The 223,340-nt window shown below is 43.4% G+C and overlaps 11 protein-coding genes across 18 annotated transcripts in view; 5 read left to right on the top strand and 6 right to left on the bottom strand.

Moving 5' to 3' along the window:
• The window catches only part of LOC111957775 (GTPase-activating protein and VPS9 domain-containing protein 1), a 43,685-nt gene extending 33,653 nt beyond the window's left edge, over positions 1–10,032 (bottom strand). For all 5 annotated transcript variants that reach the window (XM_023978763.2, XM_023978765.2, XM_023978764.2 and 2 more), the window contains exon 1: positions 9,847–10,032. The gene's annotated coding sequence lies outside the window, so the exon portion shown is untranslated. The remainder of the gene's footprint in view (positions 1–9,846) is intronic.
• A 10,227-nt stretch (positions 10,033–20,259) lies between these two features.
• LOC111957777 (apical junction component 1 homolog) lies at positions 20,260–27,370 on the bottom strand. The gene is made up of 2 exons (XM_023978767.2): positions 27,174–27,370; positions 20,260–24,272 (listed from the first exon to the last, which is right to left on the bottom strand). The coding sequence occupies exon 2, from the start codon at positions 24,216–24,218 to the stop codon at positions 20,967–20,969; it is 3,252 nt and encodes a 1,083-aa protein (XP_023834535.1). The 5' UTR covers positions 24,219–24,272; positions 27,174–27,370; the 3' UTR covers positions 20,260–20,966.
• Positions 27,371–49,253: 21,883 nt separating this feature from the next.
• Positions 49,254–68,298, bottom strand: LOC111957778 (synapsin-1). 2 transcript variants are annotated; one of them, XM_023978769.2, is made up of 13 exons: positions 67,278–68,298; positions 65,069–65,126; positions 63,499–63,590; positions 62,786–62,942; positions 59,234–59,323; positions 56,643–56,705; positions 56,379–56,521; positions 56,122–56,196; positions 55,932–56,034; positions 55,658–55,807; positions 55,400–55,469; positions 54,651–55,245; positions 49,254–52,086 (listed from the first exon to the last, which is right to left on the bottom strand). In XM_023978769.2, the coding sequence occupies exons 1-13, from the start codon at positions 67,592–67,594 to the stop codon at positions 52,059–52,061; spliced, it is 1,941 nt and encodes a 646-aa protein (XP_023834537.1). In that variant the 5' UTR covers positions 67,595–68,298; the 3' UTR covers positions 49,254–52,058. The 2 variants fall into 2 exon arrangements, with proteins under 2 accessions (XP_023834537.1, XP_023834536.1); XM_023978768.1 differs by having other exon boundaries at positions 49,254–52,124.
• A 1,879-nt stretch (positions 68,299–70,177) lies between these two features.
• LOC111957784 (transcription cofactor vestigial-like protein 4) lies at positions 70,178–73,921 on the top strand. 2 transcript variants are annotated; one of them, XM_023978790.2, is made up of 5 exons: positions 70,178–70,344; positions 71,897–72,020; positions 72,132–72,357; positions 72,902–72,989; positions 73,101–73,921. In XM_023978790.2, the coding sequence occupies exons 1-5, from the start codon at positions 70,278–70,280 to the stop codon at positions 73,409–73,411; spliced, it is 816 nt and encodes a 271-aa protein (XP_023834558.1). In that variant the 5' UTR covers positions 70,178–70,277; the 3' UTR covers positions 73,412–73,921. The 2 variants fall into 2 exon arrangements, with proteins under 2 accessions (XP_023834558.1, XP_023834559.1); XM_023978791.2 differs by lacking the exon at positions 70,178–70,344 and adding an exon at positions 70,433–70,969.
• A 20,161-nt stretch (positions 73,922–94,082) lies between these two features.
• Positions 94,083–101,273, top strand: slc20a1a (solute carrier family 20 member 1a). The gene is made up of 11 exons (XM_023978770.2): positions 94,083–94,300; positions 95,259–95,964; positions 96,108–96,248; positions 96,503–96,588; positions 96,788–96,884; positions 98,811–98,930; positions 99,066–99,278; positions 99,474–99,954; positions 100,038–100,223; positions 100,405–100,489; positions 100,757–101,273. Exons 2-11 carry the CDS (start codon positions 95,613–95,615, stop codon positions 100,910–100,912), a joined length of 1,917 nt encoding a protein of 638 aa, XP_023834538.1. The 5' UTR covers positions 94,083–94,300; positions 95,259–95,612; the 3' UTR covers positions 100,913–101,273.
• Positions 101,274–102,269: 996 nt separating this feature from the next.
• Positions 102,270–133,008, top strand: LOC111957773 (U5 small nuclear ribonucleoprotein 200 kDa helicase). The gene is made up of 44 exons (XM_023978759.2): positions 102,270–102,587; positions 102,991–103,154; positions 103,268–103,439; positions 103,616–103,808; positions 103,930–104,084; positions 104,193–104,345; positions 104,422–104,521; positions 104,616–104,752; positions 104,921–105,001; positions 105,181–105,354; positions 105,487–105,624; positions 105,798–105,953; positions 106,101–106,271; positions 106,454–106,647; positions 106,775–106,898; positions 108,989–109,138; positions 109,273–109,383; positions 109,499–109,630; positions 109,780–109,968; positions 116,932–117,129; positions 117,305–117,457; positions 117,599–117,679; positions 118,102–118,185; positions 120,265–120,371; positions 120,505–120,623; positions 120,733–120,887; positions 120,980–121,169; positions 121,468–121,641; positions 121,800–121,960; positions 122,246–122,473; positions 122,610–122,801; positions 122,944–123,122; positions 123,252–123,403; positions 123,503–123,611; positions 123,729–123,837; positions 123,953–124,142; positions 126,319–126,483; positions 126,672–126,793; positions 126,953–127,096; positions 131,045–131,221; positions 131,342–131,502; positions 131,717–131,798; positions 131,908–132,000; positions 132,191–133,008. The coding sequence occupies exons 1-44, from the start codon at positions 102,543–102,545 to the stop codon at positions 132,338–132,340; spliced, it is 6,414 nt and encodes a 2,137-aa protein (XP_023834527.1). The 5' UTR covers positions 102,270–102,542; the 3' UTR covers positions 132,341–133,008.
• A 479-nt stretch (positions 133,009–133,487) lies between these two features.
• On the bottom strand, positions 133,488–135,642 carry LOC111957782 (probable cytosolic iron-sulfur protein assembly protein ciao1-A). Its single transcript, XM_023978787.2, has 7 exons — positions 135,213–135,642; positions 134,983–135,131; positions 134,778–134,889; positions 134,562–134,650; positions 134,204–134,396; positions 134,039–134,111; positions 133,488–133,957 (listed from the first exon to the last, which is right to left on the bottom strand). The coding sequence occupies exons 1-7, from the start codon at positions 135,349–135,351 to the stop codon at positions 133,723–133,725; spliced, it is 990 nt and encodes a 329-aa protein (XP_023834555.1). The 5' UTR covers positions 135,352–135,642; the 3' UTR covers positions 133,488–133,722.
• A 104-nt stretch (positions 135,643–135,746) lies between these two features.
• LOC111957786 (transmembrane protein 127) lies at positions 135,747–137,878 on the top strand. Of its 2 annotated transcripts, XM_023978792.2 has the most exons (4): positions 135,747–135,874; positions 136,233–136,523; positions 136,631–136,795; positions 136,936–137,878. In XM_023978792.2, the coding sequence occupies exons 2-4, from the start codon at positions 136,280–136,282 to the stop codon at positions 137,244–137,246; spliced, it is 720 nt and encodes a 239-aa protein (XP_023834560.1). In that variant the 5' UTR covers positions 135,747–135,874; positions 136,233–136,279; the 3' UTR covers positions 137,247–137,878. The 2 variants fall into 2 exon arrangements, with proteins under 2 accessions (XP_023834560.1, XP_070292946.1); XM_070436845.1 differs by having other exon boundaries at positions 135,753–136,523.
• A 7,834-nt stretch (positions 137,879–145,712) lies between these two features.
• On the bottom strand, positions 145,713–186,507 carry LOC111957774 (uncharacterized). The gene is made up of 22 exons (XM_070436837.1): positions 185,867–186,507; positions 178,273–178,370; positions 171,771–171,976; positions 162,185–162,331; positions 161,079–161,230; positions 160,834–160,951; positions 158,109–158,250; positions 157,449–157,594; positions 157,195–157,337; positions 156,959–157,099; positions 155,431–155,547; positions 155,176–155,326; positions 154,949–155,060; positions 154,672–154,847; positions 154,322–154,560; positions 154,063–154,147; positions 153,646–153,816; positions 152,859–152,895; positions 149,027–152,590; positions 148,701–148,870; positions 148,357–148,566; positions 145,713–148,083 (listed from the first exon to the last, which is right to left on the bottom strand). Exons 2-21 carry the CDS (start codon positions 178,332–178,334, stop codon positions 148,373–148,375), a joined length of 6,273 nt encoding a protein of 2,090 aa, XP_070292938.1. The 5' UTR covers positions 178,335–178,370; positions 185,867–186,507; the 3' UTR covers positions 145,713–148,083; positions 148,357–148,372.
• Positions 186,508–187,494: 987 nt separating this feature from the next.
• On the bottom strand, positions 187,495–189,046 carry LOC111958027 (transmembrane protein 230). The gene is made up of 3 exons (XM_023979192.2): positions 188,612–189,046; positions 188,197–188,319; positions 187,495–188,055 (listed from the first exon to the last, which is right to left on the bottom strand). Exons 1-3 carry the CDS (start codon positions 188,705–188,707, stop codon positions 187,915–187,917), a joined length of 360 nt encoding a protein of 119 aa, XP_023834960.1. The 5' UTR covers positions 188,708–189,046; the 3' UTR covers positions 187,495–187,914.
• Positions 189,047–219,879: 30,833 nt separating this feature from the next.
• LOC111957462 (alpha-1A adrenergic receptor-like) overlaps positions 219,880–223,340 on the top strand; it is an 11,847-nt gene continuing 8,386 nt past the window's right edge. Inside the window, exon 1 of the mRNA XM_023978291.2 lies at positions 219,880–222,224. Within this exon, the coding sequence (XP_023834059.1) occupies positions 221,321–222,224 (904 nt within the window). The 5' untranslated portion in view covers positions 219,880–221,320. The remainder of the gene's footprint in view (positions 222,225–223,340) is intronic.

The following is a 223,340-nucleotide window of genomic DNA, read 5'->3' on the forward strand; positions in this document are numbered from 1 at the left end:
GTAATATAAATATACATGCTCAAAAAAATAAAGGGAACACTTAAACAACACAATGTAACTCCAAGTCAATCACACTTCTGTGAAATCAAACTGTCCCTTAGGAAGCACACTGATTGACAATAAATTTCACATGCTGTTGTGCAAATGGAATAGACAACAGGTGGAAATTATAGGCAATTAGCAAGACACCCCAATAAGGAGTGGTCTGCAGGTGGTGACCAAAGCATACTTCTCAGTTCCTATGCTTCCTGGCTGATGTTGTGGTCACTTTTAATGCTGGCGGTGCTTTCACTCTAGTGGTGCATGAGACGGAGTCTACAACCACAAGTGGTCAGGTAGTGCAGCTCATCCAGGATGGCACATCAATGCGAGCTGTGGCAAGAAGGTTTGCTGTGTCTGTCAGCGTAGTGTCCAGAGCATGGAGGCGCTACCAGGGACAGGCGTACATGAGGAGACGTGGAGGCGGCGTAGGAGGGCAACAACCCAGCAGCAGGACCGCTACCTCCGCTTTTGTGCAAGGAGGATCAGGAGGAGCACTGCAGAGCCTGCAAAATGACCTCCAGCAGGCCACAAATGTGCATGCGTCTGCTCAAACGGTCAGAAACAGACTCCATGAGGGTGGTATGAGGCCCGACGTCCACAGGTGGGGGTTGTGCTTACAGCCCAACACCGTGCAGGACGTTTGGCATTTGCCAGAGAACACAAGATTGGCAAATTCGCACTGGCGCCTGTGCTCTTCACAGATGAAAGCAGGTTCACACTGAGCACGTGACAGACGTGACGAGTCTGGAGACGCCGTGGAGAACGTTCTGCTGCCTGCAACATCCTCCAGCATGACCGGTTTGGCGGTGGTCAGTCATGGTGTGGGGTGGATTCTTTGGGGGGCCGCACAGCCTCCATGTGCTCGCCAGAGGTAGCCTGACTGCCATTAGGTGAGAATGAGATCCTCAGACCCCTTGTGAGACCATATGCTGGTGCGGTTGGCCCTGGGTTCCTCCTAATGCAAGACAATGCTAGACCTCATGTGGCTGTAGTGTGTCAGCAGTTCTGCAAGAGGAGGCATTGATGCTATGGACTGGCCCGCCGTTCCCCAGACCTGAAACAAATTGAGCACATCTGGGACATCATGTCTCGCTCCATCCACCAACGCCACGTTGCACCACAGACTGTCCAGGAGTTGGCGGATGCTTTAGTCCAGGTCTGGGAGGAGATCCCTCAGGAGACCATCCGCCACCTCATCAGGAGCATGCCCAGGCGTTGTAGGAGGTCATACAGGCACGTGGAGGCCACACTATGAGACTCATTTTGACTTGTTTTAAGGACATTACATAAAAGTTGGATCAGACTGTAGTGTGGTTTTCCACTTTAATTTTGAGTGTGACTCCAAATCCAGACCTCCATGGGTTGATATATTTGATTTCCATTGATAATTTGTGTGTGATTTTGTTGTCAGCACATTCAACTATGTAAAGAAAAAAGTATTTAATAGAATATTTCATTCATTCAGATCTAGGATGTGTTATTTTAGTGTTCCCTTTATTTTTTTGAGCAGTGTATATTGTGTTTTCGCTGTAAAACATTTAAAATCGGAATGAATGGCGTCTGGGAGGAGATCCCTCAGGAGACCATCCGCCACCTCATCAGGAGCATGCCCAGGCGTTGTAGGGAGGTCATACAGGCACGTGGAGGCCACACACACTACTGAGACTCATTTTGACTTGTTTTAAGGACATTACATAAAAGTTGGATCAGACTGTAGTGTGGTTTTCCACTTTAATTTTGAGTGTGACTCCAAATCCAGACCTCCATGGGTTGATATATTTGATTTCCATTGATAATTTGTGTGTGATTTTGTTGTCAGCACATTCAACTATGTAAAGAAAAAAGTATTTAATAAGAATATTTCATTCATTCAGATCTAGGATGTGTTATTTTAGTGTTCCCTTTATTTTTTTGAGCAGTGTATATTGTGTTTTCGCTGTAAAACATTTTAAAAATCGGAAATGATGGCTGGATTCACAAGATGTTTATCTTTCATTTGCTGTATTGGACTTGTGATTTCATGAAATTATATTATATCCCTGTCGCGTTAGGCTAGGCTATGCTAGTCAGCTTTTTTGATGAGGAGGATCCCGGATCCGGGAGAGAGAAGCGGTAGAGGTTATTAACTAGTGATTATGTTAATATTGACTGTTTTGTATAAGATAAGTTTAATGCTAGCTAGCAACTTACCTTGGCTCCTTGCTGCACTCGCGTAACAGGAAGTCAGCCTGCCACGTAGTCTCCTCGTGGAGTGCAATGTAACCAGCCGTAATCAGCGTCCAAAAATGCAAGATTACCGATTGTTATGGAAACTTGAAATCGGCCCTAACTTTATTATTTTTATTTATGTATTTTAAAAATCGGCCATGCCGACCTCTAGTATAAAGACCATGGGACCACGCAGACTTCATACCGCTCAAGAAGGAGAGGCGCTCTGTCTCCTAGAGATGAACGTACTTGTGCAAAAAAGTGCAAATCAATCCAAGAACAACAGCAAAGGACCTTGCGAAGATGCTGGAGGAAACAGGTACAAAATTACCTATATCCACAGTAAAACGAGTCCTATATCGACATAACCTGAAAGGCCGCTCAGCAAGGAAGAAGCCACTGCTCCAAAACCGCCATAAAAAAGCCAGACTAGTTTGCAACTGCACATTGGTACAAAGATCGTACTTTTTGGAGAAATGTCCTCTGGTCTGATGAAACAAAAACAGAACTGTTCGGCCATAATGACCATTGTTATGTTTGGAGGGAAAATGGGGAGGCTTGCAAGCCGAAGTACACCATCCAACCGTGATTCGCGGGGGTGGCAGCATCATGTTGTGGGGGTGCTTTGCTGCAGGAGGGACTGGTGCACTTCACAAAATAGATGGCTTCATGAGGTAGGAAAATTATGTGGATATATTGAAACAACATCTTAAGACATCAGTCAGGAAGTTAAAGATTGGTCGCAAATGGGTTTTGCAAATGGACAATGACCCCAAGCAAAGTTATGGCAAAATGGCTTAAGGACAACAAAGTCAGGGTATTGGAATGGCCATCACAAAGCCTAGAACATTTGTGGGCAGAACTGAAAAAGTGTGTGAGCAAGGAGGCCTAGAAACCTGACTCAGTTATACCAGCTCTGTCAGGAGGAATGGGCCAAAATTCACCCAACTTATTGTGGGAAGCTTGTGGAAGGCTAACTGAAACTTTTGACCCAAGTTAAACAATTTAAAGGCAATGCTACCAAATACTAATTGAGTGTATGTAAACTTCTGACCCACTTGGAATGTGATGAAAGAAATAAAAGCTGAAAAAATCACTCTACTATTATTCTTACATGTCAACATTCTTAAAATAAGTGGTAATCCTAACTGACCTAAAACAGGGAATTTTACTAGGATTAAATGTCAGGAACTGTGAAAAACTGAGTTTAAATGTATTGGGGCTAAGATGTATGTAAACTTCCACTTCAACTGTACATGCAGGGCAGTTTGGAGTAGATTTACAAGTGAGGACAATGGACCATTTTTATTTCTCAGAGTGCAATCCTGAGGAAGAGCAGGAAAGGCCATGTTGTGCAGAATCCTAGCTCACACACTGACAGAGGAAGTAGACTGTCAGTAATCAAGAGAAGCAGAAACACTAGTTATATTGGCTAAGATTGACAGTGGGGGGGGGGGGGGGGGGGGCTTTTAAACAATAGCAAGCCCCTACTCTCGCTCACACAAGCATCTGGTAGCATTATTCACAGCACGAGAGTATATGCAAATCATATTAGTCTCCCTTTCCTTCACACACAAACCAGACAGAATGCATGAAATTTAATTGATTTCCTAGAGCATTCTTTGACACAAGGTTCTTTGTGGATGGCTGCTACCAAGGAAAACAGACAAGATTGTGAGGCTGGGAGGCCTGTGAAAACAGCCCAGAGAACCCTGCCTCAGAGCGTGCACACAACTACAAAGGCTTGATACTATTAAACGTATGTGGTTTGAGGCATAAATATTTTGATGAAGCGTTTTCTTAACCATGTCATGCCAGATATGAAAGGTTAATCATGGGTTATACACAAAGTCTCTGTGTTCCTTTAGTAGGCTAAATCCAATGATGGACTGGCCACTGTGAAGTTTTCTGGAACCATGAAAACACTGGGGGATCTCGGGTAAATAAATAGAAATCTGTCAAACACTTACTTAAGGCTAATCAATAGATTAATGACCAACAGTGTACCAGTCCATGAGAATACGCATGTGCCGTAGGCTCTTGAAAGAGTAGACTACATTTGTCACAGTCCTGTGTGGAAGTAAAGGGTGTAGGCCTAGGGCCAACACACAGGTGGTACTGTAGGACCTGTGGCCTGGTACGGGTAAAGCAGTTTCCGAGTTGAAGATTTGTTGAGTAGACCTACCTAATAAGTAAGTAATGGAAAAGGACAGGGAACTCAAAAGCAGAAGAAAAACCACTGTAGGTGGTGTGAAAAGGCACAGGCGGGGGTGTGCGAGAGAATGACGGTAGTTAGCGGTAGGTAGGCTAGAAATAGAATTCAGTCCAAAGCCATCCCTCCCAACATTACATACATGATGCTTAGGCTCAGAACAAGGAATCATTGTGAAGCAAACCATCTGGAAAAGAAAACTGAAAAGCACCTCAACCAATGATGCAGCTCACCACACAGCACATTTATGGAGGTGTTTGGAACACAGCCCAAACATTCCCTCAGTTGAACATGCAATACAAGCCAACAGAACAAAGTGCTTTTTATAGACACACAGAAAGGAATCACTTTCTAAAGGCACTCGAAACTCGAACACAAAGTCCCCTTTTCACTTCCCCTCAACATGAGATCAAATAAGACTGTTTGCATGAGCAGGTTAACGACTCCAGTTGCCTAGCCCAACAGCAGCTTCAAGGGCTGTGTCCCTTTGAAATTCATCAGGCCTTCTTCCGTTGGACTGCAGACATTTTACCAGCTCCTGTGTGCAATGGTATGGGGTGCACGCTGCACCTCCCAACAATCACCTCTCAGAAGGAGCTCACACACCACAAAGAGACATGGCAAAACTATACCCAACCTATTCCAGCAATCCAGCCCCACCACATCCAATTGACAACATAAGATTGTCAGATATTTGGTCTTAGATAATTAGGAAAATACAAATATGAAACTGAAACCAGGGTAAGCAGGGTAGCTGAAAGTGAGGTAGTGGTGGTGGTAATAAACAGCCTAAAGTACTTCAGTCAGAACGAGGATCTGAGAAATTATTCACTAGGCTACATCACCGAAGCTCAGGAATAGTGAGTGTTGGACAGCACAATAAAAATGTGAATAAGAGACCCTTGTCTCTTTCATGCGTGAGTTCCCCACAGACATTGTTTGTCACATCTAGTAGGCCTACCCTAAGCCTGTCCTACAACTACTGTGTAGGAACAAGTTATTTTGTGTTTTTTTAAAGACCTCCCACATACACTACACTGTATAACGCATATACAAAAGTATGTGGACACTCCTTCAAATAAGTGGATTTGGCTATTTCAGCCAAACAAGTTGCTGACAGGTGTATTCAATCGAGCACACAGCCATTCAATCTCCAGAGACAAACATTGTCAGTAGAGTGTAATTAGGGCCGATTCCAAGTTTTCATAATCGATAATCTGCATTTTTGGACGCCGATTATAGCCGATTACATTGCATTCACCGAGGAAACTGCGTGGCAGGCTGACCACCTGTTACGCGAGTGCAGCAAGGAGCCAAGGTAAGTTGCTAGATAGCGTTAAACTTATCTTATAAAAAACAATCAATCTTCACATAATCACTAGTTAACTACACATGGTTGATGATATTACTAGGTTAACTAGCTTGTCCTGCATTGCATATAATCAATGCAGTGCCTATTAATTTATCATCGAATCACAGCCTACTGCGCACAATCGTTGCATGAATGTACCTGACCATAAACATCAATGCCTTTCTTAAAATCAATACACAGAAGTATATATTTTTAAACCTGCATATTTAGCTAAAATAAATTCATGTTAGCAGGCAATATTAACCAGGGGGAAATTGTGTCACTTCTCTTGCGTTCATTGCACGCAGAGTCAGGGTATATGTAGCAGTTTGGGCCGCCTGGCTCGTTGCAAACTAATTTGCCAGAATTGTACATAATCATGACATAACATTNCTTCTCTTGCGTTCAGTGCAAGCAGAGTCAGGGTATATGCAGCAGTTTGGGCCGCCTGGCTCGTTGCGAACTGTGTGKACCATTTCTTCCTAACAAAGACCGTAATTAATTTGCCAGAATTTTACATAATTATGACATAACATTGACGGTTGTGCAATATAACAGCAATATTTAGACATAGGGTTGCCACCCGTTCGATAAAATACGGAACGGTTCCGTATTTCACTGAAAGAATAAATGTTTTGTTTTCGAAATGATAGTTTCCGGATTTGACCATATTAATGACCTAAGGCTCGTATTTCTGTGTGTTTATTATAATTAAGGCTATGATTTGATAGAGCAGTCTGTCTGAGCGGTGGTAGGCAGCAGCAGGCTCGTTAGCATTCATTCAAACAGCACTTTCCTGCATTTGCCAGCAGCACTTGGCAATGCTTGAAGCACAGCGCTGTTTATTACTTCAAGCCTATCAACTCCTGAGATTAGGCTGGCAATACTATTGTGCCTATAAGAACATCCAAAAGTCAAAGCTATATGAAATACAAATGGTAGAGAGAGAAATAGTCTTATAAATTCCTATAATAACTACAACCTAAAACTTCTTAACTGGGAATATTGAAGACTCATGTTAAAAGGAACCACCAGATTTCATATGTTCTCATGTTCTGAACAAGGATTTTTTTTACATGGCATAAATTGCACTTTTACTTTCTTCTCCAACACTGTTTTTGCATTATTTAAACCAAATTGAACATGTTTCATTATTTATTTGAGACTAAAACGATTTTATGTATTATATTAAGTTAAAAGTGTTTATTCAGTATTGTTGTAATTGTCATTATTACAAATATATATATAGATACAAATTTGCAGATTAATCGTTATCGGCTTTTTTTGGTCATTCAATAAATCGGTATCGGTGTTGAAAAATCCTAAATCGGTCGACCTCTAGAAGAATGGCCTTACTGAAGAGCGCAGTGACTTTCAACGTGGCACCGTCATAGGATTCCACCATTCCAACAAGTTAGTTCATCGAATTTCTGCCCTGTTAGAGCTGCCCCGGTCAACTAAGTGTTGTTATTGTGAAGTGGAAACATCTAGGAGCAACAACAGCTCAGCCGCAAAGTGGTAGGCCACACAAGCTCACAGAACGGGACTGCCATGTGCTGAAGCGCGTAGCACGTAAAAATTGTCTGTCTTGGTTGCAACACTCACTACAGAGTTCCAAACTGGATCTGGAAGCAACGTCAGCAAAATAACTGTTTGTCGGGAGCTTCACGAAATGGGTTTCCTTTGCCGAGCAGCCACACAAGCCTAAGATCACCATGTGCAATGCCAAGCATCGGCTGGAGTGGTGTAAAGCTTGTCGCTATTGGACTCTGGAGCAATGGAAACGAATTCTCTGTAGTGATGAATCACGTTTCACCATCTGGCAGTCCGACGGACGAATCTGGTTTTGGCGGATGCCAGGAAAACGCTACCTGCCCCAATGCATAGTGCCAACTGTAAAATTTGGTGGAGGAGGAATAATGGTCTGGGGTTGTTTTTCATGGTTCGGGCTAGACCCCTTACTTCCAGTGAAAGGAAATCTAAACGCTACAGAATAGAACATTCTAGACGAGTCTGTGCTTCCAACTTTGTGGCAACAATTTGGGGAAGGCCCTTTCCTGTTTCAGTATGACAATGCCCCCATGCAGAAAGTGAGGTCCATACAGATATGGTTTGTCGACATCTATGGACTTGTATGTTTTTCTGTCATGCGTAATGTACAGTAGCCTATATCACATATGTATTGGATAACGGCACAATCATTTTGACTTTTGGGGGCTTGGGATCATTAAATGTCTAATGTAAGGGCTCATAAAATGTGTTTAATGTATGGCTCATCAGGCTCAGGTAGCATCAAGCTTGAATGTTCAATCAAAGCTCTATTTAAATCCAGACATAGGCATATTTATATGCTTTATAATGCTCTTGAATGACACTTCTGGTTTTGGCGGGAAATACTGTGTTACTCGGGAGAAAAAGGATTTATTCTCAGGGTTGAAACATTTGTAAAATACCGGAAAAATAACCCTAGTGATATCATCAATGCCTACAACCTTGGGTTAGGCTATCAGATCCCAGGGATTACAAATGAGTAAACGCTTCCTCTTACACAACCATAACCAAAAGGAGGGCATTCTGTAGGTCAAAGCAGTGCTAGCATGCAATATCTACAAAGGCTTTAAGTTCAGAGGTGGGAGCAAATGGGTAGCTTCCAAATATAAGGAAAGGAGAAATTCTGTATGCCTAAAATCAACACCTTCACTGAGATGTATGCTCAAAATCTTATTTTGCTAAATGTAGGCCAAATGCTGCCTGTCAGGAAGACAAAGCCTGACAGTGCACTCCTACACTGAATGAGACATCCTGATCCTCTGCTCTGGAGCGTTCAACATCCTTACTCCTGACCTTGCCAAAACAAAGACTTCTACCTTGCCTCGGAACAACACTACTAGTACTCCAGGCGCAAAGTCAGTTGAGATTCATAGGAACCTGAATGATATCCAATGTCTGGTAGATCACTATAACTCAAGAATAAATAAATAAATAAAAAGTTAGGAGCACACTCTTCATTTGTGTGATTGAGATGTATTCATGTTTTGGCTCTAACAATTAGCCTAATCAAAAGGTCAAGTGCATTCCTTAAATCAACATAAATTATTGTGACCATTCTGTTTTGAAAACCTTTGAGCCCTGCTTGATACACAAACACGTCTGAAGTTCTTTATGGTTCATCATACTACACTAGTCATGGATAGTCACGGCCCCTGCACTGGGTGGGGCTCAATTCTACACCTAATGTAGGGGATCAGGTGGGTAAGGAGAGGCGACCGCCGTTCGCTAGCTAGTTAATTATTCAAGCAACCAAGACAACTTGCCCATCTAGTAATTTTTAGGGCCCCAGCCTTGTCTTGTTCACTTTTGCAACACAGTCGACATCTTGCGGAATTTTTAGTTTAACTAACTAGTTAGCTAACTAACGTTAGTTACTAATACTAGCTAATGTGTCACCGTCGGCCTCTGTTATAAACAGTTAGTTGGCTTCCTTTCATCATACTGGCATACGTTAACAGTGAAATGCTAGTAATCTAGCTAGTTAGAAAGCTTGCTATTAGAGGCGCATTGGTTAGCTATCTAGCCAACTACCTAATTATCTAACTAACGTTAACTAGCTAACGTTAACACTAACAGGTCGCTATAGCGTAGTTAGCTAGGTGCCTAGGTACTAGTTTACAATCAAAATAGTTAACTAGTTATCACAGAGAGCATAGCTAACATTACTGTACTTAGCTAGCTATCAACAACGGTAACCGTTAACTAGCTTACTAGCTCGTTGGTTAAGTAACGTTAGCTAGTGACCTAACCAACTTGAAATGTTGCAGCACTGTTACTAGCCAAACATCGAGCTACGGTGGGATACCTTTATAGGGATATGTCAATGTTGCCCGGGTAGGCCAGGCTGGCCAGTTGTGGAAGAAAATAGCGTTCAATCACGAAGGACATCCAAGAAGTAGCTAGCTAACGTTAGCAGATGAAGGCCAGCGATGAAAACAGAACTAGCTAACGCGTTAGCTATAACACGAATTCAATGACTTACCAAACAAGTTGTTGATAGTATACCAGTTCTCTATGGAATCCCTATAACCGTGAAATAATGTCAGTGTCTGACCAGTTAAATCGCTAGATATGTCTATTCCAGACCGTTCCTGATCTCCCCTTTTCGTCAGAGCGCTAGCTCAGTCAGCTGTCATCTGCTGTCATCACGAGTAGGCGCGCTCTACCCGCATGCGCGCTGGGTCACAGAGATTTTAGTAAATATCTCAACCTCGAATAGTTTGGTGAGTTTTCTGTTTTTACATTTAATAAGAGCTAAGTAAGAGCTTGTTTATAAATGTCGTCTGTAGTGGACTTCAGGATGCTAAACTATGTTTTCTTACTTACTGTACACATTTACGGTAAAGTTAAAAAAATATATATCACATTTACTAATAACCGATTCCTCTACATACACATACAGTTAAAAAAATACACCAATAAAAACAAAAACACTTATGTAAAACATATATACAGTACCAGTCAAAACTTTGGACACACCTACTCATTCAATGTGTTTTCTTTATTTTTACTATTTTCTACATTGTAGAATAATGGTGAAGACATACTATGAAATAACACATATGGAATCATGTAGTAACCAAAAAAGTGTTAAACAAATCAAAATATATTTTATATTTGAGATTCTTCAAAGTGGCCACCCTTTGCCTTGATGACAGCTTTTCACACTCTTGGCATTCTCTCAACCAGCTTCACCTGGAATGCTTTTCCAACAGTCTTGAAGGAATTCCCACATGTGCTGAGCACTTGTTGGCTGATTTTCCTTCACTCTGCGATCCAACTCATACCAAACCATCTCAATTGGGTTGAGGTCTGGTGATTGTGGAGACCAGGTCATAAATTGCCAACAGACACTATCCCATCACTATAGCGCACCACCCTGCAATATATATATTTTTTGCTGGGTCAGGAGGATATATGAACTGTGCATATGATGCTAACAGAGACTCAAGGCTGTGAGTCCTTGACCTTTTCTTGCTGTGGATGCAAAATCTAGAAAATCTTTGTCCATGACAAGCCCACCTTTCTTTCTTTTTCTCACTGTAAATGTGTAGGAGGCATCACTACTGTTCAAACTAGGCAGACTACCTGAACAAAGAAAACATACTATTTTTACAAATGCAGGTCAGATTTGTATGCTATAAACTACAAACTAGGTTTTCGAATAATATGAAATACAGTAATTTGACATTCCTGATTTGCCACTAGCAATGTCTAAAGTTCATCAATAGGTGGCGATCAAGTTCCATGAATTTATACACTCTTCAAAATGACTTGTCTCCAGGTTTTTCTCGCCATCCATCTCCATTTGTAAAGAAAAACAAAGATGAAAACTGTCTTACATAAGAATATTGAGATGTCTGTTTTAAGACCAGCAGAAGTAGTGCTGGTTTCTCACATTTACCTGCATATTGCAGGGTGGTGTGCTATCGTGATGGGATAGTGTCTGTTGGCAATTTACGAGGCACTATCAAAATGGCAATTGAATATTGATTAACCATTTAAATGACTATCTGTATTGTCTATGTCTGTATAATGGGCTGTAGTCCTTCCGGATATCTAGTTTCCAGTGCAGAGGATGTGCCATGGCTAATTTGATTTACAGTCTGTCTATGCATTAGTTAGAAAAGGATGTGCCAGTTGCTCATCAATCTTGGAATCATCTGAATGTCCTTCAGGGCTATCTGATAGAAGTGTGAATAACTACAGGCTTCCCATCTACTTGTGCATAAATTGGTCAAAATGGAACAACACATGGAGACCATCAACAAAAGACACTGACGTAGCTTGTAAGACCAACAAAAAGGGGAAAGACTAAATACTTTTGTCAATTGATCACATTGTATGATCATTGTTTTAGTGTTCTGTATGGTTTACTTAAGAGACTTGAAATAGCTGAATACAGGGCTCTGCATGTGTAGCAGTGTGATGTTGTTCCCCTAGATTATGCACCAAATTGCACACAAGGACCAATTCAAATAGGCCAGGTCAAGAGGGGATGTTAATAATTTGATAATAATAAGAAGAATTCAGTGTATTTTTTTATTTAATTACAGCTGCATAGCTAATGATTTTCTTTGGTTTACAAACACTTTTTCATATCAATATTGTACATACATGTGATTGTAAAAGTTTTGTATATTTTGGTTTGGCCCATCGTGGGTTATCTGTATTTCCGTACACCCTTATTGTTCTCTTTTGCCTGACCTTCAGCTAGCAAGGTATGTTGTCCTTGGCTCCGAAATTGTTTAATATAAAACCGTCATAATGTTACACAATGTACTGTTATGCTACTATAAGTTTGTTACAATGTGGATAATATAAAGCTTTATGTTAACAAGTATCACAAAGCTCGATAACTAGGGTATCTATTGTAACTTGTGAGTACTTGGGACAGTGTTTGAGTGAGTGTCCATGTGCTTGCACAGGTGCCTGAGAGCTAGGACTGCGCCAAGGGTTAACATAATGTGTGTTGTCTCTTCGTGTGCAGGTATGTCTTTTATTTTGTCCGAATTATGTTCTGTATCATTTTACTTGTATTGTATTGTATGGTGTGCTGTTCCAGCCATGGAAGACTGTCAAGTCCATAAGATGAGTTATGCTGGGGATTTTAGTGTGGGTAGAGGGAGGGATGTCCTTGCATTTACACCATTTGTACAGTCAGCTCCTGGGAGTAGAGTGTTTGCTAGTCCTGAGTTTACAAGCACTGGGAGGGGTAGGCTGTTTACTCCACCTGACCAGGGTATCCCACCTCTGTCTCTTGATGTACCATCATCCCCAGTCCTCAGTAATAATGGGACACCTCCGAGTCAGCTTAGTGACCTTATTAAGCAGATTGGTTCAGAGATAGGAGAATCTATCAGAGCGAGTTTACTGTAGCCTGGGGCTTCCAAGTCTTTCTCCTGCTCATTCCCCTCACCAACCCCAGCAGTTTCCCCTGCCTGAGCAATGTGAGTCAACTTTTATTGATGCGTCCAAGCTGAATCTGGTCGTGAAGTCAGATGTTAGTGCTCCACCTTTCTTTAGGGGTGATGGCTCAGATGAGTACTCTGTCCTGGAGTGGGAGGAGCTAATGGGAGTCTACCTAGAGAAGAGGGGTTACACTGGGTCTGAGAATGTTGGGGAGGTGATGTCTAGGCTCATGGGGAGGGCACGGGATGTGACAAAAGTCTGGATGCGTAACAACCCTGTTGTCACAGATGTTAAGTCAGTGTTCAGTGTTCTCAAGCAACACTTTGGGGATACTGTCTGCTCAGGTATGCTATTAGCTGATTTCTATTCAATGAACTCATATGCTAATGAGGGTCCACTAGATTTCTGGATTAGGCTTAACAAAGCTGCAGAGGCAGCTGAACAGTACCTTGTAAGTGAGGGTAGAACCTTGCCCAATCAGTGCTCAGAGTTGGCAGTCATGTTTGTACGCAACTGTCCTGATAAAGAGTTGGCCCAAGTGTTCAAATGCAAATCCCTTCGTGACTGGACAGCCAGTGAGGTACAGGATCGTTTGAATGAACTGTTAAGGGAGCGTAAACCATGTAGAACACAACTTTCACAGCAGGTGGCTGCTGTCTTTGATTCCCACCAGGAGGAAATGGATCCTGTGAGCAGACCTAATGTGTCATCTTTTTCTCGATGTGGCCGTGAACCAGAACAGGCCCCATCTGTATCTGAGGGTGGTACATTAGAGAATGTTTTGAGTATGTTAGAGAAGGCTCTTCTCAGCAATACTCAGTCTGTGAACAGAGGGCCCCGTAAACAGTTCCCCAAACGTGAGCGTGAGTGCGCTGTCTGTGGAAGCACTAATCACTGGACCAAAGCTCACTGTCAGATGCACCAGCTGTGTTTCAAGTGCTTCTCTCCTGGCCACATGAGCTTTGACTGTAGTGAGACTGGGAAGCGAAAGAGCCCTGGATGTGGACAGACTGGCAGGTCTGGAAAACTAKAAAGCCTCCATTCTGAGGAGGGCAATGTGGGGCAGTCTAATTTTTCCTCCACTGATGATGATATCCAATCTGTTTATTCTTATTTTTGTGAGTCAGTACCCAAGAACAACAAAGTAATTTTTCAGAACACAATGAGAATTACAGTTTGTTTTACACCACCGTGCTGGTACAGGATAAAGTTGAGCTGAAGGGGATGTTAGATAGTGGGTCCATGGCTACTACTCTGCGCACAGATATTGTACCTCGGTTGAGGGAGGCAGGAGTGGTAGAGGGGAACTTCTAGGTCCTTCAGACATCATCCTGGTGGGTTGTCGTGGGACGCAAACTATCCCAGTGGGCATGTGTGACTTACAACTACAGTTTTATGGCTTCAGTTATGTAGTCCCAGTGCTTATTGTAGATGGGCAGGTTGATGAACTCATTGTGGGCAGTAACGTGTTGAAGTCTTTGATTAGACAGTTCACATCAAATGACAGCTACTGGCGGGTGGTGGGTACGCCAGGTCCTTCTGGCCAGTGTGATGACAGCCAGTTCCTGCGTCTCCTATCAAATCTGGAGAGATGGAGAGGAGACTCCATCCCAGATAAAGTGGGCACCATTAAGTTGAAGAGAGCAGTAACGCTCCAACCCATGAGTGAGCATCTGGTGTGAGGTCGCCTACCCCCAAAGACCAAACACTCTGTGGGCAGTACTGTTGTTGTCGAGCCCAGCATGTCTCGTTGTGTGAATCGACACATACTAGTAGGGAGAGTAGTTATGCCTCTGTGGGGGGATGGATGGCTCCCTGTGAAGATTGTGAATCCAACAACTTCGCCAGTTACCCTGAGACGAAATGCTAAAGTGGCAGATGTGTACCCTTGCATTGCATTGGAGGATTTTGATGATGGCAAGCAGCTTACCAGAACGTGGCAAAAGTACAATGTGACAGCTCACATGGCAGTCTTACAGCTAAGAGTTCAGTTGGTGGCAGTGTAGTTAATGGCAACAGTACACTGAGCAATCTTGGACTTCAAGGCCTGTCTGTTGAGGAGTGTCCAGTTTCACAGTTCTGGAAAGACAAACTTGTCGGTTTAATTGAGAAGTATGACACCGTGTTCTCTAGACATAGCCTGGATTGTGGAGAGGCAAAAGAGTTCTGCCATCGCATACGGCTGACTGATGACCGCCCATTTCGATTACCTTATCATAGGCTTTCTCCAGCTCATTACCAAAAACTCAGGGAAACACTGGATGATAAGGAGGAAAAGGAAATCGTCAGAAAATCCAGCCGCGAGTATGCCTCACCATTGGTGCTGGTATGGAAAAAGTATGTGGACTTGTGTCTATGTACTGACTTTAGGTGGTTAAACGCCCGCACAGTAAAGGATGCTCATCCCCTGCCTCATCAGGCTGATGTACTGGCTGCGCTGGGAGGTAATGCCTTCTTCAGCACAATGGACTTGACATCAGGGTACTACAATGTGCCACTGCATGAAGAGGATAAGAAATACACTGCCTTTTCTCTCCTTTAGGTCTGCACGAGTACAATCGTTTACCTCAAGGCCTTTGCAACAGCCCAGCTACTTTTATGAGAATGATGCTGACCATCTTTGGGGACCAAAACTTTCTAAGTCTCCTTTGCTATTTGGATGATCTGATGGTTTTTGCTAAGACGGAGGAAGAGAGATTGCAGACACTTGAGATGGTTTTTCAGCGGTTKCAGGAGCACAATCTTAAACTGTCTCCGTCTAAGTGCAAGTTTTTGAGGAGGTCTGTTAAGTTTTTGGGCCACATCATTTCTCAGGAGGGYGTAGCCACTGACCCTGCTAAGGTTCAAACCATTTTAAATGTGACTGAGAGTGAGATGATGGAAGCTGATGGTGTCACTCCGTCTCCTAGCAAAATCCGTTCTTTCCTTGGTATGGTAGTATACTATCAACACTACATTGAGAATTGTTCCATGGTTGCTAGGCCATTGTTTCATCTGACTACAGGTCAGAAGAAGCCTAGGAGAGGCAAGGGCAGAAAGAGGCCTGGTCCCTCTCGCAGGCTCACTGCTGCAGACTGGACTGCCAAATGTCAACTCGCTTTTGAAGCTTTGAAAGCAGCACTAGTTGACCAGGCACTGCTGGCTCATCCAGATTTTTCTCTGCCATTTTTACTTTCTGTTGATGCATCTACTAGTGGTTTGGGAGCTGTACTATCCCAAGTGCAAGATGGGAAGGCCATAGCCAGGCCAATAGCCTTTGCTAGTAAGTCTCTTAATCATGCACAATCCAAGTATCCTGTTCACCGGCTGGAATTTCTAGCCATGCAATGGGCCATTCATGATAAGTTCAGCCATTGGCTGCGAGGGCATAAGTTTACTGTGTGGACCGAAAACAATCCACTCAAATATATTTTTACAAAGCCAAGACTTGATGCATGCGAGCAGAGATGGGTTGCAAAGCTGGCACCCTTTGATTTTGATATCCAGCACATACCAGGGCCCAAGAATGTCGTTGCTGATGCTTTGAGCAGAGAGCCATTTGTCCGCTCCAAAGTTCTGCACCGACTGACAAGAATTCCATATGATGTCCTGCTGGAGGAAGCCAGAGGTCTTCGAGTGGATGATGTACAAGACATGTTCCGTCTCTCCTGTGAGGACAGGTAATGGGCTCTGTAGAACGTCTATGGCTCCTGGGAGTGAGTTGAGTAAAGCTGGAGACGATGTCAGTGGGTTGGTTTCCTGTGAAGAGGTGTCTGCTGTCCTCCAAGACAATCGCCGATGTGATGATGGTGCCACAGTGAGGGCAGTTTCACATGTGCAGCACCTTGAGAAGTTGATGTCCATGGGTCAGAGCCCATTACCTGTCCTTACACACAAGGAGCTGTATGAAAACCAGTCACTGGATCCTGTCGTCAGCAGAGTCATGTTCTTTGTAGATAGAGGCCGGCCGCCCATCTAGGAGAGAGCGAGTCCTTGAAGCTAAAGAAACAGTTTATACTCTAAGACCGTGGGGAAAACTCACCACGCGGTTAGAGATTCTGTATCGTGTCTCAAAACACCCAGTGAGTAAGAAGAAAATATTCCAGTATGTCGTACCTGTGTCTTTGAGAGGCCTTGTGTTGAAGGGAGTTCATGATGATGCTGGTCATCAGGGTCAGCAGCGCACATTGTGGCTCACGAGACAGCGGTTTTACTGGGAATCTATGGAGAAGGATGTCAAGGAATACGTGGCCCACTGTAAGAGATGTGTGTTGAGTAAAGCACCTGAGCCTGAAGCAAGAGCTCCACTTGTCTCCATTGTGACAACGGCACCTTTAGAACTTGTGTGTATTGATTTCTGGACTGCAGAAGATTCAAACAACAAGTCTATTGATGTGTTAGTAGTGACTGATCACTTTACTAAGCTGGCCTGTGCATATCCATGTCCAAACCAGTCTGCTAAGACTGTTGCACGTGTTCTCTGGAATAATTTCTTCTGCATTTATGGGTTCGCTGATTGCATCCATTCTGACAGGGGTGCTAACTTTGAGAGTTTACTTATTGCAGAATTACTTCAGTTATCTGGTGTTGAAAAGTCCCACACCACACCTTATCATCCCATGGGTAACGGTCAAGCAGAACGTCTGAATCGCACACTGGGTGGGATGATTAGAGCTCTGCCAGCTAAGTCCAAGGCTAAATGGCCTCAGATGTTGAACACATTGACATTCTCCTATAACTGCACTGTTCATGAGACTACTGGGTTTCCACCTTTCTTCTTGATGTTCGGACGCACCCCTAGAACAGCTCACTGAACACATATCGTGTCCAACACCCTACCACTGGACGCATCAAAACTGTGCATAGGAACCTGATTATGCCAGTCAACTTTCTGCCTTTGCCTTCGTGGGAGGAACCTGAGGGTCACGGATCGCCGCCAGAGCCGCCAGCCAGCCAGGATCCGCCAGAGCCAGCCAGCCAGCAGTCGAGACCACCCCAGGATCCGCCAGAGCCAGCCAGCCAGGATCCGCCAGAGCCAGCCAGCCAGGATCCGCCAGAGCCAGCCAGCCAGGATCCGCCAGAGCCAGCCAGCCAGGATCCGCCAGCAGGCCTGCAGTCAGCCAGGCGATGCCTAAAATCGCTCTTCACTCTGGAGCTGCCGGAGGCGTCCTTCACTCCAGCGCTGCCGGAGTCTCCCGCCTGTCCGGCGCTGCCGGAATTCCCCGTGCATTCGGGACCCATGGCTAGGGTCCCCAGGCCAAGGTTGGCGGGGAGGATCGCCGCTCATAAAAGGCCACGGGGGCGATTAAGGAGGCGGACAAAAAACATTTGAAGTGGGATCCACGTCCCCGCCAGAGCCGCCACCGCGACAGACGCCCACCCAGACCCTCCCCTAAGTTTTTAGGTGGTGCGCCCGGATGTTCTCACCTTAAGGGGGGGTTATGTCACGTTCCTGACCTTATTTTCCCTTATTTTGTATTTAGTTAGTATGCTCAGGGCGTGAGTTGGGGTGGGTTGTCTATGTGTGTTTCTATGTTGGGTTTTTTGTGTTCGGTCTGGTATGATTCTCAATCAGAGGCAGCTGTCAATCGTTGTCCCTAATTGAGAATCATACTTAGGCAGCGGGGTTTCACGTGTTGTTTGTGGGTGTTTGTATTTCGTGTCAGTGTTCGTGCCACACGGGACTGTTGTTCGGTTAGATTATCTTTTGTTATTTTGTTTCGTGTAGTGTTCAGTTTATTGTGAATAAAACATGGACACTTTCCACTCTGCGTTTTGGTCCGATCCCTACACCTCCTCTTCTGACGAAGAGGAGGAAATCTGCCGTAACAGTTACCTTCGAGGTAATGTGTTTTGTTTTGTGCCTATAATCTAGTGTAAAACAGTGGGGGTGAATGTAGCAGTGTGATGTTGTTCCCCTAGATTACGCACCAAATTGCACACAAGGACCAATTCAAATAGGCCAGGTCAAGAGGGGATGTTAATAATTTGATAATAATAATTCAGTGTATTTTTTTATTTAATTACAGCTGCATAGCTAATGCTTTTCTTTGGTGTACAAACACTTTTTCATATCAATATTGTACATACATGTGATTGTAAAGGTTTTGTATATTTTGGTTTGGCCCATCGCTGGTTATCTGTATTTCCGTACACCCTTATTGTTCTCTTTTGCCTGACCTTCGGCTAGCAAGGTATGTTGTCCTTGGCTCCGAAATTGTTTAATATAAAACGTCATAATGTTACACAATGTACTGTTATGCTACCATAAGTTTGTTACAATGTGGATAATATAAAGATTTATGTTAACAAGTTTCACAAAGCTCGCTAACTAGGGTATCTATTGTAACTTGTGAGTACTTGGGACAGTGTTTGAGTGAGTGTCCATGTGCTTGCACAGGTGCCTGAGAGATAGGACTGCGCCAAGGGTTAACATAATGTGTGTTGTCTCTTCGTGTGCAGGGCAAATCAAAATAATTCAACTAGCAGACCGTCAGTTGTGGCAGCGTCCTAATTAAAAGTACACAACGCAGAATGAACCACGCTACACATGGTTTACTCTAGAATACAAATGCAAAGAGAAGGGTCAGTCTTCATTTTGTGTTTATTATACATGGGTTATAAACATCACAAAATAGAAAATTGGGTAACATCTAGCAGGGGGAAATATGATGTAAAAGATCAACCTTAGATTTTCAGGCTCTATCAATGGACATTTAACATGCTCGTTTCGGTGCTGTGTAGCTAGATGCATTAGGAGACATTCTGTATAATTTATGTTCAAGTGCAATAGAAGCTTTTAGCAGCTCAACGCTCAAGCTTGTCATTACCAATATGTTACTGTTCAAATATGAAGGTTGCTCTCTTTCTTCTCTTTATTGCATTTTTGTGTTCGTTTAAAGGTATGAAATACATTAGGCGGTATAGAATATTAATGTATATTCTTCAACAAATGTGTTAATTATACCATAAATATGTGTGCCAAAAGGAAGGTGTATTTTCTCAACAAAAAAATAATAGTACTAGCATTTTATTCTTTAAACACAATATTACAATTCAAATAATTAAATGTCAGTTTATTATAACTATTGTCAGTTTTTCATAAGCATAATCAATATTTAAAATACCTGAATATAAATAACATGCTTTAAGCAAAGTAAATATTCATTTGCAATGTCAAGCAAATGCACCACATTCATTTACAGTCAAGAGTCAAGCCTTACAAAAGAAGTCCACACATTGCTTTCTGTCAAATGCATGTTCTACTGAAGGCCACAATCTAACAAGTTATCAAGCGTGTTACAGTGAATTGAACAATGTAGAATCAACAGAATGTTAATAAAGTGATAAAGAGGATGCAATTAATGCCTAAAACAAAACTCGAGGGGGGAGGGGATTCAGAGCATAGGTGTAGACACCTGATTTTTCTATCCATAAGTAGACATAATGAAAGCATTATTATCAGCAGTGATATTAATCATCTTAACTAAGATGTATACCCAGACTGGCACAGCACAGCAATTTCAAGACATACTTTGATATTCAAATATTTTCAGGATATAATGAAGCATGTGCAGAAATACAACTGTCAGTATTTTTTTTGTATATATATTACAGCTGCAGCTTCAACACGTAGAACACTAGTGGAGCTCTACATTTGGAGAAAAATGATGCTTTGTAGCTTTAATCTAGATTGCTTTAGAAATGTTCTGAATAGCAGTTCCTCCCTCAGTTATATTCAGCCAGGCAGTGGTATTTTTCAAGATAATTGTGAATTATTTGTGCCTGACAACCCAACCCAATTCATGTGGTATCAACACAGACAGTACCTTGTCTAAACAGGGATTAAAAACAAAATAATGACTTGTAAATACAGTATGACCATTTTACATGCAGATCAAGCTATTTTCAGTGTAACAGGATAAAAACAACGCTACTGCAACAAAAACCGACAATGATAAAGTGTTACATTATAGTTTGTTTGTTTGTGTGTGTGTGTGTAACATCAGTCAACACTTTCCTGCACATTGTTTTAATCATTCTTAGTGATTGACAAACATTAATGCAAACATTAATAACGGTAGTCTTATTAACAATATTCCTTTCTGATGTAAAATACATATGTATCTACAAACATTCATCATAAATATCTGTTAAATTACATGTATCTACATGTACATATAGGTGACATCAGAGGTGCACAGTACAGTACTATATAATATCATCCAGGAGATGGGGGGTGCCTACCCAGTCTAGCGTTCTGGGCTCAGAAGCAGCCATGATCATACACATGAACTGCTTCCCTGTTCTCTTATCTATGGGGTAAATGGTAGTGGGTGTGAATCTCTTGTTGCTCTCCACAAACTCACAGAGTTGATTGTATATTTTGGGATACTCATGACGCAGGAAGACTCCCCTGGTCCTGAGCTCACGTTGGATATTGATAAAGCAGATCTCTCTGGCTTTCATACCCTCCTTTCCCTCTTTGTCAATATCAGGTGTGCCTGGAGGCGGGGTCAGAATGAGTGTCTCCATGTCACTCTCCTTCTTGAAGACCTTTTTATCTGGGCTGGAGGAGGCCAACGAAATCTTTGCATATTTTCGGACTGTTGGTGTTTGGACTCTTGGTGAGGGTCTGTTAGGCACTAGTTCACCAACAGCTATGGATACATTCAAGAGGAAACATTCATTGGGGTCATACTCATTGCCAGCCTGCTGCAGGTCCTTGCAGTAATCCCCCAGGTTGTCGTTGAAGCTGTCCAGCTCTCTGAGAGACAGATATGTGGGGGACATGACGAGGCTCTCAAGCCCAACCTTCAGGAAGTTGTCAGCAGTCCCTGGGTTAGCAAAGCCCAGGAAAAGAATGCCTCTCCCTCTGGAAAGGTAGCCAGCTTTGGAAATGCGAGAGAAGACTTTATGGATCTCAGAGTTCTCTCTGCAGTACTTCAGCATGTGTCTGCACACACTGCTGATACGTCCATACAGACAGTTCTCTTTATGGCTGTCCCAGTCATCCCGACGGCAGTTCCGGGAGCAGTAGAAGGTGTAGCAACTATGACAGGATTTGAAGTAAAGACAGGCATTGAACAGGGTCTCTGTCCGCTTGCACTTCCTGTTGGCACACATCATGGTGTCATTGTCGTCTGTGCTGTGGTCTGGGGAGATCTCCTCTGGACTCCTCTGTAAGCTCTGTAAGCCATCACACCCACTGTCTGGGTCTTTGATAGTGTCCGGGCTGGTTTTAGTGGAGGAGGGTGGTGTGTTGAGAGGTCCTATACTCTCTAGACCTCCTAGACTCTCTAGGCCCGAAGATTTTATCTTTCCTTTTTCATCATCCTCACTAATCAACTGTTTTATTTGGTTCAATAGATCCTGACTAGGCTTCCTGTTGGTCGGTGGTTTGTAATCAATGACAAGATCAGCTAGCAGCTCGTCCAGTTGCTCTAGGCTCTGCTGCAGGGAATAATTTTTGTGTTTTCTGTCTTTGGTCAGTTCTGCTGACTCAGATGACTGCTCTTGATGATGAAGAACATTTTGAGTCGGTGCCTTTTCACAATCCAGTGCATCCCAGCTGGCTGAACGCACATCTCGCTGTTTGTGGTTGCGTGCACGTATGTCATTGTCGGTTATCGTGATCTCAGGAGTTGCAAACCATAGCCCAGCCTTAGTGTTCCTTCCAGGATTGTTTGGTCCTTTCTCTAAGGAGTTTTCAGAGATGGACCGGGCAGCATAGCGCCTTGGTGAACAAGATAGATTGAGTATAACTGGTTGTGATGTATCACTAGGAAACAGAGGATGTCTCCCCTGGTAAAACAGATTCTCATAGCTGCGTCCACGGGGTACTGCTTGCTCCCTGTCATGATGAGGATAAAGAATATTGTCCCAGGATTTGGAATGGTTTCTGACTTCTGCTACCAGTCTGGTTGGCTCCACATAACTGTTTGCAAACCAGGGGGACATTACTGGCTCTCGTCTTACTCTCTGTGGTGTCAGCTGAGAGGACTGGTTTGAGTATCCAGATATACTTGAACGATACCAGTCATCTGCATAAGCCTGGGACATTTGTGGTTGTTGACGGCCCTCCGTGTGATACGCCTTGTATGGAATATACTGTCCTGCTGGGGGGTTGTACGGCTTGCTGTAGAACACCTTGGAGCCATTTGACTGACAAGGATATGCTCTGGGATCTTCCCCATAGTATGCTCTTGCCTGTGGTGTTTGAGCAAAGTATGGCCCTGCTTCACTTGTGGAGTAAGGTCTGGTATAGACAGCCTGCCCAGGGTCTCTGCTGGACATGTGTTGCTCTGTGTAATATGGCCGGACTGGGAGAGTGTGAACCCAGCGAGTCCGTGGATCATGCATATACTGACCATTAAGAGTACTACCTTGGCTGGTGAGGCTGGAATTATCATCCTGATAGTACGCTCTAGCAGACGGATGGACAGGGTATCTAGTCGGATCCTCAGTGTAGAAGAATTTAGTTGGTATATTGGGGTTTGAGAGAGTCCTCTGCTCCCTTGACAAGTATTCCCTTGGCATTATAGGGGAGGGCACCCTTCGCATGTCTACTGGCTGAATGTAGCTGGGGGTCATGCAGGTAGTGTACTGATATGCTTGTCTATAATCACCACTGTAACATTCGCTTGGTGTGGGTGTCCGTACCTGCCGTGGCACAGACAGACCTCTACTCTGACTGGAGTAGGAATATCTCTGCCAGGGATGTTCAGTCCTCATGTTCTGAGACCTCCTGGCTGTGTGCTGCAGGACTGCCGCATCTGGCTTGATATCAACACGACACCTGACATGAGGAGTGATGGCAGGCTGATCCTGTTTGCTCACCTCGGAGAAACAGTCCGAGACATAGAGGGGAGAGCGTGGTTGCAGTTTTATAGGGTGTACTTCGTTCAAAAAAGCCCGGTTAGAGGTGTAAGAGTCCCGGTGTGGTTCAGATGTCCTTAGAGGGTCTAGTACAGCCTGTGAGACATCTCGTCCCATCTTGTTTGCTGGTGGGGAGACTGAAATGGGCCCCGGGGTAAAGGTGGTCTTGACTCTGGGGGCACTTTTAGATCTAGTCCTCTTCTTTGAATCTGACCTCACGGCCTGACTGGTTTTGTCTGGGTTAGCATGCTGTGGTGGTGGTAGTCTAGTGTTAAACAGATCAGGGGAGGAGAAACGGAGGTGTCCTGGATGATCCAGGCCATTCCAGGTCACCTCTTTATGCACCCCCTGATGCTCAGTCCTCTTGTAAGGGTATTCCATTGAGGCAGAAAAGGACTGTGGGTCGTCCAATGACTCGAGGAAGTCAAAGCTACGGCAGTGTCTTTTGTTGATGGTCTCCGTATGTCGCTCCAGTTTGTCAATCATTTGCGGGTCACATTGTTGAGAGTGCCCAGTGATGGGGTTTAATTTGATGTCCCGATACAGAGTGGATACCAGTATATCAGGGGGATCTGTGCGTGTCATCTTAGAGGGATTCCTCCGATCTCCCCCTTCAGATTGATTCAAGATCAATATGACCTGAGAAAAGAAAGATAGAGAAGCATTTTAGATCCATAGTAAAACATACACACATACACATTTTCTTTTCAACGTAACAGGGGTTCTACACAGACATTAAGGTGTTGTGATGACGGAGATTACCAACATAAATAATATAATGATAATAAGTCAGTAGGTTTATCTTCCATACTGTAGACCTATGGCCTATCTCCTTCCGGATCCAATAAAAAGAAGGAAAAGTTCACATCTACTAAAGCATCTGTCATCTGTGGATTTTCACACAGCTTGAGAAAAAAACTGGTGGATTTAATTGTATCATGCATGCTGTGATGTCCTTTTCTGTAGTGTGCTCTGTATCAAGGTCTTGATTTAAAGAACTCAAATCCCTGCCAAAGGTTGTTGTAATTTTAGGAGAGTGGGACATTTGGATTTTACTGCCCATCATATTGCCAAGATGCTTTACACTATCTTCAGTACATCGAAGATGATTCTCTTGCACGAGACACAACACTAATATACACAAGGCCCATAAATATACATTTTAAAGAGAGATATAATGGACGTTGTGGACGTTCCCCTCAAGAAAGTACTGCCTATCTAACAGAGAGATAGTTACCTAATCAGTATTGTATTTTAATCTCAAATCAGACTCTCTTAGTTAGATCTTGCATACAAAGTTTGGTAATGAAAAGAGTGCAAAACTGCGCTACACTGTAACTGTAATCATTCACTCTATAGAGAAAATGAGTCACTAAACCACACTGAATAATTCAATAGTTTGTTTCAAGCACTTTGGGAATGATTGTGTAAGGATCCCAAAGCATACACACAAAAAGTATAATAGTGAAGGGCAACTCCTCAGTAAATAAATCCCTTTCCATTGATTGTAGATGACAGTCAATCCATAAAAAAAGGCTATGTAAGATGCTAATGGTTTGATTTGTAGAATGATCACTGACTCTTTCTTTCACACAATATATTGATTATGAAAGATAACTTAATTCATTGAAACAGAATAGATACAGAGGCACAGTGGCTTGCAGTACACACAGGGCATTTCACTAGTACATAGCTTGCCATTCATATCATAAACAACAGTACTTCATAATAAACAAAGGGGTATAGTTCACCACTGTTTATATGGAGAAATAGTGTCTGTTTAAAACCAAGAATAAGGGAGTATGTAAGCATTGATGTTTCAAACTGTGCAAACATTTACTAGCATTCATTTTTATATTTTTGCACATAGAACTTGCTTCTAATGCTTTTCCGTTTTACTTTTAAAGCATATTTTCATGACAGAGAGACATACAGAGAGGCTCCCTTGTTGGCTGTTGCCCATGAGCTAACCCTGAGATACCATCTGTTCATCCTGAGTTGATAGGACTGACCAACCATCTCCCCCGTCATGTCTCCACAACACACCTAAATATCATATTTTGAAACAGCCATCCCAACCTTACCAGACCTACGGACACTATTAAATAATGTACCATGGTTACAGTCACTGATTCATCTTCTAATTAAGATTTTCAAACCAGATTTCAGCATTCAGCAAATATGTTTGTTTTTTAAATCGTAACATTTAGTGTAATACAATTGCTAACAACTTGGTATCAAAATACATATGCACTGGTGTGTTTGTTTAAATGAACAAAATATAATTATTGGATTATTATAATGCTATTACTATTTTAAAATGTTATTTCTGAGACAATACCTGATAAATATTGTGGCAGACTGTAAGATGAAGTGTAACCACATCTTTTTTGACAAGAGAAATGTTCGTAATTATTTATTTTTCATAAATATCCAGATGTCTTATTGATGGCCACCGCTCAAATTTCCACTGAAGCATGAATATTCTCTAATCAATTTGACATCTGTGTCAGCCATGCTACCCAAAATAGAATTAGAGGATAGAATTCATTATTAATATACAGTATTACTCAGAAAGTAGGTAAATTGGCATACATGCTTGTGTGTGTGTGTGTGTGTGTGTGCGCGCGCGTGCGTGCGTGCGTGCGTGCGTGCGTACAATCATACCCTTGTTCCAACATTATGCCAGCTATTATGCCATTGTCCATCGAAACATGGCACTCTCATGCTGATTAAGGCATTAAATGTCCTTTTTAGAGGGTAAGTCATCACAGTGACAGCAATTTCTTTTTTTTACAAAAGACATGTGAGCAATGTTTGATGAACAATAAAGAACTACTTAGCTAATTAAATACCCTGTTGGGAGCTGCTTTAGTGCCCCATACCAAAAATGGTATGTAAAGTGGGCCTCATGTTATGGTTAAACAAGTTATTTATCCAGAGAGGCTCTTAATGAAAAAATAAAACACATCTTTGAGCTAAACTATTGTGGATCTTTGGAATTTGTAACTTTTTGAAAATCTTGATGTTGCTGCCATCCAGATATCTAGAAAGACAATTAACATTATAATGTTGAATCATGAAAGACCTACTCTGTTTGTATAGTCTCATCTGAAAATGGCCATCTGTCAGTGTGAGAAAATAGCCCTTTCCCACTGGGCACAGACGTAAATTCAACATATATTCCACGTTAGTTTCAAAAAAAGTAAACATCTACTCTACAGAGACAACTGTGGGGAAATGCGTCTTCACAATAATACGCGCATATTGTAATAGTGTCATGATCAGATTGCTACATTTAAAAGGGCTTGATTTCTTATCATTGCGATCTGAAGCACACTTTTTCCTCGTTTATTGATGCGGCACGGCCCTGCTCACTGCGCTCGCATCCTACCCAAGCTGACCCAATGTCTTTGAGCATCGATGACATCATTGGAAGAGGTAATCGCACACTCAAATATACCAATATGTTGTGGCCGTACTCAGAGGAAAAGGAAGAGTTTTAATTCCATCATCAAATAGGAGTGGATCTCATCTTACCCTCTCGCCAATGATCCGCTTCCATCATCTGTAGGCTACATTATCAATCCATTTCTCCTGTACGGTTCAGCCTATCTGTATCTCTTATATAGTCTTTATAATAATCATGCCATCTTTGCATCTTGTGCTACATGTTGTCCACATCACAGTCCTCACGCAGTAATTCAGTGCGCTCTCGTGGTTTATCTGAAGCATTCTGAGGAAGGGGGTGTGTCTGAGGCTGCGTTTATGGGCGTACAATGATGCGCTCGCGTGCAACTTGTGTGTTCGTTCTTGTATGCGTGCCTGCTTGCGTGCGCGTTTATGAGGGGGTTTGTTACGCTCATTAAATCCATGTCTCTGACCAGGTTTCCATCCAACCTTTTTTTGCGAGTAAAATACATGTCGCGATCAAAAAATGTCATGACAGTCCTGATGGAAAAATAACATTAGTCGTTAAACTTTCCAAATGTCGACAAATCTAAATAGCCTACACTAGGCAATGTGGGATCTTTTTGTGTAGGTAAAATTAATTATGCGAGAAATGTTGGTGAACACGCTTTTATGTGCAGATATTGACAAAATAACCATCATATCGATGTAAACTTAAGAGTCATGCGATGACATGGTGTGTGGCCCTCACACTACGACTCGCAAACAATTTATTAGGATACTGATGAATCTCGCAGGGTGGTGCAAGTGCAAGGTAATGAGCTGTTATGCTGCTTTCCAATAATTATCGAGTCTTATTCTGGTGACATGATCATCGATGCTTGGCTGCCATTTGACAAACACAAACAATCTCGCTATTTTGTCCATACTACTCTAATAGTAGGCTATACCCGCAAGGTACCTGCGAGCTGTTGGCTAGAGTGCACATGCCAATACCAGAGTGGGTACACTCGCTATATAACGCAATCTATTTGGGAGAAAACAATCAGAAGCGTTGAAAATGCTATTTATCTTGTATTTTTCATTCTGTACATGGGCATTTGACCGCAAAATGTATTTTTATGTGCACTACGTCATCGCGCACCGATTTTTATCTGTAACAAGTCAATTTGATGGAAACACATCTGGTTGGAAAATGGAATATTGTTTTTATGCCGATTTTAAAATATTCCCATGAAAATCTGTCCCCAATTGGATGGAAACCTAGATGCAGGAGAATTGCATCCTATCTGTGTTCACGAAAGTAGCTGCAGACACAAACATGAAGGCTCATTTTTCCAAAAGGGATCATCACTGTTCATATGGGAAGATAATTCCCTCATTAAATAATTTTCACTTAGCTCACACAAATATCATGTCAATGAAAATGAACTTTTCATTATGTGCTTATTAATTAATAGTATGTTATTGATTAAACAGCCCATTATATCCTCACCAAAAAATGTAGGCCTACTATATGAGATGTGGCATAGCAGCATGTTCAAATCCACACCTAAACAGTCCCCTGCTGTGTTCACACTAAGCCGCACATTCTTCACTCATTTTGTCACATGATTATCCTCTCTCACAACAATCTCTTGCACAACAATAGAAAGGCTACTGATTATAAAATGGTGAATTCATGTCAAAGTGATTTGGGGCGCTTCAGTGAAGTGAAAAACAACATAGCAAAGCAAAAGCTCTGAAAATGACCTCTCATCAGCACAGGGTAATGACTGCAGCTCCCCACACCTGCTCCTAAATCTCACCTAGACACAGTTTCTGCATTAGTTGAATTGATGATGGTGACAGCACTGTGTGGGCCCCAGAGCAGCATGTGACTAGCTGCAGCATTAAAACTGCTTACTAAAGCAGTCTCACAGAGAGAGGAGAGAAACATGTAGCATACAGACAGTGCTCATAAACTGGAGATTGAAATGATGCTCAATTGCAGTGGTACCCATTTTGTTAGAGGGCAGAACTAGCCCTCTGCATATCTCTGAGCTCATAACATACAGCACCAGATCAATTTCCAATATCATTAGAGAACATTGACACTGTATTTGCAATAACTAAAAATTCATGCCTGGGCGATCAGTTTTATCAGAGCACTGCAAAACAGCTCCCATTGATGAGCCTGAGTCCTCCATCTGTCTCATCCCACATGTATAAGATATGATTCAGAATGACAGCAATGAGGATCTCACTCTGTGATGTGTTTTAGCATCCAGTCTCGCAGAGAGTGAATCACCTTCTCCTGCCCCACACTATGACATCAGCTACTGTCAGCTGTGTGATAGCAGGTGTCTCAGCCTCTGCAGAGGTTCTTGAAGGAGGAAATCAATGGCCTTGTGTTGATTCGAGACCCCTCTCGAAGGGATCAATCAGACAAACACCAGATAGTAGCAAAATGGAACTGCACACAGAGCTTGACTGCTGCCCTCTGTCTGTAAACTGAGCCACTTTGGATCTTGACTACTTTCAACTACCAGTATGCTCTCCAAATAGCCATGTTGCCAAAGTCATTGAAGAGTCCTCTGTACTCTGAAAAGTCTATATGAGTTGGTATACTACCACTGGGGGATGAGTGGTACCCAACATGAACATATTGCATAAGTCTCTGTGTCTCTCAGATGGACATTTCTATATCCGGCATAGAGTGTTATACAATTATATAAGAGATGTAGACTACAGCTTTCAAAGACATTCAGACCAATTCTCTATAATATAGCCAGCCAATAATAGCAGATCCAGCAGCCCATCAGAAGCAAAGGCTTCACCTTCAAGTAAAATAAGCAAAAAGGACAAAAAAACACAGAAAATACATTAGAGGGGGTTGGCGGGGTACATATAAGCCTATGTGCTTGTAAAGAAAATGCATTCAGTTTAAAAGTTTCAAGTGAAATTCTCCAGGGAATCTCAAGATGTCTGTGCTCCACTTGGTGGTGAATATTTTACATACACAGGCTTGGGCCTTGAATTATGTGTGGATTTTTAATTATGTGTGGTTTCTAAGAGTTCCTACAGTCCATGGAAGTTCATTATAAAATATGTAGATGTTTTAAATCAGGCCAGGCTATACCCCAGGCTGAGACTCTAGGGATTGAGTTAAGAACAGTGTTGTGAATCTGAGGAATCCTTTGGGAGACTTTCCATAAATCCATTGGTCAAGACTGAGAGGATTAAACAATCAACATATTAAACTAAACCACTCTCTTCTCAAAGGCCCCATATATATCTGCATTGCTCAAACAAACCTGAGCAACCATTGTGAGATACTACTGCACAGTTGGAGCTAGGAACACAAGCATTTCGCTACACCCGCAATAACATCTGCTAAATATGTGTATGTGACCAATCAAATTTGATTTGATTTGATGCTGCAATGAGGCATAGCCTCTGGGCTCAAACGTCCATGAGTATAGGGTGATGATTTAGACACAGCCAAGAGTGCAGTAGTGTTGAGGCTTCAAACTAATAGGGAACTGAAGCCTCCACCCTTGCACAGCCTGGGGTCAAGCCTGGAGTGGAGTGGATTGAGTCAGGCTGGCTGGCTGGCTCATAGACAGACAGGATGATTGGGCTTTTTCATGAGTGAGAAACAGTATTGTCTTGAATCTCTTTTACCCTCATCACACTGAATTTTCTTGAGACATTTTGTATGGTAATGAAATTTGCACAGGGATTTAGTGTAGCAGAGATTTTCTTATGAACCCCTAATTGAAGCAGTTTAAAGTGGTGTTGCGTATTTCAGTGAGGAAAAATGCATCAAGCATTCCTTCACAACATAGGCTACATGTTAACATCAAGAACAGTGTTTTGCATTTATGTTTTGTTGGGATATACAGTGGGGAGAACAAGTATTTGAAACACTGCCGATTTTGCAGGTTTTCCTACTTACAAAGCATCTAGAGGTCTGTAATTTTTATCATAGGTACACTTCAACTGTGAGAGACGGAATCTAAAACAAAAATCCAGAAAATCACATTGTATGATTTTTAAGTAAATCATTTGCATTTTATTGCATGACATAAGTATTTGATACATCAGAAAAGCAGAACTTAATATTTGGTACAGAAACCTTTGTTTGCAATTACAGAGATCATACGTTTCCTGTAGTTCTTGACCAGGTTTGCACACACTGCAGCATTTTGCCCCACTCCTCCATACAGACCTTCTCCAGATCCTTCAGGTTTCGGGGCTGTCGCTGGGCAATACGGACTTTCAGCTCCCTCCAAAGATTTTCTATTGGTTTCAGGTCTGGAGACTGGCTAGGCCACTCCAGGACCTTGAGATGCTTCTTAGGGAGCCACTCCTTAGTTGCCCTGGCTGTGTGTTTCGGGTCGTTGTCATGCTGGAAGACCCAGCCACGACCCATCTTCAATGCTCTTACTGAGGGAAGGAGGTTGTTGGCCAAGATTTCGCGATACATGGCCCCATCCATCCTCCCCTCAATACGGTGCAGTTGTCCTGTCCCCTTTGCAGAAAAGCATCCCCAAAGAATGATGTTTCCACCTCCATGCTTCACGGTTGGGATGGTGTTCTTGGGGTTGTACTCATCCTTCTTCTTCCTCCAAACACGGCGAGTGGAGTTTAGACCAAAAAGCTCTATTTTTGTCTCATCAGACCACACGACTTTCTCCCATTCCTCCTCTGGATCATCCAGATGGTCATTGGCAAACTTCAGACGGGCCTGGACATGCACTGGCTTGAGCAGGGGGACCTTGCGTGCGCTGCAGGATTTTAATCCATGACGGCATAGTGTGTTACTAATGGTTTTCTTTGAGACTGTGGTCCCAGCTCTCTTCAGGTCATTGACCAGGTCCTGCCGTGTAGGTCTTGGGCTGATCCCTCACCTTCCTCATGATCATTGATGCCCCACGAGGTGAGATCTTGCATGGAGCCCAGACCGAGGGTGATTGACCGTCATCTTGAACTTCTTCCATTTTCGAATAATTGCGCCAACAGTTGTTGCCTTCTCACCAAGCTGCTTGCCTATTGTCCTGTAGCCCATCCCAGCCTTGTGCAGGTCTACAATTTTATCCCTGATGTCCTTACACAGTCTCTGGTCTTGGCCATTGTGGAGAGGTTGGAGTCTGTTTGATTGAGTGTGTGACAGGTGTCTTTTATACAGGTAACGAGTTCAAACAGGTGCAGTTAATACAGGTAAGACTGGAGAACAGGAGGGCTTCTTAAGAAAAACTAACAGGTCTGTGAGAGCCGGAATTCTTACTGGTTGGTAGGTGATCAAATACTTATGTCATGCAATAAAATGCAAATTATTTACTTAAAAATCATACAATGTGATTTTCTGATTTTGTTTGAATTCCGTCTCTCACAGTTGAAGTGTACCTATGATAAAAATTACAGACCTCTACATGCTTTGTAAGTAGGAAAACCTGCAAAATCGGCAGTGTATCAAATACTTGTTCTCCCCACTGTATATACAGTATATATCCACTATCGTTCAAAAGTTTGGGGTCACTTAGAAATGTCCTTGTTATGAAAGAAAAGCAAAACTTTTTTCCATTAAAATAACATCAAATTGATCAGAAATACAGTGTAGACATTGTTCATGTTGTAAATGACTATTGTAGCTGGAAACGGCTGATTTTTAATGGAATATCTACATATGCGTACAGACGCCCATCATCAGCAACCATCACTCCTGTGTTCCAATGGAACGTTGTGTTAGCTAATCCAAGTTTATGATTTCAAAAGGCTAATTGATCATTAGAAAACCCCTATGCAATTGTGTTAGCACAGCTGAAAATTGTTGTGCTGATTAAAGAAGCAATAAAACTGTCCTTCTTTAGACTAGTTGAGTGTCTGGAGCGTCAGCATTTGTGGGTTCGATTACAGGCTCAAAATGGCCAGAAACAAAGCCCTTTCTTCTGAAACTCGTCAGTCCATTCTTGTTCTGAGAAATGAAGGCTATTGCATGTGAGAAATTGCCAAGAAACTGAAGATCTCGTACAACGCTATGTACTACTCCCTTCACAGAACAGCGCAAACTGGCTCTAACCAGAATAGAAAGAGGAGTGGGAGGCCCCGGTACACAACTGAGCAAGAGGACAAGTACATTAGAGTGTCTAGTTTGAGAAACAGACACCTCACAAGTCCTCAACTGGCAGCTTCATTAAATAGTACTCGCAAAACACCAGTCTCAACGTCAACAGTGAAGAGGCGACTCTGGGATGCTGGCCATCTAAGCAGAATTGCAAAGAAAAAGCCATATCTCAGACAGGCCAATAAAATGAAAAGATTAAGATGGGCAAAAGAACTCAGACCCTAGACAGAGGAACTCTGCTCAACTGTTGAGACTGCTGTTTTGAAGGGTACTGTAACGGAACTCTAATTCCTCCTCCTCCTCGGACGAGGAGAGGAGAGAGGGATCTGAAGACCAATGTGCAGCGAGGTATGACGACATAACTGATATTTATTGAATTACGAACGAACACGAAAACACTTGAAAATTACAAAATAACAAACACKACGTAGACAGACCTGAACATGGAACTTACATACAACATGAAGAACGCACGAACAGGTACACGACTACAAACAAACGCTACAGTCCCGTGTGGCACGAACATACATACAGACACAGGAGACAACCACCCACAACGAACACTGTGAAACAACCTACCTAAATATGACTCTCAATTAGAGGAACGCCAAACACCTGCCTCTAATTGAGAGCCATACCAGGCAACCCTTAAACCAACATWGAAACAGACAACATAGAATGCCCACCCAAACTCACGTCCTGACCAACTAACACATACAACAAACTAACAGAAATAGGTCAGGAACGTGACAGGTACTATTTAATATAACCACGCCAGCCCAGGACCTCCACATTCGGTTTCTTCACTTGCGGGATCATCTGAGACCAGCCACCCGGACAGCTGACAGCTGATGAAACTGTGGGTTTGCACAACCGAATACTTTCTGCACAAACTGTCAGAAACTGTCTCAGGGAAGCTAATTTGCGAGCTCGTCATCCACACCATGGTCTTGACCTGACTGCAGTTTGGCGTCATAACCGACTTCAGTGCGCAAATCTTAAGATGATAATTTTCAAGTTTCAAGTTTTAATGTCACATGCACAAGTGTAGTGAAATGCCTTTTTTGAGTTTGTAAGAAAGGCATTTCTCTGTACCTGTGAATGTGACATTGAAACTTGAAACTTGAAAATGTTCACCTTCGAAGGCCACTGGCATGCTGGAGAAGTGTGCTCTTGTCACGACTTCCGCCGAAGTTGGTCCCTCTCCAGCGTTGGACCAGTTTGAGGAGTTCTGTTTCCGGGCAGTCTTCGACCACCCGCCCAAGGGTAGAGCGGCGGGTGAACGCCTCTTTCATCTGAGGCAGTAGACGAGGAGCGCCCAGGAGGAGCGAGGAGGAGACGACGAGGAGCGCAGGGAGACCGGAGGGGGTTCCAGCTTGTGCACCATCTGTAGCCGCAGAGGTCACACTGCCGGTCGGTGCCGTGTTGGTTCCTCTGGGGATCGAGGCAGCAGGCAGGGCGCTCTGGCATCACCCCAGGTGAGAAGGCACCATTCTCACCCAGAGCCCTCTGTTGCACATATGTTTGTTTGTGCCCTTCCCCGTTCATGCCTTAGATAGTCGACCATTAGGGTCAGGGTTGATTAGGGAGGTCACCGCTCCTTTGGGCATGGTGACGCGGGGGGGTCACGAGGAGAGAATTAGTCTCTTCCTTATTGACTCTCCTGCGTTTCCCGTGGTGCTGGGCCTACCCTGGTTAGCTTGTCATAACCCCACTGTTTCTTGGCCACAGAGGGGTGGTCGCGAGAGTGCTCAGGTATGTGTTTAGGGGTTTCCGTTGGTGCTACTACGGTGGAGAGTCCAGACCAGGTCTCCACCGTGCGCATTCCCCCTGAATATGCCAATTTGGCTCTCGCCTTCTCCAAAAAGAAGGTGACTCAATTACCACCCCATCTACGGAGCGATTGTGCGATAAATCTCCTGGTAGACGCTGCACTTCCCAGGAGTCACGTGTATCCCCTCTCACAGGCGGAGACGGAGGCTATGGAAACATATGTCTCCGAATCCCTGCATCAGGGGTACATTCGGTCCTCCACTTCACCCGCCTCCTCGAGTTTCTTTTTTGTGAAGAAGATGGAGGGAGGTCTGCGCCCGTGTATTGACTATCGGGGTCTGAATCAGATCACTGTGAGGTATAGTTATCCGCTACCGCTCATAGCCACAGCGATTGAGTCAATGCACAAGGCGCGCTTCTTCACCAAACTAGATCTCATCTGCTAACCCATCTGCTGTTCGTGACCGGTTGATCTATTGGGCCCACACGTCACCCTCCTCTGGTAATCTTGGGATAGGTCGAACAGTGCGCTGTTTGAGCGGGAGGTACTGGTGGCCTACCTTGGCTAAGGATGTGAGGGTTTATGTTTCCTCCTGCTCGGTGTGCGCCCAGTGTAAGGCTCCTAGGCACCTGCCCAGAGGTAAGCTACACCCCTTACCCGTTCCACAGCGGCCTTGGTCGCACCTGTCGGTGGATTTTCTGACTGATCTTCCACCCTCACAGTGAAACACCGCGATCCTGGTCGTTGTGGATCGTTTCTCTAAGTCCTGTCGTCTCCTCCCTCTGCACGGTCTCCCTACGGCCCTACAGACTGCGGAGGCCTTGTTTACACACGTCTTCCGGCACTACGGGGTGCCTGAGGATATAGTGTCTGATCGGGGTCCCCAGTTCACGTCTAGGGTCTGGAAGGCGTTCATGGAACATCTGGGGGTCTCGATCAACCTTAATCTCATTGAGAACTTGTGGTCAATCCTCAAGAGGCGGGTGGACAAACAAAACCCCACAAATTCTGACAAACTCCAAGCATTGATTATGCAAGAATGGGCTGCCATCAGTCAGGATGTGGCCCAGAAGTTAATTGACAGCATGCCAGGGCGGATTGCAGAGGTCTTGAAAAAGAAGGGTCAACACTGCAAATATTGAATCTTTCAATCAACTTTATGTAATTGCAAATAAAAGCCTTTGACACTTATGAAATTATTGTAATAATACTTAATTATTCCATAGTAACATCTGACAAAAATATCTATATTGCAGAGGTCTTGAAAAAGAAGGGTCAACACTGCAAATATTGAATCTTTGCATCAACTTTATGTAATTGTAAATAAAAGCCTTTGACACTTATGAAGTTATTGTAATTATACTTCAGTATTCCATAGTAACATCTGATAAAAATATCTAAAGACACTGAAGCAGCAAACTTTGTGGAAATGAATATTTGTTTCATTCTCAAAACTGTTGGCCACGACTGTACACTGAATATGCAAAACATTAAGAACACCTTCGTAATATTGAGTTGCACCACCCCCTTTTGCCCTCAGAACAGCCTCAATTTGATGGGACATGGACTCTACAAGGTGTTGAAAGCATTCACAATCCACAGGGATCCTGGCTCATGTTGACTCCAATGCTTCCCGCAGTTGTATTAAGTTGACTGGATGTCCTTTGGATGGTGGACCATTGTTGATTCACACAGGAAACTGTTGAGCGTGAAAACCCAGCAGCATTGCAGTTCTTGATGCAAACCAGTGTGCCTGGCACCTACTACCATACCCCATTCAAATGCACTTAAATATTTTGTCTTGCCCATTCACCCTCTGAATGGCACACAACACAATTCATGTCTCAACTGTCTCAAGGCTTAAAAATCATTATTTAACCTGTATCCTCCCTTTCATCTACACTGATTGAGGTGGATTTAACAAGTGACATATATAAGGGATCAAAGCTTTCACCTGGATTCACCTGGTCAGTCTATGTCATGGAAGGAGCAGGTGTCCGCAATGTTTAGTATACTCAGTGTATATATAAAATCAACAAAAAAAGAAACGTCCCCTTTTCAGGACCCTGTCTTTCAAAGATAATTCGTAAAAATCCAAATAACTTCACAGATCTTCATTGTAAAAGGTTTAAACACTGTTTCCCATGCGTGTTCAATGAACCATAAACAATGAATGAACATGCACCTGTGGAACGGTCATTAAGACACTAACAGCTTACAGACGGTAGGCAATTAAGGTCACAGTTATGAAAACTTAGGACATTAAAGAGGCCTTTCTACTAACTCTGAAAAACACCAAAAGAAAGATGCCCAGGGTCCCTCTCATCTGCGTGAGCGTGCCTTAGGCATGCTGCAAGGAGGCATGAGGACTGCAGATGTGTCCAGGGCAATAAATTGCAATGTCCGTACTGTGAGACGCCTAAGACAGCGCTACAGGGAGACAGGACCGACAGATGACCGTTCACGCAGTGACAGACCATGCATAACAACACTTGCACAGGATCGGTACATCCAAGCATCGCACCTGCGGGACAGGTACAGGATGGCAACAACTGCCCGAGTTACACCAGGAACGCACAATCCCTCCATCAGTGCTCAGACTGTCCGCAATAGGCTGAGAGAGGCTGGACTGAGGGCTTGTAGGCCTGTTGTAAGGCAGGTCCTCACCAGACATCACCGGCAACAACGTCGCCTATGGGCACAAACCCACCGTCACTGGACCAGACAGGACTGGCAAAAAGTGCTCTTCACTGACGAGTAGCGGTCTTGTCTCACCAGGGGTGATGGTCGGATTCACGTTTATCGTCGAAGGAATGTGCGTTACACCGAGGCCTATACTCTGAAGCAGGATCGATTTGGAGGTGGAGGATCCATCATGGTCTGGGGCGGTGTGTCACAGCATCATCGGACTGAGCTTGTTGTCATTGCAGGCAATCTCAACGCTGTGTGTTACAGGGAAGACATCCTCCTCCCTCATGTGGTACCCTTCCTGCAGGCTCATCCTGACATGACCATCCAGCATGACAATGCCACCAGCCATATTGCTCGTTCTGTGCGTGATTTCCTGCAAGACAGGAATGTCAGTGTTCTGTCATGGCCAGCGAAGAGCCCGGATCTCAATCCCATTGAGCACATCTGGGACCTGTTGGATCAGAGGGTGAGGGCTAGGGCCATTCCCACAGAAATATCCGGGAACTTGCAGGTGGAAGAGTGGGGTAACATCTCACAGCAAGAACTGGCAAATCTGGTGCAGTCCATGAGGAGGAGATGCACTGCAGTACTTAATGCAGCTGGTGGCCACACCAGATACTGACTGTTACTTTTGATTTTGACCCCCCCTTTGTTCAGGGACACATTATTCCATTTCTGTTAGTCACATGTCTGTGGAACTTGTTCAGTTTACGTCTCAATTGTTGAATCTTGTTAGGTTCGTACAAATATTTACACATGTTAAGTTTGCTGAAAATAAACATAGTTGACAGTGAGAGGACGTTTCTTTTTTTGCTGAGTTTAGGTAGATAGATAGAGATGTAGATATACAGTACTGTGAAAAAGTATTTGCCCCCATACTAATTTTCTTTACTTTTGCATATTTTTGATACTGAATGTTATCAGATCTTCAACCAAAACCTAATATTAGATACAGGGAACCTGAGTGAACAAATAACACAACAATTACCTACTTATTTCAAAGTTATGCAACACCCAATGCCCCTGTGTGAAAAAGTAATTTCCCCCTTACACTCAATAACTGGTTGTGCCACCTTTAGCTACAATGACTCCAACCAAACGGAAGTAGTTGTTGATTAGTCTCTCACGTCGCTGTGGAGGAATTTTGGCCCACTCTTCCATGTAGAACTGCTTTAACTCAGCGACATTTGTGGGTTTTCAAGCATGAACTCCTCGTTTCAAGTCCTGCCACAACATCTCAATTGGGATTAGGTCTGGACTTTGACTAGGCCATTTCAAAACTTAAAATGTGTTGCTTTTTAGCTATTTTCATGTAGACTTGATTGTGTGTTTTGGATCATTGTCTTGCTGCATGACCCAGCTGCGCTTCAGCTTCACCTCACAGATGGATGGCCTGACATTCTCCTGTGGAATTCCAGGCGTTCCATTTAACTAATATTAGGTTTTGGTTGAAGATCTGATAACATTCAGTATCCAAAAATATGCAAAAATAAAATAATTTTTCATGGCACCAATCAACTAGTTCATGAAAAAAGCTAAGACAGTTGGGAGCAGTATCCATGGTAACCCATACTGAGTAGGAGCAAAAAAGTCTGCATTGATTTCAAAGGGAATGAAGTAAAGTGCTGATGGGAGCCACCAATGGAGACCATAAAAATGTACTTCAGGAGCTGGAGATGAATGAAGGCGAAAATTGCTTGTAAACATGTAACAGTCCGTGAGTTCACTGTAGATTGGATCTAGGGGTTAAAGCTTTCTACCTCATTTGTTGATGCAATGATGTAAACAAAATCCAATCACTTCCCCATCCAGTCCATATTATCAAGAATGATCAATGAGAGGTTTCTCTTATGCAGGATGCTATGCTGTTGGGGAATGGAATGTTATATAACCATAACAGGAACCAAACCCTTAGGGCAGTTCCTCAAAGCAGCATTTAGAGAATATAATGTTTATATTGTTTATTCTTATATAATGTAAGAATAGATCATACTATTTGCTTCTGCGTTCTGCAAACACAAACCCGTCTCTGCTAGTCTCCTGAGTGGCAGAGGCATCCTGGGAAGCGGTTTAATTAAATCTGTGCCACACACTCCAGTCTCTCATCTTTCATCATCTGTCATGTTGGCCAGAGAAACACTCAGTGGGCTTAGACCATGTGCGCAAACATAACACAGACCATCATTCGAAGAGCACCATGGAAAATTGGAACTTACCCCTTCTAGAAAATGATGAAGGATTTTTTTTTTCTAGTGGTTCAGACAGTTACAGACAATACCAATATCCCACTATACAGGTGATAAAACTACCATAAATATCACATGAATGTGCATGTTCCTGGTTTTGTGCTGTATCAGTACGTTGGCCAAACTTCTGAGCCTAATGGATTCTAAGACACGGAGGAATCCATTGTCATGGGAAGTTTAACTTCAATGTAATCAGAGCTTTTAGATTATACATACAGTAATTTGTTCATTTATTGATCGATTTTTTTTAAGAGTAAGGTTGTCAATGAGAGGTCATTCATGCCTTTCTGTTAAAAAGGCTTTATTCATGACATGACAGACAACAAATCTTCAGTTCTTCAGTTATTCAAAATACGAGGGAGGGGGTGTGTGTCTCTTTGTCAATATCTGCTGGTGTGCGATGACTAATATTAAAGAAGTCTCGCGGTATTGCTCGCCTGGGGTAGAATTCCTCATGATAAGCTGTAGACCACACTATCTACCAAGAGAGTTCTCATCTATATTATTCGTAGCCGTCTATTTACCACCACAAACCAATGCTGGCACTAAGACCGCACTAAACGAGCTGTATAGGGCCATAAGCAAACAAGAAAATGCTCATCCAGAAGCGGCGTTCCTAGTGGCCGGGGACTTTAATGCAGGCAAACTTAAATTAGTTTTACCTCATTTCTACCAGCATGTCACATGTGCAACCAGAGGGAAAAAAACCTCTAGACAACCTTTACTCCACACACAGAGACGCATACAAACCTCTCCCTGTCACGATCGTCTTGACGTGGAAGAGAGGACCAAAACGCAGCGTGTAGAAAATACATCTTCTTTTAATGAAGGGAAAAAACAAACACTTACAAAATGAACAAAACAAACGATCGTGAAGCTAAACCGAACTAAGTGCACACATGCAACATAGAACATAGACAATTACCCACATTAACCTAGTGCCTATGGCTGTCTTAAATATGGCTCCCAATCAGAGACAATTAATGACATCTGTCTCTGATTGAGAACCATTCAGGCAACCATAGACACAGCTAGACACCTACACTAAACACAAACCCATCTACTCTACTTAACCCCCTAAACCATACAACCACCCTAGACAATCACAAACGGGCATCTTCCCATGTCAACCCTGACCTAACTAAAATAATAAAAGGAACAAAGAATACTAAGGCCAGGGCGTGATAGTACCCCCCCCAAAGTGCGGAACTCCGGCCCGCAGAACCTGAACAGAAGGGGAGGGTTCCGGGGTGGCCCCACTATCATGGCGGCGTCGGGCGCGGGTCGAGGCCCCACTCCACCATTGTCAATACCCGCTTGGTGGCGCCTCTGGAGCGGCGACCTTGTAGCAAGTCCCGGACTGAAGACCATCCCAGAGGGCGCCGACCGGATGGGTATCTCGAGACTGAGGGGTATCTCCGGACTGAGGGGCAAACTCCGAGACTGAGGGGCCACTCCGGACTGAGGGGCAACTCCGGACTGAGGGGCAACTCCGGACTGAGGGGCAACTCCGGACTGAGGGGCAACTCCGGACTGAGGGGCAACTCCGGACTGAGGGGCACTCCGGACGGATGGGTATCTCCGGCTGAGGGGGTATCTCTCCGGACTGAGGGCAACTCCGGACTGAGGGGCAACTCCGGACTGAGGGGCAACTCCGGACTGAGGGCAACTCCGGACTGAGGGGCAACTCCGGCTGAGGCGGCAGTCCGGACTGAGGGACGGCAGCTCCGGCACTGAGGGACGGCAGCTCCGGACTGAGGGACGGCAGCTCCGGACTGAGGGACGGCAGCTCCGGACTGAGGGACGGCAGCTCATGGCTGGCTGACGATCGGCGTGCTCATGGCTGGCTGACGGATCTGGCTGCTCATGGCTGGCTGACGGATCTGGCTGCTCATGGCTGGCTGACGGATCTGGCTGCTCATGGCTGGCTGGACAGGGATCTGGCTGGCTGCGATCGGGCTGCTCATGGCTGGCTGACGATCGAGCGTCAGGCTGGCTGATGGCATAGTGCGTGGATTCATGGACGGCTTCGGTCGGCTGCTCATGGCTGGCTGACGGATCGGGCTGCTCATGTTCTGGGGACGGCTCGGGCTGATCCTGTCTGGTGACGGCTCGGGCTGATCCTGTCTGGCGGACGGCTCGGGCTGATCCTGTCTGGCGGACGGCTCGGGCTGATCCTGTCTGGCGGACGGCTCGGGCTGATCCTGTCTGGCGGACGGTGCGGGCTGATCCTGTCTGGCGGACGGCTCGGGCTGATCCTGTCTGGGGACAGGCTCGAGGCTGACTGCTGGCGGACGGCTCGGGCTGGTCTGTCTGGCGGAGGCTTGACGATCGGACAGACGGGCGGCTCTGACGGCCGGGACAGACGGGCGGCTCTGACGGCTCGGGACAGACGGGCGGCTCTGACGGCTCGGGACAAGACGGGCGGCTCTGACGGCTCGGGACAAACGGGCGGCTTGCTCTGACGGCTCGGGACAGACGGGCGGCTCTGACGGCTCGGGACAGACGGGCGGCTCTGCGGCTCGGGACAGACGGGCGGCTCTGACGGTCGGACAGACGGGCGGCTCTGACGGCTCGGGAAGCGGGCGGCTCTGACGGCTCGGGACAGACGGGCGGCTCTGACGGCTCGGGACAGACGGGCGGCTCTGACGGTCGGGACAGAGGGCGGCTCTGACGGCTCGGGACAGACGGCGCTCTGACGGCTCGGGACGGACGGGCGGCTCTGACGGCTCGGGACAGACGGGCGGCTCTGACGGCCGGACAGACGGCCTAGGCTCGACGGGGCAGCTCTGACGGCTCGGGACAGACGGGCAGCTCGAGACGGTGCTTGGCAGACGGGCAGCTCAGACGGTGCTTGGAAACGGGCAGTCTGGCAGCTCTGGAGACGGGCAAGCTCAGACGGTGCTTGGCAGACGGGCAGCTCAGACGGTGCTTGGCAGACGGGCAGCTCAGACGGTGCTTGGCAGACGGCAGCTCAGACGGTGCTTGGCAGAGCGGCAGCTCAGACGGTGCTTGGCGGGAGACTCGGGCAGCTCAGACGGTGCTTGGCAGACGGGCAGATCAGACGGTGCTTGGCAGACGGGCAGCTCAGACGGTGCTTGGCAGACGGGCGTCGACGGTGCTTGGCAGACGGAGCTCAGACGGTGCTTGGCAGACAGGTGCAGCTCAGACGGTGCTTGGCAGACGGGCAGCTCGACGGTGCTTTGGCAGACGGGCAGCTGCAGGCTAGCAGACGGGAGCTCAGACGGTGCTTGGCAGACGGGCAGCTCAGACGGTGCTTGGCAGACGGGCAGCTGACGGTGCTTGGCAGAGCGGCAGCTCTGACGGTGCTTGGCAGACGGGCAGCTCTGACGGTGCTTGGCAGACGGGCAGCTCTGACGGTGCTTGGCAGACGGGCAGCTCTGACGGTGCATGGCAGACGGGCAGCTCTGACGGTGCTTGGCAGACGGGCAGCTCTGGCCGGCTGAGGCGCACTGTATGCCTGGGTGCGTGGTGTCGGCACTGGTGGTACCGGCTGAAGACACGCATCTCAGGGCTAGTGCGGGGAGAAGGAACAGGGCATACTGGACCCTGGATGACCACATTTAGGCCTAGTGCGTGGTGCCGGAACTGGTGGTACCGTGCTGGGGACACGCATCTCAGGGCTAGTGCGGGAAGCAGGAACAGGGCACACTGGACTCTCGAGGCGCACTATAGGCCTGGTGCGTGGTGCCGAAACTGGTGGTACCGGACTGGAGACACGCACCTCAAGGCTAGTGCGGGGAGGAAGAACAGGGCGTACTGGACTCTGGAGACGCACAGGAAGCTTGGTGCGTGGTGTTGGCACTGGTGGTACTGGGCCGAGGACACGCACCTCAGGGCGAGTGCGGGGAAGAGGAACAGGGCGTATTGGACTGTCGAGGTGCACTATAGGCCTGGTGCGTGGTACCGGTCCTGGTGGTACCGGGCTGAGAACACGTACCTCAGGATGAGTGCAAGAAGCAGGAACAGGACACACCGGGTTGTGAAGGTTTACTGGAGACCTGGTGTGTATAGCCGGCATCAAATCTTCCGGAACTTTAACACAAGTTTCAGGCTGAGTACGAGGAACTGACACAGGTGGCATCGGACAGCTAACACGCTCCTCAGGGCGAATGCCRTGCATACTCTGCCAAACCAACAGCTCTCTCTCTTCACTCTCCTCMAATTTCGTCAACAACTCCTCGAATGTCTCATAATCTCCCCTCCGTTCACTCTCCTCCAATCTGTCCAATAACTCCTCGACAATCTCAGACTCACCCCTCAACTTCGCCGACTGCTCCAAGTGCCCCCACCCAAGAAATTTCTGGGGCTGCCTCTCTGGCTTCCAGCCGCGCTGCCSTGCTGCCTCCTCATACCGGCGCCTCTCTGCTTTCGCTGCCTCCAGCTCAGCTTTGGKGCGGCGATATTCTCCCGGTTGTGCCCAGGGTCCTCCGCTGTCCAGAATTTCTTCCCAATTCCTGTAATCCTGCGATCGCTGTTGCTTGACACGCTGCTTGGTCCTTGTTTGTTGGGTAATTCTGTCACGATCGTCTTGACGTGGAAGAGAGGACCAAAACGCAGCGTGTGGAAAATACATATTTTAATGAAGGGAAAAAACAAACACTTACAAAATGAACAAAACAAACGATCGTGAAGCTAAACCGAACTAAGTGCACACATGCAACATAGAACATAGACAATTACCCACATTAACCTAGTGCCTATGGCTGTCTTAAATATGGCTCCCAATCAGAGACAATTAATGACATCTGTCTCTGATTGAGAACCATTCAGGCAACCATAGACACAGCTAGACACCTACACTAAACACAAACCCATCTACTCTACTTAACCCCCTAAACCATACAACCACCCTAGACAATACAAAAACACATACATTCCCCATGTCACACCCTGACCTAACTAAAATAATAAAGGAAACAAAGAATACTAAGGCCAGGGCGTGACACTCCCTCGCCCTCAATTTGACAAATCTGACCATAATTCTATCCTCCTGATTCCTGCTTACAAGCAAAAACTAAAGCAGGAAGTACCAGTGACTCGCTCAATACGGAAGTGTTCAGATGACGTGGATGCTACGCTACAGGACTGTTTTGCTAGCACAGACTGGAATACGTTCCGGGATTCATCCAATTGCATTGAGGAGTATACCACCTCAGTCACTGGCTTCATTAATAAGTACATTGACGACATCATCCCCACAGTGACTGTATGTACATATTAGAGGTCGACCGATTAATCGGAATGGCCGATTAATTAGGGCCGATTTCAAGTCTTCATAACAATCGGAAATTGGTATTTTATTTTTTTACACCTTTATTTATCCTTTATTTAACTAGGCAAGTCAGTTAAGAACACATTCTTATTTTCAATGACGGCCTAGGAACGGTGGGTTAACTGCCTTGTTCAGGGGCAGAATGACAGATTTTTACCTTGTCAGCTTGGGGATTCAATCTTGCAACCTTACAGTTAACTAGTACAACGCTCTAACCACCTGATTACATTGCACTCCACGAGGAGACTGCCTGTTACGCGAATGCAGTAAGAAGCCAAGGTAAGTTGCTAGCTAGCATTAAACTTATCTTATAAAAAAACAATCAATCAATCATAATCACTAGTTAACTACACATGGTTGATGATATTACTAGTTTATCTAGCGTGTCCTGCGTTACATATAATCGATGCGGTGCGTATTCGGAAAAAAGGACTGTCATTGCTCCAATGTGTACCTAACCATAAACATCAATGCTTTTCTTAAAATCAATACACAAGTATATATTTTTAAACCTGCATATTTAGTTAATATTGCCTGCTAACATGACTCGTTGCGAACTGTGAAGACTATTTCTTCCTAACAAAGACAGCCAACTTCGCCAAACGGGGGATGATTTAACAAAAGCGCATTTGCGAAAAAAGCACAATCATTGCACAACTGTACCTAACCATAAACATCAATGCATTTCTTAAAATCAATACACAGAAGTATATATTTTTAAACCTGCATATTTAGCTAAAAGAAATCCAGGTTAGCAGGCAATATTAACCAGGTGAAATTGTGTCACTTCTCTTGCGTTCATTCTACGCAGAGTCAGTGTATATGCAACAGTTTGGGCTGCCTAATTTGCCAGAATTTTACGTAATTATAACAACATTGAAGGTTGTGCAATGTAACAGGAATATTTAGACTTAGGGATGCCACCCATTAGATAAAATACGAAACGGTTCCGTATTTCACTGAAAGAATAAATGTCTTGTTTTCGAGATGATAGTTTCCGGATTCGACCATATTAATGACCTAAGGCTCGTATTTCTGTGTGTTATTATGTTATAATTAAGTATATGATTTGATAGAGCAGTCTGACTGAGCGRTGGTCGGCACCAGCAGGCTCGTAAGCATTCATTCAAACAGCACTTTMGTGCGTTTTGCCAGCAGCTCTTCACTGTGCTTCAAGCATTGAGCTGTTTATGACTACAAGCCTATCAACTCCCGAGATTAGGCTGGTGTAACCGATGTGAAATGGCTAGCTAGTTAGCGGGGTTTGCGCTAATAGCGTTTCAAACGTCACTCGCTCTGAGACTTTGAGTGGTTGTTCCCCTTGCTCTGCATGGGTAACGCTGCTTCGAGGGTGACTGTTGTCGATGTGTTCCTGGTTCGAGCCCAGGTAGGGGTGAGCAGAGGGACAGAAGCTATACTGTTACACTAGCAATACTAAACTGCCTATAAGAACATCCAATAGTCAAAGGTATATGAAATACAAATCGTATAGAGAKAAATAGTCCTATAATTCCTATAATAACTAYAACCTAAAACTTCTTACCYGGGAATATTGAMGRCTCATGTTAAAAGGAACCACCAGCTTTCATATGTTCTCATGTTCTGAGCAAGGAACTTAAAMKKTAGCTTTTTTACATGGYACATATTGCACYTTTACTTTCTTCTCCAACACTTTGTTTTTGCATTATTTAAACCAAATTGAACATGTTTCATTATTTATTTGAGGCTAAATTGATATTATTGATGTATTATATAAAGTTTAAAAAAGTGTTTATTCAGTATTGTTGTAATTATCATTATTACAAGTACATTTTTTTAAAATGTTGCCTAGTTAAATAAAGGTTAAATAAAAAAGTATTGTAAATATCTATGAAGGGCGCAAAACATGTCCAGTCATCAACCATTCCCTAATGTGATATGTCAGATGATGAGTTGTTCTGTTTTAGGTTGTCATTTTCTATTCTTATCATGTGAATCCTGCTAATTACTGTGTCTGTCTGGTAACAGAGACAGTTAGAACCAGATGCACCTGTGCTCACAGTGTCTCAGGGCTGTTTAAGTAGGTCCGCTCTAGAAATAGTGAGAGAAAGAGATGTCAGGGCCCCCTCCTCTCTCTGCCATCTTTGTCTTCGCCCTCCCTCCCTGTCGGTGACAATGTAAGGCTCATGTTATCACAGAAATTGTATTAATCTCTAGCAAGATAATGAGAGCTGAACTCATTAAAGACATTTCCCCCGACACTGCATTACTGACTAACAGTACCAGGCAGGGCTTGAGTGGAGCTGTAGACCTGAACTACTTCCTTAAAGCTTTTGAATAGATTTGCTCCTTGAACTAATATAAAAAGTTGCACTGAAATGTGTGTTATTTTGTCATATTGAAACACTTTTCTTCCTTCTGATAGATAGGGTTGACAACATCTCATATGTCACTGTCACTCCACCTCCACTCTACATCATGTGGTTGTCAGTGCGGTTCTCATGTCATATTGTATCAACTCGAGAGGTGGAGAGGTAGCAGTAAACGACACTATGCCATTTGTATGCCAGGAGACCAGAGAGGGATTTCGTACAAGTACTTATTCAACATGAAATCATCTCATCACTGTCGAGATGAAGGTCTCTCTATAGGTCATCAGATATTTAAGAAGATTTATAGTCGGGTTGGAAACAGCAGCGCTCTGAGTATCTAGATAAGAAATGCAGGCAGACAGAGCTTTAAAATCCAGTGTGACCTTTCAGAAAAAGTTAGCCGGTTAGAACCCATATAACATCCTGCACAAATTGGATTCTGCACTCCAGACACACTAGTGTATAATGAAAACTTTCAAGGGAAACATAAATTGATCCACGATGTAATTAAAATATCGAACTCCCTCATCCTTCCCTAGCTATGTCCTTCTGCTTCATGGGCCAACCATGGAGTTTTGACAGAGCTCAGGGACTTTTCTTTTACAAGACAGTTGTGCAACACAGCCATGGGTTGACTTTATCTTAACAACCTTTTGTCCAGGCCAAGTCACAGCAAGAGCACTCAAGGGAGTACTTGCATTATTAATATACAAAATAAAGCTTAAAAAAAACAAGCCATGAAGCAAGTCCTCTGTCCAGAGTAAAGAGACCAAGAGGGGGAAGCAGTAATAACAATATTATCTAGATCTATTTGGCTGGATGGGGTAAATGCTGCCTTTGTCTGGTAAGACATTTCTATTGAATTTACAGGGTTTGTGTGTTTGCTTGTACTTGTACTTGTAGCCTTGAATGAACACACTTGTTGCAATGTAATAAAAAAAAGAAGTCCTACCATGATCAGCTTCGGATATTTTCTGTGCATGCTGGCTCAGTTTTAATGAATAGGATCATTTGAAAGTGTATAGTATTTTGTAGTAATGCTGGCACCAAATCGTATTTTCTACGTCTCACCATACTACATTTATTATCCATTTTGTATAGCCGGCATATCATGCATGAAAGTAGAAATCTTACAAGGTTAATAGACGTTTAGAATATCCTCTACAGCTCTTTTGTTGCTGTAATATGGTTCAAGCCTGTTGCATTCATTCCTGTAAAGGTGGCTCCAACCTGTGGTATACTATTTACTGTATATCTCTTTCTCTTATAACATGTTCTCCAAGCAATAAAACATTATTTCTGTCCTTACAACAATATGATAAGACATTATCAGAAAAGACACCAATAATTTAGGCCACTCCACTCTAGATACTGTATTTTGAAACTAGGATCTCATTTTGGTGCATCGTGCGTGTGATAAAGTTCACAGTACATACTGTAAAGGCCTTTGAGCCTTCAACTGGCTGGTCAGTCAGACTGCAACCCTGCACCACCTTGTGGTCACATTGGTAGAGCTGAACCTTATTACACCAATGTTATTGAGTCAAACCTTTTGTATAGAATAGCTTCTCTCTCTGTGTGTACTGTATGCAACTATGCTATCATTCCACAGAGGAAATGAGCCATTGGCCATTCACAGTTTTGCACTGGGCTTTACTGATATCATATCTACTCAATTATAAGTTATTCTTTATCTGAATCATTCCTCATTTGAACATAACAAAGAAAATGGTTAATCAATGTTACTATTGGTCTTGAACTTTATTGAATATGTGCACATGTTGATAGCATAGTAATTTTCACATAATTATTCAGCTACATTGCAAATAACATCAACTATACGTTTCTACATGTATTTTAACACTCCACCATGATTTACAATATATTTAATATTTCCTCTTGATTGTTGTTTATTTTAGATACATATATAGATTTCTTATTTTATACATCTGGCAGGCATCAATATTGACAATCAATTTCACAGAAATTCATAGTGCAGATAACAGATAAAACCTTTCTAAAACAAAACATCTGCATTTAGAAACAGGAAAACCACTTTACCAAAGGAAAAAGGCATAGCCTACCAATTGTAAACATACATTCAAATATATCCATTAAAAAGAATGTAAACATTTAAAAGAAACATGTACCACGTCAACAAACACGTCTATGAATATCAACAAATAGGATTCATCAAGATTGTTGTAATTATCCCCCCAATGTATAATCCACAGGAGGATTATAACTCCAAACATAGCTATGAGTTATAGGAGGGAAAGCATACCACTCTGTTACAAGCAGAGGCAGAGAGCAGAGTAAAACAGTAACAATTCATGCCAATCACACCTTCATCTAGACAAGTCAATTTCACAGATTTGTAGGAGGTATCATTTGAGGTTTCTGTGATCCACACAAAATGGTATACCATGACAATTCTGTTTGCTGAGTTATGATTTACATTGAGTCCTATTATAAGAAGTTTAATAGACGTTCAAAAAACAAAGACATGTAATCCTGAATAGAAGAGAAACTGAAGTTAAAAAAGCTTCTTCAAAAAGTAGAAATAATCCATGACCATAAATGCCAGTACTAAAAAAGGGCTTAATCCCCAAAAATGAATGACAGAAATGCCAAAAATCAACCAACATCCACAAGTATTCATTGAAAACACACAAAATATTAACAAGCACAGCCAGCAGCGCGGGGGGGGGGGGCGTGACGAATCTGCATATTTTGTATGTCACCATCTGTACGACAATTCTATTTGGTTTGACAGTTTTACAGAACAACATGAATACGTTTATGCACCACTTATCACAAGGGGTCACTGTGGATACACAAAGGGGCCGATGCACAGGGGTTCTGCAAGGAGATTGGGACTTTCCGAATTGGCTCCAAAACAACATATGCCATGTTGACATGGAACACACTCTTTTTGGAAGACATGTTTAGTGCCCTTGAAAGAGGTCTCAGCAATGGGCTCTTTTTCTGACCAATTATCAAAGGGGTCATTGATTGATATTTTGGGGAGAAAGTGTTATGAGTAGAAAATCAAACAGAAGTTTAATGCAGTGGTATATCCCACAGGGGGAATCCCAGTGCATTTATTTTACACTGCCTACATGATCCATGGGACATTCCTTGGCTGAGCATTTCATTGGACTAGGCCTCCTGCTCATAAGCTGTGACCCTGTTGGGAAACAGGGGACAGACAGCACAGGCACCCATACACTCTCCACTCACAGAGACAGCAGCATTCCAGGCCCTTGTGGGCTGGTAAAATAGAGCACTAAGATGGCTGTGTCTCTGCAATCTGACAAACTGACATTAAAATAAAAAAAACATCTCTTGGTTCATGTATTCAAGTATAATTTTGTTATACTTCATGTGCAAATACATTTCAAATAACAAATACATTCTACCTCAATAAAAACATATGCTTTTGCTATCATTTGCAGTAGATCATTATCCTAATTACAGTGCAACGTATGGAAGACCTGACTCCTGACACGCGTGTGTCACAATCACCAGGACATCCCTGAGACAATACCATTTGATCTGACTGAACTCTGTGTCTGTGTAAGGCATGTTTTCCAAGATGAGTGCTATTGGGGTTTTGTCCTAATGTAAAAGGATAAGGGAGAGGGAGGCAGCAACGGCATTCTCACAAAAACAACACATACTTTTGCAATGCTAACTACTCTAGCTAATTACATGTGACAACACGGTTACAAGCGCCAAAGTGAGTGGTTGAAACTGCAACCATACCTCCTTTATTGACATGCATCTAAAGCAACATCACTTAGAATAAATGGGTAGCTCAAACAGCTATAGTGTTGCTTTACTGTAACAATGAAGTGACCTACTGTGATGGTTTAGTGATGGTTTATTTGAGAGCCAACCAAAAGTTGGTCAAATGTGTCACTATGATTTTACAGTAACAACAGAAAACTGGCAACACTTTCATGAAGATTACCAGTGTATTGATCCCACTATTAGCATAAAAAACATTCAAAATGATCAAAGGATGACCAAGCAGATATCTTTCAATACATACCATACAAACAGCCACTGTAGTAACACAGGCCACCTACTGAAATGTAATGTCCCATTATATAACAACACAATCTATAAAGGGACAAGAATCTTCACCTTTTTTCAGAAATTTAAACACACGTGCAACAACAAGAGAAGTGTGTGTGTGTGTGTGTGTGTGTGTGTGTAAATCATTTTGAATGTGAAGGTGACTGGGAATGTTTCAGACTGACACCAACAAACCTAGCTGTATTATATTCTATGTGTGGTCTTGAAATGTATAGGCAGTGGATGTTTTATAATGAATGTTCACATCAATGTACATCAATGTCCATAATAGGGAGGTGAAGTCCTGTTGGTCCTTTGCGCATTGGCGGGGAAGGGTCTGTCTTTCAGTCTGTCTGTCTTTCTGTCGGTGTGGGAGGGGGGCTTACTCCATCTCTCAGTCTGAAAAGAGACTGGCAAAAGATTTGCGTAGGTTGCGTATGGTCTCAGCCTTCACCTCATCCTGGCTAAGGCTGGCCTGCGGGGCTGGTGTTTCTGGAATGTTGAAGGCATTGGTAAGAGACTGGGACTTGCTATAAAGAGAGGAAATGGCAATAGAGGAGAGGAAGAGGCTATTAACGTCATGCAGCAAACTCATGGAATGGTAAGACTAGGGCATGGCAGGAGAGAAAGAGAGAGAGAGACACACAAGTTCCTTCAGTATGTAATATAATTAATTACATAACTGATTCAGTGCATTGATCAGCTCAACTTGATCGGTGAATGACAAATGGCATGCTCCTTTTTCAACTTTGATTTTGACCAGGGTTCCTAGTTCTGGAGGGCACAAAGAGAAATGAATTGAAGGAATTGTTTGCAGCTTTGACTGTTAATAGCTTGTTAAAGCCATATTCCTGATGCAGTCATAATCTACTACATAACACTTTCTCTTACTCCTTCCACATTTGGGCCCTCTATCACATGCACTAAGGAACACTGCTCTTTTAAATCTTTGTTCTATTGAACATGCCGTAATGATAAAGGTATTTTAATGACATGACGAGTGCCTTGGTCTTCCTTGTTTTTTTTTAATGACCAATTAACCCCTATACCAAAGAGCACCTTCGAACGACAAACACCTACTGTTGGGTATCCTAGTAGCAAATCCTCTCTTCCTTTCTCTGCGAACACTGCTCCAATTTTAAATGATGTATCAACTAAACTTCATGTTTCATTCATCACCAGAGAATTACTAAGAAATTCAACATGGTCATACCCGATGGTATTTAATACCAACCTCTCATCAATGAGACCATCAAATCTAGCATGATCAAAAATAGTCGTAATTTCCTGATCCTCAATGGAAAAGTAATAGTCACCATGTCTTTCATTACAATTATTCATGACTTTTTCAGTGTTTCCTGAAATTAGACACATTTAATGTTATTGTTGAATCCTGTGAAGAATAATATGAATCAAAACTTGATCAGCCATGCACATTGCACATTGATCACGCATGCTTGATTGTAAAAGCTTTTAACACACACTTCTACAGCTTCTGCAAATTATATTGTAGAGCAATGATAAAGGGGAGCACAACATATAGGCTACAACAAATTCCCAAGGTTTAACAAACAAAAAAAAGGGTTGAAGGAGTGCAGGAAATTCTAGATGATGGCAGTCACTGGAAAAAGGCTTGTTGAATAGTGTGCAGTACACGAAGTGTGAAAAAACATTCCTTTGAGCATGATTTTACATAATACAAAAACAGTCAACAAGACTTATGCATATGAGTGATTCATGCACACCCAGTCCAAACATTTGTAATGTCGATCAAACAACGATCTTATAACATATCCCATTACAAAACATAGATTATTTGCAAATTCAATATTTATCTCAAGATCTAGCCTACAGGAATAACAGGATCATGCACATCAGTCCCCATGGTGGAGATAAAAAGAAATGAAAGCTAAATCTGGAAAACAGAATCCTCTCATCAGTTATACAACCATCTTTATCTAGAGTGAGATAGATAGAGCATCCTGTGTGGCTGACTGGTGTCATATTACATCTGACAAAAACAACAGGAGGATGTTACATCCTCTCCCTCAACGTGATCAAGACAAAGGAGATAATTGTGGACTACAGGAAAAGGAGGACCCGAGCACGCCCCCATTCTCATCGACAGGGCTGTAGTGGAGCAGGTTGAGACCGTCAAGTCCCTTGGCGTCAACATCACCAACAAACTAACATGGTCCAAGCACACCAAGACAGTCGTGAAGAGGGCACAACAAAACCTATTCCCCTTCAGGAGACTGAAAAGATTTGCCATGGGTCCTCAGATCCTCAAAAGGTTCTATAGCTGCACCATCGAGAGCATCCTGACGGGTTGCATCACTGCCTGGTATGGCAACTGCTCAGCCTCCAACCGCAAGGCACTACAGAGGGAAGTTCGTACGGGCCGGTACATCAATGGGGCCAAGCTTCCTGCCATTCAGGACCTCTATACCAGGCGGTGTCAGAGGAAAGACCCTAAAAATTGTCAAAGACTCCAGCTACCCTCCAGCTACCCTACGGCAAGCGGTACCAGAGCACCAAGTCTAGGTCGGAGAGGCTTCTAAACAGCTTCGACCCCCAAGCCATAAGACTCCTGAACATCTAATCAAATGGCTACCCAGACTATTTGCATTGCCCCCCCCCCCCTTTACGCTGCTGCTACTATCTGTTATTATCTATGCATAGTCACTTTAATAACTCTACCTACATGTACATATTACCTCAATTACCTTGACTAACTGGTGCCCCCGCACATTGACTCTGTACCTGTACCCCCTGTATGTAGCCTCGCTATTGTTATTTTACTGCTACTCTTTAATTATTTGTTACTTTTATGTCTTATTGTTTTTAGGTATTGTTCTTAAAACTGCATTGTTGGTTAAGTGCTTGTAAGTAAACATTTCACTGTAAGGTCTACACCTGTTGTATTCGGCACATGTGACAAATACAATTTGATTTGATTTGAAATATTGAGCTATTGAGTAATACAGTCGGGATACACTAAGCACAAATTATATTGTATTGAATGTTTTGGAATATTTTAGGAAAGCTTTGCTTACTTCAGTGGAGGGGTGGCTCCCATAGCAGGGTGGTCATGGCTGGGCTTCAGTGGGGGCTGGGGTTTCTGCTGCAGAGGGGGTTTCCCTCCGGGGCCTCCCTGGCCCTGGGCACTAGGGCGGGGCTGCTGAGTGGTAGGGGCCCCGGGGCGACCTTGCTGGGCTGGAGCCCTCTGCTGCTGTGGGACCTGGGGACTGCCTCCCTGGGACTGTTGCCTGGCGGGCTGGCCTGGCTTCTGCTGGGGCCTCTGCTGGGGCTGGCCCCCTGTGGGCTTCTGGCCCGGGCCTCCAGGGGGGGGTCTCTGCTGCTGCTGCTGGGGACCTGACTGCTGTGGCCTCTGGCTCTGGGGGGAGCCCCCCTGGCTCATGGATCTCTGGGGGGAGCCCTGACCAGAGGAGTGTTTCTGCCCCTGCCCTGGGGGACGCTGCTGGGCCCCAGCTCCTGGGTTGGCCTGTCTGGCCTGCTGTGGTGCCTGGGCAGAGGGGTTCTGGGTGTTGGAGCTTTGGGCAGGGGGCTGGCCTTGGGGTGAGGGGCGCTGCTGGGAGGGGGAGCCTTGGCGAGGGGCGGTAGTGCTGGTGGGGGCTTGTTGTGGGCCACCTGGAGGAGACAGAGCACTGTTTATCCAGAGTCCAGAGTCCCTATCAAGCAGTCATTTAAAAACAACTATGTAGCTATCTTATTACCAGCTGATGAACAAAAGCAAACAGTGTCAATAGGGATTTGGGGCCTTAATATAGAGCCATTTTCTTACCTTGGGGAGGAGGGCGTTGCTGAGCCTGTGGCACTTTGGGTTGTGAGATGGGCTGAGGGGATGCAGCTTTCTGAATGGCCAACATATCACAATGAGACACAGAGTTAATGGGTTACAAATACACTTTTAGTTGATCAATTGACCAAATATACTGGCCAATTAACAAAAGAGACCACTCATCTAAACACACGGCTTTTGACAATTGTTGACTAATTTTAAGTGTAATAAACTGAGTTGTGGTTAGCAACAGTGTGTCACCTGTGCGGGCTGTGCAGCTGTGGGGCGGACAGGAGAGGGACTTGCAATGTGTGGGACTGTCTGGTTCATTTTGGAAACGACCAATTCTGCAATTTGTGCACGGTCTTCATCCTGCTGGTCTCCAATCAGGGGCATGGAGCAGCCCACCACCTGAGGGAACGAGAGGGGGAAATGACATGTTAATACAATGCTGTTAACAGTGTAAATACAGTGTTACTACACAGGTATAGGAGCAACATAATGTAAATAGTTTAAAATACTTCTAATCCTTTACCTCTATGATGTAATCCTTGCCATCTTTCCCATGCAGAGCCTCCACAGCACACATATCCAAACCACCAAACACCTCAGAGCAGGAGTCCACCCACATTCGATACCTACAATGTTGGAGAACACTGTTACTAACTAGGAAACACATGGCTGTCTGTCTGATGCACAAAGGCCCAGTCTGTGATAGCACTCACCTGTCTGACATGGCTATCTGCTCCAGCATGGCTGAACCAGTGTTGGTTTTCCAGTTCCCTGAAATCGATGTCCGCCTGTTAAAAAGACAAGATCTACCATTTAGCATGTTCTCTCTTGATCATCTAATTCACATCAATGTTGGGATATGCAGTCTAAATGGATCTTGTTGGTCTTTGATCTGTAGCGTGTGCTAAATAGCTTGGAACTTTGTAGAATGGATTGACCTCAGTCACACCACAACAAGGAGCTCACTCACATGTAGGCCTTGTAATTGTCTCCGATCTTCTGGATGCGGACATCGTACTTTGCATCGATGAAAGGTTCAGATGTGGCATAGGTCTTGGTCAGGGCAACAACACTGGCAATATCTTGGAAGTCATATTGATTGTCCACTTTCACCTACAGGGTAAAGATACGATTGAAATAGATTATGTTCATAGTAATGACTTGTGAAGCATAAACACTGATCCAGGCCTACTTTGTCTTATTTAAAACAGTAACAAGAGCAGGCCTATCCTACCTTCCCCATCCCTGAGTGGGCGTGGCCCATTTTCACCACCACAGGGAAACCAGGAGTGGTGATCTGGAGCAAAAGACAACACAACATCCTCCATTGGCAAACATCATACTACACAGTCTCCAGATATGTAGGTTTGTTTGACTAAAGGGAATGTGCAGCACAGAGTTTCTTAGTAAATTGCTAATTGAGTAAACTATAAACTCAAAGTTGCTGTTCTTTGCTAAAAGAGTCAGGATACAGCTAAATAAGAAAGCCACATCAAGTTTTAATGGGCTATATAGATAAGATGATACAGTGAAATCAGCTGAGTGAGAACCCTTGTAATTAAAACATCTACTGTACACTACCGTTCAAAAGTTTGGGGTCACTTAGAAATATCCTTCTTTTTGACAGAAAGGCCATTTTTTGTCCATTAAAATAACATCAAATTGATCAGAAATACAGTGTAGACATTGTTAATGTTGTAAATGACTATTGTAGCTGGAAACGGCTGATTTTTAGGTGTACAGAGGCCCATTATCAGCAACCATCTCTGCAACGTTCCAATGGCACGTTTTGGCACGTTAGCTAAAAGTTTATAATTTTAAAATGCTAATTGATCATTAGAAAACCATTTTGCAATTATGTTAGCACAGTTGAAAACTGTTGTTCTGATTAAAGAAGCAATAAAACTGGCCTTCCTTAGACTAGTTGAGTATCCGGAGCATCAGCATTTGTGTGTTTGATTACAGGCTCAAAATGGCCAGAAACAAAGAACTTTCTTCTGAAACTCGTCAGTCTATTCTTGTTCTGAGAAATGGCAGCTTCATTAAATAGTACCTTCAAAACACCCGTCTCAATGTCAACAGTGAAGAGGTGACTCTGGGATGCTGGCCTTCTAGGCAGAGCTCCTCTGTCCATCGTCTGTGTTCTTTTGCCCATCTTAATCTTTTATTTTTATTGGCCAGTCTGAGACATGGCTTTTTCTTTGCAACTCTGCTTAGAAAGGCAGCATCCCGGAGTTACCTCTTCACTGTTGACGTTGAGACTGGTGTTTTGCAGGTACTATTTAATGAAGCTGCCAGTTGAGGACTTGTGAGGCATCTGTTTCTCAAACTAGACACTCTAATGTACTTGTCCTCTTGTTCAGTTGTGCACCGGGTCCTCCCACTCCTCTTTCTATTCTGGTTAGAGCCAGTTTGCACTGTTCTGTGAAGGGGGTAGTACACAGCGTTGTACGAGATCTTCAGTTTCTTGGCAATTTCTCGCATGGAATAACCTTAATTTCTTACAACAAGAATAGACTGACGAGTTTCAGAAGAAAGTTCTTTGTTTCTGACCATTTTGAGCCTGTAATCGAACCCAGATACTCAACCTGTCACGTTCCTGACCTGTTTTTCCTTTTTCTTGTATTTATTTAGTTGGTCAGGGCGTGAGTTGGGGTGGGCTGTCTATGTGTGATTTTCTATGTTGGGGTTTTGTGTTCGGCCTGGTATGATTCTCAATCAGAGGCAGCTGTCAATCGTTGTCCCTGATTGAGAATCATACTAAGGCAGCCGGGGTTTCACGTGTGTTTTGTGGGTGTTTGTATCTCGTGTCAGTGTTCGTGCCACACGGGACTGTTTTCGGTTTTGTCACGTTTGTTGTTTTGTATCGTATCGTGTATTGTTTTCGTTTTCATTAAATAATGACCACTTTCCACTCTGCGTCTTGGTCCGATCCATGCTCCTCCTCGTCTGAGGAGGAGAACGACTTCGACAACCGTTACACAACCAGTCTAAAGGCCAGTTTTATTGCTTCTTTAATCAGAACAACAGTTTTCACCTATGCTAACATAATAGCAAAAGGGTTTTCTAATGATCAAGTAGCCTTTTAAATTGATAAACTTGGATTAGCTAACACAATGTGCCATTGGAACGTTGGAGTGATGGTTGCTGATAATGGGCCTCTGTACGCCTATGTAGATATTCCATAACAAATCTGCCATTTCCAGCTACAATAGTCATTTAGAACATGAACAATGTCTACACTGTATTTCTGATCAATTTTATGTTATTTAATGGACAAAAAATGTGCTTTTCTTTAAAAAATAAGGACATTTCTAAGTGACCCCAAACTTTTGAAAGGTAGTGTACATCTACTTCATTGAGTGAAATATGCTGAGGCCAGCATGAGCCCAAAAAGGTAAAGTAAAACTGGAGTGATTATGGAGTGATTCATGTTGATCGTTGAGGCGAGCTGAGCCGAGAGCAGGCCTGCGACTGTAGTCATGGAGGGGGACAGCACTGCGGCAACACAGGCAGACACTGATCTCAGTGCAGTGCTACTGAGGGGATTCGTAGGGCACAGAAATAATCAAACCCACTCTGGCTCAACTAGGACCTGTACACATGCACTCTGAGCCAGTATTAAGATTGATTGCCGTAATTAGATCTGAGAAAATAGATGTGAACTAACTATTCCTTTGTCCTTGTCTTACTGGCCACAGAAGCATGTGTGTCATCCAAACAGAGGGGCAACCTAATAGTCTGTGCTTAGGTCTGTTTAGTGTGAGGACATGGCCATGCCGTGGTGGGGGAGGAGTAGAGAGAAGCAGATGGCAGAACACCCACCATTTCCCTGTGGTTGGGATAGTAAACCTGCTCGATCAGTGGGAATTCCTCTGGTCCCAGTTGTTTGTACAATCTCACCATATTAGCAAACTGAAACAAGACATGATAATACAGAAAATACGTTACCTTTACAGTAAAATCAATAGTCATGATCTGTCTAGCTCAAGAAAAAAAACAATTTAATCTGCTTTATATTGCCATGCTTACCACTAGTGTTGTCAGAATTTTGACTTTGATACTGATACCAGGTTTAGTATCACAATACTCGATGCCATCACGATACTCGATACCAAAACAATATTAAAAACGATACCAAAACGATACCATGGCATAAAAAGAAGGCGTATTAGCCTAAATCACATAATGGCACTTGATCCAGACAGATCTTTTGAGTTCAATATCATTACATTTTAAATGTTTGATGTCAATTTTTCAGAGACAGCCATGTATGTATTAATGAATCAATTATACAAGCATACAAACAATTTGACTTTGTTTTTACCAATCTAACTACATAATGTTAATCTGAATATTAAATCAAGCTGTAGACTAGGCCTATTCACAATGCAGGTGAATGCATATTCAATAGGAATGTGTGCATGCATTGAGTTATTGAGCTTATTTTGGCTGATTTCATGGGGCTACAGATGAAAAATGTTCTGTTTCCTTTCTATTTGGGACCTATTTTATTGTACTGATCAAAAACATTTGTATAGAAGAAGCAATCTCTTCTTTTATCAAAGTGTGCACTGTCTCTTTAAGATCAAATGACGTCATTCACACACAGCAAGAGAAACAGGAGAGATGTGACTGAGGCGAGGGAGACGAAGTGAATGAATAACGTTTTTGCAATGACTGTATGGTTTTTGGTGACAATCCGCTTTGAAATCAGCCAGTGGCGACCCGTCATTCAGGGAAGGTGGGGCTAGCCGTTGCCTGTTTTGCATGTTATTTTAGCATTAATACATGTCACATATCAATTTGCAAACAATGTAAAAATATATAATTGAGTTAATAAAGCTGCATACAAACATGGTCTCTTTTTTGCTTTCTTGAGTAAGTCAGCTCCAAAATGCAGGTGTTTCAGCCTAGCACAGTGCTTTCTGAGGTGGTGTGGCAGCCAGCGGAAAATACAGAGTGTAGGGGTTGGTAATGTTCTGTAGTTGCACCGTGATTGGCTCGGTGCTCATCGGCCATTGGACATAAACATTCCACAACAAGTTGGAAATCGCAAATTCAACAATGAGTGGTTTGTAAGGAATCAGCGGCTAACTGCAAGCGTTGCAAAGCGATCGGTAGCCTGCTATTCAGTGGAGAGGGTGTGTGGTCCAAGTCTGGGTAAAAGGGTCCCGTTTCCAAGCTTAAAAGGATAAACATTCACATGCAACACCACGGGCCAGAAAAGGTTGAATACATTGGCCATGCTATCCCAGCATGACTTCCGCGTCCAAAACAACTGGAAACTCGGAACTGGGAAATCTCAGACTTCAGTGAATTCAAGCCAACTGGGAACTCTGAAAAAACTAGCTCCGACTGGGAAAATACGTTTTGAAAGGTCATTCCAAGTCGGGAACTCTGGCCTCTTTCTGAAGATCACTGACTCATGATTCAACCTAGTTTTTCCCCCCAGAGTTCCCAGTTGTCTTGAAAGCACCATAAATCCAGAGAACGCCAGACTTTGATGACAAAGTTTGATGACAAAATTTGCCCACAAGTCCACGCCACCTTCCTGTTCAAGTGAGCAAGGCACAACAAGGTGTGTCCAGAAATGTATTGTGTGCTGCTGCATAAATGATGTAATATGCCAGGAAGATATGTATACTGTTGCTAAGAAAGTAATACAAAGTCTATGTTGTGTAGTTAGCTGTTAGTAGCCCATGTGCCTCACTCTAATAATTTGGTTCCTTTCCCCCTCATAACTTAGCCAGCTGTTCTGACTTGGTGGTGCACATGTAGCCTATAGCCTGTTTTAGAGAAATGTCATCATCGAATATTTTAAGAGCTTAAATTGTCTGCTTATATTCCCCCTGTATTTATCCTACGGTTCTGACTTTGTGTACAGGGAAAATACTGTAAGAACGGCTCATGTTCGGAATTCTGTCACTGTACATTTCAAAAGCGCTGAACAAATAATTATATTGACTAGGTCCGTCTTAGCTCGCTCATTAATGTCTTAATCGAAATTACGAATTACCTCTTTGCCTTATGCCATAGTTTGTACATCTCAATTGTCAGTAGAAACAACATTTGTTTAAGCAAGTCAGCCATATCAGCTATATTTTTTTTGAAGTCAGTAAATGAGGTTGAATGAACTGTTTTGCTGCCAGACAATGCTCAGCTGATAGTGAGGTGTAGCGGTGGTAAGAATTCACTCCATGGTGCTGAAAAGAAAGCTCTGCTGTTGGGACAGCTTTATGTAGGCCCTAACAGTTTGTGGCACTGTTTTGTCACCATTATAGTGCAATTCATGTATTGTTTACTGTTGTGTTGTTTATTGGTTTTGCTGGAATGCGTCTACATAATATTTATATTTTTTTGCCCCACGGAAAAATGTACATGACATCACCACTGAAATCGGCTTGTAGGGTAGTGAATTGATATCAGCTTCAACCGGTATCTTGCATTGAAAGTGTTCTTAGCATGTAAACAACATTGTTTTGGGAACAGTAATTAACAGTTGCAACATTTTGCCGTGTTGCATTATTCAAGTGTGTTAACTTTTCTGCAGCACAATGGAGTGGGGAGCTAACATGATGCAGCCCAGATTGTGCAGTGGTTCCTCGGGACAGGCTAGAACTAGCAATGAGTTAAGCTTACCGTATGCTTCCAAGACGAAACAGTTTGCGCATATATTATGATGACATTTTCTGACGTTTTGGTTAGTTTTGGTCTTCGGCAGTGTTTGTTTTCTTGACTCAAGTTGAGGTTCGGTAGCCAAAGTCTATGCCCCTTCATCGGTGATTGGTCAACAGTACTACTCCTAGTAGGAGTGGGAGCTATGGACGGGATTATTCAATTAAGTGCTCGTTGTCATTCAACGAGAGAAGACTAGTTTTCATGGAAATTTTTCCACTTGAGAAATACTGCACCAAACATCTTAGATGGATGTAAAAGGACCTCCTCGGCAAAATCATCTAAATTAATTATAGATTTTGGATTTATTTTAGATTAATTCTACCTATTTTGAGAAAGTGTTACTGGGTATGTTATTGCTACGGTGGCTCAAGAGGGACAAACAACAGTAATATTGCAGCTTTTTTCTTCTTTTCAAGCGAAGGTCTTTAGGGAGTACGCGAGCACAGACGTTCGTTTCGCATAGCCAAGTTCTGCCAGAATGTATAAGGACTCCTTAAGTGGAGCAGGCACGGTGCGCTTGCTCTAAAAGGGGACATCGGCTGCACTGATAGACAGACTTGATCCTCTCTCAAATACTAGACGACGTGAGACACATTTGATAGAAGTACCGAAAGTAACAAAAATTCTAGTACCAAACCATTTTTTATGTTCTAGCATCAAAAAATAAGTTTCAGTATACCGGGCAACACTACTTACCACCCATGGCTTGTCACAGAAGTTGTAGACAGAGTGCAGAGAGTTTACACCTGGGAGACCAGCATACTGCAACCCAATCACTATGTGTCGGTGGTCTCCATTCTTGGCCATACTGAAGGCATGCTGTCTAACCAGCACAAAGTCAGGCCTGAAACATCTTGCAAAATAGAAAATACAAAACAATTCCACAAATTACCAATACATTATATTCAGACAGACATATGAACATTTTATTCTGGTATTGTACTTGAAACTTGCAAGAAATCCTGCATGTCTTGTAACATCAGAAATCATGACACACTGATGATCTTAGTTTTTTTTTTTATAACTATCTTAAAGATCCATTGCAGCAGTTTTTTTCTCAATATCAAATAATTTCTGGGTAACAATTAAGTACCTTGTTGTGACAGTTTTCAATTAAAATGGCCAAAAAGAAACAAAAATAGCTTCCTCACAAAGAGCAGTTTCTCAAGCAAGAATTTAGCTAGGACTGTCACCAGGCAGACCAAAACTCCATCCCACCAAAACAGGCAGAAATGTCAGGTGGTCTTTTTAAGCAGCTCTTACACTAAAAAGGCATTGTCATAATTTTCACAATTTCACAGTATTATTCCAACCTCATAGTGTGGAAATATAAACACATGAAAATCATGTTTTTGAATGCACTCAGCATTTAAACAGCATGTAGAACACTGTATGTACAGTAGACTTACTTGGTGACCTTGGTTTCATTCCGGATGGCTTCTATATCAACACTATAGGCCCCCGTAGCATGAGCTATCAAGTTGATTTCAGAGAAGTCAGCCTGAATGGAAAACATCAGTGTCAATCCCCAACCTGGTCTCCGATTATTTTCTATTATTCTGTATGTAAATCTGAGATACTCCATTTAGTATGATATGTTACGTTTCATATAGTTACATAAGACATATGGTTACTTAAGGCAAAAACTAAAGTAAGGTGGTTGGTATGGCTGGATGAGTGTACGTATAATGCAAACCCTAACCCTAACCCTAATTTGCAACTACTTAGCATGTTGGCTAATTCTTCCCCTAACCTTAACCATTTTAGCTAACCCTTCCCTTAACCCTTTAACTTAACTCCTAAACTTAAGCCTAACCTTAACCCTAACTCTTAGCATATTGTATGTTTTGCAAATTCGTAACATATTGTACGGAATAATACGAAATGCTCTGAGATAATACGAAATGCTCAAACAGCATTGTGATTCTAATAACAGGGACATTCTAAGGTTATAGTTCACTCCAGAAATCTACGTTTGTCAGACGTGATTAAATTAGATGATAGAGTTAAGACAGATGGATCTAGAAGACAGATGGTGTGGAATACCGTACTGTATTAATTCAATGGTTTTGTCCCCAAATACTATGAAGATTGTACAAGGTAACAACTATCACCTCTGCAGATAATGAGACATTCATTGCACAGGGCTATTCCTGCTGAGAGACTCATGGCACACATAGCGGAAACACTCTAATGCAACATAAAAGGAGAAGACAGAAATAGGAGACATGGAAAATGCCCCAAGGCAGAAAAAAGAATCCCAAAACATTTTCAAGTCTTCATTTACAAAGCACAGATGGTAGCATTAACTCCACCACCGGGTATAAATGTTTTGGGGTCCATAATATCATCTTATTTTCCATAGATATTGTTAACAGATTCAGAGTGACAACATATTATCACACTTAATGATTATCCAACTCTCAGTCCACTTAACATAGTTCAATATGTTATTCATGTCTTGTGTTTTCTTTGATTCATTGTATATTGCATATAGTAAGTGCAGGTCTGCAGCACCAATGTACAGTCTGATAATGTCACTAGATGCAAGGGTTGTCTATCTGTGGGCTTCAATCCCTACACTCAATAATGCCCATCATGAGGTTACCTGTGAGTCTCATTGGGTCTTGTATTACCTCAAATCACCTCTCCAACTCCTGTGTGGCTCAGTTGGTAGCACATGGCACATAAAATGCCAGGGTTGTTGGTTCGATTCCCATGGGTTACCAGTACATATGAAAATGTATGCACTCACTACTATACGGTTCTCTGGATAACAGCATCTATTAAATGACTGAAATATAAAATCAACTCTATTCTAAATTGTCCTTCTTTATTTCACGCAAACACCCCTTTATTCTACAAAAATGTCAAGCTAAAAAGCACGTCTTTAATGCCTTGTATGGGAAAACCAGTCACCAAAATAATTCTACAGTGAAAAGAGACAATGAAAAAAACAAAGGTGCAAGAGCAACCCACCTGTTCCACCTTAATGTCGAATTCACCATGAACCTTTTTACCTTTGAAGACCTTTACCCTATAGAGAAGAGAGGCAAGAGGGGTAGAAAAATATTTGACTTGCGTAGCAACTAGGCCTACTTTGGACAGCAGTTTTTAATGCTTTCCTATCACACAAGCATACTCAAATGATGGTGACATATACGTACATCAAATAAAACAGAAAAACATTAACTATTTTGGAACAATAAATCATCATGGTATTTTACACAAGTATCTCACATTGAGTGTGAAGCTCAACAAGGTCAATTATAGATGATTTGAACATGATGTGCAAATTCTAGCTGTCCATATGCTCCTAACTGAGCACTTGTTTATTGCTTGATTCATTGAGTGATGTGATTGGCTCACTGTTTTTCTCTGCCCCTTTATAAACTGCCCCTGCCCCTGTTTGCGGTGAGCGAAGCGTTGGTTTTGTGACGAGAAGTATTACTTGCATGAGATTATTTAAATTAAGGTTATCATGGAAATGCTTTCGCTGCACTGAAACCTGTTTTTGTTGGATTAAATTTGATTGTGTTTTATGTATCCCTCCATTTTGTTGCGACGCTAAAATAGTTGATGATAAAAGACAAAATTGGGGAAGAAATATGAGCTTCCTAACAAGCAATAACGCTTCATATAAATATAAACATCTAGAGCAAGACTTTACATCTTTCACATTGAGGATTGGAGTTTTGGGCTTGAATTTAAAAAAAATCTTGTTAGGTTCAGTTTGATAATGTGGAGCTGCGCATTAGTTGGCTGGCATATGAAACGAATGGGTGTGAAGCACAATGCACACAACGCTTTACCAAGCTAGCTATTTTAAGATTAATAAATAATTTCATTCGCTCTCCATTATCCCATACTGCCAGTTTGCTTGCTAGCTAAAGTTAGCTAAATGGTTAGCATCACTATTTAGCACAACATAACTAGCTAGCTACTCCACTGACTCAACAGTTAACAGGCAGCTGCTTCGTTCCAAAAATAAATCCATTGTTATTTATGTTGCTAGTTATCCAGTTAATGCCAAGTATCAACAAAGGCTTACTACAAATTCTAGCTAGCAACAACAGCGTAGCTTGCCAGTTAGCTTACTTTAGTTACAGCAGGCACAAGCCAAAAAAGATACTGCCACCTTATGGCCTGCTGTATTTCAATTTAGTAAATTGGAGGTAAAACTGTTCTATATGCATAACAAAAAGTTAAAGGTTCACTATGTAGAAATCGCTCCGCTATTTCCTGGTTGATAAAATTCTAATAGTTCGTCTAACTTCAGTTAATGGGACAAAGCAAGTATAGTGTAGAGAATCATTGTACCATCTAAGCCCCTATTTTCCATAACCAAAAATATATTTTCAGCTGTTTGAGGCTGGTGTACAAAACCGAAATTAAAAGACACCAAAACAAAACTTAAGAGCGGGAAGCATAGAAATAGCTAACATAGAACGTATCTACCACTTAGACTTGCTTTCAATGAGAATGACAATCAAGAACGTATCTTTCAATGTGAACTTGGTCGGGTTACCCAAAAAGTTACATATAGCAGCTTTAACTTCCAAAGCTAGGCAGAGGTGCTAAGTAGACAGTCATTTCTCAGTGTGTCTGACCTATTACCTGCCTCGATTTACCTTTCATGTATTTCCACTCAAGCCCATTTTCAAATAACCTGCTCGCTTTGCTCTTGGTCTAAACCTAGGGTGTTGTAGTCGGTTCTATGGTAGTGAAATTAGTTAAGTCATCGGCCAGGGTGTGACACGGTCATACCTTGTCCATAGGCTGCTTACAGGGAAAGGAAACCAATGTGTAATTTGAGTGAACCATCCTTTTAAGCATACCAAAAACGCTAAAATTTTTACATTATGCATGCTTATTTGGCACGACAGAACCATCTGAATATGTAGCATAGTCTCGTTTGCCATGCCTGGCACACGCGAGACCACCTGGAATGCGCTGTTGGTGCAAACGGGCAATTTCTGTGTCCTGTTTAGGTAATGACTGTGGATAACATGTCTTTGACATATACACTGTATTAGTCTCACGTTGTCTCGCTCTATATGCATACGTGTGTGTTATGACTATAGTAAAGATTAAGCATATCCTAATTATGACCTGTTTATTGGAAGCATAGGCTACTGGCTCACATTTGAGTATAATGGCGTCTAACCTTACACATCACTCTCCTTACCAGTCTGTCTGTTGGTCATCAATAACCAGGAGTATCTTGGCACCAGAGGCAACGCCTGCTACCTCGGTGACTTTCTCAGCGACAGCGGCAGTGGTTTGTTTGACAGCTTTAGTAAATGAGGATAAAAAACCAGCTCCGGCTCCGCTTCCAGAGCCCTCAGAATGCTGGTTGGTAGACATACGCCTCTCTGGTGGTCCAGGCGACACTATTGCAGGGTCTTGCTGAGGCGGGTCAGGGCGTTGTAGGTCAGTCATGTACCCATTGGGCAAATTGGACATAAAATTGCTGTCCGACAGCCGACGACGCAGGTAATTCATGTTGAAGATCAAAAAAGTATACGAAAAGGTATATGGCGAATCCTCCCCTCTGATGCAAATTAACAATGGATGAATTAACCTACCAATAGCCTATAACCAAACCTATTTTTCCATTTGAATAGAAGGATCAGTTGTAAATTAATCAATCCGGGGTCGCAGAAGAAAAAACTGGTTGTCAAAATGGTATCAATTGAATTCGTTTATTTTCTAATCCTACCGATGGAGTGGCCTGTACCTGCTTCAAGGTTTAGACCTGTTCAATTGACTCGAGGAAGGATATGTCTACTGGTCACGGTGAGAAAAGTCAACACGAATATCTAACCTTCGCCTACCTCAAATAATTATCCAAATTCGATTCGCATCCATCAAACGATTCGTGGGTGGTTGCGTAAAATAGATAACAGGTGAGTCTGGCTTCCACGTCCTCTGACCAGACAGGACGTGCTTCGGTCTCAGTTCTAGGGAACGGAGGATCCGTGACTTACAATTGGGTGTACATAATTTGTCTTATTGCAGCACCCCCTACCCAATCCTTCTTTCGAGGTTCGGCGCAGTTTTTCCTTCTATCCTCCTGCGTCACTCCCCTGTATCCTTTGAGACGAGCGGGGCAGGTTGGGATGAAGGGTGGTGCTGAAGAGAGACTATTGATAGGCGCGTAGCTTTCGTGTCGGGGGAATGACTGCGGGCATTTTGAGAAATAAAACAGACACTTCACCTCCTACACTGTAATCATTGCATTAGACAGTGTAGGAAATGAATAATTGTGATGTGGTAAAACAATCTATACAGGAAATGCGCCATATGCTGTCTATGCTCGAGATGAATGAAAAAAGTGAATAAAGCGGTAACAATAGCGATATGTTGAGGCATCTGGTTACATTTTGGTATTAAAAGAAAGTAATTGATTTTAGAGAGTTTTGTGATGCTTTATCATAGGCTGCGAATTTATAGACAGCAACGAGTGATTGTTACAGAGAATATGACTTCTTTGAGTTAAATTGTTGCCAGTTCAGAACCCTGGACGGCACCATCACTGATTCCATTACTGAGTTCACTCACTGGTTGAATTTCTTACTGGTGGGTTCATGTTATATAAATACAGGTCCAGCAAAGCTCTCTCAATTAGCCTACTCACCCAAAACACTAATAGAAACCAGTTGGTCTACTAACTACTAGCCCATAGAACCCAGTAAATGTTTGCTGAGTGGGAACTGCTCACAATGCTGTTTCTATTATCCACACTACATGAAGTTACGCCTCTATTGCATGTTGATTGGTTGACATTATGGCAGGAAATATTCCCATAAAACAAAGCAATGAGACAATGACTGCAGGAAAGAAAACATCACTAAATAGTCTGAAAATGCAGGACCATTCTATGTCCTATTAAAATTAATCCTATTAAATCATCCTATTCTATTGAATGTTGATAAAACCAAATGTAATGTAATTCATGTATAACATTGGTGATCATGAAGGAATGTCAGTTTTACTCTGCACACAGTATTTCTTGAAGTATATATACATTATAATTAACAAAATCCTATGAATAAAATGTTAGAAATTCCAGTGTATTCCTCATGGGGTCACTGTTGAGCTTGACTTGCTTCAAAGCAGCACCAATCATATCCTGACACGAGTAGTCTCCATATTTGTTGAGTGCTTTCACATACGTTCATCACCACAAAAGAAATTGAGATAGAATATACCAATAACTCCAGAATGCATTCTTACAACATATAAACCCAATAAGATATTTCAATGAGTTATTACATCCTTTAATCAAGGTACAAAAGGAATATAAAATGTAGGCTATAACAAAATGTAATCAACCGAATGAGTCCCCCCATTCAAAGGCATATCAATCAATACAAATTCTAAATGTTCTCATTTTTAAAGAGAGAATTTAAAAGTTTTATTTATTTATTTTTAAGTGACTATATGTGTCAGGTCCTGAGTGTTGAGTGTGCTCATTTGTGTCCAGACTCTTCAGCATGCTCAGGCAAGATTGTTTCTCAGGGCAGTAGCATTTCCAGGACTTAGGAGCCTTTGTCTGGCCATCAACAAAAGCCTTTGGATTAATGGTGAGGCTGGCTCACAGTACAGCTGTGTGCGTGTATGGGCAGGTCAGTGGAATGATTGGAGCACCAGTGGGCTAAGCACTCGAAAAAATGCAGTTTGGTGAGATTGTAGATTAGGAGCGAGGGAGGGGCTGAGGACAGGTGCTGACTTCCAGAGAGGGGAGAGTCTCTGTTAAATTAACTTGTGTGTTGATTAATCTATACTACAATCCTGTTTATTCCTGAAATAGCTAGTCTTCTGGATGAGTGAAGTAGATGCTTGGTTGGGTGGTGCAGGGACAGTCATAGAACAATTTACCATTATTTTCCTTCTCTGAGGTACCTACCTGTGATCACACACTTCCTGCAACAATAACAAAAACATCTAAAATGGGGGAGGTTGTGATCGGAACAACCAATGACAATGCAGGAATACATTTTCCTGAAAGACACTGCAGCTCTGTACAGCCTTCTGATACGTTACCTGGGCAAGCTCTAGCCAAGCATCTCATTGCCTTTCCATTACCAACCAGAACTTAGGCTCATTGTGTCCTCTAAGCTCGAACAGACAAGGTGGTCCTCTATAGTTGGCTTTATTCACAGACAAAGACAATTAAGGAGCCATGGCTGTTGCAAATTTCCAATACATAACTCGGATGAGCAGTGGTTTCAAAGTCTACATCTTGGAAGGTAATATTTGTTATTTATTTTCTTATACTATTGTTTCACAAAATATAATTGTGTTGCGGTGATCTGTGCTGCTTTAAATAGCGGTCTTCACAGCTGCTATATTGTTATTAGTTAGTAATTAGTTCACAATGTTTTTAGAAATGCAAATGTTTATGGCCATTATAAAATAACTTTTACTAAGTCGTCGTGAATGTCAATGAAGCCATTTTAGCTGATGGTTTGAGTTGTATAAACACACAAACATCTGTAATCCATTCTAAAACAATTTTAGGCCATTCAAGAAACCAAGACAAATGTTCACTTTTACAGTCTGAGTTATAGATAATGTAGACGAGTGTGATAATGGTACCTCACTGTATAAACTTTGGTGCAGTTTCAACTTCCTAAAATGTGTCATGGCACTCAAGCATTATTTCAGAGGAGTTTAGGTCAGATGCTGAGAATAACTGTGGCAGATGGAGATGCTCTGAAGATACTGCCCTCTTGTACCTCTACTCCTGCATGGGAAACAAATAACCACGCCTCAGGCATCAGAAAGTCAGGCAAGGTGTGGTTTTCCCCCAGTCCCCTTCCACAGGCCTCCACTGTGACACTGCTGTCCAAAGGACAGAAGGGGAGGTCATAGGTGAGAGGTTGCGATTGAGGGACAGTACTGTTTGGGATGTGGATTGGATTGAGGATTGTGGATTGGGGGAGTATTTGAGGTTAGGGGGACCAATCATGTAATAACATGACCTAATCATTCAGCATTGCATCTCAATGTGGTAGTAGAGCATTGCATGCTAATGTGGTGGATTTCTTTTGGCATATTGATAACACTGATTTGAATTTAGCTTGAAAGAAACAACATGATGCGAGGTATGAAGAGGGCTGGTGTTAGCTTTACAAAATACAAATACCAGTGTAATGTATTGGTAAGCTTCACATCGATCTCTCTGTCAGTAACACAAAGGATGTTAGCAGCTGCTGATGTGTTTCAGTTAGTTTCTCACAATAAGGAGAATGCTTCTGTGTGATGTGTGTATTGTAATGACAGTTGTGAGACATGTAGTTCTCTTTTAGTAAGAAGTGATACTTCAATCAAGGCATTAGCAACTGAAGTGTTAATTTTGTCCAGTTCAAATCACATTTTGAGTAGAAACTAATCTTTCTCTCATAGATATGTAAATGAGATGGGTGTCATCATCACTGTATGTAGAAAAACAACATTTACCGTTCACATTGAATCAGCTGGAAAGAGTTGTAATACTCCCTGTAATACTCACCAATCTGGTTGGTCTAGTTCAACAGCTTAACGGAGTTTACAATTAACGGTGGCATGAAAGCTTTCCCACGAACCACTCATACAGGTGATGAACCATATGTCACAGTGCCACAGACCAAAACAACCAGTCACCTATTTACTCATTGCCACACCTAACGTCTTTTCAGTCAGTTACAGTTAAGTGTAAGTCATCATTATCTGTGCCAATATATCAACCAATATTGATACTGTATATTATTTCAAATAGTAACCTTGAGCTTTACTTGTGCTTGATCTTTCCTCTTGTAGGTCAGCCCAACCAAAGAAGTGAAGATAGATTCAGGCATATGGCCAATGAGAGAGTTCGAGTGCCCCAAGTGCATCCGGTCAAGCGCAAGCACAGCTTTGAGTGTGGTCTAACATTGGAAGAAAGGTTTGTAAAACCTCCCCATGACTTTATAACATAATCATTGACAACCACTGGTTTCATAACTCCATGTCCAGTGTGTGATTCCATGTTTCAATGTGTGGTTTTGTGTTTCAGGCGAGAACGTGCACAAAGCAGGAGCAACATGAGAAGGCCAACTGTGTTTAGTGTTCCCCAGAGTCCCACATCCTCCTGGAGCCCAACCCCCAGCCCCACAGGTCATCTGCCCTGCCATGTGTATCCCACACCACCTATCGATGAGCCACTGGACCTAATTAAGAAACCAAGGAAACAGCCTGAGAGGACAGAAGAGAAAACCAAAAGCACTACAGCCATCAATCAGGTAATTTCAAGAGGAACAATTATAATAGTCAGTCCAGGTGCTAACAACTTGAAGGATGGGATTTCTTGTTTGTGTCAGTCATATTGTATGTGCCTTTGTAATCTCCCAGTGTAGCCCTAGGCAGTCAGAGCCTACATATCTCTGAGATCTCTGTAGGGAGTCTAAACTCTCAGGCACATTCTATTCCCAAGAGACTTTATGGGACTCTGTTTGTCCATGATATCCAATCCAGCCTGATTTGGGAATAAAATGTGAGCAATGGTGGGAGGAAGGTCATCAGTAAGAGCAAACAGACAGCTCTCTCTGGCCTGTTTGTGCCACCCTGATGAGGGTGAACAGCTTTCAGGTCCCATCCCATAACCAAATGTATTTTGTTTCCAAATCAAACTGAACCCTCGACAAAGAGTTAGTGATGGTGAAACGTGTCATGTTTACATTGACATGTTAATCCTATTGTTTTGGGGGGAATGAGAATTTCAGCTACATTGTTCTGTACAGAGTCATATACCGTTGTGAAATGTACCAATGATTTTGCCTCTTTCAGATGCGTCCTTCTGTGATCACCTGTGTGTCCTCCACAAGAAAGCCCACCTGCAGATCTGAGGTCGGCAGCAGTAGCCACTCCTCCACAGGTCAGTCTCATACTCCTTTTATCTCATCAAAACTAGTGCTACAATGCTGCTGTTATATTGCAGACTTGTTAAGAATTATGCCTGACCTTTGTTGTATTCTTTCCACTATAGTGTTTTCTAAGCACAGCTATGACCATGTTGTGGAGGAACATTTCAAGAGAAGCCTGGGGATGGACTACCAAATGGCCAGCTCCCGCCAGCTCTCCATCAGCGTCTCTGTGGATGACCATTTTGCCAAGGCCTTGGGAGAAAAGTGGTTTCAGATCAAATCAAAATCCTCCTCATGCTCCTCGTCTACATCCTCTCCACCCAGCAGCCCAAGTGTCACTCACTCCCCCAGCTACGGCCACAGCCCAAACCAAGCTCCCAAAGAGTCTCCAAGTACCACCACTCCCACCTCCAGCTTCTGGTCAGTCAAATAAAACTACAGAGAGCTTTCCTGGAGAAAGAGTGAACTTTGAGACATAGCATTTAATGCGATACAGCGGCAGATCCATGCTTTTCAAGGAATAAGAGCACCAAGGAGATAACGTTGGTGAAAGTGTAGACTCGAGAACAGGAATGTAGGATTACTAAGCTACTCTATATGGTTGAACCATTGAGTGCATCTCCATGAGTCTATTCCCTGCCAGTGGAAAGGGGAGTTATTTCAATTTCAGGGGACAAGCAAATGTTGCAGTGATGTCTTTATTTCTCAATTTCTATCCCAGCCTGTCCCAGCCTTTTCAATAGCATATCTATCTCTGAATAGATGGTGATGTGGGATGATAGTTGGAGAAAAGAAATGTGCCATTATATTTCATTAAATGTGCCATATTTCATTTCATTCGGTGAAGATGCCACTACTTTCGTGATACTGTATTTATACTATATGTTTTTTAACGAACCTGGATCCTATTTTCAGTCTAATAAATTATCTACTGTATATAGTGCTAACACATTCACCAAATCTGTTCAATACAGTAACTTCACGTTTTTGTATAAACTATGGACATCTCAAAAGGAAAAACCTATTTGTGTTGGGATATTGCAAGTTATTCCATTAGCTTTATGAATTAAAACTTAAGCTAACCTTATTATTGTATAAAAAATAAACCTGGAGATTTCAGAAAAAAAATGTGTGTGCAATTTATACGTTATGTACTTGTTCAAAAAAAATGTAATGTTTAGAAAACGGTTGAAATGCGTGTACAAAACATGAGGAACACCTTCCTAATATTGAATTGCACCCACAGTCTCTCTTTGTCGGGGCGCTTGGGACCTACTACCATACCCCGTTCAAAGGCACTTAAATCTTTTGTCTTGCCCATTCATCCTCTGAATGGCACACATACACCATCCATGTTACAACTGTCTCAAGTCTTAAAAATCATTCTTTAACCTGTCTCGTCCCCTTCATCAACACTGATTTGAAGTGGCTTTAACAGGTGACATCAATAAGGGATCAAAGCTTTCACCTTGATTCACCTGGTCAGTCTATATGGAAAGAGCCTAATGTTTTGTACACTCATTCAGTTCATTATCATTACCTTCCTTGAGTCTATGATTGTAATTGTTGTACATAAGTTTTTAATAAAATACCACTGACTTACACCAGACTGATTTGGTAGAAGAAAATACAATCGCAAAAACAGATATCCTTCATGACCTTACTTCTAAAGAAGACACGGTCAGAGAGGTTGGTTGTGTGTCACTTCCACATCTGAGTAAAGAAGTCAGAGCCTCATGTATCCTGCAGCCATTCAAGGTTGCGTTCCAGACGGCTTCATTTCAGTGGTGAGTCACTGTGTGTCTGGGCTGTGCGTTTGGGCTAATATACTATGCACGTACACCAGGTCACAAGATGGCGGCCTTATGGCATTCAGCACTTGATTCTTTAGGGAAAGGGGAATGTTTATTTAGCTTTTGGTGAATTAGTCATGGCAGTGTTCAGGGGGGGTTGAATCCCTATCCCTCCTGGGTTTAAAACTAAAGGAAAGGTGAATACATCATCCTCAGTACATCATCCTTTTTTTCTGGGAGTTTTAGGGAATGTCAGGAGCATGTTCCAGCAGGCAGCAGGGCTTGTACTCAAACATTCCTGTCTCCTGAGAAAATTATTCTGAAAGATCCTACAGATCCTGTTTGGCAAGGGAAGGGAGGGAGGGATAGGGGTAGGATGGGCAGGTCTAATGTAGGCCCTGGCTTCAGAACTGATCATGCTTTTCAGTTGCTTATTTACATGTTCTATCTTGTCAAACAAGTGTAATGATATGATACTCTGAAACATTTTCCAGAAATGAAGACTTTGAACTCTATAGCAACGTGTCTTTGCAGTTTTATACCTACATGTACAGAGCTGTAAACTGAAAAAACTGAATGTGTAAGTTAACCACTATTGACAGAATAGACTATAAATCCTGCAGGTTTGGTTTCAGTAAAAATGTGTCACTAAAGAAATACACTATAGATTTATTGATTTTATTTCTGTTGTACACCAATTGGTGCCCAGCCCATACGGGCTTATAAGACACGATATCAAGTCTGTGTACACAAAACACTAAACACATTTTTTACATTGAACAAAGTAAATGCATTTAACAATTAAATTAATAATTAGCACTCATAAAAAAAGTATAGTTTTCACCTTGTCACATTACACAAACAATACACTTCTCCTTCTCCCACATGCTTTGAAAATAAATTGTGCAATATCAAAAACTCCCTTTCTGAAAAGAAAACAAACTTCACTTTCTATTTCGCAGAAGATCACACAATACACAAACATTTTCCTCTTCGGGGATTCTGTTGAATCTACCTGTCTGTTGTGTCACAGGGAGCGGGCCGGATCTTCGCTGGACACAAACTAACTTTTGGGCTTTTGTTACATTCAGATTTACGTATAGTTCAGGCCTTTAGTTCTCTTTGAGAAGAGTATACGTTCTAAGTTTAAGTTTAAACCAAATATCAGCTGCCCCTTTTTCCTTGTGGATCAGAAAAAGCTTGTACCTGATTTGGTTAACACCACATGGTAATTTGTGGTACAGCAGACTTAGGCACTGCATCTCAGTGCTAGAGGCATCACTACAGACACCCTGGTTCGAATCCAGGCTCTATCACAACCGGCTGTGATTGGGAGTCCCATAGGGCGGCGCACAATTGACCCAGCGTCGTCCAGGTTTGGCTGGTGTAGACCGTCATTGTAAATAATAATTAGTTATTAACTGACTTGCCTAGTTAAATAAAGGTTTAAAAAAAAAAAAAATGCTGCAAATCAGTTTCACAAAAACAGATTCTCTAGCCCATGGATAGTTATGAGTAAGGTCCCAGTCAAGCACTTTTTTGTGATTCTGTGTTCTGGTATATTTATCAGTCTATTCCATAGATGTACCATTTGACACTTTTGTCTAACCACACACGGTTCCCAACCCATATCTCCACAGATGGCTAGGTTCGGAGTCAGTTTATGCACACCAAGAAAGCATTGGATTGCTGTGATTTGAACATTGTTACAATTAGTACGTACTTTGGATCCCCATACCCCAGCAGCATAGTCCATCACTGGACACACACAGGATTTATACAGCTGAGAATAAGCACACTAACCAAGGTCCTTACACACTTTAATTTTCTTTAACACTGACCCCAAGGCTCTACCTGCAGAATCTTCTAGTGATCTAATGCCACCTTCAAAAGTCATGTGTTCATCCAGAGTGAAGCCAAAGTATTTATAAAGCCCAGTGTAGAATAATAGGGTTGTACCAAAATAAAAGTTGTGTGTACTTCTCTACACACCCTTCTTTCTGAAATGAACAACCTGGGTCGTATCTCCATTTAGTACACCATAAATGAACAATATTTAAATGAAAATACACTGAGTGTACAAAACAAACTTTCCATGACATAGACTGACCAGGTGAATCAAGGTGAAAGCTTTGATCCCTTATTGATGTTACCTGTTAAATTCACTTCAGTCTATGTAGATGAAAGGGAGGAGACAGGTTAAAGAAGGATTTTTAAGCCTTGAGACAATTGAGACATGGATTGTGTATGTGTGCCATTCTAAAGGTGAACGGGCAAGACAAAAGTTTTAAGTAAGCTTGAACAGGGTATGGTAGTAGGTGCCAGGCGCACCAGTTTGAGCGTGTTAAGAACTGCAACACTGCTGGGTTTTTCATGCTCAACAGTTTTCCGTGTGTATCAAGAATGGTCCACCACCCAAAGGACATCCAGCCAACTTGACACAACTGTGGGACGAATTGGAGTAAACATAAGCCAGCATCCCTGTAGAATGCTTTTGAAACCTTGTAGTCCATGCCCCGACGAATTGAGTCTGTTCTGAGGGCTAAAGGGGATGCAATTCAATATTAGGAAGGTGTTCCTAATGTTTTGTTCACTCAGTGTGTTTTGGAGGTCATCTTATGTCTCAGCAAGGAGAACTATGTCATCAGATGCCCAACAAAATGCCAAGGAATATATCCTCAACTTCAACACCAAGTTTAGCATGTTTGATTTGTAGCGCTATATCATTAACATATAGTGTAAATAAAGTGGGTGAGAGTATGCTCCCCTGCTTTACATAGTAAGGGGTTGGAAACCAGCCAGTCCTGAGGTCATTGACCTGAACACAGGCAACTGGAGCCCGATAAAGAGCTTGATAGCATCAAAGAATCTACCATCAATTCCCATTTTAATTCGTCTAAAAGCAAGGAGGTCTGTATTCACCCAATCGAAAGCCTTCTGAAAATCAATAAAACGAGCAAAAGTTGATTTTCCCTCTTGAATTCTAGGCCGGACCACTGTAAAGACCGTATAGATGTGATACACGCTATGGCTTTGTTGAATTCATCTGTACTATAAACAAATAATTTATTAATGAAAAAGAGAATCACTCTTAAATTACCATATTTTCTGCATTTCAGAATGGGTTGCAATGTGAGGGCATCTACAAAACGGTATTTGTGACAATACCATATAATAAGTGGCTTCTAAACAGCGTCTACCCCCAAGCCATAAGACAGCTAATCAAATGGCTACCCAGACTATTTGCAACCCCCCCCCCCCACCCATCTATGCATAGCCACTTTAACAACCCAACCTGCATGTACATAATTATCTCAAGACCTCGACTCAGGTACCCCGACATTGAGACACATTGACTCTGTACCGATACCCCCTGTATATAGCCCTGCTATTGTTATTTATCGCTGCGCTTAATTATTTGTTTTTCTTATCGATTACTTTTTTTACTTTAATTTTTAGGTATTTTCTTAAAACTGCATCGTTGGTTAAGGGCTTTTAAGTAAGCATTTCACCTGTTGTATTCGGCGCTTTGACAAATAAAATTTGATTTGATTTGATTTGAATAAAATGCAATGCAAAGACCATCATAATCTGACAAGAATCATATCTGCTTGACTCTGAAGAATTGAGGAGTGCATATTCTGAGAAATGATGGCAGCAAGTTTCTTAACTGATTCTCGAACTGGAAATTGCTGAAATTGAAACTAACTCACTCAACCCTGTTCCAACGAAATGCTGCCTTTCCAGGACTTAATAAACATGTACAGAGATATATTGCCATCTAGAGGACTTGAAGGTAAATTGTGTAGAAAATCTGAAACAAGGCCAATAGAAAAGGGTTATGTGTTGACTATATAATCAAGTGATTGTAAAATGTGATCTTGGTTACTAACACAGGATAAACAACACACACACACACACACACACACACACAACACACCACACACACACACACACACACCACACACACACACACACACACACAACACACACACACACACACACACAACCACACACAACACACACCACACCACACACACACACGCACACAATACACTTTCTGCTATCATTGGGCCTGACCTACAGCCTCTGGTGTGCTTTAACATATCACCAAGGGGCGTCTCTTCAATGGGCTATTTTAGCCATACAGTTAGGATTTAATTCCCAAGCACTAAATCCATTTCACAGATCTTTAACAATGGGGCTTAACAAGAACTGGACTGGAAGGTTCATAATCATTTCATCTGGTTTCTTCTGTATGCTTGCGAGGTGTGTGATGCATGTGTGCAGTGAACATGGCCAGGTGTTGTGGCCTGTGGTGCATTTATTCTATTTTTAAATTTTGATTTGGATCCCAATTAGCTGTTGCAAAAGCAGCAGCTACTCTTCCTGGGTCCACCACAAAACATGAAACATAATACAGAATGACATAATACAGAACATCAATAGACAAGAACAGCTCAAAGACAGAACTACATACAAAAAAAAGTAAAGGCACACGTAGCCTACATACAATGCATACGCACAAACTATCTAGGTCAAATAGGGGAGAGGCGTTGTGTCTCGAGTGTTGCTTTATCTGTTTTTTGAAACCAGGTTTGCTGTTTATTTGAGCAATATGAGATGGAAGGAAGTTCCATGCAATAGGACTCTTGTCATGATCGTCTTTAGGTGAAAGAGAGGACTAAGGCGCAGCGTGATATAAATACCTCTTCTATTATTTGAAGATGAAACGAACACGAACACTAATACAAACTAAACAACAAAACGACCGTGAAGCTAACAAACGAAAGTGCAGACACAAGCTACTAACGTCAAACATAGACAATTACCCACAACCTACCTAATGCATATGGCTGCCTAAATAGACTCTCAATCAGAACAACGATGACAGCTGTCTCTAATTGAGAACCAATCCAGGCAACCATAGACTTACCTAAACACCTACACTGAACACAACCCCATGAACTCTAACAAAACCCCCTAGACAATACACACACCCAGACTAGACAAAAACACAAACATCCCCATGTCACACCCTGACCTAACTAAAATAATAAAGAAAACAAAAGATAACTAAGGCCAGGGCGTGACAGTACCCCCCCCCCCCCCCAAAGTGCGGACTCTGTCCAAAACCTGACACAGAAGGGGAGGGTCCGGGTGGGCCGTCCTTACGGCGGCGCTCGGGTGCGGACGTGGACCCCACTCCACCAGAGTCGATACCCGCTTTGGTGGCGCCTCTGGAACGGCGACCCTTGCAGCGAGTCCCGGACTGAAGACCATCCCAGAGGGCGCCACTGGACTGAGGGGCAGCTCCGGACTGAGGGGCAGCTCCGGACTGAGGGGCAGCCGGACTGAGGGCAGCTCATGACTGGAGGGCAGCTCATGACTGGAGGGCAGCTCATGACTGGCGGCGCGCCCTCTGACTGGCGGGCGGCTCTGGCGGCTCCTGACAGGCGGCGGCTCGCGGCTCCTGACCGGCGGCGGCTCCGGCGGCTCCTGACCGGCGGCGGGGCTCCGGCGGCCCTGACGGCGGCGGCTCGCGGCGGCTCCTGACCGGCGGGCGCTCCGGCGGCTCCTGACCGGCGGCGCTCTGCGGCTCCTGACCGACGGCGGCTCTAGCGTCTCTGCCGACGGCGGCCTGCGCTCGGGACAGACGGACGGCTCTGACGGCTCGGGACAGACGGACGGCTCTGCCGGCTCGGGACAGACGGACGGCTCTGACGGCTCGGGACAGACGGACGGCTCAGACGGCTCGGGACAGACGGACGGCTCAGACGGCTCGGGACAGACGGACGGCTCAGACGCTCGGGACAGACGGACGGATCAGAAGGCTCTGGCAGGCAGGCAGCTCAGACGGCCTGGGCAGGCAGGCAGCTCAGACGGCTCTGGCAGCAGGCAGCTCAGACGGCTCTGGGCAGCAGGCAGCTCAGATAGCGCTGGGCAGGCAGGCAGCTCAGATACGGCTGGGCAGACGGCAGACTCTGGCCGGCTGAGGCGCACAGTAGGCCTGGTGCGTGGTGCCGGAACTGGAGGTACCGGGCTAAGGACACGCACCTCAAGGCTAGTGCAGCAGCAGCAACAGGGCGCACAGACTCTGGAGACGCACAGGAGGCTTGGTGCGTGGTGCCGGAACTGTGGTACTGGCTGGAGCACGCACCACAGGACGAGTGCGTGGAGGAGGAACAGGCTCTGGAGACACACTGGAAGCCTGGTGCGTGTGTTGGCACTGGTGGTACTGGGCTGGGCGGGGAGTGGCGCCGGATATACCGGACCGTGCAGGCGTACTGGCTCCTTGAGCACTGAACCTGCCCAACCTTTCCTGGTTGAATGCTCCCCTAGCCCGACCAGTGGGCCAGGTGGAATAACCCGCACTGGGCTGTGTTGGCAAACGGGGACACCAGCGTAAGGCTGGTGCCATGTAGCCGGCCGAGGAGACGCACTGGAGACCAGACACATTGAGCCGGCTTCAGGCACCTGGCTCAATGCTCAATCTAGCCCGGCCGATACGTGGAGCTGAATGTACCACACCAGGCTAAGCACACGTACAGGAGACACTGTGCGCTTACTGCATAACACGGTGTCTGCCCGTACTCTCGCTCTCCACGGTAAGCACGGGGAGTTGGCGCAGGTCTCCTACCTGACTTCGCCACACTCCCTTGTAGCCCCCCCAAGAATTTTTGGGCTTGACTCTCAGGCTTCCAGCCTCGCTTCCGTGCTGCCTCCTCGACCGCCGCCTCTCGGCTTTAGCTGCCTCCAGCTCTTCACGAGGGCGGCGATATTCTCGGTTGTGCCCAAGTTCCCTTACCGTCCAGTATTTCTTCCCAAGTCCATGAATCCTGTGTTCGCTGCTCCTGCTGCTGCTTATCACGCTGCTTGGTCCTGGTATGGTGGGTAATTCTGTCACGATCGTCTTTAGGTGAAAGAGAGGACTAAGGCGCAGCGTGATATAAATACATCTTCTATTTATTTGAAGATGAAACGAACACGAACACTAATACAAACAAACAACAAACGACCGTGAAGCTAACAAACGAAAGTGCAGAACAAGCTACTAACGTCAAACATAGACAATTACCCACAACCTACCTAATGCCTATGGCTGCCTAAATATGACTCTCAATCAGAGACAACGATAGACAGCTGTCTCTAATTGAGAACCAATCCAGGCAACCAAGACTACCTAAACACCTACACTGAACACAACCCCATGAACTCTAACAAAACCCCCTAGACAATAACACACACCTAGACTAGACAAAAAAACACAAACATCCCCATGTCACCCCGACCTAACTAAAATAATAAAGAAAACAAAGAAACTAAGGCCAGGCGGGACAACTCATATAATACTGTACGCTTTCCTGAATTTGTTCTGGATTTGGGGATTGTGAAAAGACCCCTGGTGGCATGTCTGGTTGGATAAGAAGGTGTGTCAGAGCGGTGGGTAAGTTGACTATGCTAACAATTTGGGATTTGTTTCTTATGAAAGAAGAGAAGTGATGCAGTCAGTCTCGCCTCAACTCTTAGACAAGAGAGACTGGCATGCATAGTATTTATATCAGCCCTCTGATTACAATTAAGAGCAAGACGTGGCACTATGGTCTGGGCCAGCTGCAGCTTAACTAGGTCTTTCCTTGCATCCCTGGACCACACGACTGGACAATAATCAAGATAGACAAAACTAGAGCCTGCAGAACTTTCTTTTTGGAGTGTGGTGTCAAAAAAGCAGAGCATCTCTTTATTATGGCCAGACCTCTCCCCATCTTTACAACCATTGAATCTATATGTTTTGACCATGACGTTTACAATCTAAAGTAACGGCAAGTGATTTAGTTTCCTCAAGTTGTTCAACAGCCACATCATTCATTACCAGATTCAGCTGAGGTCTAGAACTTAAGGAATGATTTGTACCAAATACAATGCTCTTAGTTTTAGAGATGTTCAGGACCAGTTTACCCATTCCAAAACAGACTGCAACTCTTTGTTAATGGTTTCAGTGACTTCATTAGCTGTGGTTGTTGATGCGTATATGGTTGAATCATCAGCATACATGGACACACACACATGCTTTGTTTAATGCCAGTGGCAGGTCATTGGTAAAAATAGAAAAGAGTATAGGGCCTAGAGAGCTGCCCTGCGGTACACCACACTTTACATGTTTGATATTAGAGAAGCTTCCATTAAAGAAAACCCTTTGAGTTCTATTAGATAGATAGCTCTGAATCCACAATATGGCAGAGGTTGAAAAGCCAAAACACATACGTTTTTTCAACAACAGGTTATGGTCAATAATGTCAAAGACTGCACTGAAATCTAAAAGTACAGCTCCCACAATCTTCTTATTATCAATTTCATTCAACCAATCATCTGTCATTTGTGTCAGTGCAGTACATATCGAGTGCCCTTCTCTATAAGCATGCTGAAAGTCTGTTGTTAATTTGTTTACAGAGAAATAGCATTGTATTTGGTAAACACAACTGTCAGTGTGTGTATGTGTGTCGTAGTATGCTCTCACAACAACTAAATGCAAACATTCTAAGCTAACCAAACTAGCTGTTAACCTTGTGCAGTATATTTCCTAACATCTCCTGTCCAGACTTGTTACTATCTTTATTGTTTAAACTTCTGTAACAGTATTAAGCATCAAGAAATACTTGACACATGACCTTGATCAGACATTATTCAACATCATATGTACAATACAATCATGGAATGCCGTAGGAAAGCATAATGGCAATACAAACATTAGACATTTTCTTTTGAAATCAAATTTTTGCTGTCTATACAATTGTTATGTCGAGACTTTTCTTGTAACAATATCTTCATTATGTAGGCTACTCTGATTTCTTACCGAGCAATATTGTTAATAACACTGTATCTTTCTCAGCCTTGTTACAACTCGTGTCTTCAAGTTTCCTATGTTTACACTTTCCATCACACTCTCTCCCACAAGTGTTTCTTAGTTATGAAGAACAGTATAATCTAACTAAGTGGTGTTTTAGTAGAGGCTCTTTGTATAGTATTTCAACATCAGCCTGCCCTGCTCATTGTGAAAGATCCATTCTGCTTATTATGTGATCAACCAATAATGGTTGGCGGTATTATACATACTTTAAATTGTGTGTATGTATGATCATACAAAACAGAAATGAGAAACCACGGTATTAGAGCGCAACTAACAATTACTGTGGGAAAAGGCTCTACTGTACATCCTGTATAGTCAATGTGAAGCCCAAGCCTGGGAAAAAAAATTCAATATGTTGGGGCCGGGGGTTTGGTTCTCTCACACGAGTTACCCTTGTCACAAAGTTATTTCTCACGCCTCAAAAGAAAACATGCAAAGACCAAAATGGCACATCCCTATGATTTTCAACAACAATGCCATCAGCTTGACTAAAACCATAGAAAGGTACATTAATCTAATTATTAGTTTGGAAGTACTAATTAAAGATGCATTAATGTAATTATTTGATTATACTGTAAATCTTCTGGAAAATGTAAGACATTTTCAACGGTTAAATAACTAATGTGCTAATTCAATAAAACAGTTCAAAAAATGGTTTAGAAATGATTTCTAAAAGTATTTTGTTTTATTGTGTTTTTACATCTAGAGGATGTCGTGCCAGCTAGTGTAATGAGGCAGTTGTACAGCCAGACTGTAAAAATAGAAAGACTCAAACCCTTATGATGTAATGAAACCATGAAAGTAGTGCAGCTAATCTGAGAGCTGGTGTTTGGAGGATGTTTGAATGTAAACCCAATGTAAGTGTTTTGGTACACAGAATGTGTTTTAAAACAGAATAGAAGTACTCTGAAACACCCAAAGTGGTTCTTCAATCTGAATATTGGTGTTTTTAAGAAAATGTTGTGATAACACTTTTTGGAGATTCAGTGCATGTAAACGGCAGCTTCAAAACACACACACAAAATATATTATATAAGAAATACACACTCAAACACATACCCATATTGTGAAAAAATATTATGTGGTGAATTAAAATGTACAAAAAAAATTAAATAACATATACTTAATAAAAATATTTGACTTTCACTGAGGTCATTTCAATGATTTGTTCATTTCATTTTACCTTAACATTTAAGAATAAATCCAACTTAATATGAGATGTAATGGATCATGATGAACAGATATCAAAACCGTGGATTGAGAGCTGTACTCAACATTGCCTGCCAAAATGGGTTAAACTGGCAAATTATTAGACAGATCAATGTTAAACATTAAAGTTCTTCATAAGGGATCTAATTCCGCACTAGACCAAAAGTGTTTAACCATTTCCGGTAGTGTGCCCAGTCCCTGGAAAGGTTTTGCACAACACTTAAGTTTTGTTACAATACCATGTAATCTTTCAAAAACATCTCAGGATGATGTGTTTCAATACTCCAGCAAAGTTAAGGTTTCATCTCCTTCGCGTTGGTGGCAGATCAGTTGCCACTAGTTTTGGTGTTACAAAGCACTTAATCTTAAGTGTAGAGCAGGGATCATTAACTACATTCAGCCGCGGGCCAATTTTTTCTTGAGTGGATGGTCGGGGGGCTGGAACATAATGACATATTATTTGTAGACTGCAAATTGACCGCAAGAAACCCAAACAGATATGTTTGACTAAAATAAAATAATTTCAAACCTTGCTTACATTTGTATTCGATTTGTGTGGGAATACTTGGGAACAGCTTTCTTAAATGAAAATCACTTGGAGCTGTTTTCCTGGCGTGGTTTTTAAATTTTAATTACAGTCCTATGTCCAACTACGAAAATTCCACACCAAATGTTTTTTTGTTTTTTTTGCTCAGTACTTAGGGGGCCAAATTCAGCCTGCCAGTTGGGGAATCCTGGTGTAGAGAAATAACTGAAGATGTCTGGGTGAGACTCTTCAAACCACAATATTTTAGTTTAAGGATGCTCTTCCTGTTTTGTCCCACATTTTCCCAAATTAAGAATTGAGTGTGGTAACGAATAACAGACAACATTATGTGATGCTAAAGTTTCTTAAATTAGAAAAAGAAAAGGCCCGAACAAGTCTGACACTTGCAGAGAGATTGGACAAACTCGTAGAGAGCTTTTCATTCAGATCTTTTCACTGTTCACTCTAAATCACAGCCTTTCAAGAGCCTGAAGCCAGCTAAACACATAATGTATACACAACAAAATGGTTGTAGGTTGAGGAGAAACATGCATCACACACACACACAACAAAGCAGAAACAACGATACAAAACACATGAGGGTCAAATTGAAGGAGTTTCAAAATGTATATTGGATCACAGATTGTTTGGAAAATTACATACACCTTTACAAGAGATCCAGCAATCATTGCTGGATCTAGTCTGTTCAGTTGTTCACCCTTATGGTATTAACATTCCATTGATAATATTATTAGCTTCAGCAATGTGTAACGAAGACGGAGTGAGTCAGGAAGCAGGTGCAGTCGGTGAGTCTAATATGAACGACCTTTGAGAATACAAGAACAAGAGTAGCGTCAGAACATGAACGCAGAAACAATACTGCCTGATGTGTGATACAACGGAGTGCTAGATAAAGGGGAAGTAATCAGGGAAGTGATGAAGTCCAGGTGTGCCTGATGAGGCGCATGTGTGTGTAATGATGGTTGCCAGGTGTGCATAATGGGTTGACAGGACCGGTGGTTAGTAGATAGGCAACGTCGAGCACCGGAGCGGGGGTAGACATGACATTACACACTCAGTATATTACCTCATTGACCCTCCAGAGGACTTTGAATGGCCCCACACATTGGGGCCTGAGCTTCCGGCAGGACATGCAGAGCGGGAGGTTCCTGGTGGAGAGCCAGACGAGATCACCAGGATGGAACACTGTAGTCTCACTGAGGTGGCGGTCCTCCTGCTCCTTTAGGCGGCAGCAGCAATTTGGAGCCTCACATGGGCAGCGTTCCAAACCTCCTCTGCGTGCCGGAACCACTCGTCCACCGCAGTAGCTTCGGTCTGGCTCGGGGTCCACGGAGCCAGGGCCGGCTGCTACCCCACAACGCACTGGAGTGACAAAGTGAATTCTGGGCGTACGCTGCCCAGGGAAGGAACCGGACCCACTGCCGGTCATGGCAGTAACTCTTAAGGAATCTCACCAGCTCCTGGTTCATCCTCTCCACCTGCCGTTGGACTGAGGTCGGTACCCGGAAGTGAGCCTGACCGTGACCCCCAGCTTCTCCACGAAGGCTCTCCACGTGGAGACGATGTCCTCCGGAAGGCCATAGTGCCGAAAGACCTGCTGGAACAGTGACCTGGAGAGCGGTAGGGAGACCAGAGACAGGGATAAAATGGCATGATTTAGAGAATCTTTCCAATGGACAGATGAGAGCAAGGCTGAGGCACGGGAATGGGAAGGAGTTTTCCTGCTGGAGCATGCAGGGGAAATTTGGTTGACACAGGAGTTGACATAATGAGCGACGTCCTGCACCAAGGTGGGCCACCAGTACTTAGCGAAGATAGATTGAATGGTGCAGGTGATACCTAGGTATCCAGCGACAAGGGATGTGTGCGCCCAGGTCAACAGCCAATCCCTTACCTCCGTGGGAACGTAGGTGCGCTTTGGAGGGCAGGTAGCAGGCGCGGGTTCCCTTTCCAGAGCCTGGCGGATGTCCACGTCCCAATGCACGGCGCATTGATTCGGGAGGGCGGAATGATGGGTGCACTCAGGACAGGAACCTCTCCCAAATCGTGGAGTTGGGAAAGGGCATCAGCCTTGATGTTCTTTGAACCTGGGACAGAGTGAAGTTAAATCTAGCAAAGAAAAGGGCCCACCTTACTTGGCTTGGGTTCAGCCGCCTCGCTGTCCGTATGTACTCCTGGTTCCGATGGTCGGTGAGAATGAGAAATGGGTCCTTGGCGCCCTGCAGCCAGTTGTTCCACTCCTCTAGTGCCAACTTCATTGTCAGGAGCTCCCGGTCGCCCGCGTCATAGTTCCTCTATGCAGGAGACAGTTTTTAAAGTTATATTCACATGGATATAATTTGTGGGTTATCTTGGCGTTGTGACAAGACAGGCCCCACGCCCATTTCTGAGGCATCCACCTCCACCACGAAGGGCAGCGTAGGATCTGGGTGTTTCAGCAATGAGGCGGAGGTGAAACGCCCCTTCAGTAGGCGGAAATCCTCATTGGCTGTAGTATTCCACACCAACTTACGGAGATGACCCTTGAGGAGAGGCGATGGAGATGAAGTTCTTAATGAAGCGGTGGTAGAAATTGGCAAACGCCAAAAACTATTGTAGTCCCTTTATGGTGGTTGGGAATGTTTAGTAAAAATTCGGGCCCGCAGAGCTTTTTGATGGCGGCTGTCACCAACGGGAGAGGGTAGCGGTACTTGGTGGTGATGGAATTAAGACCTCTAGTCGATGCACAGACATAGACCACCCTCCTTCTTGGCCACGAGGAATAAGCCTGCCGATGCTGGGGAGGTGGATGGGCAGATGAAACCCTGTTGGAGAGCATCCTGGTTGTACTCCTCCATAACCTTGGTTTCAACCACCGACAGGGGTTAGATGCGGCTGCGCGGAGGCGCAGAGTCTGCTAGCAGGTCGATGGCATAGTCTCAGCGGCAATGTGAAGGGAGACCTCCCGGAGATCCTGGTAAACCTCCGGGATGTCGACCTGAAGGGCATCCACAGGACACTCAACTGACGTGGAAACACAGGGTAAGGGAAAGCAGGTCTTCCGACATCCAGGTGCCCAGGCAGTAATCTCCATTCTCCACCAGGAGATGGAGGGGTTATGGCGTTGGAGCCACGGGAGGCCAAGGATGACTTTGTGTACGGGTGCCTTAAGGAAGGGAAGGCTTTCTTGGTGCAGGGGTCCCATGGTGATGGTGAGTGGTGCTGTGATGTGTGTGATTGTCCCAGATCCCAGTGGTCGATTATACAGAGCTTGAACCGGAAATTAAGGAAATTAAGAGGTTTTGTTAAGGGAGGAAGCAAGGCCGGGTCAATGAAAGTCCCCGCGGAACCCGGAATCTACTAGAATTGTAGAAACAAGGGAAAGCCAGCTGATGAAAATCGGTACTAAAAGGGTTCGGTGGAAAGTGATGGAATACTCACACCTATCCCAGGAGACGGATGATCATGGGACCGTCCCTCTGCTCCAGTGGATCTCGAGTTGGGATGTAGCAGACAATTGAAGCTGGTGCCCCTCCTGAACACAATACGGACAGAGCCCCAGCTGTTTCCAACGGCGTCGCTCAGTCGCAGGGAGACATGTAGGCTCTGAATCAGAACGGTCAACAAAGGAGGGAGAGAGGTGATGAAGACTCCGTTGAACAGAGCCATAAACCTCTCATAGGAACCCAGCTCCTCCTCTCCGCTCCCCCAGGCGGCTGTAGCCCACTCCAACGCCTGTCCAGTCAGCAGTGAAATAACTGTGGCAACCTTGGACCTCTCGGTGGTAGTAGCTCCCATCTGATGAGTGAAATAGAGGGAACACTGGAGGAGGAAGCTACGACATTTGGATGGAGTCATTTGTCTGGGTGGCCTGCTGAATGGGCTGACGTGCTGGCTCGACTCATGGTAGAGGATCCTTCGATTGTTGGAGGTGACGGCTCTTGAGGAAGATCTAGATGTTGAAGAACGCGGAGGACCTCATCCATCACCGTCGCCAGTTGTGCCAGCTGGTCGTGGTGTTGGCGAAGCAGATCTTCCTGTTCATTGACCATCTGGGAGATGTCTCGGTTGGCTGCTGCTTCTATTTTGTGAGTCAGTATTCTGTAACAAAGACACAGGGAGTCAGGAAGCAGGTGCAGTCGGTGAGTTTAATATGAACGAACATAGCGAGAATACAAGCACAAGAGTAGTGTCTGAACATGAACACAGGGACGATCCTGCCTGATGGGTGATACAACAGAGTGATAGAGTGATAAAGGGGAAGTAATCAGGGAAGTGAGGAAGTCCAGGTGTGCCTGATGATGAGGCGCAGGTGTGCGTAATGATGGTTGCCAGGTGTGCGTAATGATGGGTTGCCAGGTGCACGTAATGATGGGTTGCCGGACCCCTGGTGACTAGACCTGTGATGTCGAGCGCCGGAGCAGGGGAGAGGGAGTAGACGTAGCACTAAAAAGTATAACTTGCAAAACTTTTACAAATGTAATCTCTTCTGGGGCCTCCCGGGTGGCGCAGTGGTCTAGAGCACTGCATCGCAGTGCTATGCTGCGCCACCAGAGTCTGGGTTCGCGCCCAGGCTCTGTCGCAGCCGGCCGCGACCGGGGGGTCCGTGGGGCGACGCACAATTGGCTTAGCGTCGTCCGGGTTAGGGAGGGTTTGGCCGGTAGGGATATCCTTGTCTCATCGCGCTCCAGCGACTCCTGTGGCGGGCCGGGCGCAGTGCGCGCTAACCGAGGGGGGCGGGTGCACGGTGTTTCCTCCGACACATTGGTGCGGCTGGCTTCCGGGTTGGAGGCGCGCTGTGTTAAGAAGCAGTGCGGCTTGGTTGGGTTGTGCTTCGGAGGACGCATGACTTTCGACCTTCGTCTCTCCCGAGCCCGTACGGGAGTTGTAGCGATGAGACAAGATAGTAATTACTAGCGATTGGATACCACGAAAATTGGGGAGAAAAGGGGATAAAATTTAACAAAAAAAATAAAAAATAAAATAAAAAATGTAATCTCTTCTATCTTCCCACTGTAATCTCCTGTGTTTGATTATTCTTTGTGTAAAAGGGGGTAAATAAATCCCTACATGCTTTTCCATTTCAGAAACATCACACAAAAGATGTCCAAGCTTCTGTCACACACTTGTTCACACTCTTGTCTCTGTAACGGAGTTAATAAGATGGTATCGTAAGCTCATTCCACAGCAAGCTTGAAATGTTGGGGATGGAGCTATCAAATCAAATTACATTAGATATAACCGTTGGAATGTTGTCAAGGAGGGTAGTTACGTGTGTTGCTAAGCAGAGGATCACTGGTTTTAGCCCAGTATGTGGCAGTTGGACAATGGAGGAAGCAAAACTAGTAAGTGCACACTGACCTCATGTCTTCAGTGTATTCACAATTTGTTTATCACTTTAATTGAACATTTACAGTGCCTTCAGAAAGTATTCAGACCCCTTGACTTTTTCCAATTTTTTTTTACGTTACAGTCTTATTCTAAAATGTATTAAATAAAACAAGTTCCTCATCAATCTACATACAATACCCCATAATGACAAAGCAAAATACAGAAATACCTTATTTACATAAGTATTCAGACCCTTTGCTACTCGAAATGGAGCTCAGGTGCATCCTGTTTCCATTGATCATCCTTGAGATGTTTCTACAACTTGATTGGAGTCCACCTGTGGTACATTCAATTGATTGGACATGATGTTTGGTAAGGTCCCACAGTTGACAATGCATGTCAGAGGCCTGAATGCTGGCCTGAATGCCAAGCGTCACGTCTGGAGGAAACCTGGCACCATCCCTACGGTGATGCATGGTGGTGCAAAAGTACAGAGAGCAAAGTACAGAGAGATCATTGATGAAAACCCACTCCAGAGTGCTCAGGACCTCAGACTGGGACGAAGGATCACCCTCCAACAGGACAATGACCCTAAGCACACAGCCAAGACAACGCAAGAGTGGCTTCGGGACAAGTTTCTGAATGTCCTTGAGTGGCCCAGCCAGAGCCCGGACTTGAACCCGATCGAACATCTTTGGAGAGACCTGAAATTGTTGTGCAGCAACGCTCCCCGTTCAACCTGAGCTTGATAGGTTCTGTAGAGAAGAATGGGAGAAACTCCCCAAATACAGGTGTGCCAAGCTTGTAGCGTCATACCCAAGAAGACTTGAGGCTGTAATCTCTGTCTATGGTGCTTCAAGAAAGTACTAAGTAAATGGTCTGAATAGTTATGTAAATGTGATATTTCCATACATTTTTTATAAATTAGCAAAAATGTATAACCAGTTTTTGCTTTGTTATTTATTTATTTTAATTTTACCTTTATTTAACTAGGCAAGTCAGTTAAGAACAAATTCTTATTTTCAATGACAGCCTAGGAACAGTGGGTTAACTGCCTTGTTCAGGGGCAGAACGGCAGATTTTTACCTTGTCAGCTCGGGGATTCGATCTTGCAACCTTTCGGTTACTAGTCCAACGCTCTAAGCTCGGGGATTCGATCTTGCAACCTTTCGGTTACTAGTCCAACGCTCTAACCACTAGGCTACCTGCCGCCCTATTATGGGGTATTGTGTGGAAATTGAGAGAAAAAAAAATGCTCTAACCTAACAAAATGTGGAAAAAGTTAGGGGTCTGAATACTTTACGAAGGCACTGTACTGTATGTGCAGTATCAATAGAAAAATTACACGGTTATCAGGACTTCAGTTAGAGAATCATCAGCTCTGTCTTCCTGGCCCACCTCCAAATGCTTTTGATGGGTCAAAAAGTTCCATCCGAGGGGCAAACGGATCACATAAATGCTGACTAAAAGGTTTAGATCACATGCACTTCAACTACCACAACTTTAACACCACAGAGTTCCAAATAATTAGTGATGTTTAAAGGGAAGCCATCAGCAGTTTTGAGGGCAATGTTGCAATTCAAACCTGGGCAAATTCTGCTGACTAACATGGGCCTGCAGACTTCCTATGTGAATTTCACAGAAAAGGTGATTAATAGTTAATTGGAGGTTGACCTGACCCCTAGACTTTTAAAGTGACCGCATAGTGCTGATGTGCAGAGACAATACACTGAGTATACCAAACATTAGGAACACCTTCCTAATATTGCCCTCAGAAAAGACTCAATACATTGGGGCATGGACTCTACAAGGTGTCGAAAGCGTTCCACAGGGATGCTGGCCAATGCTTCGTACAGTTGTGTCAAGTTGGCTGGATGTCCTTTGCGTCGTGGACCATTCTTGATACACACGGGGAAATGTTGAGCAAGAAAAACCCAGCAACATTGTATTTCTTGACACAAACCGGTGCTCCTGGCACCTTCTACCATATCCCATTCAAAGGCACTTAAATATTTTACCTTGCCCATTTAACCATCTGAATAGCACATACACAATCCATGTCTCAAGGCTTAAAATCCTTCTTTAACCTCTAAAAGTCTAAGCCATACTATAGCCCATAGAAACACATTGAATAACACATTCATAAATGGCAAAAAAGACATTCAAATTATAAATAAGGAATAAGGCTTGGAAGTGTCTGTCCTATATCTAGGAGATTTAGGACATATTTTAATTGTTTTGGACACATATTCAACCTCTTTGTTAGAAAAAAACGACATCCATACTTCAATTCACATACTAAAGTAAAGATCTCTTAATAGAAAATGACTCAAGTAAAAGTGAAAGTCACCCAGTAAAATACTACTTGAGTAAAAGTCTAAAAGTATTTGGTTTAAAATATACTTAACTATCAAAAGTAAAGATAATTGCTCAAATAAATAAAAAACAATATTTTATCCTTATAGTTATCAAACCAGAGGGCACTATTTTCTTGTTTTTTATTTATTTATGGATAGCCAGGGCACACTCCAACACTCAGACATAATTTACAAACAAGCCTGTGTGTTTACTGAGTCCACCAGATCAGAGGCAGTAGGGTTGACCAGGAATGTTCTCTTGATAACTGTGTGAATTGGACCATTTTCCTGTCCTGCTAAGCAGTCAAAATGTAACGAGTACTTTTGGGTGTCAGGGAAAATTTATGGATTAAAAAGTGCATTATTTTCTTTAGGAATGTAGTGAAGTAAAAGTAGAAGTTGTCAAAAATATAAATAGTAAAGTAAAGTACAGATACCCATAAAAACGACTTAAGTAGTATTTTAAATTATTTTTACTGAAGTACTTTACACCACTATAGACACGTTAATTTTGATTAATTAACTCCAGGAGTATAGCCTAGCCTGTAAAATAAAAGTGTTTTTTTGTTGTTGTAGAAAGCAACATGCATCGAAATTGGTTGATTTTGCAGCACTAATCATAAACACATGCGCATACACTGGAAGATGGGCCATGATATTTACTTTCTGCATCCCATGAGTTGTAGTGCTCATGAGAGCAGCATCACTAAAAACGATGTAGAACATGCTTTGAAACTCTGATTTGATTATCAAACAATTAAGTAATAGGCCTAATTTAGATGATACACAACGCCTTGAAGAAAATGGTCTAGTTATCTGAAAAAGGTGTGCCTTTTGCTAAAGGAGCTGCAATTGATGTTTCCTGTAAACAGGCTATTAAGCTTTGCCTCTGGCGGCTACGGTCTTATGATTAGAACTGAACGTGCGTGCGCATGAGCCGTTAGGCTACTCTCCACCCATTGCCGAACAAATATAAGCCAACAAGCAATTTAACATATAACAACACTGGCAGCGCCACTTGATATAGACCTCTCCTCCGATGACTGTTTAGCCTACAAGTGGACAAGTGACAGGATACTGCGGATGCTTGCTTCCTAGACACACAGGCTACGCGCAGTCTTTTCAATGTCACCTACTTATTGCAACAGGAACAGTGGAGTGCCAGCCTTCGGAGAGACACTTTTTTAACACATTATTGGTGAGTTTCAAGCAACTTGTTCCTCTTATGGTTTTCAGAATTGGACAATTAAAAGGCTACTACTCTAAGATGGTTTTATGTTCCACTTGTTTTAATTTCATAACTGGTTTTAGTATAAAGCACACGTGAAGCAGCCTAACCAGGCAGTTATTCATTGCAGGTTATGCAAGATACAGAATTTTCTGGTTGCCTAGTCGGCCTATTGCATAAGACCACTTTTACTGTGTTAGTCTATAATAACTTTATGTAGCATTCATGGATAAGGCCTCACTAAATCAAATAACACTGCTCTTGAAGTGCTTGAAATCTACTTTTGTGCTCATTTATTATATAAGTATGTTACTTTTATGTTAGTGTATGTTCACTGACAACTTGTGAAGGCCTCCAGAAAGACTACTTTTATACTGTATTATTTCAGCGATTTAAATTCAATTTGAGCCATCATACATGATTTCTAAAGTACCATCTCTCAAATTACAGTACAAAACATAGACTCCTTAGGGTAATGATTCACACCATGGTTAACCCACCAATTCTTGGATGTGCTCTTAGTTCACAAATGAAAGGCCACTGTAAAAGAAGCCCAGACAGTTCACTAATGTTAAAGTCAATAGGTCAGCTAGACAGAGACTGCGCCAGTGAGCATGGTGGAGAGAATGGATTACTATCAAATGTCAAAAATTACAAAACAGTAGTTCTGTCTGCTTTTTTTTCACACATACAATGGTCATTAATTTGACCCCACCCAAGTTGTATCCATATTGACTTTGATCTGTCAGCAGACATGCTGTAACACTGCTGATCCATAGTGACTGTTTTGGTCCTGTCTGTTAACTCCTGGTCTAATATGTTTATGTCACTTCAAGTATGTAATTAGTGTTCAATGCTGAAATTAAACAATGCTTTATATCTTCTGATTCAGTGTGGTGGATTAATCTTTTTGGTTGTTTTTTTGCAGAACATTGTATATCATCAACCACCTGCTGAGGCTACCACACAATGGATGTCCTTTGCATATCATCACAGTGTCTAAGAAAACTCTCAAACCAGCTTTGTATACTTAGATAACAAATATTGTTTTACCCTTCCCATTAGCCGCTTATTGAACAGAGCTCGGAAAGGAGTAAGAAAATAGCTATATTCTTTGATTTGAGGCAGGATACCTGAAACATTTATTTATTGAATTCCAAAGAAGCAATATACCTCATTATTTATTAATCATATAATCTCGGAAAGCATTGTTAAGTAATTTTGAAACTATCCTAATATTTAGAATTTAGTTTTGAGATTCAAACACACACGTTTTTTTGCAATGGAGTCTACCACTAGAGCATCTCTCGCAGCAGCCACCACTTTAGCTACCGCGGCCTATTCAAGCGATATGTCAGGCTACCTGTGGCTACTGATCCTGGGCTTTGTCATTGCCTTCATCCTGGCCTTCTCTGTGGGGGCCAATGATGTGGCCAACTCATTTGGCACGGCGGTGGGCTCTGGCGTGGTCACCTTACGGCAGGCCTGCATCCTGGCCACTATCTTTGAGACAGTGGGCTCCATGCTGCTGGGGGCCAAAGTCAGCGAGACCATCCGCAAGGGCATCATCGATGTGAACATGTACAATGGCTCCGAACACGTGCTGATGGCAGGCTCCATCAGTGCCATGTTTGGTGAGTGCTTATATGATGGTCACTGTTAGGAGTTCCGAAACTCCTTGCATGCTATATTGATTCGAAAGGTCTCAATGGAATTTGTTGATATCCTTTTGAAAAGGGCAACCAATTAGGATTTTGTTCATCCTTGTGTTCTACAGGTTCTGCTGTGTGGCAACTGACCGCTTCATTTTTGAAGCTCCCTATATCTGGAACCCACTGTATTGTGGGTGCGACACTTGGTTTCTCCATGGTAGCCAAAGGTCATCACGGGGTCAAATGGATGGAGCTACTACGCATTGGTATTTAAATGACTGTGGAGATATTCTGCAATAGGGACTTGCTCAGAAATTATAATTGTGAGATGACAAGACTATTAAAAGGGTGACATGTATGCATTGCTTATGACAAGTATTACAATGTGTTATATCTGTATCATAATGCATTGTATATGTCTGTGTTAAGGAAAGTGTTGATGAATAGTGTTGGTCAGAGACTCATTGAAATATGCATTGAAAGGATTCTCTTTTAAAATACCCCTATTTTCTCTCTGTAGTGGCATCTTGGTTCCTCTCACCTCTGCTGTCAGGCATCATGTCAGCAGTTCTCTTCTATTTTGTTCGTAAATTCATCCTGAATAAGGTAAGATGGATAAACCTGTAATTCACTATTGTTTATAGTGCTTCAACTTTCCCTTGGGGAGTGAATGTAGTAGTATGAAATGACTGTTTCAACACAACATGGGGAGTATCTGAGGAATATATGAAATAACAGTGATATTTAAGAAGAGATCCTTAGCTATGTACTCCGAGTCAGACCTTACCCATCCTGTCTTCCCCAGGAGGACCCTGTTCCCAACGGCCTGAGAGCTCTCCCTGTCTTCTATGCTATCACCATGGCCATCAACCTGTTCTCCATCATGTTCACTGGAGCCCCCTGTGAGTACAATACACACTCTGTCACAATGCACACATACACACCACCTACTTCATCCTCTCAAAACGCTTTCTCACAGCACTAATGCAGGGACCATTGACACCCCTGGAGCACGCTTGATGCCTTATTAAAGTGTCACTGGAGGCACCAAGAAGTCTGCTTTGATGACATCTGTAAATATTTCACTCCTATGTTTTGTCATTCAGCATATTTAACTACCTGAATCTTAGAAAAGCAAGCATGCCGCTGTCAGAACCTCTGCAATGACATTTCTTATACTGTGTTTTGGAAACAATTTTATTTTCAAGTTGAATGAGCCACTGAGAGAAATATGGATATTAAATGGGACATTGCCACTCCTTTGTGTTTCACTTGCAGGGCTGAACTTTTCAAGAAGTCAACTGGCCTGGGCCCTTCACTGAAGGCTGCAGGCCGGTGTATGTCAAGGATTAATACACACCATAACCCCTGCACACAGCACACATTCAGCACACATAGACAGCAATATATAGGCTATTTTGTATGGTATTGCTCATTTAGCAGGATAATCATTTTTACCACACTCATTTTAATGCTTGCCCACATACTCTTTTCACATACACTTGCCCACTTTTTCTGTTTCTCAGACACTCACAGTATCACAACTGATGCTGATAATCTCACTCATTCCAACAGACACACGTAATCAGAACCACACAATTGGATGTAGTATCATTGAGAGCAGGGCTCTCCTACCCTGTTCCTGGAGAGCTACCGTCCTGTAGGTTTTCACTCCTACCTTAATCTAGCGCACCTTATAATTAGCTGGTTGATAAGCTGAATCAGGTTAGTTACAACTGGGGTTGGAGCGAAAACCTACAGGAGGGTAGCTCTCCAGGAACAGGGTTGGGAGAACCCTGATTGAGAAGATAAGAAGTGTTCTCTTGGGAGCCTCTTGCTGTATCTATGGCAGTAGGAGATTCAATGTCACTACATTACAGCATTTGCCATCCTGTATATTTTTATTGTTCGTCTCTGGTGTTTGGCTCCCTCTCTTTTACTTCTGTCAAGTCTTCATTAAAATAGGCAGAGCTAGACATCTTCTTTTGCTTCATATACCACTATGAGACACTTTGAAAGAGCATCTCTTAATTACATTTACTAGTTAGCCATACATTAGTCTGTTACATTTCATTCTCTACCGGATTAAACAGGTAAGTATTTGATGAAAATGGTGTTACTAACCATATAGTATAAACATATGTTAATAAGTAGGAAACAAAAAAGTAAAAACAATTACTAGTGATTGGTACATAGTAATGCACTGGCCTATTTTAAAGTGACCCTAAATCACATAATCACTATGCCACAGCGCCTGTCTGACTCCCATTATCTGTTGTGCAGAGCATGTCCTCTGTCTGATACTGCTAATCTCTGAGGACGTACACAAACAGCTTAGCTGAAAGTTAAACATTTCTCAAGAAATTCTACCACGTGTCTCCCATCTCATGTGATCATGAAGTAAGCAGGGGCATAGAAACTACCAAGAAAGGACAGCAAGAGGGGTCATTTGGTTTGTACCATCCTAGTGATTATCAAAAAGGACTTTGAAGGCACAAGTTATGCCAGTGTCCAGTACACTCAATAGTGTACTGGACACTGGCATAACTTAAATGAAAAGGTCACTTTCTATTTTATTCAAATTACTGAGTTATGTACCATTTCTAATTTTAGAAAAGGCATCTAACCCAACTACGAATGTAAACTGAGATATGTTCGATGTTTTGTGCAGAATTTTGTTGCTATGATTGTGATAAAATACAGTGGGAAATGTTGACATTCCCATGGCAGGTGCTGTGTATGATGACCTTGGATTATGTGGAGGGTACATGTTTTAGTGAAAGCGTCCTCTGAGCATTCTGTTCTTTGTTCCCTTGTCGTGTACATAGTGCTGGGGTTCAACAAAATGCCATGGTGGGTAACACTGCTCATATCGCTAGGCTGCGCCCTCGTCACAGGCCTGGTCGTGTGGTTCTTCGTCTGTCCACGGCTCAAAAAGAAGATCAGGCGTAAGTGGCATTGCTATACTTTTTCTTTAATTTGCAAAAAATAAATACTGGACTTCAAACTTGTGTTGATTTAAAGGGAATTGACTGATATGAAGATAATCCTGATTGCTCCCTTTCTGCCTGTTTGTCAACCAGGTAAAGTTGCCTCCAGCCCCTGTATGACTCCACTGATGGAGAAGACCCCTTCCAAACCTGCCCTACAGGAGCATCCCTCCACAATTCAACCTTGTGACTCTGTTCCCCAGACACCACCAGCCTATGAGAAAAGGGCGGCCTTTAAGATTGGAGGTTCAGAGGAGGCTGATCTGGACAGCAACATGGACACCAAAGACTTAGGCGCTAGCAGCGGTGAGATCCCCTTACTTTGTTGCAAGTGGCTAGTGACCATTTTAATTAGGGCACAATACATTATTTGTAAATGTATACATTTTATATAGATAAAGTATTATAATATTATTACATTACTAAAGTAAGTATTATAGTATTTGTACACTCATCTGTATTGTTTGAACTGAATGTATTGTTGCTTGTTATCCCTCTTAGGTATTAATGGCATGGGCCCCATGACCATCACAGACCCACACAGTGGTCAGGCTCACACTGTACACAAGGATTCAGGGCTCTACAAAGACCTGCTGCACAAGCTTCACCTAGCTAAGGTGGGTGACTGCATTGGTGACGACGATGGACGGCCCATACGGCGGAACAACAGCTACACCTCCTACACCCTGGCCATCTATGGCATCCATGGGGACCCCAGATACAAGGAGGGAGAGCTAGCAGATCAGCGGAGGAGATCGCGGCTGGACAGCTACAACAGCTACTGCTCGGCAGTAGCAGATGGTGGCACAGTGGCTAAGGAGGAGGCAGGGGCTGTGGGGCTGACACTGGAGGCTGGCCAGGACATACTCCAAGAGGAGGATGAGCTGGAGGTGGACCGGCCAGAGGTCACACATCTCTTCCGGTTCCTCCAGATCCTCACCGCTTGTTTCGGCTCTTTCGCCCATGGAGGAAATGATGTCAGGTATGCTAGGATAGAGAATATAGAGAAATAATTACTGTCTGTGAATTATCATAGGCTGATTATAGGCTGTTATTCTCTCTCAGTAATGCGATTGGTCCTCTGGTGGCCCTGTGGCTGGTGTTTGAGAGTGGCTCTGTGGTGTCCAATGCCCCCACACCTATCTGGCTGCTGTTGTATGGAGGAGTGGGCATCACTGCTGGGCTCTGGGTGTGGGGACGCAGAGTGATCCAGACCATGGGCAAGGACCTCACCCCAATCACCCCCTCCAGGTATGCCATGCACTCAAACTGAATATCTGTGTTTTACGTAAGTCTGTGGGCCAATACAACAACATATCACATTGTTCAAACTCCCAATGTTTATTCAGTATGAATATCATTCATTGTACTCTTGTATCGTATTACACAGTATACTGTATAATCTCTTGTGAATCTTATTTGCTTCCTCCAGTGGATTTAGCATTGAACTGTCCTCAGCGCTCACAGTGGTAGTGGCCTCCAATATTGGTCTCCCTGTTAGCACAACTCACTGCAAGGTAATTCAACTTTAAATGTATAGATGAGTCTGTCCAATTTCTTAGCCTAACAACAAGAAACTGTCTATAGTGCTAAATCAATGTTAGAAAATATTTTGGAAAATGTGTGTTTTATAACAACATAACGGAGGAGTCGCATGACATGTTAATAAGTAATAATTCATTCATTTATTCATTCATTCATTCATTGACCAGTGTGAGCCGGTAGAAACCAGTGTGAACCTGTGCATAGTGTTGAGTAAAGTTGTTTCTATTATGCTCACTCAGGTGGGCTCTGTGGTTGCTGTTGGATGGCTGCGCTCCAGGAAGGCTGTTGACTGGCGTCTCTTCAGGAACATCTTCATCGCCTGGTTTGTAACCGTCCCCATCTCTGGGCTCATCAGTGCTGCCATCATGGCTCTCTTCACCTATGTTATCCTGTGAGGTTCAAATGGACCTGGGATGACATTGCCTTCACCCCTGACGAGGGTCTACTACACTGCAGCCGGGGATACTGTTGTTTTCTCACTGACCATAGTTTAAAACTGTGTTGAAAAATGTGTGTTTCAGCATGTTTATGTTATCTGTACATATCAAGTCCTGACTCTGTTTCTTTGTTTCTTTATACACATGTATTCAGCATCATTGAAGTTGATTACTATGTAATGTTGATCATCTATCTATCATGTAATGAATTGTTTGAAAAATTGTAAAATGTCTAGTTTACAGAAGAACTAGGAGGTGTCCCTCCAATGGTGTTTCTAATAAAAAATTTGATTCAAAATAAAATGACATTACTAACCCATTTGTTGTTGGGGTTCTAATGTCAGGACACTTACCAGCAAGAAAATACAATGCAGTAAAAACGTAGACAATTCATTTTAAATAGTCAATTTATATTTAGTTTGAAGAAATAATAGATCAATAACCTCTGTCATGATTTGCGTAGGCACATACAATACAGAGACATTGTAATCCTCATAAAATGTAGATTATTCTAGTCTTTCATTCACTTAATCAAGGTTGCCAGATTACAAACATTTATGCTATGTGCGGCACTTGGGTGATAAACATCTAGAGGATCATAATGAAATAGTGGATACCACTGGACAGTATTTTAAATCTATATGTAGGCTGGTGTGTGTGTGTTCAGATAATTTGACCGTGAGTGGGACTGAGGTGATCTGCCGCACAGGTATGTAAGTATTTAGTGATGGAAAAGATCCAGGAGATGATACACACACTAGCCTACATATAGATTTAAAATGCAATACATCATTTTGTTGACTATGAAATAGGCTGTGCAATAGAGATTAGACTATACACTACAACTATATTATTATATTGCAGTATGTACAATCACAAAGCGAATTGAGCAACTGCAGGCAATTTCATTACCAATTTTTTAAAGAATGGCTCAGCAGCCCAATTATTAGCTATGCCTTTGCTGGGCAGTATTCACAAACCTATATGATCTCTTGCAATTATATAATTGCCACCAAAGCCCAGTCTGGCTAATAATACAGTCAGTGCTGGTTGAGAATGAACAGTCTGGGGTATGGACCAGGAACACTGTGTTGAGTGAGTTCGTGGGGCGAGTGCAATACCGCATGTGCAATAAAATAAATCATTTCTTAGCAGACGCAGCACTAACATATGGGGAGGCTAAACCCACTTAACAGAGTTCAGATTCTAGAAAACCAAATCATTGCAATAATAAAGTTGGCTGGAGCGGTGATGCTTCAACGAGTCGATAGAGGGCATTGTAGAAGAAAATGTAGCGTCGAATTTGACCTATAACACGGACGGAAGCGGAAGTAATGACTCTTGTTGTTACATCGTGTTTGTCGGGACGTATGGCCAACGCTTTTATTTACAAAAAGTACATCGCGTATCGCTAAGTGTATATATACATATATCTATAGATACAGAGCATTTCTGCTTATCTGTATTTATTGATCTAAAGCACACCAACATTGGCTGTGGAGCTAGCCAACCTTAGCGGGCTTCTCCGCAAACTAGCCATCGTTTTTCCAGTGTTGAACAACAAAAGTGCTATTACGTTCATTCAAAAATGGCAGATGTTACTGCGCGTAGCTTGCAGTATGAATACAAAGCGGTGAGTATGAAATTGAACTAAGTTAGCTAACGTTAACTATTTGGAAATATGTTCACTCAGGCTATTGTTTTGTTGCGCCTATGTAGCTAGTTCGCAGTATATAACTTTAGTTAGAGTAGCTGGACACAGCCTCTTAACTTTAACAACCAAAACTGACTAAAGTTACGGGTTACTAACCAGCCGTGCTTGCACGACCAGTTGCTAGCTAGCGAGACAAGTTAGCGAACCAACGTTAGTCTGCTAGCTAGACAGTTGATTGTCCAATGTTGGGAAACACGAATTCCTCAAAATAAGTTGTTTTTGTGCCTCAGTAACTGTATAACCAGCCAACATAAGAATAACTTGGTGTTGGGAAGTTTACATTGCATTACAGTTACTCCTTTTGTCTCTTGTCCAATAATAGAACTCCAACTTGGTCTTACAAGCGGACCGTTCGCTCATTGACCGCACAAGGCGCGATGAGCCCACGGGAGAGGTGCTGTCCCTGGTGGGAAAGTTGGTGGGAACCAAGATGGGTGACAAGTCCCAGAGGACCAAACCTTCAATGCAAGGAGAGAAACGGGCAAAGTAACTACAAGTGCCTCTAAATTGTCTATTTCCTGGTGCATGTCTGAATCACTTCTTGACTAACTAACCCACATATGACTCTTCCTTCCACCATTGTCTTTTAATCTGTGCAGGAGGAGGAAGAGAGATGAGGACGGGCACGACATGAACAAGATGAAGGGCTTCACCCTCCTGTCAGAAGGCATTGATGAGATGGTGGGCATTGTGTACAAGCCTAAGACCAAGGAGACTAGGGAGACCTACGAGGTCCTTCTCAGCTTCATCCAAGCTGCCCTGGGCGATCAGGTCAGAGAAACAACCAATAAGGCACTTGTGCAATTATGTGTCTGTCTCAAGAGTCACTGATTTGAAAAGATTGAAGAACACTATGCAGACAATATATACTGGTGGAATTAACAACGTTCTATTCAAATCAATTGATGACTTGAATATGCCTGTGATGTGTGTCTGTGTCTCCGCAGCCAAGAGACATCCTGTGTGGAGCAGCTGACGAGGTGCTGGCTGTGCTGAAGAATGACAAGATGAGGGACAAGGAGAGACGGCGTGAAGTGGAGCAGCTACTAGGGCCTGCAGATGACACACGCTACCACGTGCTGGTCAACCTGGGCAAGAAGATCAGTGACTACGGGGGTGACAAGGAGCTGCAGAACATGGGTAAGGAAATGAACACAATGATGAAGGAATGTTAACATTATGTTCACTCAACTGGAACATGCCTTTATTTCAGGCTAGTATTATGTACTCACTTCAAATGAATCAATGTTTCAACACACAGATGACAACATTGACGAAACATATGGGGTGAATGTCCAGTTTGAATCTGATGAGGAGGAGGGTGATGAGGACCAGTTTGGGGAGGTGCGAGATGATGGCTCAGATGAAGAGAGTGAAGGAGAGGAAGCAGACTTGGGCTGCACCCTGACAGCCAACGTAAGACCCCTCGTTTACATGACAACACACACATCAGTGTTCATACTAAACTACAATGTATTTTTTAACCATTGCACTAATGAAATGCGTCTCCATGTTCCCCTGTAGCTTGGTGTGACAGGTGATGTGATGACAGCCAAGAAGAAGGAGCTGCACCCTCGTGACATTGATGCCTTCTGGCTCCAGCGTCAGCTCAGCCGTTTCTATGACGATGCCATCATCTCTCAGAAGAAAGCAGATGAGGTTCTGGAGATCCTCAAGGTGTGTTTTATTTGTTTCAGTGTGTCTGTGCGGATGCCTTGGTCTCTGACTGACTCTGTGTTTCTGTATTCCACAGACGGCCAGTGATGACAGAGAATGTGAGAACCAGCTGGTCTTACTGTTGGGATTCAACACTTTCGACTTCATCAAAATCCTTCGGCAGCATCGGCGGATGAGTGAGTACCTGTCATTTCCACAATGGCGAACATCACAGCCTGCGTTGCCAAATTTGAAAGGTCACTCATAATCAATTTATCTCCTCCTTCACAGTCCAGTACTGTACCATGTTGGCAAGTGCTCAGAGCGAAGCAGAGAAGGAGAAGATTATAGGAAAGATGGAGGCAGATCCAGACTTGTCCAAGGTTCTTTACCAGCTGCAGGAGACTGAGAAGGAGGATATTATTAGGGTAAGATGCCATCTTCATTGTTGCATTAATCACTGGATAAATCATTGTTTCTATACTGTGTAATATAAACATATTGGAACAGACTGAAATAAATAAACAAATGATCGCCTTAACATTTCATGTTAGTTCCCTTTGTCTCAAACAATGGCTGGTGTTCCATGTCTTTAGGAGGAGCGATCTCGCAGGGAGAGAGTGAGGAAGTCTCGTGTGGACAATGACTTGGAGTCTATGGACATCGACCACGGAGAGGTGAGGAGGAGAACCATGATTAATGCACACACTAATATAGCCCGTCTACCCACTGTGTAGCACACAGACGATTTGCACATACATCGCAAACATGACACACATGTTGCAATTCCACACGTATTTAATATGAATACATTGATGCTAAATACTAACTTGGAATCATTTACCCCCCCTCTCAGTCCATGGCCCCTAAACAACTGCTGGACCTGGAGGACCTGGCCTTCACCCAGGGAAGCCACTTCATGGCCAACAAGAGGTGCCAGCTACCAGACGGGTCCTTCCGCAAGCAGCGCAAAGGCTACGAGGAGGTGCACGTTCCTGCCCTCAAGCCCAAGCCCTTCGCTGACGATGAGGTGTGTGTTTGTGTGCGTGCCTGTGAATGTTTTATTTTTTGCTGTAGTCAGTACTGAGGCTTCTAGCAAGTGAATGGTCTTGTTTTCAAGAACTTTCTGCCAAGCCTCTTAATTTATTAACTGTGTTATTAGGTGCTGTTGGCCATTGAGAAGCTTCCCAAGTATGCCCAGGCAGGTTTCGAAGGATTCAAAACCCTGAACCGCATCCAGAGCAAGCTGTTCAAGACTGCTATGGAGACCGACGAGAACCTGCTTGTGTGCGCTCCTACGGTTAGTAAATAAACCACGGTCAATTATAATACTTCTCCCCACAACACACTGCTCTCTGCTCAGCATGCTGTCATGTTGCATATGTTTCGAAAGTGCCTTCAAACTCTCTGTTATGTTTTCTAACTTATCACTATGTATGGTCTCCCTCTGTCTTTTCCCCTGGGTGCCTCCAGGGGGCAGGCAAGACCAACGTGGCCCTGATGGCAATGCTGAGGGAGATCGGCAAGCACATCAACCTGGACGGAACCATCAACTTGGACGACTTCAAGATCATCTACGTTGCTCCGATGCGCTCGCTGGTACAGGAGATGGTGGGGAACTTTAGTAAGGTGAGACTTGTTGTCCTTTCAATGGGGTCAGAACTCAGTGTTCAATGCTGTCAAGGATATGAATTGCCAAGGAAGCTGTGTTTGTATAATTAATCATAAGGCATAATGTCCTGTTTGATCAGTTTTGCTTGTCTCCCTCCATCCCAGCGTCTGGCTAGTTACGGCATCACAGTGTCTGAGCTGACTGGAGACCACCAGCTGTGTAAAGAGGAGATCAATGCCACCCAGGTCATCGTCTGCACCCCAGAGAAATGGGACATCATCACGCGCAAAGGAGGCGAGCGCACCTACACCCAGCTAGTGCGCCTCATCATCATTGTAAGTACAGACACTCTCAAACGGCCCTCTTGTGGACCTCATGCATGATCCTTCGAGTGTTTAGTCAAACATCCCATTATTACATTTCCCAAGCATTTACATTCTTTTACATTATTTTTCAAACTAGTTCTAAACTCATTGGGTGTAAGTACTGTATGTAACGGAGTGTGTCTTATGGTCAGGATGAGATCCATCTGCTGCATGACGACCGCGGGCCAGTCCTAGAGTCTCTGGTGGCCAGGACCATCCGCAACGTGGAGCTGACCCAGGAGGACGTGCGTCTGCTGGGTCTCAGTGCCACCCTGCCAAACTACGAGGACGTGGCCACCTGCCTGCGTGTGGACCCCGCTAAGGGACTCTTCTACTTCGACAACAGGTCAGCCAGGGCTCAGGAAGGAGGGACAATCTCTCCCACACTCATAATCCCACTTCAGTTTAACAGGTTTTATCGTGTGAGTGGTTGCATTGTCAGCATAAGGCTAACAGTCTTTTCTGTCCGGTAGTTTCCGCCCAGTGCCTCTGGAGCAGACGTATGTGGGCATCACTGAGAAGAAGGCCATCAAGCGCTTCCAGATCATGAATGAGATTGTCTATGAGAAGATCATGGAGCATGCTGGGAAGAACCAGGTGAGGACAGCTCAGTCTCGTGTTCTTTTATTTTATTAAATTCTTTGTGTTTTTTTATACCCCCTTTTCTCCCCGATTTCGATCTTGTCTTATCGCTGCAACTCCCCAACGGGCTCGGGAGGCGAAGGTCGAGTCATGTGTCCTCCAAAACAACATGACCCGCCAAACCACACTTCTTACAGGGATACAAACTAGTCACCTTTCTGCGAAATTTGCTGTTTTGAATCCAAAATAGGTGACCTATGTGATTCGTGTAGATCCGATGAGAAAAGTTTTTTTGGGGGCGGGCTTTGGATGACCACTGGCTGTATGTGAACTAGTGATGCGCGTTTGGAGCAATACTGGCTGTATCCAAGGCTCAGCCAGTCGTTCACATAACAGAATGCAGCACGCGACTGAAGAGATTGGCTAGTTACAGCATCAGCGCACACTCTGGAAAGACAGCAGGAGAGTTGAAAGGCAGTTTACCAGTTAACTTACAGCAGCACGTCCCCTGAACGATAACTAAGGTAGGTGAGAAGCCTGACCACGGAGACGGGGGTGAGAAGGGGATGAAGCGTACTTCATGAGCTGTAACTGAAAAACAACTGGCATTTGGAACGTTTGAGGTGAGGGAGAAAGTGTGGTGGAACAAGTATTGTTAGCATTGTTAAGTATCTTGCTAGCTGGATCAAATTATCCGTTTGCTAGCCAGAGAAATGTTGAGCAACATTAGCCAACTTTACTGATCAAATAATTGAGTTCATGGTGTGAAAATTATCAGACTAATAAAGTTAGACAGCTAACGTTAGCTAACTAACACTACATCAGATGAGCTAACGTTAGTAACCTAACCAATTCACTATAATATTAACTAGTAATGTTATACGACTCCTTGCCGTTCCTCAAGTTATGTGTTAGTTGCTTACTGGACCCTGGCAATCTGTGTGACATGTTAACTAGCTAACTAACTACAATCGTGAATTAATGTTTTCCCTTTACAGTATGTGGTTCATTTTCAGAATGAGAGAATTAGATGAAAAATTAGATGTTGCTTGTTAAACAAGTGTAGCTGGAGCTGGGCCTGGCTTAAACTGGATGCCACTAGGTGAAAGGAACACCACACACTTTCTCACTTGTTCAATACAGTGGATAAAAAGGGTTATGCCAGGTGTACTCTGCCTGAAAGAGATCAATTATGCCAACAAAGGGTATCATGCTGTGCTGGCACATTGTAGAACAGATGTACACAGGCAAAGTGTAAAATGCAGTGTAGGCCAAAGATATTGCTTTTGTTGGGTTGAACTTGACTAACACGTGTATGAGTGAGGGGGGATTATTACATTTTTTACTCGGTGAACTTTATTTTTGCACATATGTAGCCTTAGAGCAAAAATAGAATGCCTGTTTGTTTCATTCTATTTCTACTTAAGATGTTTTTTTCCCAAGTGTAATATTTAGAAGTGTGTGGTCACAAACGTTCTATTATAAAGGCTGTCATGACTAACTGCAATATTAATGTATTGTTTTTTTCTCAAGGCTTGAGTGTCATTTGCAGTGAAGTCTAGGCAACAAATAACATTGGACTGCTTTCTTTACATTTGTTTAGCTGTGAGTTAGTTTCACATTAACCACTTTTTATTTTACACACAGAGACGGATCATTTAGATCATATTCTTTGTTTAATTCGTTAAAACCTGCATTTCACCAGGATGGATTTCTTTTACATGTTTCAGTGCAAAAAAAGTGTCACCTTTTTGGGCCCTCACCAGTTTGCATCCTTGTTCTTAACACCCGCCCGCTTAATCCAGAAGCCAGCCGTGTTGGAGGAAACATTGTTCAACTGACAACCAGGGTCAGCCTGCAGGCGCACGGCCCACCACAAGGAGTCGCTAGAGCACGATGAGCCAAGTAAAGCCCCCTTTGGCCAAACCCTCCCCTAACCCGGACAATGCTGGGCCAATTGAGTCGTGCTCTGTAACCATCATCTGACTCCACATTGCGACCAAAACAAAACATGAGCTCTAGAAAATCCCAATGTCTGTTTATCAGAGGAAGAGCAACAGAGAGTTCCACAATCTAGTATCCCTGTGCTAACTTGTGTTTGTCAGGTGCTGGTGTTTGTCCACTCCAGGAAGGAGACTGGGAAGACGGCCCGGGCCATCAGGGACATGTGTCTGGAGAAGGACACTCTGGGGCTGTTCCTGAGGGAGGGCTCAGCCTCCACCGAGGTCCTCAGGACTGAGGCAGAGCAGTGCAAGGTGAGCTCATCTGACCTGGAGACTGATTTTAGCTGTCAATCTATGCACTTCATTGAAAACCAAATCTTACAATCTGATTATAAAAGTAAAATAAAAATTCTCTAAACAGTACATACATTTTTTTCATCCACCAGAACCTTGAGCTTAAGGACTTGCTGCCTTACGGTTTTGCCATCCATCATGCTGGTATGACCAGAGTGGACCGTACCTTGGTAGAAGATCTCTTTGCTGATCGCCACATCCAGGTTAGTCTCTTCTAAATCTCTACTAACCTCTTTCCCTTGCTCCTATACAGTCAGAGTTATTGTTACAATGTCACTAGACCTGTCCCACTGAAAAGGCTTTGTCTGTCTGTTTCAGGTGCTGGTGTCCACAGCCACATTGGCATGGGGTGTGAATCTGCCTGCTCATACTGTCATCATCAAAGGCACCCAGGTGTACAGCCCAGAGAAAGGCCGATGGACAGAGCTGGGAGCCCTGGACATTCTACAGGTTTGTCTGCATTGGCTGGATTAGATGACTGAGATACATACACAGGGCTAGACTTCATTGTAGCACAGTGTAATTTGTTAGCTAAATAATCCTCAAACTCTGGCCGTGTTTGTGAGTTTGAATGACACCTCTCTGTGTTCTGTGTTCAGATGCTTGGTCGAGCTGGGCGTCCTCAGTACGACACCAAGGGAGAGGGCATCCTGATCACATCCCACGGAGAGCTGCAGTACTACCTGTCTCTGCTCAACCAGCAGCTGCCCATCGAGAGCCAGATGGTGTCCAAGCTGCCAGATATGCTCAACGCTGAGATAGTACTGGGCAATGTGCAGAATGCTAAGGTGAGCGTATAACTGGGGTTCACCCCCCCACAACCAGGGCTGTGTCGGTCACGAAGTTTCATCAGCCGGTAATTGTCAAGCAAATAACTGTCGGTCTCACGGTAATTGGCCGCAAATTAACAAACACATTTAGCATCTCCTGGCTTCCACACAAGGCCTACAAACCACTGATGAATCCATGTAATATAGCCTACACCTTCACAATAAATCAATTATTTATTTTAGACATGTCTAAAGAAGCATGATATGAAGAAAATGTAGTCTATTACAGAAGAACAGAATAGCATAGAGTTGTCCTTATGTTAGGTCCTGATCATGCTATGCCAAATGGATGTGGGCTACACTAGTTCATTTAGCAGACAAGATTTGCTTAGAATTCCGTGGCATTATTTTATATTATGAAGAACACAATTGAACAAAACTGAATGAAATAAAAAATGATATTTTGAGGGAGTGCGCACATGCGGTTATTGTGTCGAGCGGTTAACAAAGAAATAGGTACTCCTATATGCTTAGAGTTATTCATGTAACTTTAGTTGTTCTAGAAACGTTGGGCCATATGTTTAGATGTGTAATACATTGTAAGGCTGTGATGCGACTCTAAATGATGATTTGAAAAAAGTTGCTTGAAAGGCATGAGCTCTGCTTTGTTTTTTTGCGCAGACTGTACACACTCCAATAGTCTCTCATTCACAATTTGACAAGTACTTGATAATGCCTATAATTTCACAGCGGCATGCCATTTGTGTGGCCGTAATGCATCCTAAAAAAATCCATGCCTTGTGGCCGTTGTGCCCTTCTTCCTGAGTGCTGTGCGCTCCATCACGTGATTGGGTCTTTCTCACGGGTTATAAATGAAGACGGACACATTGGGGACGCATCTGTCGCGTCCTTATCCAATTCCGAGGTGCATATTGAAGATATTGGAAGAACTGCCCACATTCACTTTTCTATGCCAACAAGAGGCCTAACGAACAGCAAAAGCACCAACCTTATGTCAATCTACTATCCTCCATAGTAGAGGTCGACCGATTGTGATTTTTCAACGCCGATACCGAATATTGGCCAATTTTAAAATATATTTAAAAAAATTATTTAAAAAATGTTTTGTAATAATGACAATTACAACAATACTGAATGAACACTTTTCTTTTACCTTAATATAATACATCAATAAAATCAATTTAGCCTCAAATAAATAATGAAACATGTTCAATTTGGTTTAAATAATGCAAAAACAGTGTTGGAGAAGAAAGTAAAAGTGCAATATGTGCCATGTAAGAAAGCTAAAGTTTAAGTTCCTTGCTCAGAACATGAGAACATATAAAAGCTGGTGGTTCCTTTTAACATGAGTCTTCAATATTCCCAGCTAAGAAGTTTTAGGTTGTAGTTATTATAGGAATTATAGGACTATTTCTCTCTATACCATTTGTATTTCATATACCTTTGACTATTGGATGTTCTTATAGGCAGGTATTGCTTGTGTAGCAGTATAGCTTCCGTCCCTCTCCTCGCCCCTACCTGGGCTTGAACCAGGAACACATCGTCAACAGCCACCCTCGAAGCATCGTTACCCATCGCTCCACAAAAGCCTTGCAGAGCAAGGGGAACAACTACTCCAAGTCTCAGAGCGAGTGACGTCACCGATTGAAACGCTAACTAGCTAGCCATTTCACATCGGTTACAACAGCCTAATCTCGGGAGTTGATAGGCTTGAAGTCATAAACAGCTCAATGCTTGAAGCATTGCGAAGAGCTGCTGGCAAACGCACGAAAGTGCTGTTTGAATGAATGCTTACGAGCCTGCTGCTGCCTACCATCGCTCAGTCAGACTTAATTATAACATAACACACAGAAATACGAGCCTTTGGTCATTGATATGGTCGAATCCGGAAACTATCATTTCGAAAACAAAACGTTTATTCTTTCAGTGAAATACGGAACCATTCCGTATTTTATCTAACGGGTACCATCCCTAAGTCTAAATATTGCTGTTACATTGTACAACCTTCAATGTTATGTCATAATTATGTACAATTCTGGCAAATTAATTACGGTCTTTGTTAGGAATAAATGACTTCACACAGTTTGCAACGAGCCGGGCAGCCCAAACTGCTGCATATACCCTGACTGCTTGCACGGAACGCAAGAGAAGTGACACAATTTCCCTAATTATAAGAAATTCATGTTAGCAGCAATATTAACTAAATATGCAGGTTTAAAAATATATACTTTGTGTATTGATTTTAAAGAAAGGCATTGATGTTTATGGTTAGGTTTGGTGCAACGACAGTGCTAAATCATCACCCGTTTGGCGAAGGAGCTGTGAATCGATGATAAATTAACATAGTACAAAAGTCAACCTATTCTGTGCGAGAAATAAATATTCCAAACACAGTCTGGACAGTTGTGGGATGCGATAGATCCCAAAGAATACAACCACTAGCATTAAAAAAACTTTTTTACGCGATGTGGCTGTTGCAACAGATCAGAACATTTAGCTTAAAATGTTGATAAATTCTTAGGCTTTTTCACATTATAAGCGCAGCAATGCGCACATGGCAGTAGGCTATAAGCGCAGATATTCCATTAGCGGAAAATAGCATTTATCAAAAGTTACCGCCAATGCAATTATGCATGTACTGCTTTTATTATAAAGGTGCATTTTTATGGTAAAAATGATCTTTCCCAACTTGAAACTCACCTGCTTCTAAGTATGCCAGTTAGGCTCTACACCCTTGTAAAGCAGATTAATGCCTTCATTTTAAGAAGTTATTTGGCCACTTTAGTTGTGATACAAACCTATTAAAACATATAGGCCTATGGCTAGGCTACAGTACATGAGGTGTGCTACTATAATTCGAAAAAGTTGCCCCAAAAAAAGGCATTGTTTCTTATGCAGGGCATCATTCACAAGTGAAAATATATATTCACGTGATAGTCACCCATCAGACTATTCTTGATTTAATCTGGTCTTTACATATACATTTACATTTAAGTCATTTAGCAGACGCTCTTATCCAGAGCGACTTACAAATTGGTGCATTCACCTTATGATATCCAGTGGAACACCACTTTACAATAGTGCATCTAACCTTTTAAGGGGGGGGTTAGAAGGATTACTTTATCCTATCCTAGGTATCCTTAAAGGGTGGGGTTTCAGGTGTCTCCGGAAGGTGGTGATTGACTCCGCTGACCTGGCGTCGTGAGGGAGTTTGTTCCACCATTGGGGTGCCAGAGCAGCGAACAGTTTTGACTGGGCTGAGCGGGAACTGTACTTCCTCAGAGGTAGGGAGGCGAGCAGGCCAGAGGTGGATGAACGCAGTGCCCTTGTTTGGGTGTAGGGCCTGATCAGAGCCTGAAGGTACTGAGGTGCCGTTCCCCTCACAGCTCCGTAGGCAAGGACCATGGTCTTGTAGCGGATGCGAGCTTCAACTGGAAGCCAGTGGAGAGAGCGGAGGAGCGGGGTGACGTGAGAGAACTTGGGAAGGTTGAACACCAGACGGGCTGCGGCGTTCTGGGTGAGTTGTAGGGGTTTAATGCACAGGCAGGGAGCCCACCAACAGCGAGTTGCAGTAATCCAGACGGGAGATGACAAGTGCCTGGATTAGGACCTGCGCCGCTTCCTGTGTGAGGCAGGGTCGTACTCTGCGAATGTTGTAGAGCATGAACCTACAGGAACGGGTCACCGCCTTGATGTTAGTTGAGAACGACAGGGTGTTGTCCAGGATCACGCCAAGGTTCTTAGCACTCTGGGAGGAGAGCACAATGGAGTTGTCAACCGTGATGGCGAGATCATGGAACGGGCAGTCCTTCCCCGGGAGAAGAGCAGCTCCGTCTTGCCAAGGTTCAGCTTGAGGTGGTGATCCGTCATCCACACTGATATGTCTGCCAGACTGCAGAGATGCGATTCGCCACCTGGTTATCAGAAGGGGAAAGGAGAAGATTAATTGTGTGTCGTCTGCATAGCAATGATAGGAGAGACCATGTGAGGATATGACAGAGCCAAGTGACTTGGTGTATAGCGAGAATAGAGAGGGCCTAGAACAGAGCCCTGGGGACACCAGTGGTGAGAGCACGTGGTGCGGAGACAGATTCTCGCCACGCCACCTGGTAGGAGCGACCTGTAGGTAGGACGCAATCCAAGCGTGGGCCGCGCCGGAGATGCCCAATCGGAGAGGGTGGAGGAGGAGATCTTATGGTTCACAGTATCAAAGGCAGCCGATAGTCTAGAAGGATGAGAGCAGAGGAGAGAGAGTTAGCTTTAGCAGTGCGGAGCGCCTCCGTGACACAGAGAAGAGCAGTCTCAGTTGAATGACTAGTCTTGAAACCTGACTGATTTGGATCAAGAAGGTCATTCTGAGAGAGATAGCAGGAGAGCTGGCAAGGACGGCACGTTCAAGAGTTTTGGAGAGAAAAGAAAGAAGGGATACTGGTCTGTAGTTGTTTGACATCGGAGGGATCGAGTGTAGGTTTTTTCAGAAGGGTGCAACTCTCGCTCTCTTGAAGACGGAAGGGACGTAGCCAGCGGTCAAGGATGAGTTGATGAGCGAGTGTAGGTAAGGGAGAAGGTCTCCGGAAATGGTCTGGAGAAGAGAGGAGGGGATAGGGTCAAGCGGGCAGGTTGTTGGGCGGCCGGCCGTCACAAGACGCGAGATTTCATCTGGAGAGAGAGGGGAGAAAGAGGTCAAAGCACAGGGTAGGGTAGTGTGAGCAGAACCAGCGGTGTCGTTTGACTTAGCAAACGAGGATCGGATGTCGTCGACCTTCTTTTCAAAATGGTTGACAGAGTCATCCGCATAGAGGGAGAGGAGGGGGGGGGGGGGGAGGATTCAGGAGGAGGAGAAGGTGGCAAAGAGCTTCCTAGGGTTAGAGGCAGATGCTTGGAATTTAGAGTGGTAGAAAGTGGCTTTACAGCAGAGACAGAAGAAGAGAATGTAGAGAGGAGGGAGTGAAAGGATGCCAGGTCCGCAGGGAGGCGAGTTTTTCTCATTTCCGCTCGGCTGCCCGGAGCCCTGTTCTGTGAGCTCGCAATGAGTCGTCGAGCCACGAGCAGGAGGGAGGACCGAGCTGGCCTGGAGGATAGGGACATAGAGAGTCAAAGGATGCAGAAAGGGAGGAGAGAGGGTTGAGGAGGCAGAATCAGGAGATAGGTTGGAGAAGGTTTGAGCAGAGGGAAGAGATGATAGGATGGAAGAGAGAGAGTAGCGGGGGAGAGAGAGCGAGGTTGGGACGGCGCGATACCATCCGAGTAGGGGCAGTGTGGGAAGTGTTGGATGAGAGCGAGAGGGAAAAGGATACAAGGTAGTGGTCGGAGACTTGGAGGGGAGTTGCAATGAGATTAGTGAAGAACAGCATCTAGTAAAGATGAGGTCAAGCGTATTGCCTGCCTTTGTGATAGGGGGGAAGGTGAGAGGGTGAGGTCAAAAGAGGAGAGGAGTGGAAAGAAGGAGGCAGAGAGGAATGAGTCAAAGGTAGACGGGGAGGTGGAGTTAAAGTCACCCAGAACTGTGAGAGGTGAGCCATCCTCAGGAAAGGACTTATCAAGGCGTCAAGCTCATTGATGAACTCTCCAAGGGAACCTGGAGGGCAATAAATGATAAGGATGTTAAGCTTGAAAGGGCTGGTAACTGTGACAGCATGGAATTCAAAGGAGGCGATAGACAGATGGGTCAGGGAGAAAAGAGAGAATGTCCACTTGGGAGAGATGAGGATCCCAGTGCCACCACCCCGCTGACCAGAAGCTCTCGGGGTGTGCGAGACACGTGGGCAGACGAGGAGAGGCAGTAGGAGTAGCAGTGTTATCTGTGGTAATCCATGTTTCTGTCAGTGCCAAGAAGTCGAGGGACTGGAGGGAAGCATAGGCTGAGATGAACTCTGCCTTGTTGGCTGCAGATCGGCAGTTCAGAGGCTGCCGGAGACCTGGAACTCCACTGGGTCGTGCGCGCTGGGACCACCAGGTTAGAGTGGCAGCGGCCACGCGGTGTGAAGCTTTGTATGGTCTGTGCAGAGAGGAGAGAAGAGGGATAGACAGACACATAGTTGACAGGCTACAGAAGAGGCTACGCTAATGCAAAGGAGATTGGATGACAAGTGACTACACGTCTCGAATGTTCAGAAAGTTAAGCTTACGTTGCAAAAAATCTTATTGACTAAAATGATACAGTACTGCTGGCTGGTGAAGTAGGCTAGCTAGCAGTGGCTGCGTTGTTGACTTTGTTTGAAAGTGTAGCTGGCTAGGTAACCTCGATAACTGGCTAGGTAACCTCGATAACCTCGATAATTACTCTAAACTCTAAACTACACAATTATCTTGGATACAAAGACAGCAAAGACAACTATGTAGCTAGCTAACACTACACTAATCAGGTCGTTCCGTTGTAATGTAATAGTTTCTACAGTGCTGCTATTCGGTAGAAGTTGGATAGCTGGCTAGCTAGCCAGCAGTGTTGACTAGGTAGGAGAACGGCGGTAGAACGGTAGGCTAGACTCTTGTTGTAAATATAAACGATGTCCTTAATATTTGGAAAGTTGAGAAATAAATATAGTAGGCCTAGCCTAGAGAAAGCTGATGGAATCCTCCTCTTTTTAATAGAGGCCGTCACTCGCGCAATTTCATAGCCTATAGAAATGTTGAGCAACATGAGCTCATGGGCTCCCATGAAGTGTTTGATTAGATTTTCAAATACATTTTCATTGATAGAGAGACAATAGAGTGCTGAGTACCAGGCAGTTAGCAAGTTTGGTAGGTTACTAATGACCAACAGCAGCATCAGAGCTTGGAGAAGCCTAATTACCGCCGGTGTGGCGGTAATACGGTCACCGCAACAACCCTACCCACAACTCACCACAAATAACCATACAGACATGCTGTGGTGTGCTCTTGAGACTGCACTTTACCTGTACAGAAACTGGTCGGCTAGAATCATTAGTGCTCACTCCTCTCTCGTTGTCTCCTCATCAGGATGCAGTGAACTGGCTGGGCTACACCTATCTGTATGTGCGTATGCTCCGTAACCCCACCCTGTACGGGGTCTCCCATGACGACCGCAGCTCTGACCCCTTGCTAGAGCGCCGCAGGATGGACCTGATCCACACTGCAGCCAACGTGCTGGACAAGAACAGCCTGGTCAAGTATGACAAGAGGACCGGCGCCTTCCAGGTACACACCGCTCTACACATGTTATTTTTGTTCAGGCGGATCAATGACCAATTGTGAACTCTCTTCAAGATTTTAAGATGGTGAACGCAAAGATTATGCTATTGATATGAATGAGACAAATTGATGTGCATAATAGATTATATTTTGGGCAACTTTTTCGCATCCCTCCCTGAAGGTTACTGACCTGGGTCGCATCGCCAGTCACTTCTACATAACCCACAACTCCATCCAGACCTACAACCAGCTGCTGAAGCCCACCCTTAGTGAGATCGAGCTGTTCCGCGTCTTCTCCCTCTCCTCAGAGTTCAGGAACATCACTGTCAGAGAGGTATGCACCACTCTGGGATACTATATCAATTACTAAAGCCTACACATTTTGGGGGGTGGCTTTTGGTTGGATCTACACAAAACTAGTTCCTAGTAAAATGCTACAGATACATAAATACTCACATGTGGGGATTTATTTCAGGAAGAGAAGCTGGAGCTGCAGAAGCTTCTGGAGAGAGTTCCCATTCCAGTGAAGGAGAGCATTGAGGAACCCAGTGCTAAGGTATACTACATGTGTCAATGTTGTCACTGATCAGACCTGGGTTGAAATACTATTTAGGGTATTTCAATTACTTTTTTGTTGTTGTTGAAAAGACAAGCACTTGAATACTGGAATGTATTTGGAAATACTCAAATACACTGACTCAAATACACTCCTGTGCATTTAACCCAGGTATTTGAAATAAGTATTTTTAGATAATTTCAAATAGTAGGCTATTTAGAGGAAATCCAATAGAAGTAGTTGATTCGGGCCACATTATTTGAAAATACTAAAATACACAGAAAATAAGTATTTAATGAACAACTACACATATATTTGAGCCCAGGTCTAACACTGATCAATGATATGGTACACCACTGCAGTATGTATTACTAGAGCCCTGTTGGTATGAACCAGTTCGGAGGTGTGTGTTCTTATTACAGATCAACGTGCTGCTCCAGGCTTACATCTCTCAGCTCAAACTGGAGGGCTTTGCTCTGATGGCTGACATGGTCTATGTGACACAGGTAAGCCCATGTCTGTTTGCTTGATTTGAGAGTTGTTTTAAGTATGTTACCAGCCTCTGACTGTTAAAGCTGGAATCCTTAGTTGCTACATCCATTTTTTGTATAATTATTTTACAGTTGAAGTTGGAAGTTTACATACACCTTAGCCAAATACATTCAAACTCAGTTTTTCACAATTCCTGACATTTAATCCTAGTAAAAATCCGTTGTCTTAGGTCAGTTAGGATCACCACTTTATTCTAAGAATGTGAAATGCCAGAATAATAGTAGAGAGAATGATTTACTTCAGCTTTTATTTCTTTCATCACATTCCCAAGTGGGTCAGAAGTTTACATACACTCAATTAGTATTTGGTAGCATTGCCTTTAAATTGTTTAACCTGGGTCAAATGTTTCGGGAAGCCTTCCACAAGCTTCCCACAATAAGTTGGGTGAATTTTGGCCCATTCCTCCTGACAGAGCTGGTGTAACTCAGTCAGGTTTGTAGGCCTCCTTGCTCACACACACTTTTTCAGTTCTGTCCACAAATGTTCGATGGTATTGAGGTCAGGGCTTTATGATGGCCACTCCAATACCTTGACTTTGTTGTCCTTAAGCCATTTTGCCACAACTTTGTATGCTTGGGGTCATTGTCCATTTGGAAGACCCATTTGCTACCAAGCTTTAACTTCCTGACTGATGTCTTGAGATGTTGCTTCAATATATCCACATAATTGTCCTTCCTCATGATGCCATTTATTTTGTGAAGTGCACCAGTCCCTCCTGCAGCAAAGCACCCCCACAACATGATGCTGCCACCCCCGTGCTCCACAGTTGAGATGGTGTTCTTCAGCTTGCAAGCGTCCCCCCTTTTCCTCCAAACATAATGATGGTCATTATGGCTAAAGAGTTACATTTTTGTTTCATCAGACCAGAGGACATTTCTCCAAAAGTACGATCTTTGTCCCCATGTGCAGTTGCAAACCGTAGTCTGGCTTTTTTATGGTCGTTTTGGAGCAGTGGCTTCTTCCTTGCTGAGCGGCCTTTCAGGTTATGTCGATATAGGACTCGTTTTACTGTGGATATTGATACTTTTGTACCTGTTTCCTCCAGCATCTTCACAATGTCCTTTGCTGTTCTGGGATTGATTTGCACTTTTCACACAAAAGTACGTTCATCTCTAGGAGACAGAATGCGTCCCCTTCCTGAGCGGTATGACGGCTGCGTGGTCCCATGGTGTTTATACTTGGGTACTGTTGTTTGTACAGATGAACGTGGTACCTTCAGGCGTTTGGAAATTGCTCCCAAGGATGAACCAGACTTGTGGAGGTCAACAATTTATTTTCTGAGGTCTTGTTAATTTTGATTTTCCCATGATGTCAAGCAAAGAGGCACTGAGTTTGAAGGTAGGCCTTGAAATGCATCCACAGGTACACCTCCAATTGACTCAAATGATGTCAAATGATGTCAATTAGCCTATCAGAAGCTTCTAAAGCCATGACATCATTTTCTGGAATTTTCCAAGCTGTTTAAAGGCACAGTCAACTTAGTGTATGTAAACTTCTGACCTACTAAAATTGTGATGCAGTGAATTATAAGTGAAATAATCTGTCTGTAAACAATTTTTGGGAAAATGACTTGTCGTGCACAAAGTAGATGTCCTAACCGACTTGTCAAAACTATAGTTTGTTAACAAGAAATTTGTGGAGTGGTTGAAAAACGAGTTTTAATGACTCCAACCTAAGTGTATGTAAACTTCCGACTTCAACTGTATATACCCATTAATTCTTGAAGAATTTAACTTAGAAATGCCTCATGGGCTTAGTTCAACTGTTGTACCCCATCAGTACCCAAAATATAAGCATGTTTTCCTCCAATGATTGTAAACAATGTAAATGTAAACAAACACTGTATATCCTCAACATGGTTAACTATGATTTTGAAATCATGGATGGTCAGTCCTTGCATCCATAGCTCTGTCTATGAATTTGAGAAAGGTGGCATTTCTCACGGCCTATCCCTCACTTTTTTACCAAAACAAAGGCTGGGTGAAAACTTTGTCTCACCTTCTGATTCTAGCTTTAACTGTGTTCTTCCTCAGAGTGCTGGAAGACTGATGCGAGCAATCTTTGAGATCGTCCTGAGCAGGGGATGGGCCCAGCTCACAGACAAGACCATGAACCTCTGCAAGATGATTGACAAGAGGATGTAAGTTAACCATTGCTGTTTATTCCTAGTTTTCACTGATTTAAGACGTTAGTCTACAGTCCTAGTGAATTACATGATGATGATACATGAAATGTGACGTTCTTCCCTGTGTGGATGTGTCCCTCCTACACAGGTGGCAGTCCATGTCTCCTCTGCGTCAGTTCAGGAAGCTCCCAGAGGAAGTCATCAAGAAGATTGAGAAGAAGAACTTCCCCTTCGAGCGCCTCTATGACCTCAACCACAATGAGATTGGTGAGTCTGCTCTGCAGTCTGCTCCAAATGCCCCACCTCAGACCTGCACCCACTAACACTACATTCTCATTGATTCATCCCCGGTTGTTAAAGTCCTTCTGTCCCTCAGGTGAGTTGATCCGCATGCCCAAGATGGGGAAGACCATCCACAAGTACGTGCACCAGTTCCCCAAACTGGACCTGGCCGTCCACCTGCAGCCCATCACCCGTTCCACACTGAAGGTGGAACTCACCATCACACCAGACTTCCAGTGGGATGACAAGGTCAGTGGTTCAGTGGCTATAGTAGTTTAACAGGATTCACTTACTGTAACACACACACAAACCGTTAACACTGCTCTCTGTGGCCCATACAGGTGCATGGCTCATCGGAGGCCTTCTGGATACTGGTGGAGGATGTGGACAGTGAGGTCATACTACACCACGAGTACTTCCTGCTCAAGGCCAAGTACGCCCAGGACGAGCACCTGGTCACCTTCTTTGTGCCCGTGTTTGAGCCCCTGCCCCCGCAGTACTTCATCCGTGTGGCCTCGGACCGTTGGCTATGTGAGTGACTCCTCTGGCTAGATATTATATATATATATATATATATGTGGTTTTTTTGTGGTTTAGAGCATTGGGCCAGTAACCAAAAGGTCGCTGGTTCAAATCCCCCAAGCTGACTAGGTAAAAAAAAAAATGTCTGTGTGCCCTTGAGCAAGGCACTTAAACCTAATTGCTCCTGTAAGCTGCTCTGGATAAGGGTGTCTGCTAAATATGTAGAATGTAGTTAATTAAACTGTATGAGAAAATATAGACTTTAGAGGATGTCCATTGAAAATGTATCTCTCTCTCCTTCTCTCAGCCTGTGAGACGCAGCTGCCGGTGTCTTTCCGCCACCTGATCCTGCCAGAGAAGTACCCCCCTCCCACTGAGCTGCTGGACCTGCAGCCCCTGCCTGTGACAGCCCTCCGTAATGCCGCCTTCGAGACCCTCTACCACAACAAGTTCCCCTTCTTCAACCCCATCCAGACGCAGGGTAAGATGGCACCATGTTGGCTAACAGTTTCTAACAGCACCCATCTGACCTCAAAGACCAATGTGGCCCATTCAATGACTTCGATCAGGCACATGCCTCTATACCTTTTGGTGCTTACACTGGGAGTAAACTGTGTGGTATTGTCCGTCTTCCTCCAGTGTTCAACGCTGTGTACAACAGTGACGACAACGTGTTTGTGGGAGCCCCGACCGGCAGTGGGAAGACCATCTGTGCTGAGTTTGCCATCCTGAGGATGCTGCTGCACAACGCAGAGGGCCGATGTGTCTACATCACACCCATGGAGGCCCTGGCTGAACAGGTACAGTTATCAATATGGACTGTTTTTACATTTACATCGTTTACAAACGTTGGATTAAAGCAAGGTTATATTTTGGGTTCTGATGGGGCAGGACAGTAAAACTATGCTCGTGAGGCATTTATAAATTATATTCCTCAAGAATCAATGGGTACATATCATTAATTTGGATGTAGGAACTGCACATTGCCCCCCTTTTTAACATAATGTTTTCATCTGACTTCTAATTGTTCACACTGTTTACCCATTCCTTACACCTCCGTTTAATATCTTCCTGTGTGTGTCCAGGTGTTTGTTGACTGGCACCAGAAGTTCCAGGATGCTCTGAATAAGAAGGTGGTGTTGCTGACGGGAGAGACCAGCACTGACCTGAAGCTGCTGGGCAAGGGTGACATCATCGTCAGCACCCCGGACAAATGGGACATCCTGTCACGCCGCTGGAAGCAGAGGAAGAACGTCCAGAACGTCAGCCTCTTCATCGTGGACGAGACTCACCTCATTGGAGGAGAGAATGGAGTAAGGCCATGAATCCAAACTGATAAAACCTATATATCCACCTGCCTAGTGCTTTGATTAGATATAAACTATACAATACTTGTTTGGCATGTGAAGTAAAATACATTGATATTCACACTCATTGTCTTGCTTGTAGCCTGTGTTGGAGGTAATCTGCTCCAGGATGAGGTACATCTCATCTCAGATTGAGCGTCCCATCCGCATCGTGGCCCTCAGCTCCTCCCTGTCCAACGCCAAAGACGTGGCCCACTGGCTGGGATGCAGTACCACCGCAACCTTCAACTTCCACCCCAACGTCAGGCCTGTCCCTCTGGAGCTGCACATCCAGGTCTGAACCATGACTAATGTCTTAACATTTTATCATCATCAACCTGCCACCAATAAGGATTTGGCCATAAAATCTGTTATTGTTTGGCTGGGTAATATCATCTGCTCAATTGAACCTCATTGTAATGCCTCTCTCTCCTCAGGGCTTCAATGTGAGTCACACCCAGACTCGCCTGCTGTCCATGGCCAAGCCAGTGTACCACGCCATCATGAAGCACTCCCCCTCCAAACCGGCCGTGGTGTTCGTCCCATCCCGCCGACAGACCCGCCTCACCGCCATTGACATCCTCACCTTCTGTGCTGCTGACGTGGTCCCTCAGAGGTCAGACCCATAACCTCACCCTTTAATCTCTGAGGGGTGCAAGGGGTTAAAACTCTTAATAGGTATCCAGTAATGATAGGTGTAACCTGAGGTCTCAAAGCAGTAACATATGTCCCTGTCTCCCTGTAGGTTCCTGCACTGCACTGAGAAGGACCTGGCTCCCTTTCTGGAGAAGGTGACGGACGGCACCCTGAAGGAGACGTTGGCCAATGGGGTGGGCTACCTGCACGAGGGCCTGTCCACCACAGAGCGCAGGATCGTGGAGCAGCTCTTCAACTCAGGTACAACTGGCCACTCCATTAGACCTGCTGATGCCTAGTTAGGGGAATTATGGGCTATGGTTGTTAAATGACATGCTGTGTCTGGTCTTCGGTCTGCAGGTGCAGTCCAGGTTGTGGTGGCTTCACGCTCCCTCTGCTGGGGCACCAACATCTCTGCTCACTTGGTCGTTATCATGGACACCCAGTATTACAACGGCAAAATCCATGCGTAAGTAGCTACGACACTGGTTTTGGTGATGACTACATTTCCTAATTTATACCCGTCAGAACCTCCTCCTGCCTCAGGTTGAGTGTGTGTTAGTGACCACGTCCTCTCTGTCCCCAGCTACGTGGACTACCCTATTTACGATGTGCTCCAGATGGTGGGCAAGGCCAACCGGCCCCTGCAGGACGATGAGGGACGCTGTGTCATCATGTGTCAGGGTTCCAAAAAGGTACATTGGCAATATCCTCATTTACTCGCACTCTCCATTTTCACTCAGTCCCTCTCTGTCTCTCGTACTCCATCATTCTGTCGTTTATAACCCACTCTCTTTTTCTCAAATGTAGGATTTCTTCAAGAAGTTCCTGTATGAGCCCCTGCCGGTGGAATCTCACCTGGACCACTGTATGCATGACCACTTCAACGCTGAAATCGTCACCAAGACGGTGGAGAACAAACAGGACGCAGTGGACTACCTGACCTGGACCTTCTTGTACCGCCGCATGACCCAGAACCCCAACTACTACAACCTGCAGGGTGAGACAGACACTCACAGCACTGCGACTGCTCTCTACTGTTGGCATTCTTACAGATGGGCTATACAGGTTTTCGGACTATATGCCTTTTAGTTGAAGTTGATTTATTTTCCAGACATACAGGTAACTGCCAAAATAAAGGAAACACCTAAATAAAGTGTCTTAATAGGGTGTTGGGTCACCACAAGCCAGAACAGCTTCAATGCACGTTGACATAGATTCTACAAGTGTCTGAAACTATTGAAGAGATGCAACACCATTCTTCTATGAGAAATTCCATAATTTGGTGTTTTGTTGATGGTGGTGGTAAAAACTAGCTCAGGCACTGCTCCAGAATCTCCCATAAGTGTTCAGTTGGGTTGAGATCTGGTGACTGAAACGGCCATTTAGTTTACAGTCGTGGCCAAAAGTTTTGAGAATGACACAAATATAACTTTTCACAAAGTCTGCTGCCTCAGTTTGTATGATGGCAATTTGCATATACTCCAGAATGTTGTGAAGAGTGATCAGATGAATTGCAATTAATTGCCAAGTCCCTCTTTGCCATGCAAATGAACTGAATCCCCAAAAAACATTTCCGCCGCATTCAGCCCTGCCACAAAAGGACCAGCTGACATCATGTCAGTGATTCTCTTGTTAACACAGGTGTGAGTGTTGACGAGGACAAGGCTGGAGATCACTCTGTCATGCTGATTGAGTTTGAATAACAGACTGGAAGCTTCAAAAGGAGGGTGGTGCTTGGAATCCTTGTTCTTCTGTCAACCATGGTTACCTGCAAGGAAACATGTGTCGTCATCATTGCTTTGCACAAAAAGGGCTTCACAGGCAAGGATATTGCTGCCAGTAAGATTGCACCTAAATCAACCATTTATCGGCTCATCAAGAACTTCAAGGAGAGCGGTTCAATTGTTGTGAAGAAGGCTTCAGGGCGCCCAAGAAAGTGCAGCAAGCGCCAGGACCGTCTCCTAAAGTTGATTCAGCTGTGGGATCGGGGCACCACCAGTACAGAGCTTGCTCAGGAATGGCAGCAGGCAAGTGTGAGTGCATCTGCACGCACAGTGATGCAAAGACTTTTGGAGGATGGCCTGGTGTTCAAGAAGGGCAGCAAAGAAGCCACTTCTCTCCAGGAAAAACATCAGGGACAGACTGATATTCTGCAAAAGGTACAGGGATTGGACTGCTGAGGACTGGGGTGAAGTCATTTTCTCTGAATCCCTTTCCGATTTTTTTGGGGCATCCGGAAAAAAGCTTGTCCGGATAAGACAAGGTGAGTGCTACCATCAGTCCTGTGTCACACCAACAGTAAAGCATCCTGAGCCCATTCATGTGTGGGGTTGCTTCTCAGCCAAGGGAGTGGGCTCACTCACAGTTTTGCCTAAGAACACAGCCATGAATAAAGAATGGTACCAACACATCCTCCGAGAGCATCCATCCAGGAATAGCTTGGTGACGAACAATGCCTTATCCAGCATGATGGAGCACCTTGCTATAAGGCAAAAGTGATAACTAAGTGGCTTTGGGAACAAAACATCGATATTTTGGGTCTATGGCTAGGAAACTCCCCAGACCTTAATCCCATTGAGAACTTGTGGTCAATCCTCAAGAGGCGGGTGGATAAACAAAAACCCACAAATTCTGACAAACTCCAAGCATTGATTATGCCATCAGTCAGGATGTGGCCCAGAAGTTAATTGACAGCATGCCAGGGCGGATTGCAGAGGTCTTGAAAAAGAAGGGTCAACGCTGCAAATATTGACTTTTTGCATCAACTTAATGTAATTGTCAATAAAAGCTTTTGACACTTATGAAATGCTTGTAATTATACTTCAGTATACCATAGTAACATCTGACAAAAATATCTGAAGACACTGAAGCAGAAAACTTTGTGGAAATTAATATTTGTCATTCTCAACTTTTGGCCACGACTGTACATCGTTTTCATGCTCATCAAACCATTTTGACCACTTGTGCCCTGTGGATCGGGGCATTGTCATCCTGCCCAGCATTTGTATACATGGCCCAAAGCATGATGGGATGTTAATGGCTTAATTAACTCAGGAACCACCTGCTTTCACTATACTTTGTATCCCTCATTTACCAAGTGTTTGTTTTATTTTGGCAGTTACCAGTATATGTGTAGTCTTCTGTTAAACTGCTGCTTTCCATCTCCCCTGCAGGCATGTCTCACCGTCACCTGTCAGACCACCTGTCAGAGCTGGTGGAGAACACCCTGCATGATCTAGAGCAGTCCAAGTGCATCAGCATCGAGGATGAGATGGACGTGGCACCTCTTAACTTGGGCATGATCGCTGCCTACTACTATATCAACTACACCACCATCGGTGAGAACTACCACAACCAACAACCCACTGTCACGAAATATGGCTGTATCAGTCACATCACCTATACTGTGAACCATCGCAAAGACTAAACAACTGTTGAAATAGAATACATCCATCATTGAGTATATAACGTGTTGCTATGTACAACAGTTCTGGAGTTACTGACATTGTATTTGTGTTTGTATCAGAGTTGTTCAGTATGTCCCTGAACGCCAAGACCAAGATTCGTGGATTGATTGAGATCATCTCCAATGCTGCGGAGTACAAGAACATCCCCATCAGACACCATGAGGACAACCTGCTCAGACAGGTAAACATACTAATGCACGTCAATAATCATAATATGCATTATGAGCAGACTCATAACCCACTCAAATACCCATGTAGAAGTGGAAAAAATGGAAATTGCTCACGAATACTAATCCGGAAACACTTGTCATTAATCAAGTTGTATATGTGGTGTTTTCAGCTGGCCCAGAAGGTGCCACACAAACTGAACAACCCCAAGTTCAATGACCCACACGTGAAGACCAATCTGCTGCTGCAGGCTCACTTGTCCAGGATGCAGTTGAGCGCTGAGCTGCAGTCAGACACAGAGGAGATCCTCAGCAAGGTGAGGAGGAATGGCTAACAGCTCCCTGAATGAGACATTGATAGATACTTTGGTGGAATCTTAGCTGTGGTAAATGGGCTCTGTAGAGCAATCCACATATATTATGATGACATTTTGAGACGTTTTGGACATGGGCAAGGGTTTTTCCGGCTGTTCGGGCACAACTTTTTTTCTAGAGGCAAGCCGAAGTCGGAAGCCGAGGACTACGCCCCCTCGTTCGTCGATTTGGTCAACAGTAGGGATTCTTCAATTAATTTATTTGTAATTTCTCTGACGACTCGCCCTCATGCAAATTTTTCCGAAATTGCACCAAACATCCTAGTCAGAAGTAAAATTGTTGACTAAGATCTCGCCTGCAAAAATGTGTAAATTAATTACAGATTTCTTGAGTTCTTTGACTTTTGAGGAAGTGTATTTTGGCTATGGCAGGGATCATCGACTAGATTCAGCCGCATGCCAATTTTTTTCTTGAACAGATGGTTGGGGGGCCAGAACTTAATTACAAATATTTTGTTGACTGCAAGAAGCCCAAACATACAGTACCAATCAAAGGTTTGGAACACCTACTCATTCAAGGTTTTTTCTTTATTTTTTTCTACATTGTAGAATAATAGTGAATACATCAACTATGAAATAACACATAGAATCATGTAGTAACCAAAAAAGTGTTAAACAAATCAAAATATATTTGAGATTTGAGATTCTTCAAAGTAGCCACCCTTTGATGACAGCTTTGCACAATCTTGGCATTCTCTCAACCAGCTTCGTGAGGAATGCTTTTCCAACAGTCTTGAAGGAGTTCCCACATATGCTGAGCACTTGTTGGCTGCTTTTCCTTCACTCTGCGGTCCAACTCATCCCAAACCATCTCAATTGTGTTGAGGTCGGGTGATTGTGGAGGCCAGGTCATCTGATTCAGCACTCCATCACTCTCCTTCTTGGTGAAATAGCCCTTACACAGCCTGGAGGTGTGTTGGGTCATTGTCCTGTTGAAAAACAAATGATAGTCCCACTAAGTGCAATCCAGATGGGATAGCGTATTGCTGCAGAATGCTGTGGTACAGTAGCCATACTGGTTAAGTGTGCCTTGAAGTCTAAATAAATCACTGACAGTGTCACCAGCAAAGCACCCTCACACCACCTTCATGCTTCATGGTGGGAACCACACTTGCGGAGATCATCTGTTCACCTACTTTGCATCTCACAAAGACATGGTTGTTGGAACCAAAAATCTCAAATTTGGACTCATCAGACCAAAGGACAGATTTCCACCGGTCTAATGGCCCAAGCAAGTTTCTTATTATTAGTGGTGTTCTTTAGTAGTGGTTTCTTTGCAGCAATCTGACCATGAAGGCCTGATTCACGCAGTCTCCTCTGAACAGTTGATGTTGAGATGTCTGTTACTTGAACTTCAAAGCATTTATTTGGGCTGCGATTTCTGAGGCTGGTAACTAAGGAACTTATCCTCTGCAGCAGAGGTAACTCTGGGTCTTCCTTTCCTGTGGCGGTCCTCATGAGAGCCAGTTTCATCATAGTGTGTGATAGTTTTTGCGACTGCACTTAAAGAAACTTTAAAAGTTCTTAAACTTCTTAGGGCTGCAATCCCGTTAACGGGATCGATATGACAACAGCCAGTGAAAGTGCAGGGCGCCAAATTCAAACAGAAATCTCATAATTAAAATTCCTCAAGCATTTCACACCATTTTAAAGATACACTTCTTGTTAATCCCACCACAGTGTCCGATTTTCAAAAAGGCTTTACAGCGAAAGCACCACAAACGATTATGTTAGATCACAGAAAAACACAGCCATTTTTCCAGCCAAAGACAGGAGTCACAAAAAGCAGAAATAGAGATAAAATTAATCACTAACCTTTGATGATCTTCATCAGATGACACTCATAGGACTTCATGTTACACAATACATATGTTTTGTTCGATAAAGTTCATATTTATATCCAAAAACCTCAGTTTACATTGGCGCTATGTTCAGAAATGCCTCCAAAATATCCTGAGAAATTGCAGAGAGCCAGAAATACTCATCATAAACTTTGATGAAAGATACATGTTTTACATAGAATTAAAGATAVACTTGTTCTTAATGCAACCGCTGTGTCAGATTTCAAAAAGGCTTTACGGCAAGAGCACAATATTCAATAATCTGAGAACAGCGTTCAGCCACAAAAGGAAGCCATACAGTTACCCGCCAAATTGTGGAGTCAACAAAAGTCATAAATAGCATTATAAATCTTCACTTACCTTTGCTGATCTTCTTCGGAATGTACTCCCAGGACTCCCACTTCCACAAGAAATGTTTGTTTTGTTCGGTAATGTCCATCATTTATGTCCAAATAGCTACTTTTGTTAGCGTGTTTGGTAAACAAATCCAAAGTCACAAAGCGCGTTCACTAAAAGCAGACAAAATGTCCAAAAGTTCCGTAACAGTCAGTAGAAACATGTCAAACGATGTATTGAATCAATCTTTAGGGTGTTTTAACATAAATCTTCAATAATGTTCCAACCGAAGAATTCCATTGTCTTCAGAAGTGCGATGGAACAGAGCTCCCTCTCATGTGAACGCGCATGGTCAGAGCATGGTCAGCTCATGGCAGACCTTACTCATTCCCGTCTCCTTCGGCCACACTTCACAGTAGAAGCATCAGACAAGGTTCTAAAGACTGTTGACATCTAGTGGAAGCCGTAGGAAGTGCAAACTGACCCATATCCCACTGTGTATTCGATAGGCGATGAGTTGAAAACCTACAAACCTCAGATTTCCCACTTCCTGGTTGGATTTGTTTCTCAGGTTTTTGCCTGCCATATGAGTTCTGTTATACTCACAGACATCATTCAAACAATTTTAGAAACTTCAGAGTGTTTTCTGTCCAATACTAATAATAATATGCATATATTAGCAACTGGAACTGAGGAGCCGGCAGTTTACTCTGGGCACCTCTGGGCACCTTTTCATCCAAGCTACTCAATACTGCCCCTGCAGCCATAAGAAGTTAATTTTCCAGATTGACTGACCATGTCTTAAAGTAATTTCTCTTTGCTTATTTGAGCTGTTCTTGCCATAGTATGGACTTGGTCTTTTACCAAATAGGGCTATCTTCTGTATAGTACCCATACATTGTCACAACACAACTCATTGGCTCAAACGCATTAAGAAGGAAAGAAATTCCACAAATGAACTTATAACAAGGAACACCTGTTATTAATTTAAATGCATTCCACCTGAGGTAGCTGGTTGAGAGAATGCCAAGAATGTGCAAAGCTGTCAAAGCAAAAGGTGGCTACTTTGAAGAATCTCAAATATAAAATATATTTTGATTTAACACTTTTTTGTTTACTACATGATTCCATGTTATTTCATTGTGTTGATGTCTTGAAATGGAAAAAGAAAACTGTAATGTGTGGATGTGTCTAAACTTTTGACTGGTATTGTATATAATATTTGACTAAAACATAATTTCAAACCTTGCTTACATCTATCTGTATATGATCACGTGTCTCTATTATGCGTGGAAATAATTAAATAATTGGGAGCAGATTTCCCAAATGTAAAATCATTTGAAGCTGATTTCCTGATGTTTTTACAGTTTTTATACATATGTCTCCAAAAATATATTATTTGTATAAACATTTTTGAAAACTTGGGGGGCCAAATAGGCCACCAGTTGGGTAACTCTGGGCTACGAGATCTCAAAATGGACAAACAGTACTATTGCTGCTTTTTTTCTCATTTTTCAATCAAAGGTCTTTTAAGGGAGTACGCAAGCACACTCGTTCAATTCGGCTAGCTGGGATCGGCTAGGCGCCAGCCAAACTGAAGCATGCTTACACCTTAAGACTGTGGTATGACCTAGTGTTAAACTGCTGAGAGAGCAGTGGGTCATATTGAGTTATGGTAGTGTTTAAAATCTGTATATGGTTCTGTCTTGTCCAGGCTGTGCGTCTGATCCAGGCCTGTGTAGATGTGCTGTCCAGTAACGGCTGGCTAAGCCCTGCGCTGGCTGCTATGGAGCTGGCCCAGATGGTCACCCAGGCCATGTGGTCCAAGGACTCCTACCTCAAACAGCTGCCTTACTTTACCTTGGAGCACATCAAACGCTGCACAGACAAGGTAACACATCCACTACTGCCTGTTACTCTATCCATTTGTAACACTTTAATTTACCAGACAAGCAATGAACATCTTGCTCGGGTGTGGATCTTGAAGCTGATCTCTCGATGTATTTCTCAGGGTGTGGAGAGTATCTTTGACATCATGGAGATGGAGGATGAGGATCGTAGTGGGTTGCTGCAGCTCTCAGACACACAGATAGCTGACGTGGCTCGCTTCTGTAACCGCTACCCCAACATTGAACTGTCCTACGAGGTGTCAGAGAAGGAGAATATCAAGAGGTGATTTAAATGGGGGCTGTTAGAGGTATAGGGGAATCTTTGTGGGGAAATAGCTTGACTGAATATAAAGAGATCAGTACCACAGGAAACTGTAAATTTGCTTAGGAGTTTGATAATGTTTTTACTAGTTACTACTACTGCCCAGTGAATCTATAGAACATTGAGAATGAGAGAGAAACTGAGTAGGTGTCTGATCATATCTTTGTGTTCACAGTGGAGGTCCAGTTTTGGTTCTGGTCCAGTTGGAGAGAGAAGAGGAGGTGACTGGGCCTGTTATTGCCCCACTCTTCCCCCAGGTACCTATCATCACCACCAGCTTGTCAGAACTCCCATACTGATTTGTTCAAAAAGCACAAACTCAACAATGGCCCTTTTTAACATTTTATTGTTGTGTTATTGTTCCAGAAACGTGAGGAGGGCTGGTGGGTGGTGATTGGAGACCCCAAATCCAACAGCCTGATCTCCATCAAGAGGCTGACACTGCAGCAGAAGGCCAAGGTCAGTTAAATACCACACATCAATCTGATCTTGTGGAGCCAATGAATACCTGCAGGCAACTGCATATGTTTGACAAAATTGTTGCATATGGCTTGTGGGTGTAAAAACAAAGTAGACAAATAATCTTAAAAGTGAATGCCCTCTGTCAGCAGTGCTTGGCCTCACTCTGAGCCCCTTTCTCCCACTGCAGGTGAAGCTGGACTTTGTTGCACCAGTGCTGGGCATTCACAACTACACACTGTACTTCATGAGTGATGCCTACATGGGCTGCGATCAGGAGTATAAGTTCAGTGTGGACGTGAAGGAGGCAGAAAGTGATGGAGACAGTGACTCAGACTAATCGGGGATCTATAGAAGGAGAGAAGTCTCCCCAGACTGGGATCAGTAGGGATTGTTGGTTTTGTTTTAGGTAAGGCATACACGGGTTAGCTGAGAACGTCACAAAAACGATGTGCACGCTTCAATGGGGCAGAAGTCAGCGTTGTGATTCTGGATAGCTAGCAACAATGACAAGTAGCTGCCATATGGGGAATTGTAGGTGGCTCGTTTCAGCTAGTTTTATCTTGTTCTTGATACCATGTCTTGTTTTGAGGTGTTATGTCTATGCTAATATGGCTATAATTAGCTAACCAACAACTAACTATTTGAGACAAGTGCTCATATAGATTACATGTCAACAATCTTAGCCAACCCTGTCTTTTTTGCCCCAAAGTTTTGCATGCGTCGTTTTTTTCCCCCTTTATATGCTCTTGGGGTAGTGTTAAACTTTTTCTAGGTCTACAGTAGTTTTTGAATTTGGATCAGTCGAGAATAATGTATATAGTACCTATTTAGCGATGTCAACCACAAGGTTTGAATTGTACATGAAAGAAGCATACTATTTTAGTGAACAGTCATTGAATAAAGATGTGTCTACTATAACTGTTTCAACAACATGATTAAGATTGACCTGTTTTTTTTGTAAAATGCTTGTGCAGTTTTTTTTTAACAATAAATAATCCAAATTGAGCTGACTGCTTTGGCTGTCAATTTAAAGGTAGACTAGCGTAATGACGTTGCCACAAGTAGCACTGCAGATATTGCGATGAACGAGGTGTTAGACTTCGCTCTCACACGGTGTCTATGGGTTTGCTTCATGCTCTTACGTGGTAGCCAAAGGACCGAAATTTACCCACTATGCATTTTACTTTGTGCATTTGTCATATAGCTGAGTCTACCTTTTAATATGAGGACAATAATCCTTACGAACAATTTGTAATTTTTTTAATGCAATGGTATTCCATCATCGCTTACAATTAAATGCTTTCTTTCCCTCACAACGTTTCTGGAAAATTTTAGCTGGCACCAGTCCTAGACATCCAAACGTGCCGAACCACTCAACTTTGATTAAATAGCTATAACAATTTTATTTTATTGATATTACAAAATGCCTTTGGAATATGTGTAAATTGTATTGTTTTTCAAATACATAATTATGACAATACACATTTGGGACCCTTGAAACCACAATTTATGAAGCACAGAACAAGTGCACAGGCAGGAAGGAGTCTTATCAGTATCACATGAGACCAAGAAACCTAATGTTATAACAGGAAATTCCAAGAGACAAACAAAATACATGACTATTTTAGTGCTGGTAGCACCCTCAATTGTACAAGGTAAATTCAGCACTGTTAAACACTATGTCGAAGTCCTAACTGGCCCAGCATACTGTACATTTTCTCAGACCGCAGACTGGTAGTTCCAGACTGCTATCTCCCCATTGTCACTGCAGGAGACAAGGAGCCCAGCCTCCTTGGGGTGCCAGGCGATACAGTTGACATCCTGGCTGTGGGCCTTGGGTACATGGGCAGACAGGGAGAAAACAGGCTGGTCTGGGTCAGCCGTCTCATCCTCCTTAAACACACGCACTCCGTCATCACCACATGCAGTCGCCAGGGCACCGGTCAGCGGACACCTGAGTACAACAAATAAGTACTAAATTGGATCTGTGGCTGCATTTATCAATATATATGTTTTATATAAAGAGGATGCTCACCATGCAATATCATACACTGTCCGTCCATGAAACCCTGAAAGGGTGCAAACACATTTCCAAGCCGTGTCTGTGCCTTCAGTAAAAAAACAAAAATCAGGCGTTAAATGGGCATTTATCTTCCTTTTCCCTTACATCATCCACACATTCACAGAGCATCTTGCCCACCTCCAGGCTGACATTCTTTCCAGATCTTCACAGTACGGTCATCACTGCAGGAGGCCAGTCTCTGGCCACTTGGGTCAAAGGTCAAACCCCAGACAGTGGAGGTGTGACCCTCCAAGGTCGCCCTGCACTCCCAGTCATCATCCTCTTCTTTATAGACACACACATTGTTGTCGTAGCTACACGAGGCCAGGAGCTGCGTAGAGAACATTTAACTTCAGTGGGTAAAAACACACAATGCAGAGTACAGAATACTGAAACGATTAGTCCAGAGAAGCCTTGCAATAGTGTTGGGGTGTGAAAGGATTATATAATGCTGCTATTTAGTACAAAGAGTGAAACAGTATGAAATAGGCAGTACCTCCTGTGTTGGGTGCCAGACAACATGCTTGACATCCTGTGTATGAGAGTTCACCACGCTCACACACTCATACTCATCCTCCTCATCCACTGAGAAAGATGGAGAGAGACTGTTCAAAACTACATACAGATACACAACAGCTGAATGTTTATGTGGAACACAAGTAATGTGATAAAAATACAAGGAATTGTATTCCTATGTTAATGCAGCACTAACCCTCCCAGATCCAGACGCTCTTGTCTCTACTACATGTGGCCAGCAGGTTACCGGATGGGGCCCAGGCCACACATTTGACCTCATTCTCATGTCCTTCCAACACAGTCAAGCACTGAAAGAAACAGAAACAGTGTGATGCTCTCATGGGCCATATCTTACTATCATCATCACAAAGCATTTGGTCAATTGTCTGTGGACGACTCACCTCAAAGTCATCATTCTTCTTCTTCCAGATGCAGGTTGTGGCATCAAAGCTGGCTGAGGCCAGGTAGTTTCCACATGGGGACCATGCCACCTTTCTGACAGCTCGCTGGTGTCCATCCTGGAGCACTGTCTTGCATTCCCAAGAGTCACCTACACAGACAAAGGGGTTAATTTTTTCTGTTTTCCACCTCTGATATGGTTAATTTCACACAGTGGATTTGGGATATTTACCTTCCCTTCCCCATATCCGAATGGCCCGGTCACCACCACACGAGGCCAGCAATGTGCCCTTGGGGTTCCATGCAACATACCAACAGCGGGAATCTGGATGAGCGTTGAATTTCTGTAGAAGGGCCAAAGTGTCCTTCATTGCTAACAAGCTTGCTATCTTGCAGTTACTGGCAACTGATAAGCACAATGTGCAGCCACCAAACTAGTCGTAGCTATGAATGATACCAACAAAACCGTATCCCCAAGAAGATAATGCAAATATCATACAGACATAAACAATGAAGATAGCTAATATCCACTTAAAATACGATATTGTTATCCGGTATATGTAAATACATTTACCAACCAAATCCAAAAACGCTCAACCTCAACTTCCTACTTTTTCTTCCTCTTCGTATCTTAGTTACTGCTGGCTGCCAATCTAACGTCCATCTGGCTCATTACCGCCCCCCTGAGTACAGGGTGAACATTGCACGTGTTTCTGGTGTGTAGCTGCACAATAACCCAGTAGATGGCGGTAATAACCACAAAAGTACCTTGGTCTGTGATGAATAACAAGGAAGGAAACAATTTTACAGGAAGCTAGCTAGCGAATTGGCTGCCTTTTGTTTTTGTTTTTAGCGTGAGAGCTAGTATAAATCCTGATGTTCGCGGTTTAGATTGTAAGTATCATATCATCAGATTGTATTTATTATGCCAGTTCACGTTACTGTTTTGTTTGAAGTGATTCAATTAGGATTGTATACTTAGCTAGCTAACGTTATACGTCTAAAACGAACTAGATAGCTAACTTCTGCTGCTAACAGGCCTAGGTCGAGATCTTAGCTAGTTAGACTGAAAATTATCGGTCTATTTTCTTAGTCATTTATCATATCACACCCAACAGTTAAAACGTATTTATTTTACAAATAATGTAACTAGTTGACCTTCATTATCGGTTTTGGTGAGCTGATTATTTCACAGGCGGAAGGACGCATTGTTAAAACAAAAGCTGTCCGTCCTTTGAGTGACATAACATAGATATACATCAGGCACTGAGTCCTGGTTGAAGACACAGCGGGAATTGAATGACAATGTATGCACCACCTGGTGCCACTGTCCCTGGAAACCGGCGAAGGAGAGGGGGTACCGCACTACCCAAGCAGCCAGAGCGAAGCCTGGCATCTGCTCTCCCCGGAGCACTCTCCATCACGGCTCTATGTACGGCATTGGCCGAACCAGCTTGGGTCCGAGTTCATGGAGGGACGTGTCCCAGGCAGGAGCTTGGAGTGGCTGATGTCCTGGGATACATTGACCCAAAACTCATGGAGGGTAAGTAATGATATTGTCAACATTGGCTCGAGCACCGAATGTGAAATCACGTTGGCATGTTTACAAGACCTGTGGTTTGTGTTAACTATCACGAACTTCTCCTAAAGATTACTGCGTGAACTCCCAGACCATCTTACTGATAAGGGTCATTGCTGCCTTCTGCTTCCTGGGCATCCTGTGCAGCCTGACAGCTTTCCTGTTGGATGTCTTTGGGCCCAAGCACCCTGCCCTCAAAATCACCCGCAGATACGCATTTGCACACATTCTCACAGGTATGAATGGGTTTGGGTGGTGGAAGGGGGAGGGAATGAGCTTTTCAGCTAAAGAGTGTGAAAACAATTGCAAGGCAAGGTAGAAACAATGGAAATCAAAAAATTATTTTCCTGCTTGCTGTTATTTTGTATGTTTTCAGTGCTGCAGTGTGCCACAGTGATCGGGTTCTGCTACTGGGCCTCAGAGCTCATCTTGTCACTACAGCAGCAGCACAAGAAGTACCACGGATCCCTCATCTACGTCACTTTTGCCATCAGCTTTTACCTGGTGGCGGGGGCTGGTGGAGCCTCTATTCTGGCCACAGCTGCCAACCTGCTGCGCCACTACCCCACAGAGGAGGAAGAGCAGGCTCTGGAGCTTCTCTCAGAGATGGAGGAGAGCAGTGAAACATATCCTGCTGATTATGACATTGCCAACCAGTTCCAGCCGCCTCCTGCATACATGCCTTAATGTTGCCAGACAGCCGCCTCTTTCTCTTACATCCATGCTTCTCTATGAGTACCACTTTTGGCCTCGTAACAAACACATATACAGATATGTGATCCAATAATTGTACCAAATGGATATTCTCTGCAAATAGCTTACTCTCCTTTCCTTTATCAACACACTAATGAACACACTTATTTCTTGATTGTGGGTGCTTGAGTGCATGAAAGCTTCCTTTTATGATGGCAGAGATTCAATACTTGAATCTTATTTTCACCACTGAAGCTTTTAGAAATTTGCATGTAAATGGCATTAAGGTCTTGACCCTTACATGTAAAGCAAGAGAAAGTGGTAATATATGGGGTGTTAATTCATGCACTACTGTGCGGTTTGGGTCTACACCTGGTTATTGAATGATCAGATATGGGTTGAGACTCAACTTGGTATATGACAGTGTATGACAGTCATGGCTTGACAAAGGTCAAGTTTTGAACAAAAGTTTTGAGTTTCCACAGTGTGTCAGTAGTATTTGGCCCTTGGTTTGAAGCATTAAATACCCACCCAACATCCAAAACTTGGTGACTTGCCTGCCATTTGAATATTATTTGACATTTTATCAGTTAAACCAAATAAAAGGCACCAAGATTACACAGACACTGAATTGTGGACATTTATTTTTCAATTGAAATGGACCATTATTTAATAACTGCCTGTCCCTGGTGTGGTAAATGTGTTTTTTCTTTTTATGTGTATGAAAGGCACTGTTTTGCATTTTATTTAGTCTTGCAGTTGTGAACTTGGAAATTAATAGGTTTTCAATATTCTGTAAGATTGGTTCGTCATGGTAGTGAAAAAAAAGTTATTTTACATGATTATGGCTAGTGATTGAGGCACTCATTGCTGTGAAAGTAATTGATGGAAAACCATGAGAAATGTGAAGTGTCTCATTATTTTGCAATGGACATTATTCAATATGTTCCTATGTTGGACAACTAGAGGAACATTATTTTCTCATTTTAACAATGGGGAAAAATGGGTAGAACGTCATTGTAGAATCATCAATCCACAATGCATTGGTAATTTCATAAATTAAGTAATTTCACTTAAATATACACAACTGATTGACAACTCTTAATTGTACTTTGTGATTACTTGGCTTGAGTTATGTGACAGTTGTATGTTGTCTGTGCATGAGTTCTTCCCCCTTGATCCTCAAGATAGTGAGAATCTGATTGTAATTATTTGGGATGGAATCTTACACACACCTATCTTAACTTGTGTTCAGATTCAGCCCTGTACTGCTTACTTTTTTTATTTTTTATAAATGTGATTAATAATATAGTTTTACCATAGGTGATTTGTTGCTCTATTGTTTATTTTATTTTAGCCTTTCCCCTCATTGTTGCTTTACTTTCATCAGTCTGTAAACATGTATTGTGGACTGTTTATACAAAAGCAGGTCATATTCAAAATTAAAAAAATATTGTCCAATTTTCTTTTAGATAATTGCTTTCAATGTAAGAACTGTAAATGTAGGCTCGTACCCGGCTCCACGAGGGTACTAAAGGGGCATGCTTCAGTTCGGTTAGCGCCTAGCCTAGTAGAACCGAACGAGTGTGCTCGCGTACTCCCTTAAAAGTCCTTTGCTTAAAAACGAGAAAAAAGTGGTAATTGTACTGTTTTTCCATTTTGAGACTCTGTAGCCAGTAATACTTCCTCAAAATAGTCAGAATTAATCTAAGATTAAAACCCCTTTTTTAAATTATTATTAACAAATCAATACAAAAGGTACATGGGAGAACACAAGTGTGAGATATGTGTATAAAGAATATACAAAGGACAATTGGGCTAGGGGGGTACAATATCACATTACACATGGACCTTAAGGGACATACACACACATTTATAATTCTTACGTTTTTTTTTGTTGGAAGAGTATAGTTGTCTTACAGTTCAATTTATTTTTGTAAGGTAAGAAAATATGGTGTTTTGTTTGTAAATTTACATTTGTGAATATGACATTTGGCCAAAAGAATAATACAATTAATTACATCAAATTGTTTCAACTTATTTCTATCGTAGGTAAAGAATCCAAGCAGTACATCTCTCCATAAGTGTAAAATCTTCATAAATGTGTTCAATTATACATCTACTGAAGTCTTGCCACAGATTCATTACATGAATACAATGCCAAAAAAGATGCAACACCGTTTCTGGGAGGTCATTACAAAAGGTACAATTTGAATTTATGTTTTTCTTAAACTTCTTCATATAGTGGTTGGCAGGATAATATTTATGAATATATATTTTTTTTTTAAACGTCCTTAATTTTGTTAATACAGTAAGTGGGTATGTGTGTGGCAACACCCAAACTTTTTTTCAACAGATATGATCAATAAAACCATTCCAATAAGGCATGACATAAGGTATCCTGCTGAAAGAAGGCTTGTATTGTTGTTGGATGGACCAAAAGAGAAACAAATGTTTCCTACTGATGAGTCAACAGGGTTAATCTTAGGTATGTTCCGAGGGTCAGGCCTTGACACGTTCCTGAATAATAAAGCAACACCTGCGGGAATGGCATCTAAAACAATTGCACATCTTTAGGTGTTACAGGGATCTTGTAGTGATAAGAATTCCTTATAATTAAGTAAAATACCCTCTGCAGCCGAAAAAAAACCTTGCCGAAGTCCAAAACGTCACAAAATTGTGTCATAATATGGGCTCCCGAGGAGGTCCGCAAAGTCTAAGGCACTGCATCTTACTGCAAGAGGCGTCACTGCAGTTCCTGGTTTGAATCCAGGCTGCGTAACATCCAGCCGTGATTGGGAGTCCCATAGGGCGGCACACAATTGGCCCAGCGTCGTCCGAGTTTGCCAGGGGTAGGCCATCAATGGAAATAAGAATTTGTTCTTAACTCACTTGCCTAGTTAAATCAAGTTTAAATAAAAAATATATATGTACTAACTCTTCCGGCTAGGAAGCATGCGAACGCCAAAAATGTGCCACCTCAAATTGAAACTATTGCCAAAGATATTTTTAACTAATCTGTGTTGTTTACAAAGTGGGAAGCATAGTGGGCCGAACAAGCAAGGAGCTGGTCAAAGTCAAGCGCGAGATCCTATTGACTCGTTGTAGCATACATTTGCATATTCCGTTAGGGAACGCCTCTTCTGAAGTGCACGACTGCACAAATGCGACCTTGCACTTTTAAACGACTTTTTATTTATGTTTTACTTTGGCAAAGCGTCAAGTCTATAAAACTTAGTGCATTGTGTTCATAACAGATTCTAGTTTTGGGAACATAAAAATGTATTGAGATGTTTAATCAATGAGAAAGAATGTTGGCTCGGTTTCACCTAGTTCCATCCTCTCCCATTACCCGCGGCAGGACTTCATCTCACTACCATATGTGATGGTGAGAAAACATTCTAAACGAATGCTTCAACTTTATAGCCTCTGTGACGTGTCTGGGTTACCCCTTCTGTCTGTGCTATTGCCCACTCAGTTTAAGTTTTAATACAGATGTGTGTGTCTGGGTATCCTGTAGAAAATGGCCCTCATGTTGAACTCTAGGTTTCCATCCTTCTTGAACCCACCTGTTCTTAGGGTGTCATCCTCACAACATACAAACACAGACAATACAATTATTCTTGATGATTTCGATGGAAATCAAGGTTTATACTGAATAACAGATGTGATCAAATCAAAGTTTATTGGACATGCGCAAGATACTAGGCTAAACCTTGCAGTGAAATTCTTACTCATGGGATCTTCTCAACGGTGCAGTACACATCCACCATTACCTAAGGTGGCAATATCTGTTCATGACAATGCAATAACAAATGTCCCAGTGATGTGTATACCTGTATGTTTAGGCTGGCTGAGTTGAGGACGGTGGTCACTAGATTGGGCTGGGGAATACACTGTAATTTATGATGCAGAGACATGTTGTAAGTTTGTGTGTGTAAACGTCTGTGTGACCTTACAAAAGCTAAAAATTGGTTCCCCTTGAAGTCTGATAGTCCTGTCCAGCTTAAGGTGACCAGATTTCTGAAATGAAAACCGGGTTCATTTTCAGTTCGGCGGTCAATATATAATTAAAATATCCAATGTTATTATCTATAGAGAATTTTTTTGGGGACAATGCCTGTTTCATGTATTTAGTCTAACAGGCACACTGTGATAGACAGAGAAAACAACTATATTACAGAAACACTACAGACAAGACAGAACTGTCCGATCTGAACAGCCATTCAGTGGTCCTGGTAGTCTGGGTAGAATAAGAGCAGAAGAGAACATGAGCAAAATTGAAAAAACAGACAATAGTATATGTGAAATACTTACCAACATAATAAAGAAATAAGACGCTGATGAGGTTGGTAACTACATAATATACTTATACCAACCTAATCTGTATATTTCTCAGAAGAATGTATTTTATTCAGGATTGCTCTGTCTTTGGCCAGCTTCTCCATGAACTCCTGGCAGGGGAGGTTGAAGTTTGTCTTCACAATAAGCATGGCCTTGATGGTAGGAACAGTGAACCTATTTCTTGCTGCTGTCCATAGATCATTCATTTGGGAGAACACTCTCTCGACTGGTGCATTACTTCCAGGTAAGCACATGACAACAGACGCTAATCTAGCCAGGTTAGTGTGTGGGATGTCATTCTCTTTGAAGTGGGTAACCACCGTGCTCCATCTCTGACTAAGCGTAGTCTCAGATGTTTTCCATTCTTCAAGCGATCCYCCCTTTAGGAACTCTTGCAGGCCAGTAACCTCGTCAMACAATGCATCCTCATTGATGGTCACATTGGGGCATTTTTCCTGCAGTGTGCCTGCTGCCTTCTGGATCTCTTCATGCTGAGGTTGCCTTTTTAAAAGGWGACAATGTAAATMTTTTAGATTATCTGTGTGCTTTCCCCATGCTTGSAAGTAGTTCACAGCCGTAGTGAAGAATGATTGGGATGTTTTGAGAAAGCTCTCTTTAGACATGGCTCCATTTTCCTCTAGCTCTCTCAGAAGTCCTCTGACCAAAACTGGAATGAAGTTGTCATCACGTCTTGCAGTCAATTTTGCCTCAACGTTTCTCAGAATTGCAGCGGAGTCCACAGCACAGTGGTCCTGGCCTCCAAGCATCTTGATCGTGTCACTGAATACAGTCAAGTTTCCATGGACAAAGGCCAGCCAATGTTCAGTCAGAGGATCTTCGAACATTGTTCGCAGGACAACAGGGCATTTGTCTTCAGAAATAAAAAAGGATTTCAATGGCACATACATTTTCAGCAGTCTTTCTAGAGCAGGGAGCATGGACAGCCAGCGAACATTGCTGTGTCCTAAAATGTTATGGTACTCCTGGCCAACAAACTCACAAAAGCCCTTCAGTCTTTCTACTCTGACGGTGAAAATATGAACATATTCAAATATCTTTGTGAGCAGATACTCAACATCATATCCAAAGCTGTTCTGGCCGTGTTATGAATGATGTGGGCAGGAAAACCTAAGCCAATCACCTCCCACTGCAGAGCATTTTTAACTTTGGTATGGACATTGACTCTCCCCAGCCTATTCAGTCCTCCAAAGTTGGTATTTGTTGTCGGCAGAGAATGTTTTCCAGGTTACATTTTTGGATGACCACCAGGACCTCAGCTGCAACTTCCTGTGCAGTTTCTCCATTCAATTCAACAAAATCAAGCAGTTTTGTTTCCACAGATGTGCTGCCATCATATATCTTACAATATCTGACTACTATTGGCAGCAGCTTTACATGTCCATGATTGGACACATCAATGGACAGGGACACAAATTCAACCTGTTCTAGGTCCTGTGTTACCAAAGTACTTGCCCATGTTACTAACACATTACTCACTATGGCGTCACATTTTGTCCTAGCACATGTAAACTTTGGCTCATAAAGCTTCCATGTCAGTTGTGCTGTGCAGTCCATAGATCTGTAACTATGATTGTGTCGCATAGTGTGGTATGCAAAGACACCCTCCTGCACAGCTAAAGCATATTCTTCTTGGGAAGGCTCTACCTTCTTGAAGAATGTGGTGACAGAGGACATACCAACACGGGCAATCAGAGAGGCTTTATGCTTTTTCGTCTGCTGATGTTCTACCACTGCCGTTCTTCCCCGGCTGCCAATTGAAAGAGAGGATGCAGTGAACCATTCTATCGTCTTGACCTGAGCGTATTAAATGGAAATTCTCTCATCATGTTTATCATAAAAAGTGCATTTCCGTTTCTTGGAAAGAGTCATTGTATCTCCTCTGTCTGCTCTTATTCACTCTCCTTGTGCCACTCTTAATTACTCTCTTAACTTTCTATTCTCCTCCTCTTTCCTTCACTCGTCTTCCTTTCCTTCACCTTTCCACCTCACTCTTCTACACTCTCCTTGCTTCACTCTTTTTACTCCCTTAAATTTTTCCTTCTCCTTCCTCTCCAATCTGTATTAATAAATAGCATACTATTAGATAACCAAAGTATTTTAACAGATTCCAATTTGCTTGCTTCATGTTTGTATTTTATCTCAAAAACATTGTTTGGAATAATAAATTGGCAGGCTCTGTAACCATCTTTACCTTTTCTCCTCTGTCTCCTTCACTCTTCTTCCTATCCAGTCTTCCTCCTCTCCTTCCTCTCCACTGCTAATGCTATCTATGAACATTTCTAAATATATTTTACACTACTTATTATAATGCCAAACCATTAAAATTGTAATCTACAAAAATATTCTCTGAATTAATTGTGCATTCATTTAATATAATCATATTTTCAAAATAGCCCGTCCACTGCATGTTTACATGTGAACGTTTTTTTTACCTAGCTACCATAACAGTAGCTAACTAACCTAGCTAGTTAGTCTACATAGCTAACGTTAGCTAGCATAACCTATTTAAAACCTTATAGAGCAGATCATCTATCTATATAATAAATTGTGACATTATAACATCACTAGCTAGTATCTCAAACGATTGTAATATACCAGGCTTGAAAAGACGTTTGTGGTGATGTTGTGGATTTACTTGATACTTGCTAGCTTCTAGCCGAGTTTTCCACAGCAGTTTTCTCTAAAACTATCGCGAGCAAGTAGTTAGTAGAAGAGTGAATGAAGCTGCTATAGAGAGCAGCCCCCTCTGTTGGCCTAAACAAGCACAACGCGATTGCGACGTCAACCCATAGGCTCTGCTGCCCGGTCTTTCTTGCCAAGTAAAATATTTCACTTTGCGGTCTGTTTTTAACGGGGACATTTCCGAGGACAGGCCACCAAAAACGGGGACTGTCCCCGGAAAACGGGGACGTCTGGTCACCCTAGTCCAGCTGGCCTGGAATCAACTCAGGTATCTTCCACTATAAAGATATAACTCAGAGACAGACACACAACTGATAATGTAGCTTAGCTATACTTCATAAGAATGTGTCATGACATCATGTGTTGCCATGCATAAATTACAGTATTGTGATAATCAGATTCCATGTGAGGCTATTCACCAGATGCATTCTTTCGCTCCCTCTCATATTAGCTAGCTACTCCTCTCAAACTCACGATCACACACAGATGGCTTCAACCTAACAAGCTTGGGAAACATCATTCAGTGTCGTAACATTAGCCATTTTGTTTGCTATATAGCTAACTAGCAACCTAGGTTAGCTAAAAAAGCAAAGTGTCCCGTCTGGTCAGCATCTAAAACAGCTAGTTAGCTAGCCACGTCCGCTAACTCAACGATTTACGATATACTTGAGTTTAGCTTGGTTGGCTAGCTAACGTTAGTGAGAGAGAATTAGCAAGCCACAATGGAGCCGAATTGAATGTAATCTATATAGCTAACTAGTTAGTTTAGCTGCTGTTATTATTATATCGCTAGCTTGCTGCAGTTAGCTCGTTAGCTAACTATCTAGCAATATCAACGACAAACAAAAATGCTCAACCAACCAAAACATAATAGGCAATTGTAGCAGCACGTGATCACATCAACCCGCATTTCTTCCAATCCGTCCCCTGGACTCTACTAGCTAGTTATTCAACATAACATTCCATAGCAGTCTGAGCTGTAGCTACATATTGTGCCCCCTACTGCCTCCCTCCCTCCACTTCTCAACAACATTCTTCCAAAGAAGTGTGATGTGAAGTTTGCTCTTACAATCGTACGCTCTCCTCCCCATAGAAGTCGTCACTCCTGGTTCTCGTTGCATAAGCAGTTCGAGTCTCCCAATAATCACTCTATTGCGGCATTGCCTTATCAGTTGTTAGTTAAATATTAAATTTTACAATCGAGGTATAGCACGCATTACGCCTCATACCCTAGCGCCGATTGGCATGAGAGAAAGAGTGATCTTGGGTCTCATCAAACAGAGCCTAAACTCCAACATAGAAGAGAGAAGGAACGAACTGTGCTGAAATCCCGTCTGAGAAGAGTGGTGCTGTAGGACACAACATAATAATCACAAATTATGCTTCCCTCAGTTTTGAACCCAGTTCACTGAATGGTGACTGTTGATAATTCGTTTTACTTGAGACAGGAGACCAAGTGGAGACATAGGACGAGGTGGATAATTTTATAATAAGGCAGGTTTATTCAAGTGTAAAAATATTATGCAAAGCGTGCAGCACGGCTCTTTCTATCTGATCCGTATGGGGTCGTCAGGAAAAGGGACTAGTTTCAACAGTAGTACAGTATTATATAGACAACAAGCAAAGTAGGTAGATCTGCGAGTCTGGCCTTCCGATTGGTCGATCTGGGTCGTGGGTTGTCCTGTCCGGGCCTGATGTCGACATTCCATTGGCTCTTCCCACAGTTCTTTGTCTTGCGCTCCAACCTTGAGTTGTGTGTGTCTGTGTGATTGTCATGGGGGAGGGGAGTTGTGGGTGTCGTGTATATGTCTAATGAGTCCAGCATATGTCCAAGAGAAAGAGGGGGTGTGGGCATATTGTGTCAACTATAGCTAATGTTGAGAAGTTGTTAAAACAAGTTACCAATATCTAATACAATTTCTTACATGACCTCATGTGTAAAGTCTGAAATAAGTAAAGGTGTAAAGTCTGTGAATGATTCACTCTTGAGTTTTATCTCACTGTTACCAATAAAATGAACATGGGTGCAAACTGGATAGTTCAGGACCCTGTTCAAGACTTTTCAATGTCAAATCATAATGTCACATTCTGGTACATTCAGAATAAAACAATTTATTCAATGCAAAAATAAAAACGACAATGACAAGAACCAAATGAGCAGATATTGAAAAAACATCCAGTTTGTACAAAACATCAACTTATTTAAAAAAATGCCAATGTACTCCAAATGTACAGATGTACAACTGCTCCATAAGTATAATACATGCTTCAATTCTTTCCTTTTATGAAATTGTATAAGAAATATCTCTCTTGGTTACTGTAAAACAGTTCCATTATAAAGTACAGTTTTTTTAAATTAAATAACAAATGTCAGGACACAATTTTGGATATAAAATGTACAACAATAAATGGAGTCTTCTTATTCCAGCAGAATTCAGCTTAATGGAGTATATTCACGGTGTGCTTTTCACATCAATAATGTGAACTTGCATGTAAACATTGTTGCATATCAAAACTCATGTTAATAAATATACAATAATGTTCAATAATGCTTGTAGTACAAAAGGTGATGACATACATTATACACAGTACTTAATCTCAAGCCATATTGTTATTCTTGAATTCCAATAATTGAATATAGGCCTAGTTTGGGAATAATGTTCAACCATATTTGGGAATGGTGAACTACCATTTTTTTGGACAAAGGTAAAGCAAAGATGATACCCAACCTGTCCCTGTCATGGACAACTTTATAACATCTTTTTCATATGATCAAGGATTAAGATGTTGAGTTGCTATGGTACCAAAAATACAAGGTGTAATTGTCTAGGGCTACAGTACATGAAAACATTGACACATAAATTACATCAATCACTCAACACTTTCCTGTTAGTCTGAAATACTCTGCTGAGAAAACTGAGTATAATTACAAACACAACAATGAGGGAGATTTACCTGTTTAATTGGGAAATGAATAATCATGTTTTTCTGCTCAGGTAATGGTGAGCTAGCTACCAACTCACTGTAACAATGCAACACAAAGATGAAGGCTCGCTCACTCAAAGCTCATGCCATTTAGGTGGCTAGTACTGTACTAAATCTTCATATTCAGTGTTTTCACATACAGATCCATACATTGTCATAAACTGACTGATGTTTTCATCCAATTTTTATAAAATGGTGGTGGAAGCAAAAATACTTTGTCCTTGATGTGAAATACTCCTTGGACTTGAAATACAGATCTCAGGCACAAGTTATAGCTTGCCACCATTAGCTGGCCAAGTGGTTATGTAAAAGCATGAATCCAGTGACTTTTCCAATATCTTATTTAAAGAGGGCCAACTGTGTTTATTGTCCAAGCTTACCAAAAGCCCATAAAACACTTGTTGTTTTGGTTTACATTTGTACTTGCCTCTTTGAAAGGTCCCTGGTCAGTTTCACCAAAACACAAGAAATGTAAATATCCAGCATCTCATAACAGGCTCCAATCAGGGCAAAGTATTATTCTGTGTCAATAATGATGGCACAACACAGGTATCAATATCTGTGGCAATTGGTGTGTACGATGTGCGCCATATGATCAAGCATATCCTTTCTCTTTCAGTTGGTTACACTTTTGACAGTGTTCCGTCCACAGAGGATCCAGTTGGATTGTCGAGGATTTGGATTTTGAGGTGTTGAGGTATCATGAAGCTTCAAAAAAGATATCCAGCATACATCCAGGACCACAGTACTGTCAGTTCTCTGCATCTGAGAAACTATTTGGTTCCTTTCTTTGACATATCTGAAACACAAAATGTTAAACAGCGTTAAACACATTCCCAGGACAAACAATATAAGATTCAGAAAAACAAACATCAAAATACTGTGAGATTAGGATTCCATTAGCTAGTATAAAGTGGTGCTTTGCTTAAAAAATTGAGTGTTTTAAAATGAACAGAAAAAGTGAACGCACAATTTCACAACAGATGGATGAAAACTAGCAGGGATAGAGGCAGGCAGTGAGAGGTCAAAGAGAAGGTGAGGGGGTAACAGTAGCAGGCAGAGAGGAACGGACCAGGGTGGGCAGGCAGTTAGAGCAGTGCTGAGTTGGAGTCAGAGTCTGTGTCGGAGGGGAGGCAGGGATCACTGGTGCAGGAGGATCCCTGAGAGCGCCTGTACTCCTGGTACTCCAGGCGGAGTGCGTTGAAGCGCGCCTCACTTAGGGAGCGGGTGTATTGGCAGTGTGGTAGGTTGGAAACTGGTGGACTGACTGAGGGAGGAAGGCCTGAGGGGCAGGATCGAGAGGAACAGCATGGAATGGGAAGAATCATGGGTACAACTCACATCACCACAACCACAACAAAAGGCACATGATATGATACATTCAGTGTGGTGAATAATAAAATACAATTGTCTTACCTTTCCTGTAGAGGTCCTGAAGGCCAGCCACAGAAAGGACTCGATCATGCCTTTCCTGCCCCCTGCCCTTCCCTACCCCCGCCTGTGGCTTCATGGCCTCCAGGACTTCCAAATCTACACAGACATCAGCAGAATCCCACTCATAACTCTCATCTACTGATGTGTTCCTTCTAATGACAGACACACAAAACAAGTAGTCAGAGTCAGACATACAGGAGACAATAGCAATAATTTAACAGTAAATCAATAACATTTTGGCAATATCCTCAATTTCTTCAGCTGTGAAGACACCTGTGTGTGATGTTGGACTGGTGCGGTAGTTTCACCTTTTTTTTCTCCACTCACGTAGATCCATCTCAGCTCTGTGTCTCTGTGTCTCACTTTCCTCTGTTGTCTCCGGGGAGCTGAGAAGGATGGGAGTGATAGAGAGGGACTGACGGAGGAGGCCAACGCTACCTCTCCCACTGCTCTGACTGGCATAACTGGCCCTCCCTCCTTCACTGTTGTCTCTCATCTCTGCCTCAGCCCCTGCCCCCTTCCCTGTCCCTCTCTCTGCCTCTCTATGACTGTCTACATCCCTGGCTGGGAAAGGGCCACCACGGTAGGGTGAAGGCCAGCTATACATCCGGGGCAGGTTGGGCCTCGGTTGGCCCCTCTTGGACTCCATTGGTCTGGGGTAGTCTCCCCTCATGCCTGGTCTGGGTGTGTACTGGTCTGGTCTGGGTGGGTACTGGTCTAGTCTGGGTAGGTACTGGTCTAGTCTAGGTAGGTACTGGGGTATTGAGGAGTTCATAGAGACATATCTTTGCTCTACAGACCTCAGAGCATCCTGATATGTGATAGGCGACGTGGCGGCATCAGGATAAGCACTGGACTGTCTACATGGATCTGATAAGTCTCGTCTAACAGAGACTGGGGGTTGTCTTGGTGGGTACATGGAGGGGCTGAGGTAGGTATAGGAAGAGCTGGCTAGGGATCTGTCATACCGAGGCCTCTCCAAGGATCTGTCAGCATTCAGAGGCTTCTCCAAGCTTCCTACACTCGGTTGTCTAAACTGGACCCCTTCCCGCCACGAGGGGTCTGGTCTGGAGAAGGAGGATGGAGGGGTGCGTCCTAAACTATACGATTTGACCCGGACGTCTGGGTTTGGGAACTCATCCCAGTAACATTTCTCTGAGACATAAGTCCTTGGTCTTTCAAAATGCTCCCATTTCTGTGACCCTAAGCTGATGGACTTTTTTATGAATGGACGAGGCTGTCCCATGCCTGAAAGTGTTCTGCATGGGCCAATACTCAGAGATTTCTTGATGAACGGTGCAGGGTGTTGATAGATCCTAGAGGCTATTTTATTAGTCCTGTTGCCCTGAGAATGAAGTCTTTGGGATTGTTCTGAAGCTGACTCTGGTTTCCCTGCAAAAGTATTAGTGTGTTTAAACACAACTTCTGCCATGCTTTTAGCTGCACTAGCCAACGTCTGGGCTGGACTTAAACCAATTCTCGTTGGTGGTCTCTCTGAGCCTGTGGTCTTTTGACTAATAAGTGGTTGTGACTGCTCATAATAACGATAATTCCCTGTGTATTCTGACCCGGGTGCTAGTTTTTGTGACCTGTCTGGAATCGCAGCGCTGTGGCTTGAATCTCTTGCTTGCACTTGCAGAGAGTATCTATAGTCTGGCTTCTCAGTTGCCTTTGAAGTTCCTGCTGGACCAACAAAGTGTCTGTTTTCTAAAAAAGAAACCGTGTTTTGGCTTGAACTTTTCTCTAGCTTCTCCTGCACATCCCAGTTTTTTGGAACCACGTCTGGCTTACCTTCCAGAGACGTCTCTGTCTGTGGCTCTACGCTTTTGCAAGCAGTGTCTGTGAGTTCAGATTCATCCCCAGGGTTGTCCACACTCATCTCAATGAAACCCGGGAGGCTCAAATACTCCAGAATTGCACTTGTCTGCAGTGGGGACATTTTGGGTGCCTGGGTTGCCGGCTTATTCTTGAAAGACTCTGTTATTCTGGCAGCAGAGAACTGGGACTGATCGCTCTCACACGCTTCCAGAAGAGTTAAGGGGGAAATTTGACTGGGGCTGTCACTAAAAAGAGCCCTATCACTCCTTCTGGAGCGTGCCCTGACTCCCTCTCTCTCCTGCTCAGGGTTTGACAGTGAACTCCGAGGGTCATCCCCAATTTGATCACCTCTCACTTTCCCTTTGGCCCCTGCTTTGTGGAGCTCATATGGCAAGGTAGAGTAACCAGAGGGAATTTGATTTAATCTCTCCCTATCATCCATTGTCTCTGTTCTCTCAGACAGACTATATGGTGCAGTGCCTGGGTAAGGCTGGCCAGAACTTGTGGCCCTCACTCGCTCTGCTGAAACAGATCTTTCAGCTGTTGGCTCCAGATGCTGTGTACCATAAGCAAAGGACGATCTTGGCTTTAAGGCACTTCCCCCTGACTGTTTTGTCTCCCTCCAGCCCTCCTCAACCATAGACCTTCTACGATACATGTCCTGCTCTCTTTCTACAGTTCTGTCAGGACTCCTTGACCTGGCTCTGCCTATGTTTCTGTCTGTTCCTTGACTGATAGGTGGGCTTTCTGAGGTAGGGGAGAGCTGAGATGGAGAGGTGCATTGAGTGACTGGGCAGCGTGAGCAGTCCACATGTAGTGAGTCCTCCATGGCCAGCCCAGCATGACGTTGGTGAGGATGTTGGGATCTTGGTGTGGTGCTCTCTAAGGGGCTCTGCACTGGGACAAGGCTGCTGATAGAGGTGACTGGGCTGATGTCCCATTGGATGTAGGAGGAAGGGAGCCGGTCCATTGGGCTGCTGGTGTTCCCAAAGTAGCAGGCCCTCCTATAGTCCGACAGCTGATGGGTCTGCCCGGACGCCTGGTGGGCTTTGGGACGTAAGGTAATGTCCTGTGGCTTCCATATAGGATCCTCAGCCCCTGGACTGCCCAGTTCTCTGTTAGGGCTTGTTGCCTTTTCAAGCTGGTTCTCCTCTTTCTCCCACTCCCTTTCCCTCTGGCTGGCAGTATAGTTATCCAGCTCCCTTTCCATCATCTCCCTCTCTTTGGCCAGCTGCCGACACTCTCTGAGGTTATCCTGCTTTTGTTCACTTGTGTCAATCTGTGAGACCAGTGTGCTGGCGTTAGTCAGCTGGCTCTCTCTCTCCATGGGTTGGTAATCTGCTAGGTGATGCCTGTCCATCTCCAGCAGTCTGGCTGTCCTGCCCAGGCTGGGGAAAATGTCCTCTGGGTGCCCAGATCGGTATCTTTTCAGGGAGTCACAGACTCTCTTCTCACTCCTATCGGAGTGGAAACTGGCTCTCTCCAGCAGAGCCTCTGAGAAGCCCTGCTCGTCATCAGAGTAGAAGCAGCCGTGACGGGAGAAGTTCCTGGCCATTGCCCTCACTCTGCCCGGGGAGGCAGGGGGCTTGCTGAGTTCTGTAACCTCCACTGTCAGGGGGGAATCCTTTCCCTCTCCCCTCTCAGAGCTCAGACTGCTGGACTTTGGAGAGTCTCTGAAAGATGTCCGGTTGCTCCCTGTGCCGCTGCCTCCCCTATTGGTTTGGGTTTGTAGGAAGACTGTCTTCATGTTGGAAAGAGTAGGCGCCTCTGGCAGGGGTTGGACAATGAAACGTCCATCTGGGCCTCTTAAGATGGACTCCAGAGCAGAGGGTGAGGGGTCCTTACCCCCCAGGTGGCTCTCAAAGAGGGTGTAATGTGGTGGGGGAGTAGAGCTGGACAGGAGCTGCCTGCGCTGGTCCTGGTACTCTCCACGGCTGCCTTTATTGAAGGAGGAACGATCAGCCTGGGAAGACGAGGAGTTGGGGAAGAAAGACAGGGTAGGACAAAACTTAATCTTCAGGATGCTGTCGGGGCTGTCAGAAGGCGAGCGAGCTCTGAGGAAGAGAAGAGTCATAAAGGAGGAGAGATGAGTTAAACAGTACAGGTTAATGCATTATTACATTATTGTCTCAAGCTTAGAAGAACCATATGTAAGGATGCATTCAGTGGATACAAATAGTTATGCTTGTTATGAGTAGCAGATCAAATAAATACACATTCATTTGCAATGATTCTCAAAAAAATGCACAAGAATGAAACATGGGTTGGTGAGAAGACAGCCAATGCAATGAGGAAAACATGCTGGTAAGGATGGGAACTTACTCTGGAGAAAGACTCTTCTGGAAGGCAGAGGGTTGATCTGAAAAGGTGGGGAAGGGTGAAAAGGTCAAACAATGGCACATGTAAAATAAACAAATAGATGGGATGAAAAGAAACGCTGTCAACTGAAATACACTGAGTATACAATTCGTCGGGGCATGGACTCTACAAGGTGTCAAAAGCGTTCCACAGGGATGCTGGCCCATGTTGACTTCAATGCTTCCCACAGTTGTGTCAAGTTGGCTGGATGTCCTTTGGGCGGTGGACCATTCTTGATACACACGGGAAACTGTAGAGTGTGAAAAACCCAGCAGCATTGCAGTTCTTGACACAAACCAGTGTGCCTGTCACCTACTACCATACCCCGTTCAAAGGCACTTAAATATTTTGTCTTGCCCATTCACCCTCTGAATGGCACACACATAATCCATGTCTCAATTGTCTCAAAGCTTAAAAATCCTTCTTCTTCCTCCCCTTCATCTACACTGATTGAAGTGGATTTAACAAGTGACATCAATAAGGGATCATAGCTTTCACCTGGATTCACCTGGTCAGTCTGTCATTGAAAGAGCAGGTGTCCTTAATATTTGTATACTCAGTGTAGATTAACATGCATAGCATGCAAAGGAACCACTTGACAGTTACAAAGAGTTGCTCCAGTCACCAAGGCTTTGGAACTCCAACTTAGTAGGCTTTGAAAATACTTTCTTAAAGATAACTTCTAATAAAACAAAAGCTTGAAATTCTCTGTCTTAGTGTCAGAAAAATGTTAGGTTACAACAGTCTTTACCATCTCTCCTCTTCCTGCGCCGATGGGCTCTTCTGTGACTCATAACATAGGCTGTCACCAAGGAGAGGATGATTGCCACGAACAGGAAGCACACTCCACCCAACACACCAGCCAATAGGGGCTCAGGGACAAACTCCAAGAAGCTTGGCCGGACAGGGTACATCTCCATCCCTGCAACCATACCAGGCACAGTGTCTGAGTAATACTCTACCAACAGCGTAGACAGCTGTTGTCGGAAATACCTACGCAATACATTTATCAACATAATGACAAGTGTCATGACCATTGATTATTATCAAGCACAATTGATATACCTGCTACATAATATTTAGGACTGTTAAGTCTAGGATTTATGAACCTAAACAGTGTTTCCATCATGCAGTTGATCACAGCTGGCTGTACAGTAATGATACTAACCTGTGGTGTTCACATTGACAGACTCACTGGGCTCACTCAGTAGTTTGTTACTGCGAGACATCAATCTCAGATCATAAATGCAGTCCTGAGAGGGGAGAAGGACAACTGTTTAGTAGCCACAATTCTGGGCAACGTATCTGAAAACACATTAGCGTTTGGAGGTCATAGCCTTCAGATGACAGTTCATTACACCTCATTTATCAAATAGTCAGTGTCTTCATTCATTCTGCCAAGGTCCAAAATTATCATCGCCTCTCACCCTCAGTAATCCTTGCACCAGTAGTTCACTCTGGTTGGTCTTCACAGCACTGTTGAGAATGACCCATTGGCCTCTGTCCCTCCGAGCCTGGAGGACATACCCAGTGAGTAGTGTGGCCTGGGACTCAGGAGGATACCACTGCAGGACAATCCCCAGCACTGTCCGATTGGCTGACAGGAACAAGGGAGGGTTGAGAGTTGGTAGACTGGTTACCACTGTCGGTGGATATGTTGGCAGGGCTGTGAAAGTGAGACAGGATAAGATCAGACTTGTACTTACAGTAAAAATTTAGATAAATGTCCAATACAGACAAATTAAGGAGTACTTTGTCAGTTAAAATTTGTACTGACCCTGCGTCCTAACAGAGGTAATTTCACTGAAGGGTCCGGAGCCCAGTTTGTTCTGAGAAAGGACACTGAACTGGTAGCTGGTGCCAGCCAGCAGCCCTGTCACCAACAGGTGGGACTTGGAAGTGGGCACGGAGATAGATCCCCACTCATGTTTCCCTCTGGAAGTCTGCTTGACCCTGGGGGCAAGAGGGAGGAACAGAGAGATTCAACCACCATGTTCCAGAGAGCAGTGTTGAGTTGAGTCTCATTCTGATAAACATTGAGATGAGTTACTAACCAGACAGTGAACTTCTGGGTGTATCCTCCATCAAAGCCAGGTTCCCAGGACACATTGGCCTGGTTCATCCCAGTACTGACTGATACAGATGAGGCAGCATGAGGGCTGGTGCCTGGGAGAAAGATGAGGAGAACAATGAGAATACACCAGCGGAACTGACACACCAGTGTCTACGTAAATAGTATAGCATGTCTTGTACCATGTTGCTCCATGCAGTGGGCACTCACCCAGCACCAAGACCACAGTGGCAGTGCCGACGGTGGCCACACGGTTGGTGGCGAGGCACTCCCAGCCCCCCTGATGATCTTTGCTGAGAGGCTTCAAGAGGAGGGAGCCATTGGACAGAACAGTGTACGGGGAGCGAGGAATGGGACCAACCTACAAATGAAAGGGACAACATGTAGAGATTAGCGTAAGTAGAGAGAGAGAGAGGGCTATGATTTCTGGGGTTCCTTCAGCAATGTCTATCAGGGACACCTTACCTTGCTCCAGGTGATATTGGGAGAGGGGTCTCCATCAGCTTCACAGGGGATGACCAGCTCCCCGCCCACCTCCTGCAGGTACTCAGCACGAGGGGACACCGAGAATGAGGGTGGGTCCTGCAGAGAGAGAGAGTTTTAAGTCTATACACTCAGAAAAATGTTCCCTGGGGTACAAAAATATCAAAATACGCATAACCTTCAGAGGTACATACACAGTATACCAAACATTAAGAACACCTTCCTAATATTGAGTTCCCCCCTTTGCCCTCAGAAAAGCCTCAATTCGTCAGGGCATGAACTCTACAAGGTGTCGAAAGCGTTCCACAGGGATGATGGCCCATGTTGACTCCAATGCTTCCCACAGTTGTGTCAAGTTGGCTGGATGTGCTTTTGGTGGTGGACCATTCTTAATATACAAGGGCAACTGTTGAGAGTGAAAAAGCCAGCAGTGCTGCAGTTCTTGACACAAACTGATGCGCCTGGCACCTATTACCATATCCCGTTCAAAGTCACTTCATCTGATGCAGCACTCCACACTTAACCAGCATAACTACCACAGCATTCTGCAGCGATACGCCATCCAATCTAATTTACGCTTAGTGGGACTATCACTTGTTTTTCAACAGGTCAATGACCCAACACACCTCCAGGCTGTGTAAGGGCTATTTGACCAAGAAGCAGAGTGATGGAGTGCTGCATCAGATGACCTAGCCTCCACAATCACTCGACCTCAACCCAATTGGTTTGGGATGAGTTGGACCGCAGAGTGAAGGAAAAGCAGCCAACAAGTGCTCAGCATATGTGGGAACACCTTCAAGAGTGTTGGGAAAGCATTCCAGGTGAAGCTGGTTGAGAGAATGCCAAGAGTGTGCAAAGCTGTCATCAAGGCAAAGGGTTTGAAGAATTTGAAATATAAAATATATTTTGATTTGTTTAACTTTTTTGGTTACTACAAGATTCCATATGTGCTATTTCATAGTTTTGTTGTTTTCACTATTATTCTACAATGCAGAAAATAGTAAAAATAAAGAAAAACCCTGGAATAAGTAAGTGTGTCCAAACCTTTGACTGGTACTGTATATATATTTCCTGAGCTTTCTTATATCTCCTAGATATAGGACAGACATGTCAAAACCTTACTGCTTATGATAGATTTTTTACTGTCTTTTTGCCATTTCTGAATGTGTTATTCAATGCTATGGGCTTAGTAGTAAAGGCCACATCCAAAATTTTATCAAATCGTTTTTAAATATATTTGTTTTATACCTAAAGGGTTCCTAAAATTCAAAATCAAATCGCTAAATAATCCATGGTATGACCATCTTAAAACAATTCCATATGTTAGCTTAGTAGTACGAACAGCAAGGATTTGACTATGTACCTATAACTAATGGTACCTTACAGGGTACCTACAGTGACAAGCGTTTGTAACCCTTTAAGTACAATTCGGTACCTTTTTTTGTGTACACATTTACAGGTAGCACTGTAATCCATAACCAGGGAACAGAGGCCTGGGGTACAGCCTTACCTGCAGGATAACCTTAGTGGGTTCAGACTGTCCCATGGTCCCGTAGCTGTTATAGGCAGTACAGGTGTACATACCCACTGCATTGTCATTAGCTGTGGCTATAAACACAGAGCCCTCGGCGTTCACCAACCAGCCAGGGAACTGAGCAGGCAAAGACAGAAGGAGAAAAAACAAATATGAAATACAACAGAGATTAATGGTGGTGTGATAAGATTCATGTTGCCCTGATTGCCTACATTGTCAAGGTTTAAGTTGTTCCCATCTTTGGTCCAGTTGACAAAGATCATGGGGGGCTCAGCCTGGACTGGGCAGAAGATGACTCCTCCCATGCCCGTAGGTAGATACGTCTCCCTGGGCATCCGGCCCACCCTGGCAGGGTCTAAGAGAGACAGAGGAAGTAGATACAGTAAGTCACTCTCCCAGAGATGGACTAAAACACACAAGCCAGGAAATCAAGGCATGCATAGCCATAGTCAACCACAATTCTTACGTTTGACTTTGAGGTGTGCTGAGGCAGAGGGTGAGGTCATCAGCCCATTGGTTGGTATACAGGTGTAATTCCCAGTGTCCTCTGGGACAAGACTAGGGATGAGGAGTGTGCCGTCCACTAGGATCTTCACACGTGTCTTAAGATACCTGAGGACAAAACACACACACATCACAACCCGGCCTTGAGTTAGTATCTTCTTAGTTGCATTATGCACCATTGTCTAGGGATTACCTGTGGTGACAATGCTGCTTCCGGTATTTAACTGATTTACTAACAATCCAATTAACCTGAATTGTAGTGCCAATGGCTTTGTACGATTACATGGAATCAATGCTTGAAAACATAAATGCACAACATAAGAAAAAAGGGTTCCAAAAGAGTTCTTCGGCTGTCCCCATAAGAGAACCCTTTTTGGTTTCAGGCAGAACCCTTTTGGGTTCTATGTAGAACCCTCTGTGGAAAGGGTTCTACCTAGAACCAAAGGGGTTCTAGCTGGAAGCAAAAAGTGTTCTTCAAAGGGTTTTCCTATGGGGACAGGCAAAGAACCCTTTTAGAATCTAGATAGCACCTTTTTTCTAAGAGTGCAGTATGATTCTCACATATCCCTGTAGCTACTATAGTTTGTGTTTTTTGTGTGTGTTTGTGTTGTAGTCAACTCACTCTATATGGTAGACATTCTGTCCCTGTTTCCACCACTCATAGGTGAGGTTGGAGGGATAGGCCTCAGCTTGGCACTGTAGAACTGCATCCTGGGATATGTTGAGGGTGGTGTCCTCTGGGGCGATAATGATGAGTGGAGGACCTATTTTGAATTTGGGAGATTTTCAGTTACTGCATGTGCTTTTATCTGGCTGTAAAACAAGTGATTCAACTGATTAACCGTAATGATACAGTTATTCTCATGCCAAATAAAAGCTTCACAATCAGATCACGATTTGATGTGACAAGGGCAGTGCATTTATAGACCATACACCACTAGATGGCAGTATGACAGTAGCTCTGATCTGAACTCTATTACCTATTCTTAAAGAGAGATTCCCGCATTTGTTTTTCTGCTGCTCATTAAAGGACAAATCCACTCAAAGACTATCTTTTGGTATTTTTTTCATTAGTCCACTGTTGATACAGTCCCAAAATGTTTTGCATGTGAGCAGTTTTCAAGAATTTGGACGTTCAAAAAGCAAAGTGTCACTTGCCACATCATCATATGATGCAAAACACATCATATGATGCAAAACGCATCATCGTGATGATGTGGCAAGTTACATTTTTGCAGCCTTCACGTGCTCTTCGGAACTAAGAAACTCAGACATTTCTGACTTGCTAACTGGTTTAAAATAATAAAATGTACATTTATTTAATTGGGTTAACTGCCTTGTTCAGGGGCAGAACGATTTGTACCATGTCAGCTCAGGGATTCGATCCAGCAACCTTTCAGTTACTGGCCCAACGCTCTAACCACTAGGCTACCTGCCGCTATAACTGTAACCGTGTTGCAGTTATACACGTGTCGCCTTCAACCAGTTAGCTATCTTTTGGGCACCCGAGTGGCGCAGCGGTCTAAGTCATTGCATCTCAGCGCTAGAGGCGTCACTACAGACCCTGGTTCGTTTCCAGGCTGTATCACAAACGGCTGTGATTGGGAGTCCCATAGAGCGGCGCATAATTAGGGTTTGTCGTCCGGGTTAGGGTTTGGCCGGAGTAGGCCGTCATTGTAAATAAGAATTTGTTCTTAACTGACTAACCTAGAAAAAAAAGCTAGTCGGAAATGTTTCCGCGTTCTGACTAGTACGTAAATATGGCATTAGCTTCTTGACTGCTGACATGCTAAACATTTTGGGACTATATCAACAGTGGACTAATGAAAAAAATATGAATATATTTCCTTTAAGAAAAAACTAAGATTTGAGTCTTGGGGGTGTGGTTCGATGTGGCTGTTATGTTCACTTTATCATACCCTGGCAGTTAGAGTTGTTTTTCCCTCTTGAGGCACAGTAACAACAAAACAGCCACTACCACTTCCTCAAAATAGTCAGAATTAATCTAATCTATAGTTTTTCATGCACATTTGTGCATGAAAAACTAGTCTATTACCAGAGTGTGCATCTGTCTGGCAGTGTTTCATAGCGTATCATGTTACAAAACAGGTCGTGACCTTGGTACTATAAGGTTTTATCTGCGCAAAGCATAGTTCTGAGATATTGAGCATCCCAGTTTTCACATCCCAGATCTCAGAACAGTTTTGTAGTGAATGCTTCTTTCATAACCCATTAAGGTCCTTGCCATAAAGGTACCTAGAGTACAGAGTATCAAAATACTGAAACATTTTAGTGGGTTGCAAAAGCAGATAAAACCGTATGGCTCTGAAATGTCAATCTGGGTTTAGCCATAACGTTCTATCTGACACTTCTGAATTAGACATGTTCCGTTTTTAAGAAAACTGTTATTTTCATACATAAATGATAGAATAACACTATTTTACCCAGATAGAGTCAGAACACATCATCAAATACATTAAGAAATGTATTATGATCATCAGACCAACTACTGTCATCACTGAACAACGATGTGACAACATCATTTACTTTAAGATTTTTGACAGTGTAACGGTCCTGACCTGTTTTATGTTGTTTTTGTATGTGTTTAGGTCAGGGCATGTGTTTTGGGTGGGCAGTCTATGTTATCTGTTTCTATGTTGGTTGTGGTTGCCTGGTATGGCTCTTAATTAGAGGCAGGTGTTTTGCGTTCTCCTCTAATTAAGAGTCATATTTAGGTAGGGTGTTCTCACTGTTTGTTTGTGGGTGATTGTCTCCTGTGTCGTCGAATGTATGTACCATACGGGACTGTTTGGCTGTTCGTTTATTTTGATGTCGTCTGTTTCCTGTCCGTGAGTTTACGTTTAGTTATGTAAGTTTATGTTCAGGTTTCGTCAACGTCGTTTTCTTGTTTTGTTTATTTGAAAGTGTTTTGTTTCGTGTTGCCGTCGTGTTAAATAAAAAGATGGCTTATTTCCCGAATGCTGCATTTTGGTCTGATGATCCTTCTCTCCTCTCCTCGTCCGAGGATGAGGAGAGAGACAGCCCTTACAGACAGTGTTGTTTTTTTGCTTGTGTGCCATTATTGCTGGTTAGACTAGCCTAGACCATACTTAGAGTGAGATGGCAAAGACATACAGTATGTTTTGATTGGTCCATCTGTATTTGTTCAGGCTTGTTATTGGATTGCAGATAGAACTTTGTGTTTATGCTGATATAACTTTTTGGTAGCATAGCGGTTAATAGCGTTGCGTCAGTAACCGAAAGGTTGCACTAACTGAGCTGAAGTGTCAGCAGAGGGAGGACCTTTCTGCCTCTCCCAGATGGTTAAAAAATAGTCAGACTCTGACCTTTGACCTGCAGCTGGGTAGTATGGGTCAGATTCCCTTCCGAGTTGTACACCTGACATTTATACATTCCTGATGTCTCTCTGGTGACGGTGGCCAAAGACAAGGTGCCATTGAGCACCTGAGCGAGAGAGAGAGCAAGAGAGAGAGCGAGAGAGAGAGAGCAAGAGAGAGAGATGCTTTAAAACATAACCAACAACTTCATCCAACAACAGCAAACATATGTTTTTTTAAATTATTTTACATACCGCCATCTTTTCATGTTTCTCAATTGGGGTCTCATCTTTATGCCATATAACAGTTGGTCGAGGATTGCCATGGGCACCACAGCTGAGGGCCAGGGAATCCCCTTGCAAGACTTCTACAAAGGTAGGCGGAGTCTTGATAAATACAGGTGGGGCTGTAATAGAGGAACAATTGATGATCTTTTAACAAATGTATCACAATTAGCTAGCTAGTTAATTAACTAATGTGTAACAATTAGATAACGAATGGCAAACTATGAATTCTGTTATTGCTACATCTGTAAGCTAGTCATGGCCTTTGTGCATTACTTGGATATAACACAATACTTGCCCTGATGATATCCTATTTGATGCATGAAGGAGGCAGAAAAAAAGACAAATGGAAAGAAAGAGAGAATGGGAGGTAGATAGTAAATTGGAGTGGCATGTGTTTTGATGTGAGTGTGGATGGGAAAAACAGAATAGGAAAATGAGAGAAGGAGAGAGTGACAGTAGGGGGAGAGATGATCCAGGATAAGAGAAAGAGAGAGTGATAGTAGGGGAGAGATGATCCAGGACAACAGAAAGAGAGAGTGACAGTAGGTGGAGAGATGATCCAGGACAAGAGAAAGAGAGAGTGACAGTAGGGGAGAGATGATCCAGGACAAGAGAAAGGGAGAGTGACAGTAGGGGGAGAGATGATCCAGGACAAGAGAAAGAGAGAGTGATAGTAGGGGGAGAGATGATCCAGGACAAGAGAAACTGCAACACAAATCACTGTTTTCCCTTTAGCCCCCACTATCCTGGTGAGGTCACATGCACTGTGTCTACGTCCCCTGTGGCTCCTAACAGACACTCCTGTGTCAACGTCATCCCACAGTGAACAGCAGAACCAGACAAAGATGAGACGTGAGCACTGTGTAAAACACTGAGCATTATGCAACAACAGCTCACACACCGCAATAAGACTCCATAGGAAGATAAACAGGAGAGGGACTGTCATGCTCCAGCCTCATGCTGAGGATATTTTAAAGGGAAAACATTGATGGTTGTAAGCAGCTGGAGGATTTCCTGTCCTGTAAGCGCTAGTCCAGTTCCTCTGACTGCCACAGAGTCCCACTGAGCTGCACCTGTGATGGAGAGGAAGGTCCAGGTGCCGTTGCGGAACTCGTCGGTGGTGCGGTCCAGGAGTAGGATGCGACACTCGAACCAGCCCTCGTCCTCCAGGCTCAGCCCCTCCACCAGCAGCGAGGCCCCCCGGGTCAGAGACACACGGCCTGGGCACAGAGAGAGACAGGGAGCCCCCAGCGTCAGAACACACAACCAGACTGCAGAGTCAGCACATGCAAACAGAGGGCTTACCAAGCAGAAGACACAGGCATCCAGTTTCACAAAAGGCCACAGTCAAAGTCCAACCTCATGGGTTTTCAGCTAGGTTCAAGAGGACATTAACTATGCTGTCCCATAGATTTGCTGTTAGTATCAAATATTCAATTATGCATTATATCCATTCCCAAAGAGGTTTGGACTCGGGGCTTTTTGGTCTGCTGAATGGAATGAGAAAAATGGCAGGGAGATAATACAAGTTCAAGAGAAGCCAGAGACCTTGGGTTAGGGAAGTGCAAACACATGATTCACTTGTGACAAGTAAAGCAAGATTATAGTTGAGGAAGCTTTACTATGTTATTTAGACCTCTTGTTGTTTACAATACGAAGAGTGCAGAAGGCAGTTTGGTACCAAGATCAACATATAGAGAGAAGCTCCTATCAATGTCAAAATGTCAAGATTTCTTATGAAATGTACCACCTGTTTTTGTTTATCGTGGAGGAGCATATGGCAGAGAGAAACAAACACTGGAGAGCGGAAGACACCCCACGTCTCTCTATTTCTCACTCACACCCCTCTCTTTTTCTTTCAACTTTGAAACATGATCTCGTGGTTGCCTGGTGACTGAAGCCTGGTTTTCAGGGTACCCACCCTTTTATTCTGTCTCTCAATTATATATTTTTTCTCCCAAATGCAGGGTTTTAAATGATAGAGGATGTGTATAGTACAGTACATCAGGGGAAAACACATGCACTTAGCAGGCAACTGCCAAGCAGTTTGAAAATAAACAGAGCAGTCACAGAGAAACCTCATGCATCCCCTGAGAACAAAACAAATGTAGGCCTACCCAATCAGTTACCTATAACTGTAATAACGTGTGTAGCTTTATATGAGCAGAGGAGAAAGTGCATGGCTTCTAAAAACAGGAAATAGACTTAAGGTTAGGGGAATTGTTAGCTAACATGCTAAGTAGTTGCAAAGATGCTAATTAGCCTAAATGCTAATGTTGTCTGTGATGAAATTTGAACACGCAACCTTTGGATTGCTAAATGTTCACGTTATACACCCATTCACCCTGACCAACCACCCTACTTCCATTTTTACCTTACCATACTAAACATAACATATCATACTAATTTGAGTGTCCTGGATTTTCGTTTACTATGTTACTTCTAGTCTATGAGACCAGGCTGAGCAATAGTATAGGGAAATTATCAGACCAAAGGTAAGGACACAACAGTTCACCTGACACGAGACTGAATCCAAAAACTTTTCACAGCATTTGTCAATGATGAAATCTGAAAATACTCAGTAACATAATACAAATATTAATTGTAATTTTGGAGTAGGTGCAAGATAAGAAAAAACGATTAAGAGGGTTTGAGTGAAAGGTCTAACTGGTGTCTCCAAGTGGCCACACCCCTCTGCACAGTTCTTAAGTCATTTCACTGCACTTTTATGACTCAATGAAAGACCCTTCAACTATAAGGTGAAGGAATTTGAACGAATTGAGGAATTTAAGCAAGCACACTTGTAGTTTTTTGTTTGGAAAACAGCCCTGTGTCCCCACCATCACACTGTTGGTTGTTATAAATCGCAAGCTGGGTCAGGTGGGCATCATTTGAAAGATTTTTCTATTGCCAACATGGCTAGCTAAGTTATAAAATACGATCTTACAGTGTTAGGCTTTCAAAATGCACTTCAGAGAAACATAGTCTCATTCTGTTCAGGATAACCCAGGGTATAACGCATGTCATCCTTGTAACTGTGGATCAAACATAGCGATCAACGTCTCATCTTTCAGAACACATTGATTTATCTTTATTTACAGCATTTCCCTCACTCAGACAACAACAAATGTGCAAAAGTAGCCCAATTAGCGGGAGGGATGGGGGCATCTTCTTGTCGGGCGCGGTGCTCAAATTTATTACGGCTGTCAGTCAAAAACCACACAGCGCTGTGATGCAGAGAACCTGAGCTCTGATATCATGTATAGCATGTTACTGTACAACCACTGCATTCCAACTTAGGCGCTTATCAATGACAAAAATCTGCCATTTACAACCCGTATATGGGATGACAGTGGCTGTGAGTGGAAAGGGCTACACATATTTTTCAAGGTGAAAAAGTTGGACCAATCAACCCTGACAAGGAATATGATTAGGTCTGATAAATGCTTAGGCTTTATAAGCCTCTGTAGTAAGCAATTATAATAGATAACCAATCGAACTCTAGAGCCTACAGAATCTGGATAAAAGACTGTAGGCACCTTGTACACTAAATCCTATGATTGACAACACAATGTGTAAAAAGCCCCTATTTGAAACCTGGTCTGTTCATTGAATAACCATGAGAAAAGAAACGGAGTAGCACCCTCATCATTGAATCTTTTCACCACACAATCTTGTAGTTCAGCTCTTGCGGTCATCTCTCCAGGGTGTTGTATGACAGAGATTTATTGAATTCATGTCAACCTTAAAATTATGCCAAAAAACGTCAGAGGAAAACCTAATAGCAACCCTATTCAGCTTTCCAGGATGTTTTCCCTTCAGACAGCAGTGAACAGAGGTAGCCTTGTGATTAATTATGCACCCACAGGGTGCAGGGTGAAACACCACACTGTGTTTAAAAAGGAATTACAGTGACTAACAATTGACCCCACATTCCTGACTGGGGCTGTTGCTTTGGTTAATAGTAAGGTGTGCTTGCCGAGGTAGGGATTGACCTGCTTAAACACAGACCCAACCCTTACTGGGCGGCGTTCAGTTTGTGCTTCCATAAAAAGGTCCCTTTAATCCCAGGTCAGTGTTACCAGGAGAACTGACAGAGCACTCAGAGAGAGGAAATGTGTGCTGAAATGATAACAGGTGTATGAAAGACTTCATCCACTGGCTGATATCTCAAAGTGAGGGATCCTCCCTGAGCTGCCTATTTCCTATGTAGGCTTTTTCCCAAACAGCAATGGAATTGATTCTACACCTAGTGAGTGAACTGGAGGAAAAATACTTTCATGTGCAACACCACATAGACTCTCTCTCACACCACATCCCTGTGTGGCTAAATATTGCGGGATATTTTAAGCTCATTAAGATTTCCAGCACCTCTAAGAATGATTAAGAAACAAACACAAACCATGGAATTTTTAATGGCTAATTAAATCCAAATGCATGCGAGTGCTAGTGTGTAGTGCCAACTGGCTTACCAATGGGGAATTTCTCATTTGACCATCAAACACTTAACCATTTCTTGCTCCCCTCCTGCCTGTCCATCACTACAAAGGGACTGCAACCCCCTTCCCACACCACCCCTCGTAATTCTCTCAGGTTACCATAGTGATGAAACCAAGAATACCCCAGGCTGGGCGTTTAAATTTGAATTCAGTTGCTGTAGCAACGGGGAGCGACGGCGGCAAAACACTGGGAAGGGAGGGTCGATGACAGGGGTTTGTGCCTGTGATTTGAAAAATGACACGTGGAAGAAAACATGTTTGGATTTAAAGAATGGGTAAATGGCTTGTGATTGGTAAAACAGTGTGAAATGGAAAGAGAGTGAGAGGAAAAAGAGAGTGAGAGAGAGAAAGACTGTTTTCATTTGAATCTGTGGTCAGACAATAGCCCTTGACATAGAGTGACAAATGCAGTTTAATTTGAATTTGAATATTTATTTTCTAGCCATGGTAAAAATTGCTTCCATTCATAAAAATACAATTAGGATAATATACAAATAAATATGTGCCCTGTCAATGATTGCTTTTGTTAAGATGGACAGACAGGTCTCTACCACATTATTTAAAATATGTTCCAAATTTAAACTGTGGAGAATTTCCAATCCATCCCAACTCAAAACAAAAATATGGGGATCTGAATACTAATCAAAGATGACCAAGTATTGATCAAAACGGTTAAGTGTCCCATCGCTGCATTCCACAAGGAATACAATGAGAGGTTATGGAGGGAATTTTGATCAATAATTCACCGACTGCTACCAATGAGTGAGAGACCTCTATGACCTCAGTGAGCCTGCAACACTCCAGCAGAGACATTGATCACTCCCCCTTCGTCTGCATTAGCACAATGTCTAGAGGTCCTCTACACTAGTCTCTACACAACACAGAGGCAGAGACATGATCACTCCCCCTTCGTCTGCATTAGCACAATGTCTAGAGGTCCTCTACACTAGTCTCACAACGCAGAGACATTGATCACTCCCCCTTCGTCTGCATTAGCACAATGTCTAGAGGTCCTCTACACTAGTCTCTACACAACACAGAGGCAGAGACATTGATCACTCCCCCTTCGTCTGCATTAGCACAATGTCTAGAGGTCCTCTACACTAGTCTCTACACAACACAGAGGCAGAGAAACAATAGCTGCTGCTTTCTCTTGTCTGTTCTCCTCACTGTTTTTACACCCCCAGATATCACATGACGGCTCCAGTCTACCTTTAAATGAGCTGCTATTCTGGGTGGTGTGCAGTGAAGGGTGCAAAATGGAAACACTATAATCCACCCGCATCTCTAAAACATACCACCCTCTTCACATTAGCCAGAGTCAGGTTCTCCCCCACTGGGTGGCAGGTTAAAAATCACTCAGCTCTTTCTGAGCTGCACCGCTCACTGCACTGCCAGAGAACTGGCTAGCCTGTACTCTGACAACCGTTTTTATGTAACCATGGCCTGGGGGTTTTAATATACAAGGACTCTCTCTGTGGTGTACTGCATTGTATTTCAAATCACTGTGCTCCCATGCTTACTTAATTGAAACTAGTGTTAAAATCATATTAATTTTACCCACATAATTCTAGTCACCTCGCAGTGCTAGCTGTGCCACTAGATATTCTGGGTTCGAGTCCAGGCTCTGTCGCAGCCGGCCACAACCGGGAGACCCATGGGGCGGCGCACAATTGGCCCAGCGTCGTCCGGGTTAGGGGAGGGTTTGGCCGGCAGAGATGTCCTTGTCCCATCGCGCACTAGTGACTCCTGTGGCGGGCCGGGCGCAGTGCACGCTGACAAGGTCGCCAGGTGTACGGTGTTTCCTCCGACATATTAGTGCGGCTGGCTTCCGGGTAAAGTAGGCATTGTGTCAAGAAGCAGTGCGGCTTGGTTGGTTTGTGTTTCGGGGGACGCACGGCTCGACCTTTGCCTCTCCTGAGTCCGTACGGGATTTGCAGCGATGAAACAAGAATGTAACTACCAATTTAATACCATGAAATTGGGGGAAAAAAAGGGTAAAAAATATATAATTAACAAAAAAATTGAATGTTGTAATGCGCGGGGATATACAGAATTTCATATGCTACAATAACAGTGGCACCTATGGAGGAAGACAGATCATTCTGAGAGGCCTCAGTTTTGTTGTTCTTTGTCTGTTCCGTATGTGTTTAAGGCAGAGGTGCATTGTGGGATGTGTTTTGATTTGAATACAATCATAAGTCTGGGGCTGGACCCCAGCCCCTGGCAGCCAATCCCCTCCCTTCCTCCAAAATGTCTCTCTTCAATCCTCCTCTCCCCTAATCACTTTAACCCTCTTATGAATAGCTCTTTGTCAAACGATTACAGGTAACTCTGTCCCTCACACTCTGTCCGACTGTGTTAACCCCTGCTCACATGTTCAAGCCACTGCTTGACACATCCAAACTTCAGCACTCAGACAACTTGGCCAACTTCAGCATGACCTGCCATTGCCTGAATCAAGAGAACATGCAATCTAGTCAACCATGGTCTGTGACAGAGCACGAAAGTGTGTCAGTGTGTCATCGCTGTTTTTAACAACACTGTATTTGACACTTACTAAAACATGACTTAGAAATCACCATGTGTATATGTTCATGCACATGTGAGTTCTCTCATAATCCCTTCTGTATTCCACACATGATGTGCTGGTAAATGATTCACAGTTAGATTGACTTTCCAAAATATATGCAGCATATTTTGGGGCTCATTCAGGCAAGTCCAACCTCTTTACTTGCATACTAACATGATGCATCAGTTTAAACCTTTTTAAGTGAATTCTACATAATGAATCAAGCCTTTCAGCGGTGTGTAATAACACACATGTTAAATTTAACTTATGGCCCTATCCTTGTAAATCACTCTTCCAACAGTAGGTAACAGAGACCTGGCTCAACCAAAGCTTCTCTCTTCTCTCAGGTCTGGGATAAGGTAGAACGTCCCAGGAAGTGTTTGGGACTGAGAGAAGGCTTTCATACAAAAGCTCCCAGGCAGCACAATACTGGGCCTGATCTCCTTCCCCCTGCTCTGATCCCAGTCCCATGGGACACACCTACAGCGTTGTGACAGACCCTTTGTCTTGACGGATCACCTCAGAGCTGGAGAACCTGCCACAACCTCACTTTACCCCAACCTACATGTACAAATGACCTGGACTAACCTGTACCCCCGTACATTGACTCGGTACCGGTACCCCTGTACATAGCCTCATTATTGTTATTTTACTGTGTTCCTTCTTTAGATCTTTTATTTTTACTTTAGTTTATTTAGTAAATAGTTTCTTAACTCTATTTTCTTAAAACTGCATTGTTGGTCAATTAAGGGCTTGAAAGTAAGCATTTCACGGTAAGGTTTACACCTGTTGTATTCGGCACATGTGACAAATAACATTTGATTTGATTTGATGAGATCCACGGGTCCAGCCTGGTTTCTTCTCTTATTGTGTCACTGTTTGGCAAACGTCTCCATGGTCCAGTTTCAGCAGAAATGCAGGCTGCAGCTGGATCATGTGGATCGGCCTCAGCTGCCACCTATGTTCTGGCTTAGGTGGTCAAATCGGGTTATGTTTACTAATGAAAATGTAAATTCCAATTAAGATTTGTGGTGGAACAAGGCTAATTTATTGAGGTTCTTTAATGTGTGTATTTGTATAAGGGTGAAACAAAGCTATGACTCCCCCAGTGTTTAGGGCTCACACTGAGACCGAGTAATGAGGGCCTGCTGGGCTGAGTCAGGGTTTTTTGCTGCTGTCGTTCTACCCCCTCCACACCGTCTCCACTCATTTACTTCAGCAGAGAGGACACATTTGATCTTTTTTAGAGTAAGTGCCTCTGACAGGGCATCCAGTGCAGGGAGACTCACAGGCCAGCCTGGACTAAACATTTCCTCAACAAGCACAACTCGAACAGACTTCACCAGTCAAGTTGACTGCACATTCAGTCACTATTTATTTGTCTGTTCCTCTGTTTTGTCAGGTGATTGATGTTCAGTCCTCCAGGGTATGTTTAGAAAATAGACACAGAGGAAGAAGGATGTGGTACTGGGAAGCCTCCTTCAAAAGGGTTTCTGATTCCCTCCAGAAATAAGAGATTTGCAGAGCAGCCTGCACAAGTAATCTGTCTGTGTTTCAGAGGGATTGGCTTCTAATGGGGTCAACAGAAGAACATTACTCTGTTGCACAGACACAGACATAGACACAGCAAACACTCCTCAAGCACTCACTGTCATCAGAAATACACCTGATATCCTACCGGAACAACTGGACGTTAAACGCATGGCAATATTATGTCCTCATCCAAGATAACGCTTCCTCTCATTCTGTGACATTTTTAGGTTGGGGGATGGCATCAGGGCAAGATTGTACATGAGAGACAGAGATGACAGAACAGTCTTATAGGCTCTAAATAAGGTTTAACAACAGTGAGTCAATTCTTCTCCGTACTAAAAAGTTGCTTTTGTTCATCCCTGAGCATAGACTACTTGAGACAAAGACCAGGAAGTGGTTGTGTTTCATACTGTCTAGTGAGGTGGGGCTGTGGTTAAATCCCAAAACATTTTAATTTGAGGGTAGAATATATTAGATCTGCAGTGCTGATACGCTTCACATGTTGCCATCTGCCTCCAGAGGAAGGGGAGCTGAGAGGATATGAGGCAGACAGGGGTTAAGCAGAGCCCAGACACACAGAGAGGGAGAATATCCCTCATCAAAACGAAGTAATAAACGTTTAGACTGTTGTTAATCTTTTCTGTTGTTTTTCCCCCCATAGATTCAGTGATGAATTCTGGGTCATAGAGCATCACATGATAGCCCTAAAACAATAACACTGTTAATGGCCTATCTATGGGTGGGTCAGACAGACTGCCAGACATCTGTTGGCCAGTGCTCTCCAGGCCATTCCTGAGTGGTCAGAGTCTGGTGTGTGTCCAGTGCATGCCAGGGTCCATTTGATCTTCAGTGTGATAGCCTGAATGTATCTAGTGATTGTTTTTAAATGAAAACGAACTCTAGGTGGACTTGAAAAGCTTCCTGCCAGTTCAGTGACGCTAGATGAGAGGGTATGGATTTTGGAGTATTGGCATGGGCTCTGTCAGAGGACGTGGGGTGGGGGGTGGGGGGGGTGACATAGCCTTTGTCTTATTTCTCCGAGAGACAATGACTAGATTATGGTACTCAATGAAAGAGAACTCTAAATATTCCATATGCTTCATCCATCCTCCTTACAGCTAAAAAGGTCACTCCTCTGAATACAAGAACAAACTGTCAGACCACCAGCCCCCACCTCAGCCAAGCCTGTCTCAATTTAACCCCACTCTCTTTCAATCCATACTCCACTTGCACTCACATAAACACACACACACACACAGACACAGACACACAGACACACACAAACACACAATCCCCAACACAGCCCCGCCTGTCATCCCACCCCCCTGACTGACATATTTCCGTCCTCGCCTAGTCCCTGTCCCAGTGCCCTGCCCTACCACCACAACACACACACACACACACACACACACACACACACACACACACACACACACACACACACACACACACAGACACAGACACAGACACACACACAGTCTAATTACAGGGCTCTTAATTGATTACCTATTTGGAGTATTCTCACCACTGAAACCTTCCAGCATTCAAAAATACCAGTGTAGCCCCCTTCCCCATCCCAACTCAAAACAAATCAGCTGTACTTAAAGCACATTCCCAGCCAGTTCCTCGTCAGGGGAAAGGGAGGCTGAAAGGAAGGTCATTGAAAGTTGTTTTAAGACAATGCAACCTTATTGCACGCAATCTCTTCAGATATAATCAGATACATTTGTCAGGTCCTTCTCTTCACTCCTTTGAGATACCACAACTGCTATCGTCGCGTCTAGGTAATTGAGGTTAAACTCTCCTTTGTCCTTTTCCCATACGCTGCACTGTAAAAAAACTGTAAAAACACTGGGCTGTTGTGTGCAGGCAAATGGCTCCCAATAAACAAACAGGACAAAAGATTCAATTGCACCAGGACTCTGAAAGTGAGAACCAAAAGGTTCAAATGTTCAGTCATGGTGTATAACTGCAATTACCACAATGCCTTTCCTGTGCATTGCGTAATTTGAAAGAAGCAGTGCTAAGACATAGATCTAGGACAAGCGGACTCACCCTTGTAGTTGGGATGCACACGTGGTGCGTACACTCCGAATTTGATGAGGATGGGAACATTGTAACCCAGACGAACCCACTCCACCACGTGCAGTGGGAACAGGTTTGGGGTGGTGGCTTCTGTAGAAGGGGGGGTAAGACTGCAACTGAGCTCTGCAGTCCCCCCAACCCTGGCTCGTACCACCGCCTCCACACCCTGGGACGTACCTGAGGAGAAAGCACACAGGTAACAATAATACCATGGAGGAAGGCTGAGCATGACTGGTGAATCTGCAGTAAAACATGCTAATGTCTGAACGGTCAACAGTCAACACCCACAACATAAATCAATATTTAAGAGCTCCTTAACATCCATAAGCTATGTGGATCTGTTCCACATAGGTTTGAGTGTCATGCAGAACCAGATAAACTTTGAGTTTTTTTCTAAATGCATTCAGTGGAATTTCTGGTTACACATTCCAGGAAGATATTGAGTAAATATTCCATTTATTTTTTGCAGGGCAGAGAACTGATGATAAAACTGTTTTGCCGCAAAAGCGTCGCTTCATGAGAGGGAAGGGGAGGACAAAGACAGCAGAAACAGGGCTAAAACCAAAAGGCATGGATAGAGAAAAAGTGTAAGGAGATTGAGAAAATAACAAGCAGTAGGCCAAAGGGGAAAGAGACTAGAGTAGATAGCATAAACACACATTTAAATGTGAATAAATATTTATGAGTTGGATGCCAGCCTGAAAATCTCCAGAGTATGCTCTGTTTAAAACAGGCACACAGAGGCCATGTAAAACAATGGTACTCCATTTGGTGACAAGATCACAAGGCTGCAACCGGCTCTGTAGACATGCTGCAATCTCATTAATGACACTTGGGCCAGAGCTTGTGTTGTGTTGTCTCTGCACCTCGTTTAGCCTGGTGATTAAGTACTAATCTTAAAGGGCTTACCTGTAGTCTTTATATCGAGCAAAACACGACAGCGAAGGTACAACACTACATAGACTATAGACCCCTCTGCGCAGTCAATGTATGCATTGTACAATATGCTGAGTTTCCCTGTACTTGGGCGGGAAACAGCTGTGAAAGAGCAGTAGCCAATTGCGTGTTTGTGTTTGAGTCTGTTATTAAAGAATGAGAAACAATGTTGTGTCTGTTCGCTGCTTTTCATTAAATCATGTATGGCTATTTTTTTAGGCTATTTTAGACTCAAAGTAACAATAGCCGACTGTATGATTAAAGGGACTGCAGTCAATCTGTTACTGGGCTCACACCATCATTATCATTATCATTAGGCACTTCACATAATTCAAATTCCATCAAGTCACATGCACAATTCGATCGCCCGTCATTCATTCATTGTCATCAGTAAGGAAAGACACATTGGGTCTAACAACACCATAGATCTAGGACTATGATGTAATACCTCTTTGTCATGAAATGTCATAACCAGTTCATTTTGTTAATAAGCCCACTAGGCGACTCATTTGTTGTATGTCCTGAATAATGGTAAGGAAAATACCGTTGGCTGTTGGGCAATAGCAATAGGCCTACACAATTGTGCACAGTGGACTAGGTGTTGACGGGTTATCTCCAATTTAACTGGAGAACACAACTATATCCCAGACAATGCTCGGATTCGGATCCGAAAGGTGATGAACGGCCTAAAGGAGAGAAGCCTGGAGACCCAGGAAAAAACCGACCAAGTTGTGGACCGTGGTACACACGGTTTGAGCTTATTTGGGGAGAAAATACATTCTTTCAATGGCGACCCGTCATTCAGGGCAGGTGGGGCAGAGCATGTTTTGAGCCCCACATTTTTTGTAAAAAAAGCAGCAAACAAACATTTTTTCAGGGGGGGGGCATTCCTGTTTTGCATGATATTTTGGCATTAATACGTGTCACATGTCAGTTTGCAAACAATGTCAAAAACGTATGTATTTAAGCCGCATACAAAAGCCGTGTACAAACATGGTCTCTTTTTGTTTTCTTGAGTAAGGCAGCTCCAAAATGCAGGTGTTTCAGCCTAGCTCAGTGCTTTCTGTGGTGGTGGGGCAAGCCAGCAGAAAATACGGAGCAATGCGCCGTGATTGGCTCAGTGTTCTATCACTCATGGGGACACTACGTCACCGCCAAGTCTAAGGGTAGAGCTAGAAAATTCTAGCCCCTTGGGTGCTGCCATAGAGTTACATTAGAAGTGCCCATCCAAGAAGGATCAAGGTCATTGGCCACAGATAAAATGATGTCAAATCACATTACATCTACAGTAGCTTTGATTGGACTGATCATGTCAACATCATACTTTCAAAATCTTAGCTAGCTGTCATCATCATGAATCAAGTCGATAATCTACTGGCAAATCCTTTTTAATCCTTCCGTCATCTGAAGAGAAATAATGAAGAGAAACTATAGTGAAAAGGTATGGGTATCGGCCATTGGACATAAACATTACAAAACAAGTTGGAAATCGCATATTCCACAATGTAAGTGTTTTCACTGACATTTTCAACCTCTCCCTGTCTGAGTCTGTAATACCAACAGGTTTCAAGCAGACCACCATAGTCCCTGTGCCCAAGAATACTAAGGTAACCTGCCTAAATGACTACCGACCCGTAGCACTCACGTCTGTAGCCATGAAATGCTTTGAAAGGCTGGTCATGGCTCACATCAACACCATTATCCCAGAAACCTTATACCCACTCCAATTTGCATACCGCCCCAACAGATCCACAGATGATGCAATCTCTATTGCACTCCACACAGCCCTTTCACACCTGGACAAAAGGAACACCTATGTGAGAATGCTATTCATTGACTACAGCTCAGCGTTCAGCACCATAGTGCCCTCAAAGCTCATCACTAAGCTAAGGACCCCGGGACTAATCACCTCCCTCTGCAACTGGATCCTGGACTTCCTGACAGGCCGCCCCCAGGTGGTAAGGGTAGGTAACAACACATCCGCCACGCTGATCCTCAACATGGGGGCCCCTTAGGGGTGTGTGCTCAGTCCCCTCCTGTACTCCCTGTTCACTCATGACTGCACGGCCAGGCACGACTCCAACACCATCATTAGGTTTGCCGATGACACAACAGTAGTAGGCCTGATCACCGACAATGATGAGACAGCCTATAGGGAGGAGGTCAGAGACCTGACCGTGTGGTGCAAGGAGAACAACCTCTCCCTCAACGTGATCAAGACAAAGGAGATGATTGTGGACTACAGGAAAAGGAGGACTGAGCACGCCCCCATTCTCATCGACGGGGCTGTAGTGGAGCAGGTTGAGAGCTTCAAGTTCCTTGGCGTCCACATCACCAACAAACTAACATGGTCCAAGCACACCAAGACAGTCATGAAGAGGGCACGACAAAACCTATTCCCCCTCAGGAGACTGAAAAGATTTGGTATGGGTCCTCAGATCCTCAAAAGGTTTTACAGCTGCACCATCGAGAGCATCCTGACGGGTTGCATCACTGCCTGGTATGGCAACTGCTCGGTCTCCAACCATAAGGCACTACAGAGGGTAGTGCGTATGGCCCAGTACATCACAGGGACCAAGCTTCCTGCCATCCAGGACCTCTATACCAGGCGGTGTCATAGGAAGGCCCTAAAAATTGTCAAAGACTCCAGCCACCCTAGTCATAGACTGTTCTCTCTGCTACCGCACGGCAAGCAGTACCGGAGTGCCAAGTCTAGGTCCAAGAGGCTTCTAAACAGCTTCTACCCCCAAGCCATGAGACTCCTGAACATCTAATCAAATGGCTACCCAGACTATTTGCATTGCCCCCCCCCCCATACGCTGCTGCTACTCTCCGTTATTATCTATGCATAGTCACTTTAATAACTCTACCTACATGTATATATTACCTCAATTACCTTGACACATTGACTCTGTACCGGTACCCCCTGTATATAGCCCCACTATTGTTATTTACTGCTGCTCTTTAAATATTTGTTATTCTCATCCCTTACTTTTTTGGGGGGTATTTTCTTAAAACTGCATTGTTAGTTAAGGGCTTGTAAATAAGCATTTCACTGTAAAGTCTACACCTGTTATATTCAGTGCATGTGACAAATAAAATGTTATTTAATTTGAAAATTTGATTTGAGTGGGTTGGAAGGAATCAGTGTCGCTAACTGCAAGCATTGCAAAGCTATTATTAGCCTGCTATTCAGTGGAGTAGCTGTGTGGTCCAAAGTCTAAGATTAAGGGTTTCTTTTCCTAGTTTAAAATGATAAACGTTCAAAATTGGCCATGCTGTCAATGAAGCACAATTTGTGCTGCGCTCAAAACAGCTGTTAACTGCTAAATCTGACTTTAGTGAGTTCAAGACAATTGGGACCTCGGGAAAAATGAGCTACGACTGGGAAAGTATGTTTTAAACTTTCACTGAACTCGGAATTGTAAATTCGGAACTCTGGCCTCTTTCTAGAGCTACGACCTGAAGATCACTGACATTATCATGATTCAACCTTTTTTTCAGAGTTCCCAGTTGTCTTGAAAGCACCATAAATCCAGAGAATGCCAGACTTTGATGACAAAGTTTGATGACAAAATTTGCCAACGAAGGACTGCCGCGCCACCTTCCTGTTCAAGTGGGCACAGCACAACAAGGTGAGTCCAAAAATGTCTAGTATGCTTCTGCATAAATTATGTAATATGCCAGGAAGATATGTATACTGTAGCTAAGAAAGTAATAAGTGTATGTTGTGTAGTAAACTGTTAGTAGCCCATGTGCCTCACCCTAATAATTTGGTCTATTTTCACCTCTTAATTTCGCCTACTGTTCTGACTTGGTGGTGCACATGTAGCCTATAACCTGTTTTTGAGAAATGTAGTCTTTGAATATTGTAAGAGCTTTCATTGTCTGCTTATATGCCCCCTTTATTTATCCTACGGTTCTGACTTGGTGTACAGGGAGAACACTGTAAGAACGGCCCATGTTCTGAATTCTGTTGCTGTACATTTCAAAAGTGCTGAACAAATAGTTATATTGACTACGTCCGTCCTAGCTCGCTCAGTAATGTCTTAATCGAAATTACTGATTGCCTCTTATCCTCTTGTCGTCCCCTTATGCCATAGCTTGTACATCTCAATTGTCAGTAGAAACCACATTTGTTTAAGCAAGTCAGCCATATCAGCTATGTTTTTTTAAAGGCAGTAAATGAGGCTGAATGAACTGTTTCGCTGCCAGACAAGGCTCCGCTGATAGCCAGGTGTAGCAGTGGACAGGTGTTGGGACTGCTGTTGGGTCAGCTTTATGTAGGCCCTAACAGTTTGTGGGCACCGTTTTCACTGTTATAGTGCAATTAATGTAATGTTTTAATGTAATGTTTAGTGTTGTGATGTGTAATGGATTTGCTGGCATGCATCCCACCTAAAAATGTTTTTTCCCCACCAAGATTTCCATGCTAAAATCGCCAGTGCAGTCTTTAAAACAAAAACACATTGTAGAAACTAGAAAAAGACCTAGATATAGTATAGACTGTTTTTAGCCTTCAGCCTTTACATAACCATATGAATTCATTTATATACAATATTCTGCCCATATGAACAAATGCATATACAATATTTATATTCATACGTGACTTAAATGAAAAGCAGTAAACATAAACATTGCTTCACATTCTTTAATAACAGACTCATAAACACAATCACGCAATTGGCTACAGCTCGCTTCACAGCTTCCCAGGGAAATTCAAGGCATTGTATGCCTCACGCAGACAAAAGAGTAGTGGAAGGAGTTCGCTTCTGCTGCACTGTTCTCTGTAAAATATAACGCGTTGCGGCAGTGCTTTGCTCAAAAGGGGACACTCCCTGATAGATGGTAGGGCAGCAGGCCCCTCACTCCTCCCTCCCTCCCGATCCACAACCCCCTGGGGTCCACACATGGCCTCGCTCCACTAAACTCCCCTCCCCCTAGAAGCGTGCTTTTTGGATGGGACCAGTATAAATCCCAGATTAATCTAAATCCGCACCATCAGATTTATTTTGTACATTAGGATTTCACCCCATTCCCTTGTACACACTTGTGTCTAGACCCCGCGACCCCTCCTCAACACTTTCCCCAATCTATGTCACGTTACATAGTGGCTGATGTCAGAGACTTATCAGTATGATGCTTGAATCATATGTTTCTAGGGAGTGCATTCGAAACGTCACCAACCAGTACATGAGAGCCAAGGCCTTGGACTCTTTGCCATTACATAAGCGTCCATGTAAACAGGAATGTAAAGAGAGTGGTATAAACTCCAGAGGAAAATATATTGGTAATTAAGGGTGGAAAAGGATGAAGAGAGACAGATGGTGAGAGGCAATAGAGAATTGAATGAGAGGATTTCTCTAGAGGCACATTTTATATGATTTACAGTACATAACTTCACTATATTGATGTACCATTGTAATAGAAATGTTGAAGTGAATTACTTGGGTAGCTAGGAGAGCAAGGCAGGTGTAAGGAGAGACACAATAAAATGTTATGAGCATAGCAAATGCACTGTGCAGTATTATACTTCCGCAGCAGACAGAGGGCAACAGCAGTGGTGACACCCAGAAGCCACAGCCTCTCCAATCCCATCGCCGTCCCTCACCACTGCTTTACATATCTCCCAACCTGAAAACACAGAAACACACACATTCAAATCAACCTCTGACATAAAGTAACACACAGCCTTCAATACTGTACCAAGGACATTCCCACTGCATCTGGATCAGACAAGACCAAGGTAATCCTCCAAGTTAACATCAACCCTAAAGTATTTCATAATCCCTACTTCAAACTGTATTCCAGTCTGTTGATGGCTTGATAACTAACTGTATTCTGTAAAAAGTCTTTGCCCACTGCAAATTGGATGTCTTGTTTGTGATTTGGATTTGGATTAAGGGAAACGTGCTTATTCAAATAGCTTTGGGAGTGAAAATATATTGATGTGTGTGTGTGTGTGTTGTGTGTGTGTGTGTGTGTGTGTGGTGTGTGTGTGTGGTGTTGTGTGTGTGTGTGTGTGTGTGTGTGTGTGTGGTGTGTGTGTTGTGTGTGTGTGTGTGTGTGTGTGTGGTGTGTGTGTGGTGTGTGTGTGTTGTGTGTGTGTGTGTGTGGTGTGTGTGTGTGTGAGGTTAGGCTACATGGTGGAGATTATTGGGTAGTTTGGTTCATAAAGCTGACCCCCAGTCTTCGCTTGAAGTTATTGAGAGATGATGAGGTTTTGGCAATGTGAGGGAAGGGAAACGTGCTTATTCAAACTAGCTGTGTGTGTGTGTGTGTGTGTGTGTGTGTGTGTGTGTGTGTGTGTGTGTGTGTGTGTGTGTGTGTGTGTGTGTGTGTGTGTGTGTGTGTGTGTGTGTGGTGTGTGTGTTGGTTTGAGAGTGTGTGTGGGGTGGTGTGGTTTGGTGTGTTGGGGTGTGTGTTTTGTGGGTGTGTGGGTGTGTGTGTGTGTGGGGGTGGTTGTGTGTTGTGTGTGTGTGTGTGTGTGTGTGTGTGTGTGTGTGTGTGTGTGTGTGTGTGTGTGTGTGTATGAGTTTGTGTGTATCACCATTAGACAGACCTGTGGGTGTCCCTGTCACTGATATGGTCAAAAAGATGAACCTTCTGCCTGTGATTGGTCTAGCTCATACTGTAGGTCTTGTCTCATGCTAACTGGGCTAACAGCTTTAGACAGGTGACACATGCAAGAGGAAAACATCAGGGACATCTCTGTTTATCTCGTCATCCCAACCCCAGTCTAATGGTCAATGCACTTTCAATTCATATTTACTCTTGTGTTTCAATATATTAAAAAAACTGAACCCTGTAAATTCCATTAATGTAATTTCTATCTCTGACATTGTGCATTATTGCACCGACCCACTGAATGTGAACTGGATATTACTGTAACCAGACTGCTCAATAATCCACTTCCTAGAAAGAAGAATGGATGGAGCCTGACAATGCAAAGGGTCAATAAAGCTCTGAAAACTGAATCTGTGTTGCATTGTCTGGCCCATGATGTGTTAAAGTAGCAGCATACAACTTAAAATCATCTACAGTTTAAGCTTTCACCTTTCCTCCACACACACATATACACTGTATCCTCCCACACACGTAATTCAGAGTCACTAATACCAGCTTATCACTAGTGTAAGTTAATTACACTAATATAAGGAGGCTATTTTTAGAAAGCTAGGAAGTGTAATAGCAACAGATATGCCAACTCAACTCACGTGACCCATTTGGTTTCATAGTAGTAACCTGACATAGTAAACAGATCTGGGAAGAATAGGTTAGGGATATTGTTATCCTCTGCACTTTTCTGATAAGGGTATGGGACTCAGCGGGACTCTTTAGTCCTGTTGGGAATTAGCCATGGCATCTGTCCTGAGTTGGTTTAATCAGTGTGATATTTATCACTGATTTGGTGGCAAGGCAACAATGATGTTATTATATGAGAGTAGCAGAAATGGCAACATGGGCTATGTCATAACCAAAACAAAAGTCGCTCCTCTCTGAATAGAAAAGGAGCAACAGAAATTGTTTCACAGGCATACATGATACCTATAACTTGCTCAGACAGGATAGAGATGGAAGGAATAATGATGTCCTCTCGTTCCTATCTTACGCCTGAAATGCCAAATTAAATCGAACAATGCCCATCCCATTCAGTTTTTTCCCCCTACTGCACTAGCTATTGTGTCATCATCCCTGCAAAGTGACAGAAACACACGATTACTTGTCACTGGAGCTGATTGCACAGCACTGCATCATTCTCTGAGGTAGAAATAGTCTTCCTAGGTAACAGTTTTCATCATTCAGCCACATGGCATCCAATCGAGCACCCAGCCAACCAACCCCCTCTCATGTTATGTTGCTGCTATTGAGGGAAACCTCATTTAACTGCTAAAATGTTTATTTTGGATAGCTCTTTATACATGCTTATCACCTATAGGTACTTATATCACCTGTCAAATTCTTTAGAGTTTCTCCAGCCTTATAGTTGGTGCTTTGACAGGGCAGTTGAGAGGGGAGAGCCAGACTACAAACCCTGCAGAGAGAGCCTGTAGGGTTCCAGGTCTATAGGTGTAGACAGGAGAGACAGAGGACAGCACCCACCACTATTATGTGGCTTCAGGTATGACCTGTTTCCCAGGGCAGGAAGTCCTTTAATTTAAATGCAAACAGAGGAGGCCTACAAGTTTATCTCAAGATGCTACATCATACGTAGTAAGGAGGGGTTGCATAGGTCACTGATAGTATACATGTTAAATGACAGAGCTTGGAGATGCACAGTACACAAAGCATCATATCAAAGTGCCTTTAATCTCATAAAGGAAAAGCAAATTGGGTGCCTTTAGAATGATTATCTCTCTATCTTCAAACGAATGAGAGAACTCAGTGTTCTTTCTAAAAGCATATTGTCAAGAGAAATCATTGCAATTATGGGAGCTGCTCAAGGAGGGTTCTGATTTTGCTTCTTCAATGAAAAAGTTGCTGGTTGCATACAAATACACCAAGTCAATTATTATGAATTATTGGATTATGTTAATATTGCCCAACAATCATTTAAGTTTATTTGACTAAAACCTGGCTTTAGTTTACAGGGTTGGGAGTGGTAGCTAAGCCCCTCTTATACAGTCCTGAACAGCAGACAAATGCAGCTCTGCCAGGATCAACTGTACATGGAGCAGATGCGGGTTAGGAAGTGAGGGGAGCTGAGCCTGAGGGTATCTGAGGGGAACACGGAGACGTTACATAAGTGTCTAAGTCACACAAAAGAAGCCATTGAGGGAGATCCGGACCGTTCTGTCATACTGAGTAAGACTGTTCTGTCAGTACACAACCGATACACAACCTCAGACACTCAAATAGTCTGGGCCTTTTCTCCCATACGTCTGGCAATCAATGCAGTAGACTAATACACACTTACACAGAAGACATTTTACTTTGAAATGACAGTGTAAAGACTTTCAAACCTGTTAAAGCTGCAATATGTAATTTTTTGGGCGACCCGTGAAATGTGAGTTAGAGACCTGTCATTCCCATTGAAAGCAAGTTTAAGAAGTGGTAGATCTGTTCTATGTGCTCCCGTTCTTAAGTTCAAACAGCTGAAATGGAAAATATTCGTCCGAGCAGTTTAGATGGTATTATTATTATTATTATCATTATTCTCTACACAATGACTGCTTGTTTTGCCACTTAAACTGAAATTAGGCCAACCAGGAAATGGCGGAGCGATTTCTGCATATTGCACCTTTAAGAATAGTTGCATCTCTTACTGGGCTTCAATGAGACAAATGACTTTGGACTGCACCCTTGTGAACACCTAGTCTAATCCAGTACTGCTGCTCCCAACCTTAATAGTGTAATCGAATTAGAAATCAAAGATAAAGGGCATCTGTCAGCAGCATGCTGTCCTGTATATGCTTTTACAAACAGTTGGGGAATGTTTATTAAGCACTGCTTGCCATAGCAGAGTGACAGCCATTGATCTAACTGACAAATGTACCATACCAAACCTTCCATCCATCCCCTGTGAGAGAGCCATCATACATAAATCCATAATCTATCAAGACTGTTGTCTTCTCCTCAGTAAACAGTTGTCAGCAAATACTGTACCATAACCTGCCAGATTGTTCTGTTTACAGGGATGCTTGCCATTTTGATGGCATTATAAATAACATGGATGGTTTATCCCATCTAAATTTGGCACAGCGTGTATGGCACACACTTACAGTAGCGCTAAGGGAGCAAATGACGGACAGGGCTGAGCTGGATCTCACAGGTAGGATGCAGCACAGTTTGAAGAGCCCTGCATTAAGAGGTAAAGAGGTGAAAACATGGAGGGAAATTATCCCCCCAGGCCAGGCCAGGCCAGTAGTAAGCCCACTGAGAGTAAACCCCACCACCCCCAAAAAAGTTTTGCCAAATTCGCACCCAGACAAAACCGCAAATGTGTACATCAAACTCATAACAATCGAACACGACACTATCCATCTGACTAACTCTCTACGTTCACACACTTGGTAATACATACTAAGAATATCCTATCGGCCTAGCGGCCAAGGCCCATCTGTGATGTTGGTGATAGAGACGGACCTGATAAGCAGCTGTATTACTTTCTTAGTAATCCTGGTTAATCCTGCTTGGGCCATGGCCTCAGAACAGGCCTGCTGGGTTTGATGGGGGAACTGATGGCCCTATTGCAGGTGCAAAGAAAGAACACACCTACTAGTAAATCATAAACAAATAAAGAATTCATCCACTGCACATCCCACCAGATGACTTCATAAAAGGAAAGGGTTAAGACCAACAATCAACATTTTACTGACCGAATTAGCGAGTATAGAGACCAAACTCTTCTTTCAAGGTGTAACTTAGTGTAGTGGGGAGGGAGAAGAGATGGATATGTCTGTCATCATTGAGACCCATTATTAATAATAATAATAATAATTTGGTTGGTGCTTATATTTGTGTGTATTGTACTGTACGCATGTGTGAATTGGATTATTATAATTTTTTTCATATCCAAACTCCCTCTGATACACCCTCTACATCTTGTGTACTGACATCCCCCATTAATTCAACCAGCCCTTTAGAGTAGCTTGCCCCACCCCATGACCTCTGGTGGCCATGCAAACCTTCATTTAGGGTCAACCACTGCATTGATGTGAAATGAAGTGTCTCAAGGCATAGATAGCTGATTGCTGCACCTGAGCTAGAATACTTCACACCCAATAACCACATTGGCCTTGTTAGAAGAAGGAGAGAGACAAAAGTGAGATGCTGCCCTAATATATTGGTTGATCGAAAGAAAGCTAAAATAACACTAAAGAACCCATTTGGTTCTGGAGGTTCATTTATACCTCACCAAGTCAACTCTTACCATCTACGACTGAGAAACACATTCATAGTTTCCAACAACACTGCAGATTGAAATGGCCATGTCTATACAATGGTGCCTTTTACACTGCATTCAGCTGAATAGGTCTTTATTTGCTCCCTTTTTCTAATCTCCTTTAGGTTTTCCCTCAAAACTCTAAGTGGTTTTGTATCAAATCCGAGCAAGAAACAAAAACTTGCTTTATTACACCTCGATGCTAAATAATAACGTTCCATTTTGCAACTAAAACAGAGTTTCTATTGGACAAATTCTGTTTGGTTCCATTTTAATAAACATTTTGCAACAGAATCGGTGGAATAAATACACCCCTGATCACCCGTACAGCAGTTACACCGGGCCTCAGTGGTAATGAATTAATAAAACTGAACACTTACCTTGACTTGGAAGAGTTGCTGTGTTGGATATCTTTAGCCAGCTAGCTAACATTAAGTAGCATTCCTCTCTGTTTGAGTCAGCTTGTTGAGTAGGCTAACTTAGCTGCATTAGCTACATAAGTGAAAGGTAAACTAAGAAGTTAAAATACAACAAAATATAGTTAGCTCTCTCTCTCTCTCTCTCTCTCTGTTGCTTCTCCTTCATTTTTGAAGATTATTTTTTTCTTCAAAACTGTTCAACTATTGTCCTTTCTCTCTTTGAGTCAACTACTCACAACATTTTATGCACTGCAATGCTAGCTAGCTGTAGCTTATGCTTTCAGTACTAGATGAATTCTCGGATCCTTTCATTGGATGGACAACATGTTAGTTCATACTGCAAGAGCTCTGATAGGTAGGAGGACGTCCTCTCGAAGTTGTCATAATTTCTTGTATTGAAGTCAATGTACCCAGTGGAGGACGGAAAATAGCTGTCCTCTGGCTACACCATTGTGCTACCCTAGAGGGTGTTGTTGATGCTACTGTGGACCTTCATTGCAAAACTGTGTTTTAATCAGATATTTGTTGACGTGAATATAGTCAGTACAGTTTTATCTAAAAAAGGATAACTTTTTTTATGTTTCACTATTTTTATTTTTATGAAATTCACTGAAGAGGATGGTCCTCCCCTTCCTCCTCTGAGGAGCCTCCACTGTGCAGAACATAGAACCACAGAGTCCGGTAAATCACTAAGGCCCATGGATGAACTGAGCTTTACAGTTGGACTTTGGTCACCTGAGTAAGCAATTAAAATCTACAAAATTAGCAATAAAAAAACATCACTGATACAATGGACACTTTACTATATCATGAAATAAGTGCCATGGTAGATAACTGAACTATTTAGCATCAATGATGCCCTTGTGTCATGACTCATGAATTGCCACAGTCCAAGTGAGGATATCCAGTATAAGTAATTCATAAACATATCAAACAGAAGAACTGAAAGACACAATACATGGTCTTTCAGAATGAAGTCAGTCTCAATAACCAAGTGTGGATTGAACTGGTGACTCATTATGGAGTAGTGTAAGCAAATATGCATCATATTCTGTTGGGTTTTTGCCTTTATCCACATTGGGGGATGGGAGGGTTTAGTAGCAGATGCTGTTTTCATTGATCAGTTTTCAAACATAAAGAAAAAATATAATATGTGGCATCAAGGCTGATATCTGAATGCAGTAAATAAGTAAAGAATAGGAATAACATCATATATCAGAAAATAAATCTGAAAGTCATTGTTATTTTAGAGTAACTAGATGGTTTGTTTACAAGGATGCCCCATGTCAGTCTCCATATCAGGCAACAACATCAAAAACAGGTGCCTCTATTGTCTGACATGGACTGGGAAGGGACCCAACCTGAATACAAAATGACCATTCTGCTGTGATTGAACATTGTTCTCAGTATGCATTCATTTAATGCATTAATTAATCTTAATTTCACGAAAGGCTATGAATAATCTACCTTGTTCCAAACGTACACTTAAAAGCTAACGCACGCTAAATAAATCACACCTCAACCTGTAATCATAAAGCAACATGTCTAGAGCAAAATGATCAACAAGAACGGACGTCAACACAATGCACTTCAGGGAATATTCTGCTTGTCAGACTGTTTTAACTGTAGGTTGAATAGGCTACTTGAGACAAAAGTAGAAAGCTACAACGGAATCTTTGTCTAGACTAAAAAAAGGGTGAAATGTGTGTTTGTGAAAAAAAAGTATATGCTATTATAAGTGAATTTACATTTGCAATAAAAGTGGACCACATGTGTAACTCACATAAACTGTTATTCACATGTAGGATGTGGCGGAGTCGATTTACCTTGCTTGAGGCACTTCTCTGAGTTGACCAGAATACAATCAGTCCATCGGGTCCTTTGCTTTTTTCAGCAGTTGACGTATTTAGGCTTTCATTGGTTATTCTAAAGTTTGATACGTTTGACTTAAAAATGCAGGTGTTCGCATATTTTATAACAGCGTGAAACTGTCTTTCACGAGCCCCTGATAGGTGCTGACTCAACAAGAGTGAAGATAGGAAAAGCTCCGTTTAGATGTAGCTGTAGGAGTATTTCATTCTATTCTAAGTCATTAAATCCAATATAACGACAGAGAAAAACTTAAGGAGTGCCTAGATTGGTTTATAATAATTTGAAAGTTTCCGAGCATATTTCAATTTTTCTCCTTCTTGCAGCTTTGTCCAAAGTTATCCAACGTGTAGTAAAAAGGAGCAGTAGAAAGAAACTATCTGAATCCATTAAGCACATTTATTTAAGTAATGCGTTGCTCAAAAAAAATCCCCAAATGATGTGCACCTCTCAGTTCTACCCTACAACGACGGAGAACGTGTAATAGTATAGTCGTCTATTCATGCACCACGTTCCTCGCGGTTTCTTTCCTTCCTCGTATCTCCCTCCTCCTCCCTAAGATATGCACTCCGTTTGAGCGCTCCAGACAAAAGCGCTTTTCCGTGGGAGAGGACGTTTTGGAGACCCTGACAAAAGACACATGCTATACAACGGGACACGTCCATAAACAATGACAATGTAATGTTGCCTATGCCCCCAGTCATACATTTTTAATAAAGGTCCAAATTTAATTCAAAATGCCTTGCTTCTGTTCTTCTCATGTCTCTTTCCGTGATGCAATGATGAATAACGGCTTTATTACAGGGGGAAATACTTTGCCCCACAAAGTTACAACAAAATGCCTTCACAACATCACTTTTTTTTTTAAATCAATATGCGTGGGATAGTTTTCCTATATGAATAGATGTCCCTCCAACAACTATTTTTTTAATGGTTTGGGGTCTGAGGTCGTTGGGGTAAACTGGTCCTAGAGACCCTCATTTAGTGGTAATCTCGTTCCCAAACACAGAATAGCCTGTGCGCAATAGCCTGATGAGGTTACCTTAGTGGCAACGCCCTACCTGCTTGATTTCGGCAAAACTTCATCTACACTACCAGTAGCATCATTTACCCAAATATGTCAAATAATAGCTCTCAAAGAAACACAGATCTTACATTTTAGAAACATTTGGTTCAGACAACATCAATGGTTGTCTGTAGAATATTGGGTTTGTTTTTTCCCCGCTGAGAAAACTTTGGAACACCACATGGGGGCGTGAGTTGACACAAAAGTGAAGATGGTTGTTTATGAGTCTTTATTTGAGCTGGTGCACAACCACAATTGCCTTTATTTTCAACATATGGATACACTCCTGGCTTCATTGCCAGTGGCAATGCCTCTCAAACTTAGTCAGTAGATATCTATACCAGACACTTTGAGCTCAGTATTGTTGCGTGACTACTTTTCCCTCTTGACTCTCACAGGCCTAGCAGCACAGCATATGGAGATCAAAGGATTGGCATTAATCGCATAAGATACTCCTACCAGCAAACCCTACAGGAAAGCACAAGTGACATTTCAACAGAAAAACAGTCAACTTTCAAGTTCAGCCATAATGTCTCAAACTCATGGTTCTGTTTATGGTTACAGTGATCAGTTGGACAATAAATTCAACTCATGCCTCCCTCACAGCACAGCTAAGTATTTTATCAGCACAGAAATGACATCCTTCTCTTTTATATGTTGAAAAAAAATGCATCCTAGAAACACATTCCCAATTGATCCGTCAACTAAAAAACATGTTCTTTGTTAGAAACAATAACACAAACATATCTAAACTAAATATAGTAATCAATCATAATGAACTATGGTGGTAATTCAGTCAAAGAACAAAAAGTTAAGACATTCTATGATTAACATAAACATCAAAGGACATCTGCTTTAGGACTAACCTAGATCCCTGTCTTATTACTGTATTCAACAACGCTATATGAAAATAACACATGACTCTCAGTTAAGAGTGGCTCAGTCATCAAAATCTGGTATATCATCATAGGAGTAACCACGGTAGCCCTTTGATGCATAGTAAGCTATCCGCAGGTGATAGAATCCAGGAAGGAAAACCAGGATTCCAATGATGAGAACAGGCACAGTCCGGTCAGCATGCTGAAACAAAAGAAGACAGATATCAATATTTTATAGATTTTCTAAGGAACACATTAGAATGTGTCAAAGTTAACTGTGTGAAAATGTATTTGTTGTAAAACATGACAGGAATGTACAAATAGACTTAATTGTCATACTCACTGTGACTTCAAAGTATCCTGCCAATAGGAGGGCTCCAATGGTGATTAACAGAGAGCCAATCAAGAAGAGGCCAGTGGCCAGTGCAATGGCTTTGTATGGGACCTTGGGTGGGCTCTTTTTGAACTGGGGGGATAAACATTACTTAATAACAACATACTACAGAATATCAAACATTTTGTAATTTGTGTTTCACCAAACCATCCCAAAAGCGTTTTCCAATACTGATATTACAACATTATTCCATATACAGGGTTGATTGACGCAATAACGATATTGGACTATGTCTATAGTTACATAATGATGATGATGATGATAGATTCCCATAATTGCCACGGGCAGTTCATTTCAAATGGCCTATAGATTCGAGAAATCCATTTCAACCCTACCAGGCCCATTCTAGCACTCAAGCCCTTACCTGCAGGTCAATGTAGCCGTCATCATCACTGGCTAATTTGGAGTACCTGACATTAGTGTTGGGTATTCCATGTGTTACACTGTTGCGAGCTGTCATCTTTGCTTTAAATTACAGGAAACAAAAGTATCACTCTTGCTTAAAAATGTTGCATTGTTCTGTTACATTGGCAGCCGATTGTATCATTTCCTATTGAGAAATGCTACACTGATGGCGCCCGCCTTGTCAGCTACAATGTTTCTTCTCTCGATAATTAGCCTACTGTAGCCTACGTTACAACCAAGTGTAAATAGAAAGAAGGGTACCGCCGTTTCAGATAAGAAGTTAAAAAGAGAGGTAGCCTAATTCTGTAGAAATCAAAACGATGGTCTGTAGTCCACCTAGCTACTCATGCTGAAGTGACCTCTTCCGTTGTTTCGTCTGTACAACGCCTGCGCAATGCGCGTTTCTTTTCTCCAGATAAGAGAGGTGTATTCATTACGGAAATCGTTTACCGTTTAAGAACCAAACGAAGCAAAACAGAGCTAAATGAAAGTTTATATTAGACAAATTCCATTTGCTTTCGTATGAGAAACGTTTTGCATCAGAATGGGCAGAATGAATACATTCCAGGTCCCTAAAGTGTATTGGAAGTAACCTACCACTAAGGGGCGCTGCCGTATCACAGCTGAAAAACAATTTGGGACCACTCAAGTGAATCACAAAAATATAGGCTATATAGGCTATAGTATATAGGCTATAGTGGTCCTGATGTTATTTCATGTGCATTTAATAACTTTTTTGAGCGTGTGAGTTCCTCTTTGTCAAAGAATATTTAGAAAACTGATGGAAATCCCTTGGATTACGTTAAGTGGCATTTCCCTTCTCTGCTTCAGTTTGATCCTCCTGATGTAGTGGAGGTGATGGAGGTAATTGGTAACTTAAAGATATCAGCAGCAGGTCATGATGAGATTGGTTACTCTTTGGTGAAATCAGTGTCTTCCTCGAATATCTCCACCAAATCTGTTAAAAAAGGTATTGTTCCTGAAGATTTGAAAATTGGCAATGTTATCCCCCTCTATAAATCTGGGAATCCAAGATCTTTTACAAATTATTGCCCAATTTTAGGACTAGAAAAATTGGTGTGTTGAAACATTTAAATCAACACTGTATTCTATATGAGCACCAATATGGTTTCCGTAAAAACTACTGCAACTTGTGAATAAAATCTTTAGTCGTTAACAACAATGAATACGCTCTTGGCATCTTTTTAGATTTATCCAAAGAGTTTGACACGGTTGATCATGAAATATTACTTTCTAAATGGCATTATTACGTTTTTCATGATTATACATTTAATTGGTTACATAGTTATGTTCATGATAGAGAACAATTTGTTTATGCAAATAACTGTGCATCTACCAGGGCCAAGATATCATGTTGTGTGCCACAGGGTTATAATTGGGCCTTTGTTATTCCTAATCTATATCAATGACCTTGCTGCTGTGTCTTCTATCGTACTTCACATTCTCTTTGCTGAGGATACCAATTTGATTTTATCACACAATAATTTTGATTCACTAATTAATGAAGCAAACTCAGGTAAGGCCACATTTTACGAATGGTTCCAGATAAACAAATTATCTTTAAATGTTACAAAAATGCAACTTTATTGTATTCACTAGTAAGAATAAGAAATAGTGTTGTTTAAAAAAAAAAAGAGCCCGAATTTCAATTGGTGGGAATGAAATGGAACAAGTCACATCCACCAGATTCCTCTGAGTTCTAATTGATGAAAAGTTATCCTGGAAAGATCATATTCAATTTGTCTGTAGCAAAGTGATGAAATCTGTTGGTATCATCAGAAAGATTAGTGGTTTGGTTCATCAGGCTTGTGTCCTAACTCTATACTATAGCTTAATTGACCCATATCTCATTTACTATAATATTGTCTGGGCCAGTACATATGCCTCGTACCTACACAAATTACTCATCATACAAAATACATTTGCAAGACTAGCCACCTCCTCTAATTACCTGGCTCCATCTGCACCTTTGTTTAAGAAACTTGTCTATTTACAACATTAATGTACGCCAACTATGCACGTTCATCTACAAATACTCCTACCTCCCAGACAGTTTTGTAACGGCTTCGAGGAGTACTGGGTGGAGGAATCAGGAGCAGAGAGCAGAGGTAGTTCAATCGTGATCTTTTAATCCAGAACCAAAAGTAACGGTAACGCCAAACACTAAGGCGCATCACTTTAAATCAGTCCAAAAACAGGACCAACCAGTCCGGAGAAAATAGTACACACGAAACACACCACATGAACAGAAAAACAAGCCCGCACAAAAGCAGGCGTGCATACCTGGTTTAAATAGCCCAAATCAAAACCCAAACAAGGAACAGGTGTAACAAATCAGACAAAACGAACTGAAACAGAAAAGGGGATCGGTGGCAGCTAGTAGACCGGTGACGACGACCGCCGAGCACCGCCCGAACAGGAAGAGGAACCACCTTCGGCGGGATTCGTGACAGTACCCCCCTCCTGACGCGCGGCTCCCGCAGCGCGCCGACCCCGGCCTCGAGGACGACCCAGAGGGCGAGGCGCAGGGCGATCCGGATGGAGGCGATGGAAATCCCGTAGTAGTGATGGATCCAAAATGTCCCCCACCGGTACCCAGCACCTCTCCTCCGGACCATACCCCTCCCAGTCCACGAGGTATTGCAGGCCCCTCACCCGGCGTCTCGAGTCCAGAACAGCTCGTACCGTGTACGCCGGGGACCCCTTGATGTCCAGAGGGGGCGGAGGGACCTCCGGCACCTCACCTTCCTGAAGGGGACCAGATACCACCAGCCTGAGGAGAGACACATGAAACGAGGGGTTAATACGATAGTAAGAGGGGAGTTGTAATCTATAACACACCTCGTTTATCCTCCTCAGGACTTTAAATGGCCCCACACACTGTGGCCCCAGCTTCCGGCAGGGCAGGCGGAGGGGCAGGTTTCGGGTTGAGAGCCAGACCCTGTCCCCTGGTGCGAACACAGGGGCCTCACTGTGGTGGCGGTCAGCGCTCTTCTTCTGCCGTCCACTAGCTTGCTTGAGAGATTCCTGGACTGCCCTCCAGGTCTCCTTAGAGCACTGCACCCACTCCTCCACCGCAGGAGCTTCGGTCTGACTCTGATGCCACGGAGCCAGGACCGGCTGGTAGCCCAGCACGCATTGGAATGGCGACATGTTCGTGGAGGAGTGGCGGAGTGAGTTATGTGCCACTTCCACCCATGGGACGTACCTCGCCCATTCTCCTGGCCGGTCCTGGCAATACGACCGCAGAAACCTACCCACCTCCTGGTTCACTCTCCACCTGCGCATTACTCTCGGGGTGATAACAAGAGGTCAGTCTGACCGAGACCCCCAGACGCTCCATAAACGCCCTCCAAACTCGGGACGTGAACTGGGGACCTCGATCAGAAACGATGTCCTCCGGCACCCCGTAGTGCCGGAAGACGTGGGTAAATAGGGCCTCCGCAGTCTGTAGGGCCGTAGGGAGACCAGGCACTGGGAGGAGACGGCAGGACTTAGAAAACCGGTCCACAACGACCAGGATCGTCGTGTTCCCCTGAGACGGGGGAAGATCGGTAAGAAAGTCCACCGACAGATGAGACCAGGGCCGTTATGGAACAGAGAGGGGCTGTAGCTTCCCTCTAGGCAGGTGCCTAGGAGCCTTACTCTGAGTGCACACCGAACAGGAGGAGACATAGAGCCTCACGTCCTTAGCTAAGGTGGGCCACCATTACTTCCCCCTAAGACCCCGCACTGTCCTCGCAATACCTGGATGACCTGAAGAGGGTAGTGTGTGGGCCCACCGAATCAATTGATCACGGACACCAAGCGGCACGTACCTAAGACCGGTAGGACACTGTGAAGGCGCAGGTTCCAACCGTAACGCCCGCTCGATGTCCGCGTCCACCTCCCATACCACCGGTGCCACCAGCCTAGAGGCTGGAAGGATGGGAGTAGGATCGATGGACCGGTCCTCAGTGTCATAGAGACGGGACAGCTCATCGGCCTTAGTGTTGAGGGATCCTGGTCTATAAGAGATCGTGAATCTGAATCTGGTAAAGAACATGGCCCACCTAGCCTGACGAGGATTCAGTCTCCTCGCCACCCGGATATACTCCAGATTGCGGTGGTCAGTCCAGATGAGAAAAGGGTGCTTAGCCCCCTCAAGCCAGTGTCTCCACACCTTCAGGGCTTTCACCACAGCCAACAACTCCCGGTCCCCCACATCATAGTTTCGCTCCGCCGGACCTAGCTTCCTCGAAAAGAAAGCGCGGGGCGGAGCTTCGGTGGCGTGCCCGAGCGCTGTGATAGCACGGCTCCATCCCCAGCCTCGGACGCGTCCACCTCCACTATGAACGCCAAAGAGGGGTCCGGATGCGCCAACACAGTAGCGTCAGTAAACATCGCCTTCAACCGGGTGAAAGCTCCGTCCGCCTCGGCCGACCACCGCAAACGCACCAGCCCCCCTTTCAGCAGTGAGGTAATAGGAGCTGCCACCTGGTCAAAACCCCGAATAAACCTCCGGTAGTAATTGGCAAACCCTAAAAACCGCTGCACCTCCTTTACCGTGGTCGGAGTCGGCCAATTACGCACGGCATTAACACGGTCACACTCCATCACCACCCCCGAGGTGGAAATGTGATAACCCAGGAAGGAAACGGCTCGTTTGGAGAACACACATTTCTCAGCCTTGACGTATAGGTCATGCTCCAGCAGTCGCCCAAGTACCTTGCGCACCAGGGAGACATTCGCGGCGAGTGTGGCGGAATAGATCAGGATGTCATCAATATACACCACCACACCCTGCCCATGCAGGTCCCTGAGAATCTCATCTACAAAGGATTGAAAGACGGCTGGAGCATTCTTTAACCCATACGGCATGACGAGGTACTCATAGTGGCCAGATGTGGTACTAAACGCTGTTTTCCCCTCATCTCCCTCCCGAATACGCACCAGATTATACGCGCTCCTGAGGTCCAGTTTCGCGAAAAAACGCGCTCCGTGGAATGATTCCACCGCCGTAGCGATGAGAGGTAGCGGATAACTAAACCCCACTGTGATAGAATTGAGACCTCGATAATCAATGCACGGACGCAGACCTCCCTCCTTTTTTTTCACAAAAAAGAAACTCGAGGCGACGGGTGACCTGGAGGGCCGAATGTACCCCTGTCTCAGAGATTCCGTGACATATGTCTCCATAGCCAACGTCTCCTCCTGTGACAATGGGTACACGTGACTCCTGGGAAGTGCAGCGTTCTCCTGGAGGTTTATCACGCAATCCCCCCGTCGATGGGGTGGTAATTTGGTCGCCCTTTTCTTACAAAAAGCGATAGCCAAATCGGCATATTCTGAGGGAATGCGCACAGTGGAAACCTGGTCTGGACTCTCCACCGACGTGGCACCGAAGGAAACTCCTATACACCTACCTGAACACTCCTCTGACCACCCCTGGAGAGCCCCCTGTTTCCAAGAAATTCGGGGATTGTGACTGGCCAGCCAGAGAACCCCCAGCACCACTGGAAATGCAGGTGAATTGATAAGGAAGAAACTGATCCGCTCCCTATGATCCCCCTGCGTTACCATGTCCAGTGGAACCGTGGCCTCCCCGACCAGCCCTGACCCTAACGGTCGGCTATCTAAGGAGTGCACGGRGAAGGGCGGATCTATCGGCACCAACGGAATCCCCAACCTACGGGCGAGWCCGCGATCCATAAAACTCCCAGCTGCGCCTGAATYGACTAGCGCCTTATGCTGGAGAGAGGGAGAAAACGCAGGGAAAGAAATTAATAAAAACATGTGACCAACAGGGAGCTCTGGGTGAGTTTGGTGCTGACTCACCTGGAGTGACCGAGAAGTGTTCCACCTGCCATCTCGACTCCCAGACGAGCTCCTCCAGCACCGGTCGGAAGTGAGTCCTCTCCGACCACAGCAGGTGCAGGAGGAGCCTCCTCCTCCGGTCCCCCTTGATGCAGCCCTCCCTAACTCCATCGGAGTTGGGGCAGGAGGGCTGGGAGGTGGAACTGACAGGACCCCTTCTGAACGCCCGCGGGCAGCTAGTAGGTTGTCCAGCCGGATCGACAAGTCTATGAGTTCGTCGAGGGAGAGTGTGGTGTCCCGACAAGCTAGCTTCCTGCGGACGTCCTCCCGGAGGCTGCACCGGTAGTGGTCCATCAGGGCCCTGTCGTTCCACCCCGCACCAGCGGCCAAGGTCCGGAACTCCAACGCGAAGTCCTGCGCGCTCCTCGTCTCCTGTCTGAGGTGAAACAGTCGTTCACCCGCCGCTCGGCCCTCTGGAGGGTGGTGGAACACGGCCCGAAAACGGCAGGTGAACTCCGGGTAGTGGTCCCGAGCCGAGTCTGGGCCGTTCCAGACTGCGTTGGCCCATACCAGGGCTCTACCCGCCAGGCAGGAGACGAGGAGGCTCACACTCTCTTCACCTGAGGGAGTTGGACGAACGGTAGCCAGGTATAGCTCGAGCTGGAGCAAAAAACCCTGGCATCTCGCCAGGTCCCAGCGAGACATAACGCGCTGGGACCAGACATCACCGGAGGAGGAGTGGGTTGCGTCGTCGGTGGAGGAGCTGGTGGTGAAGTAGGCAGACCACTCCTCTCCCATCGCTCCATTCTCTCCATCATTTGGTCCATCGCCGAACCGATCATCATCCATCCGATGGAGGATGGCCGTATGATGGAGGACGCGCTCCTCCATTGATGGAAGAGGGGTGGTCGCTGCTCCTGCTGACTCCATAGGTTTGGTGCGGGCTTCTGTCACGGCTTCGAGGAGTAGTGGGTGGAGGAATCAGGAGCAGAGAGCAGAGGTAGTTCAATCGTGATCTTTTAATCCACGTTCGCAGGCTAAGGAAAAGAGAGAGATCTATGCTGGGAGACCTTGGTCTTAGAAACCGACAGACACATGAAACTATTGGAGAGCCTGCGCTGAAGACATAGGGACAGGGACACATTAACTATCTGGAGACCTGGTCAGAGCTAGACAGACACATGAACTATCTGTAAATGTTGCAGATGTCTGCAGATAGGAGTAGATTTACCTGTAACCGGCAAGTGCGAATAACCGTCGAGTGTCAAGTAGTATTAGCCGGTATCAGAAGTGTGTGAAAGGTGTACGCTGATAGATACTCTAGCACGTTTACAGATGTTGTAGTTGTTTGTAGTATAGGCAGTTTAAGAGGATGTTTGCTTGCTGTGTACCTGAGTGAGTATTATCCCCGGCCCCGGCGTTGTGGACCACTCCTGGGCTTAGCCTTTGTCCATCTCGGAGCAGGCACCAATTAGTCTGAACTAGCCCGGCCAGGCTCCTGTGCTAACCACCCGAGCGCCCACTCCTGGGCATACATGAGTCCGCGACTCCCTCTTCTACTGCACGCGATACGGGGGCGACGCGGAACAACCCCCCTCTTACGACTGGAATACCGGACATAATCTGCCCGAGGATTCCAACAGTCCCCAGCGCGGAGTCCGCTGAGGCCATCCTGCTAACACCTGCTAAGGCCTTGTTAGCATATGAACTACAGCGTACCTGGACATCTACACTAATTCCACGACTAGGTCTATCAGCCGGTCACGAGCGCCACGAAGCAAGCAAAACAGACTTGACCACATTTGCGACAGTCCCCGAGAGGACTGGGTAAAGGCTGACTTAAGCGCAACCGTGCGCTCTCTGGCTTAAACTTGGCTAACTTGTCCAAGACCCCCGGTCTGCTAGGACTACTTACCGCTTGCCATGCACCCCGCGATCTACCACTTCCCGGTACATCTTCCACTTCCCCCTCAGCGTAACTGTCTAGCTCATCGAACATGCGCCTCGGTCTTTGCTAGGACCTCCCTAGCCTTGTGCCCTGCCCCGGCTCTGCTAACTTCTTCTGTCTTTCTGCTAAGTCCAAGAACCCAGCTGTCTGGCTTAACCAATGTGCTTAACGCCTCTGCCGAGACACCCTGGGTCTTCATAGCTCCCATGAGCTTGAGTTTGAGCCCCGGCGCTCGTGAACTGGGAACTGTCACTGCATCCGGCTCATCCTCCACCCTTTCGCTTGACATGGAAGTCACGCACACTGTGACCATCCACCGCAGTCTCACGCTCCACAGGAGCCACACGACGTAGGAACACACTAGGTAAATAGCGTATTTCACTTAGGCTACGCTTAAAAATATCAATAGTGCCTCGTCCGATTAACTTGATCTGGTATATAGTAAAGATTAGCTGGTACGTTAGTTCACTGCGTATGAGCCTCTAGCCCTGACTTGATAACATAACTGCACTTCAACCTCAATTATCATATTCCTGTTCACCTTCACACTCAATGCAGGGCTATGTACATTCACTTGAAGATTTTGAAACCACTCCACTCTCAACCTTATTGTATGCCTCCTCTCACAAGTGTGAGCTTCTACACCAAGGCTGATGAGGTTACATACGAAGTTACCTCCAATGTACTCACAATCGGGTCACGCTTAGCTACTTTGTTCTGTGACAAACTATGCTTAACCCGCTTTATGGCTACTCCGCATCTTCATATAATCCTGTCCTTTTACTCTCTGTCTGATTCCAAACGCTACGACGCCGCAGTCTGCTATAGCCTCTTAGCCTCTTTACCCTGCTGGCCTACTTCTATTCACACTGCTCGATCTTCCTCTCGGTGATTTCAGTATTGGCCTAAGTCCAGGCCCTTCGCTAAAGCCCGCTCATGAGCCCCACTTTCCACTCCCCCTTGTTCTTCATACAGATTTCCTTTGGGTGGGAGCATTCTCGTACACCCCCATAAAGAAGTCCTCCCCTTTGGTTTTCATGACGAGTGTCATCTGAGCAACCAACTCCAGATAGCCCCTCCAGCTAAAGTCTTTTGCTTGTGAGTTCTCTCACCTGCTTTAGACACTGACTCTGCCCAAACGGATGCGTGTAGCCGTGTCTGAATCCCTGGCTATAGAACACCCACAGCGAAAACCCTGACGGAATCTCCCGGGCACTGAATATAGCCTACATACACCAGCATTTTTCCTCGCGAAGATTTACACACTGCACTAAGGGGTCGGTTTGCGAGAAATCTAACGGTGACATGGAGATAGCCTGCAGCCTTCTGGTAAGTACTATGCGCAAAATCTGGTTCCGAAAACAATTTCGATGCTTCCTCACATCTCTAAATAACCTCTTTCCAAGAAACAAGCTCTCTTCACTTCTGTGCACGCTGTGGTGCTATAGAACTCCTCCTCGTGCCCCCAAGCTGTTGCCCCTTCCGATACCAAATATGTCGAATTTTCACTCGCCCCCATCTATCTCTCTGAGCTCTTGCCGTGACCTAAGAACTGGAGTGACACCGCTTAGACGATCCCCTGGGCCATACCTTTACACATCTAGAACGGCTGTGACACGCCATACAATCCTCACCCCCTCCCCCCCCCCTCCCCACCTGTCGCCCCCCCCCCCTCACAAATTATCCAATGCACCTAACCAGGTACAAACTTCCAAACCGTTAAACACAGGCACCGCTCGTTAGTAATTTCATCACATACACAAACAAGGCTACGCCTTCATCAATACACCTCTGGCTGTAGTGTTACAATCAAGATCTCAGCGATCACTGCCCCTAGGTAGCGCCGTGACGCACATCCCGATGAATGGACCTGCGCACTCTAAAACCGACCACCCCTCATCACTGATACAAGACGCTCCCTCACATTATACACATAATGCACGGAGCCAGGCGATTCGTCTGAAATACAGACCTGGCTCGGGGGATCCACCTTGGAACACAGTTTGAACCTCATCCGTCAAAGTAGGTCAAGTGATAGCATGTTATTCTTTAAACGAGTGCCTTCCTCAACCATCTTATTAATAAGCTTATGCCTCCACTCCAAAAAGTGCGATAAAGAACTCACGAAATACTATCGTCCTGTGTTCACTCCAGACCTGTCTGCCATTGACCAGATCAGCCGAAAACATCCGAGTATGATGGCGGCGTATTCTGCAGGTTATATAAGAGCAATCAGGACATAGCCCCCGTGATTACATCCAACTTTTCAGGGAAAGTCAGAGGATCATCGATAAAGTATAGGCACCTATAGGCAAGAGTTCAGGCCGAAAGCTAGAGGCGCTAGCCTGTTTGTCAAAGACAGGAGAGAAATCCGACAGCCATGCGTTATAGAATACAAACTCCATCCAAAACAAGTACTGCGTTGAGCGCGAGCAATCTCGTGTAATGTCCAATGGCAGAATAAGAGCACCTCCTTCCCCAAACTGCCCACTACTCTGAGGACTAGGAAACACTGTCACCCACGATAAATCCACTATAATTGAGAATTTCTCAAAAGCATTTCTCTACGGCTGGCCCATGATTTTCCACCTGGCTACCCTCTACCCCGGTCACCCCCTCCACAGCAACCGCCCAAAAGCCCCCACCATTTACTCCTTCACCCAAATCCAGATAGCTGATGTTATCAATAGCTGCCAAATCTGGAGGACTACGCCAAGATCTTAGCCAGGCTAGCAGGGGGATGGTTTTCCCCTGAGAACGGGGAAGATCGTAAGAAAGTCCACCGACAATGAGACCAGGGCCGTTATGGAACAGAGAGGGGCTGTAGCTTCCCTCTAGGCAGGGCCTAGGAGCCTTACTCTGAGTGCACACCGAACAGGAGGAGACATAGAGCCTCACGTCCTTAGCTAAGGTGGCCACCATTACTTCCCCCTAAGACCCCGCACTGTCCTCGCAATACCTGGATGACCTGAAGAGGGTAGTGTGTGGCCCACCGAATCAATTGATCACGGACACCAAGCGGCACGTACCTAAGACCGTAGGACACTGTGAAGGCGCAGGTTCCAACCGTAACGCCCGCTCGATGTCCGCGTCCACCTCCCATACCACCGGTGCCACCAGCCTAGAGGCTGGAAGATGGGAGTAGGATCGATGGACGGTCCTCAGTGTCATAGAGACGGGAAGCTCATCGGCCTTAGTGTTGAGGATCCTGGTCTATAAGAGATCGGGAATCTGAATCTGGTAAAGAACATGGCCCACCTAGCCTGACGAGGATTCAGTCTCCTCGCCACCCGATATACTCCAGATTGCGGTGGTCAGTCCAGATGAGAAAAGGGTGCTTAGCCCCCTCAACCAGTGTCTCCACACCTTCAGGGCTTTCACCACAGCCAACAACTCCCGGTCCCCCACATCATAGTTTCGCTCCGCCGACCTAGCTTCCTCGAAAAGAAAGCCGGGGGGAGCTTCGGTGCGTGCCCGAGCGCTGTGATAGCACGGCTCCATCCCCAGCCTCGGACGCGTCCACCTCCAAACACGAAACACACCACATGAACAGAAAAACAAGCCCGCACAAAAGCAGGCGGGCATACCTGGTTTAAATAGCCCAAATCAAAACCCAAACAAGGAACAGGTGTAACAAATCAGACAAAACTAACTAAAACAGAAAAGGGGATCGGTGGCAGCTAGTAGACCGGTGACGACGAGCGCCGAGCGCCGCCCGAACAGGAAGAGGAACCACCTTCGGCGGGATTCGTGACAAGTTTACCTAAACCCTTCAATGGATTCTTCCAGATTCTTTCTTTCTGAAATCCATCTATATAACACAAGACACTATGATAACCTTCACCCTCCCTACTGCCACACCTCACATAGTCAATTCTCTATCAGATACAGAGGTTCCATACTCTGGAATTCTTATCTTCACATTGCCAAAACCTCATCATCTCTCAATAACTTCAAGCGAAGACTGGGGGTCAGCTTATGAACCAAACTACCCAATAATCTCCACCATGTAGCCTAACTCTCCCACCACACACACACACACACACACACACACACACACACACACACACACACACACCACACACACACACAACACACACACACACACACACACACACACACACACACACACAATCAAATATGTTTTTTCTTGTTTTCTTGTTTACTGAGTACATTATGTACAATTTGTTTAACTGATTGAAGACATTATTTTTTTAACTTATATTTGTGGTGTGGTTTTCATATTACCTTTGGGCTTCTAACCTCACCTGCACACCGTTTTTTCCAGTTTTTTATCTGTACTGTTTTGTCTTTTACTTATTTTCTTTGGTGCGAAAAAATTAATAAAAAATAAATTAAAAATTAACTAGGCTATAGGCTACCTGGCATTCTTCTCGGCAGAAGATGCTAGCCTACTGGCTTGGAGACACTTACTGACAATGTCATTATCTGTCTTTTCATAAAATCAATAGATCTATCACATGTAGGTTTACATAATGTGATACTGTCAGTGATGTTATTAGTTAGTTAGTGCTGAAATATTCAGTATATTGTGATTTACTATTGGTTTTAGTTGACAGCTTTCTCTACATCGTCTTCCCATGCATTATTTAACGTATAACCTTCACCTTGAGGTAGCTGTCAAATCATACACGATTATACATGTTCGCAGTATAGTGCATAGTCATGACTCATTTATTTTGTATGCATACAGATGCCATATCTTAATTTGATCATCCTGTTGTTGCAGGAATTTTCCTGCAGAGCAGAAAAGCAAACTTGCAGTGCATTCAAGGTTTAAAAAGGCTTCTAAGGGACTGTACGTTATTTATAATGATGATACCTGGAGAAATTATGACTTCCCTGAAGTGAAAATGGATGGCCCTCCCTTCAGCAAAATATATCTTTACTCGATCCTCCATGAACGCTTGAAAAAAAATCTAGTGACCATCCCCTATACCCAAAATAACAATTAAAACATAAAGTGGATAGCAGAGAACATGCCATTTAACCTCACTCTTATGACAGACCAGAGCCTTAGATATGCAGTTTTAGAAACTGTTTTGTAAGCATTACATGGCAAAGTAGCCAGAAGGTTGTGGATAATGCAGACCACTGCGGACAAGGGTAGGGGTGAAACGATCTCAATTATAATAAAAGCACTACATGAAACTATGATCTTATTTACAGAACCAGTTACAACTGAAGTATCTGATCATCAATGAATTTGAGAAAAAGCCATTTGTTTTTTAACACAGCAGGCGCATATCATCAGGTAGGGTGAAACTATAATTTTCAAATGTATTCTATTTTATTCCATGATATTGTTGTAACAAAAATAGATTTCTGTTGACAGTGATTAGGGCATGAGAATATAAATGAACAAACTAGGCATGCATAGTTCACCGCATGATCATCAAACCTGACTGGCCAAACTCATGTTTCTAAAAGTGAATTCAAAAGGCACTGTATAGCCTAATAAGGCATTTTTCATTTCATGATTATTTCATTCTAAGTCATATTTTTTTACATTTCATTTTATGTAGTCTAAATGCGAAATGTATAGGCATGTTGTTGAAGTGCTGTTGTTACATGCTGAGTGTTCCTTCCAGTGTCACGTTCTGACCTTTATTTTCCTTTGTTTTGTCTTTAGTTAGTATGGTCAGGGCGTGAGTTGGGGTGGGCAGTCTATGTTATGTGTTTCTATGTTTAGGTCAGACGAAGAGGAGGAAATCAGCCGTTACAGAAACACCCACCAACAAAGGACCAAGCAGAGTGGTAAAGGACAGCAGCAGCAGCGGCAGAAGACACAGGATTCATGGACTTGGGAGGAGATTCTGGACGGCAAAGGACCCTGGACTCAGCCAGGGGAATATTGCCATCCCAGGGCGGAGTTGGAGGCAGCGAAGGCAGAGAGGCGCTGGTATGAGGAGGCAGCACGGCGACGCGGTTGGAAGCCCGAGAGTCAGCCCCAAAAATGTATTGGGGGGAGCACACGGGGAGTGTGGCTAAGCCAGGTAGGAGACCTGAGCCAACTCCCCGTGCTTACCGTGGAGAGAGAGGGTGTCGTACTGGTCAGGCACCGTGTTATGCGGTGGAGCGCACGGTGTCCCCAGTACGCGTGCTTAGCCCGGTGTGATACATTCCAGCTCCTCGTATCGGCCGGGCTAGGTTGGGCATCGAGCCAGGTGCCATGAAGCCGGCTCAACGCATCTGGTCTCCAGTGCGTCTCCTCGGGCCGGCGTACATGGCACCAGCCTTACGCATGGTGTCCCCGGTCCGCCAGCACAGCCCGGGCTACGGGGCGCATTCAACCAGGTAAGGTTGGGCAGGCTCGGTGCTCAAGAGCTCCTGTACTCCTTCACGGTCCGGTATATCCGGTGCCACCTCCACGTACCAGTCCTCCGGTGGCAGCCCCACGCACCAGGCTGTCTCTCCGTTTTCTCTCTACAGTTGCTCCCGCCTGTCCAGCGCTGCCAGAGCCTTCCTCTTCTCCAGCGCCGCCAGAGTCTCCCGTCTGTCCTGAGCCGTCTGAGCTGCCCGTCTGTCCTGAGCCGTCTGAGCTGCCCGTCTGCCGCAGCGCTGTCTGAGCTGCCAGCCAGCCAGGAGCCGCCAGAGCCGCCAGCCAGCCAGGAGCCGCCTGCCAGCCAGGAGCCGCCAGAGCCGCAGCCAGCCAGGAGCTGCCAGAGCGCCAGCCAGAGCGCCAGAGCCGCCGCACAGCAGGAGCCGCCAGAGCCGCCAGCCAGCCAGGAGCCGCCAGAGCCGCCAGCCAGCCAGGAGTTGCCAGAGCCGCCAGCCAGGCGAGGAGCCGCCAGAGCCGCCAGCCAGCCCGCCAGAGCCGCTTAGCCAGGCCGCCAGAGCCGTCAGCCAGCCAGGAGCCGCCAGAGCCGCCTGTCACGCCGGCGATGCCGAATTGCTCCTCAGTCCGGAGCTGCCCCACAGTCCGGAGCTGCCCCTCAGTCCGGAGCTGCCCCTGGACTACCCCTCAGTCCGGAACTGGCCCCTCAGTCCGGAACTGCCCCTCAGTCCAGAGGTGCCTTTCAGTCCTATGAGCCCATTTATTGGGGTTACCAGGCCAAGGTCGGCGGCGAGGATCGCCGCTCGTAAGAGGCCACGGGGGCGGTTAAGGAGGCGGACAAAAGGTTAGGTTACTTTGTTATTTTGTATTTTTTGTCGTGTTCAGTGGATTATATTAAAACATGGACACTTACCACTCTGTGTCTTGGTCCGATCCCTGCTACACCTCCTCTTCAGACGAAGAGGAGGAAATCAGCCGTTACATCCAGCCTGTAGCGTGTCACAAATCCGTCACAATTTATTTCTTCAATGACACGCTATAGCCTTGAAATAAGAATAATATAGCCTAAATAATTCACTTCCGTTCCTTCTTAGGCTACCTGGCTTGCTCCTGACTGATTTGGAGTTAGTATGTTGTTTAATCACCTGTTGAAATGTTGAATATCAATTGATAGCAGTGGAGTGTATTCATGGTTGCCAAAGGAAGCTAGGCTTCCCCAAATAATGGACCAATAAAATATTGACTTTTTTTTAAAATAATTGAACTTTCCTCTCTGTGTTCCATAATTTTCCTTGAATTCGCAAGAGGCTGAATGTTTCTCACATGAGAAAGCATCCGCTCGAGCAAAACAGCGCCCCTCTGTCTCTCTACGTATAGGCCGTCTATCTGATGCTGTCTGGTCGAAACGAGTATCACATTGTTGCTGCCTGTAGCATTGAAGACAAGGGAAGCCAGCGAGCTTTTGTTCTTTCTTGATAAAAAGGTATAAAACATTAGCCAATCAGCTGTGGGCTAAACAACTGTGAATGGTCCTGGCGCACAAAAAAAGTGTCAAGGGAAGCCAGCTTGGCATCACTCCTATCAAATCCCATTGAGAGCATATGTCATTGACAGAAAAACTTGATTTGTTTCATCTCCTTCTGTTGTTGTCCTCCGGTGACTAGCTAGCTAAAATAGACCTTTTCCTAAATTAGCCATGGATAGAGATAGGGATTTGGACTTGTGGTTTTACTTAATTCTCCATACTGGCCAATGATTATAAGGCGATTCAATATAAGTTAAGTTCAATATGTAGCTAGATGTAGAAGCCTAATGTTAACTAGCTAACGATGCCCATGAACAGAAGTTAGGCTAACGAGCAAGCGTTTTAGCCAGGTAAAAAAAAATATTAGCGTGTACTGTATGACAAAGTGATAGACCGTTTCGTCAACATGAAAGAGAGGAGGATGGCATTGGTGTTTCTCTACAAGTAGGGTGAGTCAACATGTTTTTCTACTTGCATGAACGAGCACCCACACACACACGCACACATGCACACAGAAATCAGAACCATGGACAGCCACATATTTAGCTTAAGTTGATTGGACTAAATTGTTTTTGGTATCTTTTAGTTGTCACTGTATTAGACTAATTAGAGGTGATTTGATGATGTTGAAATGTTGAAGTTGAAATGGTGCTGGAATAGTGGAGGCAGCTCTTGTTTTCTTTGCGACTTGCGGTAACTGTGGTTCAAAATCAATAATTGTTTAGTGGTCCAAAAATGTCGGCTTCCCTAGTGATTTTACCCACGCACCGCAACTGATTGATAGTGACAGAATCACACATTACTTCCCAAGCATAGTCAATGTTTTCTCTCCTCAGGTATAGAAGGTTGTAGCGCAGCCTCTGAATGTCATACAGACAAACCCATATGATATCCCATATGTATCGGAGTCACGTCTTTCCCTGGAATTTTAGAGTTTGTTTCTAGCACAAAGCATTGCGGACTAAAGCGTTGTTATAGATCGCTTTATATAATCAGGTCCATAATATATATATATATTAAACTAACAAGGGGTTGCCCTATGCTTTTAGACATTTTCTTTAACAAAGACCACAATACCCTCACATTACTCCTCAATTCAAGCACTGGTTTTAACTTAACACTTAACCAAACCATTCACTGACACTGAGATATTTGAAGGAGTGCATGGTGACTGAAGGAATTGGCAGACAATATATGCATAGTAGACTATAATTTTGACTGTCAAACTTATTTATCTTTTTCTTGAATAGGAAGAAATAGGTTCCAACATAAAGCCCCTCTTGTTCTTAGTAGCCTAAATTACAATTCAAATGAAGACATTTTAAATGAAGCCATCTCAAATTGGCCTACTTTCAGCACCTGCGCTGTCCATCTCTGTGGTTGCCAAATTCATAGTAAATGATGTAAACATGGCTTATTGTGAGGTCAATAACTCTGATAATTAGCTTCCTTATGGGCAAAGAATACATATTGTTTAATAATACAGCAGTAACAAGCTTACCTCCGGTCATCTTCACTCTCTCCCTCTCAAACTGAACAGGACATCAGTAGACCTAGTCCACACCACAGATATAGCATTTTTTGGACACAATATTTTGTTGTTGTTATAAGAAGCCCCTGAAGTTGTTATAAGAAACCCCTGAAGTGACACTGGTACACAGCACAGCACAGCCAGGGCAGGCCAGGCCAGGGCTTATGATTGGGAAAGCCTATCACTGCAGTGTATAATGCAGTGTAGCCTAGTTTTATATACACCATCCCAGCAACGCAAAAACTCGGGAAGGAAGAACATTTTCTTAGAAATATTACTTTGCCCTGCGCTTCTCCGAGCATGCTCTTCGTGTTGGCCTATAGCCTACAGTATAAGCTATGGATCATTTGATTGCGACCACTCTAGGCGCAGTTGATATTGTGCGCCCAGCAGAGAATCAGGAATGAGAGGCAGCAATGGGCACACATCGAGATATAACAAGCAACTAATTCTCAAACACTGAGCAATATGACATTTAATCGATTACAAATTACATGACCCTCCCCTGGACTTAATAAAAAAATACTAAACCCTCCCCCTGACTGAAATTGAAAAAGCATGACCCTCCCCTGTTTTCCTCTGGGTAACAATTGTGTAGATTTCGACCTCTCCCTAAAGTTTGTAATTTTTACTTTGAATTTTCAAACTTGATTTGCGCTAACAAAAAATGTATCAACCCCTACACAAATGTTTCATTAATTATAATCCACATAAAATTCTCATTTCCTTTTATTGCAAGATTATTTTCCTGCTGTAGTAAACTGGCTCAAATTAAGATCCTAGATCTGTATGAAAAAAAGTCAAATCAACAGATGGTAACTGTATTAGAACCTCCAGCTACTGCATCTGTCACTTCCTGTTGTTTGTGCGAATAAAATTAAGAAGCTCTGTTGAAATAACAATCAAAACTGTGCAGGGATCACATCCCACCCCTACTCACACACACACACACACACGCCATCAGTTGCACCTCAACAGTCTTTGTCAATAAACATGAAATGGTGCACATTTTCATAGTAATCCATGTTAGACATTCATTTTCATACGATGACAACACGTCAGATTGAATTGGCAATTACTGTTATCTGTAATTGTTATCTAATATGGTTATATCACATCCTTTGCCCTGAGGCTTGTACTCAGATATGGATTGATGTGCTTAAATATACTGTTTCTCTTATTCAGGGCAGTGTCTCCTTTCTCTAAAATATTTTTTTTTAAATCTCTGTATATTTCTCCCATATATTTGTCTCTAACTTATCTTGCTTTCAGTCAGTTAGACAAATACAAACCCCATCTCTCATCTTTGTGTCCAGTGCATTTTGAAGTGGCATGTTTTGATATTTTTTTATGTTTTATGTACTGGACATGGTTTTACGGCTTCGTTTCCATCGCAGTATCCTTATACACATACTTACTGAGGTACATTCCATGTGCACCATTCACTCCCACGCTGTATTTCTGTTCTCATCAAATTGCCTCAGAATAGTCCAGACTTTGCAGGGTCAATCTTGTCCAGAGCTCTGTGTTCTGTAAAAATATCAATTAGCCCTCTAGTCAATGTATTAACTGTGATACGATAAGTCGACTTTTTCAATTAATGGTGATATTGACTCAACAAAACAATTAAAGGCCATCACTTCCCAGAATATGTTGCCGTTGTTGACCAAGGCTGTCTCAGACAGTGTTTAACAGACTAGAAATGATTTGATTATCTATCCGGTGTCTGTGCAATAAGAGCTGTGACTGATCGCTCTGCACAGGTCAATAAAGTAGATACACTTGGTGTTGTCTGAGAAGAGAAAACAGGGCAGAGGCAGACAAAGTCTAGTCAGGTTACCTGATGATTCAAACACACAGAGAATAACAATACTGCACGACTTTTACACTGATAAATAATTGATGTCGTTGCAGATGATAGAGGGAAATTGTCTTCCTTCCCTTAAAAATACTATATGATTCCACATTGCCCCTCTGGTCCTGGGAAAATTGGACCATCAACACAGACAAACTAGAGAGCCCCGTTTAGGAAGGAGTGTCTGATAGCGTCCTCACAGTACAGCCCTCCAGCTAGCTAGCGGGGAAACAGTAATATGAGCACTTTGCCAGGGTCACACACAACGTTCATGGAGTAAATGCTCAGATTATGAATTATCTTACGGCTAAATGTGAGTCAAACAAGGAAGATTTAATTTAAATATCTGAGGACCCGTTCCGCCGCTACTGTGATAGACTGTGATAGAGTTGCTTTGTATGAAATAAATGAATCTCTTGTCTGGCAAGTTATTAGAATCTTGAGACAACACATATCCATCTGGATACACACATACGACACGTACATGCTGCTATTTGTATTGTCATCACACTTTTGAAGTGAAAAACAATACAATCTTGTTCCTCTGGTCTTGATGTTCTAAATGTTCTCTTTTACAATGCAGTACAGCATTTAAACAGTACAGTGCCTTCAGAAAGAATTCACACCCCTTGACTTTTTCCACATTTTGGTCTGTTACAGCCTGAGTTCCACTGATCTACACACAATACCCCACAAGGTCAAAGGGGAATTTCGTTTTTAGAAATGTTTACAAATTAATATAAAATGTAAAGCTGAAATGCCTTGAGTATTCAACCCTTTTGTTATTGCAAGCCTAAATACGTTCAGGAGTAAAGATGTGCTTAACAAGTCACATAATAAGTTGCATGGACTCACTTTTTTTATGGTTACCCCATCTCTGTTCCCCACACATACAATTATCTGTAATGTCCCTCAGTCAAGTAGTGAATTTCAAGCACAGATTCAACCACAAAGACCAGTGCGGTTTTCCAATGCCTCACAAAGAAGGGCACCTATTTGTAGATGGGTAAAAATACAAAAAGCAGACACTGAAAATCCCTTTGAGCATTGGTGACATTATTAATTACACTTTGGATGGTGTATCAATACACCAAGTCACTCCAGAGGGGAAGGAAACCACTCAGGGATTTCACCATGAGGCCAATGGGGATTTTAAAACAGTTACAGAGTTTAATGAATGGAGTAACAACATTGTAGTTACTCCACAATACTAACCTAAATTACAAATATTCCAAAACATGCATCCTGCTTTCAGTAAGGCACTAAAGTAATACTGCAAAAAAAGTGGAAAATATATCAACTTTTTGTCCTGAATACAAAGCATTATGTTTGTGACAAATCCAAAACAATAACACTGAGTACCACTATTCATATTTTCAAGCATGTTGGTGGCTGCACCATGTTATGGATATGTTCGTTATCGGCAAGGACTAGGGAGTTTTTGGGGGATAAAAAGAAACAGACCAGAGCTAAGCACAGGCAAAATCCTAGATGAAAACCTGGTCCAGTCTGCTTTCCACCAGATACTGGGAGACAAATGCACCTTTCAGCAGGACAATAACCTAAAACTCAAGGCCAAATATACACTGGAGTTGCTTACCAAGACGACATTGAATGTTCCTGAGTGGCCTAGTTACAGTTTAGACTTAAATCGTCTTGAAAATCTATGGCAAGATGTCTGTCTAGCAATGATTGACAACCAACTTGACAGAGATTGATACGTTAAAAAAATTATAATGGGCAAATATTGTACAATCCAGGTGTGCAAAGCTCTTCGAGACTGACCCAGAAAGACTCACAGCTGTAATCACTGCCAAAGTGATTCTAGCATGTATTTACTCAAGGGGATCAATACTTATCTAATCAAGATATATTAGTGTTTCATTTTTTCTTGGGGTGTGAAAACTTTCTGAAGGCACTTTAAATGATGCATTGCGTAGACTTTTTAACCATTTTCTGGTATAGATTTCTGGTAGTGCAGAGAGCGCAAAAAAAATGTTTGTGGGAAACATTTATTTCCTTGTATAGAATTTTTGAGTAAACAAAGCTACTAAAATGTATCGGTATTGTTTAATTAATGATGGCCCAACAGTTCCTTCTGGAATTTGGTAATGGAATCTTAAATAATGGTGTATTTATGTGAAACTGATAGATAATTACTCTGTGATCAGATATAACAGATGGTTAGACTTGATGGCAACCAATACTTCATTTACATTGCCTTCATGTTACTTTGAACATACAGATGTAATGGCCATTTTAATTGGAAAAATATTAGTACTGGTATTTTTTTTCTGTTTCAGGGTGTAGGCATTGATTTTCCTTTTCAAAACTCACTCATTAAGACTCAAAAGACATGTCACTAAAGCCAGTAAAACACATCAATATAGTAAAATGATTCAACCATGTGTGAAACCAAGCCCTAAATCACGCAAGAGTTAGTTTGTCAACATCTAAAATAGTTTGTCATTGGTCCAAAGGAGACATGAAGGGTTGTCATTTTAGATGATAACCACGAGAGCATTTTCCCCCCACAGTCAGTTATAGCATAATACCAGATGTGCATAGCCCTGGGGATGTTTGTGTATGTGCAGCAGTCAGGCAGCTGCAGCAGGGCCATAATTAGAGTCCTGTTTGGGGGCAGAGTTCCATCGGAAAAAATAATTAGGGCCGACTTCATTACAGCAATTCAGAGAGTGCCATGACTGGAAATGTCAAACGCAGAGTTCTAAAATCCCACAGCAAACACAACCGCAGAGGCAGGCCAAAGTGAAATCAAAGATCATTTTTTGGAATTCCACATTTACAACAATGACAATAATACGCAGTATCACTATGGCCTGATTAGAAACATACGAAAGGCATAGGATTTGGGGCTATAGGCTAACTATGGGCACCGGGCCAAACTAACACTGCAGTTGATTCACTCACGGAGCGGTGGCCAGTGTTAGTTCGTTTGTCTCTACCCAAGCAGGGTTCATCTCTTCCTACCGAGCTGGGGTCGTTAGTCGATGCTCCCCATAGCCGCCGTTACATAGATAGTTTTAAATTCCTCTAAAATGGATGGAAAAGGTGAAATGAGCTAAAGTGAGGGGTTCACAGAGAATGAGATATTCACTGTTTTGGCTCTTGTACTTCTAACCTGTTGAATATTATCTGACAAGAAAATGTTGGTTTTCAAGCATGCAAGAATTTCTTCCTCATCTTCAACCTGTCTGCCCATGTGAGGCTTGAACACACTTCAACCAATGATGCATCAAGCCTGTCTTTTTTTCTACCTGAGATGTTTGTGTGTGTGGGTGGAGGATTGGCTGGTGCGCTAACACATTTCAACAGATTCCGTAAGGCTTTATCCTCGGTTCAAATGGATGACTAAGACTTCCTGTGTAAATGTGAAGACCCGGGTATCTATAAGCGGCTGCTGGACAGATGTCCATGATCATACGATGTCATCTCCTCATACTGTAACATTTTGAAGGCTCTTGCAGCTGAAACTGAACTACATAATTTTTTGTCAGTAAATCCAAAGAGGGTTGTGTGCTCCAATCGACTAATAACTGTGTTTAAAATATGTATGTATGTGAAATTTGAGGAGTTGTCGTCAAGGAACATATTTGATCTACAACAATAACATCTCTAGCGGAAGTCATTAAGGTGAGTGTCGGTGTAAATGGCAAAATTTGTATAAATGTTTAGACAAGATATGTCCCTCAGTTAAGTGTAATGTTCTCTAACTTGATTTTAGAAACATCAAAACTAGGCAGACTGAAAGGCTCAGAATGATAATTGCCATTCTGACAGGTCTTTTACAGATGGAACTTGACAAGATGAACAGACAGACAGACAGAGAGAGAGAGAGAGAGAGATGGGGTGGAAAGAGAGGGAAAGAGAGATACAATCTGTTATAGTAATAGTCTGCTCTTGTTCTAACATTTAGAGAAATCTCTCATCTCTAACCAAATTAATCTCATTTGGGCTCGGTAGCTCATAAGATAATATACCTTGATCCATGCACAGCACAACACAGCGCAGCACAGCTAGTTATTTAAAAAAAAATACGTGTTCATATTCCATCATTCAATTTAATGACGGCCTTGATGTTTTTTAATCACTGATAATATCTCATCAGTGAATTAAAATGTTAGATGTTTAGTAAGGAAGGGTCAGAACAGATTTGCTCTGCAGCAACCCAAATGTGGGAAAAGGGAAAGGGGATACTTAGTCATTTGCACAACTGAATGCATTCAACCGAAATGTGTCTTCCGCATTTAACCCAACCCCTCTGTGCAACCCAAATTTCATCACTGCTAAATATGTTTACTCTACATACAGATGTAGGATCTTAATTTGAGCCAGTTTGCTACAGGAGGAAAACAATCCTGCAGCGACAAGAAATGGGAATTATTATGGGAATTATAGTTATTGGACATTTTTTTGTAGTGGTTGATGCATTTTTCGTTAGGAACATTCCTGCAACAACAGGTTGATCAAATTAAGATACGGCATCTGTAACAACACTCTTAGAAAAAAAGGTTCTATCAAGAACCTAAAAGGCTAATTCGGAGAAAGCTTTGAATAACCCTTTTTGGTTCCAGGTAGAACCTTTTGGGTCCCATGTAAAATCCTCCACAGAGGATTCTACATGGAACTCAAAACAGTTCTACCTGGAACCAAAAAGGGTTATTCTATGGGGACAGCCAAAGAACCCCTTTGAAACCCTTTTTCTATGAGTGTACCATTGCTAGTCATTTTAAATGATGATGAACAACTATGAGTTGTCATGGTGATGTACTGTAAGCGCTGTGAGGGGAAAGTAAATCGTCCCCAGGCAGGAAAAGCAGGTACTGAGAGGTGGTTTGCTGCTCATCTGCTTGTGGGGGAGAAAGGATTCTTTGCTATGATACAGTAGCATCCTAAAGGCTTGGGTTGGTGTTGAATCTTTATGAGCTTGAAAACAAACAAGCTATGGACAGTTTACAATGGATGGTAGAGAGAGAGGGAGGGGGGGGACTAGGAGTAAAGCACAGCATATCGATGAATGTAATGAGCCTCAGATGAATTGTTGAAGCCGAAGATGGTCAGATGGTCTTTTCAGGGACATCTATCCCCGATAAAGTAATTTATCTTCAGTGCCCTAACTACAGTCATCTCTCACTGTAAGGCTCAGATATCGTACAGTTCCCAGCACCCCATAAATATCTTACATCTGGAACCATTTGAGATAAGATTTCAATCGCATGGCAGTTTATACTATTTGAGGATTTATCCATGTATGTCAATCGTCTTGTTGCTTATTGTGTGTGTTTGGGTGTGTTTGTGTCTACGTCTGTGTGTTTGTTTGAGGCCCATGGGGGATATGAGACTAATCTATTTAATCCACAACACATAAACATTGTTTTGTTCTACAGCTCTTCTAAACTCTTTGACCCGCAGACATCTATTTTAGCATTGAAAACACTGGGGGGGGGGGGGGGGGGGCTGCCTCAGGCATTTTTCTGAACTTTACGTCTTCTTTATGTAACATAACTGTAAACCAATTAATTAAAGAATAAACAATATACAGCGTCTCCAAACCAGTTTCATTCGATTCCTTAGTTCGATCGTGTTATAATGAATCATCATTTTCTGGAAACCATGAAATATGGCTGTTCCATCGCTGTTCCATCGCTGGGAAAATCTAAAGTTTTGTATAAATATTGATGACGCATTGGATGCTGATCTGTAAAAGGAAGCTGAAATGTATAGGGGGGTGGGGGGGGGTGTGAAGGGGTGGTAGCAATGACTCATTTCGTAGTCATCGTTTCAAGGAGTAAATGCTCTTGAAGAGCAGCACTTAAATGGATCCAGGGCTTTCCATTAGGAGCGCACTTGGCTATCTGAATTAGTATCGGATACCTCACCTCGGTCGAGAAAGCGGAGCATATCACAAAAGCCCGCAGTTATTAACACCATGTCCTTTTTACACCTTACAATGCTCCTTTTTCATCTTTCGTTTTGCTTTTCCGTATACTTGACATTTGTTGCTGTTCAAACCATCCGGACAAGTGTCAAGAGTTAGGTGAGTAACGGTCCGGTGAAAATGTTTGATTGCTTTGGTCAATGGGATCGATTTTTTTCTTTTTTAAGAAGTAACTCATTTATTGCAATCTATTTTTAGTTGATTGTCAACAGATATGTTATTAATGTTTTCATGTATTGCATAGGCTACTTTGATGTACACTGGGCCGTATTGGAAAAATTGTCTAAGGAGAACGAAATGTCGACTAGTAAAAAATGACATCCAAGTATATTGAAAACAGTTCAATTTATGAGAATCACAGTTATGGTCAAAAACACGGAACATCTACTCGACTTTTTCATTCTCTCATTATTCTTATTCTTTACAGAAAGATAACGTGTCCTTCTAGTGTCTATAGTTCAACAAACTTTGTCATTTTCAATACTGTCAATAACCTAATCAACGTTAGATATGTGGCGCTTTTGCAGAGCCTAGATTGTGTAGTTTAAATTTGTACAATTAAAAAATTCTGAAGCCTAAAGCCTATTTGCTTGCTACAGTAGGCTATAACGATGTGTGAAATAATATGTTTAATTGTTTGTTGCGTTGCTCCTTGCATTAGCCTTGAAGAGCAAGCTGTAAGGAGAAACAGTCAATTGTTAGGTCATGGCTTCCATGGCTTCTTTCTTTCTTTCTTTGCAGAGGAAATAGTATGTTGTTCTTATAAATTGTGTATTTGTATTTCTTTTATGTATTTTTCCCACATAGGCCTACTGTATATTAATTTTCTTTCATCAGTTTTTCATGTAATAGAATTGAGCTGTGAGAGGTCACCACACAGTCCATTAATGTATGTGAAAACAAGCAGTGTGATTACTGAGCATTATACAATGGGTGTGTCTAATCCTGAATGCTGATTGGCTAAAACCGCATTCCAGCTGGTGTATATTCCACAAATGACCACCTGCTAAATCTATGATGTTAAAATGCCAATTTACTCTGTTCCATCTGACTGCACAATCCACTGTCTCATCAGCCCAGCCAGGCAATTTATATCTCCACTACAAAGAACATCTAGCCATTATCTAATCTTTTAGACTAAAATGTAGTTTTCAACAGCGGAGATTAGTATAAACCTTGCTATTAGTATAAACCTTGCTGTTTGTCTCTCTGACATTTGCAACATTGCTTCAATATTCATATTCGATCTTCAGCTGTCGCATAGTAATGAACTTGTCACGAGTCGGGATTACACAGAAAGGCAGGCAGCTTTTGTCAGCCAGTCGAAATCATGAATAAGCATAATTTTTATGGATATATACAAAGAAAATGAAACAAAGTGCAGCTAGTTTGCAGTCTTTCCAGCTTCAGTTTGAAGGAATTGTGTTAGCTGTGTTGTTGTCTACCTCCTATGAACAATAGTGTCCTGACGAGGAGCACATTTTCTATACCAGGTGAAATCGCGCATCATTAGCTCATCGTTATTGATGTATCCAAATAAATTCCACTAGGAAACAGCTTAAACAAATGCAAATGCATCTACTTTGTTTTTATTCTGGCTGCGCTGTTTGACGTGACACAGTTAGCCGTAGTTGGCTAGCTAGCAAACAAGGGATAAGTATGGCAATAGAACATTTAGAAAGAATGACTGGGTCGTGTCCATAGATACAGAACAAAAACGACTGGATCGTGTCTCTGGCAACTGAACCGATAGAAAAAACGACCAGCCAGCTTGGGTAGCAACTCTCGATTTGTGTCAGGACTATATCTTATGGAAGGATGAAATAGTATGAATAAATTAAGCAAAATAAGTTTTTTTATGAAAATCATTATTTGAATATGTTGGTAACTCGTTGTATAAAAGTGATAATGCCCTCGAAGCCGGTGTTCGGAGGATATATTGGCACAGTTTGCCGGCCTCCGACTTCGTCTCGTCCCAACAACACCCGTGCCAATATATACTCCAAACACCGGCTTCTCTGGAACACCGGCTTCTCTGGCATTATGACTTGACTAGAGCTAATGGTCAGAGACAGTGAATACCACCATACTACTACAATAATGTGATAACTGTTCATTAAAGCGTACCAGTAATTGTGATGTAATCTTGGACAGAATGGATGTTGCTTTAGGGGCAGTCATGACTGCCGTTATGTGGACACACTGTCTCAGGCATAATGTAATGCTTTTACCATCCCTAATTTGAACAAATCCTAACAGGCACCATTTAGAGGGGGTTGGCTGTCTGTGCAGCTTGCTAGACACAAACAATCCTTGTTTTCTTGATTTGAGTATCATGTCTTTGCCGTTTGGGTTTGCGGTAATTTATTGAGGCATTTCAGGTTACCTGTGCACCGTAGTTTGGTATGCACCTAATTTCTAACATCCAGGTGTTGCTTACAAGGCACTATGCTGAGGGCAACTCATTAAGTAATGCTTTCATGTGTGACAATGATGCAACTGTCATTGTTGTTTATTCATAACTTTGCCATGGGCAGTTTTTTATTTGTCCCACACGCTTCAGTGGCTAAAATCAGACACAGTCTTAGCACCATATATTGCCCTTAAATCAAATGAGCACTCTCTCATCCTGCTAGTACACTACCCAAGTAAGTATCTGTGCATTAGAGACCTTTCTAACGCCCAGAAAACTCTGATTCAAACTCCCATTCACCAGCTATGCAAACGTTATAATGTCAAAATACGTTTGTTGATCACCAAAATTAACATGGAGTTTTGCTGAGCAATTATCTTCATTTACTCCTGTCACGGCTGGTATGTGCTTCCAAAAAAGGTCTAAATAAAAATGAAATAAAAAATGTACAAGCAAAATGACTCTTCGTCACCTCCAATTTATTGAGCTGTTGTAGACTTCCGACCTGTGAGGGGCAGTAATGAGTGATTGGAGGTGCAGAATAAGATTTTTTTGGGCTGCTTGTACATTTTTATTTAGACCTTTTTTGGAAGTACGTTCTGGCCGTAATGGGAGTAAATGAAGATAGTTGCTCAGCGAAACTCCATATTTGGCGATCAACAAACGTATTTAGACATTAGAACGCTTTCAGAGCTGGTGAATGGGAGTTTGAATCTGAGCTTTCTGGGCATCAGAGAGGTCTAGAGATACTGGTTCAGCACCTATATTGCCCTTAAAGCAAATGAGCACTCTCGCCCTGCTAGGACACAAGCCAAGTGCTTTTGTGTGTTATAACCCACACCGTGAGTAATATTATGGCACCATCCCAGTGTTCGCTCCAGCAGCACACCACACGCAGGAACTAGTTGGAGGTGTGAATGTAAGTGGCATCTGACTGTACACAGGAGTTCATCAGGCTGCTTCAGCAGCTGCTCAGCCAGTGTGGAGCAGGACTCTGTAGGGCACAGAGGAAAGGTCACGCTGCGGTAATAATAATATGACGGAGGAGAGAGGGGAGGAGGACAGTAAGGGACTAAGTAATGTTTTAATTTAGACCCATCACTAACCGTCCACTTTCACCTATTCTGTATGGTAATGGATGGTGTGCATACAAAGTACAAGAGAATTGGTTAGAATACATAAACCTTGACACTGATGGATTTATAGTCTAAGAGCTGCACTCAGATGAACTTCTAATGTCATCATCTAAGTCAAAGCTGCTTGTCATAACCCAATATAAACCAAACTAGGGCTGTTTCCATCCACTTTTAGTATTCTAATGTGTTGTCAAGCATTCGATCAAATCTACAGTATATTCCATATATGACGTCCATGTACCAAATGCCATTGAGCAGCAGAGACAAGCCTGATTAGATTAATTTTACATCAGTCAGACAGTGGGTGTTTTCTGTGGGACATTGTGAAAAATACATGTAGCTATGTCCTCTATTATGAAAGTTTACTCTTTGAAGGCGAAGGAGAGACAGCCAGAAAGATTGTTGAATCACCACCATACAACAAAGTCAAGATGAATTACAGTGCCTTCAGAAATTATTCACACCACTTGACTTTTTCCACATTTTATTGTGTTACAATTTGGGATTAAAATTGATTTTATTGCAATTTTCTTCTCAATGAGCTACACAAAATACTCTAATGTCAAAGTGGAAGAAAAAGTCTAACATATTTTTTAAAATTATGGAAAAGAAAACACTAATGTATCTTGATTAGATAAGTATTCACCCTCCTGAGTCAATACATGTTAGAATCACCTTTGGCAGCTATTACAGCTGTGTCTTTCTGGGTAAGTCTCTAAGAGCTTTGCACACCTGGATTGTACAATATTTGCCCATTATTCTTAAAAATATTATTCAATCTCTGTCAAGTTGGTTGTTAATCATTGCTAGACAGCCATTTTCAAGTCTTCCCATAGATTTTCAAGCCAATTTAAATCCAAACTGTAACTAGGATACTCAGGAACATTCAATGTCATCTTGGTAAGCAACTCGAGTGTATATTTGGCCTTGCATTTTAGGTAATTGTCCTGCAGAAGGGTGAATTTGTCTCCCAGTGTCTGTTGGAAAGCAGACTGAACCAATAATATGATGGAGGAGAGAGGGAAGGAGGACAGTAGGGAACGAAGTAATGTTTTAATTTAGACCCATTACTACCCGTGTGTGTTTTTTCCACCCATTGATTCCACTTTCACCTATTCTGTATGGTAATGGATGGTGTGCATACAAAGTACAAGAGAATTGGTTAGAATACATAAACCTTGACACTGATGGATTTATAGTCTAAGAGCTGCACTCAGATGAACTTCTAATGTCATCATCTAAGTCAAAGCTGCTTATCATAACCCAATATAAACCAAACTAGGGCTGTTTCCATCCACTTTTAGTATTCTAATGTGTTGTTAAGCATTCGATCAAATCTAAATTCCATAGATGACGTCTATGTACCAAATGCCATTGAGCAGTAGTGACAAAGCTGATTAGATACATTTAACATCAGTCAGACAGTTGTTTTTTATGTGGAAGATCTTGAAAAATAGAGTACACATAGCTATGTCCTCTATTATGAAAGTTTACTCTTTGAAGGCGAAGGAGAGAAAGCCAGCTGTGAGTCTTTCTGGGTAAGTTTCTAAGAGCTTTGCACACCTGGATTGTACAGTATTTGCCCATTATTCTTTTTTCAACTTATCAAGTGCTGTCAAGGTAGTTGTTGATCATTACTAGACAGGTCTTGCCATAGATTTTCAAGACGATTTAAGTCTAAACTGTAACTAGGCCACTCAGGAACATTCAATGTCGTCTTGGTAAGCAACTCCAGTGTATATTTGGCCTTGTGCTTTAAGTTAATGCTCTGCGGAAAGATTAATTTGTCTTCCAGTGCCTGTTGGAAATCAGACTGAACTAGGTTTTCATCTAGGATTTTGCCTGTGCTTAGATCTGTTCCGTTAATTTTTGAAAACTTTTTTTTATTAATCCCTAGTCCTTTGTCGATGACAAGCATACCCATAACATAATGCAGCCACCACCATGCTTATAAATATGAATAGTGGTAACCAGTGATGTGTTGTGTTGGATTTGCCCAAAGCATAACGCTTTGTATTCAGGACAAAAAGTTAATTTCTTTGCCACATTTTCCACAGTATTACTTTAGTGCCTTATTGCAAACAGGATGCATGTTTTGGAATATTTTTTATTCTGTACATGCTTCCTTCTTTTCACTCTGTCATTAATGTTAGTATTGTGGAGTTACTACAATGTTGTTGATCCATCCTCAGTTAACTCCTATCACAGCCATTAAACTCTGTGACTTCAAAAAAATCACCATTGGCCTCATGGTGAAATCTCTGAGCAGTTTCTTTCCTCTCTGGCAACTGAGTTAGGAAGGGCACCTGTATCTTTGTAGTGACTGGGTGTATTGATATATCATCCAAAGTGTAATTAATAACTTCACCATGCTCAAAGGGATATTCAATGTCTGCTTTTTATTGCCCATCTACCAATGGGTGCCCTTCTTTGCGAACCATTGGCAAACCTCCCTGGTTTTTGTGGTTCAATCTGTGCTTGAAATTCACTGTTCGACTGAGGGACCTTATAGATAATTGTATGTGTAGGGTACAGAGATGGGGGTAGTCATTTGAAAATCATGTTAAACATTATTATTGCACACAGTGTGAGTCCATGCAACTTATTATATGACTTGTTAAGCAAATGTTTAGCTTATTTAGGTGTGCCATAACAAAAGGTTTGAATAATTATTGACTCAAGACATTTCAGCTTTTCATTTTGAATTAATTTATTAACAATTCTAAAAACATAATTCGACTTTGACATTATGAAGTATTGTGTGTAGATGGGTGACACAAAACCTAAACCTACAAAACCTAAATTTAAAATTCAGGCTCCAACACAACAACAAAATGTGAAAAAAATTCAGGGGGTGTGAATAGTTTCTGAATGCACTGTATACATGAAAGGATATAGCACACTGCATGTCTTAAGACAGATGAATACATTTTTACGTCATAAAAGTCAGCAATCAAATCCAATTTTATATGGAGGCTTTCCTTCTATTCTATTCTTAGGCTACACAGATACATTGAGAAAAAGGGACAGATTTGTTAAGCATTTACAGCAGGTGCAAAGTCTGCACCTGCTTTTCTTTCAAAAAGGAAATTAATTCAGGACGAGAAAAGGGATTGTATCTCCCCTACAATGGGACTGGATAGGAGCCAGATAGGTAATTTTAAGCAGCTAATGATATTGAAACATGCGGCAGAATACAAATTGTGGCTGTCTGAAAATGTTTTAAAAGATATAGCGACTTGTCTTACTGAGGTTTGATTTTGCATGAGATCTGTTGTGGTGGTTGGATGTCATACCAGCGTATACTTAGTCTTACTCAGACCAAAGCATCATTGTGGCTGTATCTCTTTTTTTCAGGGGGAGTCATGCCACAGATGCACAGTGACTATTCAACTCATCCACATCCAAGCTGAGGCTGTTCCCACTTTCAGGAGGCTTGGCCAGACTTGCCCTGGGACTGGCCTGTCTCTTCACCTGTAATAACCCTCCTACCTCCTAACTCCTACTCTGGCAAGCGGTCTGGTCTGGAGCTCAAGCTCAGTGAGAATATCTTTCAGTATTCTCTTCCAGTTGGATTGAGCCAAACTAAAACCAAACTACTCAGATTGCAGATTGTATATGCTTCACTGTCCTCTTCCCACTATTCTACATTTTTGATATGACACAGACTTGCCCTTGGACACTTGGAAGTAGATATTGGGAAGATCAGAGAGATCGACCTCAGAGCTATGCCTATGATCATGATCCTCAGTAACCAAATACGACTCTGACAGGTCAGACTGTCAGAGTCGACTCCACACTCCATCAAAGATCTTTTGTGGTCTCCAACTGTATTATAACTTGTGGCTTAATAACATCAAGCACAATCTCAAAATGGATTATGATTTCTATGTTAAATAGCATTCCTCTGCATACACAATGTGTGTCTCGCTCAGTGTTTAAAACAAGAACATAGCTTACTATTTTTGATTAATCGTAATTGCTCATTAGATTGAGACATCATCAGTCAAATTATAATTTGACATGACAGTCTTAATGTGATCCTTATTTTCATTATTTTTATTTCTCAGGAAAGTGCTCTGATGTCCTTGTCTTCTCTCAGCAAACATAACTGTCTGCAGTCTGTTTATCAGTCTACTGTTACAGTACAGGGCAGCACAGTGTATCAATACTGTATAGAGAACAGATGGTTCCTATAGCAGACAACATGAACATGACCCCAGAGCCTCCGACACAGAACTGCTCCAACTGCAGCCAGGCATTTGTCCCAGAGCTCAATGTGATCAAGGCTGTGGCGCTGGGACTGATACTTGGGACCTTCATCATATTTGGGGTTTTTGGGAACATCCTGGTTATCTTGTCGGTGGTCTGTCATCGACACCTACGCACAGTCACACACTACTTCATTGTCAACTTAGCGGTGGCAGACCTCCTGCTGAGCTCCATCGTGCTGCCCTTCTCTGCCACCTTTGAGATCTTAGGGTACTGGGTGTTCGGACGGCCATTCTGCAACGTGTGGGCAGCGGTGGACGTGCTGTGCTGCACAGCCTCCATCATGAGCCTGTGTGTGATCTCAGTGGACCGCTACATCGGGGTCAGCTACCCGCTGCGCTACCCAGCCATCGTGACAGAGCGCAGGGCACTGCTAGCCCTGGTGGGCCTATGGGCTCTGTCTATCACAATCTCCATCGGCCCTCTGTTTGGCTGGAAGGAGCCGGCGCCTGAGGATGAGTCTATCTGTAAGATCACAGAGGAGCCTGCCTATGCCATCTTCTCTGCTGTGGGCTCCTTCTACCTCCCGCTGGCCATCATACTGTCTATGTACTGTAGGGTGTATGTGGTGGCCCGCCAGGAGAGCCGGGGCCTGAGGGAGGGGCACAAAACAGACAAGTCAGACTCAGAGAGCATCACGCTGAGGATCCACCGCGGCAACATGGCTGTGTCTGAGGACGAGGCCCTGCGCAGGCACACACACTTCGCCCTTCGCCTCCTCAAGTTCTCCCGAGAAAAGAAGGCCGCCAAGACCCTGGGCATTGTGGTTGGCTGCTTCGTGCTCTGCTGGCTGCCTTTCTTCCTGGTTCTGCCCATAGGTGAGTGTTACCCATTGTACCCAGGCTCCTTACCTTGTAGACCGTGCTCCACAGCTGCTGTGTCATGCTGTTAATGCCACCACCTTTTGTGTCTACACTTGGCAAAATAATTTATGAGGGTTTATAATTAAATTGCATTGCAGAGATGGCTGTAGGAGGGAGTGTGGGATGACTCCCAAAATAGATGTTCACAACAGTCTCATGCAAGCCTTTCTTATGTCATTCGGTATCAACCATAGAAATAGAACAAGTTTATTTATGTGTGTAATAAATCAGTTATTTTAGGTTATGTGAGGTTGTTGGATGTGGATGATGTAAAATGTAGTCTATTGTCGCATTAATCAATAATGGGCTGCATCTGCAAAGATTTACTTTCATTGATGAAAGTACGAATTAAAACTTGTTTACAAATAGAAACCATCTGAAGTAACTCAAATGTATCATTAAAAAGAGTACACTAATCAAAGTATTTGTTTGAACCGTGCAAAATGTCAACCTTCTCCTCACCCTGATGTTATTTTACTTGTCATACATGACTGCTTTTGTCTAACTTAACTACCAGACATTTTTTTAGTAGTATATGCAGTTAAAGTCAGAAGTTTACATACACTTAGGTTGGAGTCATTAAAACTCGTTTTTCAACCACTCCACAAATTACTTGTTAACGAACTATAGTTTTGGCAAGTCAGTTAGGACATCTACTTTACGGTGTACAGTACCTGTAAAGAGACCAACCCCACAACTGTAACAACACTTACCAATATTAATGTGGTATTTCATGTGGAAATAATGAAATAAAAGTAATTTCAGTAGCTTTTATTTCAGAGGACACAATGCCCAATACAAGTATAATTGCCATAAACGTTTAACTGATGTTTATACAATCTTTGAATAGTCAGTATTCTTTTAAAAGAAAACTGATTGATGAACCGTTTTCAGATTAGGCCGCCATTATCCTCATCATTTCATTTGATGACATTATCGTGTTTACCGTAACACATTGGTGTAAGAAATATTGAGAAGATTTTCAGGCAAGCCAAAATACCAGTCTCAAGAAATGATCCAATATTAGAGACTTACAACTACAAAAAACACACACAAACTGAGACGATCCAC

The sequence above is a fragment of the Salvelinus sp. IW2-2015 genome, linkage group LG33, assembly GCF_002910315.2.
Source record: "Salvelinus sp. IW2-2015 linkage group LG33, ASM291031v2, whole genome shotgun sequence".
In the NCBI taxonomy this organism is placed as follows: Eukaryota; Metazoa; Chordata; class Actinopteri; order Salmoniformes; family Salmonidae; genus Salvelinus; species Salvelinus sp. IW2-2015.

What these genes read in the sequence shown, in the direction of transcription:
- LOC111957777 (XM_023978767.2), bottom strand. Translation starts at nt 24,218, where the DNA reads ATGACACGCACAGATCCCCCTGATATACTGGTATCCACTCTGTATCGG.
- LOC111957778 (XM_023978768.1), bottom strand. Translation starts at nt 67,594, where the DNA reads ATGAATTACCTGCGTCGTCGGCTGTCGGACAGCAATTTTATGTCCAAT. An exon ending in GCAAGGATTACATCATAGAG is followed by an intron (nt 55,808 to 55,931) that starts GTAAAGGATTAG and finishes TCGTTCCCTCAG; the next exon opens with GTGGTGGGCTGCTCCATGCC. An exon ending in GCAACGCCCTCCTCCCCAAG is followed by an intron (nt 55,246 to 55,399) that starts GTAAGAAAATGG and finishes TGTCTCCTCCAG; the next exon opens with GTGGCCCACAACAAGCCCCC.
- LOC111957784 (XM_023978790.2), top strand. Translation starts at nt 70,278, where the DNA reads ATGGCTGTTGCAAATTTCCAATACATAACTCGGATGAGCAGTGGTTTC. An exon ending in GCACTACAGCCATCAATCAG is followed by an intron (nt 72,358 to 72,901) that starts GTAATTTCAAGA and finishes TGCCTCTTTCAG; the next exon opens with ATGCGTCCTTCTGTGATCAC. An exon ending in CAGTAGCCACTCCTCCACAG is followed by an intron (nt 72,990 to 73,100) that starts GTCAGTCTCATA and finishes TTTCCACTATAG; the next exon opens with TGTTTTCTAAGCACAGCTAT.
- slc20a1a (XM_023978770.2), top strand. Translation starts at nt 95,613, where the DNA reads ATGGAGTCTACCACTAGAGCATCTCTCGCAGCAGCCACCACTTTAGCT. An exon ending in GTAAATTCATCCTGAATAAG is followed by an intron (nt 96,589 to 96,787) that starts GTAAGATGGATA and finishes TGTCTTCCCCAG; the next exon opens with GAGGACCCTGTTCCCAACGG. An exon ending in AGACTTAGGCGCTAGCAGCG is followed by an intron (nt 99,279 to 99,473) that starts GTGAGATCCCCT and finishes TATCCCTCTTAG; the next exon opens with GTATTAATGGCATGGGCCCC.
- LOC111957773 (XM_023978759.2), top strand. Translation starts at nt 102,543, where the DNA reads ATGGCAGATGTTACTGCGCGTAGCTTGCAGTATGAATACAAAGCG. An exon ending in AGGTTCTGGAGATCCTCAAG is followed by an intron (nt 104,346 to 104,421) that starts GTGTGTTTTATT and finishes TGTATTCCACAG; the next exon opens with ACGGCCAGTGATGACAGAGA. An exon ending in AGCATGCTGGGAAGAACCAG is followed by an intron (nt 106,899 to 108,988) that starts GTGAGGACAGCT and finishes TGTGTTTGTCAG; the next exon opens with GTGCTGGTGTTTGTCCACTC.
- LOC111957782 (XM_023978787.2), bottom strand. Translation starts at nt 135,351, where the DNA reads ATGAAGGACACTTTGGCCCTTCTACAGAAATTCAACGCTCATCCAGAT. An exon ending in AGAAGAATGATGACTTTGAG is followed by an intron (nt 134,890 to 134,982) that starts GTGAGTCGTCCA and finishes TGTTTCTTTCAG; the next exon opens with TGCTTGACTGTGTTGGAAGG. An exon ending in ACAGTGTATGATATTGCATG is followed by an intron (nt 133,958 to 134,038) that starts GTGAGCATCCTC and finishes TGTTGTACTCAG; the next exon opens with GTGTCCGCTGACCGGTGCCC.
- LOC111957786 (XM_023978792.2), top strand. Translation starts at nt 136,280, where the DNA reads ATGACAATGTATGCACCACCTGGTGCCACTGTCCCTGGAAACCGGCGA. An exon ending in TGACCCAAAACTCATGGAGG is followed by an intron (nt 136,524 to 136,630) that starts GTAAGTAATGAT and finishes CTTCTCCTAAAG; the next exon opens with ATTACTGCGTGAACTCCCAG. An exon ending in ATTTGCACACATTCTCACAG is followed by an intron (nt 136,796 to 136,935) that starts GTATGAATGGGT and finishes GTATGTTTTCAG; the next exon opens with TGCTGCAGTGTGCCACAGTG.
- LOC111957774 (XM_070436837.1), bottom strand. Translation starts at nt 178,334, where the DNA reads ATGGGATTGGAGAGGCTGTGGCTTCTGGGTGTCACCACTGCTGTTGCC. An exon ending in ACAACTTAAACCTTGACAAT is followed by an intron (nt 157,100 to 157,194) that starts GTAGGCAATCAG and finishes TTGCCTGCTCAG; the next exon opens with TTCCCTGGCTGGTTGGTGAA. An exon ending in CGTGAGTGGAGAAAAAAAAG is followed by an intron (nt 148,871 to 149,026) that starts GTGAAACTACCG and finishes GTCTGTCATTAG; the next exon opens with AAGGAACACATCAGTAGATG.
- LOC111958027 (XM_023979192.2), bottom strand. Translation starts at nt 188,707, where the DNA reads ATGACAGCTCGCAACAGTGTAACACATGGAATACCCAACACTAATGTC. An exon ending in ACGGCTACATTGACCTGCAG is followed by an intron (nt 188,320 to 188,611) that starts GTAAGGGCTTGA and finishes TTATCCCCCCAG; the next exon opens with TTCAAAAAGAGCCCACCCAA. An exon ending in CAGGATACTTTGAAGTCACA is followed by an intron (nt 188,056 to 188,196) that starts GTGAGTATGACA and finishes CTTTTGTTTCAG; the next exon opens with CATGCTGACCGGACTGTGCC.